This window comes from Sciurus vulgaris, assembly GCF_902686455.1.
Source record: "Sciurus vulgaris genome assembly, chromosome: 11".
In the NCBI taxonomy this organism is placed as follows: Eukaryota; Metazoa; Chordata; class Mammalia; order Rodentia; family Sciuridae; genus Sciurus; species Sciurus vulgaris.
Window position 1 is genome coordinate 62,985,355 of NC_136472.1, and position 211,915 is coordinate 63,197,269.

The window sequence follows — 211,915 nt, forward strand, 5'->3', positions numbered from 1 at the left end:
ACCATGTAGAACCCCTCAGACCACTCAGTATCTTCTTCTATGCATCCCTGGTTTTACGTGTACTGTTCTCTGCTGGAATTTGTTCTCACCTCACTTCCTGCACTTTTTTCAAGGTTTACTTTAGGGGTTACCCACTATGAAATCCTCCTGAACCCTACCCTCACTATGGTCCTTAGATGCTAGCACCTCTTAGATGCAGTTTCTTAGATACTAGCACCTCCTTTGGTTGCCATTGCCTGCCTTGTGTTTGTTGGGTTTGCCCCCTAGACTTTGAGCTCCTGGAGAACAGAGAGAACCTCTTGTCCTTCTCTATCCCAGTGCCTGGCAGGTGATGAGTACCCATTGAAGGCTTTTGAAAGAGATGAGGAAAGGGAGGCTTAAGGGTAACTGCAATGCAGCATCCTGTCAGCAGGGGGTGTGAGACAGCTGCCTGAAGGCCACAGAGTCCAGTTCTTTTGAAGATTGCAGACTGTGGGTAAGGCCAGGTGGACTGTGCCTCTGGACCAGAAAGGGACAGTTCCTGGCTGGTCAGAGAGGTCAGTATGGGGCTTAGCTGTCTGTGTATATCATCAGCCTACGTCTGGGCTACCTTAAACCAGGTTCTTTCAAACTTACAACTGCAAGTATAAATTATCCTAGATTTCTAAGTGAGGTAATTGAGGCTCAGAGAAGTTTAGCTACTTGCCCAAGGCCACACAACAATTTGCAGTTACCAGAATATTTTTACTCCAAACCCGTGGTTTTTCCATTGACAACTACTCATTTAGTTGATTCAGGTCTCTGATCAGATATGCTTGGAGATCTACCCTCACCACTCAAAAAGATCAAGTGATTCCATCAGTCACTTTTTTTTTTTTTTAAGTGCTGGGGATTGAACCCAGGGGCTCACACATGCTAGATAAGAATTCTACCACTGAGCTATGTCCCTAGGCCCTATCAGTTTCTTTTTATTCCTTTATTCTGTCTGTTTTTATCCCTAATACCTACAGGCATTACACTAATTATTTGTTAATTCTAAATGTAAGTTTTACAAAGGTGAGACTTTGGTCCACTTTGTTCACTAAACAGTGTCTATCACACATGGTAAACCGATGCCTGTAATAATACATGAATTCACTGACAGTGGTTAAGATTATAGTCTTAGGTTGAATCCTTGTTCTGTTACTGTGACATGCCAGGGCAAGCTACATAACTTCCTCAAACTTCAGTATACTCATCCATACAATGGGGCTGATAATAATTCCTGCATCATAAGGATGTTATAAGAATTAAATTGCCTAGGACATGTCAGGTGTATGTAAATGCCTTATAAGTGTCAGTTGTTATCCTTTTGTGTCAGACCCTGGTATAGAGATGACTCAGACCCAGGGAACACAGAGGCAAATGCTATAGGGGAGTAAGGCACCATGATGAGTTCTGTGTAGGGTGGAGGGTTGTCAGGGTAGTGAACATTACCTGTTGAGAAAATAGCATGAGCAAAGGCCTGAAGTATGAAAATACCTGCAGGTTGTGAAGCTTGGGGAAGTCCAGAGTAGACTCTGAGCTGGGGAGAGGTGTAGATTTTCAGGCCCCATATCCACAAGGTGAGAGACAAAGGTATTGAAGGGCCTTAAACAGGTGCTCAGGCGATGTGTACTGACAATGAGTAAACACATGCTACAGGCCGGGAAAAAAAAAATCCAAACCATGTCACCAGCATATGGCATTAGTGTATACTTAGACCCCGTGAGTGTTGCTGCTGCTCTGGGCCCTTCTTGTCTGATTGATGTGAGAATGGAAACCCATGCCCTGCACATAGCTGCTGGGCCAGACAACATGAAGGTGAGTGTGTATATGACACATTGTGTCTGAGAGTGTGGCCTTAGCAGGTCTCTGACAACATGTGCTTGTAACCACAGGGTCTGGTCACTTGACGGACTCTCCCCCCGCCCATAAGGGGACCATATGTCTGAGGGGAATAGGGATAAAAGCATCCTTTAGGTAACCTGGAAGTACTTTTAGCTGCTGATTACCTGACCCAGTGCTTAAGCTAGTTAGTTAAATGACCTTTCCCATATGTGGTGATGAGTCTAACTTGTACAGCTGGCCAGTGGGCCATGGTTCCTCATGGACACATAGCACCTTGCCCTCAGTTACTTACTTTGGTGAGGGTGTTGGTGGCTTGGGTCAAAGCAGGGGAGGAGCTTCACAATTTTCAGCAGACATTGCTGAGAAGATGGGTGTGAACATATTTAAGTTAGGACTTGCCTGGGACCATCTCTGTGCTGCTTCTAACAGTGGATTCTTCTGTGAATGTCTCGTTTTCTACTGTGTTTTATAATTTACTGCAAATCCTTTCTGGAATAATGTGTGATATGAAAGCAGACACATTCAGTATTTCAAAGACATGAGTCAACTGCATCCTTCTGTGTGGGGCCTGGTCAGGTCTCTCTGGCAGCTCTGGGTAAAGCAAGCGTATCCATTGGCTCAGCAAGCAGCACTGCCTGCCTCAGCTGCTGCACCTGCTCTTATTTTGTGCTTCCCAGACCCTGTTTACTGGTAAGTAAGTAAGTAAAGAAATGAACTCAGTGAATTATTATGAAGTGAGCACCCTTATAATTACCACCCATGTGAAGAAGAGAACTTTGTCAGCCCCACTCCAATCTTCCATGTTCCCTGCTCCCCATCAAAGTTCCAGGTGCCTTCCTCCTTCCAATTTCCTGTCTTATAATAATTTCCTTGAGTTTCTTAAACTCAAATTTAAAGAAAGTATACATATCATCCTTTAAAAATTTTGAACACGTGCTCCTTTATTCTCTGCATTTCCTAGAAATTAGCAGTTTTATCCAGAGACTTAATTTGACTCTGGCTTGATCCCTTTGATGTGGCTCCAGATGGTGGTATGCTCATTTATCAGAGACACATCATATCTGGCCTTCACTTTTTTTGATGTTAGCAGCCACTGATGTTCAATGCCTTTATGCAATGTTATTAACTGGAGGTTGCCACTTGGGGATATTCTAATCTATTGTTTTGTTTTCATTTAATAGATGGAATGGTTTCATAAGGAGATACTTCATCTACTATTTGCATTCCTGTAGAGTTTATGTAGGAAAGGCATATAAGTGCTTAATTATTTTTGTTTACTTACCTAACTGTTCACTTACCCAACTTCTAAGATAATGAACTGGTTCCCTGTCATTTTCAGAAGGTGACTATTTTAAAAAAATGTATTATGAGCCACGTGCAATGGTGCATGTCTGAAATCACAGTGACTCTGAAGACTGAGGCAGGAGTTTGCAAGTTCAAGGCGAGCCTGGGCAACTTAGCAAGACCTTGTCTCAAAATAAAAAATAAAAAAGGCTGGAGATATAGCTCAGTGGTAGAGCCCCAGGGTTCCATTTCCAGTACTGCCCTCCCCACTAAATTATGAACTTGTGGATTTAAGTATAGCCAATGAGTTCCACACCACTACAATTACTATCTTTATATCCCTCTCTTTGACTCCTTAGTTGTTTTGACATGTCCCTGGTGGTCTTTAATATCCTTTTTGCTTTCTGGTATTTCAAGATATTCTAGGCTCATCTTACACATTTTCTGTCCTAGACTTGAAATCAACCATTTCTTTCTTCAAAAAGTCCTGATTTCTTTAAACAGAAAATGACATTGTAAGATCATAATCAGGCACTAGAAATGCTCCTTGATAGTGGTAGATCATTGTGTCCAGGTCCGTTCAGTAGACAACTTATGTTATACTTAAATATAACATTTGCATATATTTTATAGAAATATTTGTCTAGAATTAGCTATTATATATATATAATATAAGTGCATAGTAAGATCTTGGAATTGTGTACATAAAATTCACTTACAAATATATGTGTGTTGGTATGTATATGTATAAACATGTATACATACATATGTTCTCCATGATTATATAGTGTTATTTGATTCAAATTCAGGGTTTTTGTTTTGTTTTTGTTTTTGTTTTTGTTTTTGTTTTTGTACTGGGGATTGAATCCAGAGGCGCTTAACCAATGAACCACATCCAAAGCCCTTTTTTTATGTTCTGTTTAGAGATAGGGTCTTGCTGAGTTACTTAGGGCCTTGCTAAATTGCTGATGCTGGCTTTGAACTTGAGATCCTCCTGCTTCAGCCGCCTGAGCCTTTGAGATTACAGGCATGCACCACTGCACCTGGCTCAAGGTTCAGTTTTTTTTTCTTGTTGTTGATGGACATTTATTTATTCATTTATTATATTAATTTAATATAAATTGAACCCAGTGCCTCACACATGCTAGGCAAGCACTCTGCCACTGAGCCACAACTCCAGCCCCTCAAGGTTTACTTAACTTTTACATATTTTGTCTTTGTCTCGTTTCCATAATGAGAACATGGTTTTCTAGGGCAGAGGGATTCGTAGAATTAGAATGTCCTCTAGCTGCTCTATTCCTCATTATAAACAGAGCAACCTCAGAAAAACAGTATTAAACTTCTACCACCAATTAGTATCATGGGAAACAAACAGTTTTTGGTATGTTAATCCTGTTCTTTTCCCCAAGCCTCCACTTAAAAAAAAAAAAAAAAGGTTTTCCTCTTTGACAGATCACATGCTATTTCTGTCAACTTTTTTTTTTTTTTTCCAACCTGAGTGTTTTGAGAGGCAGATGCCAAGGCTAAATGGTGAGAGAATGAGAGTCTACAGGAAGAGGCTTTAGATCATGAGGCAGTTCTGACCCCTGACAGAGGAGGGAAGATTGGATAGGAAGAGGCTTAGACCACAGATCGGCTCTAGGAAAAATCTCATTCAAGTTGATGGGAATACCTATGCAAAAGTGACCATCAGAGAAGTCTCATTTGGGCAGGATTGGATGCACCAGTAATGCCATTTTGCTCAGTCATTGTCAAGCAGCCCAGGAAAAGTATGGCTTCCCCATTCACAAGGTAAGCAGCTGAAGGCTGCCATTCATCATGTTCTTCCCTGACTCTCAGAAATTCAGCAGATTCTTGTGAAAGAGATTCAAGTGGTACAGCTCCACAGCCAACACAGTTTGCCCCTTGCACTGCATAGATTCACTTTCCTGTTTGGAGAGTGACACTCATATTTCCATGGTTTTCCTGAAGGGAAACCACTTGTGACCCCAAGACTAACCTCATTCAACAATGGTTGTAATTTGTCTCCAAACTCCCTCTTCAGCTGTGCCTTCAGTAGGTCATTTTAGCACTCTTTAAGATTGATAGTTCCTGGATGGTACAGTAGATCCTATTGCTGTGGACACTTCTCTCTCACCTCCTTCACTGTGAAGGCTAACTTGTTGGATGCTGGGTGCAATTTTGTACTGGTGGATTCCATGAGTTTCTGGATAGTAGTGGTAGCAGAGTTTCTGTGGCAGAAAAGGCAAACCTACTCCCAGCATAGCTGTCTATCCCTGTGGAGATGTACTGCTAGCCCTTCTAGAATCAAAGAGGCTTAATATTGACTCATGACCAATGACTGGCTGGTCTCCTTGAGAAATAGTATCTTATTTGGGCCTCAGTGTTGGTTTCTTTTGCTGGCAGCTTGAACATTCAGAAGTAGCTATAGCTAGATCAGTTTTGGTAGGTGGGAGGTCATGCTGTTGGCCTCCATCTCTGCCACTGTGACTGATTTCATGCATGTGTCTACTAGCTGCCAGTTCCAGGATGACCTGTAATGAAGTGTCTGAGTCATTTAATCTACTCACTTATTCAGTTCTCTCCTGTGGTGGATGCTTTCTGGTGGGTGTTAACGTGTGAAACAGAAATCTTCACATTTTGTGCCTACTCCTAAGTGTCCACCCACATGCCACTACCCCATATCTCCTTGTCTCCAATTTTCCAGACCTTTTCCTTCCCGTCCCGTGACTAAGCAGCTAGATCACTGACTGCTGCCTAGGATTGTGTATATAATCTCTTGTGTATGGTTCTCCTTCTGTAAGCAGGTGTACTACTAACACTCTGCTCATTGGGAAGATTTTCCATTGCCTCTGTCTTTCAAGACAGTCCCTGAATGTGACTGTCATGCAGGTGCTTCCTTTTTTACTTCCATGCACATACCAAGCTGATCCAATAAACTAGGCTGGGTTACCATTTTCATCTTAGAGCAGGTCTGAGAGAACCCAGTTAATAATGGGAAGTTCTGGATATATTATCACTTGATAGTCAAGCATTTCATCTAAACAATGGCCTAGTCAGGTGCCAGCAACTACTTCTCAAAAGGTGTACAGTTCTTTGCTGCAGACAGCATGACTTTACTTCAGAATCGGAGATCTGCTTTGTGAGTCACTCACCGTGGCTTACAGAAAGTTGCATACTGCATCTTTACTAATCACTGATACTTCTAACATGAACTTCATCCAGCATATCTACCAGGGGCTGCTGGATCATTCGATTCAAATGACAAGCTATTTGCCTAGCTGTCTGGACCTCCTGTGGGCCCTTTTCTGCTCTCAGCTCCACTCAAAGCAGTCGAACTTTCTGTGTCATCAAAGAAGAATTCCTAGGAGTGGAATGTGTAACCTCCAGAATCCAAAGAGGCCTTCTGGTGCTGTGCCACTTTTTTTGTGGTAGAAGATGCACAAGCATCAGTAGGTCTTTTACATTTTTTTTGGTGCTGGGATTGAACCCAGGTACATGCGTGGTGCATGATGAGTGCACACACTACCACTGAGCCTCACCCTCAGTCCCCCCTTTTGCTTTGAAGGGGATATTCTGACACACTGTAAACACTGGGTACCTTAAAACTGTATGTGTTCTTTTCTATTCAATAGAAAAAGGATTAGTTCGCCTGTCCGCTTTCTAGCACTTCACCTAAGTAAAAGCAACTTCAAGAGAAATTTTTATTTTTCGCTCATGATTTCAGAGGTTTCAGTCAGTGATCACTTGACTGAGTGCTTCCAGGGCTGTGGAGAGGTGATACTTCATGGTGGAAGCATGTGGCAGAGGAAAGCTGCTCCCTCATGGCAACCAGGAAGTGAAGAGGAGAAAGGGAATGAGTCCCAATACCCCAGTGATCCAGCTTCCTCCAACTAGACCCCACCTCCTAAAGGTTCATCACCTCCCAATAGTGCCATCAGCTGGGGACCAAACCTTTGGAGGATATTTAGGATCTAAACTGTAACAGAAACATTTGGCATTCATGTGGAATGAACAACAAGGTTCATTTACGCTTTTTCGCCAGAACTATGTTAACTCTCTTGCCTTAGTCATTGTGCAGCCCATAGAACATCACACATATCCATTAAGTTGATGACATCATAGTGATTAGATGGGATAAACAAGAGGTATCTAGTGTATTAGAGTCCCTGGCAAGACACATGTGCTCCAGAAAGTGAAGGATAAACTGTGAAGACTTGCTACTTCTGTGAAGGTTTTTTGGGTTTTGTTTTTATTTTTTGATACTGGGGATTGAACCCAGGGACACTTTACCACTGAGCTATATTCCCTGTGGCCCCCGCCCCCAGCTTTTTAAATTTTTGAGACAGGATCTTGCTAAGTCACTAAGTCTGGCCTAGAACTTGCAATTCTCCTGCCTCAGCCTCCTGAGTTGCTGAGATTACAGACATGTATACTGCACCCAGTTACTTTTACAAAGTTTTGAGTTTCCATGACTGTACCCAATTGTGCAGGGCCATGAAGACCACCTGGGGGAGTTTTATCTTTATCCTTAGAGCTCAAGGAAGGCTTGGAAGGGTTTCCTGTGACATGTTCAGATTTGCATTTTGAGGAAGGGCTGTCGACATCCCAGTTAGTAGCCACAGGTGAGTGGCGCACAGCTTGGACTAAGAGCAATGGTGGAGATGGAAGGAAGGAAATAGATTCTAAAGTTTCTTCAGAGGCAAGACTGATAGGATCTGGTGATAGGTTGGAAGAAAAGTTGTTAAGAATGTCCCTTAGATTTTAGGGGTATGCAGTCCTCACTTTAGTTCATAGACTTATTCTTTTAGTCAAGCTAAAGTATGTGGGGTGGTGTGTACATCCATGTTCATAGGCTCACAACCTGTGGGTACACCCTTGAGCTATTTTGAATTTTTCTGTTTTCATACTATTGGGGTTGGGGTGCATGGGAGGGCTGGCATGCTTATGAGAAGTTCTAGAACTCAAGGTTCCTTTCTGCCTTTGGCTGACACTGAAAATAAATACTGCAGTTTTCTTTGGGGTAGAGGAGGTCCTTGAACACAGCTCCCCTGGTCCTGAGGCTGGGGTTGCAGTGATCTCAACTTCCGAAAGGTTTATTATAGGGTCTGACCTTTAACTCGAGCTGCATAGGCTGGATGGTTGCTACAACCTCGGAACTACAGGATTAATTCCCAAGAGCCCAGTTTCTAGTGCTTGAATTTCTTGGCCAGATCCCTAGGCTGCTTCTGGCCCCACAGCTGGGCCAACGATCCCCAGGTCAAACTGTGAGCATTCCATCTTTGTTCAAGCTCTTGATTCCTGATCTTCTGCTCCATCCTTGGTAGACAGTCATGGCCAGGCAGACAGCTCTTTTGAATTCTCATGCTCCACTTTCCCAAAATGCTGCTGCTCCTGATGATGTTACCACTGAGGACCAAACAACAGAATTAATTAAGAATAGGTCTTTTCATGCCAGGCACAGTAGCATATACCTATGCCAGGCACAGTAGCATATACCTAGTACTCAGGAGACCAAGGCAGGAGAACTGCAAGTTTGAGGCTAGCCTGGGCAATTTAGTGAAACCCTATGAAATAAAAATAAAAATTATATATATATATATAAATATATATATATAATATATATAAATAAAAATTATATATATATAAATACATATTTATATTATATGTATATATGTAAGTGGAACTACCATGTGACCCCGCTATCCCACTCCTTGGTATTTTTCTAAAAGAACTAAAATCAGCATACTATAGTGATACAGTCACATCAATGTTTATAGCTCAACACACTATAGCCAAAATATGGAAAGAGCCCAAGCACCTGTCAATAGATGAATTTTTTTAAGAAAAATGTGGTATAAATACACTATGGAGTACTATTCAGTCATAAAGAAGTCTGAAATTACAGCAGTTGCTGGTAAATACATGGAAATGGATAGCATCATGCTAAGTGAAATAAGCCAGGCTCAGAAAATCAAGGATCAAATGTTTTCTCTCATATGCAGAAGCTAGAGCCAAGTAAGGGGGGGAAAAAGAAGGGGGGTTGAATATCATAAGGATAAAGGGAAGATTAATGGAGTATAAGAAGAAAATTGAGTGTGGGGGGGAGGAACAGGAAAGGGGAGGAAATGAATGAATTTGACAAAAGTATGCTATGTGCATGTATAAATATACCATACTTTCTTATAAATCTATAAAGCACAAATTTAAAAATAAATAGAAAGACTAGGAGCCTAGAGGAAGGAGGAATAGGAAGAAGGAGAAGGGGCAGTATAGAGGAGGTACCAGGGACTGAAATGAAGCAAATTAAATTCCATGCATGTAGGATTATGTCAAAATGAACCCCACTCTTATGTATAACTATAATGCACTAATAAAAGCATAAAAAACAAATAAGAGAAAAAGTGGGATCAGAAAAGTCCAAGGTTTCAGAGTTTTTTGGATTTGGGAATATTCACTTAGATTTTATTGATTGAGCATTCCCTAATGCTGAACTCTAAAAGGCATGGTGGTGCACACATGTAATCCCAGCCACTTGGGAAGCTGAAGAAGGGGGATCACAAGCTCAAGGTCAGCCTGAATATCTTAGAGATATTCTGGGTCCCTGCCTCTAAATACCTACCTACCTACCTGCCTACATATATACATACAAAAAGAGCTAGGGGTATAGCTCAGTGGTAGAGCACTTGCCTAGCACATGCAAGGCTTTGGGTGCAATCTGGTTTCAAGGCTGCTAAACTGGATAATATAAACAACAAGTATTTATTTACCATAGTTTGGAAAGCTGAGGAGTCCAAGATCAAGATGCTGACTGTTTTGGTGTCTGGTGAGGGCCATTTCCTGGTTCAAAGATAAAATCTTTCCAGTACTGGAAAAAAAAAAATTAGAAATAAAAGGGAAGGGGATGGGGGTGCCGATCAGTGGTAGAGCACATGCTTGGCATGTGTGAGACTGACTTCAATCCCCAGCAGCACATATGCACACAAAAAGGCAGCAACTGACATACAAATTGTTGCAGTTCTTCCAAATTCCTTAGGTTCACACCCCTTTCGTAGGGTGTCCAACAGAGAATAAGGGGTCCCCAAGGATGCAGGAAATTCAGTGTTAAAACCTGGAAAGTCTTGAGCAAATCAGGATGAGTTGGACACCTACCTTTTGGAAACACTTCATAGGGATGGAGCCCAGGATCTGAATGACTAAAAGAATTGCAGGAACTCTGCTGTTCTTGTACCTGTTCTTGGGAGAAGTCCAGAGTGGTGAAAACATCCTTCTTAAATCTCCTTCAGTCATAAAACATGCCTTATGATTGAAGAAACAAAACAAAACAAAACCAGAAAGAAACCTTTTGAAGGAATCATTTAATCCAATTTAATCCAATTTTAATCATTTGTATCCAATTTTCTCCTCAGTTATATTGTCAGGTTAACAATAACTAACATTTCAAGGCAGAAGCATTTATGCTCCGTGAGTATTCATATCCTTCTCCATGTAAAATTTCCAATACTCTTGTTTTCAAGCAGGGCCACCCAACCAGTTCTGGTCAGGCAGAAATAGACATAGACTCTCATGTGTCTTTGCAGGACCCAATTGGTACCTGCTTCTGCCCCTTTTTCTTGCCAACTGCCAGCCCTGCTGGTCTGCAGACAATCACAGCTACCACACGAGTAGAAGCAACAGTCTTGCCTAGACTGCTTTACCTCTGCTGTGCTCCTGTGCAGTCTGACCCCTTATGACAAATCCATTCTGCTTAAGTTGCTCCCTGTGGTTCTTCTCCAGCTTTGGCTCAGGGTGGCCGCAAGGAGTGGATCCCCAGGGCTTCAGTCAGAGAATTCTCAAGTTCAGAGCAACTAGAAGAGCAGGAAGCCATTGACTCTTCTGGACAAATACTTGGGCACCTCTGTGCTACAGCCACTGGAGCACATGATATTCCCAGGCGGCCAAGAGGTATCTGTGTGTTTTCTTCTACTTTAAACACAAACTCTGCATCCTGGATAGAGATGGGTGTATGGTTCCAAGCCTGCTAATCTGAATAGTTTAAACAACAAACAGGTACTTACCACAGTTTGGAAGGTTGAGAAGTCCAAGATCAAGGTGTTGGCTGGTTTGGTGTCTGGTGAGGGCCAGTTCCTGGTTCAAAGATGGTAAATATTTCCACCAATTCCTCATATAATTTTTTTTTTTTTTTTTTTTTTTTTTTCAGTAAGAGGGGTTGAACCCGTGGGTGCTTTATCACTGAGCTACATCTCTAACCCTTTTTATTTTGAGGCAGGCTGTCGCTAAATTGCCCAGGGTGGCCTCGGATTTGTGATCCTCCTGTCTCAGCTTCTTCAGTCTCTGGGATTACAGGTGTGCCCGCCACCCAGCTTTCTCCTCACATGAGAGAGAGAAAGCACGCTTTCTTGGGACTCTTCTAAGGACACTAATCCCCTTTATGAGGGCTCTACCCTCATGACCTCATCTAATCCTGATTACCTCCCAAAGGCCCTAATCGGCACCTTAGGGGGAAGGTTTCAACATATGAATTAGGGTGGGGTAGAAGTATTCAGTTCATAACAAAAGACAAATCTGGTGGGTAATCCTCTCTTGCAGCCACAATGGCCCAGGTTCAGGTGGAGTTCCTTCATTGGGCTACAAAGACAGTCCCCAAAGAGCAGCTGGGAAAGATTGAACAGGAACCAACCTCTGAAGAGGGAGGGGGTCCAACCCTGCGGGACCACTTAGAAGGGAACAGATCTCACTTAGTGTAAGTTCTGTTTTTGTTGTTGTTTTGCCGCTGGGGCCGCTGGGGGTTGAACCCAGGACCCTCTACCACCGACCCTTTTTGTTTTTTGAGATAGGGTCTCACTAAGTGAGGGAGGGACTCTCAAGGAAGACTTTGGAGGAGGGGCTACACAGACTTGGGCCAGTGAAATGAATGGGGTCGTGATCCTCACCTCCTTTGCACTGGAGTCTCCTGCCCACTTAGGCTCAGCAGCTCAGGGAATGCTGGGTCTATCCTGGCCTTGACACCCCATGCTGTCTCACTGAGCACTCCCTCAGGCTGACAGGAAGCAAGAGCTTGTGGGGAGCTGCTGGGTTTATGGAACTTGACATTCACACAAGCCCATTGGCTGATGCTGCTTACGCAACCAGTTCCTGATTTCCATGGTACTTCGCTTACTGAAGAAAATTGAATCACCAAAGCAACCACAGTCATTATAAAAAATTTATGTAACAGGAGGACAAACAGAACAGATTCCAGATGCCTGTTCAAGTTGGAGGAGTTGACTTTTAAAAGATTTCTTGATCTTTTTGGACATAAGAAGGAAGGTCTGTGAGGAAGGCCTCATACTCTGCATAAGGAAATGTGAATCATGAAAACTTCGGTAGTTTAGTGGCAGGTGAGGACCTAGAAGACACAGTGAGGCCGGGTGCAGAAGTGAGGATCATCTCACTGTGATGAGATGGACTGGTCAGAAGCAGGGTTGAGCAGTGTCCAGTGAGACTCTTCCAGAAGGAGGATTAGCTGGAACATGTAGGAACAGGGATTTTTCTGCAGATTTTACATCATCTACTATACCACATGGAGCCCAGGCCTCCTCAGCAGCACCTTAGTATAAGATATTCATTGAGAGAAATCAAGGAAAAGAGGTTTCTTCTATTTGTGTTAACTGAGGACAGAGGGAAGGGAACAGCTGCGAAGTATTGGATGCCAGGGGAATTGAGAGCAGCAGGAAGAGGAAATAGGAGTGAACATGAGAACCAACCTGAAAATTTGCAGCAATGTTGGGGAAGGCATTGGGATTTGTACACTACATGGAATGATGACTTCAACTTTTTTTTTTTTTTTTTCCCATTTTCTGTTTTAATTTGGGTACTGGAGATTGAACTCAGGGGCACTTCACCACTGAACTACATATTCAGCCTATTTTTTATTTTGAAACAGGGTCTCACTAAATTGACCAGGCTGACCTCAAATTTATAATCCTCCTGCCTCAGCCTCCTGGGTTGCTGGATTACAAGCTTGAACCACTGCACCCAGCATCAGCTGTTTTTATTTAAATGTTAGAAGAAGAAAGATCTTTCAAGACTGGAAGATTTGAGGGTACAGGGATAGCAGATAAATAAGCTACAAACAACACAAATGGAAGACAATAAAAATCTCTCCATGCCCACCTAGAGGGAAGAGTAACTGCCAACATTTTGGGGCATGTCCTTCAGACTTCTTTTTATCCATAGATACTTCTGTCTCTAAAGTGAAATTTAGAGCTGGTGTAGTGATTCAGTGGTAGATCCCTTGCCTAGCATAAGCAAAGCTCTCAGTTCTATCCCTAGTACAGCAAAAACAAATAATAAAGTGGAATTTAAAGTGCACATCATTTTATAGTCTGCTTTTTATACTTTATGTGATATTATGAGCATCCTTCTCAATAAATATTCATCTTTGGCATTATTTCCAAGGGTTGTGTAACATTCTGCATGGATGCCTGCATCTGCATGCATCACCATAACTGATGAGAGGCAAAAAATAATAATTTAAAAATCAGAGAAAAACCAATCAGACATAAACAACATGTCTATAATCCCAGTGACTTGGGAGAAGGATCTCAAGTGTTTTTTTTTGTTGTTTTGTTTTGTTTTGTTTTTTTTTGCCATGCTAGGGATTGAACCCCGGGCCTTATGCTTATGAAGCAAGCACTCTACCAACTGAGCTACATCCCTAGCCTACAAGCATCTCAAGTTTAAGGCCAGCCTGTACAACTTAGTGAGATTCTGTCTCAAAATAAAAAATAAAAAGGGCTGGGAATGTAGCTCAGTGGTAGAGCATCCCTGGGTTCAATCCCCAGTGATGGGAAAAATAAATAAAAATAAATAAATAAATAAAAGCAAGGAAAATCTCTTGATTCCTAAGTGGGGAGGAGTAAGATGTGTCAATTCTTCCACTATCTTGACTCTCCCCACCTACCAAAGGAGAGTAGAAGTTTTTCTCCATTATCTCTGGGTAAAGAGGAACTAGCACGTTCAATTTGATAACACATCTTGTGCACCAAGTTGTGTGAACTCCCCAAATGTTCCTGGCTTCTCATTGTTATCTAGATCTTAGAGATTCATTTTAGCTTATACTGTGGTCTATGATAATCATCTATATAATTTCAGTTCTTTGAATCCTTCAATTATCCCATTTCCCCTTCTGTTAGGTTGAATTTTATTCCTTTATTCTTCTTTTAGTGGTTGTTGATGAAATTATAATATGCATTGACTTATCAATGCCTAATATAAATTATTGCTTTCACCTCTTTCCAGATAATGTAAGGAGCTTTACAATAATATTTTCATTTATCTAAATTTTATATTGTTATTATTACATATTTTAATTTTTTCTCTCTATACACACTTATTCACATATTATATACTATAATTAAATAATAAATACACAGAAAATTTATATTTGTATCTAAACCCCATAAGACATTCTAATTATTTTTATGGTTATCATCTTATACATACAATGATCATCTCCATTTTACCCCTTCTATGTTTGAATATGTTTGTCCCCTCTGAAATTCATGTTGAAATTTAATCCCCATTATAAGATATTAAGAAGTGGGGCGCAGACGATATAGAGCATCCTGTAGGGCGCTGGCTCTGCAAGCGGTAAAGGCTGGGTTCAAATCCCCAGGCACATGGGTATGGAAAAAATCAACAAGAAAAGACACTTCGGAAGAAGTGGGACTTGGTAGGACCTTTAAGACATGATCAGGAGCTGGGCATGGTGGCACATACTTGTAATCCCAGCAATTTAGAAGGCCAAGGCAAGAGGATCTCAAGTTCATGGCAGTCTGGGCAATTTAATGAGACCCTGTCTCAAAAAGTTAAAAGTGAAAAAAAAAAAAAAAGAAAAAAGAAAAAAAAGAAGGATTGGGGTATAGCTCAGTGGCAGAGCACCCCTGAGCTTAATCTCTGAAATATCACAAAAACAAAAAATAAAAAAAGTGATTAGAGCTCTGCACCCTCATGAATAGACTAATCCATTTGGGTGATTAATGGATTACTGTATTATTGGGCTAATGGGTTTTCTCCAGAGCGGGTTTGTTTCTCTAAAAGCCAGTTTGACTTGGTTTCTGGCATGTTCCCTGTCTCTCATTCACCATGAGATTTCCTATACTGCCTCAGGACTCCTAATAGTCAGCAGGCCCAAACTAAACTTTTTTGTTGTTGTTTTGGTACTAGGGATTTAACACAGGTGCACTTAACCACTGAACCACATTCTCAGCCCTTTTAATTTTTTTTACTTTGAGACAGAGTCTGGCTAAGTTGCTTAGGGCATCTCTGAGTTGGTGAGGCTGGCTTCTAATTTGCAATTCTCCTGCCTTAGCCTCCTGAGTTGCTGGAATTACAGGTAGGTGCCACCACACATGGCATAAACCTCATTTCTTTATAACTTATCCAGTCTGTGGTATTGTGTCATTAGCAACAGAAAATGGACCAAGACACCCTTTTCCTAATGTTCATTCCTGCCTGGGCCTCAGATCATTTTTCTTCCTGAAGAATATCCTTTGGTATTCTCCACTAATACGGATTTGCTGGAGTTAAATCACTTCATTCCTTTGGAATGACATTTTAACTGAGTAAAGAAGTCTGAGAGTTGCATATTTTCTTTCAGAGCTTTGAAGATATTCCATTGTCTCTGGCTTCTCTTTCCACTGAGAAATTGCCTGGCAGCCTTATTGTTGTTCCATTCAAGCTAATCTGGGTATATTCTCCAATGCTTTCAAGATTGTTTCCTTAGAATAAAAGACCCAGAATAGCCAAATCAATTATATGCCAAAAAGTCATGTTGGAGGCATCACAAAACCCAACTTCAAATTATACTACAGAACTATAGTAATAAAAACTGCAGAATACTGGCTTAAGAACAGACATGTAGAGCAATGGAACAGAGTAGAAGACACAGAGACAAACCTACACATTTACAGTCATCTGATTCTTGACAAAGGTGCCAAAAGCATACATTGGAGAAAAGACAATCTTTTAAATAAATGGTGCTGGGAAAACCATTTGTAGAAGAATGAAACTAGATCCCTATCTCTCACCTTGCACAAAAATTAACTCAAAGTGAATCAAAGACCTAGGAATTAGGCCAGAAACTTCATAACTCCTAGGAGAAAACCTGTGGTCAATACTCCAAAATATACGTGCAGGCAACCATTTCCTCAATTGGACTCCTATAGCTCAGGAAATAATATAAAACATTAATAAACAGGATGGAATCAAATTCAAAAAGTTTCTGCACAGCAAAGGAAATAAGAATGTGAAGAGAGAACCTACAAAATGGCAGAAAATCTCTGCTAGCTACTATTCTGACAAAGGATTAATATCCAGAATATCTAAAGAACTCAAAAAATCTTACACCAAAAAAAAAAAAAAAAGAAAGAAAAAGAAAAAACAAATAAGTCAATAAATGGGCAAATGAACTAAACAGACACCTCTCAAAAGAACAATTATAAATGACCAACAAATACATGAAAAAATGTTCAACATCTTTAGCAGTTAGGAAATGGAAGTCAAAATTAGACTGAGATTTCATCTCACATCAGTCAGAATGGCAGTCATCAAAAGTACAAACAATAATAAATGCTGGGGAGGAAGTGGAGAAAAAGGATCACTTTTTCATTGTTGGTGGGACTGTAGTACAACTACTATGGAAATCAGTATGAAGGTTCCTCAGAAGACTAGGCATGGAAATTATGTGACCCTGTTGTACCACTCCTTGGTATTTAGCCTAAAGAATTAAAGTCAGCATACTGTAGTGATACATGCAAACCCATGTTTGTAGCCGTATAATTCACAATAGCCAAACTATGGAACCAGCCTAGGTGTCCATCAACAGATGAATGGATGAAGTTAATATATATACACATTGGAGTTATATTCAGCCATAAAAGAAGAATGAAATTATGTCATTTGCAGAAAATGGATGAAATTTGAGGACATTATTTTAAGTGAAATAAGCCAAACTCAGAAGGTTAAGGGTCATATGTTTTTTCTCATACGTAGAAGCTAAAGAGGAAAAAGAAAAAGAAAGGTGTTGGTTGGGGGGAATCTCATAAAAATTGAGGGAAGACCAGTAGAGTCAAAGAAAGGGAGGAAGGAGGAAGGAGGAGGAAGGAAGGGAAGAAAAGGGGAAATACTGGGGAATGATATTGACCAAATTATTACATTGTGAGCATGAATGAATATGTAACAACAAATCTCACTATCAGGTATAATTATAATATACCAATAAAAATATGAAAAAAGATTGCTTCCTGGTCATTGTTTTTCACCAACTTACCATGCTTTTTCTAAATGTAATTGGTATTTGTTATGCTTGGAGTTCACTGTGTGCCTTGAATCGGGGGCTTTGTCCTTGGTGAGTTTTGTAGATTTTTCTTCTATTATTTCTTCAGATACTGCTTTTTTACATTTTCTCTCCTATCCTTTCAAGATCCCATATATATATATATATATGGAATAATATAATATATTAATGTAATAATATATTGTAATAATGTTATAATAATATATAAAATTATATTACATATGTTATAATATATACATTATTATTATTATATATTATTAGAACTTTTCATTGTTTCATGTATGTCTTTTATGTTAATTTCTGTGTTTCAATCCTTTTGTCTTTCCATGTATGTAGATATTTTCTTTTGTCTAGTTTTCTAATTCATTTCAGCTGCTGTAAATCCATTCATCAGCTTCTTTCCATTGCATGTTTTAAACAATATTTTTTAGTTGCCAATGGATCTTTTATTTTCTTTCTTTATTTATATGCAGTGCTGAGGATCAAACCCAGGATCTCACACATACCAGACAAGTGCTCTACCACTGAGCCACAACTCCAGCCTCATTTCCATTGCATTTTTCAGGGGTATGTTAGAATTCAGGTTTGGTTTGATCAGAGTTTGATATTGTTTATCTGAGATACCCTAGACTCTTCGCGCCTCTATGTATGGGATTTATCCTTAGGTTGGCTTCATTCATGGTAGCAAGATGGAAGTAGGGACTACTTGTTCTTTTGATCACATCAAGCAGGAGAGAGTGCTTTTGCACTAATAGTCCAAGCGAGGCTCATCATGATTCTTCAGGCTTTGTCAACATGCCTGCCCCTAGACCAATGTCTGTGTCTGGGAAGATGGAGTGTGCTAACCATCTAATTAGAGCCCACTCCTGAAGCTGGAATTGGGGTCATTTTTCCAAAGCACCTGTGTTATTTAGAGGAGAAATGAATACCTGAATGAAATGAATAAATGAAAATCTATGCATTGTTAGGAAGAGTGAAGGAGCAATGTATAGTTGAAAGGCAATCAAAAAATGTCCACCACATCCTCCAATGAGCACAAAGAGCCCTGAGTACTCTTGGAACCCATATAGCACAAACAGATATTGATCAAGGTTACCAATGACTTTTTTGTGACAGATTTGTTTGGTTGGTACTCAGCACTGGTTTCTAAGTCCTTCTAGCACACCTTTCTGCACTACAGAGCTTGAAAAGTTAAAAAGACAAAAACAGCTCTTCTAGGCTCCCTTGCAGCTTGAGTTCTGGATTTAATTTACTTCCTGCCACTGAAATGTATGCGTATGAGATCTGAAAAGTAGAAGTGAGGCACAGGTTATTTTCCAACTGCTTTTGGTTTTGTTTACTTATAAGAAAAGTTGAGGAGATGGGTTCGTTAACCAGTCTGTTAAGGGTTGCTGAGAAGCAGTTACTGTGATGACAACCCCCTTGTCTTCATCCTTGAAGGATTAAGTAATGTGATAACATAGATAACAAGTGAGAGTTCAAGCCAGTGTCTGGACTCACAGCGCTCAGTGACTTCTTGAGTTCTGACCCTTGGTTGCTGCAGTACTGGCTTCCCTGGTGGGTCTAGTTCTGGTATCTTCTGGGAATCCTAGAGGGGCTAGCCTAGAGCTCATCCCTTCAGTTCTTCCACTCATTTTCAAGCTCTCTGTTTTCTCTACTATATGCCTCTCTGCTTGAAATATCTAGAGCCATTTTGGTTTCCTGCATTGAGATCTTTCCACTAGCATAATGAAGGAGATACCCTTTTGGGATCTGGACAGAGCTAGCTTATCTTCCAAAATTCTGGGTTTCCTAGTTACAATCACCCCATGGGTATGGATTAATAACCGTTTTCTCTCAGCAGTGGTAAGAGCCTGTTCTTTGGCATAGTCATAGAATAACCTGAGTGGAGGAACGTGGCAGGCTGGGCTGGGCTTCCATCAGGTAGCCTCCATCAGGTAGGTGGGTGACAGAAATTCCTTTTATTGTGTAGCTACTCTGTGGCAAAGCCTGCATTCAGAGCTTCACAAATGCACTGCACAACGCACTGCAGCCCTGCAAAGAATGTGTGATTGTCCTCAGTGTACATGTGGAGAAACTGAGACTAGAGAGGTTAAAATGACCTCCCAATATCCCCCAGATAATATATGACAGAATCGTAGTTAACATCTGGGTCCATCTGAATGTTCAGCCTATGCTTGTTTACATTTTTAAAATCTCTTTTCTTTTCCCAATTGTAAAATAATGCAAATTCATCATAGAAGCTTGGAATTCCTCCTTTGGTGTCATGGTAGCAAGATGGAAGCAGAGGCTACTTTTTCTACAAATGTATTTACATAATTGTAAAGTCCCTGCTACTTCTGTCACATATGCTGCCCAGTTTTTGACGTAAGATATATGAACTCTCTTTTCTTTTCTCTTGAACTCTTATATGAACAGTATTTCAGAGATAAATAATTGACAAAGTGGCTTTGTGTTGACCTATTAACAAATGAAAGGGCATTGCCAATGACCTGCAATATAATTGCAAAATGGATCAACGGATAATTGCAAAGAATCACAGGTCACATGTTAACTTGTCATTTTATTAATTAGCTCTATGAGCTAAATTAAAAGGATTATGACATTTCTATTATCAGTAATATTATATGATGATTTTTATCATATAATCACACTGACCAGTGTACGTTTGTGTGTGTGTGTGTGTGTGTGTGTGTGTGTGTGTGTGTGTTTTGGTTGCTTATTATTTTCCCGCAGGCTGCAAGCAGTAGCTACCCATGTTGCCACAAGAATTTAAAACATTTTATCTGTTGCCTATTTAGCCTAAATTGGTCCAGGAGGATAATCCACCATGATCATGGCGACAATTCTAAGGCGGCAGTAGAAAGTCAGTCACACTCTGTGGCTGAACATGAATTATGAACAAACTGCTGGTCAAAAATTTCATGTAATGAACGTTGTGATCCTCAAGAATGTTTGGGATCTGGATTTATTAGATTTTAAGTTACTTTGGTGGTCATGACAATGAAAACTACCTCTACTCCAGTTTTCCTCCTCCTCCTTTTATGACAATATAGCCACATCATCAACAACCAAAAACTCTACAGAAAGAACCGCTGAGTCACCCTGCTATTCTTGACTCCCATCTACCCCGTTCTCATCCCTGCCAGTGGTAACTGTTTTCTTCATTCCTTATGTGTCTTTCTCCAGTTCCTTTATGTACATACAGGCAAATACAAATATGAATTCTTTATTTTTCCTTCTTTACACAAAAAGTAGCAAAACATATACATTTTTCTGTATTCTTCCATTAAAAAGTATATCTTGGCAATCTTTCCATATTAAATATAGAGTCTCTCTATTCAATTTTACAGCTGCATAATGTTCCATTTTATGAATGTCATTTAATTTATATTTCTAGTTTCCTATTGTTGGCCATTTGAGTTGTTTGTAATCTTTTGCTACTACAAGCAATGCTTTGATGGATAGCTTTATATATATATGTCATTTTACATGGGCGAGTTTATTTGTAGAAAAAACTGTCAAAGAGGAATTGTTGATTTTGAAAGTTTCCAATACAAAGAAATGATAAATACTCAAGTTGATGGATTTGCCAGTTTCTCTGATCTGATCACTATGCATTATATACATGTATTGAAATATCACACTGTATCCTTTAAGTATGTACAATTATTTCGTGTCAATTTTTTTAAAAAGTGGAATTGTTGGGTGTTGTTTTTTGTTTGATACTGGAGATTGAATCTAGGGGTTTCCCACTAAGTTATATATTCTGTCCTTTTTATTTTATTTTATTTTATTTTGAGACACGATCTCTCCAAGGTATCCAGACTGGTCTTGAACTTGTTTGCCTCAGCCTGGGATTGCAGGTGTGTGCCACTATGCTTGGCTATATGTAAGAATTTAACTAGATATCTTAAGACTTCTCTTTGTAGAACTTTTGTCAATATAAGATCCTACCACCAATATATTAAATGCTTGTTTTCTTAGACTTGCCATGAGCATGTGTTCTCAAACTTTGGATTTTTGGCCATGTAGTAAGTGAACATTTCTATCTCAGGGTTTTATTTTGTACTATATTCATTATGAATTAAGTTAATAATATTTTCATATGTTTAAAATTCATTAGCATTTCTTGTCTATTCATTTTCTTTGCATATTTACTATTGGGTTACTTGTCTTATTGACTTCTAGTGACTTTTTATATAGAAGGGAGATTGTTCTTCTGACTGTGATCAGATATGAAAGCATTTTCCCTAGTTTATTATTTATTCTTTGACTTATAGTGTTTTCTAAACACACAGAATATTTTTAAAAATTTTTGTATAGTTGAACTTACTAATCTTTAATGGTTTCTAAATTTGGGATGATAGAAAGCTTTTCTTACTATTATATATATATATATATATATATTTTACAGCTGCATAATGTTCCATTTTATGAATGTCATTTAATTTATATATATATTTCAGTATTTTTGAATTTTTCTTTTAAAGTTATTTCTTTATCCATTTGAAATTAACCTAATGAGGCAGGAAGAATGAACTCAACTTCATTTTTGTCTACGTGGTAATCTACTTGTCCTGATAGCATTTTATTTAGTGGCTCATATTTTCTCCAATGACTTGAGAAGCCAGTCTTGTATCCATGTATGATTTTGAGACTATTTCTGGTTATGATATTCTACTCCATTAGTCTATTTGTCTATTTATATGCCTGCGTCTGTTTTGATTACCATGGCTTCATAACATCTTTTAATATCTAAGAGTGTTGATTCCCCAATATGATTCTTCTTTTTCACATTCTTATTGCTACTATTTGCTCCTTTCTTTTTCTATATGTACTTTAGAATCAATTTTTTTCTAGTTAAAAAAAACCCTCATTTTTGTATTTTTGGGTCAAAGTAAAACTTAAATGATGGAGAACTGACATCTTTATGATGTTGAGTACTCCTATTCAAAGACAAGTTATATTTCTACTTGTTCAAGTTTTCTTTTGGGGTTGTATTTAATTGTGTTTTAGAAATTTTTTCACGTAGGTCTTTATTATTTTTGCTGAATTGAATGAGTAATATTTAACTTGTTTTTGTTGCTACTATAAATAGTGTCTTTCTTTCTAACACATTTATACTGAGAAAAACTTGATTTTTTTAATATTAATTTTTCTCTCTACCATTTTATTGTACTTTCTTCTAGCTGATAGAAGTTTTTTAGTTGATTTTCCATTTATGCAATTAGATCCCCTATAATATTTTCTCCAATTTTTATACCTCTAATTTTATTTATTTATTTACTAACTCACTTATTTTTGGTACTGGGAATTGAACCTAGGGGTGCTTCTCTACTGAGCTACATCCCTAGGCTATTTTATTTTATTATTATTTTTTTTTTTGGTACTGGGGTTCAAACCCAGGGCCTTGTGCTTGCAAAGCAAGCACTCTACCAACTGAGCTATCTCCCCAGCCCAGCTATTTTATTTTTTATTTGGAGACAGGGTCTTGCTAAGTTGCTAAGTCTGGCCTTGAACTTGTGATCCTCCTGTCTCAACCTTCTGAGTTTCTGGGATTACAAGTATGCCCCACTATACCTTGCCATCTAACTTATTTTTTCTAAATGATTTGACTAATAATATATCCATTAATGTGTTGAACATTGTTGAAGTGATAATCTTTGTTTTGTTCAAAGGTTAATGAAAATGCTTCTAGTGTTTCCTCTTAAGTTTGATATTGGCTTTGGGGAAGATAGATTTTTTTTTTTTTTTTTCCATGTTGAGTGATTTTTTGTCTTACTGATTTTTTTTTTTTAATCAAGAATGTTATTTCAAATGCCCTTTAGTGTTTATAGAGATGATTATGTGATTTTCCTCCTCAAATTTATTTATTATGATGACTTATGTAAATAGATTTCATAATATCAAACAATCCTTGCACCCTGGAATATGTTCCAATTAGTTATGATGCTGAATTCTGATTGCTAATTTTTACTGAGGGTTTTTAATTGATGGTCATAAATAATATTGATATAATTTGTTTTTGTTTATGTGCAGTTTTACCAAGTTTTGGTATCAATGCTATACTTGCTTCATAAGAAGAATTTGAAGATTTTTTTTTTCTTATGCTCTGGAACAATTTTAAAAACACTTAAGTTATCTACTTGTTAAAACTTATCAGCATCCCTCTTCTGGATCCTTTCTCTGGGCTTTCTGTTTTCTCAGGGGGACAGGTAGCTCTTTGACAACCTTCCCTGTTTCTTCCATACAAACTGGTTTTCATCATTGTTCTTTTCTAACACCAGTTTTGTGTGTATGTCTCTTCTGCTATTTACAAATCTTGGATTTTTCTTCTTGTGATTGCCTTTATAATTATAACCTTTTGATTTTCTTCACTCTCATTCATTAGATAGTATCTATGACTTTCCTGTGATGAAAATAATGAAACAAGCTCATATCTTACTACTTCATTCTTGGGAACCTGTATTGACTGGCTGTCCGCTATGTTCCTGGGGAGTGCAGGCGTGAAACAGACATCACCTGCCTATGGAGAGGCTCAAAGCCAAGGTGGGAAGGAAGCCATGAGCTCTTACAGATAACACTGTGTGGTGGATACTACGGTTAGGATGCGTGCGGTAAGCTGTGGGGATGCAGAGAGAAGAACCTAACTCAGCCTGTGAGGGGGTCTGTTAAGAAGAACTGTGGGAAGAGGACACCGGGGAGCAGGACGAAAAGATCAGCTGTGCCAGGAAGAGCGTTTGAGGTAAGAGGCTAGTCAAAGTCTTCGAGTTTTGATGTTTTCAAAGACTGTGACCAGTTAAGAGGGCTGGAAATGGGGTGTACCTGAAAGAGAGATGAAGGTATCATGAGGTGAAAATTAGACAACTGTCAAATTATAAAGGGTGACTGCAATACTCATGAGCATGGCTGGCTTTAAGGGTATACGACCTGTGTAGTCAGACTGATAGGGCCCCATTCTTAGAAGAGTCCTGTAGTTGGTGCTGTGCCCTGCTGCTGCCATCTTGAAATTCCTATTCATTTCCTCTTCACACTTGTGTTTTGTAAACGAAGTTTGGTGGTATGATAGAGTAGGTATGTGTGTGGTGGAGAAACACTGAATGACACTGCAGTCACACATAGGCACATGTGCATGCCTTGGATGAATCCCCAGCAGGCAGGGCCCCAAGGCAGCTGGGCGGGGCCCTGGGCCCTGGGCCCTGAGCCCTGAGCCCATACTGTCAGTTGAGACTGGTGGCAGCAGCAGTGGCCACAGAAAAAAAGGGAGTCTCTCCATGGGGACAGTGTCAAGATCCTCAGTGGGAAGCTGTCTTGCCTGTCCATCCCCAGACCCTGTTTCTGTGATGCCTGCACAAATATTAACCCTCTGGCCTGAGACTGCAACAGGAATTGCTGGCACTCAAGCAGTAAACCCTGTCAGTAAATTATTACAAAATAAAGCAAACACATGGACATTGTGAAAAAGCATAGCACGAAGTGTTTGAATTCCTTGAAGAGCTTAGAGTCCCTGGTGTTTAAAACTGCTATAACTTTGCAAAGCAAATACCTGCAGACTTAGAAGTCAAATATAAAAATTGTTGCATTAGGTGGAAAACAACTCTATTTTCGTATGAAGTTTCAGATTAACCAAGCATTAACAAGGAAGACAATTTTAAAATTATTCTTTCCTTGTAGTTGTAGTTACAGCAATAAATACATGAACAGTCATTTTGAATTATATACAAATCATGAAGGTACATTCATTTTCCTATTTTTGACCTTCACAGATTACAGGAACTATCAAAATATTGAAGTGACATTGTATAAATTTAGATTAAAAATTAAATTCAGGGCTGGGGAGATAGCTCAGTTGGTAGAGTGCTTGCATGGCAAGCACAAGTCCCTGGGTTCAATCCCCAGCTCCGCAAAAAAAAAAAAAAAAAAAAAAAAAATTAAATTCAGACTTACGCCAAGCTAATTTGTATGAAGAGTTAAATCTTTTCATTTTCTTTTCTTTTCTTTCTTTTTTTTTTTTTGTACTGGGGATTGAAACCAGGGGTACTTTGCCACTGACCTACATCCCCAGCCCTTTTTATGTTGTTGAGGTTGACCTTGAACTTGCAATCCTCCTGCCTCAGCCTCCTGATCTGCTGGGATTACAGGAGTGTGGCACCACACCCAGCTAAATATTTTTAGACAAATTGTTTTATAAGAATCACCTGTTGTACATGTACTAAAATGTATATTTCAAAATAAATCTTCAAAAATTTGTCTCATCGTGATGTCTATAAAATACTTAAACAGATGCATTATCAGTTGCATCAGTAGAAAAATCCTTCTGAAAATTAAAAATTATCAGCCAGGCACAGTGCCACATGACTATACCAGGGGCCTGAGGTAAGAGGATTGCAAGTTAAAGCCAGCCTGAGCGACTTAGTGAGACCCTCAGAAACTTAGCAAAGCCATATGTCAAAATAAAGTTAAAAGGGATGACTGGGGATGTAGCTCAGTGACAGAGCACCTTCCTAGCATATGTAAGGTCTGGGGTTTACCAATACCACCCACAAAATACCACCTAATACCATCCACAAAAAAATTATTTGTAATCTTTCATTGCCAAAAATGACTCATGTCCCTTTGATTATGTTGATAGAAATTGAAAATCCCAAAAATATAAATTTTGATGACCTAAAAATGATTTTGCACAAAACTGATAAACCTTAGGATCCATGAGGGAATAACATTGATATTCTTATTTATTTCGTTATATAAAATTATGGCACAGAATATTATCTTTTTGTCATTTTAAAGTTTACATTTTTACTCATGTTACCTTATGTTTTACAAATAATAAAATATTCTTAAAGGAAAAAATCTAATTTCATACCTTTAACAGTGCCTTTTGCCAGGCACAGTGACCCATGCCTGTAATCCCAGTGACTCAGAAGGTTAAAGTCAGAGGATCATAAATTTAAGGACAGTGTGAGCAATTTAGTGAGGTCCTAAGCAACTTAGCAAGACCCTAACTCCAAACAAAAATAAAAAATAAAAAGTACTGGGAATGTAGCTCAGTAATAAAGCAACACTGGATTCATTCCCCAGTACTAAACAGCACCTTTTTTTAATGCTTTTTGATTAAGAGGCCTTGCATTTTATTTTGTACTGAACCTGTAAATTACATAACTGTTGTTGCCTTTGAGTTTGGTTTATGGTACATATAATGTAGGGATGGGAGCCCTACAGGGTTTTAAACAGGAATTGTCATATGTATATATTTGAAGAGGTGTTAAGGTTAAGTGCCTGGTATGTCTCACTCTTTCTGCTGAACTTGAAGCTTCTTGAGGGCAGGGTTTGCCTCTAATTCATCTTTGTGCCTCCCGTAGTGCCTGGCGTGATGCCTGGCACACATATGGGCTGTATAGAGCAGTGGTTAAGAAGGGGATCTGAAGCCAGACTTCTGGCACTGGATCTTGGTCTACCATCTACTGGCAAATTACTTAACCTCTCTTTACTTCAGTTTCCCTTTCTGTAAAATAGGCATTGACTTCACAGAGTTTTTATGAGGATTACAAGTGAAATGCTTAGAATAGTGTCTGACATTTAGTATTCACTCAATTATCATTTTAAAATAAATATTTGTGGCTTTTTCTTTTTTTTTTCCAGCTCTGGGGATCAATCCCAGGGCCTTGCTCATGATAGGCAAGTGCTCTACCAATGAGCTACATCATCAACCAAGGAAGGATTTTTAACTTTGGGTAAAAATGAAAAAAGAAAATGTTGATGTGGTTTTAAAACTATTGAAGAAACAAATGGAGTCCTGACTTTATGTCAAGTAGCACCAAATCTATACATCAAATAATCATTTATTATTTCAGGTGCTGAAGGATCAAACCTTCCCGACAATCTTCTACCTTACTCATTCAGTCACCTGCCCCTCAGTGAAATACCCTAATGGAAGCTTATATGAAACTGAATAGTAATTTTTTTGGCTGTAGATAACAGAAAACCCATTCAATATCCATAATGAAATGCCACGTCACATCTATTAGGATGGCTACTATTTAAAAAGGAATATAATAAGTGTTGGTGAGGATGTAGACGAATAGGAAACATTATGTATTGCTAGTGGTACTGTGAAATGGTACTGTTGCTAAGGTAAACATTATGTCCGTTTCCCAAAAAATTATAAATAGAATTGCCATATGATCCAGCAATTTCACTTCTGGGCATAGACTGAAAAATTGAAAGCAGGGACATGAATAGATAATTGTACACTTATAGTTATTGCAAAATTATTCATAATAACCAACAGTGGAAGCAATCCCAGTGTTCATTGACAGATGAATGTGTAAACAAAGTGTGGTATTATATTCATACAATGGAATATTATTCAGCTTTAAAAAGGAAGGAAATTCTGACACAGGCTATAACATGGCTGAACCTTGAGGACATTATACAAAGTGAAATAAGCCAATCACAAATGCTGTATGATTCCATTCAGATGAGATACTTAGTCAAATTCATAAAAACAAAAAGTAGAATGGTAGATGCGAAGATTCAAAATAGGATGGCAGAATAAGAAATTATTGTTTAGCTGCCCATGGTGGTGCACACCTATAATCCCAGGAACTCAGGAGGATGAGGCAGGAGGATCACAGTCCGAAGTCAGCCTCAGTAATTTAATGAGGCCGTTTCAAAGTTAAAAAAAAAAAAAAAAAAAAAAAAAAAAAAAGTATTTATATTAAAAAAATAAAAGGGCTGGGGATGTGACCCAGTGGTTAAGTGCCCCCCAGTATCAAAAATAAATAAATAAATAAATAAATAAATAAATAAATAAAAAAGGAAGGAAGAGATGTATGAGGGTAAGGGAGTGGTAGGAGAAAAGACTGTAAAAACAGAATGGAATCAGATCATCAAGGTCTTTGGCTAGGTCATTCTTGTTTCAACTTATTGAGGTAAAACATACATACAGTAAAGTACATTAAACATAAGGCAACAATCCAACAGATTTTTCATATGTAGAATCATCTCATATAATCAAGATCTAGAACATTTCCAGCATTCCAGAAGTTTTCTTCATGTTTCTTCCCAGGATATCCATCCCCAGAGGGAACTACTATTCTGGCCTCTATCAACATTAATTAATTCTGCTTGCTCTTAAACTTCATAGAAGTGGAATTATACAAATGTACCCTTTCATATTTGACTTCTTTCGCTCTACGTGTTTGTGAGATGTCTCTGTGTTGTTGCATGTGTCAGAGTTTGTTCATTTTCTTGTTCTCCAGTATTCCATTGAATAAATATCCCACAATTTGTTCATTTTCTCATTGATGGGCATCTGGGTCATTTCCAGTTTTGTGCTGGCATAAATACAGTTACTATGAACCTTCCTACACCTATCATTTGGTGAATGAGTACTCTTTTCTGTTGGGCATAGACCTTGAAGTGGGCAGGCACATTCTGCTCCAGTAGATACTGCCCAACACTCTCTAAGAGCAGCTATACTAAGGAAGTTTTTACTTTAACGTGAGGAAGACAGGAATTAATGTGATGAAATTACATCTGCCAGGCACAGTGGCACACACTTATAATCCCAGCCACTCTGAAGACTGAGGCAGGATGATTTCAATTTTGAGGTCAGCCTCAGCAACTTAGTGAGACCCTGTCTCAAAATTAAAAATAAAAATGACTGGGGATGTGGCTCAGTGATTAAGTACCTGTGGGTTCAATCATTCCAGTACCAAAAAAGAAAAAGTCGCCGGATTAGATGTACTGAAGAGAAATGAGATTTTAGGGAAGGAAGGGAGGGGGACCAGCAGGGAACCACAGAGGAGGAGCAACAGACCAGGCAAGGGATGATGAGGCCCTGAATTCTGGCGATGGGCATGAAGGAAGACGATGGCTTAGAGAGATGATAAGAAGGTAGAAATTATGTGATTGGATGTGGTGGGAAGGGAAAGAATGAAGTCCAGGATGACTGCCAGGCCCCTGACTTGGTTTCAGCAGAATGGTGGTGCTCATCCCTTAAAGAGAGAGCTCCGAGAAAGAACTGGATTGAGGAAGAAGATGAACTCTGTTTTGAACATGCTGAATCAGAGGGACTTATGGGAAATTGAGATAGTATCCAGTAGGCAGTAGGGGACACTCCAGGAAGGTAATTTATATTGTGGAATCAAGGGAAGGAGTGAACCCTCTAGAGTTTATGGAAAGAGGATCCCCAGATGATGACGAAGGTATTTCCTGAGAGGGGGGAGGAAAACCATGGAGAGGGAGAGTTTCCACAAGGAGGAAGTAGTCAACCTCTCAGAGGCTGCTCAGGAGTTAGGAAAGACAGGCACTGAAGGGTGCCCAGTGATACTGGGTGGCTGGGCTGCCTGCCCTCTCAGGCCTGGTTCATGGGCTCTCAGCCTGCGGGGAGGGGCTGAACAGAGAGAATCAGCCTCAGTCCAGGGACTGAGAAGTTTGTGGGGACCTCAGCTGGACAATAGAGGGCAGACAGCCGCTACCACAGGGGCTAACCAAGTCCCTCTTGACATTGAAAGCAGTCATTTCCCCTATGGAAATTCCCTGTTGTAAACCATATTGACTTTAATCTCAAATGTCAGAAAGGTTACCCAGGAGTCTGGGAGCCAACCAACTGAAAGCACATTTGTGTGGAAGTCAGGGCAAACAAAATAGGATTCAGAACATTTTTTGAGATTCACATCAATGTTGAACTTTTCCAGGACACATGACAAAAACTTCCCTCTTAGGCAAAGAAGCACTGGGGCTTATCATTATTAATTTGTATTCCAACTGATACTTAAACTTGGGGAAACAGAGAGGGAAACAATAGCACATGTCCTTTTTCTTTGCCAGGCCCAAGGGGGTTGGAGGAGGCTCCCTAGAGTTTAATAGGCAGCATTATGTATTTATATGCTTTGACTGGAGCTAAAGAGCTCTGTGTCACACAATGGGCAGTTTCTAGTTGGATTTTAAAAGAAATAACTTTGATCATTTCAAAAGCAATGAAGCCTGATGCAGTGGAGAGAAAAGAAGGCGGTAATTTATGGCTACCATTAAGAACACAAAGATAAAGGCGGAGAGAACGTTTCACTAAGTGAAGATTTACAAATGTATAAAAACCACCCTATGACTAGAAATAGCTGAATGTCTCTCTCAGCACCAAACACAAAAGGGGTGGGAGGGAGGAGCACAAGACAGAAAAAGGGATGCAACCTGTCTGCCTTCACTAGGGATGAAAAGGTCAAATGAAAACAACTATAGAAAAGTTATTTTCTCAGATTCCCCATGAAGCAGCGGCACTAGCAATACCAGCAAAGAGGCAGGCTCAGCAGGGGCCCTGGGACCAGACTGGGAGCAGACAGAGGTGCCGAGGGTGCAGCGGGTGGGAGATCAGGGTGGCAGATGTGCCACCTCTGCTCTCCCCACCCCCGCCCCGAAAAAAATGTGTTTGTGTGCAATGACCTAGGTGGGATTTTCTGTGACATTTGTTTTCTGATCATCAAAGGAATTATTGTGCGTTTGTGTGTGTGTGTGTTCATAGGAGAGAGTGGAATAAATGCTGTTCAGAGCAGCTCAATGGAGAACACTCACATCCCTAAGTATGGCATTTCTTGCATCTAGGGCTTGTTACTGCATTAGTTCCTGAAGTGATGCTGAATGTAGTCAGTTCCAGCCATCTTTGCCTAGGGCGTTGTGGGAAGAGCTGGTGACGGTGTTCTCTTGTAAGGACTGTTAAGTTTAGAGAGCAAGATGGCAGGCACTACCTTTAGCACCTTGCCAGACCTGATGTTTATGAGTTCAGGTAGTTTTAGAAGCCACCTGTGTTCCAGGCAAAGTTGGACCTGTTTTTTTTTCCAGGCCCACCCTTCATCTCTAGACCACTTGAGGAAAATACATTTAACTGGTTTTCAGTGAAAAGAACATTTTCTGCAGTGACTCTAAGTCCAGAAGTGTGTCACAGAGAGAGACAGCCCACAGTGGGACAAGTGGGCCGGTGCCTTGAAAGGGCTGTGGGATGGGAAATCAGCGTCTGAGTTGAGCAGAATGGAAAGTGTTGCGGATGTGCAGGCGTGAACAGAGAAGCTCTCTGTCACTCTCTCCATTTAAATTGCTGTTTTCTTGAGTTCTCCTGACAGGGTCAAAAGTATATGTAGCCCCAAGATGGCTTTGGAGTTTGGGAACTATACTGGACACTTCTGGGTGCTCTGTAACCGAATTTTTCAGGCTAGGACTATTCGTCCTCATAAGAGGGAGTGGGTCAAGTAGTAGGACGCTGCGAACCCGCGGAGCACCGAGGCTCTTGGAGTGCTGGAGCCAAGAGGGTGCGGGAGCAGCAGTTGGTGCCGGGGGCTCCGCGGGGCGCGGGCACCACCAGGCCCGCCTGGGCAGGCTGACAGCCGCCCTCGGGCCACCACGGCCGCGCCCCCTCCGCCCAGGGCCTGGGAGGGGCAAGGGCGGGCGGGGCGGCACTGCCCCCCGGGCCGCCCGCCCCGGCCTGGGGAGGACCGTGTGAAAATGAGGCCGGGGCTCGCGGGGCGGGCGGGGCCCGGCCGGGGGTGTCTGAGCGCGGCGGGCAGGGCGCCCGCACACACCTCCCGGAGCTTCAGCCGCCGCGCTCGCCGTCCGCGTTGCGCCGCCTCTGCCCGCAGCCGCCGCGCCTTCCATGGGGGTCGCGGGCCGCGGCAGTCCCGGGGCGGCCCGAGCGCTACTGCTGCTGCTGCCGCTGCTACTGACAGCGGCCGTCCCGCCGAGCACGGGCCGCGCCACCTGGCAGCCAGAGGGTGAGTGTCCCGCCGCTGGGGCGCACCTGGCACAGCGCGGCGGCGCGGGCGAGCGGGCGGGCGGCGGGAAGAGTGTCCTGGGTCCCCTAGTGGAGTCCTCCGAGCCGACCGCGCGGGACTAGGGGCTTGGTGGCTGGAGTTCGCGTGGCCCTCGCTCTCCTGGGGCCCTCACCCGCTGACCAGGCCAAGGCGCCACTACCGCTTGGGCCAGAGGCCCAGGGCCTGATTTCGGTGGCCCGACCTCGGACCCTGAGCTGTTGACAGTTTACACCCAAGTCCCCATCGCCCAGGGTCTCTCTCCCCTCCCGCCGGTCCCCAACAGTGCCTGCTGGTCAGATTGTGGCGGCTGAGCAAGTAGGAGAGGTCGGATTATGGGCCAGCTCTCCATTGTGTAGATGGGGAAACTGAGGGCCAAGTCCGGGATACATCTACGAGGCCGTAGCAGCTTTGCCCTGTTCTTTTCTTTTGCACGGGAAGTTCTTCTGGAGGCCCTTAGGGTCGACTTTTATCGGTGGAACGACCACTGTTTGAAAAGTTGGGAATGTCCTTAGGGAGCAACCAACCTAGGTTTGGGGCCACCTGAGGTAGGAACTCTGGAAATTCTGCATTAGCTGGACTTGCAATAATATAAAAATTCTCTTATTTTTTATTAATATCTTAAAGAGGGATCAACCCAGGAACTACTTTTGCCAAGGCCAGTTTCCAGGTGAAGAGGAAGGGCAGGGTGGGGGTGGGGCAGTTGGGTAGCTATACCGAGTTTGCTTCATCTGAGAGCTCTAGGTGGTTTTTGCTCAGAACCCAGGGCAAACCTCGGTTGACAGACAGTGGCTCTGCTTTCAGAGTTGTTTTGCCAACCTGGTTCTTCCCTCCTAAGGCATTTTACTGTTGCCTCCTCATGTGCCAGACACTGTGCTGGCTTGGCATCAAGGCCATGACTCAGTCAAGACATTGCCTAGGGAAGATGCAGGCAGGAAAATAGTGACAACCTTGCATGATATGTGCTGTGAAAGGAGAGCACAGGGTAGAAGATAACTCCCCTATGGTGGGGGTCACAGCAGGCTTCCAGAAGGAGGTGGATCTGAACCAAGTCTTGAAGGCCAGTAGGTGCTCGTGGAGTAATTCCAGTTAAAGGAAACAGACTGCACCTGGCAACAGGGTCCTGGACGTGGTGTGGCTCATCCCAGGCTGTCTAGCAGTTTTGGTTCTGAGGAGTGAAGAGGGGTGGGCTGGTGGGAGATCATGTTAAAGAGGGCCAAGGCCAGATCACACATAGCTTAGACACCAAACCAGGTGCTTGCTGTCTTCTTTTGCAGATGTGGATGAGTGTGTCCAAGGGCTAGATGACTGTCATGCAGATGCCCTGTGTCAGAATACACCCACCTCCTACAAGTGCACCTGCAAACCTGGCTACCAAGGGCAGGGGAGGCAGTGTGAGGGTAAGTGACTTGGGGACCATTGTAGGTGGGCCAGCTTCCATTTCCTTACCTCTTGTAGTGGCCACTCACGTTGTAAAAGGGCTGCCTTCACCCTGAATCACACCACCTGCTGTCTGAAATGTGGTACAGATCCTTAAAGGATTGGGAGCATCAGGTCTTCCCCAGAGCTGATCATAGTTTTAACTGACTTTGAAAGGTCTTTTTGTCCAGCTTATAGATATGAAAAGAGGTGCTTTAGTATCTTTTTGGTCCCACTCAGCCATGCTCATCAGGAGACCTGTGCCTGCAGGAGCAGAGCTGATCCTGTCCCCCTGGGGCAATATGCACACCCCACCCCCCCTCTGTGCTGGAGATTGAGTGCTGGAGTCTTGCCCTCTCCTGCTGGCTCTGGAGGCTCCATCCTGTTCATAGTTTTGAGCTGTTTGGCATTGGGACCTGCCAAGCTTTAGAGCTACACCTCATTTGAGCTAAAATTTCACCCTGGAAAGATGTGTGCAGAGGAATATTTTGACCATTAGTGCTCCAGATCTGGGAACCCCAAGTCTGGACTCTGCCCATTGGGGATTAGTTCAGTGTCATGGACTTTAAAGTTCAGAACTGACTGAGCCTGGGCACTCACAGGAGAAGGCTGTTCTTGGGAATGGAAATCATCACACAGTGGAGCTGGCAGGGCTCTTCAGGGAGCTCTGGTCCAATCCATCATTCATTTTACAGATGGGGACACTGGGGCCCAGGGTACTTGTGACAATGATCACACAAGTCTACAGGTGAAAGAAGGTCATGTCTCCCTGCCAGTTCTGTCCCAACTCCACCTCTCTCATATAGTCACTCAGCCTGCCTCTGTTCCCCTTTGGTGGGGTAAGAAATCATACTATTTATTTATTTAGCACTGGGAATGGAACTCAGGATCTGTCTACCTTAGAGCTACATCCCCAGCCTTTTTTTTTTTTTTTTCCAGACAGGGTTTCTAAATAGTTTAAGCTGGCCTTGAATTTGTGATCCTCCTGCCTTAGTCTCCTACCTTCACTTCCTGAGTAGCTGGGATTATAGGCATGTACCACTGAGTCTGGCTAGAAATCCTACTATTTATATTATTTAAAGTCTTCCTATGCAGAAAGAAGTTTAAAATTGATGAGGTGCATTGAATTCATTTCTGCAGCTCCCTCCTGCCTCTGGACCCAACCCCCTCAGTCTGAGAGGTTTTTACGCTCTTTACAACTTGGGCTTAAGTCTGGCCAGAATTGATCTGAATACTTGCAGGACCTAAACCTATATAGTGAGTAAGAAAGTCCCTTTTAAGCACTTTGAAAAACACAATAACTTCTTTGGACAGAAGGAAAACTTTTAATAAATGCCTATTTTGGTGCCCTTTAATGACCTAGTGTTCAAACTCTGATGTTACAAACCAATCTGTTTCATCTTGTGGCCTCTGAGTAATGAAGGTTCTTGGTGTTGGAACAGTGTGTAATGTCCAGTACTGCCTGGTGTGTGATAAACACTCATTCTTGTTTTTTTTGTTCTGTTTTATTTTGGTACTGGATTGAAACCAGGGAGGTTCTACCTCTGAGCTACATCCCCAGTTGTTTTTATTTTTTAAATTTCGAGACAGGACCTCAACTAAGTTGCACAGGCTAGCCTTGAACTTATAATCCTCCTGCCACAGCATCCGTAGTAGCTAGGATTACAGGCATGCACTATTGTGCCTGGCACTAGTTTTTAAATAAATGACTGTAAAAGATGGGCTCAATCATTGGCACCTTGACACAAGGTCTTTTCCAATAATCCACAAACTGTGAATGAAATATCTAGGTACAGAATGTGTAGATGATCAAATAGGTAGGTGACTGTCAAATGCATTTGTAGTGTTGTAGCAATGATTTAATCTTCCCCATCCCTGACCTCCTGGTCTTAGCATAGCAGAGAAGGCTAGGATTTGAAAAATGGGATTATAATGGGAAAATTTGGGTCTTGTGGTAGGTAAAGATACCCCTTGGGAAATCATCTGGGAAACTCTCCTTTGTGCCAGAGGAGCATAGCTTTGGGTCAGGTTCATAGCCAGGGGTTGGTGGTCCCTCTTAAAACCCTTGTGTTTTGGAAGCCAAGTTTATATTTTCCCAGAGGCAGGCAGCCACAGCCATCTCTGTCTTTCTTACTCTGCCCTGTGTCATGGGAGGTCAAAACACTCCCAGAGACAAACATTTCTGTGCCAATTCCTCCATATCACACCCTCTCTGTATTAAATATTCTAATTGCAGTACTAGAATCCACATGTTGCTACTCTGCTTAGGGAAGAAAAAAGTTCACACTTTTACCATGTAGATATAACACATCCTCCAGTCAATGTATATTCTCCAGGGGCCCAAAATTGTGCCATTGATTTCTTTTAGATAAAGTATGTCTCTAGTAAATGATGTTTCAAGTGACACCTGGCAAGTGTTTCCTTGCTCTCAGCTCTTGGGTTTGACATACTACGAGTGAAACTGAATTGTTAGCAGACTACAATGGAAAAGACTACAATTTGGTTTAAAATAACTAATGATTGGCATTGTCACTTTTATATATTTCAATTTGCTTTAAAATAATCTATGATTATCATTACAAAAAGTCAAAATGCAAAAATGTTAAGAAAATTAAAGAGCTTCTCATCCCTTTACCCACAGGTAATCACTGTTAACAGCAAACACATTCTTTGTACAGTAATTTTAAACTAAAACCTGAAAAAATTTGGTCTTTTGAATACTTGTATAGATGTTGTGATTGGGTTGTCCCTGTTTAGTTTGGATTTCTTGTTCCAAGAGTCCAGAAATGGAAATTTTCTTGTAGGAAGGGAAAGAAGAGGAACTGAAGATTGTAAGGATTCAAAGATGTGCTCTGTACCTAGGTACCTTTGCTGTGTTGCTTGGTTTACTAATTTTTTAGTCTCTGGGGCCCAATCCAAGATGTCATTTGTGTTGTGATTATCACCAGCCTCACTGCTCATATTTACTCTCGAGAATGGGAACTGGATTTGCCCAGTGTGGCTGGAATTATCTTTCACAAAGTTTCTTCTACAAAATATTAGAGGAATGAAAGTATGGGCCTGAAATAAGTAGTTTTTAAAATAATGTGATTCAGAAGTGGCTTTGGATAAGTGAATGAACCCCTGAACTACATTCCCAGCCCTTTATATCTTTTTATTTTGAGTGCAGAATAGTACAGAATTCATATGTGTTCTTTGCTCATCTTACTCTAATTTTACTAACTTACAAAACCAGAAAATTAACACTGGCACAATATTATTAACTAAATTGTAAATGATATTCAGATTTCACCAATTTCCCCCTGATGCTCTCTTTCTATTCCAGAATTGAATTCAAGGTCCCACATCATATTCAGCCATTGGGTCTCTTTTGTCTCCCTCATTCTGTAACACTTCTTCAGTTTTTCCTGGTCTCACATGACATTGCCCTTTTTGATGAGTACTGCTGTTTTTGTTGGTCTTATGTTTTTCTCATGATAAGAATTAATATAAGAGAATGTCTTGTGTTTTCCATTAATAAGATTGAGATTATGTATTTTGGAAAGACCACCACAGAAATGCTGTGTGTGCTTTTTGGTGGATCATATCAGGGACACATAATGTTATCATGTTCCATTTCTAGTTTTTTTTTTTTATCCTTGATCACCTAGTTAAGATGGTATCTGCTGGGTTTCTTCACTGCAAAATTATTATTGATTTCCCTTTACAATGAAAACATATTTGGGAAGATACTTTGAACCCATGGTCAATATTGCTTCTTCTTAAATCTTTATCTACTGATGTTGGTCTCCAATCCTTGATCTTCCCTGCAATAATTATTACTGTAATGTGTGCCTACTTTTTTTTTTTTTTTTTTTTGCACTTCACTCATTCCTTATGTATATATTGAGATTCTTCTGTAAGGATGATCTGCCTTTTGTTCTACTTTTTTTTATTTATGTATTTATTTATATATATATACTTATACCACTGACCGATGAGTTTTGACTTTATTTTATCTATAATAATTTATTTTTGGCTCAAATTGTTCCAGCTTCAACCATTGAGAGTTCCTTCCCATTATTTCCTGTGTCATTCCGACATCCATTTTTTTTGAGAAATTCCTGATTTTCTGGTATTATATTCAGAAATATCTTATTTTTTATTATCTTCAACCCTGGAATCAATCACTTCTCCATTGACCTCTTGCCCCTTTGATTGGAAAATGGCATATAGAAACCAAGATCTGAATGCTTGGTGTTCTTATAGCTACTGGGGTGTCAAGGTTCCTAGGCCCTCTCAGTCATGGGACCAGGAAACAATAACATACATATACATCTATATTTATTCCTTATATCTGTATGTATACTAAAAACAATGTGTTACACTGACACTTTGGATTCCATAGCAAAATCAAAAGATTCATTCTCATCTTCCTCTTTGTTTATTTATAACTTCTTACTCCAACAGTGAGAAGTCTGGGCCTCATTATCTGCAATGTGTTTCCTCTTTGTTCAATCCTAGTGTGGAAACCAAGTATTTATAGAATTACTGACCCATAACCTTGTGAGTAAACCAGATTTACTAACTAGAGTATGGCATACAAATATTTTTGTTTTTAACTTTAAGACATCCAGTTAGGATGTGGTTTTCAGTTACTTGGGTGGTACTTTTCTTCCCCTTCCTTTCATGGTGGTTATGTTATTAGTTTATCATACAATAGGTTCATTTGTTTCTTTTTGTATTTCATTTTTATCACCCTAGCTCTCACCCCATCTCCTGGTTGATTGTATGTATGTGTGTATGCATGCATGTACAAAGAAACATCATTATGGTTCTAAGAGTCTGAGATGAAGTTTTAAGATAAAGAAAATGTGTCCTCAAAGAAGTGTGACTCCCTCCTCAATCCTGTTACTCTGTTCCTGTGTCTCCATTTTTCCATTCATTTCCCTATTCCTTTTCGGTCATCAATCTGTACTTTCTGGTTTATGCTTCCTTTATTTCTTTTGGATAAGCAAACAGATAGATTTACATTTTCTTTTTAGCAACTTGACCAACCATATGTCTTTTTTTTTTTTTTTTTTTTTTTTGGTAATACTGAAGATTGAACTCAGGGATGCTCTATCTCTAAATTATACCATCATCTCTTTTTGGCACTAGGGATTTAATCCAGGGACACTTTATCACTGAGCTACATTCCCAGTTCTCATTTTTTATTTTGAGACAGGGTCTTGCTAAGTTACTTAGGGCCTTGCTAGGTTTCTGAGGCTGACATTGAACTTGGGCTCTTACTGCCTCAGCCTCCCAAGTTGCAGAGATCACTAGTGTGTATTACCTGCACCTGGTTTTTTATTTTATTTTTGAGACAGGTTCTCACTAAGTTGCTGAGACTGGCCTTAAACTTGCCATCTTCCTGCCTCACCCTCCGAATTGCTGGGATTACAGGTCAGTTCCACCATGTCCAGCTGATGGAGAGTTTCGAAGAGATGTTTTTATACATCTGTGTTCAAAGCATCATTTATAATAGCCAAAAGGTAGAAACAAATGTCCATCTGATGAATGAATGGATAAGAAAAATGTGGTACATACATACCATAGAATTATTGTTCATCCTTCAAAAGAAGAAAATCTAAACTGGGCACAGTGGTGCATGTCTATAATTCCAGCAACCTTACAATGTGCCTGTAATCCCTTGGCCTCACAAGTTCAAGGACAGCCTCACCAATTTAGTGAGCCTTTGAGCAATTTAGTGAGATTCTTTCTCAAAATTAAATAACTGGAGATGTAACTCTGGTAGAGCAAGCTCTAGGTTCAATTATCAGTATCAAAAAAAAAAAAAAAAAAGGAATCAGGTCACATTCTTCAGTGGGGTGAACTTTGAGTACATTACACTAACTGAAATAAATCAGTTATCAAAAGACAAATAGTTTGAATCTGTATCTCAGATACTTACAATAGTCAAAATCAAAGAGACTAAAAGTAGATGGTGAGTGCCAGAGTCTGGGGGCAGGGATTAGGAGTTAATTGTTTAATGGGTAAAAAAATTTCAGTTTTACAAGATGAAAAGAGTTATGGAGATGAATGGGGGTGATGATTGCACAACATTATGAACGATTTAATAATACTGAACCATATACTTAAGAAAAGGAAAAGAAACTACTGAACTGTTTTCCAAAGTGGCTGTGCCATTTTATGTTCTCCTCAGCAATGTGTAGCATGAGGGTCCCCATTTTGCCACATCTTTGCCACCATTTATTATTGTCTGTCATTTTTATTATTCAGGTGAGTGTGAAATGGTAGTCTTAATTTGCATTTATCTAGTCATTAATGGTGTTGAACATTTTTTCATGTGCTTATTAGCCATTGGCATTCCATCTTTGATGAAGTGTCTTTTTGTTGTTGTTGTTGATGAATCTTTATTTTATTTGTTTATTTTTATGTGGTGCTGAGAATTGAACCCAGTGCCACACACGTGCTAGGCAAGCACTCCACCACTGAACTACAACCCTAGCTCCTGAAATGTGTTTCTAAATCTCTTGCCCTTTAAAATTGAGTTGTCTTATTATTTTTAAGTCCTTTATAAAGTGTATGACTTACAAATACTTTCTCTGACACTATGATCTGTCTTCCCCTCACCCTGCTTACTGGGGCTTGAACCCAGGGGCACTTTACCACTGAGCTATACCCCTAACCTTTATTATTTATTTTTTTATTTTGAAACAGGGTCTTACTAAGTTGCCCAGACTGGCCTTGAACTTGAAATCTTCTTACCTTAGACTCAGCTAATATTATAGGTGTGCACCATCAGACCTGGATTGTCTTTATTTTATTTTTAAAATTTTGAGATAAGGTCTTGCTAAGTTACTTAGGGTCTTGCTAAGTTATTTAGGGTCTTGCTAAGTTGCTGAAGCTGGCTTTGAACTTGTGATCCTCCTGCCTCAGCCTCCCAAGACACTGAGATTACAGGAGTGTGCCACATCTTTATTTTCTTAATGTCTTTTGAAGTATAAAAGTTTTAGAGTTTGATGAAGTTCATTACATTTATGCATTATGAGTTTAGTTTACCTAGGCCAAAGATTTTTCTCATATATTTTCTCTTAAAACCTTTATAGTTCTTACATTTAGGTCTCTCTGATCCATTTAAGTTGCTTTTTGTGTATAATAGGAGGTAAGGGTTTAAAATAATCTTTGAATGTGGATATTCCATTATCCAGCATGATTTGATGAAAAGACTGTCATTTCTCCCAATGAATGCCTTAGCACTTTTGTCTAAAATCAAGTGACCATAAATCAAAGGTTTATTTCTGAATTCTCAGTTCTGTTCCATTGATCTGTATGTCTCTTTACACCTCTATGTCTTGATAATAAGTTAAATTTCTCCAAATGTGTTCTCTTCTTTCAAAATTGTTTTGATTCTTCTAAAACTTTTGCATTTCCATACAAATTTTAGGATAAGCTTGTCAAGTTCTGCAAAAAAGTGTGCTAAAATTGTGTGTATGTGGTTTTTTTATTGTCTTATTTCTTCCATGAAGACATACTACATATATTCTTTTGCATTTTGATTTTTTTCTATTTAATAGTATATTCTAGAAATTACTTCAAGTCAGTTCATGGAAAACATCTATACTCTTCTGTAGTTGTAGAGTACTCCATCAAGTAGATATACCATATTCATTAAACTGTATGTGGTCCTGTACGTAGTCCTGTATGTGGACTTCTAGGTTGTTTTCAGTGTTTTGTAATTTCAAACAATGCTTCCATGAATATGAGGAATGCGAAGGCGTGTGTCAAAGAAACAGCACTGGTTTGATTTACTTCTGTTTTATTCCTTAGACATTGATGAATGTGAAGATGAACTCAATGGAGGCTGTGTCCATGACTGTTTGAATATTCCAGGCAATTATCGCTGCACTTGTTTTGATGGCTTCATGTTGGCTCATGATGGTCATAATTGTCTTGGTAAGGAAAACCTTTGGAAATGGCAGTTTGCCTCTCCTGCCCTCTAGTAGTCCCACCCCTTTCTTTCCTTTGGTGAAAACCTAGTTATTGAAGACAAAAATGGGATCAAAGACTTGTGTTTTCTGGTCCCGTGGAAATGAGACTCCTTGCCAGTCATCGTGTGGAACATCTGTAATCCCAGCTACTGAGGCAGGAGGATTGTGAGTTGGAGACTAGCCTAAGCAACTTAGGAAGACCCTGTCTCAAAACAAAAAAGAAAAAGATCTGGGGATGGAGTTCAGTGGTAGAGCTCCCCTGGGTTCAATCCCCAGTACTGTCCCCTCCCCTGCTAAAAAAAAAATTCAGAGAAAATCAGGTACATGATTTATTAATAACATAGACCCATCAGTCCAAGAAGATGGGTAGACATTGTCATTATTATTTACTGATTTTCTGGCATTGATTCGTCGCCTTTAAGATCTTTGATTTTGTTTTGAAAGGATCCTGACTAATAGCCATTTCTTTAATTTTTTTTAAGTGTCATTATTCTGAAATTAGGTAAAACTCCTTGCTCTGAGGATTTTAATGTGGGCTTGGTTTACAGCCAGATAGTAGTACCTTTTTTTCTTGAAAGAGAAAGAAAAATCAAACAGAAACGTTCCAGGAACATCCTCCTAGTAGTTCACAAAACAGAAACATCTGTTGGGAGTTTCAGTCCCTGAATTAGAGACTGAAGAGTGTTGTTTACTTCAGTTCCCTATACCAGAAATGAAACAGAACTTAGAAATAGTGAGCAGTTGGATGGGGCTGGTGTTGGAAAGTCTCTGAGGATGCAGCACACCTGCCAGGTAGGTGTTTGTGGTTTGCTTTTTAAGTCTGGCATTACGAATTGTACAGGAAGACATTATGGGAGACACATGGCATTGGGTCCTTTGACTCTGATGACCCTTCATGTGGTTGACCTGCCTATGTCTCTTTGACCAACCAAGAAGCAACTTGAGCCAGGCTGTGACTCTGGGGACAGCTATTTAGATGTCCCTTAATGGTGTGGAGGGAATGGCTACTTGATCAATGCTTTGAGATCAGCATAAAGGGCCCCAGGAAAGTTGTGTTTTGAGTGGTGGAAGTCTGGTGTGGGGTGGAGAGTATTTCCATTTGGGATGCAACCTGGATGTGGCCTTTATCCCATTTCAGTGTCCTCTGCAGTTCTAGTCTGACTTAGACACTGTCCTTTCTTATCTGTGCCCTGTGGGAGAGGTCAGGCTTTGGGTGCATAGAGCACATGGCCTTGCAAGCCTGAAGTGTCAGTAAGATTTGATTGAAGGCCAGGGAAGCAACCACTTCTCTGCAAACTTTCTAGGCAGTCAATATCACAAAAAGAACCATTTGAGAGACAGTCCTGAGACAGGAATGAATTGCAATGAATTAAAAACTCAGAAAAGGGAGCTCCCTGTTCTGTTGGGAAGCCTACAGTTTTTTTTTTTTTTTTTTTTTTTTTTTGCTTTGTTTTCTATTTCAGGGGGGGAATTTCCCTTTGATTTGCCAACAGTGGCATTCTGAGGATTCGTATCTGATGGCAGACCCAGTCATTACAGTTATGCTCTGATCCACATCCTTGGGGGGAAGTGCAAGCTTCCTAAGAGCAACAAGCTGACCCATCCAAGGCTTTAGGACCTGGGCCAGGGCAGGTGGGGTGGTTCTAAGTACAGGCCTGCTCAGAAATCCTGAGGCCTGGACTCTTGCCTTGCCTTGGCCAGTTACATGGGCATTTCAACAGGGTATCTCCATTTCCCCTCCTTGGGTTTCTTTTGTGAACTTGGTGGCAAACATTTGTCTTACAGAGAGACCCTGAACATAGTAACACAGGTATTTCAACAGGGTATCTCCATTTCCCCTTCTTGGGTCTCTTTTGTGAACTTGGTGGCAAACATCTGTCTTACAGAGAGACCCTGAGCATCCACTGAGCATATCTTCAGGGGCTAAGGATTCTTTAAAAGGAAGACATGAGAAGATGAAGTCCTAAAAAATAAAAATAAAAAAATAAATAAATAAATAAATAAAAAAAAAAAAAAAGAAGAAGATGAAGTCCTTTAGAAGAGTGGGACCAGTATACATAGTGACTTCTCTGCCACTCATACTGGAAAGTGTCAGTGCAGTTTGTAGCAGGAAAAGGTCAGAACCCAAACTCTTCAGGAATGGCAGGTTCCTGTGATGACCCCTTCCTTCTCATCAGCCCCCTAGCCACACATTAGCCACAAATATATTAGCCAGAGTATAGAGTTCTGGCACCAAACCCAGGGTGCTCTGAGATCCTGAATGCCGCTGAGCCTAAGAAATGAATGCAGCCCATCCTGCCTGAGTTCTCTATTGACAGAGTGTCTGGGAGCTCATCATAGCCCTTTGGTTTTATAGCAGTGATTCTCAGTCCTTGCCACACTTGAAAATCACCTTTAATCATTGCCATTGCCTTGGCCTCACCCACGCCCAGTTCTATTTGAGTCTTGGGAGTACAGCCATGTGGTTGCTAATTTGTAGTCAGGGCTGAGAACCCCTGTTCCATAGTCTGGAGAAACTTACAGGTCTGATGCCATTCATTTGTGTATGTGGAAACGCTTCATTGTGTTTATCTAATCATGGTGTGCCACTCAATGACACAGTTACGATTGCTTTGGAGAAAAGACATAGTGGGTTAAATGTGGGGCAGTGGTGTGGCAGCTCGGGAGCACATCTTTACTCAATCCTGGATGTGAGCTGGAGAGGTGTTTTCCAGAGCACCACATCCTCCATGTGGAACACCAATGCCAGGTGTGTCCCAGCTTGGCTCATTCTCTGGAATGTGCTTCCTTCGCCCTTTGGCGTAGACAAGGGCGAGTTTGTTAGGCTTCAGGAGATGGCTCAAGTCCCATCAGTTTAGTCAGGCATCTGCTTCATAGTGTGGGAGGACAGATGCCTGTAAGATCTGAGGCTTGAAACCAGATAACAGACATTTAAATGTGAATTTTCTGGTTACAGATATGCCCAGGAGCTAGTGATAGGCATATGAGGAATTAGACTGTAGAAAATAAATTGCCTTTTTTTTTTTTTTTTTTTTTTTTTGCAGTACTGGAGATTGAACCCAGGTACTTTACCACTGAACTATTTCTGTAACTCTTCTTATTTTTATTTTGACACAGGATTTTGCTAAGTTGCTGAGGCTGGCCTTGAACTCACTGTCCTCCTGTCTTTGCCTCTGCAGTAGCTGGGATTAAATTGCTTTCTAATCAACCTTCTCTTTGAGTCTTTGTGGTGTCTGAGACTCTTCTGGGGTTTTCTCTTTTTTGGTTCTGGTGATGCTGCGTTCTCCTACTTATTTGCTCTAATATAGAATGATTCATGAGTACCTGCTGTGTTCTAGGACTGAAGTAATTAAAACAAAAATCTTGTTCTCAAGGAGTTTGCAGTCTAGTGGAGATGGATAGGTAAAAAGTCTTGAAGATGCACCTGGGTATGTTTCAGTGAGAGGTGCACAGGATGCTGTGGCCACCATGGGAAGAAGGGCCCCTAAGGCTGCTCTGGGCGTGGATGCAGGAGCAGGTCTGGGAGGCCTCCTGTCTCCCTGCCTTCCTGGCCTCTCCTCTGAGGCTCCTTTTGCCTCCTCTACCTGCTCCCTGCCCTTGGTGCTGTCCAGAATTCGACTTCTGCTGTCTCCTTTCTGCCTCTTTCTCTGCTCTCTCACATTCCTGCCCTTGGTTCTCGAGCACAGCCACCACATTGTTTGGCAACTGCAAATACATGTTTTTCAAAGCTGTGCTTACACCACTGGATTCTCTTCTCATCTACCCTTCAGGTTTCCCCATCTGCTGGATCTAGCCCTGAGCTGTCACATGCCAGGCACATCTTCTCCCTGTCTAGGGATGAGGGGGCATCTATGTCTCCATTCCCATTTCAGTACCCAGCACTGGTCTTGCCCATGTTTGTTTTCTAGAAGTCCCCAACAACGCCCGGCCTCACAGCCTGCAACTCTTCCAGCCCTGTGAGCACCTTGTCCACTTACAATCTTCTATACCTACCTTGCCAGCAGACCACGGCCAGGCCCAGCTCCGTCCCCCACTAGGGCAGCACTGACCATGGGTGCCAGGTGTGAGTGTGCAGGTGGATTCCAGCTATCAGTTCTTCCCCTTGTCTATATCCAACCCTCAGCTGCTGCCTTATTTTTCCCAAAGTGAGGGCCTGACTGTGCCCACCCCCTCCAGTGGTTCCCAACTGCCTCCCAAGTTAAGTAGGCGCTTCTTTGCCTGGTATTCAAAATCCTGCAGTGTGACCTCAATCTATCTTCCCAGCTGTATCTCTTGTGACTTCCCTCCACATTCCCTGTGCTCTAGCCAAATCAAATGACTCACTGGTATCTGAGTGTACTCCATGCTTCCCAGCCGCCCTGCCAGGGCTCACATTCGTTATTCTGCCTGCAGTCTCTTTTCTCCTCATTTATAATGCAAGAAATCCTAAGGGACCTTCTTTTTATCAGTTTCTCCTTAAAAAGTGCACTGATCCCACACAATCAGATGTGGCCTCTCTTTACTCTGTACCACCTTTTACCTTATCTCAGAATCAGTTGTATATTTGTTTCTCTTCCTCTCCTGAAGGGCATGCTCCTAGAGGAAGAAATTTTATCTTACTCATCTAGCACCACACTTTGGAAAGTGAAGGTGTTCCATAAATGTTCAATAAATGAACTGATTATCTTTGTGCATGTCAGGGTCCTGGCTAAGTGAGTCCCAGACATGTGAGGCTGGGTAATCATCCTTGGTCTTGCTATTTTGATTCCGAGGGCTTCTGTGAAGCAGGGACAGGAAAACAGGCCTCATCTCTGCTTAGCAGGAGTCCTTGAGCTGCCGGGCTGGGTGAGGTATGTGAAACAGTCCTCCCTCCCTCCAGATGTGGATGAGTGCCTGGAGAACAATGGTGGCTGCCAGCATACCTGTGTCAACGTCATGGGGAGCTACGAGTGCCGCTGCAAGGAGGGCTTTTTCCTGAGTGACAATCAGCACACGTGCATTCACCGTTCAGAAGGTACCTCTGCCCTGTTGGGAGGTGGGGAAGAGTCACTTGGGAGAGTCCTCACCCCCATGCACACACACAGTGCTTCAGAGGGGAAGCGCAGCATATGGAAAGTGCAGGCCTGGGATCAAGTCCAGACTGTGCTTCTGGGGAGCCGTGGGCAAGTTATTTCACTTTCGCCTTCCTTACCCAGCAAACTCAGTGCAGCACACTGGGGAAGGAGCTCTGAGGTCCTCACAAACCCTCATTTCCTCTAGTTCTGATCTTTAAATAGAATATATTTCAAACATGACTAGATGTCTCTGGAGAAATAGACTGGATGATCTACCAAGTGTTTCACAAGTGTGCTGAAAACCACAGTACCAGTGCCAGCCTGCCCCCTTGCTCTGGGTGGGTGCTGAGGGGACTGTACCTTCCTATGGAGACTGGCCATGAATTACCCTGCTTTAACCATAAGCTAGATCAGGCCATTCCCTGTATTTTGCTTTTTTTTTTTTTTTTTTTTTTTCCTGGGATCAAACCCAGGGCTTCATATATGCTTGGCAAGCATTGTATAGCTCAAAAGCTATATTTCCAGTTCTTCTAAAATTTTACTTTGACTCTCTACCACTTGTTTCCAAAGCAAGTACTCTACCACTGAGCTATATTTCCAGTTCTTTTAAAATTTTACTTCACTAAGTTGTCCAGCATGACCTTCAACTTGTGATCCTCCTGCCTCAGCTGGGGCTATAGACATGGGCCATGGTGCCCAGGATATTTGGCATTTCTGACTCCAAGCCTCTAGGATTTTGAGAGGCAGAAGGATTCCCTCCTGCATTGGGGCCCTCTATATTGCAGTTTCTTTTTCCAGGGTCACTATTTACTGTTCCTCTACAAATATACAGGAAACCCTTCTCTTCTGATGGCCTTCCTTTCATTCTCTTTGCTTTGAGTTTTTACCTTTTTTTATTCCTGATGGTGGAGTCTTGGGAGAGGTAAGTATTAAGTACTTGTGGCCAATCAGTTATTTTTTAACTAAACGTCATCCTTTTAATTTTTCACTGCTCTTTTAGAAGAGCATGTTGGTGGCTATATTTCTCTCGCAGTTGCATTTGCCCGTTTTTTAAGAGAAGTGCCCTAAATGTTAAACTATTAATTCCTTTTGGCTTGTGCTGCAGTTTCACTCTCATAACTTCAGAGTGAGGTAATTTTTTTTGTTTGATTTTTTGTTTGTTTGTTTGTTTGCTTTTTGATGCGGGGGTTTGAACTCAGGGGTTAACCACTGAGCTAGCTACATCCCCAGCTCTTTTTTTATATTTTATTTAGAGACAGGGTCTCGCTGAGCTACTTAGGGCCTTGCTAAGTTGCTGAGGCTGGCTTTGAACTCAAAATTCTCCTGCCTCAGCCTCCCAAGCCTCTGAGATTACAGGTGTTTGCCGCCACACCTGGCTCAAGAGTGAGGTCATTTAAAGTTTAATCACAAATTTGAAGACTTATTGTTTACCATGGTTTCGGCGACTTTCAAGGTTTTTTTTTTTTTTGTGGAAGATAACTTTGCCTCATTGAACCCAGGGACTTGTGCTTGCAAGACAAGCACTCTACCAACTGAGCTATCTCCCCAGCCCCTCATTTTTCAAAGATGCAAACTCATACTTTATGCCTAACTAGAATACCTGTTTGTGCACTAAGAAGAATCCTCTGAGAAACCATCAGGGGCCAGTGAGTTTGGTGACTGTGATTACCCCAATTTGCTTATTTTCAGTGTTTGTGGTGGGAGGGTCACACAGTGCTAGCTGTAATTGTAACACAGAGTGTGGTTGTCAGGTGGGTTCTTTGTCCCCTGAATTCAAAGAACAAAATCCACAGACACAGGAATGAGAGCAAAGTAACAGGACTTATTAGAGTAATAGAAAGCAGAGCTCCCAAAGAAGGAGGGGTCCCAAGAGAAGGGTGCCAATTGTCCAGGGATCTATAGGTTTAAGGAAGTCAGCCTCCTGCCCAGTCGTGGGTAAGGCACTCAGGGTCTATGAGGCATTCACGCAGCCTTTAGTCCAATCAAAACATTGATCAGGCATTTTCCCTTCTTTGTAGAGGCTGTGGACTCCAGGTCACATATGTTCCAACTTAAAAATAACCTTTTTACAAGTTTCTCAGCAAAACCCTGCAGCTGCTATTCGAGCTCTGCTGCCCGGAAGTCACCCAGGGGCCCATTTCCCTATCTACCTAGCCTTTTATCTTCTTCCTGACTTTATAACCATGCAAATTTCTTATCCTGTGGTAGGTGTGGCTCTTGATAGAATAGCGGTTGGGTGTCATTTTCCTGCCAGGTTCTCTGGATTCTGGTGTGCACTGAAGTCTTGTTTGAAGCAGGTAGAACTGGAGGTGGGGATGAATGAAGTTGCCAGGGACAGAACCTCAGGGCATCTTCCTCACTGTTAGTCCAAAGCTGCTTCATGAAGTCACTCTGGCTCTTTCTTCTGGTGGTTGGGGCAGGAGGAAGGGACCTGTGGTGAAGCCAATGCTAGAAACCCCTGCTGTGGCTCCCACCCACTCAGGACAGTTGAGGGGACTCAGATGTCTCTTACCCTGTATTTCCAGGACACTGGTTCATACTTTGTCTCCCTGCAAGCCCCTAGACTGAGTAGAGACACAGGCTTCTCATAACAGAAGTAAATACAAATGCAGTTCCTCTCTGTAAGCTGTTTTCTAAATTTCCTACAATTCAGACATTCTTCGATCCCCTGAAGAGTATTTAAAATGAACATATTTGTCTGGAACTAAAACCAAAATCCAAGAATTTGGGTTGTGGTCTGAAAGCACTCTTTGTGATTTCCGGTTGTGTTTCAACCTGATTGCTTGGCAAATGCACATCATTGTGAGCCAACAGATCATGGCAATTTGTGACCCCTTCCAGCCTGGGGTCTTAGTTCTTCAAACTGAATAACCTCTGAACAATGTTCCTCTAGGACTTCCTCCTTGAACTCTTAGAAATTGTATTAAAACAGACTTAAATACCCACAGTTGGTACTTTAAAAGCTGTCAAAGGAGATAACACCTGTAGGTTAGTATTTTCTAGTGTTGCTATTGTTTTTAATGATTGTTAACTAAGTATTCTTCCATACAGGGAATCAAAACAGCTGATTCTGAGGGAAAGCTCAAGCTATTGATCTTTTTTCAATCCTTAGAGACCCCAAAGCTCTGATGAAGAGACTGTGTGTTTTCACCCATGTAATGGGGGTAGGCTGGAGAGACACACATCACCCCTGCCTGCCATTATTCCTATTCATGGGCACTCAGGCTCTCAAAATGAGTATTCCTCTTTTGTTTTGTCCGCTCTGAGAACATTTAGATTGTGCAGGTAATAAGGCACTGCTTTCTCAGTCCTGGGTTATATAATGTTTTTTGCCTCATTCTCAAGATGTGCTCTTATTTTATTATCTTTTCCTAGAAATGGCCTTCAGTGGAATCCCAAGCCTGGGGAGCATCAAAACAGGGAATTTCCTGAGTTGAGTTTGTGGCTCAGTGGTTGAACACTTGCCTGGCATGTGTGAGGCCCTGTGTTCTGAGTACCACATATAAATAAATAAAATAAGCTCCATTGACAACTAAAAAAATTAAACACACACACACACACACACAACAGGGAATTTCTAGTGTTTCTGAACTGTCTCCCTTCTGGGGAATGAAGGGTCTCAGATATTCCTGGAAGAGCTGGGACCCTCTCTGGGCCTCCTGATTTTGTACCAGATCCATCTGCCTCCCCCAGCAGTGGCTTTGTTTTGAGTCAGGGTACTATGAAAGGCTTTCGGGAGTCACCTCTTGGAAAGTTGACTAAGCCTCCATTACTTCCTGGTAACTGCAGGTCTAGCTTGATATGATAGAACCTCAGGGGCCAGCTTTTCTGTGTACTGGACAGTGTCTGGCACATGGTCATTCTTATGAAATATTTTTTGTAAATGAGCTGCTCAAAGGCAGTAAAGATCACTTTGCAAACATCTTAACAGACCTGTTAAGCAGCAAATATGAAAAGCAGCAAAGATGAAGGTGAACTGTTTGGGGAGTGTTCTATCCAGGTGTACTGCCACCTTTTCTTGGGCACAGTACATTTACCTTCCAGTGCTCCTGGTGTGGTTATTTCAAGTACTTCACTGACCCAAACACAAACAGTGCTTACTGGTCCTTCTCAGGAGGATAGGACACCACCTCCCTTAGGAGATAGCTTTCACCTCCAGTACCATCTTTATAGTGGGGAGTGAATGACATCTTCAGAAATAACCAGCCAGAGCAGAGAGAACTATGCACCCAGCCAGAAAATTTTCTGTTGCTTGACAGCAGTTCTTGGCAGGGGCAAATGAACCCCAGCAACTTGTAGCAGATTGGGTTCCAGGGTGCAGACAATTCAGAAGTCTCAGATGAAAAGCAAGGCAGTTCTAGGAGAGACACAGAGAGTAGGGGATGTCTTAACGCTGTGCTGTCTTTTGGAATAGGAATGGTTTCTGTTTATGTTGAAAAAAAATTTCTTATAACACACAAATAGATGGGAGGAGACTTGTGACCTTGTTAGAGACTAATGGCTAAGGTTTTAGAGACATAATAAGGAACAGTGTTGGATCCTAGAGAAGTTGATTGAAACCTGTTGTACTTGTGTTTAAACGGTGCTATTCCAGTATTAGGAAGTGTCTTGTTAATAGAGAGCCAGTGAGAACTAAGTCCCTAATCTTAGAGATGTTTTAGGGTTGTACTGCACAGAGGTCAAGAAACAGCATATGAACAGGTCCTTAATGCAGTACCAATGGAGCAGATGTCCTGTGAATATGTTTGGGTGTGATGTGAGTTCCTTCAGAGTGCTGGCAGATAGCAAGGTCTCAACAAATTGGTTTCAAGATGAGACAGGATGATGGTAACCCACACAGGTGTTTGCCTTGCTATTTCTATGCTATCTAAATGATGCATAATAAACCACCCAGGAATATAGCCACCTGTCCCCATTCCCACCACCATTAGTACAAGATTGGCTCTAATAGAAATTTGTAGTGTATATATAGAGAGAGTACAGTAGCTAAAGGAAACCATATGTATAAGACTCTCTCTCTCTCTCTCTATCCCCTTCTCTCCCCCCGCCCCTTTTTCTCTGTTTTTCTTGTCATTGTGCTGTTGAATTGCTGTCTGTCAGAAGTTTATGACATGAAACTGCAGAGAGCAGGGCCTAGGAACCAGCATAAAAGAGGTCCCTGGCAGGTGTCTTTGTGGTGATGCCAAAATGTAGTTGTTGCCCTCACCTCCAAGGTGTGGATGTGGTAGAGGTGGAGAAGCGTTGACAGTTTTTGAAAAAGACTTCAAAAGTACATGAAAAAGTTGGGACTTTTACCATTGCACCATCCCATCTGCAAATTTGCTTAGAGATATTCTCCTTTTCTTTTTGTGTTCTTGACCAATGAATGAATAAAGTTATGGCAGAGATGAAAGTTTTGGTACCAGTTTCTGGGGTCAGCAGGCTCCAATCCCACACCCAGAAGAGCATTCCAGGTTATTGAGAAGGGCTCCCACCTCTGGGAGAGTTGAGACATCATGTCTCCTGGTGATATAAAAAAATCTTTTATGTCTGTGTTAATTGACCCAGCTTATTTTGAAATATTCTTTTAAAATGTGGGGCGGATAGAGACCCAGGAAGACAGGTTTATGGCCCATCTCCCCACCTCCCACCCCCACCAGTCTCTTGGAGCTATTCTGTAGAATCCTCAGGATCCTGACCACCACCAGATCATCTGCTGTATGCTGCTGTTTTGCAGAGGGTCTGAGCTGCATGAATAAGGATCATGGCTGTAGTCACATCTGCAAGGAGGCCCCAAAGGGCAGTGTAGCCTGCGAATGTAGGCCTGGTTTTGAGCTGGCCAAGAACCAGAGAGACTGCATCTGTAAGTATGGCCTGGAACTCAGCTGTGTGAGGGACATGATACTGCAGAGGCTGCCTTCTACGTCCCAGCATGAGCACCTCCTGGCACAGGGAAGGTGGTCGGCACAGGGCTGTCCTCTCTCCAGAGCTTGGTTCATTGCATGAGGGTTGTCTCTGTAGGGAAGGCGAATGCTGTTTAATTAATTAACTAAATAATTAATTAATTAGTGCTGGGGATTTAACCCAGGGATGCTTACTACTGAGCTACATCCCCAGCCCCTTTTTATTTTTTTATTTTAAGACAGGTCTCACCAAGTTGCTCTGACCTTGTTAAGTTGCTGAGGCTTGCCTTCAACTTGTAGACCTCCTCCTGCCTCAGCATCCCAAGTGATTGGGGAATGCTATTTTAAAAGGAACTACTTAGAAGGAAATGAAATTCAGGAATGAAGAGTATGAATGTTGGACTGAGGCTGTAGCTCAGTGGTAGAGTAGCATGTGAGAGGCACTGAATTCGATCCTCAGCACCATATGAAAATAAATAAATAAAATAAAGGCATTGTGTCCATCTACAACTAAAAAAAAAAAAAAAAAACAAAAAACAAAAAACCAGAGTGCAAATGTTGGGGGTCAGCTCTCTGTCTTCCCACAATGTAAAATAAAATTTCCTTATCTGTCAGTCACTGCTCCTGGCTACCTGGTCCCTGCTTTCTTTATAAGCCTCTTCTGCCTCTTTTTCCCAAACTCTAAACTCATTGCCTTTTGGGCAATACCCATCTTTGATGCCTGTCAACCTTTCAAGCCCTCCTCCCTTACTGGTGTGGTGAACTCTTGCTAAACCTTCAACATCCCGCCTAACTTCTAATAATGGCAAAGATCATACCTACAGTTTTTTTTTTTTTTTTTTTTTTTTTTTTTGTGTGGTGCTGAGGATTGAACCCAGGGCCTTGTGCATGCAAGGCAAGCACTCTACCAACTGAGCTATATCCCCAGCCCATACCTACAGTTTTTGAAGCATTTGTTATATGCCAAGTCTTGTCTCAAGGTGTGCCACATCCTTTTTAATTATTATTATTATTATGTGGGCAGTTCTGGGGATTGATCCCCGGGTCACTCTACCACTGAGCTATATCACTAGCCCTTTTTATTTTTTATTTTGAGACAGGGTCCTACTAGGTTACCCAGGATGCCCTCAAACTTGTAATCCTCCTTCCTCAGCCTCCTGGGAGCTGGGATTCCAGGCGTGTGCCTCTCCCTATGACCTAAGTAGTATTACTCCCATTTTCAGTTGAGAAAATTGTGAAGAAGATAAAGCAACAAGATCCCCTTGTGAGTAAGTGGGAAATTAGTTTCAAACTTAGATCTTCCCAACTCTAAGGTTGTGCTCTTTTTCATGTTTTTTTTTTTTTTTTTTTTGGCAGGACTGGGGATTGAACCCAGGGTCTTGTGCTTGCAAGGCAAGCACTCTACCAACTGAGTTATATCCCTAGCCCTTAAGGCCGTGCTCTTAATGTCCACACTCCAGTACCTCAGAAGCCTTCCTAGTGGCAGCTAATTTTTTATTTTGGTTTCCATAGCATTTTGATTCTTCTTCAATCATGGTACATGACATTCTGGTTTGAATTATGTGTTCACAAGTCTGTCTCCCGACTTATAAGCCATTCCAAGCCTAGAACTTCATCTCCCTTTTGCCTTTCAGTCTTCTCTGGTACCTGTTGCAGAATGTGTTTAATATGCACTGGTTTAATGAATGAGTGAATGGCAGTGTACACACCTGGACACAGCTGCCACACAATGGTGGTGGTAGCAAAACCTCAATGGGTAACAGGAAACAACTGGCAATTAATGGTGTTCCTAACCACTATTTATGCCAGACTGCTAGGGATAGTCATTTACAGTGAGGAGACTTTAGTGATTAAGAGATGAGGAGATGTGTTCACCTCAAAGCCTGCCAAACCTTGGCTGGTGCCACTATCACCCTCAAACAACAGGCTCTGGAGGCAGAAATGGCCTCTGCTCTGCTCAGCTCCCTGAGGAGGACCCAGACCCCCTAAGACTCACCTATGAAATGAACATTTCAGTTTTCCAGGGACCATTTGCTAGAGGTAGAGCAATTATTAGCTGAGTTTTGAAAATTTTAAATGTTTTTAAGATGTCACTGCTTAAAAAAATCAATATTCTTTAACATTCAAAGAATTAAATAATAACAGTTGGAGAATTTTTTTTTAAAAGTAAGGTTCAGAATCCTACTATATAACTAGCTATTGTAATTTTTTCATGTTCCTGTTTAGTTGTCATTCATGTGTATGAACAATCTTCACATAGCTATAGTCATAGAACAGCTTCTTTCTCACGTCTCAAATATGTAATTAGTTCTTTTAAATTAGAAAAATTGCAAAGGCCTATGTAAAAATCCAGACACTCTGAAGTGTATAAGAAAACATGTAATCTCCCTCTCCCATTTCCTTTGCCAGAGGTAACTTTGTTTAACAGTTTGATGAGCAGATAGTTTGATAGTTGACATTTTTAATTTATTTTTTGGCCTGTCATCAATGTGTTCATACACAGTCTTCATAATTATTAGTTAATGCTGCATTAACTGTGTGCAAAGAGTTATCATTTCCTCTGATTATCTACCATTTTAACAAATCCAGATGGAGTCTGAGAGAAATTCTAACATATATGTACAAATTAAATATTGTCAGTTTATTCCATATATGAAGTGCTATGGCATTTCCCAAAAGAAATTTCTCATACAGGTCAATTTCATTAGTTAAAGCAAAGCAATAGTCCAGAATCTCTTGGTATAATTCCTCTCAACTCCATCATCTCCATCCTCCCATATGACTTTGTTCAAACTTATGTTTCAGCATTTCTACAATTTGTGTTATGACGATCAGCTTATACAGGCATGGACAGGGCCTGAATGGGAGTTCTCTTTTATGCACAGTGCCTGGCAGGTACCAGGCACTCAAAAACTTGCAGAGTGAAAGTCAGAGTTCCTTGGGCACAAACAGCCCTGGTTGTGGAAAACTCAGTGCTTTATGTATTGATGCATTTTGCTGTCAGTGACCTGTAACCATGGAAACGGTGGGTGTCAGCACTCCTGTGAAGACACAGCTGAAGGCCCTGAGTGTAGCTGCCATCCACAGTACAAGTTGCACACAGATGGGAGGAGCTGCCTCGGTGAGTGGTGACCCCACGCTGGGTGAGAGTCTGCCCCAGCCTACCCACCGCTAACCTTAACCTAACCCTCAACAGAATTTAGTGCTAGGTGGAGGGTGTTTCTGTGCATCTGCTCCCAAATAGGCACCGCTGCTTCAGTGTGGCAGTAAGAGTGGTCTAGTTCTGGGCTGAAGGTCCCCTTCTCTCTGTGTGACCTTGAAAAGCCCTTCCTCCTTTATTGGGAAAACACATCCCAAAGGATGACACAAAGTTAGAGCTAGCTGTTTGTGATAATGCAGCAAACTTTATAGTCTGCAGGAGCTAGAGATGCATATTTCTGTGGGATATCTGCTCTTTGCTAGGTCTATTTTAGAGGTTTCCAGATCCGAGTTCTTTTTGTCCTGAACTAAGGTTACTACAGTGAGCTGAAGCTTGCATTCCCTAATGTCTCTTTGGTCAATGCAATATACTTCTAAAATCTTTTCTACATTTAATGTTTACAAGGATCTGCAGCCATTTAATGCACAGTTTCTTGCAGAGCCTCATTACAGCACATTTTTATTGAGTAAACAGAGTCACACATTTTACATTGTTCCTGTGTCTGGGATTTCAGGAGAAATGGTTGTTGAGGGGATGAATAATGTGACTCATTCAGCTGAGAACTCGTCTTTTGCTTCTCTTGTAGAGCGAGAGGACACTGCCCTGGAGGTGACTGAGAACAATGCCACATCAGTGGCAGATGGGGATAAGCGGGTGAAACGGCGGCTGCTCATGGGTAGGCACCTTCTCTCCCCTCCCCTTTTTCTCCCCAGCTCACTGCATCAGGCCTGAGCTTGGGGGCCATGTGCCCTCAATCAGCTGGACCAGGGTGAGCTGCTGCTGTAAAGCCAGGGTGTGTCTGTTCTTCTCCCACTGCTGTTGCTTAGCCACCATCCAAGACCCCTGGGACTGTGGGAAGAGCACTGGCCAGGCCTTCAGAATAATCAGGTCAACATCCTAGCACTGCCCGACTAACTGTGACACTTGGCAAACTGCCCTGAGACTCTGACTCTAGGTCTTTCTTTAAAATGGATGTAACAGAATCTACCTCTTAGGCTTATCAGGAAGCTCAGTTAAGATAATAAAATGCAAAAGTGCCCAGAGTCCAATGCCTGGGACATAGTGGGTGGCCAGGGAATGTCAGTTCCCTGCCTTCTGAGTTGCTATAATGAGAGGGGCACTTTGGGCAGCCTCCAGCTTAGCATGGTTATTTGTCTATTTTTGTGTCTACTGAGTCTTCCATTTCTGACTCAGCCAATGTTAGTGGCGGAGGAGATGAATGGAGAAGAGTGGCACTTGGCTGTGGTATTGGGATGGTTTGCCAGTAGGCCTGACAGCCGAGCTAGAGATGAAAGAGAAGTAGAGACAGTGACTAGGGATGGGGACCAGACGGTTCCTTTGACACATTATTCTGGGGAGTTTGGCTCTATCTAAACAAAACTAGTCTTCTGACAGCTTCTGGATTATAATGGGTATGACGTTGAACAGTCATTGGTTACCAAGCAGGTGACTTTTCTGAGCCCTTTTCTGTTCTTTAAAAATTAATTTAAATTTGTCTTAAAATTAAAATAGTATACATTACTACTATAAAACTTTAATTGCCACTTAGCTTATAAAGAAATACAACATTTCCTTATCTCATACCTTCCGATTTCCTCATTCCTTTTTCCAAATGCCATAATTCTCAACTCACACAATGTCTGAAAAAAATGAAGTGTGCACAGCTATTTCATGATGTGTCAACTTCAGGTGTAGCTTTTGACTTCCCACTATGGAAGATTAGGTTTTAACCTTCACTGCTTCCCCTCCTCCACTACACACACACACACACACACACACACACACACACACACACACGTTGACCCTCTCACCAGGCCCTTAATAGTGTTCTATCACAATGTAAGTCAATATTATGTGTTTATGTTATTGTGATGATGAGTAGCTACATAGGATTTGTCCTGAGTCACAATGTGCTATGATCTTGTTTTCTTTGATTAGTTTCCTAAATACCTCCTTTCAATTCTTCTGCAAATCTCTGCAAGAAAACCCTTTCCAGTGTATTCAAATACAGCAGGATGCTTCCCAACTCAGTTCCCTTCTCTGACCAGCCTCTCCTGAGGCTTCCCTGTTCTAGGGGGGCCCAGCTCCTGCCCACAGATCCTCTCTCAGCAGGTCCTTTCCCAGAAACTTAGGAGTTCCCTCTACGGCTGTTTTGAAGGATCCCAAGTCTTGTCCTTTGTCAGTAAACAAATGAAATTTCACAGTAATGTCCCCCAACTGTGAATTTTCCCACTTGTCATGCTGAGTGCTTAGTAGGCCTCTTCAAGATGGGCATTCAGTTTCCTTGGTTCTGAGAAATTTTCTTCCATATTTTCTTTACTCTATTTTCTCTGTTCTTTCTCTCTGGAATTCCTTTTGTTTGACTGCTTTAACAACTGAATCGATCATTTAATTTTCTTCTCTTTTTCTTTCTTTGTATTTTTTTTCTAATTTCTAAGAATTATTTTTCTTCACTTTTTTCTTCTACTCTTTCTACTGGATTTTTATTTTTTAAATTTCTGCTTTCATATTTTAATTTTTCAGGAATTTTACTTTGGTCTGTTGTAGAAAACTGTTTTCACTTCCTGAATACTTCTCTTATCTCCCTGAGAAACTCAGAAGATTTTAACTTCTCTTTTTCTTCCAAATTCCTTTTTCCCTGTTCGACTTGGTGTGTGTATTTCACATTAGAGGCTTTTCTAAAATATGTTTCTTTCTTGTCTTTTTTCTTTTTCTTTTTCTTTTCTTTTCTTTCTTTCTTTTTTTTTTTTAACTGGGGGTTGAACCCAGGGTAATTTACCACTGAGCTACAGCCCCGTACCATTTAAAAAAAAAATTTATTTTTATTTTTATTTTTATTTTTTTTTTTAATTTTGAGACAGAGTCTGACTAAGTTGCCAAGGCTGGCCTTGAAGTTGAAATACTGCTGCCTCAGCCTCCCGAGTCACTGGGATTACCTTGCCACTATTCCTGGCAATCTGGTGATTCTTGACTGATTTTTTCACATTTAATTGTGAATACTAAAAAGCCAATTGGATATTCTGTTGGCCAGTGGACTTCATGTTTAGGTGACTAGAAAGTGACAATTGTTTCATTTGGAGATCCTCAAATGCCAGTACTTATAGATCTTTTTACTTAGGTAGGTCAATGTAGCTAGACAGGATTCTCTCCATTTCCTGCCCAGGGAATATAAACTTAACTGCCAGCATTCTGGGAGCTGGTGGTGGGGGGCGGTGGGGGAGGTGGACTGTGGGCTTAAACTCTCTCTTCTCAGGGAATAATAGACTTTTACCTGACCCTGCTTCCCTCTTCTCCTGTGCTGTTCTGGCACTTCTCTGGTCCCGCTTCTCCAGAGCATAAACTTCTCTTGCTGTAGCCAGATTAGGGAAGAGGTAGTCACACGACTGTGCAGAATTAAGAAGCAGCTCTGGGAATTTGTCTGTTTCTTATAGACTCAATTATCCTTCTGTTGTAACTCTATCCTTACCTCTGCCTCTAGAGTAACTTGACACTGCCAATTCCTCCAATTTGGGCCATTCTTTGATTCTGTTGTTTATGTGAGCTTTGCCACTTATAGGTAACACTTCTGCAGACTCCTAGAATTTAACTTTCTGCTGTGCCAGTTACTGTTCCTCCATGGACATGCCACTTCTGGAATATTTGACATCTTTCCTCTGTAGTTTCTTCTTCCTTTCTTATAGTATAAGGATTTATACTATAAAAAAATTGATTTAGGGCTGGGGAGATAGCTCAGCTGGTAGAGTGCTTGCCTTGCAAGCACAAGGCCCTGAGTTCGATCCCCAGCACCGCAAAAAAAAAAAAAAAAAAAAAAAAAAAAATTGATTTACTCCCATTTTCGTGAGGTTTTGAGGAAACAGAGAAAAACATACATGTTAGAGGTGTCCTTTTTTGGGGAGGGGTGGTCCTGGGTGTTGAACTCAGGGGCACTCAACCACTGAGCCACATCCCCAGCCCATTTATATTTTATTTGGAGACAGGATCTCACTGAGTTGCTTAGTGCCCCGCTGTTGCTGAGGCTGGCTTTGAACTCGTGATCCTCCTGTCTCAGCCTCCCGAGCCGCTGTAATTACAGGTGTGTGCCACCAATGCCCAGCCAATGTCATTTTAATTAGTGCTCAGCTTATTTCCACAGGTTTTAAAATTAAGTAGCCATGAAAATAAAGTGATGTTTCTAGTGCCTAGATGCTAAAATGGAATGAATGTTGAGTTGCACTTGCTTGTTATTTGGAATAACTTATGAAATGCAGAACTAGAAGGCCCTTTGCTTAGTGTTCCTCGTCTACATAGTTGCAATTTAACTAATATGACTTATTTTTCATGTTTTTGTGACAGGGAATTTTAGTATCAGGGAAAGTTAAACTTCTGAGTAAATGGGCAGATGCAAAGATGAAGTCATTAGTTTGCAAAAATGGGATGGTTGGGGTTGGCAGTGCTTACCTTCCCTTGCTGTGCCCATCACTAAGACTGAAAAGTGAAGGTTTGGGATTCAGAAAGGAACATTCCCTTTGCACTGTTCTTTCTGTACTTGTACCTAGCCTGCCAGAGGTGATCATACTTAGCAGTTTGCTGGTTGTGGATCATTGGGAACTTTTTTTTGTTGTTGTTCTGGGGTTTGAACTCAGACACATTTTTATCACTGAGTTATATCCCCAGTCCCTTCTACTTTTATTTTCTTTGATTTTGAGACAGCCTTGCTAAGTTGCTCAGGCTGGCCTCAAACTTGCAATCCTCCTACCTCAGCCTCCTGAGTGACTGGGATTATAGGAGTGTGCCACTGCACCCAACCATCAGGAACTTTAAATCTACCTAGAGTGGGGAATGGCTCTAGGTTGGGAGACATCTTTACCCCTCTGATCATCCTGTCCATCTTCCTCGGGAAAATATACCTCATTTAGACAGGTGGAAGGAGTTGCACCTGCTCTCCCTCTGTCTCACCTACATGTGGCAGAGACTTAGGGTGTGACTGTGACTACCCCACCATGCTTTCACAAGCTCAGTCAAATATTAACAACTGTATCAGTACTTCTTTGGGAAACTAACTGCCTTTTTTACCTCCTTGTAGAAACATGTGCTGTCAACAACGGAGGCTGTGATCGCACCTGCAAGGATACTTCAACGGGTGTTCACTGCAGTTGTCCAGTGGGATTCACTCTCCAGCTGGATGGGAAGACATGTAAAGGTAGCCTTCACCTAGGGGGCTGGGGGGCCTGGAGACCCTGTTGTGGAGGGAGTCCCACGCTGCTGTCATGGTGTGCTGTGGAGGCAGTGTTTCCCTCCATGACCTCTGACTGACTCCAGATTTGCTTATGATTCATATTGATGCGAACTTTTCGTCTCTGGGCTAGTGGACGGTTATAATTGAGTGAGCTTAATTAAAATCAACTTAATTACACTGACTGTTGAGAAGGTCAGCCTCTACAAGCATTAAATAATCCATTGCAGGCAGTGGCCTTATTAGAAAAAGGCAGTTCAAGGAAACATTCATTGGCAGGAGATAACATCGGCCTATCATAAATAATAACCTCGAGATTATTATGTAAATAACAGCTGAGATTATTATCCAGAGAACTTAATGAATAACTGCACCATTAACTTTTACTGATGAAGACAGATCCCATTAACTTACTAGTATTTCACAGGCAAGAGTACAAAGAATTAGTTCTTTAGCATGATAAAAAATAGATATGAGATGAAACTGAGAACAGATAAGATTGAGTATCAGAAATCATTTAAGAACATTGAGGCCATTTGATCATTGTGTAATTTGCCAAAACAAATGCTCTAGTCCCTTATAACTTTAATCATTAAGCTAGAATAGAAAGTATACTAACAGGAGCTATATCTTATCTCAAGAGAGCACTGGAAGGATGAAAATATTATGGGGCATCACCACTCTTTCCCATTGTCTGTTTCCTTAATACCACTCAAAAGTGTCAGAAGTCAGTTGTCTTTCAAAACTGGTTCAGCCAGACAAGAAAACATGTAAGATTAAAAACATCAGCAAACATTTTTAAATGCTTTTCAGGGTCTGTTTTTATTTCAGAGAATAATGAGCACACACAATAGCACTTTGGGGATTTGTGGGAGGCAATTTTGCTCTCTGATTTGCTGTTGCTTGCCTGTTACAGATATTGATGAGTGCCAAATCCGAAACGGAGGTTGTGATCATTTCTGCAAAAATACTGTGGGCAGTTTTGATTGTAGCTGCACAAAAGGATTTAAATTATTAACAGATGAAAAATCTTGCCAAGGTATGTGCTGAAAATGTAGCGGTACTGTGCAATGGCCCCCTGGTTGAAACAGAGAGGATGTAACCCTCCGTCCCACATTCCTGGGTAGTCACTGGCTCAGCTGGTTTCCTAACAGTCACAAATCTGACCTTCAACCTAGGCTTCACTTATTTCATCTGTTAGGTAGAATAAAAGCAGGAATGTAGCTCACAGGTATGTTTTGAAAATTAAGCTATTAATGATTAGAAGAACACCTCAGTTGGGCACAGTAGTTCACACCTGTAATCCCAGTAGCTCCGGAGGCTGAGGCAGGAGAAACTCAGGTTCAAAGCCAGCCTCACCAACTTAGCAAGGCTGTAAGCAATCTAGTGAGATCCTGTCTCAAAATAAAAAATAAAAAGTGCTGGGGATGTGGCTCAGTGGTTGAGCACCCTTGGATTCAATCCCTGGTACCCCCTGACTACCCCTGGATTCAATCCCTGGTACTTCCCTGACCACCCCAAAAAAGGAGCACCTCAAAGAATCCACCTGAGGTGACCTCAGTAAAGCTCGCTGCTTGAAATGGAATGCAATGCAAGCAGGGTTGCATCAGGGTGTTCAGATATGGATAATTTTCCTTTTCTAAGAATTTGTTTCATGTTATTGTCCTGATGACAAAAAAAAGGTTTTTAGCAAAAAATCTGTAGATTTAGAGACCACACCTTCCTAGCCAAAAGATGGGGTCAGTTCATAATCAAGATCATGAACCAGTTTATTTCTTCCTATAGCTCTTGTTTTGAATAATCAGCCCTTGATGCTTGGAGAGAAGGCTAGAGACTGAGGGATGGGGTTATGGGGCAGAGACACTGGTTGGTTCTTAAGCAGGATTACAGACCCCTTTTCAAATACATCCTTCCCACATAAGGTGGATAGCAAGGAAACTTCCTTGGGCAGCAGTCGTTGATATTAACAATTGTTTTGGGTGGTGGGAAGCTGTTTTGTGGCATGTCATCATTTATAGTTTTAGATAAGCACTTTTATGTCCCATTAAAATGCAGGAAGAACTCTCAGAAAAGATCTGCTGTCATTTATTCTTGCTATGTTTCTGAGAATAAAGACTGTCTTATTTATTTTGTTAGAAATCTCAGCATTAAATCAGAATCAGGTCAGGTGTGGTGGCACATGCTTGTAATACCAGCTACTCAAGAGGCTGAAGCAGGAGGATTGCCAGGTTCTAAGCCAACCCCCAACAATTTAGTAAGCCCCTGTCTCAAAATAAAAAAAATCAAAAGGACTAGGAATGGTAAAGCACCCCAGGATTTAATCCCAGTACAAAAAAAAAAAAAAAAATATATATATATATATATATTCTGATTTCACTTTATATAATAAAGTTATAACATTATCTTTCTAAAAACTGTATGGTGTGAATTAGTTTTTCTTAATATATAATTTGCCAGGCAGTTCAAATATATTCTCCTTTAAATTTGGTGAGTTAATGCTAGATGATTATAGTGTGGTTTTCTTCAGTTTGACTTGGAAAGCAAATTTGCTGTTCCACATAATGTTTTATAATGTATAGAGCAAGCAATACTGTTTAAGCTGTGTAAACACATTAAAAGGGAATTAGGAAAGTGATCTCATTATTTTTGGCAAAGAGAAAGCCTAGAGTGAGCTGCCAAAGTCAGCTACTGAACGAGACCACTTTCTCAGCAACTGGCTGATATTAATAACAGATTTCATAGAATGGCATCAATTACTAGGGAGGAAACTGACTTTTTCTCATTTCTCACTGATCAGTCTTGGTAGAATAAATATTTGCACAGAACAAATTTGCTGGAGAAATTGCCAGGATTTCTGGGAAAAGCTAGGAATGAAGAGATTTTGCAAGAATTTGCCCTTTTTTTTTTCACTTTTTCATTCCTCCTGATCCATCCAAATGTTTGTTTTTTATTAATGTAGTTTCTTGTGGCACATTCAGTGTTGATAAAGTAGGCTAACAATGGTCTAGTTAGTTTCCACTTGGTGCTGCACTGGCCCTGGTTTATCCATTTGGAGACATAAGTTGTAGCTTTAAAACCCTCCAAAGACTTGAGAGAGCGAAGCACTGAAATTCTAGTCTACAGGAAAGATGTGGGAGCCAGACCATGGAAGAACAGATGCAGCCTCCTGAGGCTAGTGTCCATGACCCCAGCTGTAGCCAAGAATGCATTCACACTAAAACAGGAAAATAGGGTACACATGGCTCTGGACCATGGGGGAGGAGCACAACCAAGAGACAGGTCGAGTAGATCCAGTTTAGAGTATAACCACCTAATTTCAATGTCTGCCATAGAAAACTACTGAGGTTATTAATGTTGATATACTCTTTAGTGTAAAGGGCTTCAAAACCCAGGATTAACTGGTCTCTTGGTTAATTCTGGGAAGATCAGAAAGGGAGGGGAACCAGATTTACTTCCAATGAAAGTATTTCCTTTGTTCATTTCACCATAGCCTAGGAAGTTACAGGTGCTTTTTTTTACCAATAGTAATATGACAATAATAATGTACAGCTAGTATCCTTGTTTATAATATAGTTTACAAAATCCTTTTTAGGTATGCTATCTCATGTGTTTTCATTTACATAATTTTAATTACTCAGTCCTGCAAATAAGTATGGGTGAAAGAGGCAAATTAGACCTCAGGGCAAATACAGTTTGCAACAGATTTTGGAAATAAGGGTCCCGGCAGCGAGCAGACCTATCATGGCCTGCTCAGTGCTTTCTTTGACACAAATGAGAGAGGAGGATGAATAGAAAATCTCCCCCATCCCCATATGTGTTGTTTGGGTTGTTAGTTAGCAATTGGTGTTTATTTTTCTTTATTTTAAAATATTTTTTGTTGTAGATGAACTCAATATCTTTAATATATTTATTTTTTATGTGGTGCTAAGAATCGAACCTAGTACCTCTCGCACATGCTAGGCAAGCCCTCTATCACTGAGCCACAACCCCAGTCCAGCAACCTCTCCACTTATTTGTCAGAACTGTTTTCAACAGCCCTCTCCCTTTGGTAATTACAGATGTGGATGAGTGCTCTTTGGATAGGACTTGTGACCACAGCTGCATCAACCACCCTGGCACATTTGCTTGTGCTTGCAACAAAGGGTACACTCTCTATGGCTTCACCCACTGTGGAGGTGAGTGGACTGGTCCTCTAGGCTTGGGAGGTGGGGCCCATCCCTGTTTATTTTCCTACATTAGGGAAAAAAGGTACATTCCAGTCCCTGCACACATGCAACAGGTTCATCAACTCAAGGGAAGCATTTGCTGACAGGGAATTTGTCCTTTTAACATGTCCAGTGTAAAGTGAAACAGAGAGAGGAGCTGAGCTCTTTCAACTATGGATTCTTTCTTGACTTTATTGACTTGTGGTTGTATTCAGAGAATGGGTGGGTCTCTCAGGAGCTGAGACCCTCTCCACTGGAACTTCACATCAGACAGTAACGTTGCAGTCCTCAGAGAAGCTTGGCAGGGCACCAACCAATTTCTGCTGTGCAGAGGCACTGGCTGCAAAACCTTGGTTCGAGCCTCACAGTTAGGTCTTTGAACTGCAAGTGGAACCATTGGGTGTCTCTCTCCACTCTGTGCACATTTAGCAACGTATTCTCGTAGGTTTGTAGTCAAGCAGGCTAGAGTCTACATTAGATTCGGTACCATCTGACTCCCATTCCACTCCCCTGGCCATCAAATTCACTAGTGATCTTTGAGAACACAGATTCAGATTCCAGTTCAGTGTCTAGGGCCTTCGAGGCGATTCTGAGGATCTGCAGGATTTGGGAACCCTTGACCTGAACACTTCTGCCTAGTCTCCTTCCTGTGTTTAAGAAGAATGGATAGTGTTGTCTCCCTTCTCCTCAACACATCCTTGACATGGCTAACCATATACTCTCCCGAGTCTGGCAAGAAACACCAACAAAATGTACCCTAAGTATGAGCTGAGCGCCATGGTGCTCGCCTGTAATCCCAGTGGCTTGGGAGGCTGAGGCAGGAGTGACCAAGAGTTCAAAGCCAACCTCAACAAAAGCTAAGTGTTGAGGAATTCAGTGAGACCCTGTCTCTAAATAAAATCCAAAATAGGGCTGGGGATGTGGCACAGTGGTCAAGTGTCCCTAAGTTCAATCCTTGGTACCCCCCCAAAACAAGTACCCTAAGTGTGGAAGTGAATATGGAACCTTCTTCTGATGGGACTTAGTCTGAAGTTGACAGGGATTGGTCACTTCTGTTTTCTGTATCTCAACTGTGGCAACAAATAGAACTCTGAATTCTGACTCCCTTGATGTTCAGCACAGAGGATGATGGAGTTTTAAATTAGAAGCCTGTGTGGTGTCTGAGTTTGGACATCTGAAAGCAGAGTGTGGTCCCTTCTGAGTGTTCCTAACCAGGCAATGGTTTTGTGAACAGAGGAACTTGAGCTCTCCCTAGTGTGGCTAATGCCAGTGGGAAATGGGGTGTGTGGTCAGTGGGTGCCAAACTCGAGGGCACTCAGCCCCTTTCCTTTGTTTGGTGTCTTTCAACCATATGACATTGCTGCTGCTCCTTCCTCAAGGGAGGGATAGCATCAGCCCATTCAGTGACGTGCTGCTGTGACGGGAGCATTTTGTTCCACAGACACCAACGAGTGCAGCATCAACAACGGAGGCTGTCAGCAGGTCTGTGCAAACACAGTGGGCAGCTATGAATGCCAGTGCCATCCCGGGTACAAGCTCCACTGGAATAAAAAGGACTGTGTGGGTAAGGGGCACTGGCCACAGAGCAGACTTGGCCAGTGAACTCAGTGCTGGCCCAGAGGTGTGAAGCTCTGAGTGCTCCATGTCCTGCTGGACCCAGAGCACCTGACCTTCTCCTGAGATTTCCTCCCCTCTGCAGCAGCAGCCAGTCTTTAAATAGTCCAAAAACAGGAGATACTTTTCGGGCTCTTTGGTGTTTCTTTCTGTGCTTTTGTGTAGGTTGGAACTTACTTCTGTTTCCCTGGTTGCTCTTCTGCATGAAAAAAAAAAAAAATCACACACCAGGGACTCCTTGACCTTGGTGGGAAATGGGGCCTGGTGTCTGTGTTCTGTGTGGGCGTCAGCTTGACCTTCTTTTCTTGGGGTCTTTGGTGCATGGGACCCAGCTATCCTTGTTACACTTGCAAATGTCCTTCTCTTTCTGTAAGTGTCTGTGTTTTGTCCTGTTTAGAAGTGAAGGGGTTCCTGTCCAGTACTGTGTCACCCCATGTGTCCCTGCATTGCGGGAAGAGTGGTGGAGGAGACAGGTGCTTCCTAAGATGTCACTCTGGCATTCACCTCTCTTCAGGTGAGTGGGTCTGGTCCCCAGGGGCAGATCCTCATACCAGGGCCAGGTCTTCCTGGCCTGTAGGTGTTGGAGGCCTTCAAAGGCCTTCCAGGTCCTTGACCAGATACTTTTGACCACCAGAATCCCATGCTTTCAGACCCTATATGCTTGTGTTTTTGGTACTGACACAAATGGAGTGGGGTGGGGGGTGCTTTTAGCTGCCATCAGGATAGCCTATAACCTTGCTTATGCATTTGACAATCCACGTTCTGTCTGTCAGGACTGCAAGAGGCCTATTCTGTCACCTGCGGCTCTTCTCTCAGGAGTAAACAGCAAAAATCAAATGACTCTGCTTTTGGGGGTAATTACCAAATCTATGTGCTTTTGGGGGGCTTGTGTTCAGTGAGTGGCCTTTATCCAAGGGCACTATTCTTGGGCATTGAATTTGTTTTCCTCTTTCTTAATCTTGAGGCTGTGAGCATTTACAGGATGTTCTTGTCTGTAGCTTTGGTGCCTCAAATCTGACTCACCCATGTAACAGATACTTGTTGGATATTCACTGGGTACTCAGAGGCACTGGGTTCAACCCTGGTAGGTCAGCATATTGGACAGAGGCCCACAGAGCTCTGAACTAGGGAACCCAGGTCTCTTGAATTCCCTCCCTCAGAGACCCAGCAGGAAATGTGACTGGATACCTGGCATTAATAGAGATAGGCCTGGGCAGAACAGGGGGAGCAAGGATTCTCTCCCCAAAAGGGAAAATCCTTTCCAGTTTGTCAAAAAACTAAGAGTGAGACTCAGAGTTTTCAGGGTGTCATCTGCTCAGATGTAGACACATTCGTCACTGTCATGAGAACATCTGAATGAGGCCCATATGACATTTTTGATGTCCATATTACCTTTGTGAGCAAAGATAAGATCCAAGGCATGCAGGATTCAAGTAGTTAAAACATGCTGCCCACCATATTACATCTATTGACTGATTTAATCTATACCACAACCCTCTGGGTCAATTTTATTATTATCCTTATTAACCAGACAAGAAACTGAGGCTCAGAGAGGTGAAATAACTTGACCAAAGTAACTCTAATAAAAAATACAGGAGCCAGGATTTGAACACAGGCTTTCTGAGTTTAGACTCTTAAGCACTATCATTCACTGCCCTTTTAAAAAATTTTTAAAAGTTTCATTTTGTTCAGTTTCTTTAAATTTCCATGTTGACAATTTAAAACCAAAAACTATAGAATTCTCCAGTCTAATCACATTTCTAGAAACAGAACATAATTTGGGTGTCATTAGTAAACACTGTCCTTTTTGCTGGATGTTTGGGACCCAGTCAGAGAGGACATCATGGTCTGTTTCATCAAATCCCTCAGTGATGATTCCCTGGTGATTTAGGCTTCCCAAGGACGGGCAAGCAAATAGCCAACAGACACTCAATTCTTATTATGTAGCAGTCAGCCACCTAAAGTATTTTGTTTTTGTTGTTGTTGTTATTTGCATTATCACACTTAATCCTTACAACAGCCTGGTAACATAGGTACTTAAATATGTCTATTTTACAGATGAAGAAACTGAGGGGGCTGGGGATACAGCTCAGTAAAGTAGAGTGCTTGCCATGCATGTGCAATGCCCTGGGTTCAACCCCCAGCACCAAAGGAAAAAAAGAAAGAAAGAAACTGAGGTTTAGGGAGATTAAAAACCTGCTTAAATTCTTATCACAAATCAAGGAGCTGGGATCTAAATGTAGGTCATGCACTCCAGAGCCTAATGTGTGGTGAAGACTGATTGTGGGACTCCCGCCAGAATTCCGTACACAGCCCCTCAGAGTGGGGCCTGTGTTCCCTGCCAGGCCCTGGAAATCTAACCATGTCTGGATTGGCAGCTGCCTCAGTCCTGTCCTCTTGGGGCAGGCATACATAGGAGAGTCTTTCCTTCACTCTATCCCTCAATAGTCTTATCCAAATTTGAGCCTGAGGAATTGGACTTTTTTCTCAGAAAGGAACAAAAATGGCCTCATCTTTTATCTCACTGTGGAGGCTATTTTGGGCTCTTTCTTTGTTATATTTGAACATTGGATTCACCTCTGAGAAGGCTCCAGGTGTCCCAGTCCAGGGAAATGGGCATTCCATGATCCAAAGCTTTCTTGGCCTCAGGCAAGAGAGTGGGCTCAGGGTGTGCTGTGCAGTGGGACCAGGCCAATAGATAGCTCACAACCATCCATCTGGTGTTTCCATTCCTTTGCCTCTGAAGGTAACTTCTCTCACTTGTTTCTTTCTGAAGATGTCACCACCATCAGGACAAGTGTAACCTTTAAGTTAAATGAAGGCAAGTGTAGTTTGAAAAAGGCTGAGCTGTTTCCCGAGGGTCTGCGACCAGCACTACCAGGTATGGAATCAGATGGCTGGTGTAGGGAGCCTGCCTGCATGTTGGGAAAGGGGCCTGTGATGCCTGAGCCAGAGGTCCGAGGGCAGATGCTGTCCAGCTGATTCAAGCGCACTTCGGATGGGACTGAACTTCAGCATCTCCAGGGACTTTTGTCACCAGAGGGAGCAGAGCCTACCTTAGCACCCCTGTATACTTTGGGGGTTGTACTTCAGAGCTTCCTCTGTGAGGTAGTTGATAAAGCTCTGGAAAAACCTGTGAATTCAAAGGAGTCAATAAGGGCTTAAGATGAAAATTAGCAATGTGTGATTGCATTGGGTTAAATTTTCTGGATCTTAGAGTTTGCTTGAAGAGTAAGCCAAAGAAATTTGAAAAAAAAAAAGGGTTGGCTTGGAAATGATAACTTTGATGAACAAAGATGTCATATCCAGCATTCCTGCTGGTCTGATTTTTGGAAACTGTGACTCTATTGGCTTTAGCAGAACACATATCATCTAAACAGAATTGGGCTGACTGAAACAAGCGACATCTAACATTTCTTTCTTCCCCACATTTTCTATATTATTTCAGAGAATACTTTTGGAGATTTTAAAAAAGTCAGAATTTATGTCTTAAGAGCTTTTTTCCCCCAGTCTACCCTCAAAAAATTCACAAACATAAAGCTCACTCGTTACTTTTGACTTCCTGCTGGCTAGTTAGCCAACATTAAATTTGGTACCTCCATTTTGTGGAATATTATGCAGCTATTAACTATATGTATTCAAAGAATGTTTAATGACAGGAAAACGTTCTTATTATAATGCTGAGATGGAAAGGGGGACAGTAACATCTTATATATCTAAAATAATCCAAATTGTATGAAAAAGTAAAGTGGAAGGAACAAAGAAAGATTTGTGTGAATAATGGTTATGTCTAGGTAGAGGATGATAAGTGATTTTAATTTTTTCTACATTTTTCATATGCTCCTCAGGGAGCATTTACATTTTTAAACCAGGAGGAAAGCATTATTGAAAACAGATTTGGTCTGGAGTCTACTTAATGGATTGCACCAATGCTAATTTCTTATTTTGATAAATATGTTAAGGTAAGTAAGATGTTAGCTGGGAAAAATGAGTGGAGGTTATATGGAACCTCTTAATACTATCTTAGCAACTTTTCTATAAGTCCAAACTTCAAAATAAAAAGCCTTTAAAAAGTAGACATGGGAAAATTGAAAGGAAAAAGTTTCAAAATGAGCATTTTTTAATTTATAATTTTAAGTTAGCTTCACGAAAAGGCAAAACATCTTTGGGGGAAAATAAAGAGAAGAAACAAATTTACCTCTTTCTTTTGGCTCCTGATGAACTGTCATTTTGAATATACTTGTAATGTTCAAGAAGAATGTAAAGGTAATTCTTCACTTCATTAAAATAACATTTTAAAATAGAGTCAAATTAATCATATGCATATATGGATCTGCTTGCTCTTTGATTCCGGTTAGCAATCATTAATCACCAGATTCACTGGAAATCGCCAGGATGGAAGACTGCCAAAGTCTGAAACAGAGATGTGCAAAACCATGTGTCATACAAAACTTCCACTGTCATCCTAGATGCCTTCATGATATTGTTTGGTTCTGTTGATTCTTTGTGCCATTTATTTTTCCTGGTTATTTAAAAATGAGACATCAAGCTGGGTGCAGTGGCAACCAGCAACTCAAGAGACAGGGCAGGACGGATGGCAAGTTCGAGGCCAGCCAGGACAACTTAGTGAGATCCTGTTTCAAAATAAAGAACAAAAAGGGCTGGGATGCAGCTCAGTAGTAGAGACCACCCTGCCCCCCTCGGCCCCCGGGGTTCAATTCCCTGTATTAAAAAAAACAAAAACAAAACAAATAAAATAAAAATGAGACATCACTGTTAATGTGCTTTCCAGCTCTCCCTTCTGGTTGGTGTTATGCCAGGGTTCATTTGCTTGAAAGCGGGAGTTGGTTTCCCTTCCGCTCCTGCACTCATTCCCTCTGCTGGGGCCATCACAGTCCAGTTTTAAGAAAACCAACTGAAGTGGGGCATGGTGGCACACGCCCATAATCCCAGCAATCCAGGAGGCTGAGGCAGGAGGATCGCAAGTTTGAAACCAGCCTGGGCAATTTAGCAAAACCCCAAACAACTTAGCAAGACTCTTTCTCAAAAAATAAAATGGACTGGGGATGTGGCTCAGTGGTTAAGCATCTCTGGTTCAATCCCTAGTACCAAAAACCAAAACAACAACCACAAAAACAACTGTGAGAACAAGAGCACCCCTCAGCAAACCATCAGCAGGGTAGGCGATGTGAAACGACCCCTGGTTCTCCTCTTCCACACATGTCAGTTGGACACACCCAGCATTTGTCCACAAAAAGAATTTTCAAGAGCGAGATTGTAAAGTTATATAGGAGGCGATACTGGCTCTTCAAAATGAAAATGTCATCATGCTCCAAGCTGGGGGTTTGCAGCGTCTCGCCATGTGAAGTTAATCACGTAGTCCCTGGAGAGTTGTTTTAATGAAATGTTTACTGAGCTCTAGCGAATGTTCAACTGAGTGCTTTGCTAGGACTTGGCTTCCGATAATTTTGTTTCTTCATACAGAGAAGCACAGCTCAGTAAAAGAGAGCTTCCGCTATGCAAACCTTACATGCAGCCCCGGCAAGCAAGTCCCAGGAACCCCTGGCCGACCAAGCACCCCTAAGGAAATGTTTATCACTGTTGAGTTTGAGCGTGAAACTTACCAAAAGGAGGTGACAGGTTGGTCTGAAAGCCATCTGTGGTGCCAGGCTTCTCACAGCTTGCTTCTTCTTTCTTTGCCTTTCACTTTTCATCATTCCTGGGGGGAAAATAGTGCAAACACTGAAGTATCTCCTGTTTTATTTTCACCCCCAAACTACACAAATTGGTTTAGAACTGATGATTTTCTCTGCTTCATAAAAACCCAAAGCTATCATTTTGTTCAATGAATTTCTGTTTGAATTGAAAGCTGCCCAGCCTGCTAGGTGCCCACCTCCAGGTCTCGCCCCTTCTGGTTCACAGGGAACTCGGGGTGTTGGTGGGTCCTGCAGTTGGTCTGGACATACTCACGCCCTGCAGCCTGACTTCCTCCCCTGTTGCCCTTTTTCCTACAGCTTCTTGTGATCTGAGCTGCATTGTGAAGCGAACAGAGAAGCGGCTGCGGAAGGCCATTCGCACGCTCAGGAAGGCTGCCCACAGAGAGCAGTTTCACCTTCAGCTCTCAGGCATGGACCTTGATGTGGCTAGAAAGTCTCCCAGAACATCCGAACAGCTGACAGAGTCCTGTGGAGTGGGCCAGGGCCATGTAGAAAACCAGTGTGGTGAGTAGCCCAGGACAGTCTTGCTAACAGAACTGCCTTGAGCTCTGTGAACACTAAAGGTAACCAACAGGGGATCTGGGTCATCCTTCCTTCTCTGGGCTCAGAGAACACTCTGGATGCCGTTTCTTATCTGGTACCTGTTATGCCGATGGCTATGCTACCTACTAGACCTGGAGCTCCCCACAGCCTGAGTGAGTGTTGCTCACCTCTTTCCTCAGCACCTGGCACCATGCCTGGCTTGGGGTGGGCACTGAAGTCACTATTGAACTGAGGGACATAAAGGAGGAGTCAGGAGTCATAAGAAGGATGCTGCCCTTTAAGTTCCTGAGGGATCTTCAGAGCCCTGTTCCCTGGTTGGGGCAGGGCTGGGGTGTGAGGCATCCTTGAGCCTTTTCCATACTCTAATCTGTTATCACTTCCTGAAGTCACTTGATTGATGGTGGCAGGGAACAAACTCCTGTCCACAGTCTTGTGCAGAGGCAAAGCTAGAGCCACTCAGCTGGCTTGTGAGCGTCCTGAGCTTCTGTCCAAGGCTTCTAACAGTATTAGTTCTATGGTATGTTGTTGGTCTGTATATGTGTTTGTTTCAGGATTAACTTTGATAAACTTTCAGTTCTTCTGATAAATCTAGCAAAAGTTTCCAGGGTGGTTAGTTTTGAAATTTGTTTGTTGGGAAAGACTTTTCCAGGCCATTAGGGGAGACTCTACTTGAAAAGTCTTAAATAGGGAAAATTGGAGTCTCTCTTTATCGTAATGATGGTAATTTATTGAGTTCTATCTGTTAGCAAGCACAACACTGAGCCCTGTGTCTGCATTATCTCATTTAATCCTCATAGCAACCCTACCTGGTTGAACAGGTGAACAGCCTGAAGCTTTTCTCTTGCTAAAGATCTCATTGGTGGTCTAATTCTAAAGCCTGTGCTCTGATCCCAAATAAGGTGGAGTTCGATAGCCGACCCCCTCAGAGTAAATTGATGTCATTTCTAAAAGTGTCAGTAGAATCATGAGACCTGAGAACTAAAGCTTAGGTGAGGTGTAATAAGTCAATGCTTGTGAGTAAGCAAAGCTGAACTCAGTTGAACTGTCAGCAACAGTACCACACCTCCAATCTCTTCCTTTATCAAAACTTGGTGAAACTCAAGCGTAACTGTCCACAAGGGGATGGTTCCCGGAGAGCTCTGAATTTTTTTCCAGCTGATTCTTTTAAGAAAAAAGAAGAAAGTAAACATAAACCATCTGGTTGTTTTGTTCTCATTTAAAATCCTAAGAGCTCCAGTTTTCATGCCAAAATAGTGGTTAGGGTTGGCTTTGCTGCCCTACTTTCTAGGGTGAGTGAAGAAAATCTTTGGGTGGGCAAGCTGCTCCTCTTGACTTCTCAGAACTAAATTGCACCTGTCTTCCCACTCACTCTCCTGTTTAAGTGAGGCCTTGAGGGCTCACCAGGGAGCCTGCATGTAGGAAAGTGGGCTGGAGATATAGCTCAGTTGGTAGCATGCTTGCCTTGCAAGCACAAGGCCCTGGGTTCAATCCCCAACACTACCCCCGTGCCCCCACCCCCCCCCCCAAAAAAAAAAAAAAAAAGAATGTGGGAAAACTATTGTCAAGGGCATATGGACCAACTCCCTGTGGGACTGTTACTAATACTGCCATGAGTATGCTCCTAGGAAATAAACCAAGGAGAAGGGCAGTTATTAAGAGACCTCATGATCATGGTAACCTGTGGAGGACACAGTAGAGGGTTTGTGTCTCTGTCGTGATGTGTGAAGGTGCCCCTGAGATGTCAGTCATGCTACAGTTGATTGGATTTGTTCTTAAGAGAGACAGTATGGCTTATCTCAAGAGCTCCTTCTAAAACTGGATGAATTTTGTAACCTACATGAGACCAAATCTTTGCTACCCTGTCAGAAAGCAATGTTGAAGATTTCATTGGCACTACTTTCCCCTCATGTACAAGGAATTACTAATGACATTCCTTCTTTCCTTCTTACTGCTAGAAGGAAATTGATACAAAGACAGGTTGTGTGTGTTAATTAGAAAAGATTTTTACCCAGCAGGCATATGGCATAGTGTGTGTGTGTGTGTGTGTGTGTGTGTGTGTGTGTGTGTGTGTGTCTGGTGTGATCTCTCTCCCTCTTTTTTTTTTTTTTAATTTTGTTTTATTGAGATGGGGTCTCATTGTGTTGCCCAGTATGGCCTTGAACTCATGAACATTTGGCATTCTGTGTAGCTTGCACTACTCTTTCCCTCTTATACAGTCACCAGTATTCCATCAGGAGGCTTCACCTTATCTGACATGGTCACGTCCCAAAGATTTCACCTTTAAATGTCTCTGTTGTTTTAACTTTACACTCTCTTAATACGTCACAATGGGGATTAAATTTCAACACACAAACCCTTGGACAACATGTTCAAACCATGGTAGAGCCCCCCAAAAGTGTTTAGGGAATGACCTGGAAGGAGAAATGGAATTATCATGTTTATCTTTTAAGATATTTTAATTTAGTTTTCATTGTAAAAGTACTACATGTTCCAAATGGTATAGAAATATATACAGTAAAGATGAAAGAAAGTTCTCCCCACAGCTGCCGATCCCACTTCCTAGCAGTGATCACTGTTACAATTTGCTGTGTATTTTTTCACATCTGTTTTTATGCACACACAAATGAAATTTTATGCATTCCTTCAATAAATATTTACTAAGCTCCTACTGTGTGTCAGGTACCACGATAGGTGCCAGAATCCAGCAATGAAAAATGTAAGTAGGCCGGGTATGGTGGTGCACACCTGTAATCCCAGCAGCTTGGGAGGCTGAGGCAGGAGGTTTCTCGAGTTCATAGCCAGCCCTAACAAAAGCGAGGTTCTAAGCAACTCAGTGAGACCCTGTCTCTAAATAAAATACAAAATAGGACTGGGGATGTGGCTCAGTGGCCAAGTGCCCCTGAATTCAATCCCTGGTACCACAAAAAAAAAAAAAAAAAAAAAAAAAAAAAAAAAAAAAAAAATCAGAGAAAAATACAAGTAAAAAAATCTTAGTCCTCGCAGTTTATAGTTCTGGGGTGGGGAGACAGGGAGCCAACCCATGAACAAGTATGTATATCATGTAGCAGATGGTGTCAAGGATGCAGAGAGTGGGCTGGCTGGGAAGTGGAATAGAACGTTCTCAGGCAAAGTGAGAGGTATGAAGGAAACTAGTTTTCCCCAAATATGGACTGTGGTCAGTGAAGGCCTCATTACAAATGTCATTTGGGCAGAAATGCAAAGGACAGGATGAAGCAAGCTATGGGGACATGGAGAAGAAGAGAGTTCCAGGCAAAGGGAACAGCAAGTAAAACACTCAGAGGAACTGGAGGGAAGCCCAGGGAGAGCAGAGGGAGGGAGGCAGCGCAGTAGCGGAGGCCTGGGGCTTGGAGGGAAGCAGAAATGGGTGAGGACCCCAACTTTGAATCCAAGGGAGGAGGGAAACCAGTTGGAGGCTTTGTGCAGAGCAGTAACAGCGTTTTAACTTATATTTGGAAAGAATAACTTTGACTGCTGTGTAGAAAATGGGTTTATGTGTGAATAAACATTTTAAAATATACCAATATGATTTGAATACTGCTATGTATTGTTTTTAGCTATAGAATACATCACAGGCATCCTTCTGTGCCAACATGGGAGCTACTTCATTTCTTTTAATGGTTTCTAGTTGGTATCTGTTTTAAGACAGCAGTATTTGTTAGCCCTGATCCTATTGATGGACCCTGAACTTAGTCCTAATTTTTCTACACAAACAGTGTTGCTGAGAATAACCTTTTTTATACACATGCTGATATTCCTGAAGGACAGACTTGTAGAAGTACAATTGCCATATCAAAGAACATGCATATTTAAAACATCAATAAATAACTGCCAAATTATCCTCCAAAAATCATACCAATGTACTGTCCCTCCAGTCTTGTGTCTGAGTGTGTATTGCTCCATATCCTATTATTGATCCTTTTAATTTTTGCAAAACCTGATAAAAAATAATAAAGTAATTTAAACTTGTTTTTCTTTGGTTATTAGTAAGACTGAGCATGCTCTCTTAGGTCTGACATTTGGATTCCTTCTCAGAACATCCATAGTCTTTGTTTATTTTTTCATTGAATTGTTTGTCTTTCCAATATCCTTTTTAAAAATAAAAATTTGAAATCCCAAATTATACCAAAGGCAATAGTCACTTCTGACAAAATTGAAGACTTTCTTACTGTCATTTGAACGTAGTGAAGTCTTTTATTAATTTGGTATTTGGGGACTTTGGAAGCAGCCTACTCTGCAATTGACCCTTGTACCATCTGTAATCCATTTTAGTAAGATGGCAAAAGAGAGAAGGAAAGCAATTATATTCTACGAGGAATAAATTCCTTAAGCTCCACATTTCTACATGAAGTCCTTCATGCCAAAAGAAAAATTAACAGTGACACAGATTTCTAGCATTATACTTTCATGACGTCAGCTAAAGGATAAGTTATTTAAGAAATAGGCTTGATAATAGTCCTATTTTTGTATTTGACTTCTTAAAACTTGCTGAGAGTTTTAAGAGAATACAGTCAACTGGTGAACTGGGAAGATTTTAGTACCTGGGTTCCTGAGAAAATAGGAAGTTCAATTCAGTTCTTAATAGCAGTAACTTTCCTCTGTGGCAATTGAGAAAAATTAATTCAGCCAGGACTTATTGAGGCTCCACTGTGTTCACTCCATGCTTGGGATGAAGCTGTGAGAACATAATGAGCAAGGGGCCTGTTTGTATGAAGTTCATGTTCTAACAGAGGAAGATGGAAATTTAAAAAGTAAAGAAAGGAGATAATTTCAGAAGTTTCTGTGCTGTGAAGATAATAAAACTGAGAGGTTTGGAGGGATGAAAGGGGTGCTGTTCATAGGGATGAGTGAGGAGATGGTATGCCAATCTCTGAAGGGGATCGGGAGCTTCTTGGTTAGGGAAGGACTAGTACAGGCAAAGGGCCTGAGGCAGGAATGAGCTGGGAATTTTATTCTTAGTTTTTTCAAAATTGAGAAATCATTTGGAATCTCAAAGATAGGAATTTTCCATTTAAATTAAGGAAGAGAGTCTGTATTAGCAAAATAGACCAATACCAAACCATAAACTCTAATGTATAATATTTATCACATAGACCGAGTAGGAATTTTTTAATTAGAAAGATTTTAAAAACATAATTTAGTAAATTGCTGACATTTATTGAGGACTTACAATGTGCTCAGCGCTGTGCTAAGTATTTTACATACATTATCTCATTTAATTCTCATGACTAGTCTATATTACATCATGCCTTTTTTTTTTGTATAAGGGGTTGAACCCAGGGAAGCTTAACCACTGAACCATATCTCCAGCCTTTTTAATATTTTATTTAGAGACAGGCCCTCACTAAGTTATTTAGTGTCTTGCTAAATTGCTGAGGCTGGCTTTGAACTCTCAATCCTCCTTCCTCAGCCTCCTGAGATGCTGGAATTACAGACATGAGCCACTAAGCCTAGCAACATCATGCCTTTTTATATAGGTAAGGTCTCTAAAGCATGGGAAGGTTAGCATTTTATCCAATGTCACTCAGTAAGTAAGTGGCAAAGGCAGGATTCTAACCCAGATCTGGCTCAAAAGCCTATGTTCCTAACTCTCTCAAATTGAATACTCACCTCTCCTGAGTACACCCTGTCCCCTGAGATTATCCTTCATACTGCATGCTCAGATGGAAAACCCTCCATGGGCCAGCTCTGGGGTGGGTGCTAAGGAGCTCTGGATAAATAAGACACCATCCCTCAAGTTGTACTTAGCACTCCTAGGTAAGGATCAAAGAAACATTCCCAAAAGAAAGACAGCCTAAACTCAGTTTTGAAGGATGCACAGATGATGTATAACTAGGGAGGCGTACTCAGGCAGAGGCACAGACTTGGGAAATGATGAAGAGCAAGCTGTGCACCAAGAATGATTGACATGTCAGTATTACTATCCTAAGTGCCAGGTGGGATATGGTGGATAACTAGGCCAGGCGGAAGTCATGGCCAAGTTATGGGAGACCTTGAATGTGTTGGTAAGGAGGCTGGCTTTGAACTCTCAATCCTCCTTCCTCAGCCTCCTGAGATGCTGGAATTACAGATGCTGTAATGTGTTTAGGTGATGTGGTGCCCTTAGAGAACTTAGTCAGGAAGTGTCTAGGTTATTTGTTTATTCCTGGAAGATCTTGGGGACAAAACTATAGGCACAAAGACCAAGTTGGGGATTTTTGAGTGTGCCACATAAAAAATATTGAGACCAAGAAGGTGTAGAGAAAAGGCAGTGAGTTAAAGGAACATTTAGGAGGAATGATGAGCAGCCTTTGGTGATAACATGGATCAGGAACTGCAGAGAGGAAAGTGTGGGGTGAGCTCAGAGGTTTCTGACTTGGCCTCTGATCCTGTCACTTGCATCCCATATGTCTCTCATCCCACCCAGCCCTGTTTCATATGCAGGAGGCCTGGTTGGTTGAATGGTTAGATGAATGGGATCACTGGGGAAGAAATAATCAGAAGAGATTTATGGGAGAAGCTGAGAAAAACAGGCTCTTGAGAGAGCATAAAAAAGGATGAAAGCTCAGATACAGAAAAGGAGGCTAAAGACTGAACATAAGTCAAAGAAACAGAGAAATGCAGGGAGTGAAGCAATCAGGGTAACAAGCAGGGAAGAGAATCCAATGGCAGGGTGCAAAGGGCAGAGACAGGCAGAACAGAAAGCAAGGAACTAGCTGCAAGGTTATCACAGTAGTCCAAGTGAGAGACGGTGAGGAGCTGAAGGACAGGAGTGGCCTGGGAATGAGGAATGGGGGATGGGTGAAGGGGACACAAATGTTGGATGCTGCAAATGAGTGATGGAACAGCAAGGAGAGAAGGCTAGGACAGGTGGGGGTTGGAGCCTTGGTGACACATAAAGCAGTGATGCCATTGATAAAAAGAGAAAACCCAGTTGGGCACAATGGCACACACCAGTAATCCCAGTGGGTCAGGAGGCTGAGGCAGGAGGATCACAAGTTCAAAGCCAGCCTCAGCAACTTAGCAAGGCTCTGTCTCAAAATAAATAATAAAAGGAGCTGGAGATGTGGCTCAGTGGTTAAGGACCCTGCGTTCAATCCCTGGTAGGAGAGAGAGAAAGAGAGGGTGGGGGAGGGGAAGAGAATGAGAGAAAATGAACCCAGAGGCAGGGAAGAGAAGAGAAACTTTCTCCATGGGAAATTAACTTCATCTCTTCATATCTGGGTCAGCCCTCCCATCCTGTATCTGTGCACTACACTCCAGTGTCCCTTCTGTTAAAATGAGTGGTTGGCCCATGCTCCTGTCTAAGGTCATCTCTTTCACCTGAGCACTGGAACCCAGTCTCAGAGTTCTCCTTCTCTACTCGGCCATTTCCAGCAGCACTCAAACTGAACTCCTATCCCCAAAACCAAACCCTCTGTTGACCTCATGCTTGCCACTAGATCCTACCACATTTCATTGTCTTCCTATAGAACAAAACTGTTTGAAAAGAGTTGCTTTACACTTCCTTACCTCTCACTTTTTCCTCAATCCGGCTTTCATTCCAACCTTTCCACTGAAACTGCTTTTTCCAAGATTTCTAATGGCCACCATGTTGCCAAATCCATTTGCTGATTCCCTTCCCCTTTGCAGACAGGCTGTACAACACCCTTGATCCCTCCCTCCACCTGTACATCTCTTTTCTGTGGGTTTCAGACCCGAGGCTTCTGGTTCTTCTTCCACCCTACTGGCTGCTTCCTTTCTGCATTTGATGCTGGTTCCTTCCCTATTTTCTGTTCTCTAAGCACCAGGTATCCCAAGGCTCAGTCCTCTGTTCCCCTCTTCTATCTTTATGTACCTCATCCAGTGCTACATCTTTCAATATCACCAGATGCTGGTGACTCCCAAACTGCCCTCACCAGGCTTATTTCTTTTTTTTTTTTTTTGCAGTGCTGGGGATCAAACCCAGGGCCTTGTGCATGCAAGGCAAGCACTCTACCGACCGAGCTATCTCCCCAGCCTGCTTATTTCTATTTTGAGTTATAGACTTCTCTATCCAAGAAGTGTTGAACATTTTAGAACACACACTCTTAAATGAATATTTACTTATTTGTAAATATGTACTTGTACTATTGGCTAATATAGTTACAGTGCATACAGTTACATATAGTAACATACAGTACATACAGTGCACAATAAAATATGGAACAAGACAAAGATTAGACACAACTGAAAAATAACTGGCTAGCTTCTGAAGGTACAATCCACGATTTAGCAAGATTTGTTGCTAATAGTAGCATTCCTAAATCCATTTTTCAAATAGATTTTTTGTTCATTGCCTGTGCTTTGGGTGAACTCTTATTGGATCTACTGAATCGTTACTGTCTATCTCACGATAATCTACTGAATCCTTACTGTCTATCTCACGATGTGGTTTGGGTGGGTAGTGGGGATAGAAGTGTCACCCTCGCACTTTCCTGTTGGCAGGCATGCTTGCAAGGTGGGTGCACCTCTTACAGAAATCTCTGGAGCTGCTTTCTATTATTTTCTGATGTTTACTTCAGTTGAAACTAGACAGTGTAATCAGTAAATCTAACCAGGCACAGTTACATTGTACTTCCTCTCACTATACCAAAAAAAGAGACTCAGTCAGCACCTTTGCACCGTGGAGCTGTGGACTGCCCCTGCTCCTCTCTCTTGGAGACTTCATCCTAACATGTGTCCCACCCCAGGGAGACGCCAGCTGAGCGAGGGGCCAGTCACATACCATGTATTTATCCAGTGATCTTGTTTGCTTCTTATTTATTAGGTAAAAATTAGCATGCTTTGCTCTGAGGCTGTTTTGCCTACACCCAGTGGATCATCTTGTAATCCCCCAGGTGTAGTGTCCCCCTCAGAGACCACCAGCTGGCCAGTGCCTTCTCAGTCTTAAGACTCAGGTGGCCAATAGGCATTTCCATCTCAACATTTCCTCTTCCCTTCTTCCCAAATCACACCTGTCACTTCTTCCCCTCAATAAATGGCACCTCTGTTTACCCAGTTGCTGAATCCAAAAACCTCAGCATCTTCCTGACTTCTCTCACGCCATGCTCCTCGCTGGAAATCCTGTCAGCTTCAGGTGCTATCCTGAATCTAGCTGGTTTTCTTCTCCTTGTTTAGTTTTACTCTGTGGCAAACCACCTCCTTTCTACCAGTCCGTCATCAGTCTCCTAATATTCTTCCCTTTGCTTGCCCTCAGTCTTTTCTATGTGCAGCAGCCATAAGGTGACTTAAAACACAAGTCAAGCTGGATATGGTGGCTCACGCCTGTAATTCCAGCAACTTGGAAGGCTGAGGCAGGAGGATTTCAAGTTCAGGGCCAGCCTCAGCAGCTTCTCTAGACCCTGACTCAAAAAAAAAAAAAAAAAAAAAAAAAAAAAAGAGCTGGGAATATAGCTCAGTGGTAAGGTGCTCCTGGGTCCTATGCCCAGTACCAAAAAAGAAAACAAAAACAAACAAACAAAACCATAAATCATATTGCATTGCACGACTTCCTCATTTGGAATCTCCACCACACATTGAGAAAGGCCTAATTGCCTTACCCTGGCCTTCGAGAACTTCAAGGGAATGATCTGGGCCTTGATTGCTTTTTAAAACCTATCTCCTATCACCTTACTCCTTTCACGGTATTCCTGTGTCACAGGCCTCCACTCTTGGGTAGTCCCTCTGCAAGGCTGTTTCCCTCACTCCATTCTGATCTCTGCCCAGAAAGGCCTGACGAGGCCACCCTTCTGAATGGTGCACATGGACACTCTACTCCCACCACTCTGGCTACCCTTTTTCTGGTTTTCCTTTCTTCATCACACCACTGCTTGGCATTCTGCTATATGTTCATTTATTTGCCTTTTTATTGTCTATTTTCTTCACAAGAATGAGATCCCCATTAGGGCAGGGTCTGTCATCTTTCCTGCTGTATCTGCAGCTCCTAGAGCGGGTACCCAGCACATTATCTGTAATATTTATTGAATGAATGAGCAAATGAATCTTTACAGGAACAACAGATGAAATCTCAAGGAGACTTAACCACATGAAAAGAAGATAAAGTGTAAATCTTCGGGTAAATATTTAAATCGAGGGCACTCTAAAGGAAGTGAAATTTCAGCTCCAGTTAACTAGACCTGAAGAATACATGGTGCATGCATGCTTGGGAACCCAGCAAGGAAGGCTTCAAGCTGCGCTCATTTCTCTGTCCCATCTGTAAGAAGATTTTCAGATAGCAAAACTGAGTACACACCACGACCCTGAACAATGAAAAATCAGTCTCTCAACCTAAGGAGGCACTGTCCCTTGTGATCCCAGGGCACTCATTTAAAGGGGGCTCAAGCCAGGATCCTGAGGCCACAGGACTGCCTGGGGCACCATTGCCTCTGAGCTGGGACAAAGCGGCAGCCCTAGGACACCCTGGGAATCAGCGTGGGCTGCTTGTGGCTCTCCTTCAGAAGTCAAAGCCTGATTCTTAAGAAAACAGTGAGATGCTGGAGAGTGACCTCTTTTATTAGGTTCACCATCTTAGCCACAGAGGGACCATAGTGTTTGTCCATAGCCTGAAATACTCAAAGGCCACAGTACTGAAAAGAGGGCAGGCCTTTAGGTCTCTTTGTCGCCATTAATCCTCATCCTGCTGGTCTCTGCCTTTTGCATCAGAAAAGCTTTCTCGTATTTTTTTTTTTAAGAGGGGGGAGAAAACAGCTGTGTAGGATTTGAGAATGGGATTTTAATGGTCACTGAAGATGCACAAAAGCTCTGCTGTGATAGTGAAGTGTTCTGGAGGCAATTGATGCCTTTGTCTGGGACAGCAACACAAGCTGGCTGCTGAGGACAAGGGAGAAGCAACTGGGTTGTGTGATTGAGGCCAGTTCTGCAGCACATTTGCAAAAAGCTGTTCCCAACATTCAGAGTCAATTTTTAGTGTTAAGCCATTTTTACCTTGTGAAAGAAACAAATCTGTCTGGAAGCACTTGACCTGAATTATTTCCATGGGTCTTTTGCTCAGGAAGGAAAATGGAAATTGTGACTGACAACACAGGGTTGTTCATGTGAAGCAGGCCTTTCACTGTGAGGAAAAGGAAGGTGCCCTCTTTTCCACAGGATAGCCCTAAGGGCATTTCTCAGCCCTTTGATCAATTAAGAAATCGCAACAGATGTGGAATACGTGAGGCCTCTCAAAATGAAGCCTTGAGGAGGCTTTGGGGAGAGGCTTACCAGTCCCAAGGAGGAGTGGACTCCCAGAGCAGCAGGAGCCCATCCAGTGACTCAGTCAGTGAGAAGCAGGTCCTGGTTTATCCACAGACAGAAGGGATCTCTTATCTGCCAAAGGAGCCATGATGGAGCAGATCCCACTGCTCTGCCTCCATGCTGGGATCCTGGTCACCATGTGGGCCCATATGGGCTTCCCTAAATGGATATGGCTAGGCTAGAGGGGCTATGGACAGCCTTGTTTTATTTACTTTCTGCCAGTCTTCATGATATTTGGCTCATGAGAGCGATGAGGAAGTTATTCTCTCATTTACTGGCCCACTATAGATGCTAGGATAGTCAGGTAGGACACAGTGTGGCATGTTGTGATTTCCTAGTCCATAATTCAGCCTGACTTTTCATGGGACTTAGCTGGAAGCAAATGATTATAGAAACCATTATCCAGTAGGGCATTTAGAAAATAACTCTGGAATTATAGATTCTGCCATATAGATATGCCTCTGCTTATTATAATATTACTTGCAAAAAAGAAAAATTCACTTTTAATTTTTTAATTTTAAAAAAGTCATAAAACTGTGGTGTGCATGGTGGCGCATGCTTATAATCCTAGCTACTCAGGAAGCTGAGGCAGGAGGATTGCAAGTTTGAGGCTAGCATCAGCAACTTGGTGAAACCCTGTCTCTAGATAAAGAACAAAAAGGACTGGGGGTGTAGCTCAGTGGTTAGAGTACTTGCCCTGCATGTGCAAGGTCCTGGCTTCAATCCCTAGTACTGAAAAAAAGAAAAAAAAAAAAAAAAAAATATATATATATATATATATAAATATTACAAAAGAAAATCTAAACAATACAAAAAAGCATTGAAACAATATTAGGGTGGACTTTGTTGATTGCATTTAATTGTAGAAAAAGTATTTGAAAATATGGTATATGTCTTCACTAACTAGGCTCCAAAGCCTTTTTTTTTTTTTTTTAAGATTATGGAGTGAATAATAAAAATGTATTTATAACTGATCATAGACAACTTTGCTGTGTTTAACCCTAACATTGAATGTACATATTGCTTTTGTAGGATAGGATGAAAAGAGATTTTCCCTCTTATAGACATACAAAAGATAAACCAACTTTATGTGATTCCCTGCTCCCACCCCTCCGCACCACCATTTCTTGGTAGCTTGTTTAAAAGAGAGTGTGTTTGTTCCAAACTCCAAACTCTCCTAACTTCTTGACAAAGTTTTGAATTATATTTTAGTCTGCACTTTGGTTAAATAAACTTTTTCTCCCTTAAACCTGAAGCTCTTGATCTTCACAAATTAGAAATGGGACCTTGACCAAATTATTTAACTTCCCTAAGTCTCTGGTTCTGTAAAATAGAGCTAATGATAACACCTAGCTCCTTAAGGTTGTGTTGAGGAGTAATTGAGATAATGTTCATAAAGCTTTTGGCATGGTGTCTGTTATATTCCCAGTACTCAGCAAGTGTTAGCCATTAGAAAGGCCATGTGTGTGTGATACTGGGGATTGAAACCAGGGAGCACACTGGGCTATGTCTCCCCCAATGCTTATTTTATTTTAAGTTGCCCAGGTTGGCCTCAAGCTTGTGTTCCTCCTGCCTCAGACTCCTTAGGAGTTGGGATTACAAGCACATGTCAACACACTCAACTGGAAAGGCTTTTTTTTTTTATGGGTGCAAGGATGATGTTTGACTGATATGTTAGTGAGCCAAATTTGGTACATTTACTTAATATCCATGCACTAAAATAAGGTATAAATCCTTAACTAACAACATCAGAAATACAACTGGCGGCATAGTTTATGGATTTCCCTATTGGTTATTCTTCTAGGAGGTATTTATAAGAGTTTACTCTTTGGAAAGTATTTATTTGATTAAAAATGTGAAGTAGGCTGTAAGATTCTAGAAATTAGTGCCCCCCGCTGCCCACAACCAAGGGAGAGCTTTACAAAACACTGCTTCTGATTATGTTTCTCTTCTTTCATGGTACCTTTTCCTGCAGAGTAAAGTCCAAATGCCTGACATTCAGGGACATTTACAACCTATCCTTAAACTTCCTTTCTTTCCTCTGCTCCCATAAATTAAAAAAAAAAAAAATTATGACACTGAATATTAAACCTAGGGGTACTCTACCACTGAATTACATCCCCAATCTTTTCTATTTTTTATTTTGCAACAGGGTCTCACTAAGTTGCCCAGGCTGAACTTGAACCTGTAATCTTCCTGCCTCGGCCTCCTGAGTCACTGGGATTACAGATTCTAGCATGCACCACCACACATGAATCCTTATGCACCACCATGCGTGAATCTTTATGACTTGCTCGCTTTTCTACCTGGGGAGATTCTATACATCCTTCAAGACCCAACACAAATGAGACCTCCTCTAGGAAGCCTTCCAGGATGCCACCAGTCAGTATTAGTAATACCCACCTCTGTTTTTTCAGCCCTAGACCTATGTTCAATGTGTGATTTTTGCCTTTACTCTCTTCTGATAGCTCTGTGAAATAAGGAGATTCAGAATTTTTTTCAACTATCAACTGCTTTTTCTATAATAATAATTAGGACCCTTGTTATTCCCCAAGGAGCCCATGGCCTAAGGAGACACAGACCTGTAAATGCCCCCACGGCTGATAGGGACCATGGTAGAGAGGTGTGCATGGGAACCAGAGGCTGGGTCCGCTGTGTTTGGTGGGAATGTGTGGTCAACACCATTTAATTACCTTCATCTGTAGCTCAGGTTATCCTTCCTCAGCCTTTGTCCCCCACTGACCGGATTGTTTCACCCTTTGGCTAGTCAGTTGCAGGGCTGGGACATACTATGATGGAACACAAGAACGCTGCGTTTTATGTCCAAATGGAACCTTCCAAAATGAGGAAGGACAAATCACTTGTCAGCCTTGCCCAAGACCAGAAAATCTTGGGTCCCTGAAGACCTCAGAAGCTTGGAATGCGTCTGAATGTGGAGGTAAGGATGCTGTCTGTCTCTTCTTACTCCTCCAGTTTCTAATGTCATTGCCTAGACTAAGGCACAGTGGCATCTCAGGGATTCTGGATAATGAACACTGGACCTTGGGCTTCCTATGAGTAAGGACTATGTTGGGTTAATTTGGTTCTCCAGTGCCTGGCTCAGAACCTGAGTGAGTGAATGAAGATGGCATAGGATACACTGGTAGAAAAGTGTAAATGTTGCAATTGTGTGCTTTATTCACTCTGAGTACATGCACCTGAGACCCAGGTGATCCCAGTCCATAAGGAATATTTGAAAGTGTTCAAGTGGAGAAGATTTTTTTTCCAGGTTTGATCTCAAATTCAGACCTTTTTAAAAAAATGTTTTTTAGTTGTTGATGGACCTTTATTTTATTTGTTTATTTATATGCTGTGCTGAGAATCGAACCCAGTGCCTCACACATGCTAGACTGAGCTACAACCCGAGCCCTCAGAGCTTTTTCATTTTTTTATTAAAATCTTTTTTACTTTTACAGACTGCATTTTGATTCACTGTACACAAATGGGGTACAAGTTTTCATTTCTATGGTTGTACACAATGTAGATTCACATCATTCATGTAATCATACATATACATAGGGTAATACTCTGTTTCATTCTACTATCTTTCTGTCCTCTACCCCCTCCCACCCCATTTTCCTCTACACCTTCCAAAGTTCCTTCATTCTTCTCTTTCCCCCACCACCCCCCTTGTTTTATATTGTCATGCACTTATCAGAGAAAACATTCGGCCTTTGGTTTTTTGCCAGCCCTTAGAGCTTTTTGATTTAAAACAAACATATCCATCTGGTTGTTTTGTTAAAACTGGAAGGTCCTCTCTGAAAAGTTTTAAATCATCTTTTATAAAATGTTAACTTTGAAGACAAGCTCAGTTAGTTTCTGTGAGCTTCTTTCCCATTTATTTTATTATTAAATATCTTTCTTTTGTTAAATGGAAGGAGGCTGGCTCTATGGACACTGTGCAGACTCCAGTGGAAGGTGCGATCTGAATGGTGGTTTCTAACTGGTGGACCCGGGCAGAGTGCAGGGGCCCCTGTGATGCCCTGTGGTTTTCCTTCCAGTGATTTCCAGTTCTAGCATTAGTTCCCACCTAAATGACTCCAAACTCAACTACAGGGATGTTTCTGACTTAAACATCAGGTCCTTCAATTGAATATGTGACTCCTCCTGTATCTTTGGCTTGTTATGAAACTTCAGTACTAATTGCAAGGTTGATAAGGGGCAACTTCTGGGCATCCTTGTGTGTGACCTTATTAAGATATATTTATAAGCCAGGCACTGTGGTGCACGCCTATAATCCCAGTGGAGATTGAGGCAGGAGGATCGAGAGTTCAAAGCCAGCCTCAGCAACTTAGTGAAGCCCTAAGCAACTCAGCAAGACCCTGCGTCTAAATAAAATATAAAAAGGGCTGGGAATGTGACTCAGTGGTTCAGCACCCCTGAGTTCAGTCCCCAGTACCAAAAGAAAAAAAGAAGAAAAAATATTTATAGCAATAAGAAAATTATTATTAATAGTAATAACTAACATTTATTGAATGCTTACCATTGCCAAGCATTATGCTAAGTATATGACACGAATTATTCATGAATTATTCATTATTGGTCCTATCATCCAAGGTCACACACACAGCCAAGAAGTGACAGATTTGGAGTCAGAACCCAGATCTGACAGCATCCAGACTCTTCCCCTGGTTGTGCATTTTTTAGATGCCATTATATCTACATTTGTGGGTAAAAGACCATTAAAATTAATGGAGGAGAGATGATTAGGAATACAAGAGACAGCACATTTTTGTAGCGTCTTGCCAATGATCAACTTATTCCTGAGAAACATGTTCTTTTAGGAATTTTTTTGTTAATGACTGTGTTTCTTGTCCTAACCTTGGGTAAAAAAAAAAAAGAGAAATCATTGCTTAAAGTAAATGCCTGTGGGTCCCTCTGTCCATGTGGACTGGATTGTTTGGATTTAGTAGACTAATTAAGGTAGGAAAGGGCACACCTCAGTGCAAGGAGATGTAACAGTAAATGTAAGTGATAAGTAGAAGATTCTTCCAGTCACTGTGTCACTAAGATGTGATCCACTGAGTGGGGGTGAAGTACTTCTGGGTCTAATTGCCAAATTGATTCCAGAGTAAAGATATCTCCCTCTCTTTCCCTCTTTCTCTGGGGACCCCTGTCTTGGGGTCCCTGGGCAGTGTGTAGGCCTTAGTCTGAGACATGGTCAGTCCTTTCCCATATTCTGGAAGCAGTGGTTGCTTGACTCTTTGGTTTCCATCTCTGCCCTGTGCTGTGCAGCCCTGGTGTAAATACCAGGCACTCATGGGCCACCTCCTTGGGGTGGCAGGGCAGGGCTGACTCTGCTTTTCTCACTGAGGTAGGAGCTTAGGTAAGCACGGGTAACAGGCGTGACAGAATCAGATCTCATGGAAGAGAGGTGGGAATGGCCTGCCTGGGAGTCTTACTCACCTGGGGTCATTGGTCCCCCAGGTCTGTGCCAACCTGGTGAATATTCTGCAGATGGCTTTACACCTTGCCAGCTCTGTGCCCTGGGCACATTCCAGCCTGAAGCCGGCCGAACTTCTTGCTTCCCCTGTGGAGGAGGCCTCTCCACCAAACATCTGGGAGCAACTTCCTTCCAGGACTGTGAAACCAGAGGTGAGACCTTGGCAGCTTGCTTTCCCCTAGAACTGAATTTCCCTTTTGAGCACCCTGGGAGTCTGGCGAAGGTTCAGATGAACCCAGCCCAGAGGTTCCCTGTGTGGTGCTCGATAACCAAGGGTTCAGTCCCTGTGCAGAAAGTGCTAGAACTTCCTGGACAGGGTCTCCCCATAGCTACCTTGGCTTCTTGGGAGAAGGCTGACCAGGGAAAGATCAGAGAGACAGGAGCAGGTTTTGAGCATGGGCTCCCTTGGTTCCTTCCTCCATCTTCAGTGCCCTGGCCTAGAGCTCCCCGACCTCAGTACAAGTCCCATCCCTTCAGAACCCCACTTCCACTGCCTCTTCCCAGGGCCAGGCCTAAGCCCGGCCCCAGTCTGCACTCTTGATATCTAAAACTGCTGTGCCTGAAGATGCCGGCTGCCACTGGTGCCTGACTGCAGGTACCACAAACTCTCTGAAGACACTCAGCTTGCTCCTTCATGTTTTCTGTGTCACAAGTCCCACCCAAACCTGCTGTTTAGGGAATTGAGTGTTCATGAACCCCAGATTCAGATTCAGTGAAGAAGGAAGACACTTCTTCATTTGGGCATAAAAATTTATTTCACTAACTTTGAAACCTTTCATGTGGCATTAATAAAAATACAGTCTTGTTTCCTTTTCTTCACCCTCCTCATCCCCACAGTTCAGTGTTCACCTGGACATTTCTACAACACCACCACTCACCGATGTATTCGCTGCCCAGCAGGGACATACCAGCCTGAATTTGGAAAAAATAACTGTGTTTCCTGCCCAGGAAATACTACAACTGACTTTGATGGCTCCACAAACATAACCCAGTGTAAAAGTAGGTCTCTCTCTAAGGCTTTTGTGGTCCTGATCAAGAGGGCAATTGTCTGGGTTCAGCCTTGGGGGAGGGTGGGGGAAAGTAGCCAGGGGTCCTAGGTTCATTCAGCACCATATGAGACTGTTGTTAGCATAGCTCACAGCTGTGCAGATAGACGCTGAGGGCAGGCAGGACTGCAGTCTCCTCAACTGTTAAAATGGAGATGATAGCTTTGACCTGGAGGTACTCCCCTTATTTTTATATGTGAGTTGCTGGGGACTGAACCCTGAGCCTTACACATGCTAAGCACACACTCTGCAACTAAGCTCCACCGCAGCCCCTACTCACCTCTTCAGCTCCTGGATACTTCCCCAGGCACACTCACAGCTGGCCTTACCCTGATCCCCCCAACCCAAGACATAGTTTCAATTGGTCCTGCACGGCATGCACTGTTCAAGGGCCCGTTATGTGCCAGACATCCTGCTGAATAAGTCAGCTGGGCCAGCCCTGCCAGGAGCCAGGCTGTGGGTCTGCAGAGGAAGGGCGACCCAATAGTCTGAAGAGTTGAGGCAAGGTCTCTGGAGGGTATGGAAGGTTTTTATGGAGGGAGTGGGTGCAGCAGGAAAGAGCTTCCTCCCAAAGAGCAGCTGAGAGAAGCACAGACTCAGGAAAATGAAAGACCTCTAGAAAGAGACCTCTGAACCTGAGCACAGAAGAGTGAGCAGACTAGGAAGGCAGACCTTGAATCCCTAGCTAAGGCACTTAACCTCTGTTTTACAGCAATGGGGGAGCAAACACTTAAGGACTTGCTGTGTGAGATCTCCCTGCATCCTCCCCTGCCTTCACCATGACAAAAAATTCTCTAGTAAAGGCCAAAAGTTAAGCTCAACTGATGTTGCATCTTTAAGATAGCAATAAAGGGGAGCAAGGAGAACTCCCCAAGGTAGAGGAACTTGGGATGAAAAGGGGCAGTTAAACATTCAAATCATATGACTAGAAGTTATCTAGTTTTCTCTCTATCACAATGAAGTTCTTTTAATTCTTTGTAAGTAGCCATCAAGTTTCCTCTTGAATACCTGCTGTGACAGGGAGCTCAATCTTTCAGGATCTCCTAGTCTGTTGGCAAATGAGACTTTGGTGAAGTTCACAGAGTTAGGAAATTCTTCCTCATACCAACATGACTGTTTCCTTATTTTCCCACTCACTGGCTCTTAGTTGGTCCTTAGGGTCACATGACACAGTTCTTTAGGCAAGCCTGAAGGCTGTGTTTTTCCTAGTAATGACAAATCCCTGTTACAATTAGAGAAGAAAGTAATCCTTTCTCTCTCTCTCTCTCACTTTAGCACTGGGGATTGAACCACTGACACTGAGCTATATTCATAGCCCTTTTTATTTTTTATTTTGACACAGGGTTTTGCTAAGTTACTGAGGATCTCAGTAAGTGGCTGAGTCTGGCCTTGAACTTGTGATCCTCCTGCCTCAGCCTCCCTGGTAACTGGAATTACAGGCGTGCACCACTGTGCTCAGCACTCTTCAAGATTGCACAGGTTTACCTGGCAATATTAAATAGTAACCACTTTGAGGGCAAAGACTAGATCCCTCTCAGGCCTGCACTCCCAGAGCTTTGGGTAACATGTTGGATAAGTGGGGATAAGTTTGGATCAGTTTGTGTTGGTTAAGTGGGGATTTGGTGAATAAAGACAAGGTTGTGGGGAGGGTGTGCCTGTGCACATTCATTCTCTCTTCATCTTCCCTGCTTAATAATAAAATGTGGTTGTAACCAGAGAGAAAAGTGGAGAAGTATGTTTGCTTTATCTTCACTGAAGGTCTCAGTCAAATGTACTTTTTTGAGCAATGAGCTCTGTTCTCCCTAATTTGACAGACCTTAAAGTTCTATGCCATGGGTTTCTGTGGCACTTGGACTTGTAAGCAAAATATGAAAGCTGAATTTGTTCTTTTGTTCATTAACAGTTGACTTTAGCACCTTCCTGATCATGGAAAAATGGTGCCACTCTGAGGGGTGGACTCCTTGCGGGAGTTCACATTGACTCCCAAAGGGGGCCCTGAGCCTTATGGGACAGATTCATTCCCAAGATGGCGTCATCTCTGTGCCCCATTCCTCCACGCGGTAGGGATGCGGCAGTTCTCAAGCCAGGCTAGCAGGTGCCATGATAGACGATTGTGTTGAGCCCTTGTAACTCATGGCATTTTCTTTTCCAGACAGAAGATGTGGAGGGGAGCTGGGAGATTTCACAGGATACATTGAATCCCCAAACTACCCAGGCAATTACCCAGCCAACACCGAGTGCACTTGGACCATCAACCCACCCCCCAAGCGCCGCATCTTGATCGTGGTTCCTGAGATCTTCCTACCCATAGAGGATGACTGTGGAGACTACCTGGTGATGCGGAAAACTTGTGCGTCTCACCCTCTGCTTCTCTCCCTTCCTAAGGCCAACCGGGAAGCCTGAGGACCTGCTCCCCTGGGCTTTAAATGTGAGGAGCAGGCTAGACTGTCACCTCTGTATTATAACAGAGATGGGGTGTAAGTTTATAGAGTTGCCAAGAAATGACACTTAGACTAAGTAAGGGCTGGGGCTTTGGCTCATTAGTAGGGCACTTGCATGTACTAGGCCCTGTCAATCCCCAGTGCCAAATTAATACTACTACTAATAGATTTGACTAAAACTATATACCAAGGCCTTTTACTGAACCCCAGAGGCAGGGACCCTGCGGGTCATTCTTCCCCTCTGTACTCACTGGAATGTGTTGTATCCTCTCCATGGGACGTGGAGAGGAAATGAGGCATGTGCAGTGCTGGCTCCAGACAGTGCCTCACCCTGGGTAGCAACTCATGGCGGGAGTGACCAAGGCATGATGCAGCTGGGAGGGGCCCCTCCCTCTATCCTGACTCATGGCCCAAGGTCCATAAGGGGACGTTACCATCAACACAGCTTAGTGGCAAGCCCCTGAATGTGCTTAATTCCAGATCCACCTCTTATTAGTTCTGTGATCTGGGCTACTATCTGAACCTTCTGCACTGCTATCTCCATAGTGATTGAAGTGGGGAAACAATAGTTCCTATCTCATAGGTTTATTGGATGGACTAAATTTGCCAGACACAGTAGCACACACCAGTACTCCCTTCTACTCAGGAGACTGAGGCAGGGGGCATTGAGCACAGGAGTGTAAGACCAGCCTGGGCAACATAGTGAGACCCCCATCTCAAACAAATAAAACCCAAAACAAAAACAACCAAAAATATCCATAGAATAATAGTAGCACATTGAGCTACTATATATTTCCTATTCTTGTTAATGGTTACAATGTCTGATGTCAGGTGAAGATTTGAATCCTGACCTTATCACAGACAGGCTCTGTGGTTCTGGGCATGTACTTAATTTCTCTGTAAAAGCGGTAAAACTTGTACCCGCTTTTTGTGGTGTATAGGAGATTAAATGAGAGAAAGTCCCTAAAATGGGTTTTAGCACACTGCTGGGTCTTGGGAAGTGTGCATCAAATGGGGGTGAGTCTTCTTAGATACTGGCAGCTTGACTCTGAAATTCGAGGGCCCTCTCCCCACCCCTACAGTGTGCCCAGCCACAGGCAGTTCAGGCTTAGCCTTCCTGGGGGCTACTCTATTCCCAGTACTTTACTGTTAGAATGAGTCAGCTGAGCCTAAAAAGCTCTTCAGCATACCTTGTTTTATGGTTTGAGTGTTTGAAAAGATGAGCATTCATTGTCTACCTGCTCAGTAAGAAGTCTTGAATGCCACCCCTTCCAATTTCACTCTGCAGCATCATCCAATTCAGTGACAACATACGAAACCTGCCAGACCTATGAACGCCCCATCGCCTTCACCTCCAGGTCAAAGAAGCTGTGGATTCAGTTTAAATCTAATGAAGGGAACAGTGCCAGAGGGTTTCAGGTCCCGTATGTGACATATGATGGTAAGCACTGTGAAGCTCTGACTGTAGCGCATGGCAGAGGCGTCTCTGCTCTGAACAGAACCAATTTCTGAGCCAGCTGGTAGATTGCTGACAAGCACACATGCTCAGAATGGCAGGCATGGTGAGGGGAAAGGACATTGCTGACTCACAAGTGCCACAATTTAAACAGGCATTTGGGGACACTGACTACAGGGATAAAAAGATGATTTAGAAGAGCACAGCTTAGTAGATAAAAATATGGGCATTGAAGTCAGACAGCCTGGCTATTTTCTCATCTGTGATTTTGTGTATGTTACTTTTCATCTCCAAGCCTTCCTTCCTTCCTTCTCTCCTCCTCCTCCTCCTCCTCCTCATTCTTCTTCGGTGCTGGGTATTGAATTGAGGTTCACATGCATGTTAAACACACACTGTACCACTGTGCTAAACCCCTCGTCAAGTCTCGTTTTTCTTAATATTTGATGAGGATAATCATTACATTTAATGTGAGAGTTCCTAAAGGACTTGGTGCAGTACCTGGCACACAGTAATTGCTCAATAAATACTTCTTTATGATTGTGACTTTTATTATATAGAATTCCAAAGGAGGGGAAAAGACCTGAGTTCTGGTTCTGGCTCTGCCACTGACTTGTTTTGTGACCTCAGGCAAGTCAGATGATGCCTGTAGTTTCATTTTCTTCATTTTAAATGAAGGAGTGGTCCTCCTGAGCCCTGAGACTCAACCTACTCTGAAAGTGGGTTGATGAATATTTATGGAGAATAAAATGTACTATAACTTGTCCTAGAGGACTTCATAGTCTAGAAGGGAACAGTCATCTGTCTATTCGTGAACATATTCATGCTATCCAACAGATATTTAATAAGCCTCTACTATGCCAGAAATTGAACCAAGTACTGGAGACAATCTGATTAGTGATATGAACACAAAACTGTATATAATGTCATAGTTGCTTTAACAGGGCACATACACAGCACTATGAGCATAGAAGGGGCAGCAGTTATTTAGCATGGATTTTTGGAAGGAACAGAACCCAGTCTGAATAGATTTGGGTCATAATAAAATATAGGGGACATAATAAAATACAGGAGGAAGAACATCCAGGAAGAGGAAAAGGTCAAAGAATGGTGTACCTGGGGTCTGATTTGACCAGTGAGTGGGGAGCATGGGGCTTAGCAGTGAGAAGAGATGAGGTGGGAAGGGTCTTGAGTGCCAAGCTCAGGAGGGTAGACTTAATCTTATAAGGAGTCACTGGAGGTGTTTAGGCAAAATGTGTGAAAATTGGGTGATTAGAAAAACAGCATTCTGTGACTCTCCTAAAAACACTTCACATAATTTATTTCCAACATGTGACAACAGCTAGGATCATCATTCCTGTCCTGCAGTTGCTAAAATAATGTCAAACACCCAAGAAAAGGGCTTTTAGTGTCTGACTCCTGGGATGGACTCTTCCCACATGCCTCTGCTGAGGAAGACAAAGAGTCTAGTCATCCACCTGGAAGCAGCTAAGGGGCAGCCTCTCCTATGAGGAGTTAGGAAGGAAGCAGAGCAGACACAGGGGCTCCAGAATACATGTTGCCAAAGCTCACACACTTTAGTATGGCTCTTCTCATCTCTGCCTTAATGTCTTGATTTTTTTTTTTTTTTTTCCTTTTTTAATTAAGAAAAAGAGGTGTAGCTTGAGCCAGGGAAAGCTACACATAGCTCTGGTTAGGCCCAGGCATGTGTCACAGCAGAAAAGAGTTGAAAACTGCTACTCTGTCCATTCAGAAGTCCCTCATGTCCTTACTCAGAGTCTATATTTTAAAACATGTATTTTTATATCTGTTTCATATGTGCTTTCAAAGCTCGAAAGACTAGAAATCACAGTTAGAAGGTGCAGTTGAGGCTGCTGCAGATGAGCCTCCTGCCTGCTGCGGAAGGGAGAGGACTGCAGTCCTGGCAAACGGGTTCTGAGCATCCCTGAGCTCAGGCACCTTTAAATGGTACATTCCTCACAGTCACCCCACATGTGGACGCATTTACTTTCTGGTTTTACACATGCTACTGATGTGTCAAGGGTTGAAGGTCGTTGCTGATCTCAACCAGCAGTTTTGGAGGACTGATGAGAGTCAAAACCAATTGGACTGGGTTTAGGAAAAAAAGAAGAGAATTGGGTACAATGAGTGTTGACCATTCTTTCAAGAAGTTTTGCTGCAAAAAGGAGCAGAGAAGTGGGGTGGAAGCTGGCGGGAGAAATGAAGTCCAAGGACGGATTTTTTAAAGGCCATTCAGGCTTAGAGATTTAAGTAACTGGCTTAGGGTCACAGCATAACAAAGACACAGAGCTGGGATTTACCCGGGTTCCCACTTGCAATGCTTCTCCATGTTTCCTAAGGACTGGAGCAAGTAAGGAGGCACACTAGCTCTTAGACACAGGGAAATATTTTTTTTTAAAACAATCAGCAGTTTGGAAGTATTTGGTGCAGTGGTAAATTGCTGTCCAGAATATAGTACAACCATCTACACTCCTAGGGGTAAACTCCTGTCATGGACAGGAGTCACTCCTTTGCGGTAGAGATACTGCATCAGGGAGAATTCAAGATTTAAAATAAAAAAAATAAATAAAACTTGTACTCTTGCTCATACTCAATAATCACTAGAATAAAAGAATGAGAACGATACCACATTAATAGAATAGCAATGACATTGTACATGTATCAAATTAGTAATTACACATAATACAGTGTTAATTTCCATTTCCCATCTCTTGACTGAGAGAAACTTTTCAAGGGCTCCTCCTGCACGATTTCAATGATGTTCTCATAATTCGTGTGACTTTGTAGTACATGATATGCATATAAAGAGGCATTTTTAATGTGTCTGGGATTTGAAAAAGATTGTGCTTTGCATATGCTTGATTTGAATTATGACTGTGAGAAATAGGCTAGACTATAAAGGGGAGAGGGCCTCATTTAGAGAAGGATTACCACGTGCACTGCATTTAGTGTCTATGTCAGGACAAAATATTATTAATGAGAAAACAAACAGCACTTTCTTCCTCCCTGGCCAGCCGAATTCTCTACCCTCAGCACCATTCAAATAAAGGAGAGATGAGTCTTGCTTATTGGGTAAGAAGCTTGATTGTTTAGTGCTATACAAGGATAGAGAGATGGGGGGTGGGTAGAGAGGGAAAGAAAAGCCTGGATGAGCCCACCAGGGAGTGCACATAGAGAAAGCAGAGCACCAAAGACTGAGCCCTGGGACCCTTCTGCAATAAAAGGCCAAGGAGAGGAGGAAAAGCAAAGAATTCTCAGAGGAAGCAACCAGTGAGGAAGTAGGAAAACCAAACAGCAAGGTGTCTTGGAAGCCAAGAGAATTTGATCAAGGTGGGGGTGTGACCAGCCAGTCAAATGCTACTGATGTGTCAAGGGTTGAAGGTCATTCCTGATCTCAGCCAGCAGTTTTGGAGGAGTGATGAGGGTCAAAGCCAATTGGACTGGGTTTAGGAGAAAAAGAAGAGAATCTGATACAGTGAGTGTTGATCATTCTTTTGAGGAGTTTTGCTGCAAAAGGGAGCAGAGAAGTGGGGTGGGAGCTGGTGGGAAAAATGAAGTCGAGGGATGGAGATTTTAAAGATCTGAGATTTAACTGATTGTTTGTATGCTGATGAGAAAGATCAGTAGAGAGAGAATTTTATCATGTAGGAAAGAAAGCACAGAATGACTGGCACAAAATGCTCTTGATTTAGTGAAGGAAGATGACTCTGGAGTGCCCAGTGGAGGGATGGGCCTCAAACAGACACAAAGAGGGCTCATCTGAGGGAAGAGGGGCAGGGAGACAGGTGCAGAGGTCCGCAGCCAGTAGAGGTGGTAGAAATCTGTGCACAGATGTTCTCTGATGATTGTTTTCTCAATGTCAGAGTGGAAAGTGTTCTGAGATGGCCACAGAAGGGACACGTCTCAGAATCTAATAAAAAATGAGAGCGGAGCTGGGGTTGTGGCTCAGTGGTAGAGTGCTTGCCTAGCTTGTGTGAGGCACTGGGTTAAATTCTCATCATCACATATAAATAAATAAAATAAAGGTCAACTGACAACTAACTGTATATATATATATATATATATATATATATATATATATATATATATATGTATGTATATTAGAGTATTAGAGAAAGAGAGAGAGAGAGAGTTGGGGAGATAGCTCATGGGTAAAGCACTTGCCCAGCATGGGTGCATGAGGCTCTGGGTTCGATTCCCATCATGACATAAAAAATAAACAACAACAATAAAATAATTTTTAAAAAATAAAGAGCAAATTTGGAGATAAATAAACTATAAGAATGCAAAATATGTCCTTTATTCCACAGAAGACTACCAGGAACTCATTGAAGATATTGTTCGAGATGGCAGGCTCTATGCATCTGAGAACCACCAGGAAATTCTTAAGGTGAGTACTTGCTTCTGGTGAATGTGATGTTTTTGACAGAAGTCCTCAAATATAATCACAAATGCTTTCCTGCTCCACCCTGCCACCTCTCAGACTTGGAGCTTGCATGGGCCATGCTTAGTTTCATACCTTCCCTAGACATACGTTTTTTAAAACCAGATTTCTGTTTTCGATCTTGTCAAGTGAAGTTGTATTTTTCAATTTGGAAGTTTGTGAAGGACCAGTTTGGGGGAAGACTTGCTTATAAATCCAAGCCAATGGTATATAGTATTTTCATATTAATTCCAAATAGTGGGAGACGTTTTTCTCTGTGTTTGTCCTTCACAAAGTCCAACAAATTTTGGATACTTATAAATAATTAGCAGCAAACACTCGCTGTATCACTAACCCAGTAGTATTCCCCAGCTCTCCACTTTACATTTCATCTGGTTGAAAAAAAATCAGTTTTTTTGTATATTAAACACTTTTTATAAAACTTAATGCATACCTATTAGGGATAATTAGGGAAAACAGAGGAAACAATTTTCACAAAGTGTTTTTTTAGCTAATCAACCTACTGCCTAATACTGGGTCATTATAGTTCCATTGGCAAAGTGTCAGGATGTTTAAATATTTTGGCCCAGTAACAAAAATTCTGTTCTCTTTAGGATAAGAAACTGATCAAGGCTCTGTTTGATGTCTTGGCCCACCCCCAGAACTATTTCAAGTATACAGCCCAGGAGTCCCGAGAGATGTTTCCAAGATCTTTCATCCGATTGCTACGTTCCAAAGTTTCCAGGTTTTTGAGGCCTTACAAATGACTGCCCACGTGCCACTCAGTACAAATGTTTGGCTGTGGGCTTGGTGGGATGGAGCCGTCTGTCTGCCTTCTACACAGTCGGATATTGCCGTCTCCAGTATCAGTGACTCACTAGAGTTCAATTTTTATAGATAATACAGATATTTTGGTAAACTAAACTTGGTTTTTCTTTCCCAACATTGTGGAATGGCTTTGAATGGCACTGACTTCTCACTGCTATGGGAAGTATGACCAGATGTCTCAGGTCCTGCAAGAGCTGGCTGAGCTGGACTTCAGTCAGTGCAGGTGAGATTCACTTGTCCTTGGGTCTCACTCTTCCTCTGGAGTCTGTAGAGAAAGGAGACCACAGAAGGGTGCTCTGTCTGAAACTTCAACTTTCTCCAGCCTGAGGCTCCCTAAGACAGCCCTCTGAGCCCCTGTGCAGGCTCTGACCAGGCAAAACAGGCAAGGAGGGAAGGAGGACACCACCCACCCACCCTGAGACCTGGGAGGACTTGGTTTTCCCACAGCCTTCTCCAGCCTGGGTGAGAGAAGTTTGATCTCAGGAGCTTGAGTTCTAAGCTGTGATCATTTTTTAAAATACTGAAAGTAGACAGAATTAGAAATAAACCTAAGACCTTCTGGAGACTTAATAGCATATACATGTTGCCAGCCCCCTTGGCTGCCAGCTCCCACCCTGCAGCAAATGCACAGAGCTGGTTTTAGCACCTTTCCCTGTGCCCTCAGACATGGCTGAGCACCAAATTAGGGCTTAGAGAGTTCTGGGTGGCTGCAGTCTCCTTGGAGGATGAGAATTCATCATCATTAAAAGGAAATTTCAGGGGCTGGGGTTGTAGCTCAGTGGTAGAGTGCTTACCTAGTCTGTGTGAGGCACTGGGTTCGATCCTCAGCACCACATAAAAAGAAAAAATAAAGTTATTGTGTCCATCTACAACTAGAAATATTTAAAAAAAAAAAATTTCATAAACCCTGGTCAGTACTGCCAAGGGTCCTCTTTCCACCACAAGACTTCCTCCCACAGGCACCTGAGGACTGTGTGGAAAATGGGGCCCAACCTGTCATGTGTGCCTTCTGTCGCCACTCTCAAAGGGCAGAGTGAACTCTGCTCTGGGCAGTACTGTTCATTCTCTGATGGCAGCACCACCACTGGAAGCAGCTACATACTGGCCTCTGCATCAACAGTCATCTCACTTTGGACAGCACAGGGGACCTCACAATCATTCTCTCACATACACTTGCATTCTCAACATTACCAAGTTTTTAGACATTTAAATCTGAGACCAGAATCCTATCAGACAAGCTTCCATTTCCCTAACTGATGAGCTGACTACACACAGCCATGGTGTTTTGTTATTTCAGTGATAATTTTACATACCATTCTCTACACCAAAGCACTAAAAAATGTGTAACAAGTTTTTCTTGAAGAAAACAAAGATTATTTCATTATTATTGAACATCTTTTCACCTCTGTGTTGTTGTTTTTAAAAAATGATTATAACATTGTTTTCTTAAGCCCTAATAAAGTTTCTTTATTTGGATAGGTCCTAAATGCCCATTTTCAGATTTCAAAAATTTGAACATCTTCATTTTAAAAAAAAGAATCATTAAAACAAGCACTTGTAATTTGTTTAACTGGAACTTGGCCTATATTTCTGAGTCTAACCATAAGATGAGAAGTTAAATGTAAATAATCTGAGTTAGTGACCAGACTGATGTGGAGGTAAGAGGAGCTGAGCTGTGCCATTCTGTCCAAGCATGTTAGTAACTTTGTACTCATTCAGGTGTGATTCTCTACTGCCAATTCCACAAGAAATCTGGGGGTGGGTATGTTCTAGGGGTTGGAAGGAGGATGCATAAACCTGGTGGCTGTGGAACACCCTCTAGGACCAGCCTCATGCACCAGAGCTGTGTTCCTGGGACAAGCATGAGCCCTGGGCCCTTCTGAAGCTTCCTGTCTAGACCTGTCAATCATCCTAAGAGACACTGTCCCTATTGGAAGGCTGGCTGACTGTGACTGCTGTTGTTATCTGCTAAACCAATAAATATTTATCAAACATCCCGTCAGTGTCAGACACTGTTCTAGGCCCTAGAGAAGCACCGTGATAAGACAGAGTCCCTGCCCTGGTGGAGCTTACCTTTTAGAGGGGAGAGACAGACAACAAACAACTCAACACAAAAACAGTCTCCTTAGTGGTAAATGCTGTGTTGAAAATTGAAACAGGTTAATGTACCATATGGCTGTGTTTGGGGTCTGAAAATGGCCTCTGTGGGGGAAATGGCATTCCAACTGAAAACTACTTGGCAAGGAGGACTAAGCCTTGGGAAAATAGGGGAGGAGCACCAAGTGCAGAGGCTCTGCAGGAACGAGGCTGCATGTGCTTCACAGCCCAGTGAGAAGGCGAGTGGCACCAATGAGGCCCAAGAACCGCACAGGGGCCAGATCAGACTGGGCTGTGGCATCCAGAAGGAGAGGTTTGGGAGTAATTCTAAATAGATTGTGAAGTTTCGAAGAGGTTGAAGCAGAGGAGTGAGATGATTGGTATGCTTTTAAAAGGTAGCACTGACTCCTGTATGGATCGATTTTAGGAAGCAGGTATGGAGGCAGAAAGGAGGTAACAGGCTATATCACCAGAAACTTACCCCAGTGGAAGGTGAGGGTCTGAATTAGAGTGGTGGTAGTGGAAATAAAAGAAGTAGAATTCTGGGCTGTATGACTGCTTTACTGATAGAATATGGCAGAAGTAACACTACCAGTTTCCAGGCCCAGGACTTAAGACACTAGCAGTTTTTACTTCAACACCTTGGGACATTTACACTTGGAACTTGGTCACCGTGCCTCATGGAAGCCTTAGCAGCCTGTGGAGAGAAACCTTGCTCCCAAAGGTCAGGCAACAACCAGCTAAGCTTTCCAGCAGTGTGAGAGAATCATCTTGGAAATAGACTCAGCCCCAAGTCAAGCTGCCCCAGCTGAGGCTTCATGAGCAGTCTTTGTGGAACCACACAGCAATTACAGATTTGTGAGCAAAGCTAATGACTGTCATTGCTGTAAGTTTCTACATCCAGGGTGATTTCTTATGTAGTAATAAGACATTGGGAAATGGGAAGAGATTGAGAATTAAGAATTCCGTTTTGACCATTCTAGGTTCAAGGTACCTATTAACTATCCAAGTGGAGAGCTTAAATAGGCAAGAGGTTATATGAGGTCCCAGAAGAGGTGAGATCTGGAATAAAAATTTTAATGTCACAGAATAAAGGGAAGATATGTGACTTTCCCTAAATTCAGATTAAAAGTACAATTGTTTCCCCCTAATCCCTTTCCCCAGTCAACTGCAATTCCTGAATATTAAATAGAAAATTCCAGAAATGATTCATAAGTTTGAAATAAGTTTTTAAGAAATATTTCTTTAGTTGTAGATGGACATAATACCTTTACTTACTTTATTCATTTTTATGTGGTGCTGAGGATAGAACCCAGTGCCTCACGCATGCCAGGCAAGCACTCTACCACTGACACACAACCCCAGCCCTGAAATGTTTTATTACAATATATTGTTATAGTTGCTCTACTTTATTATTAGGTATTGTTGTTACCCTTTTTTTTGTGCCTAATTTACAAAGTAAACTTTATCACAAGTATGCATGTGTAGAAAGGAACAGAGTGTAGGGTTAGGTAATATCCATAGTCTCAGGCATCTGTGGAACATCTTGAGACATGTCCCTCAAGGATAAGTGGGGATTACTGTATGTAGATGAAGCAGTCAGGGGAGCTCTGAATTCTGGGACTCCCCCATGTGGGCTCTGGGACCAGAACTTTGAGGAACTGCTTATCAAGTAAACAGGAAGAGGCCAAAGCTGAGCTTCCACTTTCCCTCCAAGACAGCCAGTTCTGTGAGTAAACTCCAAGTGGGGGTAGAATCTGTACAAGTCCTTCCTTCCAGCTGTGGATTTTGTTCTTTAGCCATTTACTGAAGTGCTGTATCTATGGATTTAGCACCATTTCCCTTGAGTTTCCAATGCTAATGAAAGAGTGTTTGCCTTTTCACACTAACAGATGATTATCTTCACTTCGGAAAATTGCTTCCTCTGAATCATCCTCTGGGCTGTTAAGTGCGTCTGTAGGCAACTCACTGGATTTAGGTTTGCAGGTGATTTTAAAATGTCATGAGGGAGGCTGGGGCTGTAGCTCAGTGGCAGAGTGCTCGCCTAGCACGTGTGAGGCACTGGGTTCAGTCCTTAGCACAGAATAAGAATTAAGCAAATAAAATAAAGGCACTCTGTCCATCTACAACTACAAAATAATTTTTTAAAGATGTCATGTGGTAACTTGGGAAAGTCAGTGGCTGCACAGTACAAAGCAAGGACTCGCTAGCCCTCAGCAGACCATTGCAGGAAGATGGATCAAGGCCGTTGCCTGCTGCAGAACACAGCTGCTGGTGGACCTGCACACCGGGAAACCCAGGGATCCCATGCCAGATGCAGTCTTCTCAACCCAGAAGAGAAGCCTTTCACTAGGGCTCTCAGCATCTCTTCTTCCTTTCCCACAGCAGGATGGGTCCCGAGAGCATTACTCAAGTCTACACATTTTTAGCCAGCATTTGAGAGGCAAATGGTTCAGCTGAGGCTGGAGAAAAGTGGTTCCTCATCAAGTGGAGGGAGCAGCATGGTCCACCAGCTGGGCAAGTCATCAGCTGGCTTAAAGCCAGACCCTGGGAGAAGCCAGTGGGGGCCCATCCACAGGAAATTAGAGGCCTTGATGGGACTTCCTTTCTGTGACCACCTCCCACTCCAGAGACTGTGAGCCTAGCACAGGGTGTGGGGGCGATGGAGGTTCATATTTGTGGCACACTGCCTCCTTCTCCATTCAGGCAGTCCTGATCAGCCTGCAGGGGACCATCTTCAAGGGACTCTTGGCCCCACAAGGCTGCTCCTATGCTCTTAAGACAGTGATTCAGCCATAAGGACATACCTACATGACAGGCTTTCTTTCCAGAGAACACAGTAGAATCAAAATAGATTTAGAAAATGAAACCACTCTTAACAGGCAGGTTGCTCTAGTTGAATAAAAGGGATACAAAGTAAGCCTGCTTCACTCCAAACAATGACATTAACTCAGAATTGTTTGGTTTTCAGATTATCTTGTAAGGGTAATGCAACAATGATTATTGTCATTGGTTACTAATCATTGTTATATGTTTGCTCAGTCATTCATGTATGTAACATGTATTTTTTGAGGGCTTACTAAGTGCTAGGCATTGTAGGAGCTAGGGATATAGCAGCAAGCAAAATAAAGTCCCTGCCCCTGGGGAAGCTAAATTCCAGCATGGGGGCCAGGGTCGGACAATAAACAAATGAACATATAAGATTAAGTCAAATAGTGACAGTGCTATAAAGGGGAAGTAGGATTAAAGGATACACAGTGAAGAGGTGGTGGGAGTGGCTGTTTTAGGTAGGATGAGCTAATCATTGGTGTCATGAATTTAAGCCTCTTCCAGGGCACTAGCTCATCAAACCAAGCCCTGGCCGTCTCCTTTACTCACCTAGCAAGAACTTGGCATTTTCCCGTCTCACCAGGCCCACCAAAGCCCAAGAGAGCAAAAAATTTCTAGAAAAGGCACCACCTAGTGGTCGGAAGGTGGAGTTGACCTGTATTTCAGTTGCGCATCCCATTGCCTGGGAGCTCAAATGTCCATGATTCAAGACAAAAGGTTACCCAGGAGAGCCTTGGGGACCAGGGCTGTCATTTGACAACTGAGTAGTTACATGCTGTTTGACACGGACTCTGAAATGTATCTGTTTAGATCTTTCTGTTTTCTCTGCCTGGCCTAAAACTTCCTTGGTCAAGGAGGAAGTCATTGGTTTAGGTCATTTCAGACTATTGACAATGAATTTCACACACACACACACACACACACACACATACACACACCATGTTCATTCAATCATTTTTATGGTCTAGGCACTGGAGTAGGCTGGATATATAGTGCCAGGATGTGGGGAAAAGAGGTTGAAAGACTGATGAGGGATAAAATTACCCTTAAATTGTAATCATATATAATGTTTGAGCACGTGTAGCTCTAGGAGCTACTATGTCCTGCTGACCTGAATTGTTCTCTGCTCCTACATTCTTTCCCAGGTCAGAAGGATAACTCTGAGGCATAGTTTGGATTATTCAGTCTTTTCCCTATAAAAGGCAAAAGGAGAAATACATGCCTACCTCAAACCTGAGCTTTGATGCTAGCTTTGCCTCATTAAATTAGTTTTGAGGTTGAAAAACATTAATAGTTGCTGAGCAGGAACTGGAACTGATGTCCTGAGGGAGGACAGAGCCCAGTCGTGTACAACACAACCATGCACTGCAGAAGAGCACGGCCGCAGAGAGAGGAGCTTGTGGTGACTCTGGCCAGGACTGCTGTGCTGTGCTCACCCTCCATGGCCTTGTAATAACCCACTGTGTGTGACTACAAATTCATAATCATCACAGGGGCCAACACAGCTGCATGTATGTGATGCCTGGTCATGACATAAAACTGTGGCCAATGAGGCAAGATGGTGATGGTGGCAAAGCAAGAATGTGTTCCCAGAACCCTGATATTAGTTCCAGGTGACTTGGCAGGAGGGAGGCAGCTTTCAGCAGCTGCCTCAGGTACCTCAACTGAAGTGTTGAGTAATGAGGGTACAAATGTAAGAGGGGGGATAAGCCTTCACTCACGGTTCCCCATGAGGAACGGGGGTGACTCCACAGCTCACTTACCCAATATTGCCCCTTTCGGTATTCCTAGTGTGCTTTTCTGAGAGTGCATTCTGCTTATCCCAGTGAAATGTTCCTTCTCTAAGATTTAGGTTTCAACATGCTCATTCTTTCTAAGACTTCCATAATCTACTCTGAAATACCTGGATTCACATCCCAGTTCTGCCGCTTATTAGTTATGGGACCCTGTACAAATTACTTGACTTCTCTGTGCCTCCGCTTCATCATATGGGAAATAAAGATAATGGTAGTACCTACTCGCTATGGCTGTTGTGAGAATTAAATGAATTGATACATGAAAAGCTTTTCTTGAAACACTGCATGGCATGTAGTAAGGACTAAATAAATGTTAACTGTTATCATTATCATCATTAGCTTCCATTTCTTGAGACTGGAGAAGTTCAACCCATAACATTCTTTAACAGGATCCATGTTCTGTTGGTTTCTCCCATTCCACCAAAATAGCATGTCCTTTAGTTGTAGGTTTTCTAATGGGTGCCCAGTGATGGAATAGTGAGATCTGCAGCAGGAATGAAAGGCCACAGTCCTGACTTGGAGTCTCACACAAGACCTTCTGAGCTATAATGTGAAATGAGCTCTTCTAGTCTCCATAGACAGCTTCTGTAAGGCCAGAAATGGCACACACACACACACACACACACACACACACACACACTCACACACATTGTTCCACGTCCAATCTCACCCCTGGTGCATGAGGATAGTGATCCATCTCCTATGGAGCCCAAAGTTACACATTCTCCAGAGCTCTCTCTTTCAAAGTTGATGTTTCCAGCATGGCCAAGTCAACTTCTCACTCCAGGAAGGCCATGCCCTGGGCTATAATGAAGATATTCACTTTAGCAGGATGTGAGTAATTTGCATGACCCTCTGTGGTCAGTGGGACAAAGCCTTTTTATGAGACATGAAGACACAGCTTGGCCAAGGAGGGTCTGACCACTGTGCAGCATGTACTTAGGAGAGCACAGAACTTCAAGTGCAATGTGCTGATGGAAGATAGGCAGGCTAAAATCAGAGACTTGCATCTTTGTAAAACTCATGAATTGAAGGAGAGAAAGCCAATAATTATACAATAGCAAAATCAAGCAATACATTGATCCCATGATCAAAATTAGCATTTCTAATAAAGAACAGATGGATATCATGTGTCTCAGATATGATGTCCTGAGAAGAGCAAAATATCGCCTATACCATACTCATGCCAAGAGTGTGCAACTTCAACCTAAATAAAAGAAAATATCAACAAACATAAAACAAGGAAGTCTCTGTTTAAAAACAAGGAGGGGAAAGATAAAATAAAAAACAAAAAAAGGGGAAAGGAGCTGAAAACAAATAACTCACATATCAATGATTATACACATTTGTGCTTCATGAGACACCATTAATAAAAGGAAAAGGCAGTCTACAATGTGTTGAGAAATTTTGCAAATCATTTATCTCACAAGGGACTTATTTCTAGAATATGTAAAGAACTGATACAATTTAAAAAGGTAATTCAATTCAAAAATGAGCAAAGGATTTGAACGGATACTTCTCCAAAGAAGATAAGCAAATGGCCAATAAACACCTGAAAAGATGCTTAGCATCATTAGCCACTAGGGAAAATGCAAATCACAATGCAATGCCACTTCACTCCACTGGCAAGACTGTCATCAAAAAGATCAACAAGAATAGCTGTTAGAATGTGGAGAACTGTGGAGAACGTGAAGAAACCCTCATACATTGCTACTGAAGAGGTAGTGTGGTGTAACCTCTTTGGAGATATGATGTGCTTACATTGATACAATACTTTCATCTAAATTACTATTTATGTTCTGGTTTTGTCAGTTGACATAATAGCTATTTATAACATATTCCTCAATATTTGAAATTGGAGTGCAGCCTGTTAATTCCCTTTTGTATGTGTACAAAAAGGTTTATACATGAAAGTTGATAGCAGCATTAGTCAGAATAGCTAAAAGGTGGAGAATGGCTCAGATGTCCAACAACTGACAAATGGATAAGAAAAATGTGATATATCCATATACTGGAATATTATTTGACCATAAAGAAGATACATGCTACAATATGAATTAACTTTGAAACATTATTCTAAGTAAAAGGAGCTAATCACAAAAGACCATACTTTTTAAAGTTTTTTTATTGATGCATTATAATTATACATAATAGTGGGATTTGTTGTTACATATTCATACACACAAGAGAACAACATAATTTGGTCAATTTTATACCCCAGTACCTCTCCTTTCTCTCTCTCCCTCCCCCCACCACCGCCCATTCTCTTCCTCTATTGTACTAATTTTTTCCCCACATTTTTTATTGGAGAATTATAGTTATACATAACAATGAGATTTATTTTTTACATGTACATGATGTAATATAATTCAGTCAATATCATTCCCCAATATTTCTCCCTCTCTCCTTCTCCCACCCACTGGTCCCTGTCCTCTCTTGTACTGAATCCCTTCAATTTTCATGAGATAACTCACCTTTCTTTTCATTTTTCCTCTCTAGCTTCTACATATGAGAGAAAACATACAACCCTTCTAAGTTTGGCATATTTCACTTAATATAATGGTATCGAGTTCCATTCATTTTCTTACAAACATGATTTCATTCTTCTTTGTGGTGGAATAAAACTCCATTATGCATCTATACCACATTTTCTGTAGCCACTCGTCTGTTGATGGACACCTAGTCTGGTTCCGTAGTTAGGCTACTGTGGTGAATTGTGCTGCTATAAACATGGGTATGCATATATCACTGTATAGTATGATGACTTCAGTGATTTAGGATAAATACTGAGTAGTGGAATAGCTAGGTGGTATGGTGGCTCCATGCCTAGTTGAAAAGACCACACATTGTATGATTTCAGTTAAGTAAAATGTCCAGAATATGCAAGTCCACAGACAGAAAATAGATTATAGATTATCTAGGACTAGAGAACTTAGGAGAAAATGAGGAGTGACTGGTAATGGGTATGGAATTTCCTTTGGGGTGGTAAATGTTTTTAAAATTTGCTTGTGGTGATGATTGTACAGATCTTTGAATATATTGCAAAACCAGTGAGCTGTACACTTTAAGTGAATTGTATGTTTGCAGGTAATAACGCAATAAAACACTCACTAAAAGGAGGGAATTGTATTCATCAAAAGTGTCAGTGTCATAAAGGACAAAGTTTTGGAAATGTTCCATGTTAAAGGAGGCTAAAAAGACATAACAATAAAAACCTGACCCTAGCCTGGATTCTGTTCTGGAGGAATATGTTATAAATAACTTTATTATGTCAACTGACAAAAGCAGAACATAAATAGTAGTTTAGATGAAAATATTTTATCAATGTAAATAGATGAAGCTTATATATGTACTGTGGTTATAGAAGAGAAAAATCCCTATTCTTAGGAAATACACAATGAAGTATTAGAGAAAAGGGGTCATACTTTTTGTATTTTATCCTTAAATAAATTAGAAAAAAGTGTGTGTGTGTGTGTGTGTGTGTGTGTGTGTGTGTGTGTGTGTGTGAGATGTGCATGCATTTGGGGAAGCAAATGATAAAGCAAATGAAGTAAAATGTTAGTAACAGGTAATCTGGGAAAAAATATACAGGTATTCTTTGTATCATGTTTATGTTTGCAACGTGAAGGTTTGAAATTAACTCCAAATAAAATATTTTAAAATAGCCAGGAATATCTTTCCTATCTGGGCAGTGTAGAGCTGTGTGAAAATAGGTCAGAATGAATGCTGTGTGTGTGTGTGTGTGTGTGTGTGTGTGTGTGTGTGTGTGTTTCTGTCTGAATGTGCATGCCTGGGAGTCCACATGTGTTCCACAGAGTGTGTCACCTCTCTGCTGCATTTGCCCCAGGGCCCTGCCCAGCAAGGGCCACTGACAAGTCACTGTCACACCCAAGCAGCATACTTAATCAGGAGAAGAAGGTGGAGCCCTTGGCGCTCCCAAGGCAGACAATAGTTACAGTGCAAGCTGCCCTGCTGGATGCACCCACTCTGGCTGGGGCTGATGTAGAGATGTGGAGTGGAAGGTCAGGCCTAAGCTTTGCTGGATTCTGAGAGGCTTGCTGTCTTCACAGATCTCTTTTCCATACTGGAAGATTCTCCAGCACCTCAGGAGGGCCACGCTTATTTCTGGATTCCCTATTTGTATTGGGGAGAGGAAGGAAAGAGGAACAGGACTCAGATTTAATGAGGACTCACTTTATGCCAGACCCTCTGTTTTACCTAATCTTTTTTAAACCACATAGAGCCCTGCAAGAACTGAGGCTCAGAGAGCTTCAGTTACTTAGCCAAGGTTCCACAGCAAGCAAGGGGCAGAGCCAGACTCAAAGTTAAGCCTAGAGTTCCCTTCCAGACTTCTACCAGACACTTCTGCTTCAGACACTGAGATTTTCCCCACCTTTTGCTACTCTTTTGCCATCCAATTTGAGGTCAAAATCTGTCCTTATCCCAGGAAATGAAACCAAATCAATGCTGACAGGAATGGATCCAAAAGACTCCGCCGACTTTGGAAAACATCAGCAGGGCTGCCATCAGCCCTGTTTTTTGAGGCCATAGTGTTGCTTGGAATTCCTCTGAAGAAAGAAGACAGAAAAATCTCTTATCTTTGCTTTAACCTGCCAAAGTAGACACAGTCTTCGGGGCTAGGTGCCAAGTCGTGGGCACCATGCAGTCAGAGATCCTGGCACACATCTGGTACCTGCAGCAGACAACTGTTTGAAGAATCTTCCTTCCAAAGGAAATTATGAGGGTGGTGAGGACACCAGAGGGGTACTAGAGTTCTGTTCTTAGCAATAAGGATGGGGGTGGTGAGAGAGGAGAGCTCTGGGGAGTGGCCATTCTAACTTCAAAGGTATGGCAGGGGGCGACATGCATGGGTGAGCAGACAAAGAAGATGGTAAGGGGAGGACAGCCTCCCTTTTATCCTCTGCTCTTCTCTATGTTTCTAGCCTCTCAGCTTCAGAACTAAGCTTCAGGCCTGCCATCCTGTGAGTTGAAGACCTGACCCGAAGAGGGTTGCTGGAGAAGAGGTTGGTAACCTGACACGGCTGACAAGCTATCAGACAAGAGCCTGACTACTGGAACATCAGTGTAGAAGAAAGTAGAGCTGAAACACAGTAATAATGTCATTGGAGTTCTGCAACATTAAGAAAATTCAGGGAACCAAAAATCTTGTATTTTTGCTCAAATTTCTGATTGAATTTCTATCACCTATAAGAATAACATGAAAAAAGTCCTAACTGAAACATTGGCTTTTCCAGTATGATTTTCAAGTATAGATTCTCTAGAAGAGCCAAGGTAAGATGCAGAGGACTTTAGAATGAAGCTACCTGACATGATAAGTCCAGAACCTAGAGACATCAGGGAAAGAAAGAGCTAGTCAGCCCCTCTCTCAGGAGGCCTTAGCCCCAGGGAGGGGGAAAGATGCTCAGGACTGACTTGTCTTGAGGCTGTCCCAAGTAATGATGGCAGCTACCTCCTGCCAAGCCTGTGCTATGTGCCTGATGGTGTGCTATATGTGCTGTTTAATTTAATTCTCACAGTAACACCCTAAGAGGTAGAGTTATTACTGGCATCGTTTATTTTATTTTTTTACTGGAATCACTGTATAGGCGAGGAAGTGAAAGCTCACAGTGGTGAAGTCTCAGATAATAAGTAGCAGAGAAGAAATTAAAATCTAACATACTGAACTCCCAAACCTGTGTTTCTTTTTTTTTCTTTCCTTTTTTTTTTTTTTTTTTTTTTTTTTTTTGCGGTGCTGGGGATTGAACCCAGGGCTTTGTGCTTGCAAGGCAAGCACTCTATCAACTGAGCTATATCCCCAGCCCACTCTTTCCTTTTTTTTTTTTTTTTTTTTCTTTTTTTGTTTTGTTTTGGTGGGTTTTTGTTTTGTTTTGTTTTGTTTTTTTGAACTAGAAATTAAACCCAGGGCTTTGCAAACTCGAGGCAAACACTTTGCCACTGAGCTACATCCCAGTCCCCCAACCTGTGTTTTAACAGCTATATTATACTTTCTTCAAGATGGATCAATGCTGCAGGGAAATGTGGCTATATGGAGAATTAATAATAATCTTTTCTGTTGGTGCATCCCTGGAGAGTTTACAAAGCACAATTATACATGCAATCTCACTTCATCTTTTTTCCAGATATGGAAACTGAAGCCCAACGATAGGGAATGGGAATGACTTGCTCAGTCATTTGGAGAAAACACTCAGAGGCAATCCCCTCCAACTGAGCAGCAAGTTTGGATTTTGCACAAACTCACAATGTATGTGCAGTGGGGTGCTGACCTCACCGTATTGACCCATGCTTAAAGGCAGTGATGGTATCACCCTGACCAAGGAAAGTCTCTAACAGTGAGGTGGGGGACTAACTGTTATTGTGGCCACAGATCCAATTGCAGAACACAAATCCCACTACAGCAAAGAGCTCTGAATTCATGAAAAGATTTCCAGCTCCAGCAAGTCCACATTTATTTCTTAGCAACACTTGATATGGCCAAATTCCAGTTCAACCAGAGAGATTCAGCTTCCTGGTGTTCCCAGGGGAATCCAGCTGTGAAAGGTGCCCCTTTCTTCTGCAGGAATATCCTCAGCAACAAAAAAAGGTTGCAGGACTGAGAGCTGCCTCAGGGATTCCAACTCCTCCCCCAGAACTTCTACCAAGCAGTTGTTTCAACCCAAACCACCTGGGCCCTTACTATTGGTCCTGTCCTGAGCCTTGCCAAGCCAGAGACACCTGTCCTAAATAGACAAATCTGTCTCGTCATTCCCTGGGCATCCTGTGCCTGGAGAAATGACCAGGTAGGGATCCAGGCAATGGGACAAAAGGAGCCAGGGCAGCCACCATTGTTCTTCACTGGATGTGTGCCAGGGGACTGGAAGGTAAGCAGCAGTCCCACCGGCCTCCTGACGACCCTGCCCTCTGCTTGTGAGGAAAAATAAAGGAGGAATCTAGCTCTGGGGCTTCCTTGAAGGCAGGTGAGTGGTCTTTTGGATTTGTTTCCCCACAAGCAATTTGTGTTTTCAGAAACTAGGGCAAATGCTGAAGGTAGAACAGAGGGAAAGAAGCAAGTTCATAAGGTCAAACCCAGCCCTTCCAGGTCTGGGAAGCCTGGTACAGGTTCTAAGGGCAGATCCCAGCTCCAGCATTTGCTTTCCTTGGGCCCAACCTTAGCTTTTTGCCATATCTGTACTAATATTTATTGAGAGTCTTTTATGAATTAAGGATTCAATGTTAAGCAAAACAGACTCAGCCATCTTCTTGGGCTTTATAATCAATGAAGGAGACAAATATTAATCAAACAATGAGTACTCTCACACACACAGTGAAATATCCAACAGAAATACATACTACACAATTAGGAAGAATTCACTCTCTCTAAGGCCAGAGACAGCTCTCTTAAAGAAATGGTAAAAGAGCCGAAGTCTGGAAGCATAGGCATTTACTGAAGAGGGTAGGAAGAGGTATCCCAAGCAGAGGGAAGTTCAAAGGCAGGCAGTTTGTCAAGAGAGGAAATGGCTCCTCTAAGAACTGGAATAAGTTTATGAGACCAAAGTAAAGAGTCCAGGGACACGTGGGGGCAGACCAAACTTTGGTCTTTGTCTCCTGAGCAGTAGAATGTATTTTGAGGTGCTCTCTTAGCAGGGAGGTGAAATGTTGGCACTTAAAGTTTGAGATTACTGTGGGAGCACAGTGAACAACTGATAGGAAAGAAACGGGGAACATTCACAGGCCAGTTAGGAAGTCTCAGATATTTCCCTGTAAAGGGAAATACTATAATACTATTTTATAAGATGTTACCAGTATTCAATGAAATGCTGCATTGTGCTTATTTGTGTACCTGGCTCATGGTAAAGGTTCAATAAGTGTCATTATTGTTACTTGTATGGTTGGTTCTCTTTAAAGTGCAGATCTTTCTGACAGCCTGCTCCTGTGAGATGGGGTGGAGAGAGTAGTTGTGCCGTGACCAGGATAGAAACGTGCTTTGTACCAAGTTACAACATCGAGTCCAGAACTCAGAATGCCTGAAGATTCCCACAGAATACCTTGAAAGTATGAATGATACACAAACAAAAATGGGTTCCCACAACCCATTCCCACAACAATGATGGAGAGATGGGTGAAAGACATCCCACTCTCGACGGGAAGCCCTAACATTTGCACAGAAAAACAGGAGCTTTCTGTTGGTGTCAAAAGCAGGTGTAGAGCTCCAAGTCTTATGGCTTTCCGCCGCAGCGGGACCCTCTCCACTCCCCAAACTCCTGCGAATCCTCAGGCTTGCGACAGGATGAGCCTCTCTGGCCCGTGAATGCCTGGATCCACGTAGAAGGTGCCAAGAGGAGGAGGGTCCGGCTCCAGCCCGCCCGCACAGGCTGCCCCTTCTCCAATCACGTGTCCCCGTGGGTGGGGATCGACCTAAAATTGGAGAAATCCTGAGCTTTCTCAACTTCAGAGTGCGCACCCCGCTTCTGTGCAGTGGGCGCGGGCTAGGGGCAGGTACAGAGGTGTGAATCTGAGAAGCCGAGTTGCGGCTCGGGCGCCAGGACTGGGACATGGCCCAGCTGTCGGTGATCCCCGGGACGGCCATAGCGTGGACAGGTGAGCTGACACCAGGGGCGGCGGCTGAGTGAAAGAGGCTGCTGGAGTATTGGGCCCCTCAGCCCACTGCAGTCCAGGGGCTGCGGGACACCCACACGGGAGGGGGTCGGTCTCGGGAAACTGCTGCAGTGGACCCTTGGCCAGCCGACACCGTTGGCTCCTTGCTTGGTCTTCCGGGTGCAGGGTAGAGCGCAGGTGGGAGGCAAACTCAGGACCCCTACGAGCGGCGCGCCAGGCGGGGTGCTGTGCCGGCCCCGCCCCCCGCGCGCGCACTGGCTGCTTCACATGACGTCACGGTCGGCTATAAAAGGCGCGGCGCGCGGAGCTTGCGGCGCTGGAGGAGCTCGAGGCTGAGGGCACCGGGAGTCGGTCGTAGAAAGCCGGGGGGCGGCACGGCCGCGGGCGCCTCAGCAATGTTTTACTCAGGGCTTCTCACCGAAGGCGGCCGCAAGGAGACCGACATGCGGGAGGCGGCGTCGCTGCGGCAGCAGCGCCGGATGAAGCAGGCGGTGCAGTTCATCCACAAGGACTCCGCTGACCTGCTGCCCCTGGACGGCCTCAAGAAACTGGGCTCGTCCAAGGACACGGTGAGTCCCCACGGCCGCGCCCGCCTCGGGATCCCGGCCGTCGCCCACGCCCCGCCCTCACCGCCAGGTCACCTCCCGGCGGTGCGGCCCGGGGCAAGACCGCTGCTGCTTTCACTGAGTCACCGGCGGTGCCCGCACTGCTGGGCCGATGCTCTGTCAGGGTGATTCCTCTCCTCCAGCATTCCTTTGTGGGCTTGGGTTTCTCTCTTGGGATTCTGTCGTACCTTTCCTAACCTGCATTTGCTCCTTGGTTGCCTCCTCTCTCTCGGCGCTTTCCTTTCCAATTGAAGGAAAAGACCCTGCCGCCCAACGCTCTTGCCTTCGGGTCTCCTTTCCTCCCGCATTTTTAATACTGAATTTGGTTCTTAGGGTTCAAGACTCGCAGCGTGGGCAGCTTTCGCTACCTCAGAGGTTGCGTTTCAGATCCTATGACCCAGACAGAGGTGACTCCTAATGGATGAGTGAAGAGTGGAAAGAGAGGTTTCTTGACGGTCACCATATCCAGATGACTTTTGGTTCTCTCCATTCTCTCCCTATGCAGAATCTACTTCTTCGTTTTATTTTGGTTCTATCTACCTCTGACCTTCCATCCTGAGTGGGGAGAGAGAAAAGGGGAAGGTTCCCTGAACCCCAAACATCTCTTGATCATTCTCACCTCTCCTCCTCCTCCAGCCACCCCACCCCCTCAAGGTGTAGGTGAAGGGAGGAAGCCAGGCTGCTCCAGCTCACTGACCAGCTATTGTGTATAGAAGTTAGAGCTGGGGCTGGTACAGTCGTTTTTTCTGGCATACTTGTTCTTGACTTTATGTAAAAGTGCAGGCCTGGGTCCTGGGTTCAAAAACCATGCTGTCCTCTACCTATAGAATTCATCTAGGAGTAATTTATGGAACATTAATTATTTCACTCTTACAAGTAAAATAAGTACTCTACATAATCTTTCTAGTATTTTTATATTTTGAGCTTTTGAAATATTTAATTTTGGATGTGGTTGTTGGCCCTGGTTCACTGAAATTGCCATTTCTGGCCCCAGGATAGAAACAGAAAGCAGAGCTTCTGCATCTACATTTTCTTTTTATACAGTTCTAATGACACATCCATACCAACCAAAATTTCTCTCCCTGCTATTAGTGACTTATGTGCTAAGGGTATCTACTCTAGTCATCTGTTTTTAAAACATTTTTCTGCCTAAGCCACATGTGATCATGCTAACTCAGAGTGATGAGAGACATGTATTCTCTTATCTCACTTTGAAGCAGTCTAGATTCATTTAGCAACCCAGATTCAAGTCTTCACTTCTTCAGACCAAATCAATCCTAGTTCCTGGAAGCTTCAGAAATCAATAAAGAGGGAAGTATTAGGAGGAGAATTAAAATGTGGACTTTTTCATATTGGATTTTAAATTTTGACATTTGATTGTCTTGAATGGTTAAGGATCTCCCTCCCCCTGGAGAACTTCCACAGCCTCCTTCCTCCTAAGATTTGTTATACTACTTCATGTTAGAAGAATTCCATCTGCAATTCTGACTTCAGTCTGTCCCAGTTGAGTCACCAGGAGCTGATGGCATAGAACATTGCAGTAGCTGCAAGAGGAAGCATCCTCAAGAAGCAGGGTATTGCCAGAGGTGTGACACACAGCAGTTGACTGTGAAGCTCTGAGCCATGGTTCACACTATGTACCCCATTATCATGGAGTTAATTTCCTTCTCTCACTGTTCTCTCACCTTTAATGTGCAAGTTACTGCACAGAGAGTGAGAACAGGTCATAGAAAAGCAGACTGAAGTAGGACTTAGCTGCAAGTGCTGGGATATGACAGTAGGCTTTCAGTTCTTTTGGAACTGATGTTGCAGCCTCAGTACAATCTTAGAAATACATCTTTATCACTTCAATTTATTAATAAATCTGACAGGATAGACCAGTACTGACTCCATATTCTCTTACTAGAAGTGAAATTTGAAGAGTGTTAAAATTAGTTGAATAATTCTTAATGTAGTCTTATCAAACAATCTCAATAAAAGGGGGAGAAAAAGGGAGGGTGTGGAGGAAGAAGAAAAATTAGATTTCACCGACTCTGGGGTTTGAGCAACATGAAGATTATGGGTTGTTTTTCTTCATACTAGTAACCTGTCTTTGAATTGTGCTACTGACTTTTCTGAATTATCTACCTCATACCATGCAATTTCTATAATGTTCACGGATACAAAGCCTATCAGCCATCTTTGGCAGAGAGCACCTATAGGCAAAAAAAGGTGGTCATGTCCTCTTGGCCCCAGGAAAAGTGCCTTTGCCTGATTCTTTTGTATTTGGAATTGGCAGCTACAAATTCTGCTATGGAAATTAATCTTACTTCATATGTCTGGCTCTCTTGTTTTGTTTATCCTTTAATTGTGTTGTTTATTTTGTATTAGATTAAGAACTAAAACCAGAGATATGAGTGAGTAATATCATATTTGATTTTTTTTAACCTTGATGAAACTGGAGGAAAAATATTCCCATTCTTGGAGTCTTGCCTATTGTAATCTCTCTTGTTTTAGGTACCAGGTTCATAAAAATTCTTCTCATTGTGCCCAAGGCTTTTTACTTTTTAAAAAGTATATCGTGTGATAATATGCTACCTTTCCAATATGTTATTACTGATCTGTATGCATTAGGTCATAGCCTTGTCTGGTAGTAGAGTTTTTCTTTCCTACCTATTATTGATTCTGCAAATGCTATAGTCATATTCACTATAGTTAGGAATGAAGGCCAGGGCAAAGTAGTAGAACACAGTGAGGCAAATTGACCATGAAATACCTGAGTGTAATCTCTCAATCAGAGCAACCCAGGGTAATGCACTACAATTTAGCCATCCATAATGCCACAAGTCTGGGGCTAGAGAACTTTGGCACCATAGGAAAGGAGCATGAAATGCCAGTGTAACACCAGGATGTTTCAAACTGATAATTTCCAGAACTGTCCTTGCATTCTGATTATTAAAAAAAAATTTGAAAACTTTTCGTGTTCAGGATAGTCTAGGTGCTAGGACCACAAAAATGAAGATAGAAAGATTTCTTTCTATAAGACGTTTGTAAGTAGAATAGGACAGATTAGTTCATTCATCACACAGGTATTTATTGAAAGTACCTACTACACGTCAGGCGGTAATCTAGGCATTGGAGATATAATGGTGAACCAAAAGAGAGTTCCTGACATTATGGAACTTGTAGTCTTGTGGGGAGAGGAGATGGAAAATAAAATCAAGTAAATATTTAACATTTCAGGTAATAATCAGTACTGTGGAGAAAATAAATCTAGGTTAGGTGACTAGAGAGGACAGGGTTGGAAACCTTGCTATATTTTACAGGATAGTCTGGGAAGGCCTCTCTGATAAGATTACATTTGAGAATATGTAGAAGGAAATGAAAGGTCAAAGTATCTTGGGAAAGAGTGATATAGGCAGAAGGAATAGCAAATGCAAAGGCCTGGGCACCAGTGTGCTTGATATGATTGAAGAATTGTGAGAAGGCCAGTGTGGCTAGAGCGAAATGAGCAAAGGGGAGCAAAGGGGAGAGCTATAGGAGATAAATTCAGACATGCAGTGGGAAGCTGGACTATCATTGACTTTGTCAGCTCTTGTGGAGGCATGGGGCTTTTATCTGAGAGGGGACACTGGTGGAAGATTTTTGAGCAGAGGGCTGACATGACATTACTTATTTTATAAAAAGATTACTCAGACTACATGTGGATTAGACTACAGAAGATGTAGAAACAGGGTGAATGATTAGGAAGCTATTATATAGTAATCCAGGTGAGAAATGGTGGTGCCTCAGAGCAGTGTGATAGCTGTAAAGGGGACAAAAACATATTCTGGATATATTTTGAAGGCAGAACTAACAAATTAGTTGATGGATTGAATGAAAAGTCTGAAAGAAAGAGTAGTCAAGGATGACTTCAAAGTTATTGGAATAATGGAGTAGTCATTTACTGAAATGGGTATGAAAACAAGGGGAGCAGATGTGAGATAAAGAAAAAAAACAGGAGTTTGATTTTGAATAAGTTTGTATTCTTTGCTAGTTATTCAGATGTATATTTTGAATAGACATCCTGCAAAAAGATAAATAGCACCACTAGGCAACCTTTGTTAGTTGCCATGATGTTACAGTCAAAATGTGCAAGAGGAGTTAGGGAAGAAGTCATCACTCTGGCCTGTGTGAGGATACAAATGGAGACCAACATCTAATTACACAGTCACCATTCCCTGTGAGCAGCCATCTGTGAGAGAAGGCTGCCTCCAGAGAATGCTCTGCAGAACCTCAGAGTAAGAGGAATTTTATAGGCTATCTGTTCCAACCTCATGCATTTGTGAATCCTTTCTGAAAAAATGCAGTCTGTATGTGCAACTGAGAAACTTCCATCTCAGACCAGTCCACAAGCAGATAAAAAACTGGAAAAGGCTGTTTTATTTGAAATAACATGTCTGTTGGGTCATAGGGCAATGGCAGAGAAACAAAACACAGAAGACCTGGGACGATATGACAACCTGAGTTAGGCAGATTCATACACACACACACACACACATTTAGGATCGTTTTTTAAAATAATATTTTAGTTGTAGATGGACACAATACCTTTATTTTATTTATTTATTTTTGTGTGGTGCTAAGGATTGAATCCAGTGCCTCATGCATACAAGGCAAGTGCTCTACCACTGATCTCCCCAGCCCCTCCCATATTTTTACTTTCGTGGTGCTGGGGATTGAACCCACGGCCTCGTGCTTACAAGACAAGCACTGTACCAACTGAGCTATCTCCCCAGCCCTCCCATATGATTTTGAGCAACTATAAATATAAGTACAATCTGTTCACATGGGGCAGGATGGTCACGTGTTATATATTCAGCTAATAAACAAAGAAAAGGCAGAGATATAGTGCCCTTTTAAATTTTCAAGGTCAGAGATAGAGATATGTGCATTGGACTTTAATCAAGAGTCCATGTTGTCTGTAGAATATTCATGAGGACTAAAATGGAGTAGGATGATTTCAGGCCCTTTTAGCGTAGAAAAAAGTGAATGGGGGTTGGGGTTGTGGCTCAGTATTTTGTTTTTGCAATACTTGGGATTGAACCTGGGACACTACCTCTGAGCTACATCTCCAGCCCTTTTTATTTTTTATTTTGAGACAGGTCTCACTAAGTTGCCAAAAACTTACAATCTTGCTGCCTTAGTGTCCTAAGTAGCTGGGATTACAGGCATGCACTACCACACCTGGCTCTAGTTGTGGATTTAATGCTAACTAGAGACCTTGGATTTCTCCTCTGGGAATAGACACTACAAAGAAAACAGATTTCTATCATTTATTCTATTTTCCATTCTGGCCTGTTCTTAGCACTATAGAAGTTCGTTCATTTCTTTTGGTCTGAGTTTAGTATGGCATGGGTAAAGGGGTTGAGAAAGTGACTTTAGAAGTTTTACTCAAATAATTCTGTGGCACCCCACATTACAAGTATTTTTCCTCTCACCTCACTTTTCTTTCCACTCTACAGTCTGGTCAGAAGAGATGTTTAAGCAGTGTTTTGCTAGGTTGAGGAACCTCAGCTGTTTCCACCCAGAATAGAGCTCTGCCCACTGTGGCAGTTTCCTTCAGAAGCTCAGGATGGTGATGGTGAAGCACCACATTCGAACTTGTGTGGTTAAGGTTTAGATGCCCATAGAAGCCACAATTCAGACATAGTATAGAACCAAGGACTGTTTAGTGTTAGTAGCTGTCTTGTTGTGGTTTAGCATAAAGTAGGATCCATTTCAGAAAGGCCACCAAGGTATCTGTAGCACCCATCTAGTAATTAGTACTGTGTATCTTGAAGGACATCAAAACAACCTTTGGCAAGCCAATGTTTCAATATTTCATAGATGAAAACCACTTAAGCATATTTATATCAAGGAGGGGGAATACACGTAATACAAACCATTATATAGCTGTTGAAGGAATTCTGAAAGAAGAACTAAATGGTGTTTAAGAAAGACTTTTTGAAGAAATACTGGGTAGAGGTCTGTTCATGCAGAATTGTGTCAAGAGCAGGGGATGTATCTATGATCAAAACTCTATCCTTGTGTAATTTAGATTCTGGTGAGGAAAGTGAAATAGTAAACAAGTCAATAAACAAAATATTGCTGGGTTTCTAATTGCTATGAAAGAAATACTGAAATATGTTAGTTACTAAAGAGGTAGTCAGGGAAGTTATGTCAGGAAGTGACATTTGAGCTGAAATCTGAAAGCTAAAAAAAAGCAAGCTAATTATTTGAAGAGTAGGGGAAGAGCATTCCAAAAAGGGTTTAGCAGATGTAAAGGTGTTGGAATGGGAAAGGGTTTCAAACAAAAAAGTGAGCATGGATTGTGTCAGATGTATAAAGGGAAGAGTGACAGGTACATGGAAGTTGGAAAGAAGAGCAGGGGCCAGCCCCATAGTCCATAATAAAAAGTTTGCATTTTGTTTGAAGAACAGTGGGAAGCCATTGAAGAGTTTTGAGTAACAGAGTATAGTATCTGACTCGTATTTTTAAAAACTCACTCTCATTACTGTGCATGGGACTGGATTGGAGAAGGGTAAAAGAATAGGCAGAAAACAAATTAGGAGCCTATTGCAGTATGGATAAAAACTGATAATTTCTTGGTTAGATTGGAGGTAGTGATGATGGGGAAAGTAGATTGATTCCAGATATGTTTTAGAGAAAGCAGCAATAGTACTTGGGAGGGAGGTTAAGAAAAGAAAATAATCAACAGATGAATGAATAAAGAAAATGTGGTTTATATCCATAATGGAATATTACTCAACCATAAAGAAGAATGACTTTATGACATTTGCCAGTAAATGAATGGGTCTGGAGACTATCATGCTAAATGAAATAAGCCCAGCCCAGAAAACCAAAGGTCAAACGTTCTCTCTGATATGTGGATGCCAACACACAAGTTGGGGGTAGGGAAAGAATAGATGTTCAATGGATTAGACAAAGGGGAATGAAGGGAAGGGAGGGGAATAGGAATAGAAAAGACAGTGGAGTGAATCCAATATAACTTTCATATGCACATATATGAATACACCACAGTGAATCTCAATATCATGTACATCCACAAGACTGGGATCTTAATTAGAATAGGATGTACTCCATGTTTGTGTAAATACATCCAAATAGACTCTACTGTCATGTTTAACTAAAAAGAACAACAACAAAAACAACAAAGAATGAGTGAACTGGGCCCAATGGTGAGCACCTGTCATTCTAGCTAATTCTGAGGCCACTAAGGTGGGAGGATCACTTGAGTTCAAGAGTTCAAGACCAACCTGAGCAATACAATGAGAATCCTGGTTCAAAATAAAATGAGGGGCTGGGGTTGTAGCTAAGTGATAGAGCACTTGCCTAGCATGTGTGAGGCACTGGGTTTGATTCTCAGTACCACATATAAATAATAAATAAAATAATCGTGTCCATCTACAATTTAAAAACATTAAAAATAAAATAAATGGATAGTGATGTCATTTACTGAGGTTGGCAGAAAGGAAGTAACCCAGAGTGTTGAAACTGATCAATACTTGAATCTCAAACCTCTTTTATTACTATAAAGAAAGCAAGACTGAGAAAAAAGCAATGCTCAGGAATCTTAGTGATTTGCTTAAGGTAATATGAGGTAACTAGTAATTTGCTGAAAGTAGAAAGTCTTCATGGAGGAATAATTAAGCAGATGAGACTGAGAAGGAGGATAAATAGTAGTTAGTGGAAGATTTTGAATGCTAAGTTGAAGATTTTTGTTTGGTACAACTGGCAGAAGAACCACTGTGGAGGAAGGAGATCATGAAAGTAATGTTTTAGGATCATAGATACTTAGATTTAGCAATAACAGTGAAAGTGAAGAGGAATATGTGAGATGTTAAGGATGCAGAATTTCACTCTCTGAGATAGAGGATAACACAGGAAGTGCAAGTATTAAGGGAAAGATCAGTGATAAAAGTTAGGTTTGAAGTGCCTGTGGAGTGTATATAGTAGAAAAGTTAAAAAAGACAGTCTGTTGGATCTATGGGTCTATTATGGTTGGGAAGTGAGGTGTCCCTCATAAGCTCATGTGTAAACAATGCAAGAAGGTTCAGAGGAGAAGTGATTGGGTTGTAAGAGTCTTAATCAATGAATTAATCCCCTGACAGGGATTAACTGAGTGGTGGGGTGTGGCTGGAGGAGGTGGGAATTGGGGCGTAGCTCTGGGTATATATTTGTATCTGGTGAGTGCAGTCTCTCTCTTTGCTTCCTGATCCAGATGTGAGCTGCTTCCCTTGCCTCACTCTTCGGCCTCCATCCCCAAGAATGGAGCCTGCTGGCTGTGGATGGAGACTTCTGAAACCATGAACCTCCAGATAAACCTTTCCTCCTTTACAATTGTTCTGGTTGGGTCCTTTAGTCACAGCAGCAAAAAAGCTGACTAAAACAGGGTCTAAAACTCAAAAGGGAGATCTGAACTTGTTAGAGTCATCATTGTAAAGGCAGTAATTTATGCAATGAAAGCAGATAAAATTTCCCTGGGAGGATAAGTAGAGTGAGAGAGAATAGGACCAACAAACAATATGGAACACTGACACTTAAAACATGAGCAGAAGTGAAGGAACCAGTAAAGAAGACAGATACAGAATAAACAGACATGTGGTTTTAGAAGCCAGTGGAGGAGAGCTTCAAGAAAAATGATATGTTGAATTTATTACACCATTATTTCTGATGACATGTGAAAGAAAGCTTAATGTTCAGTTAAATAGTTAACTCAAGATTTGTTTATACAATAAACCCAAATATCTATAGGGGATGTGTTTTAGAATGCAGAAAGTAGGACAGGTGTGAAAAATAGTTGCTAAGATGGTTATAGGATAATTTGACATTTTGCCTGTCTAAATTATAGTTGTTAAGGTGTTGCATGCACACACACCTCAGTTTTTTTATGACCTGGCAGACACTGGTACTTGTCTAGATTATAACAAATTCTTGACCAATTTCTATCTGCCTGACTCCTCTGTAGAAAGTAGAAAAACTAAGTTTTCTCCCAAGATCTCTTGTAACTAGGAGTCGCCATGTGAGTTCTGATACAGACAAAAAACTACTGAGGGATCTTCTGGGAGACCTTTTATTCTGATAAATAGATGAATGGTACTAGCATGGTCTCTTTCTCCTTCCTCACTTCTTAAATATGGATATAAACCTGGAGTCCCCACATTATGACCACAGGGAATGTGCAAGAGAATTACAAAGATGGTAAAGCATCTGGTAAATAGCTCAAAAGCTGTTAATATAAGTTAACGTCAGTAGTGTCTACCTCCAGATTTCTTGTTATGTGAGAAAAGTAGACCTCTATTTAAGCCACTGTAAACTGACTTTTCTAATGACTGAATTTTTTCCTGTTATGTGGGATATTTTTATATTTTATTGTTAATAAAATGTGTATATAAATTAAATCTCTAAAAAATTTAGAATTGCTTGTGTTAAGGATCATCATATTTTTTGACTTATTGATTTTAGTGTTATCTACTGATTTCATTAAAATGGATAAAGATTTCTTACACCTTCCCATCATATCTTCTCTCCTGTTATACTAATATTCTGATAAAAATTATTTTGGGTCAAGTCAGTGTTTACTGCTTACATTATTACGGCTGAGTCACATTCACAGCTGAGTTAAATATACCATGAGTTTTCATTTATAAAAATTTGTTTTTTTCAAAATTACTTTCCTTGTGTTTTTCTTTATTTAATTTTCAATGTAAATTAAAATTTCTCCAAGTACCTTAAAACTATAGATGATCTAGCAAGTCCATCTTTTTTCTTGGAGATAGCCTTCCTGGAGCTGCATTTTGAACTAGCTGTTCTTAAAGTCTGGTAGACAACCTATTCCTTAGACTTTTCCTTTAATACCATTCTCAGAATTTCCTTTGCCTTTTTTCTCTATTGGATCCTTTATTTGGGGGGGGGTGCGGGGGGTTGTCCCATTTGTTTCTCTTTGTTTCCCTCACTTTGGTGGAAGATATCTTTCAGTAGCTTCTTAAGGATGTAGGGGAAATAGCTCTCTTAGGTCTTGATTGTTTGGTTAGTCATAGAAATTATGTACTCCCAGATCCTTGAAGGCATTATTCCATTGTCTTTTAGCATCCATGTTACCCATGAGTAGTCCTGTACCATTCTAGTTCCTGATCTTTTGAATGTGGATTATCTTTTTCTCTTTGAAAGCTTTTGTGATCTTTGTCACCTATGACATTCCACAGTGATGTGAAATCTTGATGTAGATCTTTTTATTATTCGAGGTTCCACATGAGCCTTTTCAATCTTTAAACTTATATTCTTCTGTTCTAGCTTAGTATGGTACCTGACACTAACTTTCAGCTGTTCTAGAAATCTGAAAACCTGTCCAAACAACTAGTCACAGTCTTTTGATTTACAGAAAGAGTAAATTTTTTGGCATTCTTCCCAGCTGTCTGAGTTAAATAGGAGTATTACATAGTCTTTAAACCAATCTATTTCCAACCTTAATCATTCCTTTTGTCTGTAGAAGTTCCAAATCCTCTAACTCCTCAGCTTTTGCAGGGTTTTAGTTTGAGTGAGAAACTGCTTTCAAAGCTGTATACCAATAAATAGAGTAACTCAAACATAATAGCTTATTTTTTCTAAAGTAACAGTACAGTCAGTCATTAATATCTATGTTATAGTATGATCCTATTTTATGTATGTTTGCAAAGGTATTTTTTTCAAGGATATACTTTTTTTTTTTTTTTGGGGGGGGAGGATTGCACAGTTTATTTCCAAACACAGTCAGAGGACAGGGGTGTCAGGTGGCCAGCAGTCTCCATCTGTATCCCCTCCCTGCATTTGGCTTAATCAACAACTTCCCTCCACTTACTCCCAAGTCCCTAGGCTGTGCAAGATACAAAAGGTACTGCCTCCAGGAGGGGCCTAGGCAGGTGAGGAGCATGGAGGGTGGGGTAAGGGTGGAGTTCAAGTATTCACAGTTCTCCCATTCAGATTACACTGTGCCCAGGCCAAGAGATTCCAGGTCCTGGATGGCTCCTGGTGGTATAGACCCTCTCCCACTCAGACACTCCCTACTCCTTTTCCTTGTAACAAACCAAGTCCTAGGCCCTGCACTCTGGGTAGGAGGGGTCTTAGCACACCTGCTCAACCAAGGAACCTGGGGAGTATCTATAACTGTAGTGACTGGGTTGGAAGCAAGTAGTTATCAGGTGAGGGGAAGGGGAAAAACTGAGAGGACCTGGGGGTGGGTGGGTGGCAGGCTTGGAGGGTCCTGATGGATATGTTCAGAACATTCTAGTCTGCACTGCCACCTCCAACCCCACCTCTACCTCACACCCCAGGCCCAGAATCCCTGAGAGTCCAACAAGGCCAACATGGGGTGGGGGGGGTGGGAGCAGGATCTTAACCCTCTCATCCCAACCAGTCTTGTTCCTGGGAGCCATGTTTATGGAGGGCCAGGACTGTGCTCAAGTCCCACCTCTTAGGCTCTGATCTTCCAGAATAGCTGAGTTCTGGGAAACACAGGTTTGACCCACTGACCACCAAATCCTAGATAACCTGACTTTGACAGAGTGGTGGGAAAGGGGATGGGTCCTCCCAAGGGTATTATAAAAAGCTAAAACCATTAAAACTTCCTGGGAAGAAGTAGTTCCCAGCCTCTTGCCTCCCTAAGGTATCAATCTCCCCAATGCCTTCAAGACAGGACTCAGGGGGTCCCAGAGAGCTAAGGGAAGAGGCTACAGCCCCTCTCTGGCAGGATGGGGTACAGAGAGGGGGCCCATTAGCACCATGCAACATTGGGGCACCTGTGCAGCCTGAATGACCCCTGGGCAGGGCCCTCTGCTGGAATGCCCATTTGCTAAAGCTTCTGTACTCTTGCGGGGAACCCCTGCAGGGGAGAGGGGAGGGAGTTTTGGCTGAAATTCAGGCAGGAGTCTCCACTGGGACCCCAAAGGGCTCCCCAGGAGTCATGACTTGAAGAATCTTCGTACCACAAACTGACCCAACAGAACCACAGCCAGAACCACCAGCACATTCCGGATTGGGCCGTTGCCCAAGTCCAGGGCTGCCACCCAGCCTCCTCTCTGCGCGATCCACCGGGCAATGCAGCGGTGCAACATGAAGTCGGCCACGAAGCGGGTCACCTGGCCCAAGAAGCCTGTCAGGCCTCGCTGGTAGACGTGTAAGGCCAGGCGATAGCCGAAGCCCAGGAGAGCCACCACACGGCCCCAGTTGATGCCACTCTCAAACAGGCTGGAGGCGATCTTGGTGAAGAGCTCATAGGCATTTGCGGCTGTAGGCTGCAGTTGTTGCAGCATGCTCTGGAACTCGGAGTCATAGCGCCGGTTGATGTCGTCACCGATGATGGCGAGCTGCCGACCCACCTGCCCCATGGTACTGGTAGGTTCTAGGGGCAAGGCAATCATCTCTGGGTCAACAGGGGCAGCCGCCCCCTCGGCCTCCTGCTCCTGCCGATGGCGATGAAAAACATAGCTGCGGAAAACCTCCTCTGTGTCCCGGGCTACCTGCTGCTCAGAATCGGAGGTTGGCTCTCCACACTCTTCACTGGGAGGACCTGGACCTTGCCCAGATGCCATTTTTCAGGTTTCAGTAGAGGACAGTGTCAACCTGTCCAGACTCCGGTCCAAATCCAAATGCTCAGCAGGGCCAAGGCCGAAGATCCCGAGGGACTGGTGGTCGCTCCAAGGGCAGGGTTTCGGGCCCAGCTTCCAGGAACTGGCGTCAGTGCATTCTTGGTGTCAGGATGCAGCTCTTGCTTGTCCCGGTGCGGCCCCAGGGACCCGCGCGGCTCCACCGATCATAGAGGTGCCGGCAGCACCCGGCTGCAATCAGCTCCCTCTAGAGGAAGTTGCTTGGTGGCCACCGGATGCGGATGCACAGGCCTATCTCAAGGATATACTTCTAAATGTAATGGTCATTATTTGTAGGAGATGGAACTGTAAAGGGGCTGAGAAGTTGGAGAGGCTTTCACCTTTAATCTATTTTAAAAATTTTTTCGGTACTGGGGATTGAACCCAGGGGCATACTACCACTGAGCTACATCCCCAAATCTTTTCATTTATTTGTTTATTTTTGAAACAGGTCTTGCTAAGTTGCCCAGTGTCTCCTGAGTCCCTGGGATTACAGGCAGGTTTCACCATGCCTGGCTCACCTTTATTCTTATATACTTAAGTAATGTTTTTTAAAAATACTTTTAGATGTTGATGGACCTTTATTTTATTCATTTATTTATATGTGGTATTGAGAATCAAACCCAGTGCCTCACACATGATAGGCAAGTGCTCTACCACTGAGCCACAACCTCAGCCCCCTTAAGTGATATTTTAATACTTTATTATTATTATTATTATTATTATTATTAGCTACTTGGCATTGAACTCAGGAGTGCTGTGCCACTGACCTATATCCCCAGTCCTTTCTATTTTTTCAGACAGGGTCTCACCAAGTTCCTGAGGGTCTTACTAATTTGCCAAGGCTGGCCTCAAACTTGCAGTTCTCCTGTTGCAGCCTCCTGAGTCACTGGGATTACAGGCATGTGCCACTGCACTCAACAGATATTTGAATATTTTACATTGAGCATAAGTTTGAACTTTTTTAGTCACTAACTAAAAAACAAAGGAAAAGTTAGCAGGGCCAAATACACTGGAGAAGTAAAGTAAAATTAAGGCTGAAAATTGTCTCCTGGATTTTGGATCATTACTGGTGTTGTGGGATCAGAAGTAATCTCAGTGAAGAAAATATAGAATATCAGGAAAAAGACATAATGGTTTAGGCTTAAAAAAATTACAGATGGTGTGATTACAGATGAAGATGAGAGTTCAGGAGGCAGCATCTGGGGTTTTGGGTGAGTTTTTTCCCCAGTGTCTAGACAATTTGAGTGTGTTCTTTAGCCTATGGAGGAAGGATCCAGGAGAAAGGGAGACAGATACAGAAGAGAAATTACTCAAGGAGAATAATTTCAGAACTGTCCTTATTTGCCTCATCTGTCCTTAGATTAGGCCCCACTGCAAGATTAAGAGTAAACAAGTAAAGTATTCTGCCAGACCAATGTAGAGGGGCTGGGGTTGTAGCTCGGTAGTAGAGCACTTGCCTAGCACGTTTGAGACACTGGGTTCAATCCTCAGCACCACATAAAAATAAATAGATGAAAATAAAGGTATTATGTTAAAAAAATGTAGGAGAAACACAGGTTTTAGGTGAAAGGACTTTGATTAGATGGCTTGTGAAGCCCCCTTCCAATCTGCATTTCTACAAAACCAGTTTATCAAAATTGGTCCTCTTAGGCAGGAACTTGACAGAAACAAACATCCTGCCTTAGGTGGCTTGAGCAGGGAATCGAGGCTATTAGTCAGAGAGAATAGAATGAACAATGTACCTTTTTTTTTGAGGAGCAAATCATATTGCATCACAAAATTGGACAGAGTTAGCACTTCCTCTAGACCCTTATCAAGCTAAGAAGCTCTCATTTTCTTTATAAGTATCTCTCCCGCCTGTTTTCCCAAGGACACCAATTTAGAATCTGCTTTGCCAAGAGCCAGTGTATTTTGGGAATATATTTCTTTGCCTCACCAGGGTTACATGGATCTGACTCCATTCTTCCTTAGAAATCTGTAAGGTGGAAGATAATGAAGACCTCCAGTGCTACCACTGCCCTAGGAATGTTCTAGGCTCTGGGCTTCTAAGAGGGATTGATTGGAGAAGAACTGGAGAAGGAATATGTTATATGTTAGATATAAATGTGAAGCTAACCTCTATCCTTTGTGGATTTTTAAGTATTAATATAAACTGAGCATAAGATGCCTGCATATAGAAATTTCTCAGGTCAAGCAACTTCTTTTCAAGAGATGTCTTAGACTTTCTATGGGTCACTTTGAGTAGGAACAAAAGGGCCTGAATATATCTTCCCTAGAAACTCTCCCAAGCGCTGTTAAAGATAAAACCTAAACTCACATTCCTTATTCTGCTTCCTAGTATTGGGTATCCTGGACATGCACATAAGTCCTAAATAAGTCCCTGCTTCTTGGTCAGTTCTGCCCCTCTTATGCCCCAACATTTTGGGCCATTGAAGAGAATGGGTGGATATTAAGAAGAGGTAAGAGGAGCCAGTGTTTTGAGGCTGTCAGTGAGGATGATTCCTATGGGTTCTGTGAGATTCCAAAGTATATCTATTGAAAGGCTTTTCAGCAGGTACGAATCTGTTTTCCCACCTCATCCATTCCATGGACCCACACAAGAGCCAGATCACCAAAGCATTTGCAGATTAGGTATAAAAGATAAGACTAAAGAAGTGAAACTTGACATAAAAGTAAATAGCAAGGTAAGTTTCTTCAGCCTGTGAGAATGAGCTGCCTTTTCTGTAAGGCACTGATTTACATTGACCTGGGATACAGAAATCACTTATTCTAGACTAGGGTCACTTTCCCCCTGAAATGCCCTTGCAAGGGGAAAGAAAACAGTAGATCAGATCACCAGGGTCTTTCAATTCTGTTGAGCCATGGAGTAATCATTGGCCCTATCCATATTTTCCAGTGTCCTACTCTGATCTTTCATTTATTCAGGGTAACCTTTTGAAAATTGGTTTATAGCACTTGCTCTGACAATGCCAGAGAAATCCCCACCTGAGGGAAAATAAGGTTGCAAGGGTACAGCTTAGTTATGTAAGGCTCCGTCATTATTTCTGTGGTACTTGGGAAGTAGTAGAAGAAGGGGGAAGTGACCTGTCTCTAAGAAGTCTCTGCTTTCTATCCCTCAAGCAACCTCATAACATTCTGCAAAGGCGACTTATGGAAACCAACCTGTCTAAGTTCCGAAGCAGTCGTGTCCCATGGGCCTCCAAGACCAACAAACTCAATCAGGCTAAGTCTGAGGGGCTAAAGAAGTCTGAGGATGATGATATGATTTTGGTTTCTTGCCAGGTAATGTTCAGAGAATAGCTTTTCTAGGGTTTGGGGGGGAAGTGGGATTTGCGGTCCTTTATGATCCCAATAGAAGATGCTTTCCTCTAAACCTTATAGACTGTGGGTCTCATTGTGGAATTCATAAGTGAATTTTAGAGGGGGCATTCTGGGCAACACTGGAAGTGTATGCAGTATTTTTGTCTGCATGTTCATCTTTATAGGAAATACCTAACTTTCATCAGATTTACAAAGGTGTGTGTGATTTTAAAAAAAGATTAAGAGTTACTTGGTATATAGAATTAAACACCCAATGTCCTTTGGGTATTTTGTCACCTTTGGATTCATCAGGAAAAAGAGCCAGTCAGAGGCAAATTTAGCAGTGGGTAAAGATGGGATCCTACCAACCCATAATTGGGAGGATGCTATCCATCCTTGCCTTCATTTGACATCTGCTGCTTCTCTGCTTCTCCTTTTCTTTTTGCTTCTCTGGCTATTATTGAACAGTATGTTTCCTTCCCACAGTGTGCTGGAAAGGATGTGAAAGCTTTGGTTGATACAGGCTGTCAATATAATATCATCTCCTCAGCCTGTGTGGACAGATTGGGGTAAGTAGCCACTTTTTCTAGGTGGAAGTCAGATGTGAATACACTTTTTGCTTGAATCTATTTTGAGGTTAGACATTTACAGAAGTACAAAGAGAAACATGCAAAAGTCAGATCTCAGCTGGAACCACACTCCTTAATAGAGGGAGCAAGGGGTAGTTTCTGAGAGAAATCAATGAGCCAGGAAGTCTTGGACTTTCTGTCAACTCCCACCTATGAGGTTTTGAGCAGGGCTGGGGCTGTAGCTTAGTGGTAGAATGCTTGCCTCACACATGTGAGGCAATAGGTTCAATTCTCAGCATTACATAAAAAAGTAAATAAAGATATTGTGTCCATCTACAACCAAAAAAATATTTAAAAAATTTTTTTTGAGCAAAGACCTCTAGACCCTGGAATGAGAACATGAGACTCCTGGTTCACCATTTGCCCAACTCTGATCTACCAGAGAAATTAATAACCATCAGAGGTAATTGTCCTGTTGTTATACTCCTGGTGAGTAAAAACAGGGAAATGGTTGGTCTTAACTTACTCAGAATCCTGGAGAACACACTGCCCCAAGAAACATTAGTTGGAACTAATCATCGGCTGCTGTTGCTGCTGGGCCCTGGCTATCATAGGACAGATTCACTGGGAGTTTCTTAGTGTCTTTCCTCCCTGTGAAGAACATGGAAAATCAGATCCTACTGTTGCCCCTACTGGGGAGTGAGTATGAGGTAGACACCTCTTTAGTTCTTTAGCAGCTAGAACTGGGCTCTCCCTTTTTTAGTCAGAGAAAACCATTCTGTATTTCACCTCCTTTTTCACTCAACCTCTACTTATCTTTTCTTCTTTCCACTCTTTTCTCCCACGTACGAGATGGGCCCTAAAGTCTAGTCCAGAATCAGTAGGATCAACCCACTTCATTTTCTGTATCTCTAGCCCTAAGTATAATAAATCATCCCCTATCCCAAATCTCTGCAATGATACAATCACTGAGATAGACATAGTGGCCCATTTTGAGTTACATTCAAGACATCCATATTCTTAAGTAGGGCTTATACAGGGCTTCATTCATGTAAGCAGTGACCCTGTCACATGATCTGTTCTTTTTATACCTACTGGGTCTTTATCCCTTGCCACCACTATGACTCTTTGAAGTTGACTCTATGTATTTTGTATATTGCCATGTAGAATAGGTGGTGGTGGGAGTCTGGGACTCAAGTGCTCTTGTGGGATGAATCCTGAACTCTTATGTGGTAAAGAGATGAGATATGGCACAACATGATGATTCCAGAACAACTAATAATGTTCTGTGTATAGTTAGGCAGCAGACTGCCATGATTCTTGAGAAATTAATAACCATCTGTAAAACTGCAATTATTTTTCTTTTGGATGGGCTGTAACACCAAAAGATAGGATGTGGAGGAAAGCAGAAGTATTGGCACACAAAGTCCATAATTAAGTATTTATCTACCAACCCATAATAGCTTGGGTGTTAGCTATTCCAATAGGCTTATATAACTTATGAAACATTGGTGCTACTTACTCTTCCTTCTTCTTGCCAGGTAATATTCAGAGAATAGCTTTTTTTTTTTTTAATAGACAAGTCAAATTAATGAGGATTTTCTCTATAATATTCCTTGCTGATACCATTATCAGTGCATTTACTAAGTAAGTACTTGCCCCCACTAACCTTATAGGCTGAGACAAACGAATGATAGATTAAAATAGGAACAAAGCACCTTCTAAATTAGGATTAACCTGTCTTTTCTGATATTTGTTACCTACATATGAGTAAAGGACATGTTAATAAAACTGCTCACACATAGGTGGGGATGTTAGGATGCAGAATAGGACTCTCTGAATATGTCAACTCCTCTATTTCACCAATGCAGACAGTGATGTAAACTTTTTGAAAATAGGAAATTAGTCTCTAGGGTTTTTTTATATTCCCATGGCATGTTTAGGACAAAGTGCTGAAACACGTGTAGGCTGAATAGTTCTTATTTTGGTTAATTAATCCCCAGAGATCCCTAGAGAATTCCAATTGTGGATCAGAAGGTAGGCATTGCCAGATTCAACCAAAAACCTCTGCCAAAGGGATTCTGGTATCTTCCTTTCTGGTGCAGACTCAAGGAGCATGTCAGATCTCACAAGCATGATGGAGAAAAGTTTTCTCTACCCCGACATCTCAAAGTGGTGGGTCAAATAGAGCACCTAGTGATCACAGTGGGCTCCCTCCGACTGGACTGCCCAGCAACTGTGGTTGGTAAGTACAATTGGGAACTGAACTTGTGAACCCTAATGTAAACCTTTATAGACTCATGCCTATAAAGACTGACTTTCTCAAAATCCCAGTTTCTCATTTTTCTGTGCTATAGACCTTTTTCCAATTTTGTCCTCTGACATATTAGATAGGCCCAAGCTAATTTAAGACATGCTAAGAATCAATCAGAAAAACAATTGTGGAAATCAGACTTAAAAATCATGGAGCAAAGAAACAAACATTTTTGTGTGCAGGTGAAAATATCCCAAGAGCTTTCCAGAACTAGTTGGTGGCACAAAGCAAGATCCTCTTACGCCTTTGCCATAAATCTCTTGATAATTTCCCATCTACCTCTTACGTTATTCCTCTCATGCATTCTTGTTTTTTCTTGTTTTTGACTACAGGCCTCTGTTTTAGAGTGGAAAAGACTTGCGTTTGAATCTTGGCTCCATCCCTTTTTTTATGAAAAGCATAATCCATATAACAGAAAAATATAATTTATCTTTGTGGAATATAGCTTATTCACAGCCAACCACATGCATAAGACCCACACATATACAGCTCAGAAACCCATCACTTTTTAACTATAATGATCTGAGAAAATTACTTAATAATAGATGCTTAACGAATGTTCATTAGCTGGCTGGCCAGAAGGAAGGATGGATGAAATGAACCTAATGATGATCAGACTGACTTCTAAACTATCAGGGAAATGGCTGAATTTAATTTTTTTTTTTATTAGAGGACAATGAGAAAAACTTGTCTCTTGGTCTCCAAACTCTTCGATCCCTGAAGGTAGGATGGACTCCACTTTCCCTCTGATACTTCCTCTCTGAGGCAGGGATCATTTTGTATGGGGAACCCATTGTGGAATCATTGAAAAGGGCTGGGGATGCAGCTTAGTGGTAAAGCACCCCTGGGTTCAGTCCCCAGTACCAAAACAATAAAGTGACCAGTGATTCTCCTTTGTTTTCAGTGTATCATAAACTTGGATAAGCACCGGCTGATCATGGGGAAGACGGATAAGGAAGAAATCCCTTTTGTGGAGACAGTTTCTTTGAATGAAGACAAGTAAGTGTCCAAATTAGCCAGGTAAAGTAAAACCCATTTGACATGAGTTGAGGGGATTCTCAGACAGTATATGGGGTGACATCCTGCCTTCAGCTTTCATTCATACCCCAAGCCCACCCCTTCCCACCTCCATAGTTCACCATCCCAAAAAACTCTGTAGCCCATATTTCAGAATGAGCAGTGATAGAACCATACAAAGTGGGTAAAATGAGGAACTTTTAAACCAAAGTTTGATTTGCTTTCAGTCTTTTTTGAATTTGGTGTCATTTTTTTTTCTCTTCCTTTCTCATTTCAGCACTTCAGAAGCATAACTACAACCTGTAGCATGTCTGCACGTGTGCACACACACACACCAGGTTGACAAATTGAGAAAACTGGGTTTGAACCAAATGCTATAGCAACTTGCTGTGGACCAAGTCCTTCCCTCCAATAGATGCTCCAGGGGCTCCTTCCCACTCATACCTTTATAGACTATTGTCTGTGCTTAGAGATCTTATCTGGTTATATCCATTGTTTTTTACTTCTTTGATCACTTGATTTATAGACCCTTTTGGACACTGCCAGGTCTCCCTTGTGGCCTATTTCTCTGCTTCTTCCAAGAAATTAATTAGTTAAGTGTAGAGGCTGCCAGGTCCTATTTCTCCCTAGATACACTTGCTTTTCCTATAGCTAAATGTGTAATAAACAGGAACCTGACTTTTATCTCAATTCAGCTTTTTCAAAGAGGTATAGGAAACCTGTCTTGGAATTAGAATCTCTTCTAATTAATTCTTTGACTTATCAAGTATGAATTGATCTTAAAGAGCCCAGACAAGTCATCTAGTCCAAACCTTTAACTTAAAGGTCCAGAGAGGCAAGTGAATTATCTAAACTTATATTTTAAGTCAATGACAGAAGGGACCTAAAACTCAAACCTGATTTCTAAGCTAAAGCTCCTGTGCTGCCTCGTTTGTTTTCAAGCCTTAACAGAAAAGCAAAGAGGTGAGTGTGTATTTAAAAAAAAAAAAAAAAAGGCAAGGTAGGGGGAATTGTGCTTTGAAGATGGATTCCAGGAGGATCCTGGTGGCCTTCCTTCCTAGGTGCCAAGCCTACTAAAAGTTCCCTGCCCCAAATTGTTACTTGTAGGCCCTTATCTTGGTGCCTAAAAACTGAAGGTACAAAAATGAAATAGTCTTTCAATGTAAACTTCTTGAACAGGAGGAAGGGGAAGAAACCACAGGTAGGACTATTATTAATCCCTCTCCGAGATATAATTGAAGGCTTCAGTGAATAATAGGGGTATTATTGAGACATTGATTATCCCCAAGATCTCAGTATTTCTGCCTAGTTTGAAAAAGACTCAAATAGTTGGAAATAGGGGTAAGGAAAGGAAATGAAAAAAAAAAAAAAAAAAAATCCAGAGCAGGGCCAGGATAGAAGGGAGCAGAACTATTGGGGGCCGATTGGGGGAAGCCTTTCTAGGATGGTGGTAAGGAGTAAAACTGCAAGGCAGGGAATTGAAGCTTGGGGAAGTTTTCCCCTTTTATAACTGCCCAGTATTCCCCGACCCCTCTCAAAGATTTGGGAAGATCATGAGGGTAGGGGTTGAAACTTTTGTTAGGTTGTCAGCTGAGGCATACCTATAATGGAATCCCCCCTTCAGTTCAGTCTAGAAGTAGTATTTGGATAAGTCAGGAAAAATAGCTTAAGTATTCCTTTAAGATACTCCCAAGTCTACCCTTGCTTCACGGCAGTAGTTCACAGGATGTTTAATGGATCCCAGTTTGAACCTTGCCAAGTACCACCAACTATTTTGTCTAGTGTTAATTCCTACCCCTGCCAAACAACTCTTTGGAACCTGAATATTATGGCCCTCACAGAAGCTCCCTAAGGACTAGAGACCCCCATTTGAATAATTAGGCAGCCATTGGTCATTGTCATTGAGTCATTCCCTAGGCCTCTTTCCTATTAGCCTTACAAAGGAAGCTGGATGGACATCTAAGCAGAGACATAGTAAGGCAGACTAGGCTACATCTGAAGCTTAGTAGGTGAACCAAGGACTGCCAACTTCAGCCTGCCCTTTAGCTACACCCTATTCCCTTACCTAGAAGGTATTTGCTCCTTGCCACACTCCTCTCCTACCTATCATGCAATGCTTTGTCCTGCTTCTTATCCTAGGATAGAGCTAATATTTAAACCCTGTTTCCCTATATTAAAGTTCAACTCCAAGCCTTGACTTCTGGCCACCTGTGAGGCATGTTGCAGGCTCCTTGTTGAATTCCCTTTAGACCAAGTGAGCCAGGAATTCTCAGATTCTGCAAAGATGCAAATTATTCTGGCTCTTAGTTCAGGACCACATAGCATTAGGGGGATGATTACATGGCATTTAATGATCTTTCTGGTCTCTGAAAATCAGTGAGTGATTTTGATAGAGACACTTAAAAATGCCTACAATTAGGGGAAGTCTTAAAATTCATTAACTTTCTTTAAATGCTCCAAGTTGATTACTCTGATAGTTTTTATCTCCCTGAGGTTCGTAAGAAAGCACTGTCTACTTTGGTTGGGGCTGACAAGGTAAGGAAGTGAGGTCTGTTCTTCTGAGTCTTAGAAAATTCAGGTGCCTCTCAGGGTGTGGGAGAAGAAGTATCTACCTACGTCATAGTTTTGAGGATAGGCAGGAGCAAGAAGTATCAGACTTATCTCATTCCTTATTAGATGACTACCACAAATACAGAATGTTTAAAAATATTTTTATCATTTGGTATTTCTATGCCTGACTCTTTTGAGGAGCGAATATTTTCTGACTTTTCTATTGCTTTGTCCTGCACAGACCCCACCTGTATGATTTTCTATTCCTTACCCCAGAGTGGATTACCTGGTGTTAGCTGCCCTCACTTTCATATAATAGAAATATCTTTCTGGGCTGGGCACTTGGAGGAGATGGAACTGGATTCCTCCCTCCTGTTGCCAGGCCTCTCTGCATTGGCACTTTATCTGCTCAGTGTTTCTGGCTGTGTTGGGTTTATTTGTGAGACTGTTGTAACAATAAAGTCAAATCTTCCCTCTTTGTGCTTGTCTGACAGTCTCTGTGTTAGAGCCCCAACCTGGAAGGTGAGAGAGCCCAGGCATAGTCTAATTTCATCAGTGTTTCTCTCTCAGGGTCTTCTGAACATAAGGCTTTGTGGGTTTCAGTTCCTCCGTTGCTATTAGTCCTTCACTCCCTCTTACTGGCTATATGTCTTTAGGCAAATTGGTGAATCTCACTGAGCTTGGTTTTGTAGTTTATAAAACATAATAATAGTACTTATTTCATAGTGTCAAATGAGATAATTCAGGTAAAGTTGTCATGCAAAGCTTTATATGTGGGTTAATCAACAGTGTAGGAGAGAACACTTCTAGAAAAAATTAGTTCAAACAAACAGGGGAGGTTAGGGAAGGAAAAATATTGAATGAACCTTAATATAATGTTAAAGTCAATGTCAAATGGCATTCCAAATAAATGCATTTTATATATAATAAAAACTTAACTCTTAAGTGTTAATATCCTAAACAGAGTAGTTAAATAGTCAACTAGTAACATGATTTAACTATGAACCCAGATACTCCAGTGTTGACATATCAAAGCCTGCCAGTTGCCTTGAATAAAAACCAGGTTGGGAAGAGGAAGTTCAGTTGATTCAGTACAGATACTTGTGTTTGCCAGGGAAGAGACTTGGAGTAGAGGGAGTTGGTATATATAATTTTCTGTACTGTAAGCATTAATAATAGGAATCTAACTCTACTTTGATCTGATGTGGGGATTCTGTTATGGAATGCTGGACTCCTTGTTACACTAGATGATCTTGTACCTGGGGCTGGGGGTGCTATACTGATTCTTATCTTACTTATTCTGGAAACATGTAAGGATATGAGAACTGATTGGTGCTAGGGTTGACCTTATGAGGAAACAATTACCATGTTAAAGTCCTACAGAAACTGTCCCCCCATATCTGAGCTCATACTAATTTCTCTGTGGTATACAGGAATAACTGGGGAATAGAAAATATAGTAAAGAGGTTTCATTAGGACAAATTTGAGCATAGGGGTATATGAAAGGGACCTAATCTAAGGTCTGAGTGGTAGGAAGATCCAGTTGTGAATGACTCACAAAGAGTAGAATTCTAGAAATGGCAAAGTTCAATATCAGCAGGTAAGTCATGAGGTGAAGGGTAGATAATCATATTCCTTAGCCCATTCTTCTAAATCAGGAATTAGCCAACTTTTTCTGTAAAAGTTCAGATAAATATATTTGGCTTTATGGGTTAGTCCTTTCCAACTACTCAACTCTGCCACTGTGGCATGAAAGCAACCATAGGCATATGCAAATGAATGAAATTTGAATTTCATATAATTGTTACATGTTACAATATAATGGCATCTTTAGATTTTTCTTAGCCACTTAAAAGTATAAAAATTATCCTTAGCTTGCGAATTGTATGAAAACAAAATTTGGTTATAGGTTATTATTTGCTGTGCTATGTCCTAAATTATCTCATACCTTCTTTTTCTCCTCAAATTCCAATACCTGCTTTCCCATTCTCACTTTGAGATGAAGACTTTGCTTTCTGCTTCATTCATGAAGTAATCAGAACACTTACCACTTCATCACATCTATTCTTTTACCAGCATCTGTATGCATATATTCAGCTTTTACTTCTGTTACAGTTACTATTGTATAATACTAGATCTGTATAACTTACTGTCTGCCCCCACACAGAGAGCCTTTGTCTGGTTTGTTCACTGATATATACTCAGTATCCAGTGTTTAGCACAAAAGTGCTTATCAAATATTTGAATTAACACTGGCTATCAGACCAGCAGTCAGAAGTTTAGGCAGTTTTTCTCCAGAAATACTTACCTACCTTTCCAAGAGAAAAGACCTACTCATCCTGACAGCTGGAGATCTCTTGATCATCCTAAGTGGAACTTTTTCAAATTTCTATTCTATGCTGTCATTTGGTTGTAACTGAGTAGATTGATTTCAAAAACTACCAGCTGGCTTTTGAAAATACTGCCACAGCTCATGCAGGAGGATAACAAGTTCAAGGCCAACCTGGGCAATTAAGGGAGACTCTGTCTCAAAAAAATGAAAAGGACTCAGTGGTAGAGTACCACTAGTTCAATCCCTAGTATAGGGGAAAAAATGAAAAATACTGCAGTATCTCCTACTAATTGCAAGTTCTGATTGTGTACACAGAGCTTTGCAACAGCTTTCTAATGCCTTACTCTTGCATAAGAATAGATAGCCAGTGATCTCTAGACATTTAAGAAACACAACACAAAAAGACAGAAACAAAGACTGAAAAACTCAACATAGACAAAGAAGCAAAAGAAAACACTAAAAATATTCTCAGAGAAAAAAGATATTACATCCCCAAGTGGAACAGAATGCTATTTAAAGTTGCGGGGATGGGCCTGGTGCGGTGGTGCAGGCCTGTAATCCCAGTGGCTCAGGACGGTGAAGCAGGAGGATCTTAAGTACAAAGCCAGCCTCAGCAAAAGCCAGGTGCCAAGCAACTCAGTGAGACCATCTCTAAATAAAATACAAAATAGGGCTGGGGATGTGGCTCAGTGGCCAAGTGCCCCTGAGTTCAATCCCTGGTACCCACTGGAGAAAAAAAAAAAAAAAAAAAGGTTGCAGGGACAGCAGATAAGAAAGTGCTACCCTGGAAGATGGGTCTGCTAAGTGAAATAAGCCAGGCACAGAAAGACAAATACCATGTGACCCACTTACATGTAGAATATAAAACAATCGAATTCATAGAATGACAGTAGATTGGTGGCTACCAGAGGCTGGGGGGTTACAGGAAATAGGGAAATGTTAACAAGGGTACAAAGCTTCAGTTAAATAGGAGGAATAAGCTTTGCAAATGGCAACTACAGATAATAATATTGTATATTCTGAAATTGCCCAGTAAACTTCAAATTTTCTCACCACACACAAAAAATGTATTTTTGTGCATTTGAGATGGATATGTTAATTATCTTGTTTAATCATTCCACATTGTATATATACATCATAACATCATTTTGTACTCCATAAATATGTGTAATTTGTTGATTTGCAATAAAATTTAATTTTTTTAAAAATCGAAAGGTAGATAAAGTAGTAAATTTAAAACATGATAATAGAAATTTAAAAATTAAAGAGAAGAGTTGGAAGGTGGAAATCTTTTAGAAAAAGAGAGAGAGAGAGAGAGAGAGAGAGAGAGAGAGATGGAAATGAGGAAGACAGTTTAAAAGTTTCCCAGAACAAAAGCTGTGCAGTAGGTGTAGAGAATGTGGAGGATGACAGACTTCAGGAAGGTTGTCTCCAATTTAAAAAATAAATGAATAAGAGTTGAAAGTATAGTTCAGTTGTTGAGCATTTGCCTAGCATGCTCAAGGTCTTGGGTTCCAATGTACAGCACCTTAAAATAAATAAATAAATAATCAAACAGACTATTGGAGACTTTGGGATAGATTAATTATAAATACTTGAATGCCAGGTACCTAAGAAAGTTTGCATGGAGTAAAAGACAATAGCTAACGTCAAAGAAAGAAAATGTAATCATACTATGCTAATAAGATTAACTGAATAATATGTACATTTTTGTAATAATAATTATTTGCCTAAATAGGATAATACAGATACATCGAGGGGTAGAGGATGCAGAAACAACATGTGTTTATAAGAAGGCTATAGAGTATAAATGCATATCTTACTGCCTTTAACAAGGAGTAAAATGATAGCCCAACTGAAAAATTAGTAACTAGTATTATAAGCATGCTGTTTAGAAATATGAAAATAAATCCTAGATAGATGACTAAAAGATTAAAAATATATTATCTCTAGGAAGTACAAATTAAGAGTATAGAGGGCTGACAGGACCTAACCTTTTTGCTTATAAGACTAGTGATCCTATTTGATTCTTTTAAATGTAATATGTTGATAAAAATGAATATGATTAATGTAGTATTTATTTGAAAATATTAGTAGTAAATGAAAAACAGTTCTCATAAGTATTGTAAGACACTGGAAAACCATAATGATTTAGTCCCCTCTTAAACTGAAAAATATCTTGCTACTCTGGTACTGAACTGTACCAACTGTGTTGCTTGGTTATGTCAAGGGCCCAACTAACTTGTTGGCAGTAGTGGCACCAATAGTTCTAGGAACAGAAATAATGTGCCCCATTTGTTGTTATTATGATGGGCATGAGCAGGTGATCACATGGTACTGCACACTAAAATGGCTTTATAGACAACTGAAGGCAGGAAACCTTACTAGAGGGGGCTGAGTATGAGAAAACATCCTGACAGATGCACATAAGAAGAAGGTTCATCTAGGACAGTCCCAGGGTATGCTAAGAAATAGCTGGAATGATTGTGTGTGTATGTGTGTGTGTGTGTGTGTGTGTGTGTGTGTGTGTGTGTGTGTGTCTGTCTGTCTGTCCTATATCTACTGAAGGCACAAAAGAAATCATCATCGTTGATGCTGTGTAAGATTGTATTTGTTCTCCTGGACTACTGTGGCCTGGGCAAGTGCTGCATAAATAGAGAGGATGGGGTGGAGGCATAAGAAAGAAGGGATCATGCAGAGAACTCCAATTAATCGCTGGAGAGGAATAGATAGGGAACCGCAGATAGATAGCATAGCCTTGGTCCCAGATACATTTGTCCCAGATACATATATTGTCACTTCTTCCTAACCTTCTGACTCCCTCACTTAAATTTAGAAAAGATTCCTCGTACTTGTTTACCCATCCCCCACCAGGGGATTTTTCAGATCTCAGGAAGAAGAATGAGGACCCAGACTATGTGGAAGGGTACACCTGGACTGCATCACTCAAGAGGAATAGAGTAGAAAACCTAGTTACAGGGAAGCAAAGAAAAGGGCGGGAAGGAGAATGGATAGTCTAGCCTCACTTTTAGAAAGAACAACTCCAAAATGATTCAGGGTTTAGGAAGACCATAGGTCAGAAATCTTTCCTCTCCACTGCCTACTATAGTGCCCCAGATCCAGATGCCACATCTCAGCCTCTCATGGTCAGACACAAATCAAGCAAGGATTCAACTCTGACACTTTTCTTTGAAACCAACTGAAGGAGCTTCTTTCATTCCCTTTTTCCCTTTCTCTGGTTCACATATTGTTTATTTTGGTCTTCAATTACAAAGAGAGCAAGATAAGGTTCCTATGCTCAAAGAGTTCACAATATTTTGGAGGAGGTTGGGGTTATAAGGGGAGACAGGAAAACATAATTTTATCTTAATGAGGTAAGTCGGGAAAAAATATCTGTACCAACATAGAAGGGTACATTTGTCAAGGAAAGCTTTCTGGCTTAGAAAACCCATGACCTAAAGGGAAGAGTTATTGAAATATAAGCAGGACAGAAAAAGAGGAACCAACACTTCCACTTCTAATGAGTCACTTGAAATTACATTCTTTTTTTTGGCAAGCACACACTCCTCTCAAACCCTCAGCTCTGCCTTTCCCCCTGATACCCTTCTTACGTTGGCCTGAATCTTCATTCAGCCTGAAATCAGGCACAACTTATAGTCACACTCCACTAATAGCAGCCACATTGTATACTCTAGACCAGTGTTGCCTTAAAAAGTATAATTTTTTTGTAGCCACATTTAAGAAGTAAAAAAGTGAAATTAATTTAATAATATATTTTATTTAACCCACTATGCCCAAAACATTTAAACTTTAGCCAATATTCTAAAATTAGATTTTACATTTTTTCATGCTATGTCCTTGAAATCCAGTGTATGTTTGACATTTACAGCATAGCTCAATTCAGACTAGCCACGTTTCAAATGCTCAGTGCAGCTCTAAATTCTGTCTTGGACAGGGCAGCTGTCCGGATTGAATGTATTTGGTGTTTCCCCACTAAAAAGATGAGGCCAGGTGGGAATGGTGGAGAGCAGCCTGGGCAACACAGTGAGGCCCCCCATCTCAAACACGTGCGTACACACCCACAAATACCCAGATGAGGCCCCTGATATGGAGGCATTAAGGTATATCTCCTCTAAGCCTCTGTACCCCTATCAAGGCCTTGAAAACAATTTTGAAGAAAGAAGTCCTATGAGGTTTCTGTCAATGAGTGAGCACTCCATTATCTAGATCCAGATCTAGACAACCCTAAACTGATCCCAAAATTGCTGCTGAATCAGCTTTTAGCAATCAGATCCACAATGCCTCACTGATACATCTGACCCAGGCTGTCTCCAGATTTCCTGTGGCCAGCAGAACACCCACTGCAAATACTTTGTAATTCACCAGTGTGGCAGTATCTTCACAGGAAGTTGGTAAGATGGCAAATAGCCCAGCTGATCTGACTGTGGTTGGGGCTTGGCGTCACTTGCCATTTGGGACCCAAAAGGGCTAAATATATTTGGTGTAAATATAATATACTTGTGTTAGTCTAGCCTACAAGCAACAAGAATCACATGGGAGAAAAATATTCAGAAGATTCTACCGGTTAATTAAAACATTTTCACAAACTAGAAAGGACCACTTTTTAAATATATATATATATATGGGGGGGGGAACACGGTATCTTGGGAGTAGATTTTGAAATTCATAATTCAATTCCCTCATGATGGGCAAAGAACCAAAGGCCGAGGAAAGGGAAGTGATTTGCACAAGGCCATTCGCCAAATACATAAAGGTTGTGATGAACCCTGCATCCCTTCCACTACCTCCTCGATCTCCACTATCTGAAAAATATTTTAATTAAAGACACCGTGCCATCTCCAGGATGATATAAAGAGGATGCTGCACCCTGAAGAACTGGGTCAGCGCTATCCCAGTTCTGACTTAGCTGTCAGACGCCAAGGATATGCAGTCCTCACCGGTGCGTACAGCCCGGATCCCCCACCTCCTGGAATCCTGGGCGGAGGATGCTGTTGGGTCAGCCCAGTTCAGCTCCGTGGCTGTGACCCACTTCCGAACTGCAGGCTGGACGAAGGCGGTCAGCCCTAGGCGGAGGCCACACCCACCAAGGCAGCAAACAAAGGCTGTTAGAAACCTGGTAGGCAGCTGTGTCCCGGAGGCTCATGGGAGGCAGGTTAGTACCCAAAGTGCAGGAGACGACCCCCCAACACTACGACTCGAGTGGGCTTCAGGGAAAAGGATACTCGCCCAGACCCAGCCCGGTTTCCGCGCTTAGCACCCGCCCTGCCTCTAACAGCCAGAATGAGCCTCTGCCCCAGCAATTCCTGGGGCTTCGGCTCACCTCGGCCTCCCCCGGCTGGCAACGAAGGCTCCGACCCTGCATTCCCTCGGACACCCGGAGCTTGCTGGGGTCTCCCTGAGAGGACTTTACAGACAGCTTGGCCAGCCCCGGCTGCTTCTGCTCCCTGGAAGATATCCGAGCGCCTCAAATCTATGCCGGGCCCAGACTGCCATCCTAGAGCGAACCCTTTCCGTCCGGCGGCCGAGTGTTGGCCCGCCCCGCGCGGGGTTCGTGCAGCCTCCGGTCCCTTCGCACAGGGAACAGTTTCCGGGGCGGATGCATTTTACAGCTGACCCGGCGCTGCAGATGACGTGAGGTCCCAGACGGAAGTGCGGGCGGAGGATTCCGAGTCGGATCCCGAGCCGGATCCCAAGCCGGATCCCCCGAGCCGGATCCCGGAGTCGGATCCCCGAGCCGGGAGTAGGTCTCCGGGCTCCGGGCTGCCCGGTGGCTGGGCTGCCGCGATGGCGACCCTATGGGGAGGCCTCCTTCGACTTGGCTCCGTGCTCAGCCTGTCGTGTCTGGCGCTCTCCGTACTGCTGCTGGTGCAGTTGACAGACGCCGCCAAGGTGAGTCCCTCCCAGCCTTCGCTCCTGACAGGAGCTCCTCCCCTATCTCCGGCCTTGCGGAAACTGGGTCTGCCAACCTGCTCTCTACCCCAGTCCTCTCCTAGCCCTGACAGCCATACTCCTAGCTTCACAGCCCTGGCAGCCCTCACCCTTGCTCTTCATTGAGCACTTCAGCCCTCAACCATGACAGCCTGGCAGTCGCCGCCCCCACACCCAGTCCTGACAGCTACTCTTCCACCTCTTGACATTTCCCTCCCCAGTCCAGTGTCCATCTCAAACTTTACAACCTTTCCAGTTCCAAGAACCTTTAACTCTCCACCTGCTCTGATAGCTTACCCCCAACCTCCACCAACCTCATCCCCCCTCTTCTCCAGACCAAATGATAGGAAGCCCCTCATCTTACAGAAGTTTTTCCTTTTAGGAACTAACTCTCCTGAACTCATCCCTGAACAGATTCCCTTCCTATCATGGAGTCTTGCTTTTCCTGGTGGCCTCCTTCGTAGTAGGACCTACAGAGTATCTCTCACAAGCTTAATATTTTCATCTTCTTCTCTCAAGGACCTCTTGACCTCCTTCTTGCTTTCTTTCTGATAATTTAGTGGAAAAGGAATGAGACAAATCGCAGGAAGGGTGAGATTGAGATTGTGGCCTTTCCCCAAGTTTTATTTCTTGACCCATCTGACCCTCTCATGCGGTTGTCTGGTGCATGAGACCTTTCCAGACCTTCCCTGGTCTCATACATATTTGTATTTCCTCTTTGATGAGCTAAATCATTTTGGGGAAAAACAGAAAGAATTCACATTAGTGTGATGGAAAAACAGAATGGCATTGCATTTTTTAAATAGGAGCTTAAATTTATATCTTTTTTGTTATACATGACAGTAGAGAAATCTATAATATCTTTAAACATAGGGACTAAGAAAGATAGATTACAAGCAGGCAGATGTTTTTGATCAGAAGTTCTTTTTGAAATTCTTCCTGACCTACCACTAGAAACGAGACAGCAGCAGGTCTCTTGACTTTTAAAACTTCCCTGCGTGTCGTTCATCATTACTTTATGTAGTATTTTATGATCCTAAATGTGTCAATCTCTTCTTCCTAGGGAGTGTCCTAAGGCAGGAACCATGTCTCATGCTTATCTGAATCCACCTCATTGAGCACAAGGTCTGGCTCAGAGTAAACACTTACTAAATAGTTGCTGAGTAAGTTTATGAACAGTGGACAACTCTGCCAAACATATCACTGTATGTAGGAGCTATGGGCATGGTCCTCTGGGGACTAGTGAGCAACCCCTTTCTCAAATTCTCCTTTGCTGAGGAAAGATTTACTCTTTCTCTTCATATATGCCTCTTGAAATTTTTGTTGTTGTTGTTAGTAGTTGTCCTCTCTGTCAACCAGGGATTACTAGTAGTTTCCTGGGAAGAGACTGAACAAACTGATCTCAACCAGAATTAAGCTACTTCCCTTATGTACTTACTTCCTAGTTGTAGCTGAGTGCCTCTAAAATTTCATTCCTTATGGAATTCTAGCCCAGTCTATTCTATCTGCGTCAGTGCCTTTCTACCAAAGGGTGAAAGATGGTAGGAAAAAGAATTGTGACTTTGTTTTTTTGTGATGCTAGGGATCAAACCCAGGACCTCACTATACTAAACACTTAATCTAACATTGAGCTAAATCCCCAGCCCTTGTTAAAATTTTTATTTTGAGACAGGGTCTTGCTGAATTACCCAGGCTGGCCTTGAACTTGTGATCCTTCTGCCTCAGCCATGTGCCTCCCCCATCCTTTTGTAATCAACATTCTTATTTATAGCACAACTATCTGTCAACTATGTATTTTTCTACTTGAAGGTAGGTGGGGATAACATTAACACAATTTGATGGATATGTGATTAATAAGTCACAGATCATGTATTAGATATTATTTCAAAATTTTTGATTCATTAGCTTAGCATAAAGGACTTGTGGCTTTTAAAAACTTACACCACTCAAAATTAAAATTTTATTTTTTAAAAATATTTTAAATTTTATTTTTTATTAGTTGTTGACAAACCTTTATTTATTTGTGTATGGTTCTGAGAATCAAACCCAGTTCTTCACATATGCTAGGCAAGTGCTGTACCACTGAGCCACAATCTCAGCCTCCAAAATTAAAATTTTAAATGAATGGCTTTAGAATATTTGACAGGTTGCTTAGTAAAATGTATATTTGCAATTTTTAAAAATATGGATGATGAATTATAAATTATACTAAGTTTTCATTTTGGTTACAGAATTTTGAGGATGTCCGATGTAAATGTATCTGTCCTCCCTATAAAGAGAATTCTGGGCATATTTATAATAAGAACATATCCCAAAAAGATTGGTAAGTATTCTGGATCACTGACCTTTCTTTCTGTGGTTGTTACTGATGGCTCAGAATGTATACCCAATGTATCATTTTCTTTTAAGTATTTCTTTTTTTAAGCAAAAGTATGTCAAATCTTTAAAAAAAAATTTTTATAAGTCATTGATGAACCTTTATTTATTTATTTATATGCAGTGCTGATAATTGAACCCAGTGCTTCACACATGCTAGGCAAGCACTCTACCACTGAGTCACAATCCCAGCCCCTCACATTCTTTTTTATTTGAAAAAGAGTAGGGCCGAGTACATGACAGAAACCTAAAAGAACACTATAACCCAAACACAAAACCCTCCATAGGAAAGGTTTCATTTGCAGATGGCACTGAATTTTTGGCACCTAAATTACCCCTTGTTACCTGCTTTTGGTGAGGGGCCTTTTTTCTCTCTCTTGCTTTTCAGTGAAAGGTAAGCAAAACTTCATCTGAATTATAATTTGTACATCAGGTTTTTAAAAAATTTTTTAATTTTATTCTAATTAGTTGTACGTGACAGTAGAATGCATTTATACATTTTGATAGATCACACATAAATAGAGTATAATCTCTCATTTTTCTGATTAGACATGTTGCAGGTATATATCGGTTTTGATAATATATTGCCACATATGGGAGGCTATGTTTAAAAATGTCAAAGGGCTCAGGAATGACTGAATGGACTATATATATTTAGTTTCGCATTTGGTGTGTGTAAATAGGTTATAAGTGTGAGAAATAGTGATCCTTTTGCCCTCAGGCAATCAGGCAGACCTATAGTGATGAATCCTGACTGACTAGCCAGTCACCAGCAGTCTTCTTTGTTTATCCCAGTAGACCTTATAAATGGTACTTTTTCTACATGTGCCATGAAAAGATGTGTTGTAGTAGGACAGATGTACTCCTTACCATAGAATTGTGATGTTTATAGTTTATAACCAAAGGGGGAAAATTGAGGGGATAGGAATCCAAGGAAAATAGCTCTAAATGATAGCTATTTTCACAAGAACCTGATTGCACAGCTCAATAACCAGCAAAAGGTCTGAAAGCAAGATTAAATTATTTCTGTCACAATATTCCAAACTGACTTTGAAAAAGCATGAACATATTTAGCTTCTCTGATGTCATTATTTATTCTTTCCATGATGAATACTGTTTGATATGTGCATGAATATTTCTTGTGAACGTCTGTGTTCCACTTTAAAAGGTTTCATATTACAAATTGATTTGGTGATATTATTACACATTTTCTATCAGCCAGTTATGCAAAGCAATCCTCAAATAATCTTTTAAGTTACTTCTATAAGTTTTCCAAAAATACTGAAGACTTATAATCAGTTTATTCTCTTATCAGTAAGAGAATATGAATTCGAGTTGCAAATAAATTCACGTTCAAGTAATTTATAGCAATCGTTGCACTAACTTTTTGTTATTCCAGGCTCCAATAGAATCATACATTGTTCATTCATGGTTATTAGTCAAAATAGAGAGCTTTGAAAATAAACAGTTGAAAAGAAGGCTTGTTTGGGATTTTTCTTCCTTCCCTTCCTCCCACTTTCCCTTGATTCTTTCTGACAGCTTAGCCTTTTACTGTAATAACTTCCCAGTTGGCACTGAAATTTTTAATTTGCTTTATAAAGACAGACAGGTTGTCATCAACCAGGATGTTGTGGCTTCCTGAGGCCTCCAATATTAATATACCCAGAACTTAAAAGAAATGAATGCACAAATGTGTAAATGAAAACATATAGGTCAGGCATTAGATTGATGGGGTCAGATGCTGAGTAACCATTGCCTATTTCTGAATCAGGAACAGATATTTAATGCTGTATGGATGTAGATGAAGTCAGACTTTTAACCTATGTACCTATAATGATTTAGAATAGTATTCTGGTTTGTGTTTGAGGTATGGTTCAAAGTTGATAATATCTTCCTTTTGACACTGGGAGGAGGTGTTGCCTAGTTCCCAAAAGTAGCTGATTGGTTTGAACGAACCTCCCTGCTTCTTCAGCCATGCACAACTCTTGCACAGTATTCAACACCTTGTTGTTACTACAAAGTATTTGTCCTTCAAAAGAAGAACTAAATGTTTACTCAGCACTTAGTTTTTCAAGTAATTATTAGGTATTTCAAGTAATTTCAAGTTTATGAACCTGAAATAGGAAACTTTTATGGTATGAGTGTGGAATCTTACTTTTATTTGAAATTCTACTAGTGGAGATTTAATTTTTCATGACTATCTTTGTTTAAATTAAATTACTTGTTACAGAACTTTTTTCATTTATACCATTTTGTGTTTTCTTTCTAAGGCCACAATTCAGAGGTAACAGAACACAAAAAAAGTGTATTTTGATAGGACAAAGAGAAGGAATCAGCCTAGAGAATTGAGTGTCCCCAAGAAAAATGAGTGGGATAGGAGAGGTTGCTGTAATTGAGTTCTTAAATAGTTTAAGCCAGAAATGTCTAAGGAAGAGTACCAAAAGGAAAAACATTACCCTGTGGCTGGCAGGACAGAAAAACGTTGCCTTCTTTTGCTGAAGGTAATCAGAGTGATAGACTCCTAACAGCTGAGAAAAGTAATAAAAGTGAGTAATACCTGTCCCAGACATATAGAACAGGCATATATCCCAGGCACAGGCATTTGTGATTGTTAACAATACATCTGAAAAGAGACCACTACTATGTATGTGTCTTTAAGATGTCTTAGACTATTAAATCTTACCAAAATGCTAATATTAAGAGAGGAAATGATTTCACTTTGCTTTTTTGATTATTTGTTCCTTATGTTCTTTCACTGGGGTAAGTTCAATAATATTTCTGGATTTCAGGAAAATTTTGATCAGTGTAAGTACAAAGTCAAGCCAGCCTTTAGCAGTATTTTATTTGTGTTTTCAGTGATTGCCTTCATGTCGTAGAGCCCATGCCTGTGCGGGGGCCTGATGTAGAAGCATACTGTCTACGTTGTGAATGCAAATATGAGGAAAGAAGCTCTGTTACAATCAAGGTGAAATATACATGGTCTCTAGACAAGACAGAAAATTTTGAACCCCCTATCCAAAAGGGAATGGGCCTGCTCTCTGCCTAACTGAGATGCTTTGTGGTTATTTAGGATATGTTATACAGATATGTGAAATAGATAGATATGTTAAAATGTGCTACATTTAATCAGCATATTCCAGAAAGATACCCTAATTTCTCTGTTGGCTGTGTACACCAACAGAGAAAACTAGGCTAGTGAGACAAGAGCATAATTAATCACTACCCTTCCAACCTTTTCAACCTTTTGAATAAATTATATATATATATATGTATATATGTATGTATGTATATGTATATATGTGTGTATACATATATAATACATACACACACACACATATATATATATAGTAACTATTCCAGAAACATTAGTTCTGAATTTTAAGATCTTCCTCCTCCAATTCCTACAGGAAATGGCATATACATAACTCATCACTATTTGGATCCTTATGAGTTCAATTACTTTATTGTGATTAGGACTAATGGTTGCTTTCTCAAATTTTTTTAATATGGTGCTTACCATTCCTTTCCTCAAAAAAAAAGCCTTGTTGTGAAGCTGGAATGATAAGTCATAATAAAATTTCTACTGTGAATGACCCCACTGGAGAGCTCCTGCTCCAGCAGAGTTTAGTACTGTAGAAAATCCTCACTGTACTTTGTCTTTGAACTTACTTTTTGGATTATAATTTCTTGCACCCTAAAATTTATTCATTATAATTACACAATTATATAGATTTTAATAAATTTAATACAACTTTTTAAAATATACTTTTAAAACATTCCTATTACACTAAAAATATCCCTTTATGCTCATATACAGTTAATCCCTATTGCTATCCCCAGCCCCAATCACTTGATCACTATTCTACTTTCTATCTGTATATATCTGAATATTTCATATAAATGGAATTGTGTAGTATGTGGTCTTTTGTGACTGCCTTTTTTCATTTAGCTTAATGGTTTTTATTTTTATAAGTTGTAGCATATATCAGTATTTCATCCTGTTTTATTGCTGAGTCATGTTCCTTTTTTTTTATTTATTTTTATATTTTATTTTGAGACAGGGTCTCACTAAGTTGCTTAGGGCCTTGCTAAGTTGCAAAGGCTGCCTTTGTACTTGCTATCCTCCTGCCTCAGCCTCCCAAGCCACTGGGATTACAGCCATGTGCCACTGTGCCCTCCCTAGTGTTCCATTTATTAATATCCATTCCTCAATTGATGAACATTTGTATTATTTCCAGATTTATACTGTTAGGACTATCTGCATACATGTCTTTATATGGATATATGTTTCTCTTTCTCTTGGGTAAATTACATAGAGTGGTAAACTTATGTGTAATTTAACAGTCAAGCAGATTGTTTTCCAAAGTGGTTGTACCAGCAGTGTATGAGGCTTCTGTTTCTCCACATCCTTGTCAACAATTGCTAATATCTATTCTATTTTATTATAGTCATCTTAGTGGATGTGTCATGTGCTACTTTTGGTCAGCATACAAATTAGTTATCCCAAGAAAATCAACGACCTAAAAAGTGTTTCTATAGACTTAGATTGCTCTAAAAGAGTGTTCAGTGTACTATGTTCAGATGACAAAAGAAAACTGCTGTGTTAGCAATGGTAACAAATGATTAGTAGTAAGTGAAGATGGAGTTTTGAAGATTCATAAAAAGATCTCAAAGACAAAATGATTTTTTTCTTCTTTTATCTTAAATAGTACTTTGGCGAAGATTTGAGTTTGTTTCTTATTGGAATCTGGTTGGTATAGAAATCCTATATTCTTGGCAGATAAATCAGTCTTCACTGTGCCTTTACAATTATCATAACAAAATTCTGATTTTTTTGGCTTGATTAGAGATGTAACTTATTTTCAATTTTGTTTAGGTTACCATTATAATTTATCTCTCTATTTTGGGGCTTCTACTTCTATACATGGTGTATCTTACCCTGATTGAGCCTATACTGAAGAGACGCCTCTTTGGACACTCACAGTTGATACAGAGCGATGATGATGTTGGGGTAAGTTTCTAGCCTGCCTTGCTGCTCATAGCCAGTGTCCGTCATCATCTGATATAAAGTGAAATTAAAAAAATAAATAAGTCAAGGTACATTGGCACACTCCTGTAATCTCAGCAGCTTGGGAGGTTGAGACAGGAAAATCACAACTTTGAAGACAGCCTCAGCAACTTAGCAAGGCCCTAAGCAACTCAGTGAGACCCTGTCTCAAAATGAAAAAATTAAAAGGGCTGTGGATGAGACTCATTGGTAGAGTACCCCAGGGTTAAATCCCCAGTAGCAAAAAAAAAAAAAAAAAAAAAAAAGCACCTAAAATTGTTTGTATGCTGAAGCATATCCTCAACTTGAGATGCTAAAGAGAGTTCTAATTTTAGTGTCTATCTCTTTATGAGGAAATTGTTCTGTAAAGGCATAATGTGTCATTTTAAACTGATGGTCCTTGTCCTGTTTGCCTTAAGAAAAGCATCTGAGATAGTTTTCTTCCCAAACTCCTGCCTGAAACACCTTTCCTATCAGTATCACCAAATATTTTAGAAGGCAAAGAGAATTTGCTGAAGGAAACCATGAAGACCACAGCATTCTTTTCTTATTAAAGCACAAGTTGATGACTTTCTGATGTTCTATGTTTTCCTCCTGCTTAAAAAAAAAATGATTTTTTTTCTTTAGCTCTGAAATATAAATAAATAAAACCATCACTCCAGATCTTCCTTTTGTCTTTAAAACACATTTATATTTGTACACATAGTTGGCATAATCATTTTATAAATTATTGCATGGTCTCCTTTTCATTTTAACATTCCTTAATTCAAAAATATCTAGATACTGGCTTTGTTCATAAGCTTGATATTCAGCATAGTTTAGAGAATTGAATTGTTTGTTTTATCATTATCCTGTTTGGGATTATTTTTTAATTTTCCACTATTTCATTATTATATATAATTATAAATTACTCTTTCTATTGAAATATTTTATGTTCCTGAAAGGGGATAAAATTCATTAAAGTTTAAGGATGAATTCTAAAAGCCAAGCCCAGAGTGAGCTTGCCAACCAGTCAAGAGTTCTTTTACTCTGGAATGCCTTTGTGGACCTGTTGGTAAAATCTAGGAAAGGAGATCCTGGCTGGATGACTTGAGTTGTAACTATAAACAGAGTCTGCTTTTTGATCAACAGACTGTTGTCTCATAAATGTCAATTATGAATACTCAACTTATTTGGGTGAGATTTAATTCTTTTGGCAAGAATTTTCATAGGAGCACCTCTTTTGACCTCTTTTTTCCTTTTTTTAAAATTAATTCAACCAACACATAATGAGTTAAATATTCTGTATTAAGTACTGTTCTGGTTACTAGGGATAAAGAGACGAATAAAACAAAAAGACATGTAAAGGAGATGACTATAGTATGTTCTTCATTTTATTTTTAATCATATAAGAAACACATACTTTCCTAGAGCACGTTGAAAAGATTCCAGGAGGGGACTGACAGGCTGGGATAAAAGTTAATACTCGAGATCTGATGTGGTTAGACCTAGGCATAGTTATGGAAGAAATGCAGGGATAGCTAGAAAGACAGATGTTGTATATGAGAAACATTAGAGTCTCAAATACTATTTCCATGTTAATTTTCATTTATATGTTCTAGGTTTCTCAACCCTGACACTTTAGATATTTAGGGTTGAGTAATTCTTTGTTGTGGGGGGCTGTCCTATTTATTGCGAGATATTCAGCAGTATCCCTAACTTCTATCCATTGGATGGTAGAAAATTAATGCTGCATAATTGCCATCCCAGTCACGGCAATCAAAAATGTCCACAGACATTGCTAAATGTCCCTGCATAGAGAACAAAATCATACCCAATTGAGAACTGTGACATATGAAAATGTTGTGTATCAAAGACCACATAAACTATTCTCATTTTATGCACAGCTTGAAAGTCGAACTTCACCTATATCCTTTATAGTATTAAATATCTGGTCCTGATTTCATAAATAGGCAATATTAATATAATATACACAGGACATAAATAGATGCACAAATGTGTAGACAAAGACATGTAGGTTAGGCATTTGATTGATGGGGTCAAATACTCATTAACTGTTTCATCTCCAGTAATTGATTCTACCTGTGCCTTTACCATTAGAAAACATTGTTACTGAGAGGCCTGGCTGACCCTTGGATACTTGTTAACTAATTCTGGACAGGGAGAGATTTTCTGACCAGAGCTATGAATTTATGGCAACTCCACACACAAAAAAGTTAAATTTAAATTCCTACAACTGGTTAGTTATCCAACATATGAGTTCTTCATTATTTATATACTTATAAGAATGCTTTTTTAAAAATATTTAATTTTCATTTTTGTTCAGTGTAAAACATTTTAAAGCAAATAAATACAAATAGTTAAGGAGCTCATTGCAAATAGTCATAATATTTACTGTATCATATATCCATGACACATCACCACTATTGTCAAAGCATTACATTAAAACATGTTTTGTATTCATTGTAATTTTATCAGGTGTAAAAAGAACAAACATATGACAAGGATAAATCTCCTGTATTTGTATTCTTCCCAGCATCCATGACCATGAGCAACTAGTTCAATCTTGTTCTGATAGGTGGAGAGCAGAACAAAAGGATTAACTGGTTTGTTTAGTTTTTTGAATATGTTCCTTAGGAAGATTTTTCTCCCCCTTCCTTGAAGAGAAAATATGACTGAAACTCCAAAGTGCTCTTCTGATAAAGTACATCCTTCTTCCCAGCCTTGTTTATGTTAAGACAAGCCAATGGTAATAATATTTAATATACAAGTTCATTGAAACACCACATAGTGGTGTTTCATATAAATTCATAGCTCTGGTCAGAAAATCTCTCCCTGTCCAGAATTAGTTTAACGAGTATCCAAGGGTCAGCCAGGCCTCTCAGTGACAATGTTTTCTAATGAACTTGTATATTAAATATTAAAATGTCATTTTAATCTACCTGAATAAAATCTGTATATTGAGACCATCTGACACCAAGTCAAGGTGTCAGATGGTCTCTTTAGTTAGGTAAGCTAAATTTTAGTGTTTATGCTAATTTATTAAATGACCTTGGGTTAGTTTATTTCCATCTGAGAAATCAAGTAAACCTACAAACTTAGCCTTCCTCTTTGTTTACCTTCTTTCTAAAAACTTTGAAACACTTTGGAATTTTTTTAGAATTGTCTTCATTATTTTCATTTGTAAGGTTAAAAATGAAAAATAAATGGGATTTGCATAAGCTATTACCATTAAGTGAAAAGTTGATGATATTTGGATAAAGAAGGCAAGGAAAGATTCTTTATAGAAAACTCTGAGCATGTTGACATGGTATAAATGTTGTGCTATAAAAACAAGACCAGGTATTATAACACCATATAGTTATAGTGTATATATATAGTTAAGTGGTTATCCATAGTTTTTCAGATACTTGCTGACTCCTGCCCTAGATGTATAATACAGCTTTGTTAGATATGCATAGCAGAACAATGTTGTTTCTTTCCTAGAGGCAAATTTTAAGTTTCTTCTTAGTTTAAGAAGTCTAAATTGTGACTTGCATCTCGTATTGGAATATTTAGTAACTTTACTAATAGGAGTTTCAGGAAAAAGAGATCAAGAAAAAGGCAAAACAAAAACAATAAATTACTATTGAATGTTTTTTGTCATTTAGGCAGCTGTGTTTATATCTCATTCATAGGTAGATTAACATGGTGGTTTCCTGTGTAATGACTACAAACATCCAGTTGCATTAGTTTACTTTAACTATGAGAGGTTGGTTTTCACAGATATCTGGGTAACCCTTCGATAGCTCTTTCCTAAGACAGCAACTAACATGGAAGCCACTGGGTGCTCAGCAATGAAAAATTCAAACCTTTGTAGAAGAAAGATGCTAAAGTACATCAATCCTCAGTGTCCTTGGAAATAGAAAGAAATCATAGCACTTAATTTCTTTTTATTACAGAGTAGAGAAGGGGGAAGTGAGAAAACTTCTGAAAACTACCCATTTAGTTTGTGTTAAGGGTATAAGGAGAGATTAAAACCAACCAAGATAAGCCCTGTCAACTTATCTGCCATGGCAAATGTGGCCCCAAGAAGGCAGATAAATAATTTTAATATAATGGGAGTCAGGAAATTAAAAGACATATTTTCTCTGCCACAAATTAGTTGTATAGTATTGATTAATACAAGGAAAGCCCTTCTTTCTATGTATCATGGAGATACAGACATGAAAATAGACTTTCTTTGCCCTACTAATCAGGGAAGACTTCTCTCCCGAATGACTACTGTATTTGTCTTGAAATCTGCTTCTTAAGGGAAATGTCTTTGGAAATAGTGACCCATGGAAATGTTTCAAAAATATCCCTCTCACTTATGTCTCCTAAACCACCTTTTCCATAGATTTCATCCTACTTCTGATAGTTGAGTAAATAGAAGTGCATAGTCACATAGCTCTAATGTGTTCTCCATATGGACTTTCAGGATCACCAGCCATTTGCAAATGCCCACGATGTGCTGGCCCGCTCCCGCAGTCGAGCCAATGTTCTGAACAAGGTGGAGTATGCCCAGCAGCGCTGGAAGCTTCAAGTTCAAGAGCAGAGAAAGTCTGTCTTTGACCGACATGTTGTCCTCAGCTAATTGGAAAGCAAATGCAAGGTAACTAGAAAGACACAAGGCAGACAACTGAAAAGAACTGACTGAGTTTTCCTGGGTTTTGTTTTAATACCTTGTTGTTTTCACCGACTCTTCCTGGAAGACTCAAAATTGGAAGCAAAAACATGCTTAGTATTTTTTTTTTTTCTGGTTAACATATTAATGGAGACATTTTTAAAAGCACAGAATTTGGAGTCAGTCAATAAGCCTTTTCCTACTTTGACTTTTACTAATAAAATTAAATCTGCCTATAAATTATCTTGAAGTTCTTTACCTAGAGTAAGCACTCTCTTTTTCACCACTTAGTTTTAACTTGATTTTCAAGATAATTTTCAGGTGTTTTTTGTTTTTGTTATTGTTTTGGGGTTTTTGGTGGGAGAAGGGAGGGATATGTGGGAAGTGCTTGACACAGCTTTTCTCAAGTTACTTTACAAATGAAATTTTGTAAATAGACCTTACCTTCTATTTTCAAATTTCATGAATATTTTCCAGTGTAGTCGGCCTCATCAAAGGGCTGACTTACCCATTTGACTTTTTTGCACTGACTGTATTAATCTTGGTATTAGGTTGGCCAGTGGCTTCATTTTATGGTAAATTGGATCTGAAATGCCTGGCAGCTCTTCACATAAATGCAGATTTTCTTCCTGTACTGTGATGTCTGATGCAATGCATCCTAGAACAAACTGGCCATTTGCTAGTTTATTCTAATGACTAAACATAGTCTTGGTGTGTGTGGTCTTCCTCATATTCTCCTAGTATTTTTAAGGACAAATCCTAAGGACCTGGACACTTGCAATAAAGAAATTATCTTTTAAACCGAAGCCTCTCTGGATTGATGACACTGGTCAGCATTTCTAGTTCAGAGGCAGCTGTTTGAGCTCTAATGTGTGCAGCTTTGAACTAGGACTGGAATTCTGGGTGCCTGTCTGAAAAGTATTACAGTTATTGGATAACTGGCTTTTTTCTTCCTATGTCCTCTTTGGAATGTAACAATAAAAATAATTTTTGAAACACCTACCAGTGTGTCAATGTTCTCTAAGTTTCTTCTCTTCCATCTTTGCTGTATGATTAACTTGAAGATACAAAGACATTTTGTAGCCTGTTGTAAGACAGTTTTATACCAATCTAATCATAAAACATTGGCATTAAGTTAACCGTGTGTGCATACAGAAAGAATGTATGAATTGTTAGGTGAGTCTCTAAAAAGTATACAAATATTCTGATAACTTGAGAGATTTAAAAATTCCTTAAGGAGTGCTTATTCTAAGAAGTCCTTAACAAAAATCATGTTAGAATTAAAATGTGTTAAAATCACAAGGATGAGATTTTAGGAACTATTAATGATTTTGGTTTTGTTTAGTTTTTTTTTTTTTTTTTTTTTTTTTTAAGGGTTTTTAGCACCCAAAAATCTAACCTAAACTTGATTTCATAGTTAGTATTAAAAAAAGGAAAAAGGGCTGGGGTTGTGGCTCAGTGGTAGAGAATTTTGCTGTCATGTGTGAGGCCTGGGTTCGATCCTCAGCACCACAAATGAATAAATACAGACATACATACATACATAAATACATACATACATAATAAATAAATAAATAAATACAGACACACATAAATACATAAATAAAGGTCCATTGGCAACTAAAAAAAATATTTAAAATTTTATTTTAAAAAAATAGATTCCATCGTGATTGATTTATCCCAGGCATTCAAGACTAGTTCAGCATTTGAAAATAATGCAATCTATCACTTCTGAAGAAGAAATCAAATGATCATATCAGTGTGAACACAGAAAAAGAACTGGACAAAAATCCAACACCCATTTATTATAAAAACTCTCCAGACATGTTGGCACATGTCTGTAATCCCAGCAACTTGGGAGACTGAGGCAGGAGGATCAAAAGTTTGAGGCCAATCTGGGCACTTTAGTGAGACCCTGTCTCAAAATAAAAAGGGATGGGGATGTAGCTCAGAGCACTCCTGGGCTCAGTCTCCAGTACCACAATCGATCTAACTAGAAAGAGAGGGGATCTTCCTAAACGAGATAAAGAATGTATACCAAAAAAATATTGTATTTAATAATGAGAAACTACAAGCTTTCCTACTAAGAATGTGAACAAGACAAGGATGTCATTTCTCACCATTTCTTTTCAGTATTTATACTGGAAGTCCTAGTTAATGCATTAAGATATGAAAAAGAAATAAAAGTTATACAGGTTGAAAAGGAAGAAATAAAGTTGTCTTTGTTTATAGACAGCATGACTGGTTATGTAGAAACTCCAAAAGAATCAACAGTAACAAAAAAATCTCCTGGAACTAATAAATTATTATAGTAAGGTTGCAGGATACAAGGCTAATATACAAAAAATTGCTTTGCTATATACAGTAAAGAAGAGGAATTTGAAATTAAAAACAATTTACATTATCACCCCTAAAAATTGCATTTTTAAGTATAACTCCAACAAAATATGCATAAGATTTAGGAAAGAAATTACAAAACCCTGAGAAAGAAGTCAAAGAGGGGCTGGAGCTATAGCTCAAGACTTGGTATTGGCAAGGTGTCTGTTCTTGCCAACTTGACCTGTAGGTTCAATGCAATCTCAATCAAAATCCCAGAAAGTTACTTTGTGGATATTGACAAACTGATTCTAAAGTTTATTTGGAAAAGTAAGTGACCCGGAAGAGCCACAAAATAATAAAGGGGACTACAAAGTCTGAAGACTGATACTACCCATCTTCAAGACTTACTAGGAAGCTATGGTAATCAAAACAGTATGGTATTGACATATGAGTAGATGAAAAGATCAATGACAGAATAGAGTCCAGACATAGTCACACATAAATACAGTCAACTGATCTTTCACAAAGGAGCAAAAGCACTTCAATGGAGAAAAGATAATCTTCACCAAATGATGCCAGAACAAACAACATCTATATACAAAAAGATAAATAATAATCTAGACAGACTTTAAACTCTTCCTAAAAATGAACTCAAAATGCATCATAGGCCTACAAGTAGAATGCAAAACTATAAAATTTCTAGAAGATAACCTAGGAGAAAAATCTAGATAATGATGACTTCTTAGGTAAAACTCCAATGGCATGATCCTTGAAGGAAATAATTGTGAAGCTGAAGTTCATTAAAATGTAAAACTTCTGCAAAAGACATTGTCAAGAGAATAAGAAAGTAGGCCACAGACCAGGAGAAAATATTTGCAAAAGAATATTTGATAAAAGACTATTATTCAAAATATACAAAAACACTTTAAAACTCAACAAAAAGAAAAAAAAAATCCAACTTGGCAAAAATCCTAAACCAACATCTCACCAGAGAAGAAATACAGATTGCAAATATATCTAAAAGATATTCCACATCATATGTCATTGGGGAAATAAAACTTAAGACAACAATGAGGCCAGGCATAGCACATGCCTATAATCTTAGCTATTCAGGAGGCTGAGGCAGGAGGATCACAAATTTGAGACAGCCTAAGCAACTTAGTGAGACCGTCCAAAAAATGAAAAGGGCTGAAATGTAACTTAGTGGGTAGAGCCCCTGTGAGTTCAATCCCCTTTACTGCCAAGAAGAGAGAAATACCACTATACATCTATTAGAATGGCCAAAATCCTGAACACTAACTACAAATACAAGGCTGTAGAACAATAGGAACTCTTATTTATTGTTGGTGGGAATGCAAAACAATACAGCAATTTTGAAGAGTTTGGTAGTTAAAAAACTATACTTATGTTTGCTGTTGTTGTTTTGTGTTCATGTGGTGCTGGATATTGAGCCCTGGTCCCTGTGCATGCAAGACATGCACTCTACCAACTGAGTTATATCCTCAGCCCCAACCTATACTATATGATCCATCAATTGTGATCTCTGGTAATTAGCCAAATGAATTGAAATCTTATGTCCATGTGGAAACTTGCACATGGCTGTTTATAGCAGCTTTATTCATAATTGTCCAAACTTGGAAGCAATCAAAATGTCTTTCAATAGTGAATGGATAAATTGTAGTACATCCACACAGTAGAATATTATTCAGTGCTAGAAAGAAATGAGCTTTCCAGCTATGAAAAGACATGGAAGAACATTAAATTCTATTACTAAGTGAAAGAAGCCAATCTGAAAAGGCTACATACTGAATGATTTCAACTATATGACATTCTGGAAAAGACAAGACCATAGAGACAGTAAAAAGATCATTGGTTGTAGGGGTTAAAGATGGAAAGATAAATAGAACATAAAGGATGTTTGATGCAGTGAAACTATTGTGTATGATATTGTATTGTGTACACCAGTACACATTTGTCAAACCCATAGAATATAAATAGACTTGGGTGATAAAGGTGTATAGGTTCATCAACTAAAACAAGGGTGCCTCTATGGTACAGAATGTTGATAGTAAAGGAGACTGCATGTGTAGGGGCAGGAAGTATATGGGAACTCTGTGCTTTCTGCCCAGTTTTGCTGTGAACCTAAAACTGCTCTAAAAATAGGAAAAAATAAAATGGGTATTTTTTTAAAAGATGTAATGCTGGGCATTGTGATACATACTTATAATCCAAGCAACTCAAGGCTGAGGCAGGAAGATCCCAAGTTTTAGACCAGCCAGAGCAACTTAGCAAGACCCTGTCTCAAAATAAAAAGTAAAAAAGAAGAACTGAAGATGGTAGCCAGGTGCAGTGGCGCATGCCTGTAATCCCAGGGAGCTGAGGTAGGAGGATCAAGAGTTCAAGGCCAGTCTCATCTCAGCAACTTAGCGAGGACTTAGCAACTTGGAGAGATCCTGTCTCTAAATAAGGTATAAAAAGGACTGGGCACATAGCTCAGTGGTAGAGCACCCCTGGGTTCAATCCCTAATACAACACACACACACACACACACACAAACACACACAAAAAAGATGTAAGTTCATGTTGACCCCACTAGTTCTGGCCTAAATCTCTAAAAGAATATTGACCAATATTTGCATATTATGAGACTAAAGATCTTTTCTATAAATACTTTTGATATAAAATCATATCCCAGATTAATACTGGGGTATTCTTTAACAAAAGAATTTGTTACAAATGTCCAGTTTTGTAAGCAAATCTTTCTTTTTAGTATTGTACTGTCATGTGTTGTCATATCTACCTATTAGATAGAAAAAGCAGCTAAACCAGAACCAAGCAGTTCTGTTTAACTGTAAGCTACTTTGCATATTGTTACTAAAAAAAACACCTATAAATCAGGTTAAATCTGACTCAGCCCAAATACAACATCTTGAGCGACAAAACTCAGGTAAGAGATACTTCTCCAGAGTGGCCCAGGGGGGAACCTGATTTTTAAGAAAATCCTTAGACACCATTTTTAAATTATACGTTTTGTCAAGCTGATTATTCCATTATCTTAAAATATAAATTATTGCCCATGTTATGAAAGATCTAGGTTTTACTGGTGCTTAAATAACCTGGAGGAGTTATGAAGTAAGGACATATATGTTCTGGCCCCTGCTCTGCTACTACCTTTGCAACCTGAGGGATTTTTACAACCTCTGAGGGGTGGGAAAAGAGGGTTTCTAAGCTTCCTCCCAGCTCTGACATTCTATAATTCAATTATACGTGCAGTGGTAGTTTTTTGTTTTTTACATGCCAGATTTTTTTTTTTAATCCATGAAAACTGAAGCTTTTACAAAGTTCAGCACAGCATCTGGAATCTCTTAGGATTTTATCATTAAGATCTCATTTATTTCCCAGAAGAGCTCTAAGATAGAAACCCAAGATTTTCCCAAGATAGGTGTGTTTGCTAGTTGGGCATGTATTTGTAACCATGGAGCCCCAGCACTAACAATCCATGCTGCTTTCCTTTAAAATAAACTTGTACTTGATTCCTACAAACACATCTAGACTCTACTAGGCTTCCTATCTTAATTCTCTTCACTGCTGCACTTTTTTTTTTTTTTTTCACTCTCTTACTCTGTTTCGTGGTTAAAATTTCCTATTTGAAAGTTGGTCATGTTTAGATCGTACTACATTGATTGGTGGACTTACTGGAATTCTCAATTAAAAAAAAAAAAAAAAAAAGCTTCTTTATCAATATGTCCCCAGAGACTCTTTTTCCAAGAATTACACAAAAACCTAAACACTTTTAATTATCTGTGGCATATACAAATTACTCAGATTTCATCTGGGTCAAGATTTAAGATGTTATTTCAGTTATGCTTCAGGGTAAAACCATATCCAAAAATATAATTTTACATAATTAACTTTGATGACAAATGCTTTACTTTGTGGGGGGAACCGTTGTAGTTAATAAATTCTGGCTTATTAACTGTAGGCAAAAATAAGAGTGTTGCCAGAAATATAGTTGTGCAGCCTCCACATCCATTTACCATCATTTTGCAGCTTCTGCCATACATGTTCATCTTGCTCTCTGGAATTTCTAGCTTGGGAATTTCCTAGCTAGTTTCTCTCAGCAACTTTTTCTATTTGACAGAATCTTGGCTAGTTGTTAGTCTTCCAGAGATTTTTGTTTTATGTTAGTTTATGTGAGGTCATTTGGTCAGTAATTTAGACTCTTTCATTTCCTGTTCCTCTGTTTCGATTTTTAATTGGATCTATCCCACTTATCTCATCCTCCCTTACTCCCTTTGTAGAAAGAGCATTTCCTGGCATTGACTCCTTTTTCAGCCTGTTTCACCATGACTTATAACCCTCCTCACTCCTCATCCCTCTCCCTGATCCCCTGCAGCCCTTTCTTGTGGTACTAGGTATTGAACCCAGAGCCTTGGTCATGCTAGAAAAGTGCTCTACCTCTGAGCTACATTCCCAGCCCTCTTTAAAAAAAATTTTTTTTTTTGAGACAGGGTCTACCTGCCTCCTAGTTAACTTGTTAAACTACAGTGCCCTTTAAAAACCTTAAGTGGCTACCATATTATGGTCAAATGCAAATAAGCAATAGTTGTTGTAAAATAAGATGGGGATTTGGGGTGTAGTTCAGTGGTACACAGCTTGTCTCCCATGCACAAGATCCTGGGTTTAATTCCCCAGCACTGCAGAAAACAGTGGATGGGGTTATAACTGTGAATAGTAAGAGAGAGAATTTTTGACAGTATACAAAAACAACACTAATAATATTGAATCACCTGTGAGAAAGTCGTTCCCATTCCAATTCTCTTTCAGTTCTTGTGACCTGAAGTTATAGTCTTAGTCTGGTGGGAACATGTCTTCTACATCACTAGAATGCCTTTTAATCTCCCTCATACAATAAGCAATAATATCTAGCCAGATATTTAATATTTGTACTGTTAATTGCTATTTATTGTGAATTATACTGATTTCACATTTACAGTAGGGATATAAAGTCTCTTTTAAAATAAGTCCTCTTGAGGGGCTGAAGATGTAGCTCAGTGATAGAGTACTTGCCTTGCATGTGGGAGGCCCTGGTTCAATCCTCAGTACTACGATAAATAAATAAATCTACTTGAGTAAAAAATATTAAGTGTTTTTTTTAAATAATAAGTAATAGTACAGGCAAAACAGATGTACTGATTATCATGGAGGTGTATGCAAGTAACTGAAGTTTGGGGAAACACCAAAACCACAATATTCAAATACATGTTGGAAAAATTACAAACCAGTTAATGATCATGCATCCTCATAAGCACAGTTTTCTTAAGTAATACCTGATATGACAGGGGCAAAACCTAAAGTAAAAATAAGAAAGGAATCACTTGTTCTTAAATAGTATAGAATTCTTTTAAGTGAGAAACTCCTGTCATACTTTTAAAATACACAGAACTTAATTGAGAAAAGGGCAGCTATATTCAGATGTTGTGTCCACTCCCATGGAGCACAAGGATAAAGTATTATACCCCACACCAACACATTCCCTCTTTCTGACTAGGTCTACACATATCCTATTTTTAGTTTTTCTTCCTTTTTTATTTATTTATTTTTTCAGTGCTTTCCCAAATGGGCTCAGAAACTAGTCATCTAAATAGAAGTCTTTAAAATATTGCTCTCTAAGAATACAAACCTTGCTCTGTTTTGAATCTGGCCAAATTAATAAACATGGTTATATTTCTAGGTTAAAGAGGAAATGACGGACAATAGAAGCTACTCTAATCCACCAGACAAATTTCCTGTCTTCTCTGATTCTACCCACTTGCCGCTGCCCAGGTCCTTCTATCTGGACCCCATGGTCACTTTCCACCTGTATCCTGAAGCCCCAGTGCCATCCCCTTACTCTGAAGAGCTGCCATTGCTGCCTTTTTCCAGTGACTCCCTGATCATGGAAAATTATGGTGAACCCTGCTCCTTCCCATTCCCAATGCCTTATCCAAACTACAGAAGGTGTGAATACTCCTATGGGCCAGCCTTTATCCGGAAACGGAATGAGCGGGAAAGGCAACGGGTAAAGTGTGTCAATGAAGGCTATGCCCAACTGCGACATCATCTGCCAGAGGAGTATCTGGAGAAACGACTCAGCAAAGTGGAAACCCTCAGAGCTGCAATCAAGTACATTAACTACCTGCAGTCTCTTCTGTGCCCTGATAAACCTGAGACCAACAATAACCCCAGGAGAGGCTCCTCCCTAATGGCAACCACCAGTCACCATGCTGACCCTATTTTTAAAATCATTTGAATCAGCATTTCCAAATGGAAACAGATACTTTCACAAAATAAGGTCTCTCACAGCATCATTTAATAGTTCTTCCTAAATGTAATTTCCATGTAGGCAGAGACTAGCTCCCCTGCTAACCTATGCTGGATTTTACCTACCTGGGTTTCAGATGTACTAAACATTATCTTATGTAGACTGTGAAAATGCTTGGCTCATTTCTTTTGAGAGCTCTAGAAGAGCAGAATGGATTCCCCAAGGTCCTCTGTACCTCTCACCCTGCCCTTCTCACACACTTGGTCCCAGTCTCAGCTGTGAGAAGCTCTCACAAAAGCATGAAAAGTGACAAGTGACTACTTAGTGCTCAAGGTGCACTTTGCAGCTACTTGTTGCTAAGTGGTCACAATGAATTTCCCTTGATTTGTCAAAGTTTGGTGGTTCTTATTTATTTGGTGTTGACAAGAAGTCACAATGAGAAAACAACTCAGGGTAAAAACAATAGTAGTTTATAAAACTTTTGTCATCCTTTAAAAGATTTCAGACTCATCTTTTTCTTGCACATAGACTTCCTTAGGCAGCTTAGTATAGGACTTCAGAAGGCAAACTCTGGACACTAACTGCCTCAGTTTCAAGTTTCACTCCTATTTCCATTCTAGGTCTTAGTTCTTCATCCACAGTATGTGGATAATCTCAGCAACTCCCCAGGTGTTTATTATGAGGATTAACTGTGCCTGACACTGTGTACATATCCATGATCATTGTTTTTTATCATCATTATTATTTTTATCTTATTTTGTCCATAGTATAGCCATCCTCGAGCCCTGAAAACTTTCAGCTGCCAGGCCTTTCCTTCATCCCTGGGAAGGAGAGTCCCTGCCCCATAACTTGGAGATTGCCTTCAAAATGTCTCCATTTCTACTCTTAAGGCTAGCTTCAGCAGTTCCTTCCCTCTTAATTCCCAGTCCCATCTGTCACCAAGAACAGTCAAGACTTCCCACACACTGTCACCTCCACTGTCATGTCTCTGAAGTCTTTCCCAACTTTCATTCCTTGCCATTAGTTGCGCCTTTATTTCGTATACATACTTCTCTTGCAGTTCCTATCCTATTATTTTTACACAACTATCTCTGTCTTTTCAGTAGACAGACACCAATCATATCCATCATATTTTCCTTTTAAAGAACTTCAACTCAGGTAGGTGTTAATAAATATTTGTCATTACTATTTTCCTCTTCCAATCCTGTCACCTTGCATCTGAATCTTTGTTAACTATCTCCTCTCTGGCTTTCTAGCCTCTGTTCCCAACTGGTTCTGCCCTCCATATCTTACAGAGTTTCAAGTTACTTTGTTGCTCCAACTATCTGATGACGACTTCTTTTTGACTACAGTGTTGTTTAAATTTGTTCACTTGCTTTTCAAAGCTCCCAACAATCTGTTCCCATCCCAAATTGGATAGGACATATATCCTGTCAAAAAAAAAAAAAAAAAAAAGCAAACCACAGTTGCAAGTACATCCTTTGCCTCCTGCCTTATCTAGAATATTCTCTCTCTCTCTTTTTTTTTTTTTTTTTTTTTTTTTTTTTGCAGTGCTGGGGATTTGAACCCAGGGCCTTGTGCTTAGCAAGGCAAGCACTCTACCAACTGAGCTAACCAACCCTAGAATATTCTCTTTTCCCCCTCCACCATTGAAATCCCACTGTCTTATTCAGGAATCCTGTCAATGGCAGCCTTCATTAGTCTTTCCTAGACTCTGTGTGCCAGATAATTCAGCCATTAAGGTATATGGGCCTGGGCTACAGTTTACTTTTAACTGCAAAATTATGTGTTGAGGGCAGTCCTCACTTAAGACACTTTGGGTTGCAAGTAAGAAAAAAAAAACAATCCAGATTCACATAACCAAGAAAGGAACTTTATAGGCTCACATAACTGAAGGACTCAACATTGTCACCTAAGACTTGTTTTCTTCAGGTCTGTTCTGACTTTCTCTGGAAATAGCTTTGGTGTCCCCAAAAAGCTATCAGAATCTCTCAGAATCATATGCCTTCTTATTTGTACACAGGAGGAAAGAAAAAGTCTATAACCCAGGATTCCCAGAAAAAGTCTCAAGATCCATTCTAATTGGAGAGTAACATACCATACCTAAAGAACCCCTATGGCCAGGAAGATGAGTGTGCTGACACACCTGGAGCTGGGACCACAGTCAGCTTCTCTATGTATAGGGATCTGCAGACTGAAACAAGAACTTGTGGAAGGAGGGAATGGATGTAGGCAAGATACCTACAAATTCCATATGTATCTTTTTGGTATTCCTCACTCAACACAGGGCCAGACACAATCAGTGCACAGTGACTGTGAAATGCCTCAAAACGCCAGCCTCTTCCTGTGAATAGTCAAACAAGAGCAGAATCTAGACTTCTGTTCCTTTGGTCACCACTGGTCCTCTCCCTGCATTCCTAATGGTCACCACATATACTCCTCAGTAGAGTCCTGTCTATTACAAGCATAATCACGCCTTTGGTTATTTTGTTTTAAACCATGAAAAATTCTTAGAGTCCTTGGGCCAGCCAGTGGCTTCCCCCATCCCAACTTCCTTTCTGCTTTGGGTGAAGGTATATCAACAGCACTGAGTCTCTGTAAGGGTCAGCTGCCTCCTCACATGACTCTCCTGGATCCATGGGGACTTCCCACTGTGAGTGACTAACTCTTCTGGCAGTAGTGAAGCCCAAGTTTTGGGGAACTAGGGACATACTGGTCTTTCACTCCTCCTCTCTTCCCTCTCCTTAAAGAGAAAGATTGAGAATAGCCCTTGTTTCCTTTTCCCTGGTCTCCCTTGGCTTTCTGTCACCCCTCTGCACATGCTCAGTGCTCTCACTGGCCTACAGCAATCCTTGCAGGCTTGCAGCCATGGCAACCTGCTGGGCAACCAAGAGTCAGTTGGGCTGAGGCCCCGGGCCCCAACTGTCAGAAGTTACCTGAGACTGAGACAGAGGCTGGGTTTTGAGCTGTGAGTAAGTCCCTTTGGAGTCAGAACTGTGATGGGCAGGACAGATTCTAACAGGGTTCTGGTGGGCTGGAGCAGCTGAGTTTGATCTTGAGCCCTGAATAGCAGCTATGGCTTTGACCTGGGAACTCAGCTCCAACAGGTAGCCAGGTTAGGAGGAGAGTTTGTGGCTGGGTATAGGGGTAGTTTGTCATCAGGGTTAGGGTTTGTGAAAGGAAGAGTGGGGAGAAAGAAAGAAGAAAAAAACATACTGAGCTTATAGCCAGCTGCTTTCTGCGTATGCAGAGGTTAAGGGAGCACCCAAACTGTGAAGGATTTAAAGCTGGTTTCTCTAAAACCACAGCACCCGCTCTTACAACCCCTCCTGTTTCCTGAGCTGAGGTTCCTGAGACCAAATGCTCCAAAGAAGAAACTGGGTCTCTGGTGGGTGAGGGAGGGGCATGGACTCAGCTGTCCCTAGGTTACAGCTAACCTGGAGCTGAGCCTGGCCCACCTAGCCGCCCTCTGCTGGGCTGTGGGATGCGACTCAAGTAATGCTGGTGCTTGTTCCAGGTGGTCTCTTGGAAGGCCGTGCAATCCTCCACCCAGCTCGGGATGTCTTTGCCCAAATACTGCAGTGTGGCCACAACCCTGAAGGCCCCTGGCTGGAACTGTGCTGCTCCATCCTGGGACCTCTCCTTCACCTGCCCCTTTGCTCTCCAAGCGCCCTGCCTCCCCAGGCACCATGCTCTCACAAGGTACCAAAATCAGCAACCCTAGAGGGAGGGTGGCCCCTTTCTTTTCCCTTTGTTCTTAGTTCTAGATGGTGTCTCCTGAGGAGAGAACTTGCTTTCTGTGTAGGCTGACAGGGCTCTTTACTGTTTGGCCTGTTGTGTAGGGTATAAGTCTCTTACCCTGGCCTAAATGGTACTCCCAATGACCCAGGTTGACTGGCTTTTGTCCCACCCTGCAGTACAGTTGTGGCTATCACAATTGGCATGTGTGAGAGAAAGCAGTCAACAATGACCAGTTCCAAAGTTTCTAACTCATTTTTCGTCAACATAAGACTTGCTATGGCAATGAAAATTAGAATTTCTACAACCAACAACTAAGGTGGAGTGTGTGAGTCCCCTCTCAGGCCCCCTCGGTATTCACCCTATATGAGTTTCAGCTGTCATCAAGTTAGGTTTTTGTGAAGGAAGGAACAGGTTTACCCCCAGAAGTCCCACCACTGGGGAGGAGGAAGGAGGAAAACAGTAACATACGTTGAGTTACTTATATGTAAGGCATTTTCCATATTTATCTGCTGAGCAGTAACTGAAGTGCAGAGGTTAACTGAGCACACAGCCAAGGAGCTTGTATGACAGTTGAAAATCCTCAACTGGTCGGGATTTTTCTGAATAATATCCTCAGTCAGTTGTCTAAAGTGTGACCACAAAGGGGCTGTCTAAAGTGTGACCACAAAGGGGCAAAGCAACCTCACCCTATAGCAGATACAAACTGTGTAAATTCCAGGGATGAGTTCCATGCTTCTGAATGCAGTCTGCCTAGGTTAGGAATGGACTTTAATTGCTCCCTTTCTCAATTCACCTATGTCTACCATCCTGTTTAAGTCCAAATTAAGCATCTTTGTGTTCAAAGTTGCCCACAAAACAGTTTCTTTAAAAATCCTAACCCCCGGGCAACAGCTCCCTAAGACCAGCTGGTCCTGCCCACCCAATTCCCCAGAACTGGTTTCCCCTTTACTGTCTCACAGCACCTTAGCCAGCTGCTCTGTGCTGCCCCTGCTCCAGCACTAACTCATCCCTCTGAGCCCCAGTGCCAGGTGCATTACAACTTTGCTCCTTTGGCATTGCAGTCCACACTTCCTTGCCTCATCCTGGAATCTCATACATAGCCTTAGAATTTACCACCTGGTGTCCTTTCCTGGTCTGTTTTTTTTAGTTTTGGAACAAGCATTAATTAATTTGAATACATCAAGGATAATCGTTTTGGTTACCTTGAAATTATTTCCAATTTAAAAATTATGGTTTCCTTCCCTGTATATACACCTGTTCTTCCCAAAAAGTTTATCTTACTGGAAGTCATAGTCACATTCCCCATGGATTTCTATTTCATATACCCTAAGGTGCAATTCCTGTGCCTTGGTGCTCCTCAGATCTAACTGCGTAAAGTGTTCCTTGGTATTTTGGAGGTTTGGTGTTCACCCCCCTAAATTTGCTTGCTTTTTTTCCAGGTATCACCAGTGCCTTCACATTGCTGACCCAGCATGGCAGGGGCCTGGCTGGCTGGGAAGAGTTGGAGGTGCCACTGACACTTGGGTCCTGGCTAGAAGGGAACTAGATGGCTTTTATTATCTGGCTCAAATAAAGGCAGCTCCAGAGGCAAGTCCCTGACTCCCAGCAACCCCCTGGAACACTCCTCTAGGTGGCCCTGATTAGACAGCTATGGTGTCCAGCAGTTCAGTTTCTTAGATAAGCACAAATCTCCCATAGCCAGATTGTAGAAGTGAACATGTAGTATCAGTGAGTATATTAGTTTTCTAGAGCTGTGAAACAAAGTGCCACAAACTGAGCAGTTTAAACAACAGAAGTTACTTGTCTCACTTTTCTTGAAGTCCAGGTATTGGCAGCATTAGGTCCTTCTAAGGGCTGTGAGAAATAATTTGTTCCTTGCCCCTCTCCTAGCTTCAGGGGTTTTCTGATAATCTTTGGTGTTCCTTGGCCTATGAAGCATCACCCTGATCTCAGCTTTCAACTTGACATGGTGCTCTCCCTGAGTGTTTCTGTCCAAATTTCCCTCTTTTATGAGAACATCAGTCATATTGGTTAGGGGCTTGCCATGCTCATTATAACCTCATCTTAACTAATCTTAACCTGCAGTAACCATATTCCACTCCCCAAAACAGCCATATTATGAGATACTGGGGGCTTGAACTTAAACATATGAAATTTTGGAGGAAAGGGAACAATTCAACCCATAACAGTAAAAAAAAAAAAAAAAAAGTACATTTAAAGTACTTTGCTCAGGAAAATTCAGTGTGTTGAGTTGTAGGCACTGGCCTAAGAGAAGGAGGAGAAAAACATGCCTGTCTGCACATGTGTGCTCTATTCCTGTACACAGAGGCTCATTCCTGGCACACTAGGAACCTGACCTGGGCTTTACCTCAGTGGCTTCTTACTCCTTTGGAACTTTTCAGAGTCAGACTTTGTGAATTGATGGGAGGAAAACTAGTGTGAATTCTCAAAAAAAAAAAAAAAAATGAACATAGAATTTCCAATCAAAAGTCATTTTTTTAATCCTTTTCCAGTAACTAGTAGGTCAATTCAAATTAAATGTTAGCAGAATTCTGCTACTATAAGGTTCTGTTTTGTGATTGGTTTAAAATTATTCGTAACTTTATTTTCTCTTCAAAGTCATACTGAGTGCTCAAATCAATTGCTACTGTTAATTAACTTGAATACTTTTTCTCTTGTATGCTATTCATTTGTTTAAACCTTCCCTTTTACTGCTGGCAGGTTGAGGGCTGCCCTATGGCTACAATCACACCTTGCCTGAGTGGGCCTCATAAATGAATGATAAATTATCCCCAGGTGGTTTTAGACACATTGGTAGTATTGGAAGGAGAGGAAAGTCCAGAGAACCCACGTTCCTCCTGGGAATTGTAGACTAAACATTTGGTTGGAGGAAAGGAAAATAAGAGAATAGAAAGGGAAAGGCAGAATGTGACAAACAAGAGTTGTCCGCGGCAGGAAGTAGAGGCAAGAATAGTCCCATTACCCTCCCTGTCTCCACTTCAATCATATCTAAGCAGCACTGCCTCTGTCTTGACCCTTCTTCTAAGGGTCCCTCTCGGTAAGGAACTCTGGCCTGGTTCTGGGTTGTTGTAGGGAAACTTGGGTGCTCCCTGTTGTACCTTCTAATGCAAAATCTTATTTTGTTGTCTTTCCCATAGCTGGAGAAACAGGGGATCCTGCTTGTGGAATATGAGGCTCCCCTTGTAATGTGCCCAAACTTGCCACCCCAGAAGCAGAGTGTGGTCTTAGAAGAAGATGTCATTCAGCTTTCACCATCCAGGGACTACTCATTGCAACCTGGGGACAAGGTGCTGGCACCCTGGGAGGCAGGCCGACAGCGGTATGGCCCTGGCACTGTTCTCTTAGGCTTGGAGTCAAGAGACCCCCAGAGAGGTAAGGGAAACTGATCTGACCCATCAGTCCCCAGATGGGGACAGGCCAGAACATATGGGATTGAGAACCATTAAAGAATCCTTACGACCTCACTTGCTGCTTAACTCCGGGGTAGCAACAGATACATATTTATATCTTTCAGATTGCATATATATATGTGTGTGTGTGTGTGTGTGTGTGTGTGTGTGTGTAATTATAACAAAATGTTGCCTTTTTCTGTTACATAGCATCAAAGGAAGAAGAAATCACTGTTCAGTTCTGGAATGGCAAGACAGCTAAAGTGCCTCAAGGTGGGGTCAGGTGGGTGCCCCCTGCTGCCTGGAAGAAGGCTGTGGAGAGGCTGCACTGGCCTTGCACCAGGGAGAACCTCAGTCCCCTCCTCTGGGCCCCTTGCTGCTCTCTGCTGGGGCCAGTCACTGGATGCACCACTAGCCTGCCTCCTCTGGATGCTCCTTTCCTGTGCCCTCCCTGCCAACCCCATGCCTGCTGCCAGCTGCTGTGCCAGGGCTGCTTCTACTGCTGTTCCTTAATGGGCCCCACCTGGTGGCCTCTAACTAGGACTTCAGAGGTCACAGCCAGGGAATTCCTGGAGTCAGGATTGAAACCCACAGCACAACTTTTGCCTTTGGAGGATCCTAAAGAGGAATCAGTAGCAGTGCATGCTCCTGTGGCTGTTTCTTCCTCCTCTTCTTCTTCTTGTGAAGAAGATTCAGAGAATGAGCTGGAGATGGGCCTTCCCCTGAGACTGATGGTGAACAGCGCAGTCAACACTGACCCCATCCTTCCTGAGAAGTGTTGGAGACAGAGTGGCCCCTGCCAGCCTGAGTGGAGGTACTGGAGGCGAAATGGGCCTGAACCACGTCCTGGGAAACCAGGTATACCAAGGGCATTGGGTTGTCTTCCAAGATAGGGTTTCTGGCTCCCCATCCATGTGCATCTTAGGAATTGAATGCACCTGTCCACTCTGTTGGACTTGAAAGTAATACCTGGGAGACCAGCCAAGTGGAAGGGGAGACTATGAGAAGAGGGAAGTTGTAGGTTTCCACTGAAGCTAAGAGAGGAAGGATGGGCTGACCTTTGTGCTAAATTTTGATATTTTCTTCTTTCTTCACCAGCCTCTGCTGAGAAGAACTGCCATTGTCCATGTTTGCTTCCTCCTTTTTTTTTTTTTCCCTGATGACCTTGAGTTTTCTCTAGTTGAACAGTTAAAATGCTTTCAGGTGTTGATTTGAGTTGATGTCCTGAGAAGCACAGAAATTGATCCTTCAAAATATTGATCATAGGGCTGGGGTTGTAGTTCAGTGGTAAGAGTGCTTGCCTAGCATGTGTAAGGCACTGGGTTTGATCCTCAGCACCATATAACAATAAATGTATAAAATAAAGGTATTGTGTCCATCTATAACTAAAAAAAATTAAAAATAAAATAAAAACATTGGTCATCAGGCCACATTCTCCAGATGAGCCCCATAGTAAGTCAGAATGGGAAGGACCAAGCACTGCCTCATGCTATTCATTTTTTTACAACTAATAGGGGAAGCCATGTTAAATTGTCATGGACAGTCTGCAAACATTCCCAAGCTTCTTTACTTCAAACTGAGGACTATGACATGCCTTGGTGAATTTGAGAAGCAGCATATTATTGATCTGCTCCAGACACATCCTATCTAAATTCCTAATGGGGCCTAAAAAGAACAGAAGACTAGGTCTGCTGGCAGAGTTGTGTGAAGGAGGTAACCTGGGTAAGCCCAACCTTAGCCTAGATTCCTTTAGCCCTGGAGACACTGATTGAATGTTCAGTGCAGGGGTATTTGGGGCAGGCATACTAGGAGCACTAAGGAACACCACTGCTAAAGGCGCAGGGATCTCTAGGCACTGCCCACAATGGGACCCATGGAGAGTCCTTGTTTGGAGCCATTGCCTTATTTCTAGGACAGCTACTCAGCTAGAAGTACTGCTCAACCCATGAGGATTTCACTCTTGCCCCAGGGGTAAGGACTTCATAAGTTTTTACCTCCAGAAAGTTGGGAAATTGTTTTTACAATGAGAAACCTTCTTGGGTGACTCCTTGGAACCCCTGGTTTTTGGCATGGGTGGGAGTGGATATAAGTCAGCTATAGTTGTATTTTATGAGGGTTGCTGCTTTTTCAGGTTTCCAAGGTGTGGGATTTTTTCCCACTTCTGATAGGGAAACAGAAGCATAAGACTCCATCTATGGCCATCTGAGCTCTTCCTCCTCTCCCCAAGAGGAAACTTTGTATTGAAAAATATATGGTGGAGGGGGAAGGGGTCCTGGGCTTCTGTGAAATGTATTGCTCTGCTCTCACAATGGTAAGCCCTGGAAGCAGCTACTTGGAAATAGCTCTTTCTCAGATCTACTCTACCAATGAGTGATAACATAAAAAGAATGCTACCAAAATTATTTTCATACAAACTTCTCCATAGCTTCCACTTTCTCCTGATTCAGCACAGCCTGGAGAAAGAAAACCTTTATCCACCCAACAAAAGAGTTAGGGGAGCAATTGAGACAGCACCAGGCCCAGCACAAGAGGAAGGAACAACAAAAGGGTGACCAGAGGCAACATGGTAGTCAGACAGGCCCCAGTTATCACGTCTGCATTCCCACTGCTCTGGCTTGCTCCATAGCAATCTCTAGAATGGTTCCAAATTAAGTCCAAATTTTCCCTGGTTCTACACATTCACTGCTTTTCTCTCCACTGCCCAAGTCATTTAAACCTATATTCAGTCTCTTGCCCCATCAGTACATTTAAACAGATCCAGTCCAACACCCTCTCGTTCTTTTTTTTTTTTTTTCCGCATTAAACTTTTGTTTTAATGGGTCTCAAAATTCTGTGACAGATTTTTGGTCAAGTTGTTTCCATTAAAAAGTACTGATTTTAAAAACTAATAACTTAAAACTGCTACACACACACACACACACACACACACACACACACACACAGAGAAAAAACATATGGTCCACAAAACATTCTCCTTTCCTTCTGAAGGTTTTACGATGCACTGTTATCATTAACCAGTCTTTTACTATTAAACTTAAATGGCCGATTGAGACAAACAGTTCTGAGACCGTTCTTCCACAACTGCTTAAAACTGGGGTGGCAGGTGTTAGGGGTAATATTTAGCCTTCTGAGCTTTCTGGGCAGACTTGGTGACCTTGCCAGTTCCAGCAGCCTTCTTGTCCACTGCTTTGATGACACCCACAGCAACTGTCTGCCTCGTATCACGAACATCAAAACGACCCAGAGGAGGATAGTCAGAGAAGCTCTCAACACACATGGGCTTTCCTGGAACCTTATCAACAATGGCAGCATCACCAGACTTCAAGAATTTAGGACCATCTTCCAGCTTCTTACCAATCAATCTTTTCTTTCAGCTCAGCAAACTTGCAAGCAATGAGCTGTGTGACAATCCAGTACACGGGCATAGCCAGCACTGATTTGGCCTGGATGGTTCAGGATAATCACCTGAGCAATGAAACCAGCTGCTTCCATTGGTGGGTCGTTTTTGCTGTCACCAGCAACATTGCCACGACGAACATCTTTGATAGACACTTTCTTGACTTGAAGCCCACATTATCTCCAGGAAGAGCTTCACTCAGAGCTTCATGGTGCATTTCAATAGACTTTACTTCAGTTGTGACGTTGACTGGAGCAAAAGTGACCACCATGCCAGGCTTGAGAACTCCAGTCTCCACTCGGCCCACAGGGACAGTACCAATACCACCAATTTTGTAGACATCCTGGAGGGGCAGACGCAAAGGCTTGTCAGTTGGACGAGTTGGTGGCAGGATGCAATCTAAAGCTTCAAGCAGTGTGGTTCCACTGGCACTGCCATCTTTACGAGTGACTTTCCATCCCTTGAACCAAGGCATATTAGCACTTGGCTCCAACATGTTGTCACCATTCCAACCAGAAATTGGCACAAATGCTACTGTGTCAGGGTTATAGCCAATTTTCTTAATGTAGGTACTGACTTCCTTAACGATTTCCTCATATCTCTTCTGACTGTAGGGTGGCTCAGTGGAATCCATTTTGTTAACACCAACAATTAGTAGTTTCACACCCAGTGTGTCAGCCAGAAGGGTGTGCTCACAGGTCTGCCCATTCTTGGCGATACCAGCTTCAAATTCACCAACACCAGCAGCAACAATCAGGACAGCACAGTCAGCCTGAGATGTGCCTATAATCATGTTTTTGATAAAGTTTCTGTGTCCTGGGGCATCAATGATAGTCACATTAATACTTGCTGGTCTCAAATTTCCACAGGGAGATGTCAATGGTGATACCACGCTCACGCTCAGCTTTGTTTATCCAAGACCCAGGCATACTTGAACTAGCCCTTTCCCATTTCAGCAGCTTCCTTCTCAAAATTTTCAATGGTTCTTTTGTCGATCCCACCACATTTGTAGATCAGATGACCAGTAGTGGTAGACTTGCCCGAATCTACGTGTCTGATGACAACGATGTTGATATGAGTCTTTTCCTTTCCCATTTTGGCTTTGATTTAGCGGTGGTTTTCATGACACCTGAGTTCTGGTGGAAAACCCGTTGCGAAAAAGCAACACCCTCCCATTCTAATAACTGACTGTAAAGAAGATAAATATAGTAACTTGAAGTACTGTTTCTTTTACTATGCTCCAGGGAAAGTTAATCCCAGGGCTGAACCTTCAGCATCATCAGGCACGTTCCCAAATCTTTGGAGAGCAGTCTTGAGATGGGGTCTGGAGAAAGGGGCCATCCCCAGCCCTTGTCACAGATGCAATAACTGTCATAGTTGACTAGAAAAGATGAAGTGTATAAAACCACGTATGGACTAGGGCTGGAAACAATGGTAAAAAACAGCTTTATTCTCCCTTCCAAATTTTGTTTTCTTTAAAGGAAATAAATATGCTGCTTTGCTTCTCCTAAATATGACTGGTATCTAATCAGTACTAGATATCAGTATTTGATCTGACAGTATTTGAGCTCTGTTCTGTCAAAATACTAAAGCTTGACGGTCTTGAGCTCTTCCTCTTATGAAACCTCTTAAATGGGTCACTCTGCCTTCACACTTTTAGTTCCTTTCAGCAGCAGGCAGCAAGAGGTCACTGATCCCAGAAATCCTAGGGAGGCAGATAGTGGGTTGCCATCCATCCCTCCTAGTGCAACAAACAGGATTCAATCTGTAGTTTAAAAAAAAAAAATTAAGTATTCCTTCCTTTTTAGATTGTTTTCCTGTTCTGCAGAAATCTCATTGATTTTATTCATTTAACTTCTTAAAACTTGTTTTCTTAAAACCATCAACTATCTTTTCTTTGTAATCGATGTTATTGATTAGTGAAGGAGTAGAAGCTTCCTCAATTGGAGGCAACTGGTTAATTTGTTTCCTCTGTTGTTTGTTCAAAAAGTTTAATAACTTCCCTCCCAACTCCAAATTTGGGTTTTAGATAATGACCTTTCCCAAAAGAACAATGACCAGAAATGATTAACAAAGTTTATTTCTCTTTAAAATACAGAACAATGCTAGCAGCTTACAGATACTTAAATGAGATTCATTGTCCCTTAATGCAGTTCTATTTGTCATTAGGACTAAACTCATCAAAATAGTGGCATATTCACCATACCTAATTATTTTGGGTTTAGGAACAAGAGGTTGCAACATCTGGAAAGAAGAGAAGGACAACAAACAGAGAGTACAAACTGCAGTAGTGGGGACTACCAAAGAGCTGACCCTGAAAGCAACCAACATGAAGCCACTGCAGACCCTACCAGAGGAAGCCGAACACAGAAAACTGAGTCAGGATATCAGGACACATCCAAGGGACAAGAATTCCCAAGAATTCAAACTAAAAGCCCTGGGGGTCTAGGTAAAGCAGAATGACTGCGAAGGGTCATTTAGAGGCTCCTTAAAAGGTTCTTAGATCATCTGGGGTCACATTCCCTTTGAGAATTATAAAATCCATGGCCTCCTTTTCCAAAAAATTGTAATCACGATTTTGCATGTAATTTCAGAAGGCTTACAGAACCCATGAAGCTTATGACTGGTTTCTTGTGGGAGGGGAGGTACAAGGCTCTCCATTTAAACACTGTCCCAAGGTGTTGGACACCGGTCTGCTTTACTAGGCCCTTGTCTAGCTGAGCCTTTTCCTTGTAGGAATGCTAATATAGATTTATTTAAAACTTTTATTTTTGTCACATAATATATAGCATTTTCCAGAGGAAAAATTAGCTATGTTCAAAATGATATGATTCATCAGGCAGTTAAAGGGGTAGGTTAAAAAATCTTGGGATATATCAATGACTTTTTAAAAATCAGTGATTTTTGATCCTTAAATTTATAGTCAACATGCGACTCAGGAGTTTTCTTTCTTTTTAACAGGAAGTTAAAAGATAATGATGGTAAATACCTAACAAAGAGTTATAAAGAGTGGCTGACAAGACCTTCCTCAATGGAAGGCAGAACACAGGCTGCAGGTGAGAGTCAAGTAAGCAGCAGCATCTTTACCCCATTAAGATCTCCATGCAGATAAACAGCAGGAAGGCACTACTTGTAAGGGGCATAGGAGCCAGTGGCCCTGCCTGGTGGCACTGCCTGAAGACACCACTTCCACAAAGGCCACAGGGTGTAGTAGACTGCTATGGGCAAATGTCTCTACAGCCTCTCTGCTGTCTTTTCATAAAGGCTACAGCTATACATGAGGAACACTGTGTTTAACCTCTTTTTAATAGCAATAAAATGAATTCTGTGTTTTCAAATCTTTCCCTTTATTATCATAATTAGCCTTTACTTGGAAAGCTAGTAATAAAACCTCTTCAAAGAGCATCATCACATTATTACTTTCAGGCAAATGAGGGTGGGGGGACTCTCAAGTTAAAATGGGACTTCCTAGTTCCCAGGAAGGCTGACCCTCTATAGTCAGCACTAAAAGCAGGATTAATGTGTGATTATTAAGAAAATCATATGTGGCTTTATTCTTCTTGCTATGTGAAAAAGAGTGATGTGATGACAGTGAAGGCCAACATCATACAGGGAAGACCAAGTCCACGCTTTGTCCCGAATCAACCGCTACTACATGAGTCTTCTTGGTTGAGGCAGTTGAGCCCACAGTGACAGAATAGGTCCCTGGATATACTTCTATGTAGAGGTCCTTTGAGACATCTTCAGCCTGAAAGGAAAAGAAGACACCATAGTTTAAAGATTTTATATCTCAATGCCAACACAGCACCTCCACCAGGCTAACTTTGTGTGTCAGAGGTATGATGGAATAAAGCACTGATGGGGGAGATGGAGGTCCTGTCTTCAAGGCTCAGCGTGGTCATACAATAGCACTGTCATCTAGATAAACCTCAGCCTTATATTTGTTTCCTTATTTATAAAGCTGTGATACTATCTATCTCACAAGTAAGCATGTGAAAACACTTCATAAATGCTAAAGTGTTATAGAAATATGATGGATTATTTAAAAAAAAACACTCTAGTTGGGGTAAGAATTAGGCAAAGAGACAGACTGATGGTCATTGTTTTACACTTGTAAGCAGAGATTGACAGTAATGGCATAACGAAAAACATTCTTTTTCATTGTGTTTTGCTAAATTCATTATCAAGAAAATCAAGCATTTCTTTTCTCCTAAAACAAATCATATGTGAACAATATGAATGGATGCCATTTTGTCACTGAAGCAGCAAGTGAGCTGGAGGAATGATTCTATGCTGGAAGCTGGACTTAATGAGTTTAGAGCTGAAATGAGTGCAAACCATTCTCTTGAGCTAGACTTCACCCATGGTTGGGAAATGGGTCATGGTAGGAATGCAGGCAGAAGATGGGTCTCAGTTCAGAGAGCAAAAGGGCAAAGTCACAAACCAGAAAAGAGCCAGTAACAGCAAAAGTGTCAGCTATGATGCTCAGTCATGTTTGGTCAATGCTCAGAAGAAGCCACACTGGGAAAAGTAAAACCACTGGCCAGCAAATTCACCAGCAGGAATAAATAATGTTTATGAAACTCTCTCTCACCCTGCTTTGCCTTTCAGATAGATCTGAAGATGATTTTTACAAAAGTTGTTTACAACTTACATATCCAGTTACTGTAAAATTGGAGGTCCATTATTTAATAAATGTGAATATATATGAATGTTGTATTTACTGGTTATTAAATATAAATGAGAAATTTCAGAAAAAAACAGCTGTATCAGAATTGCAAAAAGGCAAAGATGCTCTGTAATCAAAATTAACGGTGGGGTAAGACTGCATCGTGACTCCAGCATTATGGAACATCAGGAAGATCAGCATCACCAAAAATCAGCAATGATGGAGGCATCTAAGCTAATGATTTATATTTGTACTAGAAGTAGAATAATCTTAGTTGCTACTAATGCTAGTATATTCCAAATCCTGGCTCCCAGCAAACTGTATACAAAAAGGAATTTATTGTAGCAACATGCTGAAGTTCCTTTCCTCAGAATTCCAGCCCTTCTAAGTTCCAAAAAGATTCTTTGAGGCTCATAAACTAATGAGTAATTTACCCTAAAAAATGAAAACCTCATTATACATCTTTCAGAGAAATATTTGTGGAAAATGGAAACATACTTTTATATGTCTTAGAACCTGATATCTCACCAAAGGTATATGTTTCAGAGTTACAGCAACAGTTGCACTTTATAAGCAGCAGGTCAAGCCCTCCTGCTGCTTGAACAGATGGTGGAATTCCAGCAGGACCCAGTGCCAGCCCAGCTGAGCCTTAGGAACTGAGTTGTGAATATTTCACATTTTTTCCAACCACAACTATGAGTTCAGGCACAAAGAGCATATCTGAAACTTCGAAGGATGGATGCCAACAAAACACAACTTTACACTGAACCAAAATTTTGTTCACCCTCCTTGAACGTAAAATCATTCCAACTTGAAAATATTACAGATTCAGAACAAACAATCCAATAATTAACAGGTCAACTGGTTCATGGAATTGCAATGGTGGTGAAGAATAGCACACTAGCAGCTCTGCACTCACCAGCCGGGATGCCTCTGGAGCATGTGCTGATGTTTCATAGTTGCTTTCGGAACTGAGGGATGTCTTTTCTCTGTTATTTCTCTGAAGAGACAAATATTGATCAGCGTTCAAACTTTGATTTCTGTATTACACATTTTCTCCTACCTTATTAGGAGAATAGTTCTGTACACTTTTTGTAAGTTGTCATCAAAGTTATTACGGTTCTTTTGAGTGAAGTCTGAGTTATTTTTAGTCAGGTGTTTACCATATTACTTTTTTTTGGGTACTGGGGATTGAACTCAGGGACACATGACCACTAAGCCACATCCCCAGCCCTATTTTGGATTTGATAACACTCAGTGGGTGCTTAGAAAATATAATTCTCTTCTGTGCTTCTAGGAGTGTGGGTACTAGAAGGGAACAGGCTGACTGATAAAGCCAATTCCCTCAGAGTCATCGACTTAGGTTTTATATAGAGACGAATGACTACCCCACATGTAACCACTAAAGGTCAGGTGCACTTAAGTAAGGTGCTCAGGTGAAGCCCTCAAAGGGAACCCAGGATGCAGACTCCTGCAGTTCCCAGGAAAAAACAGAAGATGCCTCCAGCCTGCCCTGCTACACATCCCTGTGCTCACTGACTGCACTTTTCCTAAAACTATCTGCTCTGACACCCCAAGGTGGCCCTCAGGCCATGGAAGTCAGGAGTCTGACTTGAGAATTAGACTCTGGACTCAAGTTTTTTGGGTACAACTAGAGGAGTTCAAGAAAAACAAAATGCCGGGGCTGGGGATATAGCTCAGTTGGTAGAGTGCTTGCCTCACATGCACAGGCCCTAGGATCAATCCCCAGCACAGGGGGAAAAAAAAAAAAAAGAAAAGAAAGAACAACAAAATGCCTATTCTCTCCTCAAAAACCACCTCCTCCAATTTAACAAGTAGAACATTTGGCTTCCCCATAATGACATGTGTTTAAGAAAGGTCTGTAGTGACAGGCCTATAACTGTTACTATCTTTAGAAAAAGTATCACTTAAGTCTGGGAATTCAAGATCAGTATGCACAACATAGAGAGACCCTGTCTTTAAAAATATATATATTTAAAGAGATCCCTGCCTTTCCCTTGCACTGGGGGCAGGGGACAGAGATTGAACCCAGGGGCACTGTAACACTGAGCTACTACCCTGGCCCTTTTTTTTTTTTTTTTTTTTTTTTGAGACAGGGTCTCACTAAATTGGGGAGGCTGGCCTCAAACTTGTGATTCTCCTGCCTCAGCCTCCTGAGTCACTGAGATTACAGGTGTAAGCCAATGCACCTGGCTGCACTTCCTTTTTAAAAATTATCAAAGAATGCTAATTATCACTATCTCAACAAGATATATAATTATTAAAAATCTCTTTTCTATCCCTAGATGCAGAAGAAGACATGTGAAACTCTTAAGCATACTCAAGAATCCCACAGCCCAGGATTGCTGGTTCAACTAAAGATCCTACTGTGAAATCAGTCTTTTGGTTTAGTCTACTTCATGCTCACCACTGTAAGTTCTTTAAGGCTTCGAGTTGATACTTTTCTGTTGAGCACTATACTGCTGAGTCACACAGGTATACAATAATAAGAGTTCAATAGGAACTCCCCCGAACAGGGTCTCACACTCAGGACAGCTGAAGATACATACCTGACCGTGCCTGCTGTAAGAACACACGTGCAACTCCGACTTCCCTCTGTGATAACGATAGACATGGGTTGCCCCTCCTTCCTCTGCCACAGATGAATAATATTTCTAGAGAAGTAATGTGAAAGATGTTGGGTAATCAGGTAGGTTAAATTTTCAATAAATAAACAAATAAAACCCCCAATGGCTGGGCAAAGTATGGTTAATGAGGTAGGCAAGAGAGCAAATGTAAACCACCTATGCTGTTGAGAGGTCTCTGAAGCCTTAGGCCATGTGAAGTGGCTAAAGAGAAGCAAAATGCATTTGGCACTACTTTGCTGCCATCTGCTGCCTCTGAAGGGCAAGAACTGTGGCCAATAAAAGTTGGGCAGGACCATGTCCTCTGCCAAGTTAAATAATTTTTCACATCTTTGCCTCAAAGTCAAATACACATGCCCTTTCCTTTCTTCTCCTGACAAGTTCTGATGAACAGTTCCATGTTTACTGTCTAAGTCTCAGACAAGAACATGGGAAAAGAGGGGTACATTTTCTTGAGATTTAGAAATACAGCAGGAAATGAAACATAAACCCAAGAGCTATGCAACCCTACTCCCTAGGGTTCCCATGCAGGGGAGTGGAAGGAAAGGTCTCCAATTTAATAATAATCCAAAGGATCAGAAAACAGTTACATTTTTCTTGTCTATTTACTTCCCTCCCTCAAAGTTAACCTCAGATTTGCCCTTGATTATGACTAATGATGAAGACATCACAAGCCTGCTTGTTTTGAACATACTGTAGGGATAGTGTCTAAAGTATGTGACTAGAAGAATAAGCAGGGAAAGAACTCACAACATGGATCTGATAACTTTTAGGAGCTGCTTCAAAATTGTGAAGGCAAATCCATAATACTATCCTACATCTCTAGAAAGCCAAGGGGTTCTGAGGATCCATTCTGAACAGATTTGAACTGAAGCATGAACTGAAAATCAACATGAAGAACACCAATTTGCTAAACCTCAAACAAAAGACAAATATTATTCCTTTTACTAAACAATAAACCAAGTATTTATCATTTACAATACAGATACACATGGATTTTTCTACAACCACCTCAGTACAAATAAGGACATGAAAATATACTGAATAATACTGCATTGGTTGGAATACTATTTGGGTCACAACAATTTTTATAAAGGATGTACAAAGATTAAGAGGTTTTTTTTTTTTTTTTTTTTTTTTTTTGATCTGAACATAAAAAATGGAAAAAGTAGTAAAATAAGGAATCCTCTTCCCTCTCCCTTACAGACAGGTGTCCTCACAGTCATAAAAGACTCACAAAATGTTAAGGCTGGAAGAGACCAGAATTCTGGTGTTAATCCAAGATAGAAAGCACCTTCCATACAGGTGATTTCCCTCAATGTTGGCTGGTCTGCCTTCAATATTACCTCAGAAGTACTTAACAGATGACCTAAGTGCATTGGTTTCAGAGGAGGGACTTTAAAAGATTTGTTCACCCATTTTAATGAATGGTACCAAAATCTCACTTAAATCCTGCATCCTAGAGTTTATAATTTGCCACTGTTCCTCTGTGGAAACCAAAGAAGTAGACTATAAAGACTGGAAAGGATTTTAGAAATCTTAATTTTATGATGGGAAACTAAAATACCTTCAGGTCCTGAAGTGCTTTCTCTAGCTTATCATTGTTTGGGTCACATGGTTTTGGTAAGGTTGAGAGAGACTAACTGGCAATACATTACAGTGGCAGAACATGGATATGATTCCTGAGAAGCAGTTTCTGATACTAAACCACACATCCCTGACTAGGAAACTCTATCTGTCCTATATAACCAGTTTGTCACCAACAACTGCTTATGGACCCGCTGGGACATAAAGGCTGATCACCAGGGACTTGAAACAAACATTACAAGTTAAGATCTAATGTACACTGTGTTTCAGTTTTTGTCTCAACACATTTCGTTGTTGTGTGTATATGACACTGGGGACTGAATCCTCTGAGCTATACCCCCAGTCTTATTTTGCGGTAGGGTCTCACTAAGTTGCCCAGGCTGGCATCCAACTTGCAATCCTCCTGCATCAGCCTCCCAAATAGCTGGGATTACAGAGTAGCTGAGTTACATGCCTGTGCCCCTCAATGTTTCAATGCATTCTGAAAACAAAGAGGCTCAGTTAACAGTTTAGAGTGATCCTATTTTTTTTTTTTAACCTTAAATTGAATATTGGAAAACAACACCACCCTACAATTTGACCTGTTTTAGAATTCAGCAAATACCCACCCACACACACTAGACTGAAAACTCAGTAAGAGCAGAGACGTTTTGATTGTTCACAACAGTATCCTCAACAATCAGAGTTAGGAATTCAATAAATATTTGTTGGATGACTTATAACTTGGGTGCGGGCCTGATGAACATTAGATTCAGGAGTATTCTTAGTCTTTCTGAATTCCAGAAAGATCCACATTGTTATCATTCCTTGGCGATGGGGCATGGCTTTGGTTCACACCAACTTACCCCACACTGACTTGAAGTATAGTCCATGAATTCAGCCATTGTTCTGAAGGAAGCACTAAGGGTTGGGTGCCTTTCTTCTCTCTATTTGAATAAATGGCAAGTCACAAGTGAGGTCTAGGATTCCCTGATAGAAAATGAAACCATTTTGGAACTACTCTCTCCACTTTTGTAAAGTCCTCTGTAAGTTTAAGAAGGATCTTACTGAGAATTTCAACTCAATAAAATAGACGTGCAATTTATTCAGAACCTAAAAAAGAGATTTGCTGCCTTTCCTCTAATATCATATGGTGCCCATGTTAGTATTTTTTTTAAAGTAATCAACCAGGACCAAGCCTATCATTGTTCTACAGCCACCCAAACAAGAATCTGTCAAAAGGAGACTTTTCAAAAGATTTTTTCCATTCATTGTCCTGATACTTTCCATCTTTCCGCCAAGGGCCAAGGGCGGAATCCCTCAGGTGCTTCTGTGGGGTGCACTCCTGGAAGCCTGCAGGCCACCGCCTAGAGAATGAGTGGTCCCAGCTCCAGGCCCTCACCTCTCCTGGGAGAAAGGGAATGGGGACCCGCTGCCAGCTGTCTTCTTGGTAGGACCCCTCCCGGGAAAGACTCCCCATGCTGCCTTTGGGACGCTCCTGTGAATGCCAGTTCACCGCCCTCCTCTTGGCCCGCTCCAGCACTTCTTGACCCAGCCTAGCTGAGCGCTGCAGGGAACGTCCGTCCACCCCGTTCAGCGCCGCCGCGGCGAAACAGTTTTCCATGTCTCCCTGGGCAGGCATATACACACAGACACCAGAGGTTCAGTCGTACTGCCGCGACGCTGCTCCTGTTCAGGGTGGGAGCCCCGGCCTCGACCTCCCTGGCGATCACCCGAACCCCGTCCGCCCCCAACGCGCACTCCAGCGGGCGCCCGGCCATGGGGCGAGGCTGCACGCGCTGGCCCCCTCCAATTTTCCGCCCCCCCGCCCCTGGACTGAGGAGCCCCTCACCAGTCCCGCTTACTCAGTGCGCACTGCGCCCTGCGCTCTCCGAGGGGGAGGCGGGCCTGGACTTCCTGGCGCCGGCGCAGCAGACCATTGGCGGAAGGAGGAGTGAGGCGGGGGCGGCTGGCGCGCGGCCTGGGCGGGACACGCCTTCAGCGTCCTGGCCGCTGCCCTGCGCGCAGGTTGCCGTGCTAACTGAAGGGTTCAAGGGTGCGGTGGCAGAGGCGGGGGCGCAGGGGTTCAGGGTGGAGCTGTCAGCCAAAGGCCCGGTACGAGTACCTCGCAGCCTGACTTGGTGAACCTGGTGTAAAGTCAGGTGGTTCGTTGGTCTGAAACATTGTTAGGGCTAAGCCAAGTGCTTCCGGCACCTCTTTATATTGGTCTGTAATTTTTTAAGGGTATCTCTAAAACCACCTTTTTATCTTTTTGAGGACGTGCTTAGTGTCGGCCAAGCAATAAGGGTGCCAAGATGAGTTTTGGAGACCTCTGGATGGAGGCCTACCGTAGGCAGGCCTGTTGGCTCTGGAACACTGATCTCAGCCAGAAGGCAGGTGTTTTCTGTCCCACAGGGCAGGGGGAGCCTGAAAAGCGGTGGGGTCTCTCAGTCCCCTCACCGCTGCTTCCTCAAGGCAAGAACGGATTCGTACATTTTTGGAAGTCTCTTTCTCTTGGAGTTTGAATCCACCTTTGAAGAATAATTGTGGGACTGAGGCTATAACCCAGTGGTAGAGTGCTTGTCTGGTGTGCTTGTTTAAGTCCTGGGTTCAATTCCTAGCACCATTTTGGAAATAAGTCATCCACAGCCTGTGCTTTGGTAGCATAAATTTGTGTAGGTACTCAAGCGATAAAATCATTGTTTAACTAAAAAGAACAAAAAGGAATAATCGCACCATTTTTAAGTCAGGAACTGTGTGCATGGTTACCTTTCCACCCTGCTAAGGGAGATTAATCCAAGGTCTTCGTGCTGTAAGCAGCAAAGCACTGATCAGTTGGGAGTAGGGTCATTTTAAAGGACACAAGGAAATCCTCAGTCCTCAACTAGTCTCTGCAGATGGGCTTGATTAGCAGTGATGAGTTACTGCCAGGTGAATATCAGGATACTACTACAACCTACAACCTCCATCTCTACTGTTGATTTTGCTCACTTCTCTCTGCTTTTCTCCTTATAAAAAGAAGAGTGAGTGAAACCCTGCATTTCTCCCTGAGGTGCTTTTTCATTTTAGGAGTATTCCAAAACTTTCTTCCCATGTTTATCAGTTCCTTTTCTTTAGAGTGTAGTGGTTATTGTGCCACAGTGTCCTGAATATCCAATCTGGGCAGCTTTTCAGCTATCCAGTCTCTGCCACTTTTTTTTTGCTGTGATTCTGGGCAAATTACTTCTTTGAGCCTCACTTTTCCTTTTTTTTTTTTTTTTTTTTTTTTTGCGGTGCTGGGGATTGAACTTGGGGCCTTGTGCTTGTGAGGTGAGCACTCTACCAACTGAGATATCCCCCAGCCCTTTTCCTTATCTTTTAAAAAAATAGTTATAGATGGACACAATGCTTTTGTTTTTATTTATTTTTATGTGGTGCTGAGGATGGAACCCAGTGCTTCACATGTGCTAGGCAAATGTTCTACCACTGAGCCACAACACTAACCCCTACTTTTCCTCTTCTTTATACCTGAAAACATATAGCAACCTCTCTAGGACTATCCTGTTCTTGAGGGCAGGAACCATATCTATCTGGTTTGCTGAGTTTTAAGGTGCATCTAGTATTTATCTGTCACAGTAGTAGGCTAAAATAGCTATTGAATTGGGTTACTGTAGGGCCTTCATGACATAATTTCTTTAAAATGCTTAATACAATGCCTGGGAAAGAATAAGCACTCCATAGATTTAGCTAGTGTTATGACATGCTCGGCACTGTCCTGGGAGTTGTGGAAAGTAGAAAAAGTAGATCAGACTAAAGAAGAGTAAGAAAGAGGAGGATGTCAATATAAAGTCTGTAATACCAGGAACAAAGTATTATGATATGTCATGAGATTGGATACCAGGTAAAGTACTATCAATCTTAGGACTATATCTCAGTGATCAAGAACTCTTTGCAGTATTTGAGCTAGTCTTGAAAACTGGCCAAGGAATTCATGAGGAAAGAGGTCGCGAAGATACCCATTGAACATCTCTTACAATAAGTGTGTTTGAGGGTAAGATAGAATTTGGTCTTCTTCATATTTATGATTCAAGATCCTGGCTCTGTAACTTTTTTTTTTTTTTTTTTTTTTTTAGAATTTTTTTACTTATTTATTTATTTATTCTTTTTTTCCCCTGTGGTGCTGGGGATTGAACCCAGGGCCTTGTGTTTGCGAGGCAAGCACTCTACCAACTGAGCTATCTCCCCAGCCCCTGGCTCTGTAACTTTTAACTTTGACTATGTAACCATGATTAGGTTACTTAAATATTCTATACTTCAATTTTGTCATCTATAAAATGGGGATAATAATAGAACATTCCTTATAGGGTTGTTTTGAGTTTCAGCCAAGTTAGCACATGTATAGTACTTTAATAGTACTTGGCACATAGTAAATGCTCAATAAATATTACCTAATATTAACATTTTAATCAGATGTCAGCCTGGTTTCCCAATATGCCCTCACTTACCCAATACTACAGCCACACTCACCTCACTTGGCTCTCTTCTCTGTTAGTCTATTACTACTCTTCTCCAGTATATGTCATTCATTCCAGTTAAGGCATTTTCTTTGTGTCAGGTCAACTCTGAAAACTTTTCCAGTTGCCACAGCTTTTTGTTTTTATCTTTTTAAATATTGTGGTACTTATCCCAATCTAATTTATGTGTAGTTATAATTAAGTCCAAATAGCCTATAAACACCTTGAAAGTGTGAACTGTTCCTTCCAAATATTCCAAGGTTTGCTCAGGAATAGGTATTCAGTGCACACTTTTTGAAATTACTAATTTAGTTTTTAATTTAAATATGCCCTTGTTAGGTCAAATAAGAACTGACTTTTAAAAAACCTGCCTACATGTTCTTTAATGAATGTGATGAATATTCAATTGTAACTACATTTTCCCATAATTTAACATTTAGAAATATATGGGAAAGAAGGTGGTTGGAATGAAAGTGAAGCCTAAAGACTGATACTAGATTAAATCTCTGCATTTATTTTTATTTTCCTTTGCAAATATATTTATGCGTTTATAATTTCAAGATCCATCCTATAAACCACAAATCAAGAGCTCTTTCTATTTTTTTAAGATTGATGGGTAATAGTGATGGGATATGACCTACTATCAGGACCCCTGTGAATCAGATATGAGCCAGGCCAGGTACTTCTAAAAGCCACTGGTAAGTCTTGGGAAAATAAATGGAGAGAGGGTAACTAATTGGGAATGTGCTGAATCTACAGAGAAATATGAGCTCTAGTATGATCTCTCTCTTCACAAGGGTAGATTCTCTACAGAGCACAGATGAACGCTATTTAAGGTATTTGTCTACATTATACGTTTGGGGTGTACAGATGAATTGGTTATTCTGAACTCCTGAAAACAAAGATCGGAAATAGATTTGTTTGGAACTTTTGAGGAGAAAAAAACCAAATCCGTGTGAAAGGCACAAAAAGGGTTAAAAACCCATGATGCAGAAGCAGATATCATGTCAGAATTAAACAAAGACTTATACTATACATACCAGGGAAAGCACAATCATCTTGTTGACAGATGGTATTTTTACTTCTTCAGTTGACTTAGCGGCTTTAGAATCATTATAGTTTTGGAAAGTAGTATTAAGTCTGAGTCATTAGGTCATTCAGTTTCCCTGATTACATCAACTATTTGGTTATTGAAGAATAAAAGAAACCTATTATCAAAAGTGTCATCTTGATTAGAAAGATTAAAGAAAATGAATCCAACTTATGAGAATTAACTTTCACAACCTGTTAAAAATTGACTAGAAGTTGAAAAATTGGTTGGTAGAGCAGCAGTTTTTTTTTTTTTTTATTGTAAACAAATGGGATACATGTTGTTTCTCTGTTTGTACATGGTGTAAAGGAGAGCAGCAGTTTTTATCATTAAGGTTTTATCATTTTGAAATGTGGAGATTAAAGGAGTAATATAGGGAAGATATAAACAGTTGAAGAAATCCATGAAGTTTTTTTCAAAACTACTTTTGAAGTATAATAATACATATCCTAAAACTCTGTCTTAAGTGTAAACCCAATAATTTTTACTAAATTTAGAGTTGTGCCAATACCACTACAATTCGGTTTTAGAAAATTTTCATTTCCTGAAAGAGATGCTTATTACCCACCATATGTGATTCTGTTCTCAGCACCTACCTCTAGATGTAGGTAAACACTACTCTACTCTCTGCCTCTATAAAATCACCTTTCCTGGACAGTTAATATAAATGGAATATGTGATATGTGATCTCTTTTGTCTGACTTTTTACCTAGCATAACGTTTTTTGAGGTTCATCCATCTATGAGTACTGCATTCTTTTTTTTTTTTTAACAACTGAATAATATTTCATTTTGTTATCCATTCACCAGTTGACCATTTGAATTTTTTTCCAGTTTGGGGCTATTCTGATAATGCATATAAGACTTTATGTAGATATGTTTTCATTTCTTTTGTGTAAATACTTAAGAGTAAAATGACTAGAGATATAATAAATTTATGTTTAGCATTTTTAAGAAACTGCCAAACTATTTTCCAAAGTGGCTGTATTTTTTTATATTCCCACAAGTGATGTATGAGAGTTCTATTTTTTCCTCATCCTTCCTGACACTTATTATTGTCCTCTATTATTCATGACTAACAATACTGCATACATTTTCTTGTAGTTCTCAGCCATTCCTATTTCTTTGGTGTAATGTCTATTCACATCTTTTGCTCTTTCCAATCTGGTTTGTGTGTGTGTGTGTGTGTGTGCTCTTTTTTTTTTTGAGTTATAAGAGTTCAAGTTCTGGGCAAGGATCCTTTAACACTTATATGATCTATAAGTTTTTTTTTTTCTCAGTCTTTGTAATGTCTTTCATTTTCTTATCAGTGACTTTTGAAACATAAACATTTTCAGTTTTAATGAAGTCCAACTAATTTTTTTTTCTTTTATGAATATGTTTTAGTGTCATATCTAAGAAATCTTTACCTAACCCAAGGTCATGAAAAAAATTTTTTCCTGTTTTCTCCTAAGTTTTATATTTTAATTTTTAAAATGTATGTCCATTTTCCTGGGGCCCATTGGCACATACATATAATCCCAATTAGTTGGGAGGTTGAGGCAGGAGTATTACAAGTTTTAAGGCCAGTTGGGGCAACTTAATGAGACCCTGTCTCCAAAGAAAAGTGATGGCGTGCTTTCCTAGCATGTGCCAAGGCTCTGTGTTCAGTCTCCCCGCCCCAAAACCAAAAAGAATATGCCATTTTGCATTAATTTATGAGTATGTTATAAAGTAAAGGTCTGAATTCATTTTTTTTAAAGATTTCTTTTGTTTAAATACCTTTATTTCATCTATCATTTTTATGAGAATGGAATCCAGTGCTTCATACATGCTAGGCAAGTGCTCTACCACTGAGCCATATCCCCAACTCCTAAATTCATCTCTTTTCATGAGGATATCCAATTGTCTCACTATTTGTCCAAGACTGTCCTTTGTCAAAAATAAATTGACCGTAAGTGTAAGAGTTAGTTTTGTTCCATTGATTATATGTCTGTCTTCATGCTGTACTACATTGTCTTGATTATTGGAGTTTTGTAGTAATTTGGAAATTGGAAAGTATAAGTATACCAACTATGTTCTTCACTTTCATAATTTTTTTGGTTTGCTAGATTATTTGTATTTCTAAAATATTGTAAATTTCTGTGTAATGATCATTGGGGTTTTGGTAGGGTTTGCATTGAATTTTTAGATTGGTTCAAGAAGAATTGCAATATTAATAATATTGAGGTTTTGAATTCATGCTCATAGAATATTTGTCCATAGTTCCTCTCAGCCATGTTGTATAATGGTAAGTGTATGTCTTGCATTTCTATTACAAATTTATTATTTTCATGCTGTTGTGAATGGAATTGTTTTCTCAGTTTCATTTTTAGATTACTTATTGCTAGTATATAGAAGTATAATTAACTTTTACATATTGATAATATATTCTGTGACCTTACTGAACTCATTAATTAGTTCTAGTATTTTATTGTTGTTGAAGTTTTAGGAATTTTTACTTACAGGATAAGATCCTCTGTGGATAAAGGAAGATTTTTTTTCTCCTTCTTTCAATCAGGATTTCTTTTTCTCACCTGATTGAACTGCTTAGCACCACCACAACATTCAAGGAGCTAGGTGCAGTGGTGTATGCCTATAATCCCAGCAGTAAGTGGAGGCAGGAGAATCAGAAGTTTGTGGCCAGCCTCGGCAATTTAGTGAGACCCTGTCTCAAGACTTAGAAAATATAAAATATAAAAATATAAAAGTAATTAGGGCTGATTATTTAGCTCAGAGGTAAACCCTGGTTCTATCCCTAGTACTGCAAAAAGTAAACTAAAAAGAAAAGGAAAAAGAAATAAATGGCAAAGTGAAACATCCTTTCCTTCTTTCCAATTGTAGAGGGAAAACATTCAACCTTTTACCCTTAAGAATGATGTCAGGGGTTAGGACTGAGCCTGGGGTTCAATGGCAGAGCACTTTCCTAGCACGTGTGAGGCACTAGGTTTGATCCTTAGCACTGCATACAAAAATAAGCAAATAATAGAAAGTCATGCTGTCCATCTACAACTACAAAATAAATTTTTTAAAAAAGAATGATGTTAGGGTTTGTTTTTTTGCTGTTGTTTTTTGGTAGAGTCTCTTTAACCTCTTTTGGTAGGTTGAGGTAGTTCCTTCTATTCCTAGTTCAGAGTTAGTTTTTTTTTTTAATCATGAATGATACTTGGATTTTATTAATGCTTTTTCATGTATCTATTGATGTGATCATTTTAAAAAATCTTTTATTCTATTAATATGGTGTATTGTATTAATGTTTAGTTGTTAAGCAAACATTTCCTTCCTGAATAAATCCTACTACATGGTGTATAATCCTTCTTATCTGTTGCTGGATTTGGCTTATTAATATTTTATTGAGGAATTCTGTGTATATATTCATGAGGTATTTTGATCTCTAGTTTTCTTCTTTGTCTCTTTATCTGTATTGGCATAAGATAATATTGGCTTCATAGAGTGATTTAAGAAATGTTCTATTTTCTGGAAGCGTTTGTATTTTAAAAAAAGGTCTTATTCCTGCACGTTCTACTAAAACTATCTGTGTCTGGGCGTTTCTTTGTGGGGAAAATTAAATATCTGAGTGTGGTAATCTGTATCTCCTCTCTTTTTATCTTGGTAAGTCTAATTAAAGTGCCAATTTAAAAAATCTTTTGAACCCAGGGCCTTGCTTATGCTAAGCATGTGTTCTACCACTCCACCTTCAGCCCTCTTTTTTCCCTTCGAGTATAGACATCTAAATCTGGGCCGACAATAACTAACTTATGATAGTTCGATTTACATTTTTTACTTCACAATGCTGTAAAAGTGGTACCATTCAGTAGACATTGTAAGAACCCAGAAACCACTCCTGACGTGGGAACTCACATAAGAGAGTTTATTAAGCAAACAGGCAGAGTGTCCTCCCTGCAGTGGTAAGAGAGAAAATGAGAGGGAGAGATAGAGGGGAGAGAGAGAGAGAGAGTGAGGTGAAAGCTAGGAGGAGGAGAGAGAGAAAATGGTGGGAGAGATATTCTTAAGCAGTGGCAATTCCGCGGGGCCTAACAGGGGACCGATACAGAGAAGGATACTTGCAGGCTTGACTGATGAACCAAATCTAGCTAGGATGTTCACAGACTGACAAGCTAACGTTGTAATTTGGGAGGCGGGGGAAGTGACCTGCAGCGTAAAGGGTGGGGGAGCAGCTTTATATTATATTATAGACCTGATGTTTGTACATAAAAATTCGACCACTATACTATAAAATAGGCTTGTATTAGATGATTTTTACCCAATTTAGGCTACTGTATGTGTTTCTGAGCACTAATTAAGGCAGTCTAGGTTAAGTATGAGTTTGATAGGTTAGTGTTGTATTAAAATGCAATTAAAAAAAGTTTTTTTCTAGTTGTTGATGGACTTTTAATTGATTTATTTATATGTGGTGCTGAGAATCGAACCCAGTGCCTCACATATGCTTGGCAAGTGTTCTACCACTGAGCCACAACCCCAGCCCCTTAAATGAATTTTTGACTTACAATATTTTCAATTTATGATGGCTTTATTAGGACATAATTCCATTGTAAATCAAGGAGCATCTGTCCATTCTTCTCTAATCACTGCTTTGGACTGCCTTACATACATTTTGATATGTCATGGGGGCAAATATCTCTTTAAGACTCAGCTTTCAGTTCTTTTCAGTATATAACCAGAAGCAGAATTGCTGGACCATAAAGGAATTCTAATTTCAACTTTTTGAGAAAACACTATACTGTTTTCCACAGTGGCTATTAAAAGATGGAGACGGTTGGCAAGTCACCGGAGAAGTCCGTTTTATTACAAGATGAGGCTTACATATATACTCTTGGGGCTTCCGGGTTAAGGGAGAAAGTGGCGTGTGGGTTTCTGATTGGTCCGGCTTGCCGCCAGCGGGAAAATAGGTGGCGGGAAGCCGAGACTTATGGGAAGAAGAAGCCGCTCAGGGGCCATCTTTGGTGTGGATCGGACTGCATATGGAACCTTACAGCTATAACACTACTACATTTCCACTAAGATTTCACAAGGGTTCCAATTTCTCTACATCCTTCCTGATACTTACTGGCATCAGATCTGCTATTTTGCTGCCGCCATTATTCTGCCTCCCCCACACCACTTTACAACCTGTGAACCTCCTCGTCAGTCATTGGTCAGTTGTTATTAGCCAGCGAAATCCCACTACTTAAGAATAGCTTCCCCACCATTTTCTCTCTGTCTCCTCCTCATTCTTACTCCCTCTCTCGCTTGTGCATGCTCTCTCTCTCTCTCTCTCTCTCTCTCTCTCTCTCTCTCTCTCTCTCTCTCATTGCTTTCAATACTTATTTTCTGTTTTGTTATTTGTTTTTACATAGTAACCATCTAATGGGTGAGAGGTGGTTATCTGGTTGTGGTTTGGGTTTATGTTTTCCTAATGATCAATGATGTTGAGCATCTTTTCATGTGGTTATTGGCTATTTAGGTGCTCTACAGTGAACTACATCTCTAGTCCTTTTTATTTTTTATTTTGAGACAGGGTCTTACTAAATTGCCCAGGTTGGCCTTGGACTTGGATTCCTCCAACCTCAGCCTTCCAAGCTACTGGAATTACAGGCATGCTGAGAATCAAACCCAGTGCCTCACACATAGTGGGCAAGTGTTCTACCACTGAGCCACACCTCCAGCCCTTAGTTTTTATTTTGAAACAGGGTCTGCTAAATTGTTTGGGCCTCGCTACCTTACTGAGGCTGGCTTTTTTATTTATTTATTTTTTTGAAAAAGGGAAAAGAAGTTTTGAGAAACACAGGGGACTCCTGTCCCAGAGCCTGTGGGGGCTTTTAATAAAGAGGTGATTCAAAGGCTACATTCCACCACGTTCTCTGTTGGAGTTGTAATTCACTTGTTCATTTGGAGATAGTCATTCCTGAGATCTTTTGGTACCATCCCCAAATGGATTACTTTTGTTTGTTCCTATGGTGGGTGTGTGCTCAAGGACAGTTAAATCTGCCTAAAATGGGGGAAGAAAGGTAATCCTATTTCCCCTGAGATTACAGAGGGGAGAGATTAGAGAGGAGCAGAGAAAGGAAGAGAAAAAAAAAAAGTCTCCATTTTAAAAATAGTTGCAGTGGCAGAGCAGCAAGGGCTACATTCAAAGCGTAAAGTGGATCTCTGTTTCATTTCCCCACTGTCAATCTCTGTATTCCATTTCTATGGAAAAATGGGCCAGGACATCTCCAAACTGCTTCCCGCTGAAAGGGGGCAAAGTTGGGGGAAGCAACCCAAAGTCCTTGTTCTCTATCAGGTGGGGCATGGACAGTTAAGGGCATTCAGCATCAGAGCAGTACAGTGGTCCACAGTGGCAGATGGCAGGTAACTGGATAAGTCATACTTTGGGTAGGGATCATGTTAAGACAACAATAAACAAGATAGCAAAGCATTATTTTTTTGTAAACAATTAGCACAAAAGCAATTAGCATTTCAGTCTTTGAAAACTATGAAGACAGTAACTCATATCATATCAGTGAAAAACAGATCGAATTTATCAATGTAGGAGGTTAGGAAGATTTATAAGGTCTATGAGATCAGGCTCAAATTAACTCAGGACAAACTTGGCAACTCTAGAGTCCTTTGTGATCATTATTATTAGGCACTCCCACACAAGGACCCTTCCTTTATAGCCTCCAGTTTTACTTATTTTTGGTACATAAGTGTACATCTTAAGTGACATTTTAAAAAAACATTTTTTTTCCTTTTAAATATCCATGTAGGACTTAGATTATACCCTCCTGCCAGGTGTTTAAGACCTACTTGGTCAAAATTGACCTTGTTCCTATCTACTCTTAACAGTCAGCTGAGATTCCTCAGAGATTACCCTTGGAGATGTGTTTCAAGCCTCTTGACTCCTTTAGCTTTCCTCTACCAGTGGTGCCATCTGCCTCTCTGGGCCCTGTCATTCTCTGGATCCTGGCTGTCTTTAGAGGGAAAGGGCCAAAATACCGGCTGATTTGTCCTTGACCCTTTTACTTCCTTAACTTTGGTCTCCAAGTTTTTGGTTTTTAAACACCCAGCAGGCCAGTTTCACCAGTCTTGATGGGAGTACAGGTTATATCTTCAATGTCTATACTTTTACAGTTATCCCTTTAATTTAATTGGGGTTAGTATTGGTACTAGAAGTCAGCATTATATACTATCTGTCCTATAGGTGATGACTTCTTATCTCAAATTAACTGAAGTTGTTTTATTAGATGCAGGATCTCTGCAAAACACTAATAGGCACCACTTATAAAGTTTACAAGGAAAATACAAAATGAAATTAACAACAAAAAATTCAATTTGTATAATAGCTATGAACCAAGAAAAATGACTTTTATAATCTTAAACATTTACTTAGTTATACATTATATCCCATTTATTTTGAGGTCACAGTAATCTTTACAACAAAAATCAATCTTTTGAACACAACTTTAAATGAGCTGAAGTCTATACTATTTTGGAACCATTTTAACATGGAGTAAGTGGGAGGCAGAGCCTTGTCTCAGGTAAGTTGGGGCCCTTGACAAATAACACAATACAACATTACATCTGAAGCATGAATGAAATAAAGGCTCAAAGAGTTTTAACTTTCTTTTTGTGGCAAAAGTGGCAAAATGCTTTCGGTTTTATAGTGTCACCTTTAGAAGGATCAGGTTTTCCTATTACCTTCCAAAAATACATTTAAATTCTTATTCCAATGTGGAGTAATACAAAATTGTATACATAACTTATTGACAACATGTTACTTTATCTAGCTATAAAACATCAAATGACATGAATAAATACCACCCATATTTGTTATTTCTATACAAATCTCAGACAATTGCTACAGATAATTTTGGTTTGGAGAACACCAACTTCGTAACATGCTTTCTCCTAAGCTTTACATTTAACTAAGTTTAACTTTTTAAAATATATATACATATTTTTAGTTGGCCCTGGACCTTTATTTTATTTACTTATATGCAGTGCTGAGAATCAAACCCAGTACCTTGCACATACTAGTCAACTCCAGACCTAAGTTTAACTTTTAAAGTACAACTCAGAACCCACAGTATACAGTAACAATAATCACAGGTTTGGATGGGTTAGCAGTACTAGCAAAAATCAAAGAATAGCCTTAAACCTCTTACACATTTAGGAAACAGTGTTAATGATCAGAAATAGACTTAGTCAAAGCAAACAGATGTAAGACAGGTCTTCAAATGACAGTGTGGCCCTTCCATGTCAGATGCAACGCATAAAGGAGAGTACTTATTAGTTATATTGCCAGTTAACCTAGATAACTTTTCATTTTATAAACTTTTACATAACACTTAAGACTCAGAAATAGATATAGTTCTCAGATGTACACATATCTATTCACATATATTTAGGGTGTCAACTATATTATTATTATAACCTAAAATAATAGTTGTCTCACCAGTTATAAAGTAATAATTTAAAAGACTTTAAAAGATGTATAAACCCTAATTCCTTTTTAGATTTAATTTCCCTAATAAAACCTAACAGATACAAGAAAATTACCATGATAGATAAGAGCAGATCAATGTTTCAGACTTTGCTCCATAGCAGTACATTAAAGTTCAAATAACTTTGATTGTGCTAATTACAGCCAATTTAATCACAAACACAAACTTTTTGAGATTTGCCTTTTGCAAACTTTCTGCGACTTACTTAGACATTCACAACTTGTTTGCATCCTCAGTATTGTCCTCTCTTTCTTCATATTTCACAAGAATATTACTTTATCAGACAAAATACTTTCTCATCCAGAAACATTTCTTTTAGCTTCTAATTTTCCATACTAAGATATATTTCCAAACCTATAACTTTCTTTTATCTTTTCCAGTTTTGGACCCTTTCTTAAATTCATATTCTGAAATAATCCTTATGAATGTTATCTGTGCATTTAATTTACACAACAGATTTCATCCCAGGAAAGGGTTGGACAATCCAGCATATGCAAAAACTGTGCCTTAATCATTTTTGTACCAGGTTGCACTCAAGGGGTTGGAGCACAGAATATTTTTTAACCTAACCTGTCTTTCTTATCATTATCACAATGCCATCAACTTTAAGTAAGTTCCCCACTTTCAGTTATACCCAGAGGCCCCTTTTGGGCCTTTTTCTTATACTAGGCATATTGATATGCAATGGAGGAGCCCTTTCCATCCCTTTCTTTAGGCTTCCTTGAACATCCCTTTGCAGAGGCTGCCTACAAAACACAGGTTGGTCTTAGTTTCTGTCTTTTTCTTTTCTGGGTGCCGTTGTTTATTCTGCCAGTCTCCACATGCATTTAGTGTGATAGGATACTGTTATAGCAAGAACTCTTTTGCCCAGGTGATGGATACTCCCTGACCAAATGGGGTGTCCTGTCAAATTTTAAAAGGGGAGACTATTTCTGTCCCCAGGTCATAAACTAACAGTGCTGGAACCTATTGCCACATCCTTTGTGGCCAGCAGTCTCCACCCACCATGGGCAAAAGGGGCTGGAGGGCAGGCAGAGGTCAGATTCTCTTTGGCCATTTTTATACAGCCAAGGCAGCTTTTCTGGGATTTTTCCCCCCCAGTTTAGGGCTAGTGTCCTTGACACACAGTGAGATGATCTGTATGTACCTGGGGCAAGGCTGAGAAACAGTGCTGAGAGTGCACTGTTTAAAAGATTTAGATCTTTTTTAACCCTTTCTTCTGATGTCCAGCTATCCTTGCACACCAGAAGCAGTTTTTGACTATTCAGACCTCTTATCATGCAGCTGCATAAATGCCAATACACACAAAATCTCTTTCATATACTTTACTCCTGACAGATCAACTTCAATTTTGTGTAATAATCCAGAAAAAAACATTCAAAGGCCAGATTGTGTTACAATAAACCATTTTTCTCTTAGACAGGCTTATGCCTATAGGTGGTCCATTCAGCCAAGATCTGAGCTCAGGAGACTACCTGTAAGAGCAGTGCAGCATGGCCCATGTCTTAAGGGGCCAGTAAAAAATATGAAAAACACAGATGAAAGAGGATCACTAAAACCAGGGCTGACAGGAATCTTTAAAACAGATAGACATGCACATACAAATTTCTTCCACTTGCTTTATCTTTGAGAGACCAACTCCAACTGTAGGATCGTATAATAATCCAGAAAGCTATTCAAGAGCCAAATCATTTCAGTAAAACATTATCTTAAACAGGCTTATACCTTCAGGTGGCCCTTTTTTCGACTTACTTTACCTAGGACAGACAACTCCAAATGCAGGATTGTACAAAAAAGAAACACAGAGACAACAAGAGAGGAACCCCAAAACCATGGCCAACAGACAGGAACCTTTAAACTGATCAGCCAAGATCTTTCCCAAGACACTATCTATATGGTCAATGCAGTATTGGCCATGTCTTAAAAGGGGTAGTAACAGATAAAAACAAAACAAAAACACAGACAACCAGAATTCCCAAACCCAAGGCCAACAAACAGATGAGATCATAGAACAGACCAAAAGGGAGTTAATATCCCTAAGTTCTCAAGTCTTGCTTAACCATGACTCCTACACCAGTGGTGCCACAGATGTCCCCACAAAGAGGAACCAGATGTGTGGAGTCAAGGGTCTCAGTGTGCACGCCGGGGGACTTATCAGATGGTCAAGGGTGTTGTAACTTTACTGAGTTCAATTTCCTTTTTCTCAAAAGTGGACCATGATGGAACCTTGCACCATTCATGAAGAGAAGGTGGGAGTTTTCCAAAGGAGCTTTGGCAGCTGCTGGGACAGTCCCTTAGTTCCTCTTTTACTCACAGGAATAGCTCCTCCAATTCAACCCCAGTCAAACTCATCCATCTCCTAACTCTCCTGCAGTTGGTTCTCAACAAGTTTGCAACCAACTTGCATCCTCAACAGGGAAGTGGGGTTCTTTGGAGAGCCAGGCCTTCCCAAGAAAGCTGGAGCAGGGCTGCTCTCAGGTCACAGCTGGGGTACCAAATTTTCTGCTGAATCCTTGGTTCTTGTCCTTGAAGTCAATCCAATAACGAGGACATGGTTTTTGAGAAAAGGGAAAAAGAAATTTTATTGCTTTGCTAGCAAAACAGAAGCAGAGAGGGACTCCTGTCCCAGAGGTTGTGCTTCTCCTGAGGCTGGCTTTGAACTTGTGATCCTCCTGCCTCAGCCTCCCTCCCTGGGAATTCAGGCATGTGTTACCACATCTGGCTGAAAGTATCTTTTGATGCCTGAAATTTTGATTTCTTAAAGTCCAGTTTACTTATTTTTTCTTTTGTTACTTGTGGCTTTGGTGTTATATCCAAGAAATCATTGTCAAATTTTTTAAAACTTTTGCCTACATTTTCTTCTAAGACTTTTATTGTTGCAACAATGACTGCCTTCCTGTGTTAACTTTCCATTACTGTGACAAAATACCTGAGATGATCAACTTATAAAGAGGAAAAGTTTATTTTGGCTTACAGTTTTGAAGATTTCAGTCTATGGTAGATTGGCCCTGTTGCTTTGGGGCCTGTGGCAAGGCAGCATATCATGGCAGGGAACATGTGGAGGAGCAAAGCTCCTTACCTCATGACCAGGTCATGAAAGAGAGAAAGAAATTGGGGTCTACAGTCCTCTTTAAAGGCACACCCACATGACTGGAAGACCTCCCACCCCATAAAGTTTCTACCACCTCTCAATAGTGCCAAGTGGGGGGCCAACCCTTTAACATATGGGCCTTTGGGTGATATTCCAGATCTAAACTATAGCACTGCTTCATATCCACACTTCAGTGATCAGAAGGTATAATCAGCAATCACGGCACAGATACTGATATTTGGAAAACTAAGTGCTTTTTGCACAAATTGGCTCCTTCAAGTTGCATCTAAGTTGCTCCCAGGAACACATGCTACCTGCCATGGGACTGGGGAATAGATATCTCCTACTGTTCTAAGAGTTGAGATTGACTGAAATTTATGTCCAAGCCTTTCCTTGGAAGTTGCAAGTCTTCAATAGACCCCAGAGTTCCAAAAGAGTTACATCAGATAGATTCTGCTTGTGCAATTTCTGAATAGGGAATAGATTTCTGGTGGTTCCACCATCTTCCAGAATCCTCTCTTCTTCCACATTGTGGTGAGAGTGTAAAAGTGTCTTTACACAAAGTTTCTTTACTTTTCCCTTCAATCCCCTATAGTAATTAAGGCAAACATCCTATTTGGGAAGAAGGGCAAATTGGTTGGATATTTGAAGTAATAGCTGGTAATTGTGGACACGGGGGAGGGACTCTAAAGTTAAGGTGGTATCCAATTGTTATCTGAGGTTCCTTGATTATTGGATGATGCTTAGCAGGTAGACAGGTATGTTATCTTTCATAATACTTTGTTCCTCGAGTCATGGAAGTTTTGCTCACCATTGTGGCTGGGCAAGATTGGGCATGATGTGGATGGAGCAGAGGATGCTTCCTATGTGAGAAAGGAAGAATAGAGGATGGGTGGTTGGGATTGGAGCTTAATAAAACTGTTGGAATGAGAGAAAAAAGAAGATGCAAAAAGGCTAAGTAGACTTTATGCAGGACAGATTTCTTTGGTTGGTAGTAGTCCTTCTCATTCAGCACTTAGATTGCCATCATCCTTTTGCAGTTAAAGACAGTTAAAATGAGGTGAGGTAGGATTAATTTAGTAAAGGTGGTGGTGTGATTTTCAAATCTATTTTCTGATACAAAGTGGGGACAGAGGGAAATATTCTAGAAAATATTTGAACTAATTGGTTCTAGACCTAACAATCTTTGGCTACAAACAAATTATTTATTATGCCTAAATGTCAATCCAGGCCCTTGTGAAATGAGATAATAGGGAAAAATTAAGATAATGGATATAAAATATTTTGAAAATTTCACTGTTATATAAATGTAAGAAAGAATTACTATTCTCTACTGCTAAAGCATTTAAGCGCTGCTGCAAAGTGAGAATTTCTCATAAGATAAAGCTTCACTAAAATCATGATGAAAACTAGTGGAAAGATTTACTACAAAATTTCTGTAAGCAACATTGATGCTTGTTGAACAGTGAGATTCATATGTATTTAAAGTGAGGTGCAGATCATTTAATTGTCATGAACCTTACAGGTACCATCCTTTAAACATTTTCAGAGCCCTGTTCTGCTTATGTATTTATGATGTTGGTTAAATTCAGGACATTTGTTTTGTAAGAAGCTGAAGAGAATGGTTTCCTAAAAAAGATGATAGTCTGTTTATCTAGGTCCTCCAAAAGCATTTCCTGCCAGGCAGTTGACATGTAGCCCTGGCACAACTTCAGGAAACTATTTTCTTCTGTTTACCCTTTCTGGGATAACAGCATCTCCTAGGAATTGAGATGAGGAATCTCCTTTAACTCTTTCAAATTTTAGAAATACAGTTATGTAACACTACCAAACTACTCTTTATATTAGAACAATGAAAATGCTTGTCTTTAAAAGGAAAATGCTTCTGTTTTAGTAATTTGCTAGTAGAAAAGTGAGGTCCTTAATGTGAATTAGTTCAATAAAGTGTACTCAGAAGAATATTCCTTTCCCATAAGGTTGTTTAGGTCTTTCAGAAAACTCACTGCAGCTATATCTGAATATATAAAACCTGGTAATTATGGGATAATTGTCCACATTTCCAAAATTCTGCTACACCATAAGGAAGAACCCACCATTGGGTTTCTTCAGAAGAGTATCTTCTACTTAATTCATTTATAATATTTTTATTTTATGTAACATTTCTGAAATATTTTGTGAAGGGGTGTAGGTACTATATTTGAAAATTAAATCACTCAAAATTTTCATTCCTTTCATGGAACCAATTTGTTTCTAGATGTTTTTAAAACCATTATATAGTTAGGAATGCAGAAGTGTATTATACCTTTATATTAATCCCAGAATGCATGTTATTTTAATTAAGTATAAATATATCTTTGAGAAAATGTAGTGGAAAATATACTAATTTGAGAAGGGAAACTTGACATACAGAAAAATATAATAAATTGATGCATATACTATAATTACTTATGAGCAAATATATATATTCTTTGTGTGATATTGTTAAATAAACAAATCATTTCTCAATTTCTTTGTCCTTCAAGAATGATCTAAAAAAGATTCTATAATTCTGGCCAGCCTTAGAACTGTAGGCAGCAGTGGCAGGGGAAGCAGGACCAGAGCTCTAACAAGACAGCAATGGTTGGCATGGAAATAGGTGGCAAGAGAAGGAACTTAGTCTGTGATCAGGCCTCGACCAGTGGGTCTGGAGCCAGATAAGGGTTTCAGATTAGGAGCATATCAATGACCCAAGATCAGAATAAGGCTTTGAATCAGAACCAAGTGACCTCTGAATGAAAGGATCTGGGCAAGCAACAGGTCAGAGACAAAAAGTAGAGGAGGTTGTCACACGAATACCAATGAGAAAGGCAGGTAGAGAAGAGTGAGTATATGTCCACAATTTAGAATCTCAAATTTAAGGTCTACCATTAGAATCTGGCCCTTTAGTATGCCTGTACAACATAGCTGTCTCACTTCTCATCCTCCATTCCACTCTTTATGAGGTTTCAGACTTAGTTCAGTTGTCTTTCACACACTGATACTGAAGGCTTACAACATGAATGACTCCCTGCCTTAAGGGTCAGAGGTCAATATCTTGCTGAATGAGGCCTTGAGAGTTCTACCTTAGAGACTATAGTTAAAAGGGCAAAAGATTCAGCAAATCCAGGGTCTCCATTGGTACCACACAAAAAAGAATTATCTTGGCCTTGTGAATAGGTGACTTTGGTCTGTTTCAGGACTTCTTATCTCTGTCTTGAAACCCTATTGACTTCTAGATTGCCTGGCCCTATAACTCTAATCACTGAGTGACTGCTTTAACTCAGTCCTGTGAATCTAACCAATTTTTAGAACTTCCAGCTATATATTCTAGAGGAACAAAGAACAAGAAATCCAAAAAGTCAGGATGAAACCAACAGATTAACTGAGACAGTCCTTTCTGATAGTCAGTAAACCAGTGTCCTCTTAGGAAATGAGATCATCCCCACCCTCCCTACATTGCCTGTCATGGAGGAAGCCCTTAGTAAATATTGGTTGAATACTGAATTACAGACTCTACGAATAATGAAAGTAACTGAACAGGAGTAGGAGTGAGGGAGCCATTTCTACCTAGGCACGGAACCTGAATGTGGCTTTCAGATGTGAGATGGAACATGAGGATGTTCTAGAGGTAAACTAAGGTACGAGGAAATTCTTGACCTACCCAAGGCTACAGAACCATTCCAGTCAGCACTGGAAAAGAACTAGGTATCTTCATTCCTAGATTGATGCTAAACAAATAGTTGGTTAAAACAAAGCTTAAGTCAGCCCAAAATTTTTATTAATATATAGTTTGAGTAAGTGAAATTTTGAAGATGATGGAATCTAATTGATAACTTCCTTACTACCTAACCTTCAGATAATCTCCCTTTTTAAAGTACTCATTATAGTAGTGATTATTCAGGGAAAAAGCCTGTGATGAAAATATGGTATAAGATTGTTCTTTGTTGAGCAAGTTAAAACAGGCTGGTCTGTAAGCAATTATTATCTTCATCAAAATTCCTAGCTCTAATGTTTTGGCTGCAGTGGCCCAGCACGTATGCCTTCTCAAACAATTGGATGGATTTAAAACACTTAAGAGATGTTTGTGCTTATATCTTAACATAGCATCAGCTCAACAGGAAAAAGAAAAAAAATGTATGATTTGGCATTAAGGCTTAGTTTAAAAAAGAAAATCGAACCAAAACTAAAGTAAACAAAAGTCCACAACGCCTAATCCCTGCATACAAATGAGCATTCTTGATTCAGCCTTATAGGACCCTCAGCAGCAGTACCTAGTAGCAGTTCAGGAGTGTCTTTCTTTTCCTTACTCTTTTTTTTTAGTTGGTGATGGATCTTTATTTTATTTAATTATATGCGGTGCTGAGAATCGAACCCAGTGCCTCACACATGCTAGGCAAGTGCTGTACCACTGAACGATAATCTCAGCACTTCCTTACTTTTTGATCACTTATCATTTATGGACAAAATTATCACAGAGTTGGCATCTCAGTGGGTTACCCACTATTAACATTTTTATATGAATGATACATTCTAAAGAGATTTCTTTTGTCATTATTTTATGTTCATCTCACACAACAAAAAAATATATTCTGTATTCTATGGAAACTGTTCAGGTGCCTGTTTGGTGGGGGTGTGGGAGTAAGGAGATGATTTAAAACTGAATTAGCTTTTCAAATTCTGAATTTACACTTAGTAAATGACTATGAAAAATGTGCCTTTGGATAAGATTGGGAAAGTTTGACTTAAAAATCATACTCTTTTAAGATTAAAATAATCACAGATGCATTTTGAAACTTATATACTACTGGATTAGGGTTTTGGTTACATTATAAACTTAATTAGAAATTAAGTTGTCAAACATTTATACTGTAAATTTATTTAAAGTTACTATAATTCAACACCTATTTAGAGAGTTAACAGTCATTTGCTAGATGTTGAGGATGAAGCTCAGGCTAACAGATGACTAGCCCATACCTTCAAGAGGCTCAAAGTAAGTCTAGCAGAGTCTACAGATTGGGTCATGGTAAACAATTCTTGTGAACAAATGTTACAGGCTATGAACTGAACCTTGGGGGCCAAGAGAGGGAAGAATCTATTTTGTTGAGGATCAGGAAGAAATCAAAGAAGGTAATCAGAAGTTCAGGTCTAGAACTTAAAAGAGAAAAGTTGGAGCTACCAATAGTAGATTATAATAGTTTGATAATATCAGTATATTTAATTGAAACCATACAAGCAGATAAGATGACTAGAGAGAGGCTGCATGTAGGAAGCAACAAGAAAAACCTCTTCCATTTAAAGGTTTTGTAGAAGAGGTAGTAATGAAAGACACTGAAAAAGTGTGGTCATAGAAATAGGAGTAGGAATCTACTACAGACCATAATCCCCCTTTTCTTTAAAAAATGGAGGTGAGCCAAGTGTGACGGCACACACCTATAATCCCAGCTACTTGGGAGGCTGAGGCAGGAGTATCACAAATTGGAGACCAGTCCGGGCAACTTAGACACTATCTCACTATAAAGGATTTAAAAAAAAAAAAAAGAGGCCGGTGGGAGTTGCGGGTGTTGCTTAGTGGTAATGCCCTTGGGTCCTTGAGTTCAATCTCTAGCACCACCTGAAAAAAAAAAAAGAAAGAAAGAAAGAAATAGGAGAAGGAGTTGATAGAGGCACTAGGAACATAAAGAAGGTCAAGTAAGAAGCTCAAGATATTATAGAAAAAAAGAAACAACAGGAGTAAGAAATTTCTAAATATAATAGTTGAAATAAAAAAATTGGTTGAAAAATTAGAGGTAAAATTTACAAAAGTTCACATAAAGTAGAATAAAAAGACAGTGAGGTGGATAGTTAAATCAATCCAAGGATATATATATATCTATATATGTCTATATATAGATATATATATATATATATATCTATTAAAAAAAAAAAATATATATATATATATATCTGGAGAGTCTCCAGATTCAAAGGACCCACCAAGTGTGTTAGGACAGCTTTTGAAAAAGTACCTATACCAAGGCACATTATCATGAAATTTCAGAGCCTATAAAGCTTCCCAAAAAAATAGTTCATATATATATATATATATATATATAATTTACTGTGGAATATATTCTCCAGCTGCAATATTAGAAAGTATATGAGGATATGACCAATGGAGCAATGCCTTTTAAAATCTGATTTGACATTTTTTATTTATTTACAATTTGTTACTCAACCCAACTATCAATCCAGTGGGATAATAGATTAATTTTCAGCCTTGCAAAAGAACAAAAAGATTTACCTCCTATGCATTCTTTCTCAGAAAACCACAGGAGGAGGTGCTCACAAAATAAGGGGATAGAACAAGAAAGAGAAAGATATGAAATGCAAGAAGCAGAACCAACATAATAGAGGTCATTCTTCAAAAGGAGTAGGCATGTAAAGGTACATTCTGGCAGGTAGAGGAGAGTTGAGGGGGTTTACACCTCAACTTTTGGGTGCTAGGGCCTAATGCCATGAGGACTCTGCCCTCATGAAGGGATTAAAGTCATTATTGCAAGAATGAGTTTATTATCTGGAGAGTGGACTTGTTATAAAAGTGAGCTTGAGATGTCAATTCTTCTCAAACTGTTTGAAACTATTGAAAGGGAGGGGCCTCTTCCAAAATCATTCTGTGAGGTCACTGTTACTCTGCTACCCAGACTGGACAAAGACACACAAAAAAAGAAAATTACTGATCAATGTCCCTGATACAAAAAGCGTTTCTGTTTTCTCAGGGGCAAAGGCAGTTACCTGCCAACAGTGAGTAGTTAGAAACTTTGAGAATAGAGAGGCTTGGGACAGCTCCTGTAGGGGAGAAGAAAAGAATCTAAATCACCAAGAATGAAAGGATTTTTGAGTGGTATTCAGTATTAGGAGGAGGTTTGCAGTGAAGCCTGTCAATTTCTCTTATACCTTACAGCAAGATTTCAGAAATGATGAAGGTACTTTTTCGGTCAGTATGACTGTTTATTAGAAAATCACTTTCTGTTGAAATGAAGATGTGTTTTTGCCATACAAATTGAATGATTGTTAGCAAAGGATTTTTTTTTTCACAATATTGGAGTTTCAATGCTGGAAATATGAGGCTCTTAGTAATTATGTATAGTAAATAATTTTGGTAGTAAAAACCATACACATACGCCCCATAAGAAATTAAGTTTCCAGTATATCTGTAACTTGGCATTTGGAGCCTTTAAATATCTTGGTTGTTAAATCTTGATTAACTGAAATTTGACTGATGAATATAGAGGGAACTAAGGACAGTATGGAATGCCAGTTATACTACAAGAAAAGGGGCAAAAAGGAAGGAAAAGAGGAAATTACATATCATACAGGAAACAGTATGGGTCTGTCCTCTGTCTCTGGTGTCAACCATGTTGTCTAGCATAAAAGAAATGTTGGGGTAGGTATCACCTAGTAACTCAGGGTACCAGTAAACTGCTACACCCATTTTACTGAGGTGAGCTGGGTGCAGTGCCACACACCTAAAATCCCAGCTACTTCAGAGGCTGAGGCAGAAGGATTGCAGGTTCAAGGTCAGCCTCAAGAATTTAGTGAAACCCTGTCTCAAAATAAAATTTAAAAAGGCTGGTGATATGGTTCAATGATAGACTGCTGGTCTAGAATGTGTAAGGTCCTGAATTTACTCCTTAGTAACACAAAACAAAATTGGGGTGAAATTCACACAACATAAAAATTCATCACTTTATACAATTTGGTGAAATTACATTTACAATATTGTACAACCATCATTTCTGTCTGCAGAACATTTTCATCACCCCCAAAGGAGATCTCACATCCATTGTGGTTTAAATGTGTTCTCCAAAGTTCATGCGTTGAAGACCTAAGTCCTGATGTATCAGTTTTGGGTGCTAGGGCCTAATAAGAGGTGAGTAGGCCATGAGGACTCTGCCCTCATGAAGGGATTAAAGTCATTATTGCAAGAAT

The 211,915-nt window shown here is 40.9% G+C and overlaps 7 protein-coding genes and 1 pseudogene across 22 annotated transcripts; 5 read left to right on the plus strand and 3 right to left on the minus strand.

Annotated features, from left to right (window-relative positions):
• Nucleotides 1-31,979: 31,979 nt before the first annotated feature.
• SCUBE2 (signal peptide, CUB domain and EGF like domain containing 2) lies at nt 31,980-111,826 on the plus strand. 10 transcript variants are annotated; one of them, XM_079104270.1, is made up of 23 exons: nt 31,981-32,241; nt 33,555-33,677; nt 41,509-41,634; nt 46,528-46,662; nt 52,419-52,544; nt 55,589-55,705; nt 56,370-56,459; nt 60,846-60,962; nt 61,912-62,034; nt 65,054-65,170; nt 66,642-66,764; nt 67,212-67,328; nt 67,588-67,668; nt 69,561-69,695; nt 72,299-72,454; nt 72,829-73,035; nt 87,092-87,262; nt 89,791-89,958; nt 90,644-90,805; nt 93,005-93,202; nt 94,582-94,734; nt 99,078-99,157; nt 111,684-111,826. In XM_079104270.1, the coding sequence occupies exons 1-23, from the start codon at nt 32,124-32,126 to the stop codon at nt 111,729-111,731; spliced, it is 2,991 nt and encodes a 996-aa protein (XP_078960396.1). In that variant the 5' UTR covers nt 31,981-32,123; the 3' UTR covers nt 111,732-111,826. The 10 variants fall into 10 exon arrangements, with proteins under 10 accessions (XP_078960402.1, XP_078960396.1, XP_078960399.1 ...); XM_079104269.1 differs by lacking the exon at nt 111,684-111,826 and adding an exon at nt 99,805-101,410 and having other exon boundaries at nt 31,982-32,241; XM_079104267.1 differs by lacking the exon at nt 111,684-111,826 and adding an exon at nt 99,805-101,410 and having other exon boundaries at nt 32,082-32,241; nt 69,591-69,695.
• An 886-nt stretch (nt 111,827-112,712) lies between these two features.
• On the plus strand, nt 112,713-138,828 carry NRIP3 (nuclear receptor interacting protein 3). 3 transcript variants are annotated; one of them, XM_079104297.1, is made up of 9 exons: nt 112,713-113,714; nt 114,643-115,335; nt 115,762-115,922; nt 131,723-131,884; nt 132,389-132,471; nt 134,577-134,716; nt 135,456-135,508; nt 135,690-135,784; nt 136,080-138,828. In XM_079104297.1, the coding sequence occupies exons 2-9, from the start codon at nt 115,290-115,292 to the stop codon at nt 136,093-136,095; spliced, it is 756 nt and encodes a 251-aa protein (XP_078960423.1). In that variant the 5' UTR covers nt 112,713-113,714; nt 114,643-115,289; the 3' UTR covers nt 136,096-138,828. The 3 variants fall into 3 exon arrangements, with proteins under 3 accessions (XP_078960423.1, XP_078960422.1, XP_078960424.1); XM_079104296.1 differs by having other exon boundaries at nt 112,713-115,335; XM_079104298.1 differs by lacking the exons at nt 112,713-113,714; nt 114,643-115,335 and having other exon boundaries at nt 115,371-115,922.
• LOC306640197 (bcl-2 homologous antagonist/killer) lies at nt 127,123-128,785 on the minus strand. The gene has a single exon (XM_079104251.1). The coding sequence runs from the start codon at nt 128,543-128,545 to the stop codon at nt 127,916-127,918; it is 630 nt and encodes a 209-aa protein (XP_078960377.1). The 5' UTR covers nt 128,546-128,785; the 3' UTR covers nt 127,123-127,915.
• Nucleotides 138,829-146,341: 7,513 nt separating the features above from the next.
• TMEM9B (TMEM9 domain family member B) lies at nt 146,342-159,703 on the plus strand. Its single transcript, XM_079104300.1, has 5 exons — nt 146,342-146,594; nt 148,865-148,956; nt 151,866-151,974; nt 153,886-154,020; nt 158,516-159,703. Exons 1-5 carry the CDS (start codon nt 146,490-146,492, stop codon nt 158,669-158,671), a joined length of 597 nt encoding a protein of 198 aa, XP_078960426.1. The 5' UTR covers nt 146,342-146,489; the 3' UTR covers nt 158,672-159,703.
• Nucleotides 159,704-166,060: 6,357 nt separating this feature from the next.
• On the plus strand, nt 166,061-168,088 carry ASCL3 (achaete-scute family bHLH transcription factor 3). The gene has a single exon (XM_079103166.1). The coding sequence runs from the start codon at nt 166,767-166,769 to the stop codon at nt 167,310-167,312; it is 546 nt and encodes a 181-aa protein (XP_078959292.1). The 5' UTR covers nt 166,061-166,766; the 3' UTR covers nt 167,313-168,088.
• Nucleotides 168,089-170,211: 2,123 nt separating this feature from the next.
• Nucleotides 170,212-181,347, plus strand: LOC306640812 (uncharacterized protein C11orf16). The gene is made up of 7 exons (XM_079105401.1): nt 170,212-170,292; nt 170,842-171,026; nt 172,505-172,652; nt 174,224-174,458; nt 174,686-175,333; nt 180,098-180,321; nt 180,834-181,347. The coding sequence occupies exons 2-6, from the start codon at nt 170,884-170,886 to the stop codon at nt 180,319-180,321; spliced, it is 1,398 nt and encodes a 465-aa protein (XP_078961527.1). The 5' UTR covers nt 170,212-170,292; nt 170,842-170,883; the 3' UTR covers nt 180,834-181,347.
• On the minus strand, nt 177,265-179,015 carry LOC306640810 (elongation factor 1-alpha 1-like; annotated as a pseudogene). The gene has a single exon. The product of its transcript is annotated as an elongation factor 1-alpha 1-like (transcript).
• Nucleotides 180,863-188,609, minus strand: AKIP1 (A-kinase interacting protein 1). Of its 4 annotated transcripts, none has more exons than XM_079105398.1 (5): nt 188,230-188,537; nt 187,619-187,699; nt 185,112-185,216; nt 183,461-183,541; nt 180,863-181,620 (listed from the first exon to the last, which is right to left on the minus strand). In XM_079105398.1, the coding sequence occupies exons 1-5, from the start codon at nt 188,392-188,394 to the stop codon at nt 181,477-181,479; spliced, it is 576 nt and encodes a 191-aa protein (XP_078961524.1). In that variant the 5' UTR covers nt 188,395-188,537; the 3' UTR covers nt 180,863-181,476. The 4 variants fall into 4 exon arrangements, with proteins under 4 accessions (XP_078961524.1, XP_078961523.1, XP_078961525.1 ...); XM_079105397.1 differs by having other exon boundaries at nt 180,868-181,620; nt 188,155-188,537; XM_079105400.1 differs by having other exon boundaries at nt 181,475-181,620; nt 188,399-188,609.
• Nucleotides 188,610-211,915: the final 23,306 nt, after the last annotated feature.

Excerpts from the sequence above, each read along its gene's own strand:
- SCUBE2 (XM_079104269.1), top strand. The coding sequence starts at position 32,124 with ATGGGGGTCGCGGGCCGCGGCAGTCCCGGGGCGGCCCGAGCGCTACTG. Across the intron at positions 32,242-33,554 it reads CGCCACCTGGCAGCCAGAGG|ATGTGGATGAGTGTGTCCAA; the intron begins GTGAGTGTCCCG and ends CTTCTTTTGCAG. Across the intron at positions 65,171-66,641 it reads TGGCTTCACCCACTGTGGAG|ACACCAACGAGTGCAGCATC; the intron begins GTGAGTGGACTG and ends TTTGTTCCACAG.
- NRIP3 (XM_079104296.1), top strand. The coding sequence starts at position 115,290 with ATGGCCCAGCTGTCGGTGATCCCCGGGACGGCCATAGCGTGGACAG. Across the intron at positions 115,923-131,722 it reads TGGGCTCGTCCAAGGACACG|CAACCTCATAACATTCTGCA; the intron begins GTGAGTCCCCAC and ends CTATCCCTCAAG. Across the intron at positions 134,717-135,455 it reads CTGCCCAGCAACTGTGGTTG|AGGACAATGAGAAAAACTTG; the intron begins GTAAGTACAATT and ends TTTTTTTATTAG.
- LOC306640197 (XM_079104251.1), bottom strand. The coding sequence starts at position 128,545 with ATGGCATCTGGGCAAGGTCCAGGTCCTCCCAGTGAAGAGTGTGGAGAG.
- TMEM9B (XM_079104300.1), top strand. The coding sequence starts at position 146,490 with ATGGCGACCCTATGGGGAGGCCTCCTTCGACTTGGCTCCGTGCTCAGC. Across the intron at positions 146,595-148,864 it reads AGTTGACAGACGCCGCCAAG|AATTTTGAGGATGTCCGATG; the intron begins GTGAGTCCCTCC and ends TTTTGGTTACAG. Across the intron at positions 151,975-153,885 it reads GAAGCTCTGTTACAATCAAG|GTTACCATTATAATTTATCT; the intron begins GTGAAATATACA and ends AATTTTGTTTAG.
- ASCL3 (XM_079103166.1), top strand. The coding sequence starts at position 166,767 with ATGACGGACAATAGAAGCTACTCTAATCCACCAGACAAATTTCCTGTC.
- LOC306640812 (XM_079105401.1), top strand. The coding sequence starts at position 170,884 with ATGTCTTTGCCCAAATACTGCAGTGTGGCCACAACCCTGAAGGCCCCT. Across the intron at positions 171,027-172,504 it reads AGGCACCATGCTCTCACAAG|GTATCACCAGTGCCTTCACA; the intron begins GTACCAAAATCA and ends CTTTTTTTCCAG. Across the intron at positions 174,459-174,685 it reads GTCAAGAGACCCCCAGAGAG|CATCAAAGGAAGAAGAAATC; the intron begins GTAAGGGAAACT and ends TCTGTTACATAG.
- AKIP1 (XM_079105397.1), bottom strand. The coding sequence starts at position 188,394 with ATGCCTGCCCAGGGAGACATGGAAAACTGTTTCGCCGCGGCGGCGCTG. Across the intron at positions 185,217-187,618 it reads ATACTTCAAGTCAGTGTGGG|AAATATTATTCATCTGTGGC; the intron begins GTAAGTTGGTGT and ends TTACTTCTCTAG. Across the intron at positions 183,542-185,111 it reads CTTACAGCAGGCACGGTCAG|AGAAATAACAGAGAAAAGAC; the intron begins GTATGTATCTTC and ends TTGTCTCTTCAG.